Source organism: Grampus griseus (genome assembly GCF_964374135.1).
Source record: "Grampus griseus genome assembly, chromosome: 21".
NCBI lineage: Eukaryota > Metazoa > Chordata > Mammalia > Artiodactyla > Delphinidae > Grampus > Grampus griseus.
In genome coordinates, this window is record NC_139015.1 from 28178823 (window position 1) to 28467180 (window position 288358).

Consider the following 288358-nt stretch of genomic DNA (forward strand, 5'->3'; position numbering starts at 1 on the left):
CCATAGGCTCTTAAATCAGAGCAGCTTGGAAAGCCAGGTAAGGGAGCCGAGTGTAGGGCTCCAGGCTCTCCATAGGCTCTTAAATCAGAGCAGCTTGGAAAGCCAGGTAAGGGAGCCGAGTGTAGGGCTCCAGGCTCTCCATAGGCTCTTAAATCAGAGCAGCTTGGAAAGCCAGGTAAGGGAGCCGAGTGTAGGGCTCCAGGCTCTCCATAGGCTCTTAAATCAGAGCAGCTTGGAAAGCCAGGTAAGGGAGCCGAGTGTAGGGCTCCAGGCTCTCCATAGGCTCTTAAATCAGAGCAGCTTGGAAAGCCAGGTAAGGGAGCCGAGTGTAGGGCTCCAGGCTCTCCATAGGCTCTTAAATCAGAGCAGCTTGGAAAGCCAGGTAAGGGAGCCGAGTGTAGGGCTCCAGGCTCTCCATAGGCTCTTAAATCAGAGCAGCTTGGAAAGCCAGGTAAGGGAGCCGAGTGTAGGGCTCCAGGCTCTCCATAGGCTCTTAAATCAGAGCAGCTTGGAAAGCCAGGTAAGGGAGCCGAGTGTAGGGCTCCAGGCTCTCCATAGGCTCTTAAATCAGAGCAGCTTGGAAAGCCAGGTAAGGGAGCCGAGTGTAGGGCTCCAGGCTCTCCATAGGCTCTTAAATCAGAGCAGCTTGGAAAGCCAGGTAAGGGAGCCGAGTGTAGGGCTCCAGGCTCTCCATAGGCTCTTAAATCAGAGCAGCTTGGAAAGCCAGGTAAGGGAGCCGAGTGTAGGGCTCCAGGCTCTCCATAGGCTCTTAAATCAGAGCAGCTTGGAAAGCCAGGTAAGGGAGCCGAGTGTAGGGCTCCAGGCTCTCCATAGGCTCTTAAATCAGAGCAGCTTGGAAAGCCAGGTAAGGGAGCCGAGTGTAGGGCTCCAGGCTCTCCATAGGCTCTTAAATCAGAGCAGCTTGGAAAGCCAGGTAAGGGAGCCGAGTGTAGGGCTCCAGGCTCTCCATAGGCTCTTAAATCAGAGCAGCTTGGAAAGCCAGGTAAGGGAGCCGAGTGTAGGGCTCCAGGCTCTCCATAGGCTCTTAAATCAGAGCAGCTTGGAAAGCCAGGTAAGGGAGCCGAGTGTAGGGCTCCAGGCTCTCCATAGGCTCTTAAATCAGAGCAGCTTGGAAAGCCAGGTAAGGGAGCCGAGTGTAGGGCTCCAGGCTCTCCATAGGCTCTTAAATCAGAGCAGCTTGGAAAGCCAGGTAAGGGAGCCGAGTGTAGGGCTCCAGGCTCTCCATAGGCTCTTAAATCAGAGCAGCTTGGAAAGCCAGGTAAGGGAGCCGAGTGTAGGGCTCCAGGCTCTCCATAGGCTCTTAAATCAGAGCAGCTTGGAAAGCCAGGTAAGGGAGCCGAGTGTAGGGCTCCAGGCTCTCCATAGGCTCTTAAATCAGAGCAGCTTGGAAAGCCAGGTAAGGGAGCCGAGTGTAGGGCTCCAGGCTCTCCATAGGCTCTTAAATCAGAGCAGCTTGGAAAGCCAGGTAAGGGAGCCGAGTGTAGGGCTCCAGGCTCTCCATAGGCTCTTAAATCAGAGCAGCTTGGAAAGCCAGGTAAGGGAGCCGAGTGTAGGGCTCCAGGCTCTCCATAGGCTCTTAAATCAGAGCAGCTTGGAAAGCCAGGTAAGGGAGCCGAGTGTAGGGCTCCAGGCTCTCCATAGGCTCTTAAATCAGAGCAGCTTGGAAAGCCAGGTAAGGGAGCCGAGTGTAGGGCTCCAGGCTCTCCATAGGCTCTTAAATCAGAGCAGCTTGGAAAGCCAGGTAAGGGAGCCGAGTGTAGGGCTCCAGGCTCTCCATAGGCTCTTAAATCAGAGCAGCTTGGAAAGCCAGGTAAGGGAGCCGAGTGTAGGGCTCCAGGCTCTCCATAGGCTCTTAAATCAGAGCAGCTTGGAAAGCCAGGTAAGGGAGCCGAGTGTAGGGCTCCAGGCTCTCCATAGGCTCTTAAATCAGAGCAGCTTGGAAAGCCAGGTAAGGGAGCCGAGTGTAGGGCTCCAGGCTCTCCATAGGCTCTTAAATCAGAGCAGCTTGGAAAGCCAGGTAAGGGAGCCGAGTGTAGGGCTCCAGGCTCTCCATAGGCTCTTAAATCAGAGCAGCTTGGAAAGCCAGGTAAGGGAGCCGAGTGTAGGGCTCCAGGCTCTCCATAGGCTCTTAAATCAGAGCAGCTTGGAAAGCCAGGTAAGGGAGCCGAGTGTAGGGCTCCAGGCTCTCCATAGGCTCTTAAATCAGAGCAGCTTGGAAAGCCAGGTAAGGGAGCCGAGTGTAGGGCTCCAGGCTCTCCATAGGCTCTTAAATCAGAGCAGCTTGGAAAGCCAGGTAAGGGAGCCGAGTGTAGGGCTCCAGGCTCTCCATAGGCTCTTAAATCAGAGCAGCTTGGAAAGCCAGGTAAGGGAGCCGAGTGTAGGGCTCCAGGCTCTCCATAGGCTCTTAAATCAGAGCAGCTTGGAAAGCCAGGTAAGGGAGCCGAGTGTAGGGCTCCAGGCTCTCCATAGGCTCTTAAATCAGAGCAGCTTGGAAAGCCAGGTAAGGGAGCCGAGTGTAGGGCTCCAGGCTCTCCATAGGCTCTTAAATCAGAGCAGCTTGGAAAGCCAGGTAAGGGAGCCGAGTGTAGGGCTCCAGGCTCTCCATAGGCTCTTAAATCAGAGCAGCTTGGAAAGCCAGGTAAGGGAGCCGAGTGTAGGGCTCCAGGCTCTCCATAGGCTCTTAAATCAGAGCAGCTTGGAAAGCCAGGTAAGGGAGCCGAGTGTAGGGCTCCAGGCTCTCCATAGGCTCTTAAATCAGAGCAGCTTGGAAAGCCAGGTAAGGGAGCCGAGTGTAGGGCTCCAGGCTCTCCATAGGCTCTTAAATCAGAGCAGCTTGGAAAGCCAGGTAAGGGAGCCGAGTGTAGGGCTCCAGGCTCTCCATAGGCTCTTAAATCAGAGCAGCTTGGAAAGCCAGGTAAGGGAGCCGAGTGTAGGGCTCCAGGCTCTCCATAGGCTCTTAAATCAGAGCAGCTTGGAAAGCCAGGTAAGGGAGCCGAGTGTAGGGCTCCAGGCTCTCCATAGGCTCTTAAATCAGAGCAGCTTGGAAAGCCAGGTAAGGGAGCCGAGTGTAGGGCTCCAGGCTCTCCATAGGCTCTTAAATCAGAGCAGCTTGGAAAGCCAGGTAAGGGAGCCGAGTGTAGGGCTCCAGGCTCTCCATAGGCTCTTAAATCAGAGCAGCTTGGAAAGCCAGGTAAGGGAGCCGAGTGTAGGGCTCCAGGCTCTCCATAGGCTCTTAAATCAGAGCAGCTTGGAAAGCCAGGTAAGGGAGCCGAGTGTAGGGCTCCAGGCTCTCCATAGGCTCTTAAATCAGAGCAGCTTGGAAAGCCAGGTAAGGGAGCCGAGTGTAGGGCTCCAGGCTCTCCATAGGCTCTTAAATCAGAGCAGCTTGGAAAGCCAGGTAAGGGAGCCGAGTGTAGGGCTCCAGGCTCTCCATAGGCTCTTAAATCAGAGCAGCTTGGAAAGCCAGGTAAGGGAGCCGAGTGTAGGGCTCCAGGCTCTCCATAGGCTCTTAAATCAGAGCAGCTTGGAAAGCCAGGTAAGGGAGCCGAGTGTAGGGCTCCAGGCTCTCCATAGGCTCTTAAATCAGAGCAGCTTGGAAAGCCAGGTAAGGGAGCCGAGTGTAGGGCTCCAGGCTCTCCATAGGCTCTTAAATCAGAGCAGCTTGGAAAGCCAGGTAAGGGAGCCGAGTGTAGGGCTCCAGGCTCTCCATAGGCTCTTAAATCAGAGCAGCTTGGAAAGCCAGGTAAGGGAGCCGAGTGTAGGGCTCCAGGCTCTCCATAGGCTCTTAAATCAGAGCAGCTTGGAAAGCCAGGTAAGGGAGCCGAGTGTAGGGCTCCAGGCTCTCCATAGGCTCTTAAATCAGAGCAGCTTGGAAAGCCAGGTAAGGGAGCCGAGTGTAGGGCTCCAGGCTCTCCATAGGCTCTTAAATCAGAGCAGCTTGGAAAGCCAGGTAAGGGAGCCGAGTGTAGGGCTCCAGGCTCTCCATAGGCTCTTAAATCAGAGCAGCTTGGAAAGCCAGGTAAGGGAGCCGAGTGTAGGGCTCCAGGCTCTCCATAGGCTCTTAAATCAGAGCAGCTTGGAAAGCCAGGTAAGGGAGCCGAGTGTAGGGCTCCAGGCTCTCCATAGGCTCTTAAATCAGAGCAGCTTGGAAAGCCAGGTAAGGGAGCCGAGTGTAGGGCTCCAGGCTCTCCATAGGCTCTTAAATCAGAGCAGCTTGGAAAGCCAGGTAAGGGAGCCGAGTGTAGGGCTCCAGGCTCTCCATAGGCTCTTAAATCAGAGCAGCTTGGAAAGCCAGGTAAGGGAGCCGAGTGTAGGGCTCCAGGCTCTCCATAGGCTCTTAAATCAGAGCAGCTTGGAAAGCCAGGTAAGGGAGCCGAGTGTAGGGCTCCAGGCTCTCCATAGGCTCTTAAATCAGAGCAGCTTGGAAAGCCAGGTAAGGGAGCCGAGTGTAGGGCTCCAGGCTCTCCATAGGCTCTTAAATCAGAGCAGCTTGGAAAGCCAGGTAAGGGAGCCGAGTGTAGGGCTCCAGGCTCTCCATAGGCTCTTAAATCAGAGCAGCTTGGAAAGCCAGGTAAGGGAGCCGAGTGTAGGGCTCCAGGCTCTCCATAGGCTCTTAAATCAGAGCAGCTTGGAAAGCCAGGTAAGGGAGCCGAGTGTAGGGCTCCAGGCTCTCCATAGGCTCTTAAATCAGAGCAGCTTGGAAAGCCAGGTAAGGGAGCCGAGTGTAGGGCTCCAGGCTCTCCATAGGCTCTTAAATCAGAGCAGCTTGGAAAGCCAGGTAAGGGAGCCGAGTGTAGGGCTCCAGGCTCTCCATAGGCTCTTAAATCAGAGCAGCTTGGAAAGCCAGGTAAGGGAGCCGAGTGTAGGGCTCCAGGCTCTCCATAGGCTCTTAAATCAGAGCAGCTTGGAAAGCCAGGTAAGGGAGCCGAGTGTAGGGCTCCAGGCTCTCCATAGGCTCTTAAATCAGAGCAGCTTGGAAAGCCAGGTAAGGGAGCCGAGTGTAGGGCTCCAGGCTCTCCATAGGCTCTTAAATCAGAGCAGCTTGGAAAGCCAGGTAAGGGAGCCGAGTGTAGGGCTCCAGGCTCTCCATAGGCTCTTAAATCAGAGCAGCTTGGAAAGCCAGGTAAGGGAGCCGAGTGTAGGGCTCCAGGCTCTCCATAGGCTCTTAAATCAGAGCAGCTTGGAAAGCCAGGTAAGGGAGCCGAGTGTAGGGCTCCAGGCTCTCCATAGGCTCTTAAATCAGAGCAGCTTGGAAAGCCAGGTAAGGGAGCCGAGTGTAGGGCTCCAGGCTCTCCATAGGCTCTTAAATCAGAGCAGCTTGGAAAGCCAGGTAAGGGAGCCGAGTGTAGGGCTCCAGGCTCTCCATAGGCTCTTAAATCAGAGCAGCTTGGAAAGCCAGGTAAGGGAGCCGAGTGTAGGGCTCCAGGCTCTCCATAGGCTCTTAAATCAGAGCAGCTTGGAAAGCCAGGTAAGGGAGCCGAGTGTAGGGCTCCAGGCTCTCCATAGGCTCTTAAATCAGAGCAGCTTGGAAAGCCAGGTAAGGGAGCCGAGTGTAGGGCTCCAGGCTCTCCATAGGCTCTTAAATCAGAGCAGCTTGGAAAGCCAGGTAAGGGAGCCGAGTGTAGGGCTCCAGGCTCTCCATAGGCTCTTAAATCAGAGCAGCTTGGAAAGCCAGGTAAGGGAGCCGAGTGTAGGGCTCCAGGCTCTCCATAGGCTCTTAAATCAGAGCAGCTTGGAAAGCCAGGTAAGGGAGCCGAGTGTAGGGCTCCAGGCTCTCCATAGGCTCTTAAATCAGAGCAGCTTGGAAAGCCAGGTAAGGGAGCCGAGTGTAGGGCTCCAGGCTCTCCATAGGCTCTTAAATCAGAGCAGCTTGGAAAGCCAGGTAAGGGAGCCGAGTGTAGGGCTCCAGGCTCTCCATAGGCTCTTAAATCAGAGCAGCTTGGAAAGCCAGGTAAGGGAGCCGAGTGTAGGGCTCCAGGCTCTCCATAGGCTCTTAAATCAGAGCAGCTTGGAAAGCCAGGTAAGGGAGCCGAGTGTAGGGCTCCAGGCTCTCCATAGGCTCTTAAATCAGAGCAGCTTGGAAAGCCAGGTAAGGGAGCCGAGTGTAGGGCTCCAGGCTCTCCATAGGCTCTTAAATCAGAGCAGCTTGGAAAGCCAGGTAAGGGAGCCGAGTGTAGGGCTCCAGGCTCTCCATAGGCTCTTAAATCAGAGCAGCTTGGAAAGCCAGGTAAGGGAGCCGAGTGTAGGGCTCCAGGCTCTCCATAGGCTCTTAAATCAGAGCAGCTTGGAAAGCCAGGTAAGGGAGCCGAGTGTAGGGCTCCAGGCTCTCCATAGGCTCTTAAATCAGAGCAGCTTGGAAAGCCAGGTAAGGGAGCCGAGTGTAGGGCTCCAGGCTCTCCATAGGCTCTTAAATCAGAGCAGCTTGGAAAGCCAGGTAAGGGAGCCGAGTGTAGGGCTCCAGGCTCTCCATAGGCTCTTAAATCAGAGCAGCTTGGAAAGCCAGGTAAGGGAGCCGAGTGTAGGGCTCCAGGCTCTCCATAGGCTCTTAAATCAGAGCAGCTTGGAAAGCCAGGTAAGGGAGCCGAGTGTAGGGCTCCAGGCTCTCCATAGGCTCTTAAATCAGAGCAGCTTGGAAAGCCAGGTAAGGGAGCCGAGTGTAGGGCTCCAGGCTCTCCATAGGCTCTTAAATCAGAGCAGCTTGGAAAGCCAGGTAAGGGAGCCGAGTGTAGGGCTCCAGGCTCTCCATAGGCTCTTAAATCAGAGCAGCTTGGAAAGCCAGGTAAGGGAGCCGAGTGTAGGGCTCCAGGCTCTCCATAGGCTCTTAAATCAGAGCAGCTTGGAAAGCCAGGTAAGGGAGCCGAGTGTAGGGCTCCAGGCTCTCCATAGGCTCTTAAATCAGAGCAGCTTGGAAAGCCAGGTAAGGGAGCCGAGTGTAGGGCTCCAGGCTCTCCATAGGCTCTTAAATCAGAGCAGCTTGGAAAGCCAGGTAAGGGAGCCGAGTGTAGGGCTCCAGGCTCTCCATAGGCTCTTAAATCAGAGCAGCTTGGAAAGCCAGGTAAGGGAGCCGAGTGTAGGGCTCCAGGCTCTCCATAGGCTCTTAAATCAGAGCAGCTTGGAGTTCATCTACTTTTAATATGTTAGAATTATTCACGAGGTTTTCTAGAAAACAGCTGTATTACTAAAAAGACACTTAACACATTTGAAATGGTGCCTTTGGGGCTTTACGTGGAAACCTCCAATCCCTCCCTAGACTGGATGCACTCCTGTTTTTTTTGAAAACCAATGATTTAAATAGCTACAAAAATGCGAAGAATGTTCAGGGAGAAGAATTAAAGTTGTCATAACTTGGAAGGGTCCCGAACCAGAAAACTTGTGAAAACCAACAACTGCTTTCTGTCTTTTTCTTCACAACAACACTCAAAAAATTGTTTTTGTTTGTTTCTCACTATCTTCACTTCCTCCCCTCCCATTCACAATTTAATCCAGTCTTACTTACTTCCATCCTCATCACTCCACTAAAACCAAAGCCCTCCTTGTAATTAAATGAAGTGAATGTTTTTCAGTCCTTATCTCTCTCGACATCTCAGCAGCATTTGATACCACCTCCTTCTTCTTGAATCCATGTTGATCCATTAGACTCCAGGGTCTCAAATGCTTCTGGTTGTTCTGCTCCTCACACATCTCCCTTGAGGATTCCTTGTTTTTCTTCCATCCCATCAGTGTTGTTCTAGGTTTGCTTGTCTCAGTGTTCTGTCTTCTTCAGTAAACTCATTCACTCCTATCATTCAATTATATCCAAGTGCTAATGACTTTTTTTTTAACATCTTTATTGGAGTATAATTGCTTTACAATGGTGTGTTTGTTTCTGCTTTATAACAAAGTGAATCAGCTGTACATATACATGTTTCTTCCCACCCTGAGTGGTAGACTCATAAATCTTCATTGGTACTGCGCACAGGCACCTCAGTTTCAAAATGTCCAAAGTCTATTTTATCATCTTCCCTATAACCTAGTCTTACTTTTTTTTTTTTTTTGCGGTACGCGGGCCTCTGTTGTGGCCCCTCCTGTTGCAGAGCACAGGCTCCGGACGCACAGGTTCAGTGGCCATGGCTCACGGGCCCAGCCGCTCCGCGGCATGTGGGATCCTCCCGGACCAGGGCACGAACCCGTGTCCCCCGCATCGGCAGACGGACTCTCAACAACTGTGCCACCAGGGAAGCCCCTACTCAAACTTCTTTAACATGAAGTATAAGACAGTGTATAAGATTACTCCAGCTTACCTTTAAAGGCTCATCTCTTGGTATTCTGTCAAAATGGGAATTACACATGTTCCTTGTTCTATGGCCTTTCCATGTGTTGCTCTTGCCTTTAGCTGTGATGGTCTTCTTCCAGTTCTTTACTTAACTAACCCTGACTTAGTGTTCAAATCTCAGTGTACACATTACTTCCTGCAAGAAGTATTTACTATTTTCCCAAGGCTTGGTGAATTTCCTGCCCATGTTCTCCCATAGCCATCCTTCCTTTTTGTATATGAGCATGTATCCCATTGTATTGCCATTGTCTGTTTAGCTTTTCTGTCCCCCACCTAGACTCTAAGCTTAAAGAAGACAGAAACCTGTTATATCCCTAGCATTTAGCAGTGTGCTTGGCATTTAGTGAAGAATCCCCCATTAATGAACAAATGAACGTCCTCCAGAGAATAAAGGGGAAGGTGTCTTAGATTAGGTTCTCAAGATAGTTGGCATTTGAGGTGTTTGAAAAGAAGGAACTAACAACAGGCCAACAGTGGGGAATTTGGTTCCAGCATGAAAGGGATCATTTAACATCATTTGTAGTGTAAGCCCTGTAAGCCATATAAGACAAGTTATGCATAATTTAAGGAGTTCTGGAATTGACCACATAGATGCAAAATCAGGCTAGATTTTTAAACTGGATGTCTGGGACCGATATGGGAGAATACATGTTAAAAAGGGTAAACCTGAAAAGTAACAGAGACTCCCGAATATAAGCCCATTTGGTGGGGAACAGTGCTCAATCAGTAACTACTCAACACATATCTTCCATAAGGATTCAGAAACGAGTAAGCCGTATTTCTTGATTTAATGAATTCACAACATTGAGAGAAAAACCACTACAAAAAACAATAAGGACTCACTGCACTGAACTGGTAAGCACAAAAGCAAGAGTGAAGAAAATATTGTAATTGCATACAGAAAGGAACCACTAACTCTACTTTTCAGAGAGACTTTCCAGAAGAGATGACAATTGAATTAAGCCACGAAGAACAGATGAGTAGGATTTAATCTGACAGAGAAGAGAGGAAGGGGAACTTTAGGAAGTTCTGCGCAGAAAAAGCAGCAATCCTGGGGCAAGAATTGTTAGGAAAAGCCTGGCATATTCAGGAATGGCAGGCAGACTCACGAAACCAGTCATGAAGTTCGTGGAGGGTAGTGCAGGGTGCTGAGGAGGAAAGGCCAGTAAAACTTCTACACCCATATTAAGTGACTAAAAGCACTGAGTAGACACCAAGTGTTTTTTAAGGAAATTAGTGACATAATCAGGTGTAATTTTAAGAAAATCTCTCCAATGGATTGGAAAATAGAGATACTAAAAGAAGCAGCGCTTAGATGAGGGCTAAGGCAGCTCCAGGGGTCTTTGGGCACCTTTAAATGTAAATGGCTTACTCTTAGAGATGAAGGCCCCGTGTGTGGCAGGGGAGGAAGTGGCTGTGTATGTGGCAGGTGGGTACGTTGAAGGAGAGTGTCTGAGGTACAACCTCTACTTCTCCAAACCCTGGATTTTCTTACCAGTGGTGCCTTAGCAATCTTACTCTTTCACACAGTTTGAGAAGGTCAGATTTCTGAATTAATTACATGAGGTGAAGGACAACTTAGAGAAAACATAATGAAGCATATCACAGGAAATAAAACAAGGTATTTCTTAATCTTTAAAATGATTTCTTGCTAAGCAAATCCATCTGCCAGGTTTCATCTTGTCTCTCCAGAGTACCTTCCTAGGTGCTAGGGCAGTATATTCCCTCAGCATATTATTTGTGAAATATTAAAATCCCAGGTATGTTCAGAATGCTAAGATCAATGCATTTGCTAAAATATCGATACAATAAGAACAGCTGGCTTGTTGTGTTCCCTGGGAAAGAAAAAAAAAGTCTTCCTTAATATTCCTGGCAGATCTGTCATCTCTTCCTCAAGCCAAGTGACAAGTGAGTTATGCCATGGGGCTTCAAAAGGTTCTAACCATATTGTACAGCAGATGCTCTGAAACTGTTATTCAGAGAGGCTTTCCAGGACCCCTATTGCCCTCTGATTCCCTTGAAGCAATATATGACCTACTCTCTCTTTGCATCAGTTACATTATGACTACATTAGTCCAAAAGATGCATTAACCTTACCTCTGCTTCAATTTCTCTGAACCCTCATCCCTCCCACACACGTACCTCACATCTCACCACCATATATACACATTATGCTCTTTCATATATTGTCTAAAGCAGGGTTATTTTCTGGAATGTATTAGTACCAAAACAGCCTGTTTGATATATACTGAACTTTTACCTAATTCACTAGTCCTGGTCCTTTCTGCTTTTGTGCCACCATAAAGCCTCCAGCACCTTTCATTTTGGATAATGATCTTTCTTCTCATTTCTATTTCATCTTATTTCCCAATCAATCTCAGCTTAAAATTAACCTGGGTTAGCACTTCACACAATACTCACCTTATATGAAATTCTATAGGTCGTCCTTCGCTCCACATTGTAGAGGTACTCAATAGTGTTCATTCTAATGCCACTTTCAATGAAATCTTATCCTTGACATATTGAGACTACAAAATACTTTGACTACAAAATACTTTGCATTTATAGATCTTGTCGAATTCATGACTGTTACCTACACAGCAGCAAATCATGAAAATTAGAGTTGGAAAATCTTATTAGGACTAAGAGTCCATCCCCAGAGGCTGTGTAAGAATGTTACTTATAATTCAAAATTTATTAAGCCCCCAAAATGCACTAGGCTCTTTACAGAACAAAAAGCTGGACAAAGTCGGAGCCTAAGTTATTTACAATAAGGCACCAGCACCTTGTTCATTTTTCTCTTTAAAGGACTCCAGAAATGGGACTTCGAATGTTCTCCACAAACAACGATTCTATGGCTTGATAAATTTTTCTGATGAGAAGTTTATTCCTGGTATCTAAGAGAAGCTTAATTCACCTTATGCCAGTTAATAATCAGGAGTGAAATAAACCTACCTATGAACCTAGAACATGAACCCTGGGAGTAACTTCTTTTAGAGTTTCTCTCGATTTCTTTTCCTATCTTGAAGCAGGACAGAGGAAAACCAATTCACGACAAATATTTGTTTACATATTTTATAATAATTGAATAGCTGAATAATGCTTCCATGCTCTTTCTTTTCTCCCTCTTTTGATAAAAGTACATTTGTAAATATACCTGTCACTTAATACAGTACATTACACAGTATTTGACACATGATCCGCATTCAATAACTTTTTGTTAAGTGGATATATAAGACAGTTTCTTCAATAACATATGATTGAGGTATGTTTGACTTATCTTTGTATTGTTAGACTGAGAATATGAGGGAAATATACTAGTACTTTGAGTATTCACCGTGCTTTATAAAATCCACTGGTTCAAATACACAGTTCTTTAGTGAACCTCTAAGATATATAGATTCCCAAGACATAGAGTGTAAGTTAACTAACACTCAAACCAGGAATTTTTTTTTTGCCAGTTATGTATTTATAGAAAGATAATCCCCTGGCTTTAAGTAGATATGTACATACTAATGCGAACAAACTTAAAAAATACAAACCCTTGGATCATAAAGGGGCTGCCGGGAGCCCCTCTATCCTTCCCCCTCACCCAAGGGCAGAGGGCGTGAATCTGTTTTTTAAAAATTATCAGTTTTGGCCATCCCTGCAGCAACAAGCACGAAGCTGGGTGATTACCCAAAAGGTGAGAGTTCCCACTCTCTGAACTCTATGTATCTCCTATAATTAGGGTTACATGCTTTCTTGTTCTGTATTTTTACTAGTATATTGGGGCAAAGGAGGGGGCTTCCTCCTGAAATGGGTCAAGAAATAATACAGACACGTTTACAAAGTGGGGGGAAAGTGTCATCTGCTGTAGAAGCAAAAGACAAGACAAAGGCATACAGATGCCAGGGAAGTACCCAGTTCCCACAGTACTATGGGAGATATGGTCCAGCCCAGGTCCAGGCCCTTAGGTTCTTCATTCAATTCACCCCCTATTTCTTTGGTATTGTCAGAATACAAGACTCAGTTCCTGGGTGCTGGTGGAGGAGGGACAGTGGTTCCAGGGCTTCCTATAAGTACTGAGTGAACAATTTGAGCTTAAAATTTTCCCTTTTTTAAATATTTAAAAATAAATCAAACTCCATCCTGTGCTGTACACAGCCCTTTTGACTCCCTGACATTGATTTGAGGAAACAGAGGAGGTGTCAATGCTGAAGGGCGTCCTCACTTTCTTCCGCCGCTTCGGTTTGGCTTCTCCCTTGGGTACTGTGCTGTTGGGCTTGGAGGCTGCAGTGGTCCCAGGGCCCAGCTGAGGAGCTGCAAAGAAGTTCCCTTTGGACATCTGGCCTGGGGGTACTTGAAAGATCTGGCTCAAGAAATCCTGAAGGTCAGCAGGAGGGGCACCTGGGGTAGCTCTCTGCCACCCACTGGTGCCTGGCATCCGTGAACCAAATGAGATGTGATAGGGGACCCGGCGGGTATCTGGGGAGATTCCCACATGCTGGCATCCAGCCCACTCTGTGATGTCATACACCTTTCTATCCATCAGCGCAAAGCAGGTGATCTTGAGGCCCAACATGCTCGACTCTGCCCCAAAGTCTCCTTCCTCAGCAGGATGCAGCCCGTTACACTCAGCGCAGTACCTGGAACTCTCAGGTTCCTGGTCCATTGCAAACCTCCTGTGCTTTCCCTGGCATCGGCTGCACACCACAGTATTCATTGCTTCTTTGAGGTCATCCTGCAGCTTGGACAGAAACTCATTCACTGACCGGCTCAGCTCATTCTCTGCCATTCGCTTCATCTCATATTCCTTCCGCCTTTCAGGGTCGCTGACAATGTCCCAGGCTGCCCACAGAACCTTGAGGGCCTCCTCAGCCCGGGGATGATTATCTTTGTCAGGATGAACCATCACTGCCGGCTGCCTATAGGCCTTCTTCAGTTCAACGTCTGATGCTGTGGCTTCAACCCCCAGCACATGGAAAGGCTTTAGCTCATCCTCAGGAAGCCCAGCCATGGTCCACAGTCGAGCCACTTCCTCTTCAGGCTGGCGGTAGCGACCACTAGCTACAGGCGCATTCCCCTGCCTATTGGTCCTCTGCTTGACCCAAGGCAACTCCAGCCAACCCCACTGAACTATTCTTACCAGCTGCTGCCATGGCCTGCTGTCTCTCAGCAGAATCAGGCACCGCTGCCAGGTGGGAGAAGCCAGCCAAGAGAAGAGCCAGGTGGCTTTACCCGTCCGGCCTAACCGATCATTCAGTCCCACCAGAAACCGCCAGCCCAACTGTAGACAGCCCCAAAAAAGGGCCAGAGCCGGGAGCAGCAAAGCACCCAGTAGCCTAAGAAAACGGGTGAACAGCGCTGCCCCACAGCAAAATTGGGACATCACCTGGGCCCCGACCCCCAGCCGCCCTGCCCAGACTCCCACCCAGACCCAAAAAAAGGCCCAGATCACTGCCTTTCAGCTGCCAGCGTGCATAGATGAGACGGCCACAAGTTTCCACGTACTCCCCACTAATACCAGCAGTTCGATCAGCCACCAGAAGCCTGCCTGTCCAAGTTGACGCACCCACACTCCCAGTCCTCTGCGCTTATCTGCCCGACTCCGGTTCCGGCCCAGCCGATGTCGACCAGGGGATCTGGGATCTCTGCGTCCACCCTCCCAAGTACCCTCCCTGGCTGGAACGCGGTGCCGTTGTCTCCGGAGCGCAGGTTTCCTTCCACTGGGCACACATGAAAAACCACTGGGAAACTTAAGAGGTTCCTCCTCATCACATTCCTCTTGCAACTCTTCATCTTCCCCCAAAGCCGGAGAGGTACAATGGTGGCAAAAGTTGCTAGGAGAGCTGTCTCCTCCCTCAGAACAAGGCCCTTCAGGGATTCCCTGGAAGTTACAAGTAGATGGAATGGAAAGAAAAGCAGGGTTCCCATCCTCCTGGTACCCAGCCTCATTATCTCTTGAGAGTTCCTGGCCCACTCCTGACTCTTCTGAAGATGCCTCACTCTGAGCAGGGTCCTCTCCATCCCTAGGGACGGAGTGGACCCCTCGGAGGGCCGTGGCTTGGATCTGACCAGTGGGCTGGATTTGGGGGCTGTGCGTACTTAGGACTAGGGTGCGCTGTGAGGCAGCGGGTACCATTGTGAGCAGGCCCAGCCGAGTCCCTGAGTCCTGGGAATGCAAGTATTTCAGGGTCCACAGAGGATCCTAAAGTCCTGAGGGAGCACCAGCACTGTGGTGGGCTCCACACAACCCTCCTTCTCCGGGGTGCGTCCGGGCCGTGACCCCAGGGCTTCCTGAGGATTTTAGGTCACAGCCATCATGGTAAGTTCTGAGGCCTAAGAGCGGAGGTAACTCCTCCCCCTCGAGCAGGTGGGTGGAGAGCCAGGGGGAGCTAGAGAGCAGCCCCCACCCCCGGCTCCGCCTCCAGTTCACTCCACACCAGGAGTTTTGATTCTCATTCATTGTGACTGAAATATACCAATGTCTACTGGGTGAGGAGAGGTGGTGGGAATTATCAAGCAAACTAGTCTCTTTTTTTTTTCTCTTTCACTGAGTTGATTGAACTGAGAAGTTATTGGTCTCAGACACAGACTTATTATTTAAATAAACAAGGAGATGCTATAGAAACTGTATAGCCAGTTGATGAACTGAATATATTATTGCATCTCATGACTGTTTCAGTGCCAAGATCCATGTATTCAATGCAGATACCTCCGGCTGCAATTTATAATCCATTCTCTCATCTTGGCTCCAGAAATAGAGTGATGATTATATTGTACTTAACTCCAAGATACTTTTAAAATCTCATGGTATTTGCCGTATAATAAATGAGACACTGATCCTCAATTCTCCTGTCAAAGGGAAAATGGACACTGCTCACAATCTATCACACCCTTTCTCATATCTCCCTTACTACATCCTTACCCTGACCTAGCAGGTGATACACGGAGATGTGTCATTAAAGTATTTGCCTGAAAACCAAAATATTTGTCCTAAAGCAAATCTAATATTCTTAAATCTACAGCCACAGGAGGTGAAGAAACAAAGTGTGAAAATATTTGCATTTGAAAGTACAAAGATCTTCACTATTTAGATTAAATGATAAGCAATTGCAATAAAGCTTCGCTGTGTTAGAAGCCTTGTTAGGAATGTACCGATGGGAGAAACCTGTAACAGCTCCGGTCTGCTAGTCACAGGCATGTGCGCTTAGATCTGCTACAAACTAACCATGTGACTTCAGAAACAACACACGTGCCTATTCTTAGTCTTAGTTCATTTGCTTGTAAAATAAAAAGATTGAACTAGATTATTCCCAGGGTCTTTGCTGCTAAGAAATCCCATGGTTTTTTTTTTCTATGCTTTAAAAATATTTTACAGATCTTAATATGAAACAGGATATGATTTTATTCTTGATATCCTAACTATATACAATAAAAATCTGATATGACATTAAACATCCAGAAGGTAAATATGAGTAATGCCATTCCTTACTGGGCATTGACATTTAACCCTTGTCACTTTTTCGCAGCCCTGTAAGGACTGCATCGGTGTGTTGACTTCACAGATGAGGAAACTGAAGCTGAAAGCAAATAAAGAATTTACTGTGTCACACCGTCTACTAAGAGGTGGAGCTGGGGTTAGAAGCCAGGTCTAACTGTAAAGCCTGTGATTTACATCACACCAGGATGAATCAAGCAACAAATTAGAGTCTGGTCCTATATTTCCAATTTCCACTTTTCTATTCCAGGAACCACTGGAACATAATAATGATACCTAATATACATGAGTCTTTCCACTGTACTAAACGCTGTTCAGAGCACTTTTGTGTGTTATGTCATTTAAATTTACAACAATCCTAAAGGGAAACAGGAGGACAAATGGACAGAGAGGTCAAAGTCACAGATGTAAATATGAGAGTTAAGATTTGAATCCCTGTGTCTAATGTTAGAGCTTTACACAAGACAGCTCTGGGTTTTAAACGGAAGTTCTTTCTTAAGCAAGTAGGGAAAATGCTTACAAAGCTAGGTTACTTCATTGTTATTTGAAAGAAAACCACCTCTTGGTGTCAGTGTTATTGTGGATCTAACTTTCAGGTGTATCCAAAAGTAGAGTATTTTGTCAAATCACTGCTCTCATGCCTCAGGTGCTCAAAAACATTTCCATCTGTTATGGCTGCGCAGCTCCCTGCTTTGCCCCCTATTTTGACTTCAGTATTTATGTCTAACCTGTTCCCTTTCCGTATGTAGCCTGTGAAGGGTGCCAGAAAACTCTAATAGGTTTTTTTGTTTGTTTGTTTGTTTTTGGCCGTGCCATGTGGCTTGCGGGATCCTAGTTCCCTGACCAGCCAGCTGACCAGGGATCGAACCCATGCCCCCTGCAGTGGAAGTGCGGAGTCCCAGCCACTGGACCGCCAGAGAAGCCCCTCTACTGGGTTTGTGTGGACCATCTCAATAGTGAAGATAGCTTCAGTATTTTCAACAGTTGCGTATTTAGTAAGTGATACATAATTTTACATGTGTAAGATGAATCATACTTTAATGCATTTTAAAGTACAGGAACCAAGAAGTAAGTGTATATATATAAAGACGAGACTCTTGTTTTCTTTTCATATGTATCTGCACTGGGTTCTCAATTTTTTTCACATATCAAGTTGTTGTAAATGTTGCCATAGCAGAAAAATTTAATGTTTGGGAAAGACCATTTCTTAGGTTTGCTTTTTAAGGAAAAGAGTCGTTTCAAGCCCTGCTGACATGTCACTCTGCAGTGAGATTTGCATTTATACTAAACATGGCCTGACGTATCATCTTCACGGTCTTCTGTGACCTGGAAATGCTAAATTGTTCATTTCCGCAGAAGGGTTATGCTTCTGGCTGTGACACAGTGAATAAATCCATCATACATCTGTCAGAAAGTAGTATCCCAATTTAGATTTCTTAACGCAAGCAGTCATACTGTGTCCACAGATAAAAACTGACATGAAAGAAAACCAGTATTGACTGAATTCATCAAAGGTTTCCTTTCACCATCTTCAACCAACCCGCTCATGAAATGTACCCACTTTGCCGGGCCAGATTGTATATGTCAGGATAGTCTGAAAGGTCATTTGGCCCCTGAGAATATTTTCGCCTTACACAGTGAAAAGTCAAGTGGCATTTACCCCTATTACCTCCTTAATGTAATAAATATTGGCCACTGATCTTGACTGTTTAGCCTCCGAAATGATAAAACCCTAATCCTAACCCTAACCCTAATACCTCCGCAGCTCCACAGAACTGCTCGTTTTAGCTGCAATGCTCACACTCACTTTTCTCCTTCAAACCTTTGCATAAACATCACTTTCTCTGTGAGGCTTGATCTGATCAGATCATTTTAACCTACCCTCTCTATCTCTTCCCAATTCATTCTTCTCAACAGCGCTATTACATCTGATGTCCCATATATTTTGCTTGTTTTTAGTGCTCCCCACATGAATATATGAATTCCGAAAGGGCAGAGAGTTTTGACTGTTTTGCTCACTGCCATGTTCCTAGCACAGTGCCTGGCCCATAGTAGGTGCTCAGTAAGGATTTATTGAACAAGTGAGGGAATGATATCCCCCCAAATAAAGGCTTGCAACATTTTTGGTATATCCTGTAATGTCCCAGATTTATATCTAAATATATCTTCTTATCAGGGATAGTCTATGAAGGGATTATTTTCTTTCATTGGATTATTTTCTTTCATTCTTTCATTTCATTTCTTTCATTTCTTTCATTGTTCATTGGAACATTTAGCATCTTTTTTCAAAGATCTCAAAAGTCCAGAAACCTGGGAGTTGCACAATTTGTGTCCCACTCTTGATCCACCATTGTCTCCAGCTGACTTTGTTCAAATCACTTAGATGTCAACTGCTGAAGAAAGTAAAATCTAGGCTAGAGGCTGCCATTCATACATGATATTACATGTGAATAAATACAGGCTTACATTAAAAAAATCACTTAGATCTCAGAACCTCAGTTTTATGGGAATGTAAATTAAAGGACATAAGCTAAATGATGCCTAATTTTGTTCCACACTCTGAAATTCTATGATTCTTAGGATATTTTCTTCCATCTACTCAATTTTTTTTAGCATTTCCTGTGTATAGAACATGTACTGGTTGATAAATAGATAGACAAAATACAAAACCTAAGAGCTTACTCAATAGATACAGAAAATAAGGAATCAGGCAGATCTATTGATATTACCCAGGTTTTTATATGTAAATTTATGTGAAAGTTATTCAAAAAGTCAAGTGCTTCCTTGCCATCACCTCCAACATTGACACTTCTGAACTTGTGAATTACACCCTACATAAGCACGGCTCCACGATTCATTTTTATCTAGATTACAAAGCCACTGGACTGTCTTTTCATCTCAGATGCTCTACTGAACATACTATACAATTTTTCAACACCATAATTTGATCTGAGAACATCTGCCAAAACTCTGTAGCACATTTTGTCCACTTCTCAGCACTTGACTTCTGAGCCTCTCCATAGCAGGCGTTCTTGCACAGTTTCTGTGACATATTGTTGAGCAAACCACCAGAAACACTTCTGTAGGGCTCCAATAGGACCAGAAAATGAATCTGATTAATGACATCGTTAACGGAATTTTTAATTACCTGCTCAACCTATGGATCAATCTGTTCTTTTAGAAATAAGAATCTTATGGCATTTCCCCCACTGTTATTCCTTATTTGAAATTCTTCTTATATATAATCAAGATTATCCCATGCATCTATTTATTTCCCCAAATAATCTAAGTTTCTGGAAAGAACTGCAGGCTTTCCCTGTGGTTGGTGTTTCAAAAAGTGAGGAAGTTCAACTAAACATTCAAATCTTATCTCAGTCACGCACACATAAAACCTGATGTGTGCTTTCTCTTGTTGTATTTGTTTATTCTATGCCTATTAGTCTTCCAGGTCTCATTTCCTCTTTTCCCCAGAAATTCAGCAAGAAATGCCACCATGTCCTTTGATTCCTCCCCCACATTTTCCTCCCTCCTTTGTTACTTGCATCGTAATATTCATTTATTTCCATCTTATTTTCTTACGGATTTCTAGCTATCTGCAACTTTCCTCTATTCTTTCTATTTATTCTTGGAGGATTTTATTTTTTATTTTCTGGTTCTGACAGTCTGGGTGGCTTGAACAACAGAAACTTCTTTCCTCTCAATCCTGGAGGCTAGAAATTCAAGACCAAGGTGTCAACAGGGTTGGTTTCTTCTGAGGCTTCTTCACTTGGCTGTAGATGGGCGCCTTCTCTCTGTATCTTCAGAAGGTCTTCCCATTTTGTGAGTCTGTGTCTTAATCTTTTATTCTTATAAGGATACCAGCTATATTGGATTAGGGCCCATCCACATGGCCTCATTTTACCTTAATCATCACTTTAAGTACCCTTTCTCCAAATACAGTGACATTCTGAGGCACTAGGGATTGAGATTCAACATATAAATTTGGGGGGAAACAATTCAGCCTATAACCGGTTCCCTCCTTTTTCTTTCCCTTTGGTTATTCAGCTACTATTTTTCTGTGCTTTCCTATTTTATTTTTTATAATTTTTATTTTTACTCTGGTCTCTATTCTTTAGACCTATCCCCTTTTCATGCCTCATGGACAATCCTATTCCCATTCATCTCCAAGGCCACTCACTGCCTAGAATCCCAGCAATAACAAACCTTTGTAACTTTTGGTTTTGAGACTAAAGACAGGACTTAGAAGGTAAGACATGAAAGTGATGTATGCCTACTCCACCCTGAACCAGACGCTGGGAGGTCTTTTCCAGCCAGCCTACTGCCACAGCCAAGAATGAAAAGGGAGGCAAAAGGCCAGGCTGCCAGATTTTATCTTTGTGTTTGTTTCCATGAAGGACTAGAAGGATATTATCAATTTTGTTCACTTCAGACTTGCTGCTGACTCTTCACACTGAATAACTGAGCAGAAATACATCTGCTCTTTCATTGCCACTGTCTTTGCAGAAGGAAATGCTGTGATCTTCCCTCATGAAGTACTGCTCAGTGATTGTGTAGCTGCAGAACTCCGGAAAAGCTCTCCTTGCTTTTCTTACTCAGAGGAATGGGGAGACCAACATTCAGTCCCTGATTAACCGCTTCCTCTTTCAGTGTCCACCTCCATTCTCTTGCCCCAAGTGTTTGTTGAATCTGAGCCTTCATTTTATCTCCCAGTCGAGAGTACAAGAGAGATGCTACTACTCTTGGGACATATCCTGCTGTGTTCATTCAGTTCTGAGTTTCCCAACAGGCAGAGAAAACATATGCTTATGGGCACCAAAATGATGTTTGAAAGAGTCTTAGGTTTAATAATGATATTTCCTAAGAAAAACATAAAATGAGAAACCTTTGGGGGGAAATTAGATCTTTATTGGACTTTCTTACTTTTATTTTACATCTTGGTATTATTATTTTGTAATTTTTAATTACATATCTGGGAAGAATGGGTGCAACACAAGCTGCTCAGTGCCATTCTTTCTAATTGTCTTAGCCCAGCTTGTTTTCTATTTAAAGTGCAGGCAGAAATGATTAATTCTTCATTTTAAGGAGCTTGAATACAAAGTGTTTTAAGTGCTCTTGACTGGAGTTAGTTTTCAGAGGCATTGAGTTTGAGTCATTGATAAAAGGAATGATTCAGAATAGGCACTGTTTCTGGTGACTGCAGTCACCAGACCATAGTGACTATAGTCACTGTAGCATTTTTATTTCATTGTGAATTGTACGAATATTTTTTCAAACTCCCTTAAATTCATACCTATTGATGTCTTGAGGTATTTAGTTCATGGGAAACAATCCAAAGTAAATTCTTAGGATGCTTCCCCAAGGATGAAAGCTATAGAGTAACAGCTCAGTCCTTGGCCTGACCCCATCTGGAGGCTTCGGCTCCGTGTAGACACTAGGACATATCCTCCTCCCATCAGGGAGAATTTAAAGAACTCTAGGCTTAGAGTAAAGGAACCATCAAATTAGCCTCTTTGCCCTTCTTGGTCTCAAGGTTCAGTAACTGAGTTCCAGTACTGGTAAACTTTCAGCTTCCCAGACCCTCTGGGATTGTAGCCTTTCTCCCACTCTTACTAAAAAAAACTTGCTTTCAACTCTTGAATTACAGTGTCTCTTCACCAACAGAAGCTCATTCAATTTAAATACAACACTTGGGAGGACTTACAGCATATATTAGCTCCGTTTTTTCTAAGCATCTTCTACTAGTTCTACTAGTGAGGAAATTAAAGCTCAGTGATTTGCCCCAAATCCCACATCTTGCAGCGAAACCTTCTGATTTGGCATATATTGTTCTAATCTCAGCTCTACTTTTTCTCCCAAACAGACCCCTATACCCTATAGGTAGTGTGCTTCCTGTTTTCCACAAATAATTTGACACCCAATTAAAGTAGAACATTTCTAATGGGATTTAGACACCCAGTGATTATTCAAAGCAAAAATTAGAAAGAAGAGTCAAAGCATCTCGTCTGGATGTTGGAGTATAATGCCCTCAGAATCCAATACAGACTCCAGGCTTCCTTGCGGAGAAGAGGAAGCTAGTACTGGCACCTACTTGCCACCTTCTGCCCCACTCTTGCCCTTATTACATCACTTACAAAAGCACAAGGTTGAAAGTCTAATGCCGATTCTTGTCCATGCAAACTGAAGGTGACTTTGGTTTAACTTCCCTTGCATAGCAATTTATAATACTATTTTTGTGTTGAACAATACAAAGATCAGAAAGTAAAGTAAATACTAGAATAATTTAAGAGTCAATGTTGCATTTACTAGGATTCTGCTTTTAGTTTATCTAAATATTTTCCACCCAGATGAACTTTAAATGACTTGTATACAGTGTATATTCCCGTCTCTACAAGAACCACTTGAATAATGTTGTAATTAATATGCACAGTCACAGACATGTGTCCCATGAATATAAATACACTCTCCACATAGTGTACCTACATTTATACTTATTCTCTAAAATAAGCGTCAACTGACACAGCCGGAGTGATGTGTACAATCGGTAGCAGAATACTGAGCATGCAAAATGTGCTAAAAATGACGCGTATGTAGCAACACGAGTGATGAGAGTCCTCTGTAGTAAAGTCCACTGGATGGGGCGCATCTTGCTGTGAGAAAAGCTTGCAATGTGTGAACACTGACGTATAACAACTGTAGGAGCAAATGATTTAAATGAGTCTCTACTAAAACCTCCAGAGGTCTATGACTGAGTTTTAGTTTTACATCAGAGCAAAGCAAGAACAATTGAAAGAACTTTTTAAGGTAGAACTTCCTTTTTGCTGCTGGATGTGTCACTTGCTGGGAAACGGGTTAAATGGTCAGATCCCCAGCATGCTAGCTTTCCTAGCGGGCAAGGAGGAAGAAGGAGGATTTATGAGTGGCCTCGGGTCCGGTCTTCTGTAGGATAATACCCGTGACAAGTGGGGAGGGGGTTGGTGCCGATCCTCTCAATGTGGTCGGAAATAGGAATAGGAAACTTGGGGCATTTTCCTCAATTATTTTTATTTTACAGATGTGCAATTTGAGATCCAGAAAAGCAGTGTAACTGACTTAGGATCGCACCATTAGTGAATGGCAAATCCAGGGCCGTATCTGGAGTTCAGAAGTCTCTGCCTCTACATGTTTGGTGTTTGGAGACAAGGTAGGAGATGAAGATATTCAACTGAAATTCAATACATGAGGCTACAAAGTAATTCACACCCGAAAAGTCTTTTTTTTTTTTTATACTGACACACTGACCTCCAAAAAATGAGGTAGAAAGTGAGCAGTGATATCCAAGGGACCAATTACCATTAAGAAACCTGTTCTTTCCATCTGCTCCAAGAGCGGTTTGCACCCAGCTTCACATACTCGCAGGCCTTCAATCAATGGTAACAGGCCACTCATCTGTTAACAGTCATAAGGCAGGGGCAGAATTTCTGGGTCTGGAATGATCTGAGAGGCCATCTATCCCATCACAGAAGTCTTCCCTGCAATATTACTAAGAGGTGAGGATCATTTCGCCTCTTTTCTAGAACTTGCAGTGGCAGAAGCTAGCTATACTCTGAAACAGTGCGATCCATCGAATTGTGCTATTTATATGGAAATTGGAGATTAGGACTACAACCTATGGTCGCATCTGCATCTTGAGTTCTGCGGGACAATGTCTTGTGAGCAGAGAGAGCACTAACCCGATGCCCTCCCCAAGCTGTTTCATTATACTCAAGTCTCAGTGATGGGGACCATTTCTTATTTTTCTTTGTGTCCTTGATATTTAGAATGAATAAAGAGTACCTTGTATCTATCTCCAAATCAGGGCTGTCTCAGTCTTTCACTGGACTTTGCTTTTACGTGGCTATAATCTCCCTACGCTATCTTACACTTGTTTTATTGGCATATTCTTGAAATTCCAAATCTTTAGAACTTCAGTTTCCTTATCTAAAATTGAAGTAAAGATGTAAATATATCATAGGTTCAGAGGATTAAATGAGATCACGTATGTATAATACTTAGCAAAGTGCCTGGTATATTAGCAAGGGCTAGATTATTATTGGTTTATATTCCATTCCCGTGGTGCACATGCTTTTAAAAGACTGAACTTCTAAAACTAAATCAGGAAACCAATGACATTAAACGAGAAGGACAATACGTGTAAAGTCAAAGAAGAGCATGAATTTCGCTTTAAATTGTGACCCATATCTATCACAGCAAATATTTGTTTCTTTGACATTTTGGGGAACTCACTTCCAGTTCTCACATTCCATGAATGCCTTTCAAAGACTCAGCACCATTAATTTTAACTAGAAGTGAGGCACGTAGTGTGTGGGTAGATAGCTGGTTTACTCTTGATCCGTTTTCCGCTATAGCTTCTTACGTAAGCTAAATATCTGCCTTATAGAGGAAGCCTGCTCAATGTAGAGTCTAAATATTTCATATCATATTTAAAATCCGTAATCATTGCTCTGGATTTAGTTGGCATTGGGATCAGACAATCATCATCTTCCACATAAAATTCACTTTATTGTAATATTAGGTCACAGGTAATGATTTAAGCTTTTCCTTCATGAGGCTCTCTCATCTCCATTCCTCAGAGACCCCATTTGCATCATGTTTTTAAATTCTATGTAGCTTAACTTAAAATCACTCTAAAGCTTATTAAAATGGGACCCCAAATATGTTTTCTAGTTCATGAAAACCAGTATCACTGCCACATCCATAGGATTCAAAGAATAAGTTTACACCGATCCAGATCTGTTGCAATTGTTTGTCAGGCTGAGCGCTATTGATTATTAATGGTAATTGCTTGCATAAGGAGTCCCTCCCCAGGTTCTGGATTTTAAATCACAGCACCTCCAGGTTTGCTGGCAGAGGCTATTCCTGGAAATGAAGAAAGAAGGAGGGAGCAGAAGCAGCAGGTGCTTCCCCTGGGAGGCCTTTGGGGAGATGGATGAAATCACAGATAGTCTTTAACCAAATGCCAAGCCTACCTGGCAGACTCCACACAGCAACTCAGAGGGTCCAGGAGCAAGAGCAATGCATCTTAAACGTACTCCCAGCCGTCGGTCTGTCGGTAACAAATTAGACTTGTCACTTCATCCAAGCAGATTCAGTGAAGACATTACCAGTGTTAATGATGTGTGCTTGCCATGGGAAGAAGAAGCTGGAATCTGAGGCTGGCGGTGCAGGGACAGCTTTCAGTTTCTTTTCATTTCTCTTCTCTTGGCTTCATGGTAGCATCACAAGTGAGGCTTTTCCACCGTCATCCTTCTCCCAAGTTTGAAAAATGTCAGATGGTATGAAAGTCTGTTACATATTCTGCTCCTCTGTAGACAGGCCAGCACTTAACCACTGTTTACTCCTATGCATGAGTTTGATTTAGGAAGGTCAGGGGAATTAACCTCTAAGAAGAGTATGCCTGTAAATGAAGGGTTTCTTTTACAGGATGCAGGTTCTCCTAGGTTGTCCACGGACACGGAATGTTTTAAGAGGAGAGTATTTTCAACAGGACCCACACTCTCCTGGACTTTGCTTCCACTGAATCCCGTTTCTAAAGAAAAGAACTTGAAACTAAAGGACAAGCAGGATCCCAGTGTTACAGTGATGAACTGTCTACACACAGCATCTCCACCTTTAAGAAGGAAACTTCCTTAATTCATCACCAATAATTAAAGATGTTTCTCTAATGCATAGATGCAGTGCCTTTCATAAGTACTCTTGGCTTTCCTCAAGCATTTTTTTTTAAACTTGCTCAGAAAAACAAATGACAGTAAAAGAGGATGTCTCTCCACCCCAATCACAACCTTGGATATTGTAGTAGATATGTAATAGATCATGGAAATCAATCCAACTTAATCTGCTAAGCTCCAGCAATTATTTCAGTGACCCAACCAAAATTGGAAAAAAAAAATGTAATGTTGATGGCTCAGGCTGAAACTGGTTGAAAATTTAAATTTGCCAAATACTCACAGAGACAACTAAATATAAGACAGGTTAAATGTTGCATTATATTAAAGGACATAATGAGTTTCAAAGAGAAGACTCTCAGGCTGAGTATATTGAAATTGGGCTGTTTATCAACTGGAGTCTTCTGAGTTTATCAATAGCTTCGCACTTGCCTTTGAAAATAAGCAGCCCCTCCCACAAATGGAAGGTCTGGACCCAGTAATCCGCACATGAGTTTGTAGAAACCGTAATCAAGGATGATTCAGGAGGGAAATCTATTTTATGTTCTCTATACTATGGGCTGTTCATTAACTGTTATGAGTCTTTGGGTTGTGGGAAAAAAATAGATCCATGGGAAAAGAGCACGAATCAAAGGAACAAACACTGCTGTGCTTATTTTCCTGCAGACTTACGGAGTCAGGTTTGCTTTCAAGACCTGAGTTTGCAGGAGCCTGCTAGCTGGAAGAGCACCAAGAATGAAGGGATAACAAAACCACAAAAGCACAAACAGGCGATTCCAAGGAAGGCGTTCAGAAGCAGCTCTAGTTAATTCTCACCCCTTCTTTAGTCCAAGCCAGCACCTGCCCAGCACCAAGGCAGTGGAGCTGGGTGCTCATCTCTCACTGTAGGCTAACACCTTCTCTGCTTTGATTTTCTGGGCTTTGGAGTGTCCTACTGCACGCGCGCACACACACACGCGCGCACACACACACGCACGCACACACACACACACACAGTTAAATTTCTACAGGGCAAACTTCAGTTGTTTTTTTTTTTCAGGAGATTTTTTCTTTTTTTCCCCCTTTTTCTTCTTGCCCCTTTCTCATCTATATTTCTTCAGCATGCATTTTCCTTCTTAGAGCTGTCATTCTTAACTAGCCATTCTTAGTCAAGAGATAACAAAGTTCTGTGAGGCATCTCCCACTGGGAACCTCACCTCCATGCAAGCTGGTCTGAATTGCGGGCTGGCTGCATTTTTGATAAGTCCTGAACATAATGTACTATCAACCGGGGATGGAGGAAGCCAGTGGCATTTGGACTGAGAGGCTCAAGAAACATATTTTTCAGACATAATGGATTTTGCAAAGTCTGCATTGGATTTCGCCTCACAGGTAACCTACTTATTTTTTCCTTTAATTTCCAGGCCTTTGTGGATACAAGAGGGCCTGAAACCATTGGAGCAAGTGACAATGAAGCCTTTTAAAGTTCAGCTTAAAACCCAAGATGCAAAGAAAAATCTAAATGATGGCAATTCTGCAGAAGGGAGTGGCAGGATATATTTAAGTGATGAAACATAAAAACCTACAACCAAGATTACTGTACCCAGCAAGGATCTCATTCAGATTCAACGGAGAAATTAAAACCTTTACAGACAAGCAAAAGCAAAGAGAATTCAGCACCACCAAACCAGCTTTACAACAAATGCTAAAGGAAATTCTCTAGGCAGGAAACAAAAGAAAGGAAAAGACCTACAATAACAAACCCAAAACAATTAAGAAAATGGTAATAGGAACATACATATTGATAATTACCTTAAATGTAAATGGATTAAATGCTCCAACCAAAAGACACAGGCTTGCTGAATGGATACAGAAACAAGACCCATATATATGCTGTCTATAAGAGACCCACTTCAGACCTAGGGACACATGCAGACTGAAAGTGAGGGGATGGAACAAGATATTCCTTGCAAATGGAAATCAAAAGAAAGCTGGAGTAGCAATTCTCATATCAGACAAAATAGACTTTAAAATAAAGACTACTGCAAGAGACAAAGAAGGACACTACAAAATGATCAAGGTACCAATCCAAGAAGAATATATAACAATTGTAAATATTTATGCACCCAACATAGGAGCACCTCAATACATAAGGCAAATGCTAACATCCATAAAAGGGGAAATCGACAGTAAAACAATAATAGCAGGGGACTTTAACACCCTACTTTCACCAATGGACAGATCAACTAAAATGAAAACAAATAAGAAAAAACAAGCTTTAAATGATACATTAAACAAGATGCACTTAATTGATATTTATAGGACATTCCATCCAAAAACAACAGAATACACTTTCTTCTCCAGTGCTCATGGAACATTCTCCAGGATAGATCATATCTTGGGGCACAAATCAAGAGTTGGTAAATTTAAGAAGATTGAAATCGTATCAAGTATCTTTTCCAACCACAACGCTATGAGACTAGATATCAATTACAGGAAAAAAAAACTGTAAAAAATACAAACACTTGGAGGCTAAAAGATACACTACTGAATAACCAAGAAATCACTGAAGAAATCAAAGAGGAAATCAAAAAATGCCTAGAAAAAAATGACAATGAAAACATGCCAACCCAAAACCTATGGGATGCAGCAAAAGCAGTTCTAAGAGGGAACTTTATATCAATAAAATCCTACCTCAAGAAACAAGAAACATCTCAAATAAACAACCTAACCTTACACCTAAACCAATTAGAAAAAGAAGAACAAAACCCCAAAGTTAGCAGAAGGAAAGAAATCGTAAAGATCAGATCAGAAATAAATGAAAAAGAAATGAAGGAAATGATAGCAAAGATCAATAAACCTAAAAGCTGGTTCTTTGAGAAGATAAACAAAATTGACAAGCCATTAGCCAGACTCATCAAGAAAAAAAGGGAGAACACTCAAATCAACAGAATTAGAAATGAAAGAGGAGAAGTAACAACTGACACTGCAGAAATACAGAGGATCATGAGAGATTACTACAAGCAACTATATGCCAATAAAATGGACAACCTGGAAGAAACAGACAAACTCTTAGAAAAGCACAACCTTCTGAGACTGAACCAGGAAGAAATAGAAAATATAAACACACCAACCACAAGCACTGAAATTGAAACTGTGATTAAAAATCTTCCAACAAACAAAAGCCCAGGACCAGATGGCTTCACAGGCAAATTCTATCAAACATTTAGGGAAGAGCTAATACCTATCCTTCTCAAACTCTTCCAAAATATAGCAGAGGGAGGAACACTCCAAACTCATTCTATGAGGCCACCATCACCCTGATACCAAAACCAGACAAAAGATGTCACAAAAAAAGAAAACTACAGGCCAATATCACTGATGAACATAGATGCAAAAATCCTCAGCAAAATACCAGCAAACGGTATCCAACAGCACATTAAAAGGATCATACACCATGATCATGTGGGGTTTATCCCAGGAATGCAAGGATTCTTCAATATATGCAAAATCAATCAGTGTGACACACCATATTAACAAATTGAAGGATAAAAAACATATGATCATCTCAATAGATGCAATAAAAGCTTTTAGCAAAATTCAACACCCATTTATGATAAAAACTCTCCAGAAAGTAGGCATAGAGGGAACTTACCTCAACATAATAAAGCCCATATATGACAAACCCACAGCCAACATCATTTTCAATGGTGAAAAACTGAAACCATTTCCACTAAGATCAGGAACAAGACAAGGTTGCCCACTCTCACCACTATTATTCAACATAGTTTTGGAAGGTTTAGCCACAGCAATTAGAGAAGAAACAGAAATAAAAGGAATCCAAATCAGAAAAGAAGTAAAACTGTCACTGTTTGCAGATGACATGATACTATACATAGAGAATCCTAAAGATGCTACCAGAAAACTACTAGAGCTAATCAATGAATTTAGTAGACTACCAGGATATAAAATTAATGCACAGAAATCTCTTGCATTCCTATACACTAATGATGAAAAATCTGAAAGAGAAATTAAGGAAACACTCCCATTCACCATTGCAACTAAAAGAATAAAATATATAGGAATGAACCTACCTAAGGAGACAAAAGACCTGTATGCAGAAAACTCTAAGACACTGATGAAAGAAATTAAAGATGATACAAACAGATGGAGAGATAGATCATGTTCTTGGATTGGAAGAATCAACATTGTGAAAATGACTATATTATCCAAAGCAATCTACAGATTCAATGCAATCCCTATCAAGCTACCAATGGCATTTTTCACAGAACTAGAACAAAAAATTTCACAATTTGTATGGAAACACAAAAGACCCCGAATAGCCAAAGCAATCTTGAGAAAGAAAAATGGAGCTGTAGGAATCAGGCTTCCTGACTTCAGACTATACTACAAAGCTACAGTAATCAAGACAGTATGGTACTGGCACAAAAACAGAAATATAGATCAATGGAACAGGATAGAAAGCCCAGAGATAAACCCACGCACATATGGTCAAAACTTTTTGATAAAGGAGGCAAGAATATACAATGGAGAAAAGACAGTCTCTTCAATAAGTGGTGCTGGGAAAACTGGACAGCTACATGTAAAAGAATGAAATTAGAACACTCCCTAACACCATACACAAAAATAAACTTGAAATGGATTAATGACCTAAATGTAAGGACAGATACCATCAAACTCTTAGAGGAAAACATAGGCAGAACACTCTAAGACGTTAATCACAGCAAAATCCTTTTTGACCCACCTCCTAGGGAAATGGAAATAAAAACAAAAATAAACAAATGGGATCTAATGAAACTTAAAAGCTTTTGCGCAGCAAAGGAAACCATAAACAAGACGAAAAGACAGACCTCAGAATGGGAAAAAATATTTGCAAACAAAGCAACCAACAAAGGATTGATCTCCAAAATATACAAGCAGCTCATACAGCTCGATATTAAAAAACAAACACCCCAATCCAAAAATGGGCAGAAGACCTAAACAGACATTTCTCCAAAGAAGATATACAGATTGCCAACAAACACATGAAAGAATGCTCAACATCACTAATCATTAGAGAAATGTAAATCGAAACTACAATGCGGTATCACCTCACACTGGTCAGAATGGCCATCATCAAACAATCTACAAACAATAAATGCTGGGGGGGGTGTGGAGAAAAGGAACCCTCTTGCACTGTTGGTGGGAACGTAAATTGATACAGCCACTATGGAGAACAGTATGGAGGTTCCTTAAAAAACTACAAATAGAACTACCATATGACCCAGCAATCCCACTACTTGGCATATACCCTGAGAAAACCATAAATCAAAAAGAGCCGGGCTTCCCTGGTGGTGCAGTGGTTGAGAGTCCGCTTGCCGATGCAAGGGACACAGGCTCGTGCCCCGGTCCGGGAAGATCCCACATGCCACGGAGCGGCTGGGCCCATGAGCCATGGCCGCTGAGCCTGCGCGTCCGGAGCCTGTGCTCCGCAATGGGAGAGGCCACAACAGTTAGAGGCCCGCGTACTGCAAAAAAAAAAAAAAAAGAGTCATGTACCACAATGTTCATTGCAGCACTATTTACAATAAAGCCAGGACATGGAAGCAACCTAAGTGTCCATCAACAGATGACTGGGTAAAGAAGATGTGGCACATATATACAATGGAATATTACTGAGCCATAAAAGGAAATGAAATTGAGTCATGTGTAGTGAGGTGGATGGACTTTGAGTCTGTCATACCAAGTGAAATAACTCAGAAAGAGAAAAACAAAAATACCATATGCTAACATATATATGGAATCTAAAAAGAAAAAATGGTTCTGTAGAACCTAGGCGCAGGACAGGAATAAAGACACAGATGTAGAGAATGGATTTGAGGACACGGGGATGGGGAAGGGAAAGCTGGAATGAAGTGAGAGAGTGGCATGGACATACATACACTACCAAATGTAAAATAGATAGCTAGCGGGAAGCACCCACACAGCACAGTGATATCAGCTCGGTGCTTTGTGACCACCTAGAAGGGTGGGATAGGGTGGGTGGGAGGGGACGCAAGAGGGAGGGGATACGGGGGTAAATGTATAAGTATAGCTGATTAACTTTTTTATACAGCAGCAACTAACACAACAATGTAAAGCAATTATACTCCAATAAAGATGTTAAAAATAAACAAATATTCAATGCATGGCAATTCTGAATTTAGTGAAATATGATTTATTTCGAACATGTACAACTGTGATTAAAATCCAGCAGTAAGCAAAGGATAAACATGAAGTAATGCATGTTGATGTATACATTTGTCAGTGTTTGCTGTGGCAGCAAGCAAACTCAAGATCTCAGTAGTTTATAACACAAACCTGTCCTTCTTACTCGTGGGTCTGTGGATTGGTTATAGCTCTGCTGCGTCCAACAGGGCTTGGGTGCGCTCGGTGCCACGTTTGGGTTCAGGTCTGCTCTGTTAGTCCTTATTCTGGGAACCAGGCTCAAGGCGCAGCCACTATTTGGAGTGTGCTGTCCTGGCGATAGAGTGCAGAAGTTCAAGAGGATGAACAAAAGACATGGAATTCCTCTTAAATCCTTCACCTGGAGCTGCCAAGCTGCCCACATTTCATTGTTCCACGTAAGTCAGATAACCAAGCCTAGAGTCAATGGAGCCTGGAAGGTGTGGTACAGTAAATGTATATATATATATACATATTGATATTTTGTCCTTGTCCCTGGTTGTTGGCACAGAGCTCCCCAAACTCTTGGATTTTACTGGGGGTTTTGTATGCTAATGAAATGAATCACAGGAAAGGAGGTCCTAGGTAGCTTTAGGATGGGGACTGGTTACCAGAAAAATCAGCCATGTGAATTCAGAATGAGAACTTTCAGCCCGACCCCCCTCCAGGGAGGGACAAGGGGATGGCCATTGAGTTCAATCACAGATGTCTAAGGATTTAATCAAGTGTGCCCATGTGACGAAAGCACCATAAGAATGCCTTGGTGGGTTCAAGGAGCTTCCTGGTTGGTGGAACCATTGACATGCTGGGATGGTGGTGTGCCTGGAGAGGGCACGGAAGTTCTGCACCTCCGCCCTCCCACCTTGCCCTACCCATCTCTTCCGTTTGGCTGTTCTTGAATTGTATCCTTTATAATAAACCGGTTGCTTAAGTGAAGTGCTTTCCTGAGTTCTGTGAATCATTCTAGCAAATTATGGAACCTGAGCGAGGAGGCTGTTGGAACCCCTGAACTGGTAGTCAGCAGGCAGATGTGTGGGTCACCGGGGGCTGCCATTTGCAGCTGACATCTGAAGTGGGGCAGTCTTGTGGGACAGAGCCCTTAGCCCATGGGGTCTGCACTAACTATGGGTAATCAGTGTCAGAACTGAATTGTTGGACACCCACTCAGTGTTGAAGAATTGGAGACTTAAAATGACATATTTAGTGTTAGAAAAGGCCACACAGAAGGGTATTCCAATCAAGAGAAAGCAAGCCTAAGGAATGAATAAATACTTATGAACAAATAATACAATTGGCCACAAGGGACTTTGGATCAGGTTTAAATGCATTAAAAATATTTAGCACTATCGAGGATCCTCAAATCCCAATTCCCCAGTCTACTCCCCATCTAACAATATCATCTCCTTTTTTCATAAAAACATCAACATCACTCGGCATTAGCCAGAGGGGGTCCTCTGTTTCCAAGTAAACATTTCATGTAACTTGAAATAATAAAGAAGAATTATGGGGATATATTCTCTGTCCCTAGTGAGGCTTCGCGTACCTGAAAGAGGATTCTTCATCTTATGTATTTCTTGGGCTGATTTATACAAAGTCTGGTGCGTAGTGCCAGGTACCTTTAGCTCACCAGCATCCTATACTTCTAGGTGGCAGAACTTTCACTCCTACCTGTATAATTATAAAGGTATCTACTTAAGGAGTGTTTAAAAGAGTACCCTGAAGAATATCATGTACTTGTTTTCTCAAGCCCTATACACATCTCTGCTTGTCTCCCACTCAAGTTACAGAGGAAAAAAGAAGACAAAGAAATTTAAAACAACCCAAGTTCAACACAGTCTTGGATGCTTCCTTTCCTTAGCTCCTTTTGATCCTCGTGATAGTTCTGTAAAGGGGATGCCGTCACCTCCACATTGACCGCCCCCCCCAGTTGTCCAGATAGAAACTAAGACTCAGAGACATAAGGGACTTCCCCACAGTGACTCAACTAGCATGGAATAGAACCAACATTTGAACTTAGTCCTGTTCAACAGAAGCTTTTCTCTCTACTCAACATTGTTCCACAGGAAAGGTCCCAGGCTTGAACTCATCTCAAGAAAAGACCAAGGAAGTAATGCTGTCACGTACATCATGAAATCTATCAAATGCATTTGGAGAAGAAAGGGGTAAAGTAAGACTATGTTAACCTGAATAAAGGAAGCTGGTGCTAAATATCTCTGGCATACAATATTGTTCACAACTACGGTTTCTTTGCTTCTTTTCCAGAGCATGTACCTTACTATGCACTCTACAAATATACAAATAACCCCCAAAAGTGGGCAAAAGATCTGAGCAGACAATTCACCAAAGATAAACAGATGGCAAATAAGCACATGAAAAGACACCCAACATCACTAGTCATTAGGAAAATGCAAATTAAAACCACAAAGAGCTAGTACAACGCAATCCAACACACATATTAGAATGGCTGAAGTGAAAAAAGAAGAGACAATAACAAGCATTGACAAGTATGCAGAGTCCACTGGAACTCTTCTACACAGATGCAAAGTCAAATTCTATGACCAAAATTGTACGACCACTTTGTAAAACAGTCTGCAGTTTTTTTAAATGGTAAACCATATGACTCGAATATTTGACTACTAGATATTTACACAATAAAAATAAAAATACGTGTATACAAAGAGTGTTTATATCCAAATGTTCATAGCAACCTTATTTGTAACAACTGAAACCTGGACAGCTCAAATCTCCATCAACAGAATACTTGTTGTATATCCATACAATGGAATACTACTCAGGGATAAAAATGAATGGACTCCACACAAAACAACATGGATGAATCCCAGAATATTTATACTGAGTGAAATAAGCCAGACTCCCCCGTCATGTCTTCATTTCACAATGTGAGAGTTATATTAGAAAGCACAGTCTGTTCTGTGTGAAGTCAAATCGCTTCTACTAGAGAAAGCTTTTGATAATTCCTAATGAGCCACAGTAATTTCGCATTACTGAGCTCAAGAGTTTGAAGTTTTCTCCCCCCAACCGTCTTCCCTTCTCACCTACCCTGAATGCTGACTGGTACTCAAGTTTCTGAATATTTCACTGTTTCTTGGGGAAGTGGAAGAGAAGCTAGACCAACTCTCAGGTTAAAGAGAATGCACATGCTCTGGCAGTTGGGTCAATTGCCCAGGTATTAAAGAAATAATTATTTTCTCTTCACTTCTTTACGCATGCACAATGGTGTTCTAATATCATTGCTAGGTAGTTCACCATCAGGGTGTAGAGATTCCTGTTGAGACCCCCAAACCCTATAGGAAGTGGCCTTGGAAATGTAATAATTTACCAGTTTCTCTTTAGGTTCGAGCCATGGGCAGGTAAAGATGTGTACTGAAAGCACTGGGCCAGGAAAGTCACCAGGAAGATCCCTGTAAGCTGCATCTTAGGTGAGTATGTGCAAGTAACTGTATTTGAAAGTGCGATCGGGGCTGAATGGTGAACTAAAAGACAAGGAGGAAAGTAAAACTCTACAAAGATTAGGCTTGAAGAACACTGGTGCTTTCAACATCACCAAGATTTTTAACTACACGACCCTGGTAACTTTCATCTTCGTTATTTACCCTCAAGATCTTTTGCTCTCAACTTTGTCCTGGCTACCTTATACATACTCTCTATATCACAGTGAAGGGACAAAGGGGGGAAAGGGTGAAATTCATGTCCTTTTATCTTTATCGGGTATGAAGTTTACTGCTTTTTGACACTTTCTTAGCGATGCTTTGAATGGAAGTTAAAAGAGAAGGTTGAATTCAGGTTGGATCAAATGGGATCCTTGTCCTGGTATCTACAAATAATCAAACAAAATGCAACTTCAATCAAGGCAGGGAAACTATCTGGTTCACCATTGAATCCCCAGGACCTAGAACATGTTGACCAACTGACCACGCTGTACTTTAAAGAGAAACAGAGACAAAATTCTGTTTTACATGCTGTGAAATAGTTATTCATCCACCTCTATTTCAGAAATAGGAGAAATAAGATATAGACTATAAGTGATTTTACAAAGAACAAAAAGCTAAAAAGTCACAGAGCCAATATTTTTCTAAGGAAAACTTTTATAGAAGTATAACAAGTATACAAAAATGCCCACCCGTCATTAAGTATCTAGCTGGATGAATGTCACAGATTGAATACATTAATGTGACTGTCACCCAAACCAAAAGATTTAAAAAACACCTGCACTCCAGAAGCCTTTCTCAGCAAATACTTTTCCACCAATTAACCATTATTCTAACAACTAGTATCATAGATTACTTTTCCTTACTTTTGAACTTCATATAAATGAAATGATATAGTATGTTTTTTTAAGACCAGTTTCTTTCACTCATCATCACGTGTGTGAGATTCATACATGTTGTACGTGCAAGTTTGTTCACTATGCTTGTTGTCTCGTATTCTAAATATATCACCATTTATTTATCTGCCTTACTGCTGATGGACATTTAGATTTTTTGCAGTTTGAGGCTATTACAAATAGTGCTACAATGAATGTTCATGAACATGTGTTTATCTCCTGGGTATGTAACTAGGTGTGGAGACGTTGGGTCCTGGGATACACACATATACTCAGCTTTAGTAGGTATTGCCAAAAAGATTCCTGAAATGATTGTTCCAATTTACACTTCTACCAGAAGTGAGAGTTCTAATTGTTTCACATTCTTGTTAACACTTAAAATGTTCATTTTAGCAATTATGGTGAGTGTGCTATGGTACTTCTTTGTAGTTTTAATTTGCAATATTCATGATGACTCATGAAGTTGAGTACCTTCAGATATATTTATTGGCCATATGGATAACCCCTTTGTGAATTGCCTCTTCAAGACCATTGCCTATTTTTTTCTACTGAACTTTCTTTCTTATTGATTTGTCTAGCATCTTTATATATTCTGGATGTGAATCTTTTGATGAAATTATGTATTGCAAATATCTCTCTCCACCCTGTGACTTGCCTTTTATTTTCAAGCATATATTTGACAAGTAAAGGTCTTAATTTTAATAGGTTTTCTTCTATAAATTGATTATTTTATGATTAGTACTTTTTTGGTCCTATTTAAGAAATTTTTGCCTAGTCTATTGTATATTTGTTTTCTGCTTCATTAATTTCTACTCTCACATTGTTTCATTTTTTCTATTTTCTTTAGGTTTATTAAACTATCTTTTCCCTAACATCTTGATTTTGAGTCTCAGATAATTAATTTTTAGCCTTTCTTTAAAAAAAAAAGTATACATATACTATGAATTACACTCTAAAGAACATCTTTAGTTTCATTCCACAAGTTTTGGTATGTTGTATTTTTATTGTCATCCACACAGCAGGATTTAAATCCAGAATTTCTAATTTTAATCCAGAATTCTTTCAACTAAAGTGTACTATTCTTTTCTTTCTTTGTCATACATAAATGAATGGTTTTCAAACTTCTATGTGAAAAACTTAGATACCAAAAGGAATACAATTGCCATTTTTAGTTTGCATATCCTGTGCCACTAAGTGGTCAAGGTTTTTCTTTATTTATATTTTTATATTTAACACTAACAATACCTTGGGGGTATGTACTGTTATCTCCTCTCTACAAATGGAGAAACATGTTCAAGGAGATTAAGGAATTGCGTCCATCTAACATGTAGTGGAACCAGGATTTGAAGATATCCAAGATAAACTTCGCTACCTCTAGGGTCTGTGTTCCTTTTCTTTCATGCTCTCCTACTCCATGCTCCTTCTACACACAGACCATGCATTTGAGTACTGGAATCTAAGAATTATAGCTAGAATGAGCAGAGTGTATCAGACCCTTATATTTTGCAGGTAAGAAAACTACATTCCAGAGAAGCTGTATGGCTCATCCACCCAGATTTCTAGCACAATGATTTTTCTGCCCTTCCACACTGCTTCACAGCTCACCTTTCAGGGTAAGTCAACAGTGCCACACCATCAACGATACTTACATAAGCAGTCAGTTCACTTGGCTGCCAAACTTGAAAGGTAAATTTGTCAGTATTAGTACAAAAAAAAATACAGAACCCTGATGCTAGTCCCCATTACACACTTAAAAATATTTTCGTAACTTCTTTAAAAGTTTTCTTGCCTCTCACTGGTTGTCACTGAGGGGAGTAAACACAGAGAACAGAGAATGAGAGCTCCCAAGTTGTCAGCAAGAGTACTTCCTGGGCATGCTCCAAACTGTCATCTGGGTTTAAAATTGACTTTGGGGAACAGAGTTCCGGTGTGTGGATTCTGTTAAGGCTGACTGATAAAACTCCATCTGCTCGTGTTTTGTGTGTGTGTGTGTGTGTGTGTGTGTGTGTGTGTGTGTGTGTGTGTGTGTGTGTGTGTGTGTGTGTGTTTATCTCTTGGCCTCTGGCACTTTTAGCAGCTTACCCCCTTGCTCACCAGGGAATTCTACTAAGGGTACCCAGTGCTTTGATACGGGGTCCCTGTGGGCTGTGATAGGAAAAAGATTGTACCTGCATGGTTTAATTTCTCTTCACTATCCAGACTACTTGCCAGAGAGAATCTCTGTCACATAGTTTAAAGGCAGAGATAAAGCCCATGAGAGAAACTATAAGCTGTAATACCCTATTCTGAGAAAAGACATCACTCCCATGAATGCCTTGTAGCTTTTGCTGAAAGACAAAAAATGTTACTGCTCTACAGTAAGGAGAAATGAGAACTCCTATTCCCAAGGGAGAGAAAATACATCTCCATGTATGACAAGTAGTTAACATTCTGGACTGCATCTGCCTGGGCTCTTATCATGATGTGAATTTGTTTGCTATTCACTGGCTTGAATAGTAACAAAATCATACTGAAATGTGAATGAAGCACCAGCTACACGTTTTATTACAACTTCCATGGTAATCCGACTGGGTGAGGGGAAAGTTTAGGAGAGAACAAAAGCAGAGAGCAGTTAATCAACTCTAGTATTTGTACCCTACATTGGAAAGCCAGTCTGTTTATTAGTAACAAGCCAAATGCTTCTTGAAATGAATAATTTTTTAAAGCTTTGCCAACATTATACAATCGGAGTTTACGTAAAGTTCCTAAAGTGCTAACAAGTACTAACTTGTTGACAAGACTGTTTACCATCCCTTTTGGATGAAACATAAAATGAAATCTTGGCCACAAGTCTCATAAAAACTAACTTATGCCTGTTTTCCCCCCAGGAGTAGATGTACTAGTTGTGAGGTTCTGGATAAATCTACTTCAGACTTATTCTTCATATTAAACTGTTCAGAGACAGGACTCGTTCTTATAAACCTAGTATAGCACATAAGTTTAGGGGAGTTTGAAGGTGTGCACTGACAATAATGTATGTACTGGGGACTTCTAAGACTTACGAGATGATAACAAAACTCCTTCTTGAAGTGAACTCTAGCATTTCAAGTGCAAATGGGAGATTTTATTAATTATTTTTAATACTTTATATACATGATTTCCTCAGGTGTATGGCCTGACTGTTAGAGAGCTGCTCATTTTTATCATGGGGCTAACTGCTTTTAATAAGTGGAGATATATGTTTACTCACTGCTAGATTAGATGCTTACCAGTCCTTACTCGGAAAAGGAAAATATTCGATACATGACAAAGCCTGAGAAGTGAGGGCACTGGATGAGAGAAATGAACATTCCTAATGTTTCTTCTAAGGATATATCAGAGTCAACATGTCCTAAGGAACTGTAATAAGACCTCTGTATACTGGTGAGGAATATAAGCAAATACTGCATATTTATTTAATATTGTGTGGCAATAACAAAAATCATAATTTCAAGTATTATTCTCCTTAACATATTTTTTTTTAAAATGGGTGCTGAAAGGGATACCAAATAATGTAAGGAAGTGAGAATATATTATATTAGGAAAGTCAACACATTTACTGGAAAAATAACACTTTTAAGTTGTTGGCATGAAAAAGGTCAATCCTGAGGGAACCTGAGTGATGGTGGCATCGGGCTGCATGAAACATAAGGAGAGATGAGGTTGTAACACAGGTAATGGAGAGAAGAGCAGAGAGAGAGAGAACAGAGGGAGAGAGAGAGACAGAGAAAGAACAGAGGGGGAGAGAGGGAGAGAGAGGGAACAGAGAGGGAGAGAGAAGAGACAGAGAGAAGAGAGAGACAGAGAGAGGAGAGGAGAGAGAGAGAGAAAGAGAGACAGAGAGAGAGAAAGGGAAGAGAGAGAAGAGAGAGAGAGACAGAGACAGACATAGAAAACTGGGGAAAGGACAGGAATAGTAGAGGACTTCAAATGACAGCCCTGCTATTGGAATTTGGGCAACTTCACAGATATGCGTGATGGCAGGGCGGGATACAGCTGACATTTGGACCATGTGTGTGCAGTATAACAACATTGTACAATTTTGTGGAGATCTCTCTCTATATATAAATATATATATATACACACACTCTCATATATATATACATTATGTAATCCCTTCACAAATATATATGAAGGGATTACATACATAAGGAAATTACATATATATGTTAAGGAATTATATCAAATATTGATATTTTTTGTCTCTCTGGGTGACAATGTTATATGAGATTTTCACTTCTATATTGATCCATTCTTTATTTTCCAAATTTTCTATAATAAATATTTATTATTTTAAAATACATAATTAACTATAATTTTCCTAACAAAGTCTAAAGTTATTGAGTATCTGTAGCTAACTTCTGAAAAGGTAAGAACGTGAACACACTTAAATTACATTTAAATCAAGTATCTCGCCTCCCTGCATCTTGCTAGGTGTTTAGAGACTGTACTGCTAATTTTTAATGAAAATAGTAATTTTTACCAGTTAACCAAATTTATGATTCTATTTTATTTATGTCGCTGTCACTGTTATTTCTTGCATTCTTGCTTTTTTTTTCTCAGCATTTCCTTTCCTTCATGCTGAAGTATTACTTTTAAAATATCTTTCAGAGAGAGATTATGAATGAATGGTTAACTTTCTTAATCTTTGTCTATTTGAAAATGTCTTCACTTTACCCCTTATTTTTTAAATGATAACTTATAGGTGGGTATAAAATTCTGAGTTGTCGAGCATGTTTTCTTCAAACTAGAAAGATACTACATTGTCTTCTGCCTTTTATTATACTGTTGAGAAAACTGTCAGTCTACTTTTTTTGTTTTTAGTTAGAAATCTGCCATTTCTGGTAGGAATTTTTTAAATTTCCACATTTAAAATATTTCAGATATATCACACATTCAGAAAGGTGCATTAAATATTTATACCTTGTTTAAGGAAGGTAAGTACCCATATATCTACTATCTCAACCAACCCATAAAATATCACCAGCATCTTAGAAGCTAATGATGTGTCCAGTCCCAATCTTAGTCTCTTCTTTTCTCTCGAGAAGTAACCAATATCTTGACATTTAAGATTGTCATGTTTTGAGGTTTTTTTTTAATTAGAGGAGTTTTACCAGGGGGTATTATACCTCTAAACAGTATAGTTTTGCCTATTTATGGAAAACATAATTAAATACCACCAAATAGACCAAGACCCCCTCCATCTCCATTAAGAAGAGAGCCAATTCCCTCTCTTTTCATTCAGTTTTCTGGTAGCTTTTCAACAGGCCCTCTTTCCTTGGTGGTCTGCAGTTTCACTGCATTGTGTCTACAGATTATTTTTCTTCATCCTTCTCATCATACAGACCGCAATTTCAATCTGAAACTCATCTTATTTTAATATGGAAAATCCTTACCCATTATGTCTCCAAATATGGTTTCTTGGGAAGCTCCTCTATCCTTTTATTATTAAAATTCTTTCATTTATATGTTGGTGTCTCAAAATTTGTGCCCCATGCCTCTTCAGTATGCATTATGTATTTTTGAAAATCTCTGTCTCTCCACATATTCTACGTAATTCCCTTAGTACTACCTCTCAGTTTACTAGTTTTATGCCTGTGTTCAGTCTAGAGTTTAACTAGTTTTTTAAAAAATATGTACTTCAGTAACTACATTTCTAATTTTTCTACCTGTTCTTGTTTCATGCCTGTGTTTTTTTCTTTTCCATTGGTACTCACTATACACTTAACTGCCTGATTATGTGAACATTTATAGAAATTTCTCAGAATGTTTTATTGGTTTAATATCATCTAGAGAACACTTAGGTTCTGGTTATTGACATTTCATATTTTTTCTTAGAGTGAATTGTTTACTTGTGTTTGGGATTGTGGTTTGTGGCTACATGTGGAGGGGAGAATATCTCCTTTTTACTCTTCACTTACGCCTACTCTCTAGTTGGCAGGCTCTGTCTTAGTTTCCTCCAAGCTCTCAGCTCAGAACTTAGTCTTATATTAGTGATCTTAAGATATCACAGATCTCATAACTGTGCCCATGGGTGGTTTGTCTCGAATTTGGTCTGAAGTCTACATCTATGTCCTTTCATCCCCTCTCTAAAGATGCAGCCTCATGGAAGTCACAGATTCTGGTAACTATCCGCAGTAGCTTTTCCCAGCTTCCTTTCACAAATGAGTTTGGGGAAAGGAACACTACTTCCCTAGTTCCTAGTTTCAATTGGTAATTTTGTGCTTTAACCATTACTTTTAAGTGTTTGGATTCCTAGAGATGCTTTTTTTTTTTTTTAACATCTTTATTGGAGTATAATTGCTTTACAATGGTGTGTTAGTTTCTGCTTTATAACATAGTGAATCAGCTATACATTTACATATATCCCCATATCTCTTCCCTCTTGTGTCTCTCTCCCTCCCACCCTCTCTATCCCACTCCTCTAAGTGGTTACAAAGCACCGAGCTGATCTCCCTGTGCTATGCGGCTGCTTCCCTCTAGCTATCTATTTTACATTTGGTAGTGTATATACGTCCATGCCACTCTCTCATTTAGTCCCAGCTTCCCCTTCCCCCTCCCCATGTCCTCAAGTCCATTCTCTACATCTGGAGACGCTTATTTCTGAAAATCATGTATTACTTTTATAAAATAATAACAATAATAATAATACTATGATTTTGTTTCAAACACCACTGAATGTGGGATGCATTGGCCAATGGTAGTGAAAGTCAATTTTAGGATAACCTAAGTACAGAAAGATGATATCAGGACCTTGAGAACAATTTCAGAGATGAAAGTGTCCACAGTTATCATGGGTTCAACTTCTTCATTTCAAAACAGTAGGACTGAGACCTAGGGAAACTGTGAGTTGCTTCTCCAACATTTAGATCCCAAGCATGTGGGAAAGACGGGCAGAGTGAGATTTTATTCTTTATTCACCAAGGCAAAGTCTATGATAAGACTTCTTTAAGATGAGCTGTTCTGCCTCTTGGAAATGCTGCCCAAGGGCCAAGGGAAATTGCCTGCTCTACAGAAGGCAGAAACAAAGAAATCAAATTGTTCTAATCTGCACCACCATACAAACTGCGAGGCTGGAGGAGCGAGGTCAATCAATATGTGTATTATTGCGTTTAGTCCTGGCTGGAACACTGGCTGGAACACTGTTACAGACAAGCCTTAATTCAGGTTGCTGCTCCTTCTGTCTGCAAAAGTCGGCCAGGTCCTCTGTGTTGAATTCTTATTGCTAAGTCTTCCCCCCTGCTGGAAAGTGTCAGCATTCTGTGTATGGACAAGGCTATTCACATCTATATATTGATTCCAGGATCCAAGTGAGAACCCTTTTCAAGTGACAAGGTCAAATTAACTTAAAGTACACACACTGAAAGTATATAGTAACTGGAAAAAAATATGAAGATCTTGCTAAACACTCTGGGTTTCTGATCCACTTCAATAAGGAAAAAGTTACTGATAGGAATAATAGAACTTTCCAAAAAGTAAATTACTTAATAGATTTAATTTCTTCTCCTCCAATCCAGTAACTAAATGTAATATTAAAATCTTAATAATGCTTTCTGGGTTTTACATAACTTATTCTCACTAAGACTAAGGGAATTAGTTATTGTAATGGCTACTGTGGTCCCCACTCAGATCTCCTTGTCAGGACCCATCACCCACTCCGCAGCCACAGGGGAGTATTAGCTCTGGCTGCTCATGGCTGCGCTCCTCTTGCGGCATTGGCCTTGACCTCAGGGAGCTTCCACACCTAAGATTTTGCTTCCTTCCAGAATGTGGCCTGTGGCCACCTCCAAAGAGCATCCATGCTATTCATCTGGCAAATGCTTTATTTTTCCTCTTTATCAGAAAAGAGGTTCAGAAACAGATCTTGCTCCCCTGGGATTGACTGACCACAGAATACATTTACACTGCCACCTGTCATCCCTTCCACCCTCCAAATGGCCCGGGACTATCTGGCCTTTTCACAGAATACTACATTGGTCCATTCTATTGATATAATGTTAATTGATCAAAGAGGAACAAAAAATGGCAATGACATTGGGGGCCTCGGTAAGAATGGGCTTCAGAGGATGGAAGGTAAACCCTGTGAACACTAAGGGCTCCCCTATTAGTAATGTTATTAGGGACTTGGTGGTCTGGGTTGTGCTAGGATATTCTCTCCAAAGTAGAAGAAGTGGTACCTTCTATCACTAAAAAGGAAACACAATGCCTGTTAGGTATCTTCAGGTTCTGAAGCCAGCGTATTCCCACTTGGGAATACTGCTCCTAACCATGATGGGAACCTAGCAGACCCACTACGAGCCAGGCCTGGGTCAAGATTCCACATATTATCTGAACCACTCTAATGGGGGGCAGGATAACTTTGTACCCCAGATATCAATGTCAGCATGGACCCAGTACCTAACAGTTCTTGAAAGGCCTACGTGCTATTTCTCTTTCCTCTGCATACATTTACCTGAGAACATGTGGTAGGTCCCTCCGGGGAAGATTGGGTAATCCCTAAGGTATGTTCTTGACAGTGTTGAGAATCCTTCATTTCGACCCACCTCTTCTCCATTAAATGGATTCTGGGCCCAAGAACTGGCTCACATCTGGAAACTGAGCAAGGATGCTGACCATTTAGCATCATATGGGGTAGCTTTCCTCAGCCTCCTGATCATCTATTCTTGACTTATTTGTTGTATAAAATAGGTATTGTTCTTGGTGGCTGCCTGTCTATCTTGCCCCCAAGAATACTGTGTCCTAGTAACCATTTTCAGAACTCCCTACAGGCCAGGCCTCTCTGCTACTGCTCAGACCTTGAAACTGATTACAATAATTCTGCCCACTTGACTGTACTCTACTAAGTGCAGCCACCTGGACTCCACAACATCAGATCCTATTATCCCATTGCTATCAAGGAGCCCAGCTGTGTAACATCTCCTGCTCTTCTTCCCTGGCCTGCAGAAGGCAGAGTACCACTCAGCTTTCCATGAGATTTTTGCCCAATTCTCCAGCGTATTCCTTCCTGCTTTGGGAACTGTAGTGTCTTTCAGACACTCTAGAATGCAGTTGGCCTTGCTCCAACATGCTCATTTCTCTGGGTGTTTTGATCCCTCCTTCCACTGTGTGCCATGGAAGTTCTAGTTTTTCACTTTAACTTAGTGTGGGCCTTAGCTTTCTCCAAGCTTTCAGGAGCATCCTATCAGGATGTTCGTGTCACCTCCTATGGTCCTCACCAGGGCATTAACTGCTACGTGTCCATGTCTATAAATTCTTCATAAAATCAGATAACTCTTAAGTCTGCTCCTCTGATATAGTACCTACTGTGGGTGTCAGTCCCACATGTACGCCCTGTGCTCTTGCCAACGAAATCCTTAGCTCCTTCAGTGTATAGGCCCTTTCCTCCCTTACAGTATCCACTTCCTGGGCAGATATCTTACGACTTGATCCTAGTTATTCTACCTCAACCAACGAGGGCTATCAAGGGGCATGACGGGAGATTTTAAGGGGGAGGGGGTGTTGCCATGAAAGACAAAGGTCTCTGTACAGTCTTCAAACAAATGGGGAGCACTAGTCTTCAGCTGAGGGAAGTGAGTCACTTCTGCAGTCTCGGAGCTTTCGAGGCAGTCTGAGGAGTCAAGATTTTCTCTTTCTTATTGAAGTACAGCTGATGTACCTATTATCTTAGTTCCAGGCATACAGGCACATTGCAGGTTGCTTCTCTTCCTGCCCAGTAATGCTTTTTCACTTCCTAAAAGGTATGAATTCCAGGTGTTACTTCCCAGTGAACCTTCAGCATTCAACTGCCCATCTCACAGATTGTCTCCAGGGATCCCAATCTAAAAAGTTATTATTATCTTTCTCATTTATACAGTGAGGCTTGCCAGAGTCCCAGGGGGTAGTTAGCAGAGCCAGACCACTTATCCAATTTTGTTAACATCAACTCAACTCATATCCTGGTCTACCACAACGCTAGCATTTGCCCCCCGCCCTGCATTCTAGCGCTGTACCTAAGGATAGGATTGAATTTCCCGTTGGCTTTTCTTTGGGCTGTGATGGCACGAAGAGAAGACATTACCTTGACAGATGGAGTAATATGCCCTTCAGAGTAACTAGTAACTAACTAAATAACTAACTACTTAGCAGAACACTCAAGAAACCTTTCTGCAATGGCATGAGCCATTCCATATTGATGCATGAATTCACCATCTTTCTTAATACCTACTGGTATCCCACAGAGGTTGAACACCCAGTTTAAATCCTCAAAGCCTTTCCTAACTGTTCAGGTCACATTTTTCGTTCTCCTTTAACACAGTCATCAAGTCCTCAGTGGTAAGATAAAGTGCCAAGTGTCATTTTTTAGTAGATTCTTGGCGGGGGAAAGGTTTCAGGTCATGTTCAAATTTTGACTCCACTCGTTATTAGCTATGACCTCTTAACAACTTGAGCATGTAATAAGTTCTCTGTGTCTCGCTCACCTCATCACCCACGATCAATCCTGACATCATAAATAGTGGGATATCAAGCCCCTGACACGCCCCCTAAAGTGTTGTACTATGATGTATAACTTCCACAACAAATAACTGTTGTCAAAAATAATTAACCTGCCCATCGATCCATGTGGTGATGTCCTGCTCTCCCAGGCCGGACGAGGAACGGACGTTCATGGCCAACAGGGCCGCTCTTCGTCCTGTCCGCCGTGGAAGGCGGGGTGTGGCATCCGGCCGGACTCTCGGTCTCCCGCCCCTGCCTCACGGCGTGGAAGGGGCCGGGGTCCTCTGAGCAGCAGGCACTCTCGCTTCTCAACTCCTCTTCAAGTGCCTCGCAGGCGGCCCTCCCCGCGGTGGGGGGCGGGGCGGGCCCGCCGCCGCCTGCGCGCCCCCGTTGGTGCGGGAGCGTGTCCGCTCCAGGCAGTGCCCCTGCACGGTCGCCCCTCTGGTGCCGGGGGCTGAGCGGTGCCTTCGTCCTCTCGGGTGCCCGCTGCGGTGAGCAGCTCCCTTGTGGGGTCGAGACGGTAAGGGAGGCGCGCCTGTCGCTCTGGCGGGGCGGGTGCCGCCTCACCGCGGCCGTCCTCGCCGCGTGCCGCGGGGACTGGCTTGGCCAGGCGCGCGCCGCGTGTCCCTCCTTCGCCGGGTTGCACGCGGGCGTTGGAGCGACCGCGGCGGCCCGGCGACGCGAAGGGGGCCGTCCGGCTTTCCGGACAACCTCTGACCCCGCCCCCCGACCCCGGGGCGGACGGAGGAGCCTGAGGCTGCGCAGGCTTTGCCCGGCCCTGAGCGTGAGCGCGCACGTGGGCCCCACGCTTACCCATGACGCCCCCTGCGCACGCCCGGCCGGAACTGCTTTGGACGGTGTGTATTTTTTAATATCACACATTTTGAATATTATTGGGAACATTTTAATGTGAATTTGATATTAGATGCTATTAAGGAAATATTACTATATTTTGGTGCTATAGTGGTATTGTGAATGGTTATTTCAGGAACTATGTACAGGCTCCGGGCGCGCAGGCTCAGCGGCCACGGCTCACGGGCCCAGCCGCTCCGCGGCATGTGGGATCCTCCCTGCCAGGGCACGAACCTGTGTCCCCTGCATTAGCAGACGGACTCTCAACCACAGCGCCACCAGGGAAGCCCTATGCTTTTGTTTTTGAGATGTAACCTAAGGAGTTTGGGTCAAGTGTCATGATATCTGTAATTTGGTTTTAAAAACCTAGAGCAAAATAGATAAAGGCAAAATGTTAACAAATTATTAAATCTAGGTGATAGGTACATGGATGTTCAGTACATTATGCTGTCTACTTTTTTACATGTTTAAAATTTTTCATTATAAAATCTTTAAATAAATCTTGCCATCTTAATGAGTATAAAATTATATAGAGGGAGAACAAATAGGGTACAGTGTAAGGTACATAGAAAGTGCTCAGTAAGTGCTATACAGTATTCTCCTCCTACTGGGAATTCTCTGTTCTAGAGTGAGGACCCATGTGTTCACTCAGAGTAAGTGATGTGGTCCCTCTGAAATTAGTTTCACTTAGCACTCACCTTTTAGGGTAATGAAGGGGAAATCAATGTTGTTTGTCAAACAAACACTGTTAGCATGAGTACAGCATATGTTAATACTATTGCAGCTTGATGATAAATGATCAATAAGTGAAGTAGACACCTACAATACCAAATCATCTGTGACTTCCCTGCCATTTGGTATGCATCCATTACGTGATTGATGCTTATTAAAGGATTGACAGGTCAGCAAATATCTTGATTTTCTGTGCTTCAGAGATGTTCCAGTCCATGAAGATATGATTTCAGGAGGTTAATATGCATTTAGCATATAAATAGCTTACAAAGAGGAAGTTGCATGTTTTCTTACCACCCCATTAGGCTATTTGATAATTTTATATCCTGCGAATTGCTTTCAAAATCTACGAGAGTATAGAAATTATTTGGAACAATTCTCTCATTTCAAAGATGAAGAAACTTAAGTTCAGGGAAATCTAAGGGTTTCCCAGACCAGAAAATAGGACCTTCAGTTTTCAGTTCTGTGTCGTGATATATAAAATGCATACAAAGGATGCTTTAAAACAAAACTTTGGATGGAACTTTAACATAACGTGGAAATTACTCTGTATTATATTCTCAATTTTCTTTCCATCAAATACATATTAATTGTTTACCGTTGTTGACAAGCGATCAGGATGCTACAGGAAATGCACTGTGTTTCTTGCCTTCAGCAAGCTCAGAACCTACTGAGGAAATTAAATGAACAACAGTAAACAAGTCAGCTGAGAGCTGTGGTGACATCAAATAGAGAGGAATGGGTTAAGCCAGAGTTGGCCGCGCGAACAGAGTAGCTGTCACGGAGGAACTGGATTTAATCCAGGTCGCAAAGACAAGAAACTTTTATTCACTGGATGAAGTAAGAACGACAAGGGACAGTATGAGTAATGACACAAAAACGTAAAAGGGCTTGGTGCCTTCAGAGAAAAATGAAGCACGTGGTGCAGTTTGGTGTGTGCGCTAGGAAGGTGGCGCATCAGGAGGTGAAGTTACCTGGGAATGGTCCTCAACTATGGCTCTGTATTAGAATCTCCTGGCAACTTTCAAAAAATACTGATGTCCAGGCCCCACTTCCAAACCAAATGATACCTGGATACTTGAGGGTGGCTGCAGGCACGGGTGGTTGAAGTTCCCCAGGTGATTCTTGTGTACGAGGTTGAATACTAGTGAATTCAGGTGAGCTTGCTATGAAAGGAAAGGTTTTTAGGTCAGTAGTTGTCTGGATCATGCTGATCTAATCCAGGATCAGATCCTGAACATTAAATGCCTTTTTATTTCTGAGCAAGTAGTCTCAACATCAGGGCAGTAGCTTGGATGACTCAGGGACCTGACTTTTGCTGAAACTACTAGTTTTAGTTGTTAAAACACTTTCTGACTCTCCATAATAAAATAAAATCTCAGAATCAGGGTAACACGCTCAAAACTTAAAAATTAAAAGATTCTATTTCCTCAAATTTAGTTCCCACTCAGATAACTAGGGACACTAGTATCAAAGAAAGCCCAATGTAGGATAATTTAACTTTCCTGGATTTGCCAGATTCTCATATTACAAACCCAACCCAGAAGTTCTCCAGTGTTGTTTTAATTCAATCATTTAACTTTCATTTATTTAAAAAAATATTTATTGTGTATCTGTGGTGTGCCAGGCACTGAGCTAAGCTCTCCAGACAGAGCTGTGGAAAGACACCCCAGCTCTGTGTCACAGAGCTCACATTCCATCAGAGGACTTCTTTCTCTCATTTCACTTCAGCACGTCTAATTCCACACTCTACTTCTTTGAACAACATAAGCAACTCAGAACAAATTTTGGGTTTGATTAAAATACGTAATCATTTTTTCATCCCTCTTCCTACTGTCCCTCTTCTACTTTTCTTATTAATCTCTTAAAAACACCACTGTCACTACACATCACTCCCAGTTCAAAGGTCTCCAGTAGATCCCCCTGACTTATGGCAGTGAATCTGTGGTCAGTTTTTAACCTCCTCTCCCATCCTAGCCCTTTTTTGAGGACCACTGTTGTCTGCTTCTGTTATTGAGATGAATAGGGCACATTCCCCTGGTGTATCAGGTCGGAGAATAAAGTACCAATCCCTTATGCTAACTTCAGCCACACCTGACCCCACAACTTGATCAACCTCTGATACAGGAACATTAGTGCACTTGGTGTTACTTATTTTCTACATCCCTGCCTGGAGTCTCTTTCTTTGCTCTTTTTCTTCTACTGTAAAGGCCCCAGTGCTTTCAGCATCTTCCACTCTTCAGCAGTTACATCTTCTGTTTTCTTCAAATATTTTTCATGTTATTATTTTCATCTCTGTTTACTTCAACAGATGAATAGCCTCATGAGGGGTCAGGACTGGAGTTCATAAATATGTGCGTTATTCATAGCCCATGAAAATGCTGGGCACACAGAGGCAGTATAGGATGAATACAAGAGCTTTGGGCTAAGAATCTGATGCACTGAAGAAGAGAAGGAAAAACTATCGTTTTTAAAAGTTGCACATCTGCCTCTGTTAACTTGCCAACAAGGGAACATACAGCAGTGAAGAAATTCACTTAGTTGTTCATCGGATAGAAAAAGAAATAAAGGGATTTTAAGTGCCTGAAAGTCAGAGTTAATGGTGGCTGTGTCAGATACTTGTTAACTGAAGACTAGCATTGTAGATAGAACAGAATGAGCCCATGGATCCAGCACAATTGGTTGAAATAAGCCTCATTGTTCATTTTTATGGACAGTGTCTTCAGTTAGGTCTGTAAGTATCTAGAACACTGGGATCATTCAAAGTTCATATCTTCTATCTGATGCAGCTGTTTAGAGTTGGGTATTACGACACACAGCAGTGAATTTTGATATCTCCTCCCGATTTACTGCCTTAAGTGGCAAATGTCCTCTGTGAAGGTTTGTTTAAAACTTTTAAAATAGTTAACATGTATACATTGTCTAGCATGTTGTACACACTAAATACAATTAATGTGACATTTTTATTAAATAATACTTACTAATTGATTAATTTTTAAATCAGTCCCAAAAGGCATGTCCTTAATTTTTATTATCTTTGGAAAGAATTTGGAGAATGAGGAGAGCTAAATATATTGATTTTAATAAGTATATTAAGGGGTTATATATAATTCATTTGTAGTTGGACAATGCAGTCTGAATTAATTTTTCTTTAAATTTATTGATGCTGGATTTATGGCCCAAATGTGGTTTATTTTCTATGAAAATGGATTCTATCCTGATCGTTGGTCATGTTGAGTTTTTCTACATTCATGCTGATTTTCTGTCCAAGCATTTTATTCATTATTAAAAGAAGGGTGTTGATTTCTCCACGTATAATTATGTCTTCTATTTCTCCTTTCAGTTCTATCAGGTTTTCTTAAAACAGACTTTATTTTTTAGAGCAGTTTTCAGTTCACAGCAAAAGTGAGTAGAAGGTACAGAGATTCTCATATATTCCTTATCCTGACACACGCACAGCCTCTCCCTTTATCAATATCCCCCCCAGAGGGGTACATTGTTTACAGTTGGCGAACTTACATTGACACATCAGTATGATCCAAAGTCCGTTCTTTACATATAATTACATATAACACAAAGGTTTTTAGTTGTACTTAGGGGGAATAGGGGAAATTGTCTAACTTATCTTCTCAGAAGTGGGAATCCCAATGCAATATTTAAAAAATCAAAATGTATGCCAAAAATCCATGTAAACAAAACGTCAGAACTTTTAAATAAAGACAGGATCAGTATTACTGAATTTCCTCTTATTTCAAGCTCCAGTATGACCCTTCACAGCACTGTTATTGATATTCTTTATATTTAAAATTTAGGATTTACCTTCATGTAGCAAACAACCAACCAGTGGCTTAAATAAGAGAGAAATTTCTTTCTTGCATAGAGAAAGTCCTGAGTCAGCAGCTCTGGGCTGGGAGGGAGTTCCACGGCACTATCAGGACTTTGGTCTCCTGACTTTTCATCTCACCATTTTCAGCCTATGCTTTTTTTTTCTTGGTTTTTTTTTTTTTTTTTTCAAGGTCACCTTGTGATGTGCATGACTGTGTTGAGTAAGAAGAAGGAGAAATGACAGAAGAGCGCAGAGGGGTCCTCTCTCATCTGAGACAGCACGTTTCAAGTAGCCTTTCCACAATTCCACACATTTCCACATACATCTTCCTGGTAAAGATTCATCCCTTTGCCATTTCTAGCTGGTAAAGAAGGTTGGGGGTAGAGTCTTTTATTCTGGGCTGCAGTGTGCTCAGCTGAAAATCAGAGTTCCCTATTTAAACAAGAGGAGACCAGATGTTGGGGGAAGGGAATTAGCAATCTCTAACAAACATATAATACCATGCTAGATCCCAAAGTATGAAGGAGGCTGACCCAATTCCTGTTTATTTCATAATGCCATAAATATTGGTAAATAGTGATAATTTTCTTTGGAGGAAAATGCAAAGTCAAATGCACTAAGTATACGTTCAAGAATTCTAAGGTACATTCATACTGAGAATAGTTGGAAAATATCAACACTAACAATTTCGCTCACTATCTTCCTCGGGCTGATTTGGAAGTTCTACCTTATCATCCAGGTCAATGTGAATGGGTGTGATTTTAGATCCAAGGGGTAATTTGTCCCATTTACTGGGAAAATATATGTGTTTTTTTTTTCCTTCATGTCAGGCCCATTGCTCTGAATATTAAAGAGGCAAGTTGTCATCAGCTTCACGATACTGTGGTTGATGTCAATATGTTCTCACTTCCTGAGCTTAAATCCCCTTACTTCTCACTGCTGACAGCTGTCTAGCAGGGCTGTAAAGTTTTCCAGGGCGACTATTCAGTCTGGAGCAGCATATCTATTTGAGGAAGAAACTTATATTGTAACAATTTTGAACAAGGTTAATAGGTTTTTTGTTTTGTTTGGTTATCGGGCTGGGAGCTCCAAACCAAGTGCTAAAAGGCAGGATTTTATTAAATCTTTAAAGAAAAACACAATAAAGCCATGGATCTGCAATAGGAAAAGTTTTGTTTGTTTAAAGCCCAAAATACATCAATCAATCCATCAGTCACAGAAAATAATATAAAGCACACATGGAGTAAAATATACCATTTTAGTTTCATTGCTTATATTTACCTGATTTATAGATTTTGATGGAACAGAGCATGTTAAAGACGAATTCAGAAAACATTTCAGTACACCCCAATTGGGGGGAACAAGGGCAGAAAGGAAAGAAAGAACTATTAAAAAGACTTGGTTAATCAGAAAACACTATTCAGATGATAGGAATAGGATGCCGATGTCTCCAAAACATGAGTGATGAACACTTGGTACCATCTGTCAAAGAGACGAAGATAGTCCCTTAAAGGTACACATTGGGAATGAGTCAGAGGCAGGGCTGGAACAGATCTACACCTTCTAACTACAGAAAAACATGCTGCTGTCCAGGTCGGGGGACGTAGCAGGCATGAAAAGTAGTGAGGCAAAGGGGCAGCTAGGCCCATGCTTGAGAAGAGCAGAGAGGCAGGAGGGGGCAGCCCAGGGGTCCCCCAGTGTCATAAGGTCACTGACATGCGCCCTGCCGTCCGCCTGAGCTGAGGGTCTCAACATTTCTTTCACCTCTTACCACAGTTTTCTGAAATGTGATATTCCTGCATCACTGTTCATAGTTCTTCAGTTCTCTTCTACTCTTAAGCCACTGCAAGTGTCCACAGTGGTGAATTAGGAGGAACTTGTCCACAGGATTAAACAAAAATGGCCATATCCTCTGGAAGAAAATGAAACTAAGGTAAAGGCCCTTTCCTCTCCTAGGCTGATGGCTTTGCCCCCTGATTTATGGGCTGGTAGGAAAAAGCCATTCTGCACCCCACTCCACTTTACACAAACATCACATGCGTGCAGCGCACAGCCCCATGGAGGGGGCAACAACCGCCCGATTTGTCTTTGGAAAGTTTCTGTCTCTCCCTCCTCTGACTGGCTCATCTCCACTTGCCGATGCTGTCTGTATGCGGGTCACCTGTACCAGAGCCCTCCTGAGATGGTGACGCAGGCTCCTCCACTCAGAATCCATCACTCTAATTTTCCCTTGAACTCTGTTCTGTAATTTCCCAGAAAATAGCTGTGTAATTCATTGGTGACTTGCTAGTGTTGAGTTGCTGCAATTAATTCTTACGAGAGATGTTAAATTTAAGAAGAGAACCCAAGAAAGAAATCTCTTAGTCCACAGGTGCTCACTGGTGAATAAAATGTCATGGAGAAAATAGGGCTGTTAGGATTTCAAGTCACTCTCTAGAGATTTCTGCCAGGATTAACCTGCTCCCCGGGGGAGAATCGGGAGCTCCCTGGCTACCAACAGCTCCCTGGTTGTCCTTCCAACTTGAAGGAAATGCATGGACCATGGTCATATTCTGTCCTCAGAAGCTCCACTGGACTCTCTAGTCACCTCAAAGCCCAGGGGCTGAGAATGGGAAAGAAGAAACTTACATAACAAGGAGAAATGTCTATTGCTGCAACTGCAGCCTCCTGGATTCCAGAAGATCTGTTCCGTGTTCCACATTGTAATTCGAGACTGCATGAGTAGGAAGAAAATATATGTGGCATAGAAGAAGCGTGAAGTAAAGTTTAAAATAGTAAAGTAATATATATTCAGTCACAACTCTGTAGATAATCCTGTTTAAGGAATGTTTCTTTCCTTTGTTTAATTTAGTCCATCAGATGTCTGTGGCATCATCGTAAGATTTTAAACCAAAGAGATGAGCTCCCTATGTTAAAGGGGAAAAATTCTCTTCAGAAATGTTAGCAGAAATGGGTTGAAATGTTGAATATCATTCTCTCAGATAAATCTGACAGAATACAAATCTCTCTTAATAGGTCTTATCGTCTTTTAAAAAATGCACCGGGAAAAAAATGGTCTCTTCTCTTCACATGCTTTGAATGGATTTAATCCTCCTCATTTGTCTCCTGACTTTGAACTGCAAAACAAAGGACATGGAAGACCAAGGTAGGAGCTTAGATTCTTGCATAAAATGGGATTTGGGGTTTATTCAGGATGTAGCCCAATCCAGAAGAAATCATAACCCAGAACAGTTGCCAGACCAGAAGCCAGTTTTGAGTTTTCCTGTCACCTGATACTTTCTGGTCTTGCATTTTGTTCAGACTCAGAATTCATTTGGACTTTAATCACATTTGTAGAGTAATCAAGCTGACAGCATCAACAAATGCAGTGTATATAGATTTTCTGTTCCTCAGAACATGGGCAGCCCCTACGAGGAGTCGATTCTTGTATTTTTTTGGTGGTGGCGTGGAGGGACTGAATTGAATGATTTCTTCTTTATTAAAGAAATAATACTCAGGACTTTGAGATCACACTGTCTTTGGTTGAGTTATAAGCTTTTATAATGCAGTATCCCTTAATGTTGACCGAATTAATAATTATGTTTACCTCTTCCTTAAGTTTCCCGAATTCTGTTTTTCTAGCTTTATTGGGGTATAATTGACATAATGACATTGTGTGAGTTTAAGGTGTACGAGGTGATGGTTTGATACAGGTATATATTGCTAAATGCTTACCACGGTAAGGTTAGTTAACAAGGTTAGTTCACGTAATTACCATTTTCTTCTTGTTGTTTCTGTTGTTATGGTGAGAACATTAAAGCTCTAATTTCATAGCAACATTCAAGTATCTAATACAGTATCGTTAACTATGGTCACCACGCTGTACCCTGGAGCCCTGGATCTTATTCATCTTATAACTGAAAGTTTGCACCCTTTGACCAGTATCTCGCCATTTCCCCAACTCCTCAAGCCCTGGCAATCACCATTCCCATGGTGATATTTATTTATTTAGTTTTATTCCCGTGGTAATATTTATTTTATTTTATTATTTTGAAACTTTCTGTTTCTATGAGGTCAAGGTTTTTAAGTTCCACATATAGTCGAGATTATACGCTTGATAAGAAGAGTTGGGAACCCCCATTCATGTCCAAAACAATGAACTCTTGGTTTGAAATACATACATTTTCCCAGAAAAAAAAAAGAGAATTTGCTTTAAGATATTCTTCACTTAAAGTTTAAAGCAGTAAATATTGAAAAGAACAAAATTCCTGAAACCTAAAATGTAAAATATATTTTAACAAGCCAAGGATTCTACTGTATTGATATAAGTCACTGGAATAATTCAAATGTGATTCCCTTCTCAAATTAGAAACACTTTCAGCAAGATAGTCAGTGTTTGAGTCAATGTTTGGTAGAGGCCTGTGCTTGCATGTGTGAGTGTTACTGAACCAGTATGATCCAATCACTTTAAAAATTTCTTATATTCCTAGAACTAGGCAGTTTGGGCTTAGTGAGGATTCATGAGAATTGCTCTGTCAATTAACAGTAGAAGAACAGAGAGAGTTTGATAACCTAAAGCTCAGAAAATCTTTAGGATTCACAATGCTGAGATATTTTAAGGTAGAAATCAATCATGTGGATTTCAATTCTAGATTCCTAAGAACAGATGCAACAGAGGATGTCAGGTGTGGACTGATGAGCCCTTCTTCTCACGGGTTACACAGCGAAACAGGTTATTGAGAAGTAGGGGCTACCCTGAGACAGAGAGTTATGATGTCCTACAGTTCATAAGTATGTGTTCAACAACAGGCACTCCAAGTAACACGAAAAAGGCTGAAGATTTCTGGAGAAAACTTGGAATACTTCATGGCTAAGCTAAGTCTGTATGAAGTTTACTAAGAGATGTCACAACAGAATCATTATAGCATCGTGCCTGTAATTAACAGTACCGCATTATACACCTAAACATTTGCTGAGAGGGTAGAGCTCATGTTAAATGTTCTTACCACAATTTTAAAAAACTGATAAACCTATTTTAAAAAGAAGTACAAAGAAATCTTAAACTTTATTCAGTAGTTTTAGACCCGTGGTAATATTTATTTTATTTTATGATTTTGAAACTTTCTTGTGAATATTGTATTATGCTACAAATAGTCATTTCCATATTATATGTCATGATTTCAATGTATGGGAAAAGAGATGCAAATCTAAAGTTCAAGAAATTAAGTTAAATCTTTTGTTATGTTAAACTTGAAAATTATATAAACTCAAGATTTAAAAAAAAATAATGCATTCATGGAAGGGCTGATGAGCAGTAATATCCAAGTAGAACTGAGTACCACTCGTATCCAAAGTTTGTTTTCTAAATACTATTCTCCTCTAAAGGGGACGGAGTTCTTTTCTTAAAATGACTGCCTTCAGATCTGATAGGGAAAGTACAAGGTGTTGGGACATATTTTTGTACCAGAACGCAAAGAGGCATTCAAAGACCAATGGAGTTCTGTCAGAAGGACCCAGGACCCAGTTGAAAGGGCTTCTATTGACAAAACTTGAAACAATATGAGCAAAAGTAATAATAATAAATGCATTTCATTGCAGCATGTTGAACATATACAATTTCAGTCCACTGAAACACACACACACGCACACACACACACACACAGATAGATAGGTAGATAGATATATAGATGTATATATATCTCATTGTGGATTGAAATTTGAATTTGAAATTACACACACATTAAAAAAAAGCTTTCACTGGAGATGACAGTTACACCAACTTCTTTAAAAGTAAATTAGTAAGAAAGAATTAATTAGGCAGTTATACTTTTATTTTAGTGACTATGAAATGTCACCAAATGGCCCTAATTGGTGAGGAAACACTATTTTATTATAAAAGAAAATCAGCTGATGATTATAGATGAAATGACAGGGAGAAAAACACCACCATTGAATAGCTCCAAATAGATACTCGAGTCAGGCAAGGATCATTGGTGAATGCTAAAATCATTAAGTGAAAAGTGGGTGTGCTGAAAATACTGCCACCCTGATTAATTCCCAGTTGTAAAGGGGAAAATGTACCTTTACAATGGAGAAATCTGTTTGTCACTCTCATGAGTAATGAGGCAACTAGTCATTTTGTGCCTCCTGATATGATGCAATATAAAGTACTCAGCATCACCAATGAGCTATTTTGTTAAAATTGTGATAAAATATACATGACATAAAATTTATTGTTTTAACCATTTCTAAGCACACAGTTCAATGGCATTAAGTACATTCAACATTGTTGTGCAGCCGTCACCACTACCCATCACTAGAACTTGCTTGCATCATCCCACACTGAAGCTTGGTAGCCGCTAAACTTGACTTCCCGTTCCTCCCTTCCCCAGGACCCTGGGAACAACCATACCGCTCTCTGTCTTTAAGAATTTGACCGTTCTAGAAACTTCATATGTGTGGAATCATACAATATTTTTCCTTTCATGATTGGTTTATTTCACTTAGTATAACGTCATCAAGGTTTATTATCCATGTTATGGAGTGTGTCAGAATTTCCTTCTTTTTAAGGTTGAATAATATTCCTTTCTACATATATAAAAACATATTTCATTTATCCACTCCCTTACTGACAGACATTTAAATGTGAGACTGCCAGTCATGCTCTTCTCTTTCCATATTGTTTTGGGTATTCAGGGTGCCTTAAGAATCCATATAAAATTTAGAATAGATTTTTCTACATCTGCAAGAAACATCATTGGGATTTTTATAGGGATTGCGTTGAGGCTATAGATTGCTTTGGGTACTATTGGCATCTTCACAATACAGAGCCTTCCAATCCAGGAACACAGAATATTTTTCCATTTGTTTTTTTTCATTTCTCTCAGCAGTGTTCTGTAGTTTCAATGTACAAGCCTCTTAACTCCTTGGTTAAGTTTATTCTTAAGTATTCTATCCTTAGGGTTGCTCCTGAGAATGTAATTGTTTCTTAATTTCCTCTTTGGGTTGTTCACTGTCCACATACAGAAATGCAGCTGATTTTTGCATGTTGACTTTCTATCCTGCAACTTCACTGCATTAGTTTATTAGTTCTAACAGGTTTTTAAAAAAGCTTTAGTGTTTTCTACATATAAGATCATGTTGTCTGTGAACTGAGATATTTTACTTTTTCCTTTCCAATTTGGATGACTTTTCTTTCTTTATTTTTCTTGCCCAGTGTCTCTGGCTAGGACATCCAGTCCTGTGTCAAATAGGAGTGGCAAAAGTAGGGCTTTTTGTCTTATTCTTACTGCAAGAGGAAAAACTTTGCCTCTTTCACCATTGAGCGTGATGTTAGCTGTGAGTTTTTCATATATGAATTTTATTATTTTAAGGTAGTTTCCTTCAATTCCTAGTTAGTTGAGTGTTTTTATCATGAAAGTGTGTTGAGTTTTTTCAAATGTTTTTTTTGAATAATAATTTTCTTTCTTTATGTTATTGTGGTGTTTCACATCGATCAATTTTTGTATGTTGAACCAACCATGCCTTCCAGGTATAAACCCTTGTTAATCATGGGCATATCTTTTTAACATGCTGTTGGATTCAGTTTGCTGGTATTTTGTTGGGAATATTTGGATCAGTATTCATTAGCAATATTGGTATGTAGTTTTCTTTCCTTGTAGCGTCTTTGTCCCACTTTGGAATCAGGGTCATTCTGGCCTCACAGAATGAATTAGGAAATGTTCCCTCCCCTTCAACATTTTGGAAGAATTTGAGATTCTGTTAATTCTTTTCAAACGTTTGGTAAAATTCACTAGTGAAGCCATCTGGCCCGAAACTTGTTTGTTGTAATTTTTTTTTAATTGCTGATGATATAGCCTTATTTCTTAGTGGTCTGTTGAGATTTTCTACTTCTCGATGATTAGACCTAGTAAGCTGTATGCATCTAGGAATTTGTGCATTTCTTGCAGGTTATCAAATTTGTTGGCATGTAATTCTTCATAGTAGTCCCTTGTGACTATTTTTATTTCTGTAAAGTCAGTATTAATGGCCCCACTTTTGTTTCTGATTTTATTTATTGGAGACTTTTCTCTTTTTGTGTTAAGTTAATCTAGCTAAAGAGTGTTAATTTTCTGATTTTTTTGAAGCAGAAACAAGGATCTTGGTTTCATTGATTTTCTCTGTTGTCTTTCTATTCTCTATTTTATTTCTCTCTGCTCTAATATTTAATATGTTCTTCCTTCTAGCTTTGAGTTTAGTTTTTTCTCCTTTTTCTAGTTCTTTAAGGCATAAAGTTAGGCTGTTCATTTGTGACATTTGTTCTTTTTTAATATAAGCACTTAGAACTATAAATTTCTCTCAGCGGAAAATGTCTGATTTTTAAAATTTGTATATGGATTTTATGTTTTCTAATATTATACATATATCTATGTATGTGAGCTGTGTAGCATGTATATATGATACAAATATGGCAAAATGTTGACAATTGTTTGATTTAGGTGGTGAGATATGGAGGATGCTTGTACCGTTCTTCTTGCTTTTAAATATGTTTAATATTGTTAGAAATAAAATGCTTAGGGACTTCCCTGGCGGTCCAGTGGTTAAGACCTCACCTTCCAACTCGGGGGGTGCAGGCTCGATCACTGGTCGGGGAGCCAAGATCCCACATGCCTCGCAGACGAGAATACAAAACAGAAAACAGAAGCAATATTGCAACAGATTCAACAAAGACTTTAAAAATGTGCCACATCAAAAACAAAATCTTTAAAAAAAACGTGCTTAAAATTCAAGAGGTTTCCTAAGTTGGGTGGGACAAGATTAAAGAGGATTTGGAAAAACCCCTCAGAAGAGCCTAGACTGTGGTGGAAATAAACAGGGAGCTGAAGTAGCTAAACAAAGTTCATTGTGGTTCAAACGCTCCCCACTTCCAGCAACCTCGCAGTCACGTCTCTCTAGCATGTGTGTGTCTGATGGTTATAAGCGGGGTGCTGAAGTTTTTCTTCCCAGTAGATGATAAGGAGCTTGAATATAGCAACATGATACTCCTTGTAGCACCTACACATTCAGGTACTGCAATGATTGTAAGTCACCAAGAGACTCATGAAAACTGCAAGAGGGAGATGCTAGATTACCAAAAAAAAATGCCATACTCCTCCACTCCGACCTTTATCCATGCCTCTTTGCAGTGTGACTTTACAGGACTTCCAGCAAGTGGCAGAACCTATTCCTCAGTCTTTGCATCTGGACTGTACTTGCTTTGACCACAGAACATGGCAGGAATGATGCCATACCAGTTCTGGGCTTACTTCTCAAGAGGGCCTGCATGCCTCCTTCTCTCCCAGAACCCTCCCAGCCACCGTGTGAACTGACAGAGGCTGGCCTGCTGTGTATTAATAGATAGTTTCTCTATTGTCCCCAGTACCTGGGCTAAGAAGCAGCCAACCCTCAGAAGCAGAGCCTGCTCACTGGCCAGGAGCTGACCACAGGTGCATTCAGGAACCGAACTGAGTACAGAAGTGCTGATGCGCAGAACTGTAAGCTAAATAAATGTCTGTTGTTTTAAGTTACTCTATTTGGGGTGCTGTTCTGCACAGAGAAAGATAAGTGATGCGAGGGAAGAAGGGGAAGAATAAGAAAAAGAAGAGAGGAGGAGGCAGGAAGGGAGAATAGAGGACCTGAACATATGGATGACTTTCTTCACGAAGTCCTGAATCCTGTATTTTATGTAATCAGGGTTGCTGCTGCATTGGTAGCATTCAGCAGAGTCACAAAAGTTGTGTTGCATTCCTTCTGTTTTATCAAACTTGAGATTTGAAATATTCATGCAGATAAAAGAACACATTACAATTCAGGAGAAATTTCTTCAATTGCCATTAGCTCAGAAGCAGCATCTGGCTTCCAGCAATGGGTAGGTACTTAGTCTCACCGAACAATTTTTCCTTCGATTAAGCCCACATACCAGAACATGATTGCTTTCCTGTATCTGTTAGGATACTGATGCTTTACTTTTCCAAGGCTGTTGATAGAGGTTTGAGTGAGGTGGTGTTTTGTAAAGACATTGACCAGATTCCTGAATCCGCAGGAATTCTGGACTCTGGTCAGAAGCCTCTAGTTTCTTTTTATCCTCTCCTCCTTACACCTCCTCCGCGTGTAACAAATATGTACATCAGGAAACACATGTGGGACATTAGCCAGTGAAAGCTACTGATAAAGACCTGAAAAGTATTGAGTTTATCAAAGTTTATAATTATCTATTTGATCTACCATCGGAATGTCAGTGTTCTATCTTGATGCTATGCAAAGACCTCAAAGAATATCTATGGACAGAGGAGCTTAAAGCAAAAAGTAGAAGAGGTAAAGTTAGAGAAATATCAAACCGAATAATCACTCAATTGCTTACCTCCCTGCTGAGGGTTTTGAAAATTTACAGGAAGCTTGGGTAACTAAGAAGCAGAGGTGCTTGTGTCATCAGAGAATAGATTGGAGAAAACAGAGGAGACCTGGGACAGAGACATCTGAGCTGCTTTTGCTTCTGTAATTTTGGCTTCAGCCATCTTTCTTTTAGATCTTGATCTTTTCATTCAGTGGACTCCACTAGCAGATCAAAAAAACATTACTAATGCCAATCAATTTAATTTCATTTATCAGTATTCCTGGATCTGTTAAGCAGTCACGTCAATGCACTTCCATGCCCCTCCCATCCCTCCCTCACTCCAGGGTAAGAAGAGCTGGAGGAGACCAATGGTTCCCAACACGTTTGTGCAATGGAATTGCTCTAGATGTTTTAAAACATATAGATGTCCAGCTAGATGGACATCTCTGAGGGCAGGAGCCTGGTCACCTAAATTCAGAAAACTCCCCCGGTTAATTTTGCTGCAGCCATCCAAGTGCTGGTTCATGACCAGATTTTTGGAAACCACTGGACAAAATGAAATTATGGCCAAGAGTGTACGATAAGGTATTTGTAGAGCTTTTGGTAGATTGATTTCTGTAGCATTAGTTTGGGCACTTACGTGAATATGCCATTTGAGTGAGGTTCTAAAGCAGAGAATACAAGCATAAATACCTACAGAATGAGGTGGGTAAGTGGAAAGTATAAAAACCTGGAGACCGATGTCCCCTCTAAAAGTCATAGCCTATTCCTGCCATCTAGGAATGATGGTGCATTTTTCTAAGACATCCAGAAATCCGGATATTTTAAAGTGAAATTTCTTGATTTAAAAAGGTTAAGAACTTATTTTTCAAAGCTTAAAACACTGCCTTTGGGCCCAACTTGATATTTCTCTGGGCTTGAACATAACCACCCTATGAGCTACCTTAGGGTATCTGCAGATGCGATGTTGCCTTTGCAGGTGTCGACTCTACTAAAAGTTCTGAAGTATTCCAAGTATCAGAAGACGTTAAGGACAACAAGGAAATTACAGCAAATTGAATGATGACTAATCTTTACAAAATAGAATTTTTTCACCTTGGTATGCATTAGTGAAATATAACCGCATCCTAAAGACAGACTGATGGGATTCCGAAACATGGCTCTCCCCACACATAAACGGAAGCATGAGGACTTATTTCTCTTTCAGTGTCTGTTTGTGTGAGTTTATGTACATGGCTTGTTTGTTTTTGGCTGGAGGAAGTCATGTTATACAGAGGCATCGGGTGTAAAAAAGTAATGGAACAATGGCTCCCACTCTCAAGTGTTTTCTGAGCTGCAGTTTTTCAGTTCTCATGGAGAATGGTGTTAAAAACCACAGATAAAATCATTATTTCCTTGAGAAATCTTATGAGGTTCTGAGCCCAGAAAGCACCCATGTGAGAACGTCTACACAGAGTCAGGAAGATGGTCATTCCCTCTGTTGCTCTCCAGGTTTTCACATGGGTCTAGCGCTTGGAGGACTCAAGGACAATACAGCTTCATTTGGCATCTCAGGGATGTGGAAGCTCTTAGTAGGTTGGGTCAGGGGTTCAGCGTCTTACAAAGGATGGCACTGAAAGTGACAAATGACCTATTTTGAGACATTTGGAAGCAGGCACCATCCACAAGGAGACAGAGTTGACATAAGCCAACTCATTCCTGCAAATCAGTGAAACCATCCAGGGAATAACCAGAAAATTGATCCCTGCCCACTGTAAACCCGCCACCATCACCATCTGTGGCCCTACTGAATGCATTATTCACCCTAATGATATCTTTATTAAGGCTGACCTAGGCTAATCCGCTATTCAGGTTGTTAGGTTCTTTTCGGTGAATATTGGTTGCCTCTGGTGGTGAGTGATGGTTGGAGCCATTTGTTTTCTCTGCAATGTTATTGCCAGATATTGTGTTTTAAAGAAAGCAAAAACCGTACGTAAGTACCAATATCGATTAGTGAGCAGGCATCCAGACATGTGAATAATGAGGTCTTGCAAGTCAGGTGAAGTCCCCACTCTCCATCCTTTCCTCCCTGTTCTCTAGGCACTCCACGAGTCTCTAGAACTAAAGGCCCATCCAGCCACAGCAAGTACTCTGATGGCAGAAACAGCTATGTCCCTAGTTTGAGTAGAGCAAAGAATTCCCTCTCAAGTGGGGAACTCTGGAATGAGTGGAGTTCTAAACCTAGGATACTACTCAAAAAATAGGCTGCTGGGATTGTCAGTGTTAATTCTGCAAGTGTAGATTCTTCTGTACACATCTTTCCGCCTGACACATACTGACACTATGCATTTCTCCAGTGACACAATTTAATATCCTGTATATTAATTAATAAACCCTCCAGTGCCAAATCAGACCGATATGTGTAAGGGGAACTATACAATGAGGTTTTCAGATTCTAACCAACCAGTTCTGATATATTCTGAAATGCAAGTTACCGAGCAGCTTAGTTCACATGTTATGTGACCATTCCTGCACTCTAGAGCAATGTTAATTTAGATATGCACACACACCTTACACTGCCAAACTGAAGCACTTCAAATACATTTTAGAAAACAGAGTAATATTCCAAGGAACTCACTTTTCAGTGAATTCACTTTACAGTGAAAGAATGCAAGCCCTTGGGATTCACTGATCTTACCCTCCAATCCAACATCTAGAAGCAGCTAGTTCTTTTTTTTTGCGGTACGCGGGCCTCTCACTGTTGTGGCCTCTCCCATTGCGGAGCACAGGCTCCGGATGCGCAGGCTCAGTGGCCATGGCTCACGGACCCAGCCACTCCGCGGCACGTGGGATCCTCCCGGACCAGGGCACGAACCCGTGTCCCCTGCATCGGCAAGCAGACTCTCAACCACTGTGCCACCAGGGAAGCCCTAGAAGCAGCTCGTTCTATAAGTCAGTAGAATGCCTTGTTAGGACCCAGTGTTAACTAGGGGAAAGCACCAAACAAGATAGGGGTGTTGTACACAGAACTGGAATTCACTCCATACCAGCAACCAGAAATGGGGCTCTTGCTCCCTGAAGGCACAAGTGTGGGATCCGAGAGGTCAGAGTGAAAGGATCCCCTCTGCGTTTTACACACACAATAACCATCTCACAGATTTCATCTTGTGCAGTAGCACAACGTATTAATCAACACCTGTGTTCTTGATCAGTATTCCTATATCACAGACAGTTCTTTTTGTTAGTCAATTGCTGGAAAAGCTCAGGGTAGCCAGGTGTGTTACAGTTCAGATTCAGTGGGACCATTGCTGAGTCTTTTAGTGGAAGCACTGTTCTCCTGAAATATTGAAACCATAGGAGCCCAGCGTCTGTCTTGATATTGGATAACAAAAGAGTGGTATGTAGCAGTAATAACACTTTCTTCCTGATTATAATTTGAATCTCCTTTCAATATTTGGGGAATTTCTCATATTATGAGTGGAAGAGACGTAGAGCCTACCTGTCGTTCTAGAAGCCCAGGTACTCCCTTTCCAAGCCCCCTTTGTAGTTAGCGCATGGGCACATGATCGCAAAGCCAGTAACAAGCACTCACTCTGGAACTTGAAGAAGAAACTGGTAAAGCAAAAAATCAAGACAGGAGGGAACTTCTCTGAAAGTAGATGTGGGATGCATCCAGTTTCCAAGAGCGCCAACATCTGAAATGCCAACAGCAGCATTCAGTTGAAGGTCCTGACTGTTCTGGCGTTTAGAGCTCACATCCGTGTCCTGCTGCTGTGTAACATGTTACAGCCATCTTAGCACCTTAAAACAATGCAAATCTATTCTCCTTACAGTTCTGTAGGTCAGAAGTCTGCGTAGACTTGACTGATTGCTTCACTCTGGGTCTCATGAGAAAGAAATCAAGGTGGTGTCGCCCCTGAGGCCTGATCTGGAGGCTCCGAGGGAGAATCCGTGTATGGGAATGGCTCTGCCATGCACTCTGCTGACCCTGCGGGTTTCCACGTAGACCAGGCAGGCAGAGGCTTGAACCACAGCTCATCCGAGCCTTGGCAGAATGCCTGGGACCCTCCTAGAGCAGGAGAGCACGGGAGGGTCGTAGGGAGCGTCTGTGAGGTCATCTCCCCCGGACCTGTCTCCCCATGAGACGTTTCCTCAGCACCTCCTGGGTTATGGTGAGGTAAGGGGCTTTCTTCCCTGTCCCTTGCCCCCATCAGAATAGATTTGTAGGATATAAAGCTGCTGAGCTGTCGCCTGGAATTGGATCGTCAGCAACGAGATGTTGCACAGTTGGCGTTAGAGTCACCCGGCCCCTTTTGCTTAGTGTCATCTTTCTGGTGTGTGGGACGAGGACGGTGGGCAGCCGGAGCCTTTGGCTAGTCTTCCACGTGCTGCTTATGTAAGTAATAAGCTGTCTGAATCCAGAAGTGGCTCACTGTAACTTTGCCAGGCGAAGCAGTCGGGTCTTGGTCTTGGCCTTGCCTTTTCTTGGGTGTGATTGATGGTCCACTTCTCAGGCTCGTCAGGGTGTTAGCAGAATTCAGTTCCTTGTAGTAGTAGGTTGAGCCCCCCATGTTTTGGCCAGCTGTCATCCGGGACCCCTCTCAGCTCCTCAAGGCCACGTGCACTCCTCACCACGTTGCTGCCTCCGATGGTGTAGAGTTACTCATGCTTCCAGTCTCTGTGACTCTTCCCTGTGCCGTATCTCTTCTGCCTCCAGTCAGAAAAGTTCTATACTTCAGGGCTTATGTGATGAGATGGGACCCACCTGGATAAAATGAGGTCGTCTCTTTATCGTAGAGTCCATTACCTTAAATACATCTGCAGAGCACCTTGTGCCATGTGAGGTAGTATATCTGTAGGTCCTGGGGACTGGGATGTGGACATCTTTGGGGTTCCATTTTGCCGACCACAGTTGGCCATGATGTTGGTTTCCCAACAGACCAGATTTGTGGTGCTGTTTGGACTGTTGCTTTGGCTGTGTGGTCCACAGGCTTACTTGTCCAGCATTCTCAGCTACTCAAGCTACTGGGAGTAGCTAATATTCTTATATAAATTTATTTTCTTTTTGTCAGAGTCGTTTTCTGTTTCTTGCAGCTAAAACTCAAACTGATAAAGATACACGTGATCTTCAGCACTGTTGACGAGTATTGGATGAAATTTCTTGGGACTTAAAATTCTTTTCCAAATTATTGCAGCTCCTAGTCTGGCTTACAGATAACTTCTTTGCAACTCTTTGGTGGAAATAACAGCTTCCATGTCCTTTTGTTTGTTGAGACAGTTTCACTTAAGACTTGTGGTATCCATGTCTGTAACTCTAGCTTATAAAATAATTCCTGTATTCATGATTGTCTATTAGCATAGAAAATGACTGAGAAAATACATACCCAGAGACCAGCACCTTGCTTCTCAATCCCAAGGAGAATCTTCCAACCTGCTCCCGCTCCCTCAGTCCTAGCGCATCATGACTGTGCTACAGACATCACCTGGAGTTGCAGAGAACAGTCCCTCCACATCATTCAGTTAATTTCTTGGGACTATAGCTGGAAATAAGTGCTCCCCTTCCTTTAGGAGAGCACCAACGATAATCCCACAGCGCCCTGCTTCCCCGCTTATTTAAGCACCATCTGTACTCTGATCTTGTTACTGCTATCTCCACTCTCATCCTCTTCCCGTTTGGGACGTCTCATCATCTGGTACGTTCCCCATACCTCCCTGCCCCTGCAAAGCCTCTGCTGTGCACCTTGGATCCCCTTTTCTGGAAACAGTAAACCTTCCTCTAACTCTTGGCCTTTATTGAAATCTGGCTCTCTCTAGAGAACTCTATTTCTCCCACATTTACTGAGTCAGAGGCCTCTTATCTCCCTCTCATCCCCGACCCTGCAGGGCAGTGGGGCAGTGTGAGTGTCCTTCCCACTGCCTCTTCCACACCACTCCTCCCTCCTTCCGCACGATCCCAGCCCCTCTGATACTCAGGCCATCAGCACAGACCAGAGGTGCCACCCGTCCTGACTGCTGCCCACCCGTCCTGACTGCTGCCCACCCGTCCTGACTGCTGCCCACCCGTCCTGACTGCTGCCCGCCCGTCCTGACTGCTGCCCACCCGTCCTGACTGCTGTCCGCCCGTCCTGACTGCTGCCCGCCCGTCCTGACTGCTGCCCGCCCGTCCTGACTGCTGCCCACCCGTCCTGACTGCTGCCCACCCGTCCTGACTGCTGTCCCCCTGCAGACCTCTTGCTCTTTCTCATTCCTTCACTGAGGTGACTCTTGTGGCCTCTGCTCAGACGCCCTCTTCTTAGAGGACCTTTCTAGGACCACCCCATCCGAAGTCAATCTACTTCCTCCCCATTTCTCCTCTAACTTAGCACCTTGCTCCTTTCCTTCGTAGCATTTATATTGTAAAACTGTTTATGATTTATTTTTCATTCATTTAATGTGTGGTTCTCTTGCTAGAATAAATCAGAGTTTTTGTCTACTTATTTCACAGTTGTATCCTCGATACCCAAAACAGTATCTGACACTTTAAGTAAAATTGCCTACCTGAAATTGGGTTAAAATAGCTATACACAAACTTCATAGTTATGTGAAACTCTACCTCGGTATTTTATCTGAGAAGCCAATTTTCTATACTATTCATAGACTAATAGGCTTCCTCCTCACTCATCTGCAGTGTTTTCTCTGTTACACATTACATGCTTACATAAGGTCTATTTTATGATTTTCTGCTCTGTCGCTTAGATGCATATGCCTGATAGTTTCACCAAAGCCAATCCATTTTAATCACTGTGAATTGATAAATCTTGCAGTAAATGAGAGGGGCAAGTTATTACTTTTTCCCTTTTAAGCTTTTCATAGAAAAGCTTTTCCAGATGAACACTAGAGTTCAGATTTGGGGGCACCTTCAAGGTAGAATGAAATGGAACAAATCATGCAGGAAAAAACAATCCTAAATTTGTTTATGTAAAGATACGAACTCTGTACACTGGGAAACGTCAGTAATGAACTTGGGAAAAGTATCTGCAGGATACATAGAAGTAAATGGGTCGGGGTCAGACTGATGCTGTGATTCCTCATGACGTCGGGTTGTAGCACCCCCTCCAGTGCTCTGGAGGGAACAGCCTTCTGACAAGCCACCCAACTGCCACGGCACATTCAGGAGGGGGAGGGGGTGCTCCAGACTGCCTTGCACTGGGAGAGCTGTAGGAGCCAGTCTGAAAGAGAGAATGTGAACATTGAACATGCTTAAATGTGTCTGCAGATCTGACAGATGGACTGGACAGAAAGGGGAAAATTGTGGAGCATGTCTGGAAGGAAGTGCCAGAACCTAGAGATCAGTGGGGAGACGGGTTCCAAGGAAAGTGTGAAGGTGGCCTGGCCACCGCCTGCCACAGCACCACCTTCACACTTGGAGTCCCTGTACTGCCTGCGAAGGGGACACCAGCCTGCAAGGTAATTGAGGAATCCAACTACCCTATCCAACTATCCAACTCTTCCAAAGAGCTGGATAAAAACATAGAGGAACCTGTCAGCTGGCCGGCCAGAGAGAACAGCCCCGATGTTGGCTCGGGAATATGGAGAAAAGCATCAGGCTGGGTGTCAAGGACTTGGAGACAGAAAGAGCAGCCGTCACGGAAATGTATGGATGTCTGATCTTTACGTGAGTTCCTCTCCTTCCCTCACCAGGTTCCTAAAGAATAATGTGGACCCCAGAAGTGCTTGAGTAAAGGGGGAGGCTCTGAACATTAAGGCTTGTGGAATTGCAGAAAATCCGTAATCACTGGTAGGTGAGACCAGGACATCTACGGATTACCCACAAAAGAGACAAAGGGTTAATAATATCATTAATATAAAAGGTATTCCTGGACTTCCCTGGTGCTCCATTGAGTAAGACTCCGCGCTCCCAATGCAGGGGGCCTGGGTTTGATCCCGGTCGGGGAACCAGATCCCACATGCATGCCGCAACTAGGAAGTCTGCCTGCCGTGACTGGAGGATCCTGCGTGCCGCAACTAAGGGTCCTGCACACCACAATGAAGAGCCCGTGTGCCACGACAGAGACCTGGCCCAGCCAAAATTAATTAATTAAAGAAAAAAGATATTCCTAACACTGAAACAAAGACAAGACTGTCTTTCCAATGGAAAAAATGTCAGTGAATATCAACAGATAATTTATTAGTGAATAAAGGAAACCAGAATATGTCACCCCAAAATATGCCTCTGTGACATAAAAATTATTTTGAGCTGAAGGCAGTTAAGCAGTAGACACAGAAAAAGCTCCCCCCACTTTTTTTTAGCCTAAAGGAAGGATATAAATTCTCCTTTACTGGACACAGACTCTTACCAGCCCAGAGATGGCACCAGTGGACTCTTCAAACAAACCTTTGTTAAGCCCTTAGCTTCCTAGTTACTTCTCCACTGTTTACTACCTCTAGTCCAAACCCTTTTGTCTTGTCATTTCTTTGCAAATGTATTGATTCTTTGTCTAAAAGGCATAAAAGCTTCCTGCTTTGGTCACTTCTTTGGGTCCCTTCCTCTCTCCTGAAGGCTCCCTTGTGCATGTTAAAATTCAATAAAATCTGTGTGCTTTTCTCTGAACATCTTTGTCAGTTTAATTTTCAGACCCAGTCAGGGACCATAAGAAGGTTGAGGAAAAACATTTTTCTGCCCTGCATGAAGAACTGTGACTTACAGATGCACGTGTACAAACCTTCAATTTAAAAATGAAACAAGAAATAAAAATTAAAATGATAAGATACAATAAATTATCAACTGAACAGACACATGAAAAATGTTAACTACAACAATGTGGGTGGAAGAGAGAAGACCCAGGAGCTCCAGTGGGAATATAAATGACAGCTTTCTCAGAAAAGGTTTGACAATAAATATCAAACATTTTAAAAATGCTCGTGTTTGACATAGTAATTTCATTTTTTAGGATTCAATCCAAGGAAGTCACTCGAGTAGGGGACAGATATATACAAAGATAGTTATTGCAGCATTTTTATAATGAAAAACATTGAAAACCTAAATACCTAGGAAGTGACTAAATAATTAATATAATACGTGTTACACCGTCATTGAAACATGTTTTAAAGTAATTTCAGTGACATGGAAAATATTCAGTATCTAATGTACAGTTGAAGGAGAAAAAATAAAAAGATGCACAACTGTATATAGTAGGATTATCTATGAGCCATAAAATCACTGAACTGTATCTCAGGCATCACCCAGGCCCCTGCAGTCACTTTATGGATAAAGAAGTGTAGGTTCAAGAAAAGAAATTAAGAATCAAAGAGGATAAATGACTTCCCCAAAGTCACAGAGTTAGCCAGGAGCAGACCAGGAGCAGAATTTTAGCCCTAATTTCGGAAACTCCCCATTATAGTTCCTGGAGTTCGATCACATAGATTTCCTGACTCATGCCATGCGTTTTTAGGGGTTTCCAGCCCCCCACCTGCATCAGCACATTTCTGTCTTTTCATCAGCAGTACCCTTATCAACCTGTTAGGACTCGAGTACTTCAAGCTCTCTTGTCTCCAAATCCATAGCTGACAGCGTACAGGGAGTTCTTTTTTAACTGCTTTGCATCCTCTCTTCTCTAAATTTTTTTGTTCTTATCTGTACCATATCATCAATAATTTAAGAAATACGCATTCCTGTGGGAAAAGGCCTTCTCAAGTCCACAAATTTGAAAATACCGCCGTTATCATTCTCTCCATAAAATGCCATAATGTATAACTTAAAATTTTAAGTGACTCCCTTAGACAATTAATGATTCTATAACTTCAGTACTAAAGTCCTTTATACAGCTATTCAAATTAATCCTGGTGGAAGCAATTGCAAAATAGTTTCACTGATGGCCTACTCTTGTCTCTCTGTGGAATACATCATAGTTCTGAGCTGAACTCACCATTTGACTCCTTAATATTATTTTCTGGCTGAGAAACATAACCCTTGGAGCAGCTTAAATTTTATCCCAAACTTAGTTGATTTTCTCTCAAGGTAGTTTTTCAAAAGATCTAAAATTGTCGGGGTTTTATGGTCTTGTTTTACTTTTGTTTGTTTGTTTGTTTTTGTTTTACTTTTTAAACTTAATCATGAGCTGTAGTGAATAGGTAGGGCCAAGCAGACAACAGAGTTGAGTCAAAGATTAGATACAGGGGAGCCTAGTAAGCTCACCCCCCAAGAGACTTGGCATTTTAGCCAATTCTAGATTGTCAAGTTCAAATTCACGAGGCCTGCAAAATTACTAGTGACTACTGCATGTTCCCCAATAATTGAAATCTTAAATATTATTCACAAAGGCCAAGAATCCATTGTTTTGTTTTCTTATGGTTCTTGATTCCCAGTAAGATACTTTATCTGTAGTCTTTTTAAGTTATTGTTATCCAGGACCATCTTATTCCCCTTCCAAGTAGCTTAGATAGAAGTCAGTGTCTTTGGGATCTCACCATTTTCCAGCCTCTCCATTACAGTAGTCCTGGATGATGGGTATTCTGATACCTAATTTACTCAAGGATGCCAGTTACCTTGTCTGAGATCATAGACCTAGTCAGGGGTAGAAGCCCCGACCTTTAGGTCCCAAAGCATGTGTTCTTTCCTTTAAACTATGTCTCCTCTTAATTTCAGTGCTCGATTCTATAAAAGAGAAATGAGATTTACAGATAAGTGTCTAAAAAAGAGGTCAGCGGGTAGGGGGGGATTCATCATTTTTAAAGCATCCCAGATGATGATAATATGCAGACAGAGCTGAGAACCAAGCTTCCCGAGTGGTCTGGGTCCGCTTACCTTGTTTCTGCTCCCTCTCCCCTCTGCGTACATGTTCATTCTTGCATTTCATGACATGTTCTCACCTGTTTCCTTCATCCTCTAAGTTCTTCCCGCTCCTGCTTAAAAATCTTATCCGGTCTCATGTCCCTCTTTAGGGCTGCACCTCCGAGGTTCTAATTAAGTACTAAAAGCCTCTTCATAGTTTCTCACTGTTTTTTCCTTTGCTGCACAGCAATCTCCTCCACTAAACTCATCTTTTTTTTTTTTTTTTGCCGTACGCAGGCCTCTCACTGTTGTGGCCTCTCCCGTCGCGGAGCACAGGCTCCGGACGCGCAGGCTCAGCGGCCATGGCTCACGGGCCCAGCCACTCCGCGGCATGTGGGATCTTCCCGGACCGGGGCACGAAGCCGTGTCCCCTGCATCGGCAGGCAGACTCTCAACCACTGCGCCACCAGGGAAGCCTAAACCCATCTTTTGAAGTGTGAACAGTTTCTGCAAGATGCAGTGGAGGAGACAAAAGAAGATCTGTAAATCTCAGCTGATTTTTTTTTTTCATTTATCAAAATGAAATGAATACGCAAGAAGTAAATGCCTACTGCTAGCCTGACCCTAAACAAGGAACTTGCACCTTCAAAGTATATAATTCCAGGTACAAGCTTCAAGTACTCAATGGCAGGTGATGTATTGTAGGTTTATATGCCCTGCCCGGTACATTTCAGCGCACTGGGGCTTTTTCCCTGTTCTGAACAGTTTCCAGCGTTGAGACCTCAAATTGAATTATTTCTACCTGACCTGGGCCAGCCGCCCAGCGTCCTCTCCTTCCTGTCTCCCAGGAGGTGGCCATGCCATTAAAGCATCACACCATCCTAGTCTGACTTCTCCTTAGAAGAGCTGTCCTCCGTGCAGGCTGCAAAATGCTGCTAATTAGGTGTGACTGGCCTTTCCCTTTCAGTGTGCCTTACGTTCCCTTTTCTCCAACCCCCATCCACTTCTTTCCTCCTTAGACTGAAGAGCTCCCCTTAGATACAACATGATTTAGAAATCAGAGCGGTGGAGGCAGTCAGGATAGTTACATATTACATAAGGCCATTAAAGATCCTTCATTCACATCGAGTGCCCCTTTGTAGTGAACGGTGAAGCCGGGGGGCGGGGGGGGGGAGGAGGTTTTAACCTCTCTGCAGGGAAGCAGCCTCAGAAGCTGAAGATTTCCCCGCCCAGGATAAAGGCAGCAGCCTGTATGTAACAGACCAGTCTGTAAGGCAGCATTGCTTAACAGTGATGCAGAGGGGGGAAATGTTTGCTCAATCATCTTAGGGTCCCTGGCTTGATCTGAAAATTAAACTGACAAAGAGAAAAGCATACAAATTTCATTGAATTTCTACATGTAGATGAGAGAGTCTTCACAAGAAAATGAAGACCAAGAAAGTGACCAGAGCCAGAAGTTTTTATACCTTTTCGACAAGGAAATAGTAAATTTTTGAAGAATTGGAAAGACAAAGGGGTTTGGGCCAGGGGTAGTTAATGGTGAAGGAGTAACTAGGAAGGTGAAGGTTAGTTTAGCAAGGTTTGCTTATACAGGCTGCTTGGCCCTAAATTTTCTATCTCTGGTGTTAAGAAAGTCTTTCTGCCCTGTACAGGGAGGGTAGCTTTCACAGGGGAGTTTTATGACCTGTTTCAGGGAAGAAGGGTGACAAGGCAGGGAAGAGTGACCTTCTTGCTTCTGCCTGTTTTTTAAATTCCTTAAGATATTTAATACGCCAAGCTGCCATATTTGGGGGTGACCTGTCTTGAACCCTATCAGTGAGAACACTGATTCTGGAGTCAGCTGGACTGGGGACTGGGCTTTGAATCAACATCACCACTTGTTAGCTTCGAGACCTTGGGCAAATTGCTGAATTTCTCTGGACTTCAAATCTTTCATCTCTAAAGTAGGGGAATTTATATCTATCATACACAGTTGTGATGATTTAGTGAGACAGTCTGCATAAAGTGTTTAATATGGAGCCTATGTTCAAAAAATGACAGCTATTATTATTGAGTGTCCAAAGTGCTGTCCCACTGAGGGCTTAACTCTTTAAATTTACAAGGTGCTTTTTCTCATTGTACCTAATGTGACCCTCATGCAATCTATGAGATAGACATTTCCAAGGTAGGTATTTTATCTCCTAGGAGACTTTTTTTCCCCAGATCTTGTAAGTAGCAAAGTCAAGACTCAAAGCCATCGCTTGAGGGTCCAGGGCACTGACCCCTGGCCACAAAGTACCTCTTGACTCTCCAGGGGAAGAGCCAGCATCTGCAGAGACTGTGATTCCCCTGTGACTAATGAGTTTCTAAATGATGTGCAGTGGTGTGTTGTGGTTGTTTTCATTCCATCTGCTTGATTCAACCAGGCAGCATTAAAGCTGAGAACTCCGGCTCTCAACATGCTGTCAATTTGTTTAATGATTATTCTAGGAGCAGGTGATTTCTATTAGACGGCAAGTGACAGATTGCCTATTAGGAAGAAGTGCATGTTTTTCTAACTAGGGACCCTCAGCACTCAGGGAAGCAGAGCTGACTTTTGCCAACCTGGAGCTCAGTAGCCAGGTTAATGATGTGATTATCTGAGTGTTATTTGGCCAGGCTGGGGTACTAGACTCTGAGCATCCCTATTGCCAACTGCTGTTTCACTCCAGAAGCAGGTGGGAGACGTAGCATGAGAAAGAATAACAACCAGTGTGTGGCAGGTTTAGAAAAAATCTGGAAACCAAAAGGGCTCCCAGAAATTTATTTGCCGGTTAGAGAAGGGATTAGGGGAGGACTCACAAAGCCAAGGGAGAGAGTCCTGGACCATCTTTCTTACAGCACCACTGACTTTCTAGGGGACACTTGTTGAATTTCTTCTACCTTTCTGTGCTTTGTTTTGTATCATCTCATTAAATGGGGAAATTTTTAAAGATTCCCCTATTTCTTGATTTTTGGGGTGGACCTGGATTGTCTGTGATGGAGATCACTCTCATAAAATGGTCTTTGCAGCAAGGAAAGCCCAAGCAGAAGACAGCGTTTTGAGCGGAGATGCAATACAATGATTTACTGTTTGGGTTCTTTCATTGTATTTTCTAATCCAAGGATGGTGCTTCAGGGCAAGGATTAACTTTGCAAACATAAGTAACAACTCTCTGATGTATGAAAGTCCAGAGAGGAAAGATACCCAGAGCAGCCTTTCCCAGACTACTGAGATTCCTGTGCACAGCCCCAAACATCTGTCCCTCCTCCAGCTTCCAGGAGCTGAGCCGAGACATTTGCAGACAAAGAGAGAGAGAGAGGCTCTCCTTTACCCCCTGTTTCTCAGGACTCCATTTCTTCCCCCTACTCAGAGCAGGAAACTGCAAAGGTGTGATTTTAGAAGGTTTTATTCGTATGTGCCCCAAGGCAAAAAAAAAAAAAAAGCCTAACTTTTCCTTTAAAAAAAAAAAGGATGGGGGGGACCTTCAAGGCCAAAGTTAGTCAGTGTTGCTCCCTAGTGGCAAGATTTCCAAAGAGCAAGCTTTGCTTTGGTGAGTACAGTAGTCCCTGGGGTCCCGGGAATGTTGGTTCCAGGACCACCTCATACCAGAATCCCCAGATGCTCGAGTCTCGTATAAAATGGTGTGATAAAGTTGCCCTCTATAGCCGCCAAGTTCCACATCTGCAGATATGGAGGGCTGACTCTAAGTGCAGTGACACTTGTCACTGGCCCTTGGCACTGGTGATTATAGACAGTATAAATGAGGAGGGGGAGGGGTCCTTGCTCAACGATGGCCGTTCCATGGAGTTTGGCTTTCTTAACCAGCAAATAAAATCTTGCCACCAAATTGCTTTCTCCTTTCACTGCCTCTTGGCCAGAAAGGACGTGACCCATATCCCTTTTGTAGCACTCTTCCCGTGCCTCACCCCCCTGCCCAACCAGCAGTCAGTTCAGTGCTTGTTAGAAGTGAGATCAAAAGGTGTTTTAAAATACTCAGGAGGCCCAGAGATTTTCCCGAAGAAGCTGACCATTAGTGCTTGATGACTACTCACCATCCTAGGGTTATCTTTTTCCTCCAAAACGCTGTGCATTTGGATGGGTGGGGGGCTCTGCTTCACAAATTGAAGCATATATTCCTCTGCCTTGATCTCGGTTTCCTCATTTAAAAAAAAAATAAGTAGAACTTGGGGAATGAACAGATTTAATGCTCAGTAATTCTTGTACCTCAGTGCTTATCTACATAGTTTTTACATATTCCAAAAGGCCCTTACTTCAAGGACATACTGAAAGAAGAAAATAAGTGTATTAATGCAGTAGCTACGTTGAAACTCTGTATCAAGGGTATTGCTTATAGAGGCAGTTTTTCGACAAATGCAATGAAAATCACAATACTGATGAAGAAAGTCAGAAATACTAATAAAGAAGGCAACATTACCGTGTGATGGGAGAAATAAGAGAGCTACGCGAATAAGCCGAGCTCTGTTTTAGCAGATGTTAACCAGTCTCAGAGCGTTTCATTTGCTTCATGCATGCATATCACTTGTTCGGATTTTCTTTAAAAATACGTAGATAAAAAGAAATTTGGTTTCTAGGAAGTTATTTTGTGTCTCTAGAGATTTCATTTCTCTCCTGACATAATTGGAAAACTGCTGGGTTGTTCCCCGCACCAAAGATGGAGCTAAAATCCAGTCCTTGCATCTCCTGCCAAAACTCGCAAGGAGACGGGTATTTGGAGAGGGGTGTTTGGGTTAGCGTGCCAATTAAACGGGAGCTGATACAGAAAAGATGGCTTTCATCTCCTCTGCTGTCGGTGACAACTCAGTTTTTCAATCTAATCTCCAAGTTGGATATGATTGCCTGGAGACTCCGACACACAGTTTGTTGAAATTGGGATTTTGGAAACACACTCACACAGCACCCAGGGGAATCATGCAACCAGCTGCTGGAACAATGCTTGGTGATCCACCTTAGCTTGTCCATGGTAGACCAGTAGTTCCAAACAGGAGCAGTAGATAGAATGGGCAAAGCAGTGGCCTCGTGATCCCTGCATTGGAACCACGGCCAGAATTGCTGGTTGGAGCTGCCAACATGAACCTCCCCGTTGTTGCTCTCACACCACTCTTGCTGGTGGGCATTAAGCATTCCAGTGAAATCACCAGCTTCATGTTCAGCTGGGCTGATTGCTGAAGAAGCTGATTGCATTATTCATTCTCGTGAAAAGATTTTTCGGACTCTCAAGGATCCATAGAGATTATATTGAAAAAAAAAAAAAAAACCCAAACTCCAGAGTTATCAACAGTCTAATTTATCCTTCTATTCTTTCAAAAGGGACAGAGTCACAGAGGATACATAGAGAAAGCCTGAACAGAAAATGGATTTTCGGTGAGTTTAGAAGCCCTGTATTTTGTACACTTTGTCTCTTGGTTTTTGTTTTTCATTTCTCCTTTCTACTTCTTTTCCGGACAATTCTTCCGTCTTCTTAAAAACAACAACAAAACCAGAACCAACCAAACAAACAAAACCCTGCTGGTTGCTTATTTCCCTATGAAATACTTCCATCTACTGGCCAAATGGAGAAGGCTCACGTCTCAACTTTCTTGTTCCACTTGTACGAGGATTTATGAAGACCACCCTCCAAACATCTAGTACAGTAATCAGAAATCACAAATCATAAAATTAAGGAGGTTGAGGAAATTCTTCACTTTGAACCTAGCAATTCACCCAAGTAAACCCCCATGTATTTGACACACATATGCAGTTTGCAATCACCCAGAATGACATATAACTCTGCAGTATTACGGAAAGCAAATTAGTGAGAAGAAGGGCTGAGAGGCCAGGCAGAGAGATGGGAAGAGATGGCCTCTCTGGCAAAGCAGTTAGCATCTTTCTAATCAGATCACAGGGAACGAGGCTCTGGGTTCAGAGATGGAATCAGAGATTATGGTCTAGGTAACCATGATTCCTCTATGAAGAAAAGTAATTCCGTGAGAGCTGAAAAGAAAGAAAGTTGTGTTCCAAGTTAACTTATCAGAGGGGACACCCTTTCAATAAAAAACCCTCAGAAATGATGCTTCTTCCTTCTTGTTCTTTTTTTTTTTTTTTTAACATTTCATACCTGTGCTTCATTTATTGTATTTTGCATCTGGAAGTTTGCCCCTCTTAATCTCCCTCACCTATTTCTCTTTTCCCCCATCACATCCTCTTTATCCATTCATCTGTTGATGGGCACTTAGGTCGCTTCCATATCTTGGCTATTGTAAATAATGCTGCAGTGAACATAGGTGTGTGTGTACCTTTTCAAATGAGTGTTTTTTCGTTTCCTTTGGCTAAAATACCCAGGAGTGGAATCGCTGGATCATGTGATAATTCTATTTTTAGTTTTTTGAGGTATCTCCGTACCGTTTTCCGTAATGGCTGAACCAGTTTACATTTCCACCAACAGTGCACAAGGGTTTCCTTTTCTCCACATCCTTCCTGCTGCTTTTCGATGACAGCCATTCTGACGTGTGTGAGGTCGTATCTCACTGTGGTCTTGATTTGCATTTCCCCGGTGATTAGTGATGTTGAGCATCTCTTCATGTGTCTCTTGGCCATCTGTATGTCTTCTTTGGAAAAAAACACCTATTAAGATCCTTTGCCCATTTTTTAATTGGGTTGTTTGGGGTTTTTGGATGTTGAGTTGTATGAGTTTCTTGTTCATTTTTTAAAAAGAATCCATATGGGAGATGGAGTCAGACAGTGGAATGTGGAAAGGTGTTTACCGTCTATTAGAGAACTAATCTGGGCTTATAGAATCAGAGATTCATAATGTGTCAAAGCTGGTAGGAATCTCAAACACCAGAACAGCCCCCTCGTTTTACTGATGAGAGAATTAGGATTGGAGGAGCATAAGAATCCTGTGGAAAGACTTCTATTTCAGAAGTAAACCAACAAATTCAACAAAAGGTAAAAACAAAACTCAAGGTTTCTGTATGGATTTTAAATACAAGTACATTGTTTATAATACCAGCCTGTCCAGAGCCGATAATTTCTAAAAAACAAACCCATATGCTCACCAAAATAGCATGGACGTTCTTCTGGGCTAGGATAACTACCACAGTGGACCATCTTTGGTGCTTTGTCCACTTAGAATAAATGGGGAATGACAGAGTGAAAAAAAAAGTACGGTGCCTTTTTTAAGTACGGTGAGTTTCAATAGATCACGGGTCTAAATAGAACCTGGACTAAATCTATTCCCTCAAAAGAAATCTCTCTTTAAAATGGGTTCATCTACTATCTCTCCTATTCCGTGCAACTTTAAGGAGAGGAATTAAACCCAAATTGAAAACTGAAGAAGGTGAAAGGTGAAGATCTGGTGCCTAAAATAGCTTCATGGAAACACCTTGAGAGGCAGTGCGGCATTTCCAGAGTGACAGACATATTAAGTCAACAAGAAGATGCTTACCTCAGACACAGCTTCCACTGTGATATGAGTGTCCTGGGGAGGTAAAACCATCTTCATCCTTGACTTGAGACCTGATTTTGTCATTGACTCGCTGCCTGAACTGAGGCCTCCCTCGTATGTCTTCACCAGGGTCTTTGACCAATGGTGTAGATGTCCATTGGGGTATGAAGTAAACCCCTGCTTTTTGAAATAGAAGAAGGTAGGGTTAAACCATTAACTAGGATGGATGGTTTTAGGCGCCTAAAAGATACCATTACCACATTACTCATTACTTTCAGAAGCATTCAGAACACACACATTCATGAGTGCTACTCTGTACACTTTAAAAATGAAGTTCTTACTTTCTCAGATACGGCACGTTTCTTGAAGAGAGCAAATTTTTGAAATGAAACATTTATTTAATCTCATTATAAAGTATAATTTTTCCAGAACATCTGAGTGCCCAGAGGTAAATTACAGAGATGTGTACAAAGTGAAGCTGTTTTTCTAATCAAATCACTGGCATGTTAAAAAATTCATCTGAACTGGAAAATAAATAAAAAGTTCATCAGTAGCAGAGTCTTCATTCCTTAAGCCTAGTCTTAAAGGCACAGCAGTGAAAGGCCCCAATGACCACCAGGAAGTACCAGCCAGAGGGCGGGGGGCAGCCTTGACACCGCCTCCTCCCCACGTGCAGACCTGACCCCCTGGACGGACTTCACTCACACCTGCCCACTCGACTCCACCCAGCAGCACCTGGGTCTCGCCTGGACTAGCCTCCACTCACTCTGACCAGTGTCTTCTCTGTATGGAAGCCAGGACCGTCCTTTCAATCACTTAGCTCCCTTCTTTAAAGTCCTTCAGCTGTTTCCTCTTAAGATAACATTTTTTGTTTGTTCGTATTTCTTTTTATCTTAAACTGGAACACAAAGGTTCCCTTCTGACACTGCCAGCCTTCTCTTGGGCCACTGCTTTCCAGCCAACCAGCATGTCCAGCAGTGCCATTTCCCTTCCTACCTTCACCCACGAGAATCCCCCAGCCTCACAAGGTTTGTCCCAGCTTCCCGAAGCCCACCGGGGCTCCGGGCCCGGGTAGCTTCTCACGCTTCAGACCCCAGCTTCAAACACGACATACTTGAGGCAGCCTCCTCACCAACTCTAGGGATCCTCACCTGGGTGAGGGTCCTCCTTCCACTACTTGGCTTCTTCCCCAGACACTTTGCGAGTTTCTAATTGTAAATGTCTTCCTCCAGTAACTATATCCCCTGGGAGGGGATGAACTGTGCTTCTAGTGCTTGGAACATAGTAGTTGCTCAGTGCGGATGCACACATGTGCACAGACACACACATCATGTCACCGTGTACACCCATACATATACACACCACACACCACGCCCTGTGCACATACACACTGCTGACGGTACTTCCTTCGGAGGACAGTTTGTAGTGAGACATGGGAAATATGGAGTAGAAAAGTGTGATTAACTTAAGATCCATGTATCAATAGATTCAGTATTTCATCCACCTAACAAATATTTTGAAAGATCTATGATGTATTCATTCAGTCCCCAGTTATTTACTAAGTTCATGTGATTTGCCTGGTATGTGCTGGGTGTATGGTCGGACACAGGGTACTTGGTGAAGAAGACAAGAGTTAGGATCCCCAAACTTGTGGAGCTTATGGTCTGGCGAGGGAAGATAGAAAATAAACCAGGCAACGAGGAAAGAACAGAACTATAAGTGTTATGACGTGCTAAGGAGGACGGGGTTGGGATGCCATAACAGAATCCTGGGGCACGGGGCTGGGCCCTGCTTTTTGTAGGATGGTCAGGAGGTTGTGAATGGGCATCCAAATGAAGACTTGAGAATAGCAGCTGCTAGAGATGGGAGTGGGTGATCCAGGCAGAGAGAACAGTGTTGTAAAGGCTGGAAAAAGCAAAGCCTGCGTGTTCTTGTAGCTAAGGGGAAGCAGTGCGGCTGGAGCACAGTGTGGATGAGGCAGCATCCACAATGTGAATGGGGTGCAGGGTGATCAACTCGCCCAATTTGTCCAGGACTGAGGTGTCTCCCAGGGTGTTGGATTTTCACTCCTGAACCTGAGACAGTCCTGGGGAAATGGGGATGGGTGCACAGCCTAGGTTCAGATGAATTTGGAGACTGATTTGAAACCATCCACACATTTTCTGACTCACCACAGAAGCTAATAATATTATCACAATAAAAGAACATTAGAGAAACAAACTACCTGTCTGTTTAAATTGAATTAAATATTTTTCTGTTCTCATAGGTCGGTTTCCAGGAAAAGGGGAAAAGGGGCCTAGACAGCATCTTGGAAAGAATTTGTAATACTTTGACAATATTCAATCACCAAAGTTAGGAAGTGAGAAAATTTCATTGATGGTGACAGCTGTTGTGACTAAAGTCAATGATGTGAATGAACTTTGACTTGGAAACTGTGATCTTATTTTCCAAATACGTGTAGGCGTATAGTGTGTATGTGATATAAACAAATAAATCCCTCCCTTCCTCCGTCCCTTCCTTCCTCCCTTCCCTTCCCCTCCCTTCCCTTCCTTCCTTCCTTTATCCTCCTGTCTCTTCCTTTCTTTATGATCAGTGCCATTCAGAAAAAGAACTCTAATAGCTAACAGTACCTTTTCTTGTATTGAGTTTTATACTTTTCTAAACATGATCCCACTACCTTATTGAGCCTCAATGATTCTATCAAGTCTGTATTATCATAAAATAAGACTATGAAAAATTAAAGTGACTTCGTAGGCACCACACAGTAACTTAACAGAAGATAGCTTAATGACGGCATTTTGTGAAAATTACAGGTAAACTTGAAGGAAATATACCTGTGGTAGCATTTCTAGGAAATGCTATCGTTACGTCTGCCACTGGTAGCAGAGTCATGACAGACCCCAAAGGACAACAACATCTCTCCTGGGTCTCATCAGCTCATGTCAGGTCATCTTCACAATAACTAAGAGGAACTAGCCCCTCCCTCGGGCACTGACATTTGCCTGCCACTCGTGCACACTGAAAAGCGTGACATTTCTTACATCTTTGAAAACATTAGAGGAAATAAAAGCTATTGCTCTCATTTTGAACTTTACCTCCGCTGGACTAAAGGGTTTGCTGACAGGGTGGGGATAAAAGCAAGAAAGGGGAGGATCCCATAAGGAAGAGATAAGGGGAACAGATTCCTGAGCTCAAAAGCAGCCAGCCAGCGTTCGCCCGGGTGAAATTGCTTCCTGCAGCTCCTGCAGTCTGTACCGTGCCTTTCTGACTGAGAGGATATGCAAAACTCCTGAAGTGCTTTTCTCATCCGTCCTTCTGTGGTTACTGAGAATGTGGCATCACTTAGAAGAATCAGCACATTGACACATGTGGTTGGAAGTCATTTCACTCAAAAAGAGTTGTGCTGAAGTTGTTTGCACAAACCAAATGGATGACCCTTTGACCATGGCCACAAAGGATACAGTTTCCACAGGGTCGTGGAGAAAGTCAGTAACAGCATCCAATCTAGAATTCTGGTCTTCGAAGACCTATGTCGTGGACCTTCTGCCGTTCATTCATTTGCGTCCTGTGAGTTGGCACCTCGGTTGTTACTGGACCCTCTCGCTGTTACCGCACGGGTCTTAGGACTCTGGTACACCGAAGTCCAATTCCTGGAATCATTACCATGTGATCATGACATCATAGAAGAAGCAGCCCGACAGTTCTGTCTCCTGTTGTGTCTAACCAAGTCAGAGGACAGTAGTGGGGAAGCCCTGGGGAAAATGTCTTGTACAGCTGAGATCCAAGCAGCGTTTATTCTTTCCTCCCTTGTGACCTTCTTCAGTGGACTCCTCATCTTATTAATATCCAGGCTAATCTGGAGGAGCATTAATAAATGGCAAAAGAGCGAGGGAAAAGGAATTTTCTCGGTCAGTTCCCCTGAATGAAGATCAGAGACAGGTTTGGCATGCGTTTGTCTTCAGAAGACCATGGAGGCTTCACTCAGTTTTCCCGGGTTAACAGCCGGCTCTGATGCGGTGACTTAGAAACGGGTCCATCCTGCTCAGGGGTGGAAAACAGGACCCCGGGCCGCCATGCCAAAGGGTGCAGCTACAGGGCCAGGCCTCCTCTCCCACCACTGGGAGAAGCAGTGCCTTGTGTGGATGATGGTGCCTGTGAGCTCTGGAAGCAGATGTCATTGTTTTGAACAAAACACCCGCTAACGTGAGGTCTATGCCTCTATTTCAAATTTTAAAATGACAGTTGTGTTAGGTACCATGAGGAAGGCAGAAAGGAACGTCAGTGTCAACCTCACCTTCATGAATCATTCACGCAGGATGCTCATATACTCACAAGTATACATTGCCTTTTATACACGTTAATACAACACACAGAGTTGTGCACACAGGCCGAAACCCATGCATACGTGCACACGCCATCCAGCCACAAACTCAGGGACACTTTTTTACACCCAAACAAGCTTTGCAAGGGTGGGCACTATTGAATAACAACTGGAAAATGATGATGGTAAGAATAATGGTATCCTATCCAGATAAGACTCTGCTTAAGAGAATAAAAACGCTCAAATGTTACATAATGGCTGTTCTGGGACCAATGGTTGAAAGCAAAGATCTGTTCACAGATTTTCTTTCCCCAATTTTATTTTTCTGATTTCCATAACAGAACACATCAACTGTGTTTTGTAATTAATACTGAAAAGTTGCTTGAAACATTGCCTCTTGATGCTAAACATTGACGTAAAATAAAAGAATTTATAACTCGGTAACTTTTTAAGGTCATTGCCAGTGTCATCATATGAAATTCAGGTGTCTGCATTCTAGAAGTGCCTAATGTGGAATTCTATAGATTTTGTCGCTCAATGAGTTCATGCTGTTACTAATTATTTCTAGAGTAAAGGCAGTTAGCAGCGGCATAGCGATTGGGGAATGAATCCTGGGGTTCTGATTTCTTAACAGCACTGACGGTGCGTGAATGGGTACTGGATGTGGTGACTATGCCTTCTGCCTGTTTTTTTCAGTGCACAACTGAATTGGTAGAATTGTTTAATCTCCTTTGACTTCTGCTCCAGGAAATGTATCTTCTTCCCCATTATATTCATTTTTGTGTGGTTACAAAAATGTGAGAACGCATTTGTCCATAAACATTTGCTGTATTTTTCATTTCATTCTTTTGATATAATTTATGTCTGCCCTCCAGTCCAGAGGTACCTTTTCATTTCGAATAGGAAGCAGATGTTACAAAATGTTAATAAGCAGGGTCTGAGCAACCAGAAGACTATACTGTTCTGCTTTTAAATCTTGACGAGAGAGTTTCATAATAGTTGAGTGACTTCTTAATAATTTACCATATCTAATTAAATTGAGAGTGTTGTATTTTTCTCTAAGCCTTTGGGAAAGTTGGCCTAATGCAAAATTGTCACAAATCTAAGTACTGTGGAAAGTTCTTTTAAAAATTATTTGGAGGGCTTCCCTGGTGGCACAGTGGTTGAGAGTCTGCCTGCCGATGCAGGGGACATGGGTTCGTGCCCCGGTCCGGGAAGATCCCACATGCCGCGGAGAGGCTGGGCCCGTGAGCCATGACCGCTGAGCCTGCGCGTCCGGAGCCTGTGCTCCGCAACGGGAGAGGCCACAACAGTGAGAGGCCCGCATACCGCAAAAAAAAAAAATTATTTGGAGAGTCATAATTTTCTCCTTAAATGTGCATTTTAAAAGATATACTACATTCATAAGTATGATTTTATTATATCTTAGGGCCAGTTTGTTTTGCCACAAAAGGCACCTCAATTTTATAATGGAATTCAAATGAGTGTTCCATATTCATGCCATTGAATATTTTTTTAAAAAATCAATGCCCAGACCCCTTCCCAGGCATGCACAGGATGAGTCATAAGTATTAGTGGCAATCATTGATCAAGATATAAACTCTAGCAAATAACCATTTAATGAGACTTCTCTTCTTACCATTCAGAAAATACGAATAGAAAAATTAAATCATTTCAAAAACTTGGCTCCACATAAAATGAGCTTTTCTAAAAGTCAGAGAGGTCTTAGTCTGCATGGTGTGGTCAATCCCGGTTCACTTGTGTCTTTCTCAGGGGTAGTTCAAGACTGTCAACAGACACAGAGGCCAGTTCAGACTCCAGACTGTCCTCATTGCCTGCCCACCGGCAGGTCATTTAATTTCTCTGTACCTCGGTTTCCTTATCAATAGAAAATGGATTTAATCAGACTTACTTTGGCTACCTCATAGGATTATTATAAATTTCAAAGACAGTGGTCCCTTTGTATCCCTTTGTGGTTGCAGGACACACCCCCCAAACCTGAGGATGCTCAAGTCCCTTATATGAATAGCATAGCACAGTACTTGCATATAACTTGTGCACATACTCCAGTACACTTCAGATCACTTCTAGATTAGTTATAATACCTAATACAATGTAAATGCTGTGCAAATAGTTGTAAATATAATGCAAATGCTATGTAAATAGTTGTCGGCACCCCATAAATTCAAGCTTGTTTTCTGGAACTTTCTGAAATTTCTTTTTTTAAATATTTTCTAGCCGACGTTGGTTGAATATGCAGTTGCAGAACCCACGGATACAGAGTGGGGATTGTATAATAAGTAAAGGTAGTTTGTAAAGTTGAGGAAGGATCATACTTTCAACAGGATGTGATACCAAATAAGGAATAAAATCAACATAAAATAGCAAAAAGTTTCCTTCTTCTTTCTCACTCAAAAAAGCAAATACTTAAGTATCACCTCGAAATCCATTTGTAGTTTTTTTTCTTTGTCTGTGTATCTTGACAGAAAAGGATAAGACACTCATGCCCAGAACAGAGAGAAGCACACTGTTCCCGACCTTGATCATAACAGTAGTGTCAGTGTGAAGGGTCTGGGGCTGAGAGTATGTGAGATGGGCATGGTGAAGACTGCAGAATTCAGAATGAAAACACTGCCGAAGCGCAGTAGAATACAAACCCAGGAAAATTCATCGTGTGAAGTAGGGAATAAGTGAGTCCAGGGTTCCCGGCGTTGGACAAGGTGTAGTGCGTTCCGGCTGATGCTCCAGCAGGAGACGCCATCAACACACATAAAACAGATGACCTTCCCTGAGACCCAGCTCACTCTCGATTTCTTTCTCTTGCTTCTAGGAAGAAACATCACGTAGCCTGGACCGTAGACATTCAAGAAGTCTCACTTTCCAGGGAGTCTTCCGTGTTCATGTAGAAATGTTGCTCTCGGCACAGACCTTTGTGGGACAGGTGTTGGTGAGTACATTTCCAGTGCTCACTTGCTAACGAACTTTAGCCACGAGTGTGATGTATGGTCAGTGTGAAAGCATCTGCTGGCCTTTTCTAAAATACCACTACCTCCCAACGGCTATCTCCTTGTGTCTGTGCTCTCTACTGATGATTCTGCTTGCTTTTTCTTTGGAGTGAATATAATTACTTGGCATTACATTTTCTATTTGTTGTCAGCCTGTCCACTAGAAGAAAGACTTCATTAGGGCAAAGGTTGTGTGCCTTTCATTCTCCTTGCATGTAGATGGATGTCTGGCATGCAGCTGTTGCTCAAAAAATGTTAGTTTTCAGTGGATTCTCTGCCCTGTGAGGTACAACTATTTTCCCCTCCTTTGATTCCAACAGCTTCTTTTCTTCATTTTACAAACTGGTCTTTTTTGCCCCTCTATGATATTTATCATTTACTTCCTGTTTTAATCTAGGTAAACATTGACATATTAAAACCCAGTCCAGACATCATCTCCTCAGGCAGATTTTACCTTATCTCCATATTAAGCTAAGAGTCCCCTTCTCTAAGTTTCTATCATTTCCATTGAACGCTGTTAAATTAAAATTATCTGTGCATAAGCCTGTCTACCCTAGTGCACTGTGGACTCCTTGAGAGAAAAGACCGTCAAGGAAATGTTCACACCCCATTGTCTGGAAATAGCAGATGCCCTGTAAATGAATATTGCCCCATCGTCATTTCAGTAGTATCGTTTGATCTGACACATTCAAAAACAATCTGTAATTTGAGGGTATGCTGCCATCCCATGGTGGCATGGTGGAAGGGGACGTATGTGAACTAAAGATTATCCTCTGCTTTTTGTAATTAGTACAAACATCGTTCTTTTCTAGTTAATGTTGTTTAATTACGATCTAACTAATTTTTAAAACTTATCTTAAAGTACATAAGTAAAACTGCTTTGATAAACTCTACAGGGAATACTGAATCATCTGGAAATGTGTCTCTCTGTTTTTTTCCTTCTAAAGTTTTGGTCTCTTTTTTGAAATCCTTGTGCCTATGACCTGTTAGAGAAGGATTTTGTGATTCTCTATGATTTTTATCAGGGATTTGTTAGTTAGGATCTCTTCAAGTGTTCAAATCATGTTGGATTATATGTAGATAATGTTGGAAATAAGGTAGTAAAGGACCCTGGGGTGAGGCAGAAGAGAACTTCCACCATCTACCATGTAAGCACTGCATATAGGGATTGGGTGGGGAAGGAATGATCATTGACCACATATCAATAAAAATTATTTCTTTAATGATGGAAAAATTGTTTTCAATCTGTTATAGCTTATGATTAAATGGTTGGAACAACAGGAAGCATGGAGGAAAGGTTAAATTAGAATAAATAGTCTAGCATTGAAACACAAAATTGAGACTCTCAGTGAGGGTTCCAAGCAAGTGTTTTATGAAAGGATGAGAAAGAAAAAAAGTGGCTTATAGATTTCCTTCCTTCCATCCATCCTTTGTAATTTCCTTTCTTCTTTCTTTCAACAAATATTTACTGCTTGCCAACAACACGCAAAGCATATACTCTAGACATGATGAAATATGCAGGCAAAAATCTTGCACTTACGGGACTTAAATTTTAAATTCTAGTGGGGGTAGAGATGATGGATGTGCACATAAATAGATGAGATAAATTCACGTGGTGATCAGTGCTGTGAGGGAATGATGAATGACGTGTTTGTGAGTTTCGGTGGTTTTGGTGTTAGATCACATTAGATACAGTGATCTGAGAGGAAATCTCTGAAAAGGTAAGATTTGAGCTGAGACTTGAAGAATCAGAAAGCTAAAAGTGATTGAACAGTGGAAGGAACAGGTTTCCTAATAGAGAGAAGAGACTTGTGGATGTAAAGGGCTCAGATTACTGCAAGTACCAAATGAGGTTCCTGTGCTAGAGGCCAAAAGGGCAGAGGACTCTGCGGTCTGAGTGGAGACAGAACCATGCAGTGCTTTGCACTTTGTAGCAAAGAGCTAGGCTATTCAAATGGAATAATTTTATTCTAGTGCAAAGGGGAGTCACTGAGGGGTTTTTAAGCATGGGTTGACATGGTCTAATTATGTTTTAGAAATTCAAGAGGCATTAAAGTTTGAAAATAAAGGAATTGTCAAAGGCATACTAGGCAAATGACAGTAGTGTGAATTCAAGGCAAAAAAAACAATAAACGAAGCCAAGCAGCCTGTATTAGTTTCCTAGGATTGTTGTAACCAAGTACCACAAACTGAGTGGCTTAAACAACAGAAATTTATTGTCTCACAGTTTTGGAGGCTAGAAGTCTAAGATCAGAGGTTGGTTCCTTCTGAGGGCTGGGAGAGAGAGTCAGCTGCATGCCTGTCTCCTAGATTCTGGTGGTTTGTTGGTAATCTTTGGCATTCCTGGGCTTGTAAATGTACCCAGGTCTCTGGCTTCATTTTCACATGGTATTCACATCATGTTTCTTCTGTTCATGCCTGTGTCCACATTTCCTCTTTTTATAGGGACACCAGTCATATTAGAGTCCATCCTTATGACCTTATTTTAGCTTGAATACATCTGCAAAGACCCTATTTCCAAACTAGGTCACTTTCTGAGGTACTAAGGGTTAGGACTTCAACATACCTTTTTGGGGACACAATTCAACACATAATTTTGTAATGAAAATTTGTAACTAACTTCAACCAAGATATAACATCATGAGTATCATTATACCAAAAATATAACTTCAAGATAATTAATAAATAAAAAAGCAATATTAAAGACACATTGGTAGTATGCACTTTTAGTTCACTTATTTTATATCAGGAGACACTAAATAGAAAAGAAGAAGAAGGAGAAGGAGAAGGATAAAGAAGACCAAAGTAAATTAATTAATAACAAAGAGCTGACTGAAATGATCAAACCCATATGGTAAAAACATAAATTAAACCTACAAATGTCTACAAACTATTTGTAAAAATTCAGTATATATTAATAGGCCCTCAAAAAACAATCCCAATTAAAAAACTTACAAAGTAGAGGCAGAGGACATAAACTGAACACAGTACAATAAATGGACAGGAAAATAATAAACTCAGAAAAAAAGAACCAAAAACAAATAATTTACAGCTAAAAAATTGTAAATATCTCTTTCTAAAATGACTCTTGACTCAGAGAAATCAAACTTAAAATTGCAGAATATTTAGAGAGTAAAGATGATGAAAACATCACATATCCCTTGCACCTACATTATAAGTTGGGAATTGTTCTAAGTTAAATGCATAACATTAACAATTTATCTTGATAAATAAAAAATAATTAAAGTAAATGAATTATCAATGTTGAAAAGTCAGAGAAAGAAAACACATTAAATCTAAGGAGATATAAATAAGAAAGCTAGAAATTAACAAATTATAAAAGAGCTGATTATTTGAAACAAACAGTAAAATAGAGAAGTCAATAGGTAGGCTAAACAATCCAAGAGGGGAAAAGCCAAATATATGGAATAAGACATTAAAATGAGAAAATAAATACAGATAAAAAGGAAATTGAAAGATATATGCACAATTAAATATGAAGACCAAATGATTCCTTAGGACAACATAAATAAGCAAAACTGACCATGAAAAAAAGAAAGAAACTTAAACAGACCAAATAACTGGAAGATACAAAGATATTGTCAAAGACTTTATCAACATCACCGCCACTACCCTTCTGCCCCTCTGCCTGTGGGAGACCCAGACAATTTCAAGGTCCAGTCTGCTAGATCTTCAAATAGTGAATCTCTCTAATGCTAATTAAATAGTCCCAGGGCATAGAAAATACAAGAAAGAAAGTATCTGATTTTCTTTTTCAATGAAGGCACAGTATCTATATCAAAACCCACAGTGATGGCAAATTTAATAACATCTGTAGACTAATGTCTTAAAAACGTGGATACGTGGCCAACAACACAGTGTAAGAAGGAAAAGGAAGGAGGAGGATGAGGAGAGGAAGTTGTTGTTTAAAAAAAAAAGAAGGATGAAAAGAAAAAGAAGGAAAATGCAAATAGTCAAAAGAGAAAGAAAATATTATCTTCAAAACCAGAGACCTTCTGAGATCCTTCTAGAGATAAAACAAGACAATGTGCAGCTCACCTCTGCAGCATCTTTGGGTTTGTTGCTTTAGTTATCACAAGCGTGTTTTTACAGCTACCTGCGGGAGATTTTCTACTGAATTTAGTTCCAAAGAGTCCTATTCCTAAACTGTTCCTTTTTTTGGGCGCTATTAATTGTGTAACTGTGTTTCTCTGTTGTTTTGATAGCTAAAACATTTAAGAACCAAAAATATGGCTCATCTTTAGTAAGTGTATCTACTTTTAGCATCATCCTAGGCACTACTTTATGTCCATCTTCTATTTTTCTGTCTTCTCTGGCAGGATGAGTATAAGCCCAGGTTTTTGCAGGTTGTCCTGGTGTAACTGTTTAATAGAGTCTCTTTCATTCTTAAAAGTGTTATGTGTTGTGACAGTAAATGACATAACTGCCTTAGCTTTAAGTGAAAAGTTTTGTTTTTCAAAGCCACAGAACATTTTCCAGGGAAAATGAGCCATTAAAGAGAATATAACTTTGAAGGTCTCCTCGACTGCTCCATAGATTCAACTCCATCTTTCTCCTTTGACTAGAAAGTATGATTTTTTTTTTTCCTCTCTCTACTCCTAATTGACACCATTCCCCTCTCATGATGGGCCATGTCCCTCCCTTTTGGTCACATGTAGCCTTGCTGGAGATGTATACATTTCATTATATACATATATATATCGTGTGTAATTAATATCACATTTATCCTTCTTAATTTCAGTATCCTGTTGCTAGCCAACCAGGAAGCCACCGCACTGGTTGGCTAGCATCACAGGGACCTGGTAGGAATGGGCATCTTTGAGGACAGGTCCCCACCCATCCCAGGCTCAGTTTTTCAGTGCCCCGTGGAAGAAGGAGTGCAGGGGTTATGTTAGATGGTTGCCTGTTCCTCTGCAGAAGCAGCGTGCTACTTCTCAGGCTGCTTCTTTTTCAGACCTTCCTCATTCTGTCAGAGTGTCCTGGCCAGTACTTCGTTTCCTCCTAAATCATCATGTTGGTCAATTTCCTGATCACTGGGTTTATTTTCGTCGCTGGGGCAGCTTTGATGAGCTGAGTCTTCCCGAGCTCGCGCTCACACTTCCTCCCAGTCAGCTCTGCCGAGGGCTGCCACTCATCTCCCTTGTCAACCTGGGGATACCTGTATCCAGGATCCCGGAGGCTCCACCCAGCCGGGCTCAGCCTGGAAGCCGCAGGACAGCACTACGCATGCCCAGTGCTGGGTCCCGCCAAGCCTGTGCAGCCTTCACCCTGGACAGCCCTCTGGGCTGGCCTCGTTTTAACAGATTTTTCAGTTGAATTTCATTTATAAAATTGTTTTCCTCAGAGCGCTTCTTTGCTCACATCTCATAGACCTTGGCAAGTCATGTTCTTACTTTTAGTAATGCCCAGTTCGTCTTTAGGTTGTTTTAATTCTGATTTCTTGGTGGATTCATAATCTATTGTGAGGAGTGTTGTATGCTTTTGTTCCCTTGGTGTTGGACTGGCTCTCTTTTCTACTTTGGTGAAATTTATGGCCCAGGAATATCACTGCCTTTATGATCTCTAGTTTATGGAATTTATGGGGAAATTCTTTGTTGCCTAGTACATGATCAATTTTTATTACTGTGTAATGGACTTTTGAGAGAATCTGTGTATATTTTCCATACCCTTAATTATTTGCTGACTGATTGAAAAGGGCATGTCAACATTTTTCATTTATGATTTTATAGTTTTATCAAATATCTTACATTTCTAACATTTTGAGTTATATATTTTATGTAACATCAGTCAACGCATAGAGTTACCTATTATAACTCCTTGGTCGACGGTGCCTTTTACTGATATGAAATATCCATTTTTGTCACATTGAGTGGGTTTCTGTTGTTGTTGTTGTGTTTTTGTTTTGGTGTTTTTTTTTTACCCAGGGGATACACTTTAGAACATAATGTTAGCCGGTAACATTGCTTTCATTTTATTCATACTTGATTAGGATGTCTTTGCCCAGCTCTCTTTCAGTCTTTCTGTCTTATTATTTCCTCTTAGTGTGTCTCTTTAAATATCATGTAGCTGCACTTTTGTGTTTATTGATTTAAGAATGCATTTATTTGTTCATTTACTGGAGAATTTAATTATTCTCCTTTATGGTGATCTGTTTCATTGGTCTTTATAATATTTAGAGATTGAATTTACTGCATAATAGACTTTCTAAATTTCTGTGGCTTAAACAAACAAGCGGGGTGTGTTGGTAAAGAAAGGGAGAATGGTTGTTGGATAAACAACTAGGACCTTTGTGACATCTTAGTTTCTTATCTTATTGGAGAAGCGGAATGACATGGTGATTGAGAATTTTGAGAGACATGACCTTAAGCATTGGCTTCTCCACTTCATCTTGAACAAGCTAATTTTCCCAAATTGCACTTCTTTCATATAATGTGAATAACCTTCTTAAAATACTGTAGGGAGTATTGTAAACCCTTCAAGGGTGTCGTAAGTACTGACCATTCACTGATATTTACATTCCTTATTTGTTCCTTTTTGTTAATTTTATTTATTTTCTTTTGTATCTTTTGACTTGGGATTTTCCATTTTTAATAGAATATCATAGGTATATCAGTAAATGAAATTCAGAACAAACTTCCCACCTGTATTTCTCTCTAATAACATCTCTGCATGTTTTATATCTATATACTGCTCTCTCCTGAGACCTTTGGCATGTTTTTCCTCCACACTACCCCTCCTTCCTTCCAGAAATTGTTGAATTAATCTGAACACTCAGTTCCAGATTGCTACTGTGTTTTTTAGTTTTTTTGGCTTTTAGCATTATACAGCTGGTCAGATTTCCTTCTTAATATTTGCTTTAGAGTTAAAAATTTCATTAATTTTACCAGTTTTATTAGGCACCATTTTTTCTTACGTAACTTATTTTATCTTTCTAATTTTTTTTTTCTCGAGTACTTGCCATATTCCCTCGCGAGGGAAGTTGTGGGTGGTACACTTTCCGAATTGTTGCATCTCCCCCAGTTTTTCCCCCTTGCTCTCATAAGTGAACGATAATTTGGTTGGGTTTAGAATTCTTGGCTTGTAATCCTTTCTCCTAAAACCGCTGTAAATGCTGTTCCAAAGTGTCCTGGCTACTTAAGGATGCCAGACTCTCCTCTCTCAGCTCCAAATCCACCCTCTCTCCCCTGCTTTGTGATGCGAGGCTAGTGCACAGCAACCACATGTCTCTTTGGTCAGCTCCCTTGCGCTCTAGAGGAGGGGAAGGGAACTGCCTTCCTGTGTTTTACGTCTAGTTTTTTCAGCCTCACTTCATCAATGGCTTTTTCTTCCAGTAGCAGTGCTTGGTTTCAGTTTCCAGGCTTTTCCAACAGTCCCAGGACCAAGCTCACAGTGTCTCTTCAGACGTACCATTACCAGCCAACCCAGGACCCCTCCTCCCAAGTCTGAAGCCCCCTTCCAAAGGGCACCTCTTTGATGCCCTTTGGCATCGAATGTTTTTAAATGTTGCGAATCCCAACCTCCCTTTGTTGATCTCCCAGCCAGTCCTTGGGGCTGCAGCTTCTTGCAGTTACTGCCTCTGTGTCACCCCCGTGTTCCTTGGGCTTCTCAGTCCTCCAGTACTATTTAACAGCGTTTTAGAATCTCACCAGGAGCACTGATTGTAATTCTTAGATGTTTAACTACATATTCTATGCTCACTCTTTCACTGGACGTTATTTCATCTGTGTGCCCGATCCTCCTGTTTTCTTATACCTCCCGTATACCTGGCAGTTTTCTGGTGTCCTCTTATATTCACAAGTGAAGCTTTAGAGTACTCATAGCGCCCCTCGTTAACTGCGCTGGTGGCTGTTTGGATTCTGAAGACACCCATAACCGTCCACCCACTAAACGGGCTTTAAGCCCCACTGTAGAAATCACAGCTCAGGTGGCGGGCTTCCTACCCCTCCCGAATAGCCAGCACGTCCAGACTTTGCCCCTTCCGCCCGAGGGAAATTCATGAGTCCTCTCAGAATACCTCCCACTTCTACCTGACTCACCAAGCAGCCTTCACAAACTGTTAGCTCCCAGTGCTTTATTTTGGTTTGGGACACATTTTGTTGCTTATTATATATAATTCCTGGATCGTCCTTTTTAGGTTTGTGGCATGTAGTTGATATTGTTCTTAGATTGAATAAAACTAAATTTTTCTTCTTTTATTTATTTTTTTTGTTAACTTTATGGTGTGGAGGACTCTAAATATATGACCTTGTTACCATAGTTCTGGAAGCCTGTCAATACATGATTTATAGATGAAGAATCACCTATGGGATTTAGTAAGAGAGAAAAAATATGTAATCATACGTAAGGAGAAGAAAAAAGATTTCATGGGAACTATTAATAATTATCAATCTACTGATATATATATATATATGCACATACATATGCATATCCACTCCCAGCATTTTTCCTGAGCTTCAGACTACATTTGTAACCAAATATCTCCATGAGACCCACAGTCTTAGTGGTATCTCCATCGACACTTGATTCAGATGTTAAAATGGAACTGACAATAAGAGTTGAGACCCCAAGAAAAATAGATGCCACTAACTCCCATTAACCTGCATCATTGCCACTTACAAAGCACTTGGAAGAAGACTAGTTGAAGCTCTTAGCATCTTGACCAACCCCATGTAAATTGGGGTAAGCTGGAAATTGAAGAGGATTTTGGAACAAGCTCTTATTGTGGCAGAGGTATTGGGCGGGGGTGGGGGGGATTTCCTCCCCTGCCAAGCGAGGGACCACTTAGAAAGGTCAGCTGGCATCTCTTGGAACTCTGGGGACACAGAGAGCTGATGTCTGCCTCTTTGGTGAAGAGGGATGGCCACACTGAAGAGAATCTGTCCTTCTAGTGTTTGTTGGGGCAAAGAGTGCTTGAGCTGGTCCGTGGGCCAGATGTGGGTCACGTGTGAGAGTCTTCTCGAACCTGCCCAGTTAGGCATCCGGAGGGGGAAGAGTTCCAGCAGAATACAAGAGTGCAAGGTGCACTGAGAAAAGAGTTGTGAGCAGCCAGCGAGAGAGGACGCTTTCACTCAGCTTAAGGGAACCGCAGAGGGGACGCTTAGCAATTGAATGTTATCAAGCTGCTGCCTGTCTGCCCCCTCCCCTTGCACTTCTGATCCGTTTAAGTTGCTCTCCTTTATTTTCCTAGCATGCATCTTCTCACATACCACCTAAGGTACATATTAATTGCTATTTATTGTCTAGACCATAAGCTCCATAAAGGCAGGGATATTTGTATATGTTGTTGAATGATGTTTCCCAGTCAGCAGAATAATACTTGAGTCATGATAGGTACTAAAGAAATCTGTTGAATTTGGATATGAATTGAATTGGGAATCTCCAACAACCCAGGAAAATAAACAGTAAACACCTCCCGTGCCCGGAGAGCCCAAGGGTGAGAGCATAGTGATCTAACACCAGTCAAGTCCAACATTTCCTGCTATTACCTCCCCTTTCTGTTCACCGCCTGACACTGACCTACAGTTCTCAGAGGCCAGAGGTACCCTAGTCAGTAGGCAGCTAGGACTAAAAAAACAAAAAGCGTTAACAGAGAAGAAACTAATCTCTTTTTGCCTACTAGTAGCCCGCTCAAGGAACACCTGAACTGGAAGGGAGTGAAGCTTTAATTGTAAATAAAAGACAGTTTTACACAGGACTGAACATATTTTTTTAAATGTTTGGAAACTAGAAATAACTGATTACCTACAGTTGACCTAAAAATTCACCGAGGCTGCAAAATATTTCATCCAAATGTATTGAGGGTTTTAAATGGGCAAATTTCTGGTCATATTCCACAGATTCTCATTTTACAGACCAGGTATATTGGCAAGTTAAAGCGCCCATTTTCTCTTCTCACTTGATAGCATGTTCCCTCCCGTCAGAATTCTGCCCATCCTTTAGATGGGCATGTTTGGGACTGTTTCTTCTCCGACATCATAGGCAATTCAAGTTCAGAGTCTGTATCTCATGGCCCTCATTTTCTAGCGTGTAATGAAGTGCATAACACATGTTAAGCACTTAATAAATGTTTGATGAGTGAGTGAATGAATAAACAAAGGACTGCTTGAGCTCAGAAAACCTTAGGAGCAGCAGAAAGGACAAATTGTTTATTCTGAAGTGTGTGAACGTTAAAATTAGGTAGGTAAAATGGGTAGGTACATGCTCGTTTATTGAATACCCAGTAAAGGTCCAATCAGTTTTTGTTGAGTGAATGAATGAATGCTAACATAAATGAATGTGTGGGAAAAAATGGCTACAGATATATAGACAAGGGAAAAAGGTAAAACACAATTTTGTTGGTATGTTTATGCATCTATGTTCATGCTAATAGAATGGATCTGTACATTTGTCTGTGGTTTGTTTTTTTTTTCCAGGTGATCCTTGTCTTTGTCCTAAGCATTGGGTCTCTTATAATCTATTTCATCAACTCCACTGAGTGAGTAAAATCCCCTGTCAATCTTGTCTGCTCATATCAGTAGCTTATGAGCTAATTTGGAATATTCTGTCAGGAATAATGCTTAATATACTTTCACGTAAACTCACACACGCAAGCTCATAAGAAAAGGATAAGTGTTTCCCCTAGGAAGTACTAGTTTCCCCTAGGAAGTACTAGTTTCCCCTAGGAAGTACTAGTTTCCCCTAGGAAGTACTAAACCCAGCTCCACAAACAAACGAAAAAATGCATGAGTTTCTCCTGTATCCTGTCATTCTGCACTGTTAGGAGCTGGGGTGCTGTGCATATGTCTATTCTAGTTTCTGGGACTACAAGCTTCCAGCTGTTGTCTCCTCCTTTGGACCGTTTATGTGGGTCTTACGTGCCTTTGGATTCCTTAGGTGTTAAAGCAGAAATTCTGTAGTCATTTCAGGGTTTCTCATAGGTTCTAGACAAGTTCGGATGGTCTGAGGAAAGAAAATGCTAGACCTCACCGGGGATGTAGGAGCAAACTATCCTCTGTTCTTCTCTGAAGGCATTCCCTTCTCCTGTGCCAAAGTTAGGACAGCTTCTTGGACACAACCCAACCTAATCTGAACTCCATGCTGATCCTCTGGGAATTTTATTGGATTTCCAGCTAAAGTAAAACTGGGATTACAGGGCCACACAAGTCAGGCAACTTTAGAGATCCTACAGAAACTAGAAGTCTTCGTTTTGTGGATTCCTTACTGACATTTTAGGAACATTTCCTTGGAATTTGCTTCAGATCAGTTCATTGGACGCAGAGTAGCTCTCTATCAGAAGTATACTGAAGCCAAAATTTCCTGGCTGGGTAAGATGGGCTTGCACACCAAAAAGAGCCACATAACCTCTGTGCCTCTGAATCCCATTGATAAAATGAAAATGGAACCAATAAACTCTGAAAAGAAGAGAAGGTGATTCTTCTGTTATTTTCAGCTACATTCACGGCCCAGTGGTTTTGTTCATGCATACCTCTACTCCCAAGAGAAAAGTAATTTCCTTGAGATGTGCACATAAGTGTCTGGGTTGACCATTCATGGTAAATAAATAGAAAATTGCCCACCCGTTCTCTTTATTTGGTCCTCTGTAGCCACAGCTTTTAAAATGTCCACTTTATAAGCTGTCTTTGTTTCTTTTCCAGCCCTTTTGGAAGCTGCTCTTCATACCAAGACAAAACCATCCCGATTGATTTGACTTTCAATGCTTTCTTTAGTTTCTATTTTGGATTGAGAGTAAGTACCTATTGAACATGGGAGTAAACAGGGGAATACAACCGGCACACTGTAAAGAGATCTGTGTTACACAAAGAGATGCCTTCCTTAGACAATCTGCCTATGCTTTCAGGCTCTAAAGCCAGAGGGTCTGGGCCCTCAATTGTCAAATGTATAACGAGACCCCCAAACTCTCTCCTGCACTTGAAACTGTAAACCAGGTCAACAATTTTAACACAAATGAAAAGGATTCCTTGTTAAGATATAGTCGCCCTATCACCCTGTCCTTCTTATTGGCTTCCCACTTGCCACTCAGAAGAGTGACTGGTAATCACAGGAGAGCAGAACCTGAGTAACAAGCCTCTGAAAATGTCATCAGCTCCACTGATGGCATATGTGCCGTATAAATCTATAAAATACTCTTGTGTCTTTAATTTCGTTGCATTCATGTATTCAATAGTTCTCTCATTCCACAAGCACTTTTTGAGGGCCCACCCTAGATCTAGATTCTAGATTTATCTATCTCATGTTTGTGAGATAGATATACACACACACACATATACACACAGACATATAGATACACACAGACATACACACACAGGCACACACAGACATGTACACACACACACACACATATATGCACACATATACACACACATACCCATATATACACACAGACACACATATACACACACAAATATATACACACATATACACCCATATATATGCACATATACACACACATATATACACACATACACACACATGCACATATATATACACACACACATATACACACACATATATACACTCACATATGTACCCATATACACACATACACACACATATACACACACATATATATACACATATACACACGCACACCTATATGCACACACATATATACACACATACACAAACGTATATATATACACATGTATATATACACATATATACACACACATATATACACACGTACACACACAAACATACACACACAGAGGTATATATATGCACATGTAAGTGTATATATAATATGTATGTGCATATGAAAGGTATGGTATGTATGTATTTCTGTGACCTTCCTTCAAACTTATTTCAGCCACACTGGCCACACTGGCCATCACAGTCTTATTTTTACAGCAGCCCCTCCCTTCTGGAAGCACCTGCTTTCTTATTCCAAATAGGGAAGCTCATAAACACAAGCCTTGGCCAACCAAGCTTCTAGACCTTTTCCATTGAAGACCATCCTAAATCTTGTATCTTCATTGCTCACAAATAGGGGGTTTTACCTATATAATTATATATATATCTGGAAGCTCTAGGAGCAGTAGGAAGGTCAAAGTGATTATCCTGAAGTAGGAGAGTTAAGATCTGGTAAGTAAGGTGGATTCACGTTCATTCATTGAATACCCCCTAAAGTACAATCTCTTTATCTATATGAATATATAGGTGTATGTGTGTGTGTGTGTATATATATATTTATTTATTTATTTATTCATTTTTATATAGATATATATTTATATATATAAATGTGTATTTACTTATATAGCTATATAAATATATGTGGGTGTATGTATGTATACATTGTATGTATGTAATAGAATGCGGTCAGAGCTTCCGTTGGTGGATGAAGTGTACCTGGAAAGAGCCACTCTTGTGTTCACTGTAGAATTTTTGAGGGTAACAGAATCTGGGGTCTTCTGTTTTCATTTCATAGTTTTTGGCAGCTGACGACAAGGTCAAGTTCTGGTTGGAGATGAATTCGATTGTAGACATCTTTACCATTCCACCAACCTTTATTTCTTACTATTTGAAGAGTAACTGGCTAGGTAGGTGAGTTGTGGGAATCAGAAGCAATCTCAGGGAAAACCCCTCAACACTCATCTGTAAGTATCCTTTCATTTTCCTTTAAAGCCTAAATGACGTTTAAAAAAAATTCCTCCCCATGATCGTATGGTTTCGTAATACATTTTCAGAACCCATTCTTTTTTTTACCCCAGTCCCTGGCGATGGGCCTGATGCCAGTAGGTGAACAGGGTTGTTTATTGTTTATGGATTATCCACACCTGAGGGCAGGGCGCCAACATCCTAGCCCCCTGTGGCACCTTTGTGCTGAGATCCCACATGACTGGGAGAAGTGAAAAGCCTCCCGTGGTCTTTAAAAAGTATAAGTCATCATATCCAGACATGCGGTGACCTGTTAGAGAGTTTTTTAATGAGTTACTTTGTCTTTAAGGTGGATGTATTGCCAGTACGTGGGCGTTCTGTGGCTTTTGTCAGTTTTTATGTAATCTTATACTATTATTTATTATCTACAAAATATTTTTTACTAGTGTTACTATCAGACTACATAAAGGCAAACAACATGCAAACCCTGGGGCGCGTATCACAGAGACTCTATAGTCAGGAGTTAAAGTGGTTTATGGGTCACTTGCTCTCCATTCTAAAGAAGAGTTAAATAGAGTAAACCGTGAGTTGTGCTTATTGCGTACTTTGTAATATACTACTACTCAGCAACCCTTCGAGGTAGGTGTCATTACAATTCCCATTTTACAGATGAGGAACTGGAGGAGCTAAGGGCGTTGCTTTACATTACAACAGCCATTGAGTGAACCAGAATTTGAACCAGTGCTCAGGTCTTAAACTGATGACATTGTAAGATACCATATTTGAGCGTTTCAGGGAAAGGAAGAACGTGAGCAGTCCCAGGTGTGGTATAATTCAGACTGCTCCCTCAGTGACCCTCATCTTTCAGCAGCTTTCTTTTTTTGATTGCTTTGTAGGTTTAAGGTTCTTAAGAGCATTGCGGCTGCTGGAACTCCCTCAAATCTTGCAAATTCTGAGAGCCATCAGGACCAGGTAAATGCCAGCCCTGCCTCAAGTACTACTTACTCACTCATTCAGATTAGGAAATTCAAATGTTAACTGAACCTTCAACTCAGCTCATTTCCCATCAGAAACTTCAGTGCAAAAGTCACAAAATCCCTTACTTTCCAAGATACCATTCGCTTACTTTTCTCTCACTGCATTAACCTCACACACAGGCTGGAAAGTTTGCAATCATCTTGAAGAGTTTGTTTCTTCTCTGTTTCTTGGACCTACAATGTGTCAGTCCATTTAGGTTTTAATTCTCCCCCCCCACCGAAAAAAATTTTTTTTTAATCAAAGCAATTCAGACAAAATAGACTTTATAAAGACTGTTACAAGAGATAAGGAAGGACACAACATAATGACCAAGGGATCAATCCAAGAAGAAGATATAACAATTGTAAACATTTGTGCACCCAACGTAGGTGCACCTCAATACATAAGGCAAATGCTAACGGCCATAAAAGGGGAAATCGACAGTAACACAATAATAGTGGGGGACAGATCGTCCTGACAGAGAATAAGGAAACGCAAGCCTTAAATGACACATTAGACCAGATAGACTTAATTGATATTTATAGGACATTCCATCCGAAAGCAGCAGAATACACTTTCTTTCTCAAGTGCACACAGAACGTTCTCCAGGATAGATCACATCTTGGGTTGCAAACCAAGCCTCGGTGACTATAAGATAATTCAAATCCTATCAAGCATCTTTTCTGACCACAACACTATGAGATTAGAAATCAATTATAGGGAAAAAAAACTGTAAAAAACAAACACATGAAGGCTAAACAGTCTGTTACTAAATAATCCGTGGATCACTGAAGAAATCAGACACTTTGACTCTATACACTCGTTGTCGTGAATCGATCCTCTGCTGTCTAGGAATGTAAGACAATTCCTCCAAGCCTGAGAGCTGCCCAGCAGCAGCAGTGAGCTCTTGCTTACAGAAACAGAGCTACCTAAATAGCTCCAAAAAAATAAAATTACAGTTAAAAAAAATTCCAAACTACCTTTAAGCAGAAATCCTGTTAAAGTTTTAGGCAATTTGGTCTAACGTTACCCACTCACAATCTCCATGCCTCTGCATTCTCACTAGAAGCATCGCATAGTACCGGCCAGCTGGGTCTCACTGCTATGGGTTGATGCTTTATGGAGCATTTGCGCTCGGAAAGGGCTGTTCTTGTGTGGTCAGTAGCCTTGCTGAGAACCACAGAGATTTCAGCTAAACTCTAGGGCTTTCCCTAGGAGACAGGCGCTTGTTTGATCCTCTTCATTCGAAGATCCCGGTGTGAGTTTAGCAATATGGAACTACATTTCTGTGACCTCCTCAGAATTTCATTTTGCAAGCCCACTCTCTGGATCCTTGGCACACTGCCTTTTTTCAGTATAATATTAGGCTAGTGGAGATCATCAGAACCTAAACTTTTTGAACACGTGTGTGTGACGGGGTGTGCCTGAGAGTTGTGCATCTCCAATTTTAATATGGATACGAAGCAAGCAGGGGATCCTGTAACAATGCAGAGCAGTAGGTCACGGCAGGGCGTGGGATGCTGCATTTCCAGTATGCTCCTAGGGAAGTGTAGCATTGTTCCTGGTCCGTGTCCCACACTTTGAGGAGCGAGAGTTTAGAGGATGAGGTATTTGTGTTGTTCAGGAACCTGTCAGAACCCAGCAGCTCTTTGTCTTTCTTCCCCTAGCAATTCAGTGAAGTTTTCCAAGCTGTTATCCATCGTTCTGAGCACCTTGTTCACTGCTGCAGGATTCATCCACCTGGTGAGCATCTCATCCAACTCCTTGATGTTGCGAGTGAGCATGAATGTCTTTTATTTGAAAAATGCAGGCGAACCTTCTGAGCTCCTGTCTCCATCACTATAATCAGTGTGAAGTTTATCTTTTCACCTCCTCTGGATGGGTTTTCTCCACCCCATACTTCTCACAAATATGTATCTTCTACACTCACGGTATCGATGTTCCTTCTTCCGACTTTTAAAACCTGCTCTTAGGAAAGGGTTTAATAAGTTTACTCTTCTAAGGTATAAGCAATAGGTAAAGTTTTTGTTTTGTTTTGTTTTGTTTTTTTGCGGTACGCAGACCTCTCACTGTTGTGGCCTCTCCCGTTGTGGAGCACAGGCTCCAGACGCGCAGGCTCAGCGGCCATGGCTCACGGGCCCAGCCGCTCCGCGGCATGTGGGATCTTCCCGGACCGGGGCACGAACCCGTGTCCCCTGCGTCGGCAGGTGGACTCTCAACCACTGCGCCACCAGGGAAGCCCTAAAGTTTATCACTGTATCATCATAGGGGTTCCAGCAATTTGAAAAAGAATAAAGGGTCAGAGAAATGAAGCCAGTGCGAGAATTTTGTACTTACAAAAGCTGGAGAGTTGGGTGAGGGAGCAGTTGCTGAGTTGCAAAAGGGAGTTTGGGGACTTTCTTTGTTCCCCTGGAATCAATCTGTATACATAGCTGCCTCCTTCGCCTACAATGCCATATAATCAGCAACATAGTAAATGGACTTCAACAATAGGAAAGAAACTCCTGGACTTTATTGCTCCAGGAAAGTTGAAGAGAAATCATTAGAAAATGTAGAAATTGAAGTGTCACGTTAAAAGCCTGCAAAGGCCTTTGAGAAAAGCAAAACCGAACAAAAAAATAGAGCAGAAGTCTTTTCCACTTGAGCCCTTCTCTCAAAATTAATTTAAAAATCACAAGGAAAAGGAAAAAAAAAAGTTAAAGAAAGAAACTTAACCATGTTCAGTTCATCAAGAAAAGTGTCAAACACCAAATTTGTTTGGTGTTTCAAGAAACAGATACTACTATGCATAAAATAGGTAAGCAACAAGGATTTACTTTATAGCACAGGGAATTATATTCAATATCTTATAATAACCTATAATGGAAAATAATCAGGAAAAATTACTGAATCACTATGCTGTACACCTGAAACTAACACAATATTGTAAATCAACTCTACTTCAATTAAAAAAAAAAAAGAAATCTGAAACCAGCCACATCCTTCCTCATCATGCAAGCAGGAGACAGATTTTCTGGAGAAGAAGTATCACAGCAGTAAAGGTAGATCCCTGCATCTGGAGGTTTAGCCGAAGGGGCATGGGTCTACACTGGGAGAAGCAGTCACCAGTGTTCCCGTAGAGACCTGTTGGCCATCACAGAACGGTAGGCAAAAGGATGCTAAAGGAGAAACCATGGTAACAGGTTTTGGGGGATTTTTTTTCCTTTAATAGAGGTTCCAATGAGGGGCTCTCAGGCTGAATGGGGCCTACAGGCATATTTTATTGGACCTAAGATGTTTGTATTATCTGTTTGCTATTTTTGTATTGGTTGATAAGTTTTTTCAGAGAGCTCATATTAAAAGACCTGGATTTCTGGATTCTTTGCAAAAACACAAGATTCTGGCAACCCACTCTCCCAAGGCCACCAACAGCCCTGGCTGAAGAGTAGCTGCTCCCTGTAAATCTCACAGGCTTCTGGTTTGAACACGGTCTCAGGCCCTTCTAAGCACGTGAACATGTGCTCCTATGGGACGTCCAGTCACCCTGGGGAGGAGACCTCCAGTGAGGATGCGTGCAGAGAAAGAGGGAGAAGCCACCTGATGGTTTTGGACTCAGGGCCATCTACTGTGGGTCACACCAACGTCTGAGATGTGAAAAACCTAGAAAAGCTGTAACCCAGAGCAAAAAATTAGTAGATTTTGTTCAGAGGATATTTGAAATGACAAACCGAAATAAAAGCTATGATTGTTCCAATGGTCCCAAGTCATTCCTTCCCGTACTTACACCGTCCTTCAGCTAAAAGTTGATACCGGGCTTCCCTGATGGCGCAGTGGTTGAGAGTCCACCTGCCAATGCAGGGGACACGGGTTCGTGCCCCAGTCTGGGAAGATCCCACATGCCACGGAGCGGCTGGGCCCGTGAGCCATGGCTGCTGAGCCTGCACGTCTGGAGCCTGTGCTCCGCAATGGGAGAGGCCACAACAGTGAGAGGTCTGCGTACTGCAAAAAAAAAAGAGTTGATGCCATTGGAGGGTGAGTGTCCACCAGAAAGGAACCAGCATGGTGCCTATGCTAAAATTCTGCCCAGAACAGGGAGTGTGTTGGAAAGCAGAGACATCAGCATAACAGTTACATCGCATAAGGGCTGTCAGAGCAACAATAACATGATAATTTGCCCAAGGGAACAAAGGAAATGTTAAGGAAAAGCCCTTCTTATACAAGGCTTTAAAAAACTGAAAATGATACTTCAAACAAAATACTTAAGGTTTTAAATAAAAGATTACTAAACCGTAGCAGGAGTTGGTAAAGGGCCCAAAGATACCAGAGAAAAAGAAGAAAAACGTTTTACAGAGCCAAAAACCACATTAGAGGGGACACAAATGTACTAAGTGTGACAGAAATATGCTCAGAAACATGGCGGACAGGATTGAGGCAAATCATGCCATGGAACAGGACAAAGATACTTAAATGATATGGAGAAAAAACGTGAAAGATGGGTCATGTTGATTTAACGTACTGTAAAATTCATGCTCCTGAAGAAGGGGACACAAATACGGTATCAGAAAAATGTTTGAATATAAAGTATTGAATCTGTAGTTTAGAGGGTATACAGTATCCCAGGAGAAATAACCCTAAATGAGTCCAACCATAGTTTGGAACAATTACCAACCTTTAAGGGTAAGGAGAGAATCCAAGCAGAACAAAGAAAGGTCTATATTAGGGGGGAAATGAAACTAGCCTCAGATATCTTGCCAACATCAGTCAGTGCAGGAAGGTGACAGAGCAGTGTCTGCCAAGGTTGTGTGCGAGTGTAGCCCATCTGTCACTTTAAGCACATGGAAGAGAGAAGAGCATCATGAGTCCCTTTTAAAAATGACCTTGATGATAAAATCCAGCCACATAGGAGACGGGTCAAAACCAAGACCTCAAGAATGAGGAAACCATGATAAAAAGGAGTGATGGTGATTACTGACTGGATTGAAAATAGAACAGAGACACGGCCAAGGGAATTGTGGGTACAGCCTAGAACACACATGTACCATGTAAAAATAATAAAACCAATACAAATAATGGAGAGGTAGGCACGGATGGGAGAGTGTCCTCATGTCCTCCACCTCCATAGCACAGCTCACCTACGGTTGAAACATAAGGTTTAAAAGTGTAAAGTTTCAGTTTTGAAATGTGACATTAAAAATAGGTAACAATTCCATATATTCACATTGGCCCATAATCTTTCATCTTTAAGTTATTTCCCATCTGGGGCTGAGGGTCGATGCTAACAGGGTCCAGGGCAAGAGCAGGGTGGCCAGGTAGACCAGCAGGAGTGACATAGAGGTTCCAATGAGGAACCTCTATGGGAGTGGGGAGGGGTTTGAAGCACTAAAGCAGTACTTCCAAAGAGGGTGAGTTAAATGGGAAAGGGTTATTTGACTTACTGTGAAGGAGATTTCTAGGTTGAAATAAGTTTAGTTTCGGTTTGTAAAACATGCTGTACAAGGGTATGATGGAAGCCCTGTGCTAAGATGGTTACAAGACACTATGGGGTTTTAGCTTAAAGCAGACTGTCCCAAGCAACACTTCAACTCCTGGAAAAAATATATGTATACACATATATATTATAGTATATATATCATATACATGATTTTTAAAATTGAAGTATAGGTGCTGTACAGTATTATAGGTTACAGTGTACAGGATCGTGATTCACAGTTTTTAAAGGTGACACTGCATTTATAGTTATTATAAAATAGTGACTGTATTCCCCGTGTTGTACAATATATCCTTGTAGCTTATGTTATACCTAATAGTTTGTACCTCTTACTCCCTTACCCCTATATTGCCCCTCCCCACTTCCCTCTCCCCACTGGTAACCACTAGCTTGTTCTCTCTATCTGTGAATCTGTTCATTCTTTGTTATATTCATTAGTTTGTTGAATTTTTTAGATTCCACATATGGTATCATTCAGTATTTATCTTTCTCTGTCTGACTTATTTCACTTAGCATAATACCATCTGAGTCCATCCATGTTGCTGCAAATGGCAGAATGTCATTCTTTTTTATGGCTGAGTAGTATTTCATTGTATATATATATATATACCACATCTTTTTCCGTTCATCTGTTGTTGCATACTTAGGTTGCTTCCCTATCTTGGCAATTGTAAATAATGCTGCTGTGAACATTGGGTTGCATGTATCTTTTTGAATTAGTGTTTTTAGGTTTTTTTTTTTTCCAGATATATACCCAGGAGTGGAATTGCTGGGTCATATAGTTGTTCTATTTTTAATTTTTTGAGGAACCTCCATACTGTTTTCTACAGTGGCAGCACCAATTTACATTCTCACCAACAGTGTAGGAGGATTCCATTTTCTCCACATCCTCACCAACACTTGTCATTTGTGTTCTTTTTGATGATGGCTGTTCTGACAGGTGTGAGATGACATCTCATTGTGATTAGGGTTTGCATTTGATTTGCAACATGATTAATGATGTTGAGCATCTTTTAATGTGCCTGTTGGCCATCTGCATATCCTCTTTGGAAAAATGTCTATTCAGGTCTTTGGCCCATTTTTTAATTGTTTTTTTGATGTTGAATCGTAGGAACTGTTTATATATTTTGGATATTGACCCCTTCTCGGTCATATCATTTGCAAATATTTTCTCCCATTCAGCAAGTTGTCTTTCCATTTTGTAGATGGTCTCCTTCACGGTGCAAAAGCTTTTAAGTTTAATTAGGTCCCATTTGTTTATTTTTATTTCCTTTGCTTTAGGAGACAGATCCAAAAAACTATTGCTTCGATTTATGTCAAAGAGTATTCTGCCTATGTTTTCCTCTAGGAGTTTTATCTGTGTGATTTAAACTTGGTTTTCTTACAGTACAGTAGTCTTACAAAGCAGTAAAGGCTCCAGATCTGTGGAAGCTGATTAGTAGACTTTGCAACCAAATCTACTACCAGCCCTGAGAGTTAAGCATAGACATGCAATCTCCTTATCTGGGAGTGGAGTATTAGAGGAGCCCACACTCTTAACCTACTCATCCAACTTTAGAAGGAGGCAGCAGTTGGCACACCACTTTAAAAAAGTGATCGGAAACTTCAGCAAAGTACATTATTTCTAGTTTTCATTCTGGTTCTTAGCAACAAAACAAAAAACCTGCCTTCCCCAGCCATCGCTAGCATTTTACCATCTCTCGTGGAAAAATGGAAACGGAAAACATCTAGGAAATAAGTACTATTTGGGGAAAAATGTCTAAAAACAGAAACATAGCGGAAATTTTGTATATATTCTATATAACTAATGTTTGTTATGTATCATAACAAATGATATATATGTATAAATTTATATATATGTTCTATAAAGTATAATGCCATTGCCTAAGTTACTCTTTTTGTTTGAGGTAAAAAAAAAAAAATCGGATAAACCTAGGTTTCTTAAAATGTGAAGACTTAGGGGGAAAATCAGAGGAAGATTTTTCCAGAGTTTGTCTTTTTTTTTTTAATTGAAGTATAGTTTTTGTACAATATTATATGTTACAGGTGTACAATATAGTGATTCACAATTTTTCAAGGTTATACTCTGTTTATAGTTACTATAAAATATAGGCTATATTTCCCATATTGTACAGTATATCCTTGTAGCTTATTTCAGTTTCCTTTTTATCACTGAAAAGATTTTTGCAGGGAGGGAGGAAAGTAATCTGGAAAGCTTGTTTGCTCTTCCTGAGACTCCAGCGTTCATGCGCTTAAGCTCACTGAGATCAAGTGCCCATTTAAGTGCTGCTTTCCTTCATGATGATCCTGATGTGATGTAAAATGAGGGTGAATAATAATTGCTCAGTCTGACAGCCTCTGAATCCCGTGGCTCCGGGATGGGAGGATGTGCCCACAGGAGAAGAGATGTTGTCAGCCATTCCCCGCATTGAGCATCTCCACTGTGGGCTCCAGCTACACACCCCTCAGATTTGAGCAGTAATCACCGTGAAGGGAAACAAGACTTCACAATTACTACCCACAATTTGCAAACCCTTCACAGCGACGTGGGAATCATTTACTCTTTCATTTGGATTGAATTAAATGAAACGAATCGAAAGTTGTGCTTATTCTTTATAAACTTTTCCTTGGATTCCATTCAGAGACCTTTCCTAAGTCTTCTCTCTTTGGACAGGTGGAAAATTCTGGTGATCCCTGGCTCAAAGGTAGAAATTCACAGAATATTTCATATTTTGAGTCCATTTACCTGGTCATGGCAACGACGTCGACTGTCGGCTTTGGAGATGTGGTAGCCAAGACATCCCTAGGACGGACCTTCATCATGTTCTTCACCCTGGGGAGTTTGGTAAAGAATATTTTTATGTCTTTTGAGTATAGCTACATAAACGAAAAACATTTGGTTAATGGTGAGAAAGAAAGTGATATAGGTTTGAGAGTGAATGTTGCATTATTCAGAGCAGGTATCAAATGAAAATGAAGAGATATGTGAATCCCATATTTTCCAAACTGCATCCCCTGGAGCACATGACGTAATTGTTCGATTGCCAGGGATGAGGGTGGTAGACAAAGGAGAGCAGACGTTCCTAATTAGCCTCTGCATTGATTTGAGCAACCGCATCTTCCTTCATCTTTTGCCCATCGGATTATAGTCTTTCTTCCAAAGAGGAAGGGGATTTGAGATTTGATCTGCAGGAAGTTGTGTTCTTTCCAGCCCAAATGAGTAAGCTCTCTCTAAACCAGCATTTTACTACAGATAAGTGAACATCTGTGCTTGGTTCAGGAGTGTGTCAAGGACAAAGGAAGCCTCCTTTTCTTTTAGTGACTTTAATGGCAATTCCTTAATAACCATCTCCGAGTTCTCCACTCTACCTTTCTGATATCCCCCCGTCCACATCATTGTTACATCCCCTCATTTCTGTCATTTTCCCTTAACCCTACTCTGTCCCATATGCTTTATTTTTTCCCCAAGCCCCAAATAGTATCAAGTGAAAGAGTCAGAAGGGCAGTTAGAAGTGATGACAGGAAAAAATGGGTGGGGAGGTTGCCTTACTGCTTGTCTTTGCTTTCATCTTTTTGAAGGATGAAAAGCAATTTATTAAATTTTAACCAAATCCAAAGGCTGAAGTAAGGAAGAAAACTGGTCTCCCTTTAAAAGCACAGTTCCCAGTCATGCCCTTCTTAGAAGAGAGAAAGTTTTACGTACCTGCTTTCTCCTCTGTAATCTTGGAATTTTGAAGTATCCTTGGAAGTAGTGAGACCTCAGGTTTTATTTGCCAATCATTTTAGGTTCTGTTTGCGAACTGCATCCCTGAAATGGTGGAACTTTTTGGTAACAAGAGGAAATACACCAGTTCCTATGAAGTGGTCAAAGGAAAGAAGTAAGTAGCTTTCAAGTATAATTTCTACAGTTTGAGGTATTCTACGAAGTCACTCTCCCTTTTGAAACACGATTGCCTGGCCTAGGTAGATAAGTTGGCAAGGTCCTCATTCACTGAAGAGGGCTGGAATAAAAACCATGAGAAGATGTTTACTACCTGATACGCACTACCCTCTAGATGCTCATAAGAGGATTAAATAAACTAGAATGACAGATATGTTGTCATTCGGCGTCACATGCTGATTGTGCCGATATTTGTCCATTCCTTATCTCAGACTGTTCTCTTCTATCCATTCCTGATTGTCTTACTCATTTGAACCATGTGGTTGACTCATGGCTAACTTTACATTAGGATCCAATTAGAGTCACAGTTCGAATTTAAAATAATTCAATTCCGTTGTCTTAGCCCAAACTCCCCTCAAGCTCATCCATGGGAAGAGGTTTGCTAGCGTGAGGAGGGGTTTCAGCCTGTCCTCCAGTCCTTCACAGATCACCTGTTTTGTCCATGCCACAGCTGTTCGTTCCCAGGAGCAAAGTGGGTTTGGAGTTGTTTTTACTCTACTTCTCTGTGGATATATGTTACCTCCATTGCCATTATGATTCTTCATACCTAAGGAGAAGATAAGGAATTGGAAATCTCAAATTCAAAGTGATTCTTTTTTATTTAGTCTCTTACCTGCTGTAGAGGAAAGAGGCGCAGTGGAGGTAAACTCCTTTGGAGTGATGTCTTAACACAGTTGGATAAAAACCAACATTGATCCAGGCGTATGAAGAGGAAGGTAACAAAATGAAATGAATGAAAAACAAATATTGAAAACAGTGAAATAAGCTAGATAAGCCAAAGTCTAACCCAGTTCATCTCACACATGCTAAATAGGCCAATAAGGTCTGGAAAATATAAGTTTAACTTAGGCTAAAATTACACTTTCCGTTTTCTTACATGACTAATGGGAGGAAAATAGCTTCTTTATGTATATGAAGCCTAAGGAAATTGACGGCTGTTTTTCACCATAGAAGTTACATGCATAGGTTTGTGGACCTGTGCTAGATGTCTCTCCATTGGACTCACTTCTTTTGTGAGTACTAGATAATTTTAGATGCAGAAGATAAACCAAAATAGCCTAGATTCTGGGGCTGCCTCAGCCATAGTATTTGACTATAGGAAAATCAGTGAGCCATTCCGAGCTCAGTCGTTCCTCTGAAAAAAGATGACACCAGCCAATCAGGAGTCAAGTGGCAAATCAAGTGAAATTAACACACGTGCAACTCCATTATAAATTATAAATAACCGAGAAAAATCTAGCAGTTACGATAGTTATCCTTAAATGCCTGAAAAGCTATGTGTAATTCAAATGTGTGGAATCATTCCCTACAGAAATCTTATGCTCCTTTTGTATACTGGAGATGCAGTCCTTGGTGTTTTTAAGTTTAAAATCTAGGTGGAACTTTTTTTTCTTAACATCTTTATGGGAGTATAATTGCTTTACAATGTTGTGTTAGTTTCTGCTGTATAACAAAGTGAATCAGCTATATGCATACATATATCCCTATATCCCCTCTCTCTTGTGTCTCCCTCCCAGCCTCCTTATCCCACCCCTCTAGGTCGTTGCAAAGTACTGAGCTGATCTCCCTGTGCTATGCAGCTGCTTCCCACTAGCTAGCTATTTTACATTTGGTAGTGTATATATGTCCATGCCACTCTCTCACTTCGTCCCAGCTTACCCCTCCCCCTCCCCATGTCCTCAAATCCATTCTCTACATCAGCATCTTTATTCCTGTCCTGCCCCTAGGTTCTCCATGACCTTTTTTTTTTTTTTTTTAGATTCCATATATATGTGTTAGCATACAGTATTTGTTTTTCTCTTTCTGACTTACACACTTCCTAACACCATACACAAAAGTAAACTCAAAATGGATTAAAGACCTAAATGTAAGGCCAGACAGTATAAAACTCTTAGAGGAAAACATAGGCAGAACACTCTATGACATAAATCACAGCAAGATCCCTTTTGACCCACTTCCTAGAGAAATGGAAATAAAAACAAAAATAAACAAATGAGACGTAATGAAACTTAAAAGCTTTTGCACAGCAAAGGAAACTGTAAACAAGACGAAAAGACAACCCTCAGAATGGGAGAAAATATTTGCAAACGAAGCAACTGACAAAGGATTAATCTCCAAAATATACAAGCAGCTCATGCAGCTCAATATCCAAAACACAAACAACCCAATCCAAAAGTGGGCAGCAGACCTAAATAGACATTTCCCCAAAGACGATACAGATTGCCAACAAACACATGAAAGGATGCTCAACATCACTAATCATTCGAGAAATGCAAATCAAAACTACAATGAGGTATCAAACACCAACTTTTATTTCAGACTAAGTTTAAGCTAATTGTCCATCTCTAAATCTAGACAGGAAGATACTTCTGTTCCTGGGATGAACCACCTCCCATGTTTTCACTTTCTAGGTTCATTGTGGTCTGTGGAAACATCACTGTGGACAGTGTGACGGCTTTCCTGAGGAATTTCCTCCGCCATAAGGCAGGGGAGATCAATACTGAGATTGTTTTCCTGGGAGAGTAAGTGTATCTGTGTGACCCGTGGGCAGGGAATACTTGAAGTATGTGTGAATATTTGTAATGGAAGAAAATTGTCCTTGCGTTATTAATTTTTAAAATTCGGAAATAATAGTAAGCAATAAGTAAGGAAAGAGCAGTTCATGACCAGAGTTAACCTCTGAAAATATATCTTGCCAGGTGTTTTTCCCAGTGAAACACTGGGAAATGCCTATTTAACACAAAAAGAGTTTTAAGTAGGCAACATGGTTTCTAACTGTTCTGTTTTACTATTTTGGTTCCTAGTGAGATTGAGCAATTTTTGTGTGTTTTGATGGTTTGTGGGTTTTTTGAAATGGCTCTTCATTTCTTTTATCTTCTTTTCTATGAAGAGGGTCCTCTGTTACTTTGCTGACTTTTAAGCCTCATTATATTTTTATATTAGCTGCTTTGTGTCGTATGTTGTAAATGTTTTTTCCTCTCCCTTTGCTTTTTAATTTTTATGCGTGCTTTTGTTGTACATCGAATACAGAAGCATCCGGTTTACATGGACTCTAATCTATCAACTCTTTCCTTCTGGCTTTCTGCTTTTCTGACATGTTTAGACCCTTCTGTCCTAGAATTAAGTAACTATCTCTCTAGCATTTTTAGTTTTTCATATTGAAATGTTTTATATTTAAGCTCTCTGGAAGTGACTTTGTGTAATGTGTAGGGAACTAACTTCTTTATTTTTTTCCAAATGGTCTATCCATTATCCAGACATCACTCACTAAATAAGTCACCCAGATATGAAATGACATTTTGATTTTATCCAGGATTGCCTATCAGATCACCTCGGCCTTCACGCATTTCATAGTTGAACACTGTACTCTCTTTACATCTGACACCTTCAACCCACCGTTACCTTGGGCTCTCAGGTGTGAGATAACCAGTAAGCATTTTGAATTTCTTTATGGTGCTGTTGACAGACAGCCAAGAGTTCTGCTTCAGGATCATTGTCATGCCTGTCTTTTCAATCATTTGTGTATTACTTGAATCCTTACTTAAAAAATAGTAAAAAAAAAAAAAAAAAAAAAAAACCAAAGTGCTAAAACCAGTGATAAGAGGCTAATAATTGTAACCCATCTGAGACAAAGAGGAAGTCATTAAATGTGTGGAAAGTAACTTCTTTTATCTGATGATGTATTTTCATAGACTAATGTAGGTTATTGTAGGTATTCGTCAAGTTAATGAATGAAATTTCTTAAATGGTACAAAATGTTGGAAGTGTCTATGTAGAATTTTGTCAGTTACATCTATACTCTGAAGACTCCAAAATTGATGTCCCCCACTAGACATTCTCTGTGGCTTCATAGTCACACAACTAATTGCTCACTGGGTATTTCCACCCCAGTGTTTCAAAGGCCCCTCAGACTCAAAAGTAAACTCATGATTTAATGTCCAACTTTTCCATCTCACAAGGCAAATTAAAAAATTTAAAATTAAAAAACAAGAAGAAAAGGAAACAGCTTTTCCTGTCTCAGCAAGTGGGACCTCATCAATGCCGCTCCTTAAAACAGAAAACTAGGAGTTGTCTTTGACTTTACTGTCTCCCTCAAACCCTGTGTACACGTTCATCATCAGTTGCATCTCCTACATAAATCCTAATTCTACCATTTTGTCTCCACTCTCACAACCGTATTCAAAGTTCCTATCTTGTCTCTCCTGAACTTCTGTAAAGGCTACTTTATTGATCTGTTCTTTCTGCTCAGAAGCTCTTCAGCTGTATGTGACTGATTTATTTTCATCTCCCAGCACTCAGAGTCCTTCCCTGGCCAACTTATCTAAATTAACGTCTTCTAATCCTCCTGTCTCATCACTCCATTTATTTGCTTTAAAGCAATTACCACAGTCTGTGATGGTGGTGGATTTTCCTTTGGTGCAGAGGTTCACATTACCTTTCCTTACTGTACGTTCATGCTGCTCCTCTCAATAAACCTGTGCTGGCCTTTGACTTAACTTGAGAAATAGAATTCAGCAGAGGGAAGACTGTGGTAGATTGTTTTTTAAAAGATGGCTACCAGAAACCCCTCCCAAATGTTTACACATATTCTCCTCCTCCCATCAAATGTGGAGTCTTCTAGCTTCCCTTCTATTGATCTGGGCTGGCCTTTTGACTCATTTTAACCAATGAAACATGTGTAAATGACTGAGCCAGTTAAAGGACCAACCCATAAAGAGCCTATCACCTTCTGCGCTCAGTGTCTTGAAACCCTGGACCACTATGTAAGAAGTTCACCTCCTCCTCCAGGGGTAGGAGGCCCATCCAGCTGCCAGCTCCTCCAGAAGCCCAGCTGAGGCAACAGACCTGTAAGTGATGCCATCTCAGAGGTTCTAGCCCACTAGAGCTCTCAGCTAAACAGAGTCATGTCTCCAACAAAACTGCATGGAGCAGAAGACTCACCCAGCTGAGCCCAGTCAAAACAAAGAATTTCAAGAAATAATAACTCATTATTTTAAGCCACAAAGATTGTGCCAGATTTTGTGCAAACCTAGGTAACTGATATAGAAATTGACACTTTTCTTTCTTTGGTTACTTATTATTTAAAGCAAAACAATATCCAAGATATTATATTATAAAATGTCATAAAGGTAAAATATTAATTTATGTTTCTATAATTCAGGATAACTAGTAGCATTCAACAAAAACTAACTATGGCTAACTTAACAGAAAAAAAAGTTGATATTATGTAGCTCTCAAAACATCCAGAAGACCAGATAACTAGGCTTAGAGAATATACAACAGTGAATAATGATGAGATATTTATTTCCTTGAGTAATTTGTATTGTTATTGTGCCTGAGTGGGTACATAAATATTGATTTATTATTCTTTATATTGAATGCATACATCCTATACACTTTGTATATGTGCAGTTTTTCACAATCAGATGAAAAGATGAAAACTTTCTAGAGTTGAAAAAAGATATCAGGTCTCAGATTGGAAAGGTGCAATAATGCTGATCAGGATAAATGAAAATCATGTACACACAGGCACGTTGTCATAACATGTAAGGCAGGGGTCCTGAACCCACCTGTCCGCAGCCTGTTAGGAACTGGGCCGCACAGCAGGAGGTGAGTGGCAGGCGAGCGAGCGAAGCTTCATCTGCCGCTCCCCATCGCTCACATTACCGCCTGAACCATCCACCGCCCCACCTCCCATCCATGGAAAAATTGTCTTCCATGAAACCGGTCCCTGGTGCCAAAAAGGTTGGGGACCGCTGATGTAGGGGTCACCTAATTCAGCAGTTGTTGAGGGATGGGGCAGATCCATGTAGGAATCCAGAAGATAGTACTATTCCAGAAAGTAATATAGGAACATAACTTATACATCAAATCGCAAAATACTTATCACCAAATATTTAACCCCTTCCTATTTTTCCAGTCTTACTGCTCAGAGATAACTATTTCTTCTAAGTTTAAATCTGTTTTATCACTCTTTTGACTCCTCAGTTGTACACAGTATTTATTCATCACCTGATATTTTGCAGATGTATATTATTCATCCCTCTGCACCACTTTCCCTTCTTCAGTTGTTCCATTATAGTTATCTTCTAATTTGTAATTACAGCGACAGTGTTTATATCATTATGGCTGATAAATGTTGGTCTTTGATAACAGTACATTTCCTCAAATTTTTTTCTGGTACTTAATGATCGCCTCCTTTTTATATGTCTATCATTAAATATTTTCCAGTAGATATATCACATGCATAGCAATAAATATTTTCTAACTTTTTCAACATTAAATAATCTCACAAGAACAAAAGTTGAGTGAAAAATTCCCAAGAGTTGCACAGGAGTCACTGGAGCGTAGAAAAAATATCTTAGAACTTACATTTATTTTTAAAATAGCAAGGTAATAATTAAGCAGCATGTTTAAAACTCTTTATCCCAAATTATAACTCAGAAAGAAAATTACAGAGAATTACAATACACATTAAAATGAATTACTATGAAGTGAACACCCATGTAACTACCACCCAAATCAAGATATAGTCTATTGCCAGCACCCCAGGAAAACCCTCCCCAATAATAACCCAATCTTTCGTCCCTAGAGATAATTATGATTTTGACTTTATATCTGACATTTATTAATTATCCTATCTCCTATGTTTATTTAGAATATTTAAGTTTTTCCTGTTTTTAAACTCACATAAATGGAATATAAATTTATTTACCTCAATAATGCGTTTGTAAGATTCATCCTTGTTGCAGCTGGATGTAGCTGTACCTATTCATTTTCATTGCTGTGTAGTAGAGCATTCCATTATATGAATACACCACAATTTTTCTTAATCCATTCTACTGTTGGTTGACATTTCTCCTCAATTTTGTCTATTATGAAGAATGTTGCTTTGAAAATTCTTATATATGTGTCCTGGTCCCCAGGCATTAAATTGCAGGGTAGTAAATCTTCCTGTAACAGAACTGTCAGTCATTCAAAATGTTTTTTTCTGGTCTGCACTTCCACCAGCAGCCCTGAGAGCTCCTTTCACCATATACAGCCTTACTACCGCTTGGAAATGTAGCTTCCCATCCTACCTAACACTTAGAAACATCAGTCTTTTTAGTTTTAGCCGTTCTTTGGGATAATGTTTTGCAAGACAGTGTATCTTATTGTGGTTTATGATCTCATTTTTCTGGTTAGTAATGAGGCCAAGCATATATTCATATATATAAGCCATTTGGGTTCCCTCTTACGAAATGGCTGTTATCTTGCCCATTTTTTAAATTAGAATGTAGTTGATTTACAACGTCGTGTTAGTTTCTGGTGTACAGTAAGGTGATTTAATATATACATATTCTTCTTCCTATTATTTTCTGTTATGCTTCTTTTTGCCCATTTTAATCCTAAATTAAGTGCAGATCTGCCAGTGACAAGCTCTTTTTTTTTTTAATGTAAAGACATCTTTATTTTCTTTTTATTCTTGAAAGATAATTTTATGGATATAGAGTTCTAAGCTGCCACATTTTATCCTTAAGAACCATGAAAGTATTATTCTGTTGATTTCTGGCTTTTGTTGTCGCTATTAAGAAGTCTGTTAAACTATCTTCTTTAATGAGTTATCTTCATAAAAAATTATGCGTTGTACTTAATGTGAAAGTATGTTATACATTTACTATGATGTGTGTAGTTTTGAATTTCTGATAATTTATTGTGCTTAGTATTCATGAGTCTTCCTGAGTCTCCGGCTTGGTGTTTTCCACCATTTCTGGAAGATTCTCAATTATTTCTTCATATATTGCCCTTGTCACTATGTTCTTTCTCCTCCTTTTCTGGGAATTCAATTATGTTAGTCCTTTTTTTACTGTGCCAAATATATTTCTTACCCTCTGTTTTGTATTTCTCCTCTTTTTTGTATCTCTGTATTACATTCTGGATACTTTATTCTGAACTACCTTCCAGGTTCCTACTTCTCTCTTTATCTGTGTTTAATCTATTTACAAACTCAATTCATTGAGTTTTTAATTTGAGTTATTATATTTTTCAGTTCCAGAATTTATATTTGGTTCTTTATCAAATATTCTCTGTTTTCATAGTTTCTTGTGTTTCCAAGGTTACCTTTTATTTATTTCAATAAAATAAACATAATTATGTTGTAGTTTGTGTCCAGTAATTCAATGTCTTAAGTCCTTGGTTTTTCTTGTCTGTTGTTTCCACTGGTTGTTACACATAGTATCTTCTTTTCTTTGTGTGCTTTTTTTGTCTTAGATTATGTGCTTATTCTTCTATTAAAAAATATTTATGGAAATAACTTGTTGCCTAGAAAAATATTACATTCTTCCAGAGAGGACTTATTTTTTAATTTTATTTATTTATTTATGGCTGTGTTGGGTCTTTGTTTCTGTGCGAGGGCTTTCTCTTGCCCCGTTGTGGCAAGCGGGGGCCACTCTTCATCGCGGTGCGCAGGCGTCTCACTATTGCGGCCTCTCTTGTTGCGGAGCACAGGCTCCAGACGTGCAGGCTCAGTAATTGTGGCTCACGGGCCTAGTTGCTCCACGGCATGTGGGATCTTCCCAGACCAGGGCTCGAACCCATGTCCCCTGCATTGGCAGGCAGATTCTCAACCACTGCACCACTAGGGAAGCCCCCAGAGAGGATATTTATTTACTTCTTCCAAGTACAATGGGGCACTTGTGCCTTAGGACCACATAAATCCAAATTCAACGCTCGATGTTCACTGTACTACCCAGGTGACAAACTCAGAATGAAAGTACATCTGAAAACTAATTTATTCAATTTTACACTTCTTCTATGCCTGCATACCTTTGTTATGCCAGGTTAAAATATGGAGAAGTTACTAAAGTCTTCATTTTGTGTGTCAGGGGAGCTGGAAGTTTTTGGACCCCTTACCCTATGACATCACCAGAATGTTAGCTCAGTTTGGTAGCTGTATCTTCTGAATTACTAAATGCTTTGCGGGGTGGGGGGACTGGACTTAACCTCTAAGACCTTGATTTCTTCTAGATTTTGGCCTGGAAATTCTTCACGGTCTGGTTATATCTTTCATGATTTATTAGATGTTTTTATATTTCATCCAGCATTTTTATATATCCTTAGTAGAAGGTTGGCTGAAATTATCTAGTTTACTATGCCTGAAAACAAAGGCCCCAGCTCTAGTGATGTTTAATATATGAAAACATGCAAAGCTCTCACTCGTTCACATATGTTTTAAGGGAATAGGGGAAGTTTTACTCAAGAGGATTGACAAATTCAGAGAATTTCCAAATATTGCAGTTGATAGTGGGCCAGATAACAAAAGTATTGTATAGTCTATTATAAGGATTTGGCTTTAAGGAAGTTGCCTTTTCTCCAAGTCAGTCCTGAATTCTTGGAGGATTTTCAGCAGAGGGATGACATAACTAGATTTATTTTTCTTCTTTAGTGTTGGGAAATTAGAATTGGATTTATCGTAATTCTTACAACAACCTTTGTACTTGACTTATACATAAGCACATTTTGGTTGTTTGTTTTTGTAAGTAGCTGTTTTTAATAATGCTCTAAGTACCAGTACATGAACTCACCATCAAGACAAAATTTAGGACAGAACCCGTATCTAACTATATGATCCTACCCACATTTCATACTGCTCTCAGTTGTTCTGTACATCATCATCATTCTTTATCTCTCCTATAGTTTTATTGCAATTATGTACAGTCTTAAAATGTTTATCTGTGTTTAACTTTACAGAAGGAAGATCACACCAGTGGAATCTTGTGGTACTTAGATTTTCCTCATTTTATATTTCTAAGATACACTCATTTTTCTGAGTGTTGCTGTAGTTAATTGTTTACTGTTATATGATATTTCATTGACAGAGTAAACCTTAGTTTATTTATCCACTCTTGGTGTGATTTGCATTGTTTCTAGATTTTTCTATTGGAAATAATTTTATTATTAACATGGCTTATGTATGGCTCTTAGTGGACCTGTGCAAGAGTGTCTGTATGTGTGTGGGGGGGGGAGGGTGGTTTAATGGTGTGAAGAATGTGAATGTTCATTTTTAAGAGATAGTATCATTTTTTACTAGTGGTTGCACCATTTTTCAAGCTTATCAGCAATCTGTAAGGGACTTTGTGTAGTTGTACATCTACATTCTTTCTAACAACTGGCATGGTCATACTTGTTAATCTTTGCAGTGGAATCAGTGTAAAGTGGAATCTCATCGTGGTTTTGAGTTATAAGCCTCTTATCACTAAGTATGGAGTTTCTCTTCATGTTTATTAGCCATACATGTTTCCTCTTTCCATGAAAAGCCTACTCATGCATTTTACCTGTTTTTCTATTGGATTGTTTGTGGGGCTTTTCTTATTTAATTTCTAGGAGTGCTTAATGTATTCTTGACACTAACTGTTCATCAGTGATCTGAATTGTAACTATATTTTTCCAGTTTATAACTTGTCTTTTCACTGAGTATGAGAAGTATTTTGATATTCAAAAGTTTTTAATATTATTATAGTTCAAATTTTCAATCATTTCAATGGTATTTAATGATTTTTTTTGGTTTTTGTTTAGGAATTTTTCCATATCCCAATATTTTAAAGATATTTAATTACATTTCCTATTAAGAATTTTTAATTTTTGTTGATGTTTACATCTCTAATTATACTGGAATTTGTTTTTTTATGGCGAGACGCATGAATAAAACTTCAGCTTCTTCCATAGATAATCATTTTATCAATGCTAGTTATTGAATAAACCCTTTTCCCCTCACTGATCTGACATGCTACCAGTATAAATAGGTCTATTCTGTGTTTTTTTTAATCAGTTTATCTCTTACTGCATTAATACTATGCTTTTTTAATTGCTAAAGATTCATAATTAATCCTTATACATCTTAGGGCAGGTTTTCCCTCCTTGCTCTTCTTTTTCCAATAGTTGACAAGCTCTTCTTGGCCCTTTATCTTTCATATCAATTTTATAATCATTTTATCATGAACTATGAAAAACCCTGTGGAAATTGATGGGAGGAATCTAATTGAAAGTTTGGTTTAAAATTGATTCTTTGTGTTACAAATTCTTTCTGACTCTGACTATACTATGGTTGTCTACTTATTTAGATCTCATTTAGTGTCTCAATAATATTGTATAATTTCCCAGGCTTGCTGTTTATTATATATTATGTAATTTTATATATGTATATATGTAATAAATATATGTGACATATATATTTATAAGTACTTGATATTCTCTGATATATTTGAAATAATGTCTTATTGTATTTTCTACTTGTTTGCTTTTGGTATGAAAAACCAGAATTGACCTTTGTGTATTAATCTTCCATTCATCCATATTGTTAAATTAGCCTCTATTTATTTTTCTGTAGTGTTTAGGGGTTTCTATGTAAATAATCATATTAGTTCAGATAAAGAGAGTTTATTTCTTCCTTTCTAACCCTTATGTGTACAGTGTATCTTTATTTTCTTATTGCTCTTGCTAAGACATCAAATATAATGTTGAGAAAAAAGCAATAGTTGTATCTCTTCTTCATTTCTCATTTTAAAGAAAACTTTTCTAATATTTTCCCACTAAGGCCATCCTTTTTATTTTAAAGATACTCTATTTGGTTAAGGATATTCTTTTCTCTTCCTAATATACCATGAGTTTTATTTCTTAACTGTGAAAAGATATTTTAATCAACTTTTTTTGTGCATCTGAGGTGGCTGTGTAATTTTTAATTTGTTAATGTGATGAATTAAATTAATAGTTTTGCTATAAGGGTTATTTTGGCTTTGTAGTATTTGTTGGGGACCATTCTCTGTTTTTAAGGTGTTTGAAAGACTTTGTATAAAAATGGGATTATTTGTTGCTTTAAAGTGTGGTAGAAGTTGCCTGCTAAACCATTTAGAACTGGTGGTTTTAAAAATTGTGTTTAGTGTGTGGGTCTCTGTATGTGTTTTCTTCGTTTTTGTTTAGTTTTGAGAGATTTTAAACTAAACTTCATTTCCTTTAATAGTCTTCTAGAGTTAGTTCTGGTAAGATCTATTTTTAGTAATTTGTCTATTTTGTCTGAGTTTTAAAAGCTGTCGCATTTGGTTGGTTGATGTATTCTTTGATTATTATTTTTAATCTCTACTTTGCCTGTAGGTATTTTTATCTTCTTTCAATATTATGAGTCATTTTTGTCTTCTCTTTTTCTCCATCAATTTTACTACAGCTTTGCCTATTATATGAGTGATTTTTTTCTCAAAGAACCAGCCTTTGTCTTTGTTCATCTTCTCTCTTTTATTTTTCTTTTCTATTTCACTGTTTGCACTCTTGTGTTTATTGTCTCTTTTCTTCTTATTTCTTGGGTTTCTTCCAAGATTAATGTCCAAAGCTGTAACTTTCCCCTAAAGCAGGCTTTTATTGTATCCAAAGACTTAGATATTTAGTGTTTTCACATAATTAATTCCTAAGAATTTTATAAATTTCATTATAATTTCTTCATAGCTCATGAGATTTTTAGCAGTCTGTTTTTCAAAATTTCCAACTATGATGAATATTTTTTAATTTTTTTGTTACTAACTTTTACTTTAATTGTACTGTGATCAGAGGTCATTATATGTACAGCAGATTTTTTTTTGCAGTGTGTTGAGGCTTTCCTTATTGGTCAAGTAAATTATCATTTTGGTAAATATTTGTGTGCTGTTGAGGAAAATTAGAATTATTCACAATAGCCATTATATGGAAACAACCTAAGTTTCCATGTATGGATGAATGAATAAAGAAGATGTGGTGTGTGTATATATATATATATATATATATATATATATATATATTTGAATGATATGAAATATCATTCAACCCTAAAAAGGAAGGAAGTCCTGTCACTTGCAACAACATGGATGAACCTGGGAGGTATTATAAGCTGGTGAAATAAGCCAGAGAGAGAAAGACAAATGCATGGTGTCACTTATATCTGGAATTTTTTTAAAAAGCCACACTTACAGAAACAGAAAGTGGAAAGATGGTTTGCCAGGGTCTGGGGATTGGGGGAAATAGGGAGAGGTTGGTAAAAAGAGTACAGACTTGCAGTTTTAAGATGAATAAGGTCTAAGGATCTAACGTAAAACATGGTGACTATAGTTGATAACACTGTATTGTATCACTGAAATTTGCTAGGAGAGTAGAATTTAAATGTCATCACCCCCCAAAAAGGTAAATATGTGAGGTGATGGATGTGTTAATTAAATAATGGGAGGGATCCTTTCACAATGTATACATACATCAAATCATCATGTTGTACACTAAATATCTTACAATTTTAACTGTCAATTTTGCCTCAATAAAGGTGAAAAAAATTTAAATTAGATATCTTAAATATTGTTTGCAGAATTTATAAATATCAAACTTCATTATTTTTTCTCCTTGATCTGTCAGTAATTGAGAGAGATGCTTTGAAATCTGTCATTACAGTGGCAGGTTCATGTATTTCTCTCATTTTGTTAAAATTTTTTGTATATTTAGAAGCTATTTTATTAAATTCATAGTTGTTTTAGAATGCTATGTCTTTTTGAATAATTGAAATGTTTTCATTGGTCCTGAACTTCTTTGTTCTTAGTAATTCCCTCCCCCCTTTTTTTTGCATTAATCTGATTTGTATTTTTTCATGTCTCTGTGATTGATTGCCCCTGAGCTTCAGACCCATTTCTGGAATTAGGCTAGTGGTGTCCACATCACCTAAGCACGTGGATTAATAATGGAGGATGGATGTTTTCCAAGAGAAGATTAGAGTTTTTATTAAATGCACTAAATAATGTAACAGTCTCTAAACCAAAGCCAATCTTCTTTTTCCATACCTGGCACTATGCTCTTTTTCCAGGGTTCCTCCTTCTTTGGAATTGGAAACCATATTTAAGTGCTACATGGCCTATACAACTTTCATTTCTGGATCTGCACTGAAGTGGGAGGATCTGAGGCGAGTTGCGGTGAGATCTAGTTCTTTTCCTCCTTGTCGTTTTCCTAAGCTGCAGCAATTAAGACAATAGTGTGTATTGCTTTTCCCAAAGGATTACTCCAGACTCTTGAATTGGGGGAAATACAACTTCTTCAACTTTAAAAACTGATCATAAAGAAATGTTAGTAATTGACCTCCAAATCCTTCTTGACAGATACCAAGCAGACCTCACTATTTACCTACGTTTATATTTAAATTTTTTAATTTCACTAAATTCTCTATCTAGAACAGTTTTATGTTATCAGTCTAAGACATCTGAAAAAGTTGTGGATAGCAGAAGTGTGTTAGATCTTTCTATCCAAGTGGGATTCTTACCAGATGACAGATTTCTAGGAGTCTGTCAGCTTTTACCGGCTTCTCCTAAACACACTGATATGCCCTCTGATAGGAAAGGCATGAAGGAAAATCGCAGAGATCCCAGTTAGGCCGAGACTAAAAGAGATGAGCAACAGCCAACCCTCTAGACATCTTGCGTTTAAGATGAAGGCCAACTTCCTCTCATGTTTTAGGTTTCTCACAATCATATGGAGCAAAAGGTTCAGTTTTTTAAAGCAGAGATCTATAGAGTCAACACAAAGAATTGAAGCAAAAATTGACAAACACAGTATAATCTTTCTCTTTCCTGCAACTTGGGGTTATAAGAGCCACTTCAGTAATTTTTTTGCTATTCTGAAAGGTTAATAACTATACAGGAAGTTGCTTAAAAAGATCTTATTACTCATCACTAGTCATAAATTGACGTTTCTGGATCATAGGAAAAATCTCATTATGCACTTGTTCCATTTTAAAGCAATCTACATCTGTGTTGGAGACTCTGGTCCGTCTATGCAGCCCCTTTCAGCATTTGCTGGACTGTGATTCTGATGTAAAGACATCCTTATCACAAGTCCCTCCCAAGTGTGCTCTCTTTCTTTTTGGAAATTGTATGATGAAACCATAAGAAAACCCCAAAGGGGAACACGTAAGCATTTCCCATGTATAATTAACAAGGTGGCTGCTGTTTAATCTTGAAGAATAGGTGGACTCTGCAGAAGCATGCCTGATTATAGCCAACCCTCTGTGCAGTGATTCACATGCTGAAGACACTTCAAACATTATGAGGTAAGAAGCTGGCACTGTGTCTTACATGCTCCAATGCTGATCTTATTTTTACCTCTTTTAAAATAAAGCCCCATGCATAGGACTAAACAGATGTCATGTATCACAGCACAGGGTTCATCATATTCCAGGTTTCTGCCTTATTTTTTGGCCCCAGAGACTCTGCAGATGTATGAAAAAGGAAATCAAAATAGAGTTTACTGTGTGTCAATGTGCTTCTCCACTTACTTTCCTGGAGTTCCGTAGGGATAATAGCTGTCTAAATTTAAAAAGCAAGCATACGAATAACTGATAACTGTTCAGATAGCACCATTCTGACTAACAGCCCCTCAGAAATAAAGACGGCATTTGTGGTTTGTGAACCTTATTCTTAGACTTTATTTACTGGGGTTTTTCTCCAGTAGTCCTAGTGAAAGATTGTGCATGGTTCAGTATGATGTGCTTTTGACTATTGGCAGTATTTTCAAGATGGCTAGGATTAGTGTTACCATCTTGAACTGTGAACTATCTATGAGCAGGAACTCAATTTGTGGTAAGAGATTCAAACTGTCATTGTGAGGGCAATGCCATTGTACCTAACCCAGATGAACTGTTGGCCCCCAGAGCAGAATAAATACACGTAGCTGAAGGTGACTCTACAAAAAGCAAGAGAAGGCTGAGAACTTGTAACGTACAGTAAATATAAGATAGATCTTAGTTTCTTAATTTGTAAAATAAGAAAGTTGGATTAGACAGTCTGTTTGCTACTTTGAGCTATAGATAGCAATTCAGTCTCTGTTTTTTTCTGTAATTAATGTGTTTGAGTTTGAAGACTAAAATATATGAAACTGATTATTTCCTCCTCAGGAATTGCTCCCAGAAGACCACTCTTAATACCAAAAGCTTACCTTTCCATAGATTTAATTTACTAAGTCACTGAAACCATAGCACTCTTCCATGTGTGTGCTATTGAAGATCATAACAATGAACTTTATAATGTGCTCTTTTCCTGTGCTTACCCACACATCAACTTAACTTTGAATTGAATTATATCGTAAAGACATTGGATATGGCACATCACTAATGAGCATGTTTGTTATTTTTGTAGGGTGCTCTCTATCAAGAACTATTACCCTAATACCAGAGTCATCATACAGATACTTCAGTCCCATAACAAGGTATTGTAACATTATAGCCTGTTCAGTCTCCTCCCCTTTTAGTCTGTAGAACTAAATGAACTTAGTTCATCTAAGTAATATATGAACTTATTACTTTATAATGAGTCTACACACAAAAAGCTTTTGCCAGTTGCAGGTGAAATTTGGAGCCCCATTAAGATTGTTAATTACATAAAAATGTAAATTTGGAAAGAGTTATGTTTACATACTTTAAAAGCTATTGCCTGATGGTCTGGAGTCCAGTCATTCTGAATTTAGGTGCTGACTGAGATCCTCCCCTTGGGGCCATGGACAGGTCTTGGCACACCCTTAAGTACTGGGAGCCACTAAAAATAAAGTAGGCAGATTGGACAATGACAAGGGTTTGAGAAACAACCAAGGACTAGGGCAGCGTTGAACAATAAGATTCATCTACTACACAAGTCCACTCATTCAAGACAGGGAGAGGTGGCTTTTTTGTCCAATGCACAGAAACCAACACAGAGAGTCAAATAAAAGGAAGAAACAGAGGAATATCTTCCAAACAAAACAACAAGACAAAACCTCAGAAAAAGACCTTAATGAAAAGGATATAAGCTACTTTTCTGATAGAGAGTTTAAAATAACAGTCATAAAGATGCTCACTGAGCAGGAGAAGAATGGATGAACAAAGTGAAAATTTCGACAGAGAGATAGAAAATATTAAAACGTTCCAAATAGAAGTCACAGTGCTGAGGAATACAATAACTGAACTGCAAAAAAAAAACGTAATAGAGAGGTTCAACAGCAGACCAGAGGAAGCAGAAGAAAGGATCAGCAAACCTGAAGATAGCATAGAGAGTGTAGACCTCACATAATCAGAGCAGCAGAAAGAAAAAAGAATGAAAAAGAGTGAAGATAGCTTAAAGGGACTTATGGGACAATATCAAGTGGACCAACATTCACATTATAGGAGTCCCAGAAGGAGAAGGGAGAGAGAAATGGGTAGAGAACTGACTTGAAGAAATAATGGCTGTCAACTTTCCTAAACAGATATTCAGATCCACAAAGCCCAGAAAGTTCCAAATAAAAGGAACCCAAAGAGATCCATATCAAGTACATTCTAATTAAAGTGTCAACAGTTGAGGACAAGGAGAGAATTTTAAAAGTAGCAAGAGAAAAACAACTTGTTACATATACGGGAACTCCCATAAGATTATCAGCAGATTTTCAACAGAAACTTTGCGGGCCAGAAGGCAGTGCCACAATATATTCAAAGTGCTAAAAGAAAAAGAAAAAAACTGCCAACCAAGGATACTTTACCCAGCAAAGTTGTCATTCAGAATCAAAGGAACGATAAAGAGGTTTCCAGACAAGCAAAAGTTAAAAGAGTTCATCACCAATAGACAGACCTTACAAGAAACGTTAAAGGAACTTCTTTAAGCTGTAGTGAAAGGGGTAATTAGTAAAAGGTAAACATATGAAAGTATAAGTCTCATTGGTAAAGGTAAATATATAGTAAAATTCCAAATATTCTAATGTTGTAAAGGTGATAGATTAATCACTTACAAAGCTAGTATGAAGATTAAAAGACAAAAGTAGTAAATAACTACAATAATTTGTAAAATGATACATAAAATAAAAAGATGTAAATTGTAGTATCAAAAATAAAACTTGGGTTGTGGGGATAAAAATATAGAGCTTTTGATGTGATCAAACTTAAGTTACTATCAACTTAAAAGAGACTTGTAGGTTGTTTTATGCAAGGTTCATGGTAACCACAAAGCAAAAATTTATAGTAAATAAGATAAAGAGAAAGGAATCTAAGCATACTGCTACAGAAAGTCATCAAATCAAAGATGAAGAGAGCAAGAGGAGAAGAAAGGAACAGTGGAATTATAAAACTTTCAGAAAACACTTGACAAATGGCAGTAAATACATACTTACCAATAATTACTTTAAATATAAATGGACTAAATTTTCTAATCAAAAGACATAGAGTGGCTGAATAGACAAAAAAAATAAGACCCATCTATACGCTGCCTACAAGAAACTTAGATATAAGGACACAGACTGAAAGTGAGGGGATGGAAAAATAGATTCCATGCCAATGGAAAGCAAAAGAAATCTGGGGAAGCTATACTTATATCAGACAAAATAGACTTTAAAACAAAGACTGTAGTAAGAGAAAAAGAAGGGCATTACATTATCAAAAGGGTCAATCCCACAAGAGGATATAACATTTGTAAATATTTATGACACCAGCATAGGAGGACCTAAATTTATAAAGCAGATGTTAACAAATCTAAATGGAGAAATAGCAATACAGTAATAGTTGAGGACTTTAATACCCTACTTTCTTCAATGGATAGATCATCCAGATAAAAAAATCAATAAGGAAACATTGGCCTTAGACAACATATTATACCTCATGACTTAGACAAATACAGAACATTGCATTCAAAAGCACCAGAATACACAGTCTTCTCAAAAAGTATTAAAAAAACCCTAAATCTTGCCATTTGCAACAACACGAGTGGGCCTCAGGGGCATAATGCTAAGTGAAATGAGTCAGACAGAGAAAAACAAATACCATGTGATCTCATTCATATGTTGAATAACAGCAAAAAAGAAACCCTGAGCTCATAGATTCACAGAACAGGTTGGTGGTTGCCAGAGGTGGGGGTGGGCAAAATGGGGGAACAGGAAGAAAAGGTATAAATTTCTAGTATAAAAGAGTCATGGTGACTGTAGTTAATAATACTTTATTTTATATTTAAATGTTGCTAAGGGAATAGAATTTCGAAGTTCCCATCACAAGAGAAAATACCTTGTAATTACAGTAGTGATGTTAACTGGACTTATTGTGGTCATCCTTTGACAATATATACAAATATTGAACATTGTACACCTGAAACTAATATAATTTTATACGTTAATTATATTTCAAAAACATAAAACAAGCGAACAAAATGATTGCAAATTCGGGGAACTTTCTTGAGGTATATTTCTTTCTAATATTTGACTTTCTTTTCTTTTACTGAAGTACAGTTGATTTACAATATCGTATTAGTTTCAGGTGTACAACGTAGTGATTCAATATTTTTATAGATTACACTGCATTTAAGTTATTACAAAATAATGTCTATATTTCCCTGTGCTGTACATTATGTCCTTGTTGCTTATTTACTTTATACATAGTAGTTTGTATCTCCTAATCCCTTTCCCCTGTCTTGCCCCTCCCTCCTTCCCTCTTCTCACTGGTAACCACTAGTTTGTTCTCTGTATCCACAAGTCTGTTTCTAATACTTTCTACCATGAAACAGGTTTTTCTGCCAAAGATCCCCAGCTGGAACTGGAATACTGGAGACAACATCATCTGCTTTGCTGAATTAAAGCTCGGATTTATCGCCCAAGGCTGTTTGGTGCCAGGCTTGTGTACCTTTCTAACATCTCTATTTATTGAGCAAAACAAGAAGGTAACCTTGGAAACTGATGTTGAATCTTGGCTCTATCCCCATGTCCTCATAAATTAATATCAGGAATAAAAATAAAAATTGAGGGAAGCAAGAAGGCCCCAAGAAATGAGGTTTGACTTCTACTTGAGCTGGGAAGGGATTGAGACATCTAGATTGAAGTCCCAAGTACCACACTGACCTTGAAGAAGTTGTTTATCTTATTGTTGCCTAAGAATATTTACCTGCAAAATAGAAATCATAACCCTGCTTCCTCCCAGCAATCCATGACGTTATGACAGTAAATGTATTCATAAATGTAGAAGCACTTTGAGTTATTGAAGGTAGAAATATAAATAAAGGTTATGTTATTAGTGGAGAAATCATACATTTAAATATATGTTAAATACCAACTAATTGACATAATAATAAATTATATTCATCAAAGAGAAATAATAATACAAATAATATTAAAATCTAATTTTCCGGGTTATTTTGGGTTATTCTATGCAGTAATAATAATAGTAGCCACATGTTGAATGCCTACTGTGTGTCATGCATTTTAAGTACATTTTGTGTTTCCCTCAATATTTCAAGGTAGTATCCCAGTCATGGACGCTAACTAATAGTAAGTTAGTAAGTAGCAGATGTAGAATTGTCTGACTTACAGTCTCACCACTATGCCCCGTGCCTCTGGCTGTTAAATATCTTCTCCCAGTCTTCTACATCAGGTCTTTTTTTTTTTTTTTTTTTTTTTACGTGGGCCTCTCACTGTTGTGGCCTCTCCCGTTGCGGAGCACAGGCTCCGGACGTGCAGGCCCAGCGGCCATGGCTCACGAGCCCAGCCGCTCCACGGCATGTGGGATCTTCCCGGACCGGGGCACGAACCCGTGTCCCCTGCATCGGCAGGCGGACTCTCAACCACTGCGCCACCAGGGAAGCCCTACATCAGGTCCTTTGATACCTTTGTTTGAGACAAAATAAATGGCTAAATGGACTACTGGGATGAAATACTGTAGCACATAGTATGCCTTCCAAATGCCATCTCTGTGAAATGCTCTGGGAAAGATGTTCTAACCCTCATCTGGGCCTGGTATCCTATTGTCCAGAACCTCTCCAGAGAGACACCTTTCTCTCCATTTAATTATGCATCCACCTTTGCCTCTTCTTGGCTTCTCTTTGCACTTTATTTCCTTTGTCCAATAAATTTAAAAAAATCTGTACACCTTTTCTGGTCCCTTCCTTGGTGCTGTTAAGGAAAAGCAAAAGAGGTATAAGATTCAAGAGATACTCTGATCAGCAAAATGCTAACCGGAAACCACAGCATTCTCTAGTAATTCCCCCTGTGAATGCGAGGAGATGCCATATACAGAGAAATAAAATCGACCATCAGGCGGTAGGAATGAGCCTTGGTGATGATACAGCGAACATGCTTTAACCTTCCCTTAGTGGTCACTGTGTGTAGCCCAGGAAATGGCTTGTGAGGACATTGCCTGTGTGTTGTAAGCTTAGAAAGTGCAGGATAACTGCAATACGTGTTGTGAGGATTGTGATTTTTAATCTCTGTGTCTAGAGAAAATAGAGTGTGAACTCTATATGAAACCTTTGTCTCCTTCATGAAAATATAGAAGGTAAGAGATGTACAACCTGCCCTGTTGTGGCTTTATTGCTGTTGTTGTTTGTTGTGTTTTTGGGGGTTTTTTTATTGTTTGTTTATCTAAAGTTGGAACCTCCTCAGTGATGATGGTCACCTGTCAATATTCATAAGGTGGCTTTTGGAAGATAGGAATTAAGAGAGATTTGTGGTCATGAAGATTTTTTGGTTGGGGGGGAGTGAAGTCTGAAACTCTCTTTCAGAAATTCTAAACAGGGCAAGATTTTTTCATGTTGTACTCTGCTCTGGTGATTTAGATTCTGTAATTAATTAAATTAATTAACTAAAATTAATTTAGTTACTTAAACCTACTAACTTAGGTTTAACGATCCGGATGCTAGTGTCTTATGTCCAATTTTGCTCAGATTAGGCACTTAAACTTTCTCTGTCAGTTTCTGCGTCTATGAAATAAGACTTGCTAATCTACTCATAACCTGATTTTATCCAGGTATTGAGTGAATATTTGTAAAACTTCTGGGCAGTCAGATTAGAAAGCCTTAGGTCAATGCCATGTATTCTGACTCTGTTGATCTATATTGATTATATGGTGAGAAATCGTAGTCTGAGGAGCATCTCCAGTTGGTTCTAGGCACAGAGGATTGCCTTAAACTTAAATTTAGATTAGATCTAATCTAACTGATTTTTTCATGCTCCCGATTCTACTATCCAAATCCAAAATCCATCTTGTGATCCTGTTTCCCGTTCTGATTTTAAAAAAAACTGACTCAGGTCCATCCACCTCACTACAAGTAACTCAATTTTGTTTCTTTTTATGGCTGAGTAATATTCCATTGCATATATGTGCCACATCTTTATCCATTCATCTGTTGATGGACACTTAGGTTGCTTCCATGTCCTGACTATTGTAAATAGTGCTGCAGTGAACATTGTGGTACATGTCCCTTTTTGAGTTATGGTTTTCTCAGGGTATATGCCCAGTAGTGGGATTGCTGGGTCATATGGTAGTTCTATTTTAAGTTTTTTCTAGAGTCTGTCACACAGAGTGAAGTCAGAAAGAGAAAAACAAATACTGTATGCTAACACATATATATGGAATCTAAAAAAAAAAAATGGTTCTGAAGAACGTAGGGGCAGGACAGGAATAAAGACACAGACGTAGAGAATGGACTTGAGGACGTGGGGAGAGGGAAGGGTAAGCTGGGACGAAGTGAGAGAGTGGCATGGACATATATACACTACCAGATGCAAAATAGATAGCTAGTGGGAAGAAGCTGCGTAGCACAGTGATATCAGCTCGGTGCTTTGTGACCACTTAGAGGGGTGGGTTAGGGAGGGTGGGAGGGAGATGCAAGAGGGAGGGGATATGGGGATATATGTATATGTATAGCTGATTCACTTTGTTATGCAGCAGAAACTAACACACCATTGTAAAGCAATTATACTCTGATAAAGATGTTTAAATAAATAAAATGTCTTTATTGCAAAAAAAAAAAAAAACACCTGACTCAGGACATCTTCATCTCTATGGCTATTTTTTACCCTCTTGCAGAACCTGGAACATTTGGATTAGCAGCAGTAAGCCAGTTTCTTTGGTCATGAGAACTTAGTGACTTGAACTGCACAGGGAGAGGACTTTAAGAAAGGGGGAAAATGCAAGAGAGTCAGCTGCATCTTGAGACGGTGATGAGGTGTATTGGAAAGAGATGGTCCTTTTTATTAGCAGGGCAGAATTTTTTTGTTTGTGTGTTTGTTTTTGTTTTGTTCTTCCTAAACCACAAGATGACCATCTGAGGAGTGTTTCTGAACTGGCCTTAACTCTCCACTGCCGTGGTGTTTCTGAGTTCCTAGGAATTCCAGGCTTTCATTGGAGATTCTGGGCTTTAAGGGGCCCGTCGTGCCCTGTCAGAGCAGCGTGGTGGTGATTCTTATGGCTGTGGATGGAGGAGGATGCAAATAGAGCAAAACAGAATCCCTGGGGGTCTTACACAGATGTCAGAGATGAGTTACTCAGCAACATCTGCCCCCCGCCCCCAGTTAGACAACATTTAGCTTTTTTTTGAGAGAAATCCTTTTGTCACATTCCCCATTTCTCTAGAAGCCTACCACTGCCCTTGATTTTTACGTTCTCATTTCCATTGATCAAGATGGCTTTTTGAGTTTATTTAAACCAAGAAGGGTTCTGATACTGAGCAGAAGTCAAGAATATTTTCATCTTTGTGGTATATGGTTAGTCAGTGAGTAGAAAACTGATATGTTCTTTAAAAAAATCTTACACAGCCATACCTAGGGGGAGACAAGTTAGATTCCACATTATTCTTACCATCTTATTGTTCCTGACACAAAAACCAGTCTACCTTGCTGAAATTATTGGAAGAAGAATTAATTTCCAGCAGGAGGCGTGGATGCCATCTGGGGAGGAACTAAGTCGTGATGCTCCTACTTCACCCTGGAAATAGTTGAGATGTATGTTAGAGTTTTTGTTCTTCCTTTGACATTTCTCTAGTTAAGCACGAGGACAAATCTCCTTTCTGGGACCTGAATGCAATGGGTACTGGTTTGGTGCTGAGCAGAATACTCAGTTTGTATATCGAATATCCCATTTTCCACATCACTGTGCCTCATGTGTGTTCCAGATCTGCCCTAAAGAGCCCTGGCAGAAACATTTCTTCAGCGGCCTGAAGAACAAAATCCTGACTCAACGCCTCTCTGATGACTTTGCTGGAATGAGCTTTCCTGATGTTTGCCGGTAAGTTAAGGGAAACACTTTCGTCATTTTCGTGCAATGCATTCTTTCCCCAGTGTCCACAAAGGGCTCACTCTAGACCAGGCTCAGTGACAAACACAGAAGGTATAAGGATGAGTAAGTCTGAGTGTCTGCAGCCTGGAGGTTCACAGTCTGTGCGGGACAGGTTCATCCCTGTCCCAGTTGGTGCACTGGCTCTGCGTTACTCCAGGATGGATTCACTTTCCAGCGAACATTCCACATTTGAGAGGCTCTCCCTCTGCGGAGGGGGTGGTGTCCGCCCAGGCAGAGAGCACAGAGTGTCCGTCGTATTGTTGTGACCTGGGGCTCTGCTGTCCTCGCTTGCCTCACGATTGCTTGTCTTCCTTCCCAGGCTCTGCTTCGTGAAGATGCACCTCATGCTGATAGCCATCGAACACAAGTCCGTGTGTCACGGTTACTGGTACCAATGAGACTTCAAATCGCTTCAGAGTCTTTGAGGAGAATCTTTATGATTAAGATTTGTCCAGACGTACAGCCATAACTAAGCCTTTTGCTCTTTGTTGAGAGCCGGCCTCAGGCTCTCAAGGCGCCCGGGCTGCTCTGGTGCATTTAACACTGTCTCTAATGATTGAGGTTAGAATGGTCACCCTAGTGGGTGGGCAGGAGCTCTGCCTTGGTTCCTATGGCCTTGCCCCAATTGTGTCTCATGATCCGGAGACAGAAGAAATGGTCACCTTCTCATATCTGTTCCTCAGTATATTACCAGGTCTTGTAAGTCTTGACCATGAAACCATACCATGAAATAGAGTTATTTGTGATAAAAATGTTCCCACAAACTCTAGCCTTAGAAACTCATCCACAAAATACGGGAATTCGGCCTGCTGGGCAAAGTGTGCTGTTGATAAAGGAAAGAGGTAACCTTATCAGACCATCAGCATTTCCTGAAAATGCATACTGAATAATATAAGAGAAGTTATCATATAATAAAAAAGAAAGTCCAGAATCAGCCACAATGATATAGAGATAAAAGATGCTGAAAACTAAAAAGTGAGGCTTAAGTGGGCTGGAGAACAAGAAACACTTGTGTTGGCTTCTGTGCGTTTTTTAGTGGAAAACTACCTTGAATTAACTTGGAATCAAGAGACTAGATTCTGATCCTGATTATGATTTGCCAGCCCAGTGACCGTAGAGAAGTGTGCATCACCTGTAAAAGGAGGGAGTCACATTAATTAATCCCTAAGACCCCTTCCAGCTCGAAGACTGACATTACCAGGAACCCTAAAATCATAGGGAGACGGTCAAAATTCAATAATTTTGAATGATATCAGAGGGACTACAAAGTATATGAAAGGCTAGAAAGAAGAAACAGTGTGTCAATTAGAGAGGATGTAGAAGGTATCTGAGCAGAAGGGGTCAGTGGGATACAGTAGCAAGTGCTTAAGGAGAGTAAAGAATAGTACCATCCGGCCGGCTGAATCTTATTTAACAGTTCTGCCGTGCTCGTGGAAATCTCGAAATCGAAACCCATGTGCAAGTGCCCTTTCTACTGGAAATAGGTGAGAGTGAAGAGGACGGCATCTTAGCCTCACGAGCCGGGGAGTCTGGGTTTCACACCAGCCCAAAACGATCAGGTTTTAACGTTTTGGGCCTTCAATGACCTGGGTTATGCATCGGAATTATTTGCAAAGTTTGAAAGACATAGAATTCAAAGCCTCACTTCTGACTTTATAAAACCAGAATCTATGCATTTTTTTGAGTCCCCGTGATATAGTCATTTTATTCACTGGCATTCAGAAACTGTTACACCAAATGCTCTTAATATCCTTTCCACATTTAACATCCTAGATTGCTATAAACTTTATTAGAATGACTGTCAGGACATTGTGGACCAGAAACATGAGTAAGCAACTGAGTTCTACATATATTCAAGAAGTTCTGGTGCTGTTTACTACCTAGCATACATCTACCTCCAATAAATGCGGCAGCTGCTCCAACACAGATTTAATTTTGGTTTCTCACCAAAGAGTCAGATGCACCAAAAGAATTAAATCCTGATTTGGCAAAGATATTGGTAATAGCAGTCTTACATGACTGCTACTTCATGACCGGCACTGCTGTAGGCGCTTCACTTCCATTAACTCCCGAATCCTCCCAACACTGCTGTAAGAAGGGTACAATTAGCCCCGTTTGTACAGAGGAGAAGCCAAGAAAAGTTAAATAATTTCCCCAAGCTTGCACCACACCCAGGGGCCAAGCGAGAATGTGAACTTACTCTGGGGGCGCTTCTGATCACCAGGCTGTGCTAAGTCCACCACAGTCACTGTACACGGGAGGAAATGGGGCATCTCAAAGCTGGGCTTCAGGCAAGTATATTGAAAAGCTAGGGGAAAACCTATTTTTTCTCACCTTTTATTTTTTCTTCTAACTGATGCACTCGACTAGACTCTAAGGTGTGCAAAAGCTCTGGATAATCCTCAGGATCTCTCTTAGGGAATAATTTGTCACCCGGTAAGAGGTGAAGCTGGATCTGACCCCGGTCAGAGAATGTTCTGAGTTAGTTCCAGTGGCCTGTGTTCGCTAACAGCAGCTGGCCGTGATTCATGAAGGGGGTGAGGGGAGGATCAAGCAGTAACTTCTTTGAAAGAGGTTCACCTCTTCTTTCAAATGCAACCAGAGAAATTATTATGGCAGTATCTTCATAACTAAGCATTTAACATGAGTTCAGAGGACCCTGCCTTTAAAAAAGGAGGTATGAAGATACAACTTAAACATATGCTTGTTAGGTAGTGAATATCAACCGATGATACTGGGGCGGGGAGGCACAAATCTGTCCTTTCCTTTTCAAAGTCAAAAGCAGCGATTCCAATGACATGTTAGGGTCAGTCAGTCAGTACTCAGAAAGTGACGCACGACGTCTCATGCAGTCATCTGCTTGAGCTCAGCTCTTCAGCACCTTTTGCTCTTGGCATAGAGCTGAGGATCTCTTGTTGCACAAGCTCTTTGGTTTTGTAAGGCTCTGACACCTTACTCTGGAATATCCCAACAACAGACTAAGCTTTGCCCAAAGGAAGACTTGACCTCTTTCCAGTGTGCATATGAAAGGAGGGGTGTGTTTTAAAGGAGGAAAGGAGTACTTTGACCACGCACAAATGAAGCGAGGGGAGGTGTAGGGTTGTAGGACCTCACCATGCTGGAGGTCTGAATGAAAGGAAATGAAAACGGGAGATCCTGACCCGCGGGGAGAAATGTGAGGAACTCAGGTAGTCACCGTGGAGCCCCCTATCAAAACATATCATGGATGAAGCTTATCAGGCAGCGTTTTCAAACACACAAAACCGTAATAAAATAGACAATCAAAATACTCAAGTAGTGTAGAAATAGAAACAATTCACGTGGTTCCTGCTCTCACAAATCTTGCAATCAAGATACACAAAAGTGAAGTCAGAGATAAACAAGTTCAAAAATTGTGTAGGCAAATAAAAGGAACTTTTGAATCCAGCTAGTTAATTAGATGAATTTAATTTTAAAGGACAAATAGCCTAAGGATGTACACCACTAGGATGACCGTAAGACTAGCAGCCGTGTGGCCTTGGCCTGTTTGGCCTTGGGTAGCTTCAATCAGCAAGGCTTCCTGCATCTGCATTGGTTTGACCATTTCTGATGCAGGACACAATCCAGGGAGTGTGTGCAGCTCAGCAATTGGGCTATGACCTGACCCCCCTCAGTAGATTCAGCAGCAGTCGATGAATTAAATGCAGTCAGATTCACATTTTCTACTGTAAATTTTGGCGGTAAAAAGGGATTGAGTCCTATTAACTCTGCAACTTTGAGAATCCTTTGGTAAAAACAGATATTGCCCCAGAAATTGGAGGGGAAAATTACTGTATTATTATTTTCTGTTTCCAGTGGGCTGATACTAAATCCACCTGCTCAAGTTAAGCTCCGTAAGAACACACTAGGGTTCTTTATTGCTGAATCTGCAAAGGATGTCAAAAGGTAAATTTTTTTTTATTGCTTTAACGGGGAGAAAGTCCTAAAGCGAATACAACTTAATGGCAGGCAGACTGAGTCAGCCCCGTGCTGCTTTAGCGTGAAGCCTCACATCAGTCATTCTTGATTTGCTTTCATTGTGCAGAGCCTTCTTTTACTGTGCCGTCTGTCACAGTGATGTGTATACGCCCGAGCTAATTGGAAAATGTAGCTGCAAAAGCAAGAATCCTCGACACAAGACAGGTAACTGCGCTTTCTGTCTGGCTGTCCTCAGCCCAGCTTCTGGGGGCGTGGCCAAGGAAAGGGGAGGGACTCTATCTCTTAAAAGACAATGTCCACGTGAACTTGGCCAAGAAGTGGCAGATACTTCCCCACTGGGCATCCAAGACCTGAGAATCAGTCTTTGAGAGCTGGAAGAAACCTTACTGGTTCTCTAGTTCAGCCCCTTCACGGGCCATGCAGATGAGCTCCGAAAGAGGTTCAGTAATTTTGTCCAAAGTCGCATAGCCAGCTGGAGGCACCTTCCAAGTCAATCCCAGACACGTCTACGTCACGCAGGTCTTCCACCTTCAGTCTAAAAGTTCAGCCTGTATCTGACTGCTTCGTTGGGTATAAGGATACCCCCTCGTGACCATTTCTATTTTTTTAAATTTTATCGGGGTGTCTTTGACATACAACATTGTATGAGTTCAAGGTGTACAACATGATTTGATACATTTATATTGCAATACGATTGCCATTGTAGCATTAGCTAACACCTCTGTCACCAGCATAGTCATCATTTCTTCTAGTGTTGGGAACAAAACCGTTCCTTGAGTACTCTCTTCCTTAATGGACTGTAGGGAGCTTAAAATTTACTCATTCTGGCATAGTGATGAAGAAGTGAAACTTTCCCCCTTTGCTCAAGCTGAACTCGGTAGCTCACCAACAACCCTTACTGCTTAAAGCAGGAAGAGAAAAGTTATTTCGAGCATTCATGATAACTTAATCACTTCTGGTTTGAAACTTAGTCTCTTCCAGGTATGTTAAGATTGTTTGGGTAAAATCCCAGTGTTTCAGCATTTAAACTTAATTCAGAATTTGAATTTCCTATCAGGGCTCTCCTTCTCTCTAAGGTTCTTCTCTTCTCTTCTCCCCAGTAGTATTCTATCTAAATGCAGGAGAAAACTTGCCTAACCTCATGGTATTCTCGTAGTGGACAGCCAAGCATCCTTTCATGAGAGTCCTCCTTACTGGTTCCTGAGGTCTGTAAGTGTCGACTTCTGTGACCTCTGCATTGGCAACCAGTAACTCTGTTCCTCCTGGATTTAGGTCACCTACTGTCGTTTGTTACTGAAATCCATCGTCCCTGCCATTGCCTCTGGTCTTTTTTTTCAGATAGAATTTTCTTTTTAAAAAAAATTTATTTATTTTTTGTTGAAGTATAGTTGATTTACAATGTTGTGTTAGGTTCAGGTGTACAGCAGAGTGATTTAGTTATATATATATGTGTGTGTGTGTGTGTATATATATATATATATATATATATATATACATACATACATATATACACACTCACATATATTTTTTTCAGATTATTTTCCCATATAGATTATTACAGAATATTGAGTATAGTTCCCTGTGCTATATAGTAAGTCCTCGTTTATCGATTTCATATATAGTTGTGTGTATATGTTACTCCCAAATTCCTAATTTGTCTCTCCCCCCTACCTTTCCCCTTTGGTAACCATAAGTTTGTTTTCTATGTCTCTGAGTCTGTTTCTGTTTTGTAAATAAGTTCATTTGTATCATTTCTTTAGATTCCACATATGAGTGATATCATAAGCTATTTGTCTTTCTCTGTCTGACTTACTTCACTTAGTATGACAATCTCTAGGTCCATCCATTTTGCTACAAGTGGCATTATTTTGGGGTTTTTTAATGCTGAGTAGTATTCCATTGTATATATGTACCACATCTTCTTGACCCAGTCATCTGTCAATAGACATTTACATTGCTTCCATGTCTTGGCTATTGTAAATAATGCTGCAGTGAACATTGGGGTGCAGGTATCTTTCTGAATTATGGTTTTCTCTGGATACATGCCCAGGATGGGGATTGCTGGATCCTATGGTAACTATGTTTCCTTTTTGAGGAACCTCCATACTGGTCTGCATAGTGGCTACACCAATTTACATTCCCACCAGCAGTGCAAGAGGGTTCCCTTTTCTCCACACCCTCTCCAGCATTTATTATTTGTAGACTTTTTGATGATGGCCATTCTGACCAGTGTGAGGTAGCACCTCATTGTAGTTTTTAGCCTCTGGTCTTGAGGTCTGCAAAGTCCCCTTTTCCTTTGCTCCTAGTCTTTTTATTCCATATGTTATTTTGGTCTCTCTGCTCTGTGGGATTTGTCAGTCTCCCCACATTCGCAGGTGTGCACGTCAGGATGTGGGAACCTAGGTGGTGCTCTCAGGCCCTCTTCTGCTTAAACACACACATGCCGCCATCTGCTCTTCTCTAGTCATCTTGCACTGTTACTAAATACTCCTCTAAGTGCGCCCACCAGGATCCATTTGAAGAGGGTTTTCCTATGGATTTTCTCCCCTTACACACCATAAAATTATCCTGTGTTCCTTGACTCACCACCTCTCACCTTCCTGAGACACCAGGTGTGTGTGTTGGTTGGGAGGGACTAAGTGTTTTCTCAGGGGTCCAGGCTCTGTCATTTTTGGGTGAATGCTTTATCGAGATATAATTCAAATACTATGAAGTAAATACCAAATCCTTTTAAAGGGTCCAGCAATTCAGTGGGTTTTAGTATATCAGCAGATTTACGCCACCATCACCACAATCGATCTTAGGACCTTTCCATACCCAGCAGCAGTCATCCCCCGTCCTCCTCTTCCTGCGCCCCTGGCAACCACTAGCCTACTTTCTGCCTCTACAGATTTGCCTCTTCCTGCCACGTCATAAAGAGGGGGTGATTCAGTATGTGGCCTTTTGTATCTGGCTCCTTTCACATAGCCATGTTGTAGCGTGTATCAGTACCTCACTTCTTTCCATGGGTGAATAATGTTCCATTGTGTGGATACACTTCCTTTTGTTTACTCATTCATCTGTCAGTGGACACTTGGATTGTCTCCAGCTTTTGGGTATTGTGGTTAATGTTGCTATGAATATTGGCACAGAGATATCTGTTTGAGTTCCTCTTTTAACTTTTGTGTATACATCTAGAAGTAGAATTGCTATATCAAATATTAAGTCTATGTCTAATTTTTTGAGGAACCACCATACTGTTTTACACAGCAGCTGCATCATTTTACATTCCTACCAGCAGTGCACAAGAACAAGGGTTCCCATTTCTCCACATGCTAACCAACACTTATTATTTTCCTTTTTTTAAAAAAAATAGTAGCTGTTCTAATGAGTGTAAAGTGGCATCTTATTGTGATTTTTAACTTAATTTCCCTAATGGCTACAGATGTTGAGCATCTTTTAATAAGGATCTTATTAGCCATTTGTATATCTTCTTTGAAGAAATGTCTATTCAAATCCTCTGCCCATTTTTAAATTGGGCTCTTGTCTTTCTATTATTAAGTTGCATTAGGTGTTTAAATATCCTAGATACATGTCCCTTATCAGATATGTGATTTGCAAATGTTTCCTCCCATCCTGTGGTTTGGCTTTTCATTTTCTTCAAATAATTTGAAGCACAAACTTTTCGTTGTAGCACCTCTGGACACCGGGGGTGGTATTGTCGTTCCTTGTTGGATTAGTGGGTTAGTGGCTTGGCTGGACTATTTCATTGAACTCTATTTCCCCTGCAGTGTGAAGCCTCTGGTGTTGCCCGTCAGAGAGTATAGCCTTGGGATGCACATAGTCACCCTGGGATGACAGTGGTTTTAACTGGGCTCTTTTTAATTGTCTCCTTTCCTGACTCTCTGTTAAGCTCTCTGCCTCTGTTGGTATCACACCCAGCTCTTGGGCTACGCTCATTGGCTGCCAGAGACTCCATTATTTTTGACAATACCCTGAAGCAGATACTGCTTTACAATATTATCCAATTAAATTTGAGCCCCTTTGCAGGAGTAGTTTCTGAGGCTAGTCTGAGGTTTGTTCTGACCCTGAGAGAGCACTTATTCGCTGTCTCTTTCCTGGTTCACTATGGTCAATCCTCGCCCATGGTTTACCTTGTTGTTCTCCTGGAGCTACCAGCATCCACTTAATGATTTGCCACCCAAATCACCATTGTTTTCAAGAACATCCTTGGGCTTGAGCTTCTCCACACTCTACTCCAAGTCAAGCCAACTCCCTTGGGAAGAACATCAGAGCTCTCTATGGTAGTGGCTTGCCTCTCCCTCTGGGCAGAACCTCTGAGCCACTGCCCAGGAGCTGTGGGGTAGAAACGGTCGTCCACCTCTCTGGAATTGACATATGTGCTTTTTGAGCAGGTCTCTGGGCAGTGGCGCTAGCTTCTGGGCTTGGTTTGCCTCTGCGACTGTAAAACCTCGGCCTTGGGTGCGCGCTGCGATGAGGCTATTAGTGCCCCATGGTTTTCACCCTGTGATGAGTGAGGGCTGCGTGGAGGAAGGGAGCCCCCAGCCTCTTGGCTGTGCTCACCTGGAACTTAGCCTCTGCACCATGGGGCTGGGAGAATGAGAAATGCCGGTGCCCTGCCCCTCCCCAAGACACACCGTAGCCCTCGCCTGGAAACTGGAGGGAAGAGTAGCTCTGTATTTCCGGGCACACGTACCCAGAATGGAGCTTCTGTCACACTTAGTTGGGGTTGGAGGAAAGGAAGCCGTTTGTGGCTCAAGTGCCTGTGGCTCTTGTAGCTCTTCCTAAGGTTTGGTATAATTTTTTGAATAAATTGTCTACATTTGCTACATGCCTGTAGGACAGTTTCTAGAGATTTTAATTGGGCTTGTATGTGTGTGTGTTTCAGTTTTCACTAGTTACTGTTGTTTCATGGAGGAGCAAGCCCATGGAACTTTTCATGCTTCCATCCCACATTCTGAACTAAAGGCTCTATCTTAACCATATCTATTTTCTCTGACTCTTTAAATTTTTTTGTGAAAATCTAAGACAGTTTTGGGCATAGAAAGAAACTATTCCTGTGCCATTTGCTGAAATCCCTGTTACCTAGAGGGCTTGCAACGGAACGCTTGACTCTGAAGAATACTGTTAATTAAATGGGCTTCAAGAGCCTATTTGGGATTCAGAAGTTAAACATTGACTCTTTTGCATTCTATAACAATATGAATCATTCTTTTTCTGTAATTTATTTATTTTTGGCTGTGTTGGGTCTTTGTTGCTGCGTGTGGGCTTTCTCTAGTTGCGGTGAGCGGGGGCTACTGTTCATGGCGGTGTGCGGGCTTCTCATTGCGGTGGCTTCTCTTGTTGCGGAGCATGGGCTCTAGGCATGCGGGCTCAGTAGTTGTGGCTTGCGGGCTCAGTAGTTGTGGCGCACGGGCTTAGTTGCTCCGCAGCATGTGGAATCTTCCCGGACCGGGGCTCAAACCTGTGTCCCCTGCATTGGCAGACGGATTCGTAACCACTGCGCCACCAGGGAGGCCCAATATGAATCATTCTTGAGGCAATGGGTGAGGCTGACTAAATGGAGAAATGTCCCATTAAAGAGATGTGAATAAGAAAGAAAAAAATAATACATTAAGAGTATCGTCTCATTACACATCTTTATCCCATATGAAAATTCAGCATTGTTTCATGCAGTAGACATATCCCTGTAAACACAGCATACAAATCAAACTTTTGCACGTAAGTTATACACTCATATGCATGCACTGCTGTCAGTCATTTTGCAAAACAAAAACTTTTATAAATTGAATAATCATTTAGCTGACTTCTAAGTGTGTTTTGTTATAAATATTTTAAAGCAGGAAGTTAGTTGGTGTATAAAGATGGAAAGATTTTTGTTTAAAGAAAAGAGCTCTGCATTTATATTTGTAGATACGCCAAATTTCACCCACTTCTATAACAGGTAATTTATAGTATCTAGGGAATCAGTAAGACTTTCAATTTATAATCTGGCATTTGATCTTCCCCAGAACCTTTCATTCTTTTCATAATAGAATCATTTTTTTTTTCTTCTTGCTCCATACTGATCCTCCATCACCGCTTCTACTACATCCAGAACAACTCTAATTAATCTGGTACCAAGATTCTTAAATAGCAGGCTATGCGTGAGCCAGCTGTTCTTACTTCACTCTGCCAGACGATGGCAGCAGAGTACCATGAAACACTCAGGGTCTGGTAGCCAGGGGAGTGGACTTGTGTGTGAATTTGAACCTGGAGAGTTAGTTCTAGCCAAAACTGTGCCAAAGAGGACATCACTGTAGAAGGAGACTACTTGGCCTTATAGATTTAAAAGTCATGATAATGTCTTGGAAATTCTTCCAGAGAATTAACTTTCTAAAAGGACTAAGGAACTTACCAAATAGATGACAGAATAGAAAATTTACTGACTTAGAGTTAGTTCAGATTTCAGGTTGAATATTTTACATTTCAGAGTCAGATGAAATGTATCCCCGGTCCACTTCCTTTAAAGAATGATCTCTTCGTTGAGTTAATTAAGTTTGCTCAGCCCCACCAACTTTTTCCACCTCCTGTTCTCAATGAGAAGTCAGAAGACTTGAATTCTGACGGCGGCAGTGCCACTGATTGGATGCGTTTTAGGGAAGACACATCACCTTCTGGGATCTCAGTGTCATCCTTTTGAAATTCAGCAGTCCTCATCACTGCTATGGCTCTTTTCAGTTCTGATGTTCTATGATTTATAATCCCTCTTCTTTGATCACTTCCATTTTTTTTTTTTCTGACTAGAACCATACCAGAGGTTCTCCCCTTAAGTTCATAATCTAACATTTTAGAGAGGCAGCAGGGTGCAGTGGTTAAAAACGTTGGATTCTGCATTGCTCACTTACTTCTTAGCTGTGTGATCTTAGGCAAACTCTTTAAGCTCTCAGAGTGTTTCAGATTTCTGTAAAATGTTGGTGATAATATTACATATCTCAGGGGGTTAAATGAGACTGTTAGTACATAAAGAGTATACAGGTGGAGTCTATTCACATAGAAAGCATTAAGAACAGTCCCTGGCAAATAGTAAGTACTACATATACGGTAATTATCATAGAACCCGTGGGAACACAGACTCAAAAAAGAATCTCGTTATTTTTCTCATCAGTGAAATTCAGTTGAAATAAGAATTGGCAGAGAAGTCCTGGTAGATTTTACTTATTTGAACCCATTCCCAGTGTGTTTTGGATCCAGAGCATGAAGACCATGCATGGTAGGGCCAGCCTGAAGAGCAGGGGGAATCATATGTGATTGGATAAGTTACTGGGCAGAAACTTTGCCAGCTCCAGCTAAACAGCTCGCTGCCTGCCGTTTCAGCAGTGAATTCTCTAACGCCTGAGATGTTAGAGTCGGGGTCCTCAACCAGGGCAGGGAGAAGCACACACCGGTCTCTGTACGTGATGGCGTGGAGAGTGGGCAGCAGGAGAGTGGCCTTAGGAAAGCTGTGTCCAAATTCCCCTAATCCTCACCCCTGAGAAAGGCTTTAGATTCCTCCTTAAAATGTTAATGTTTGTGATGGTGTCACGCATAAATGAGAGGGGAATTATGAAGAGGAAATTGGAAAGAGGGCGTGAAAAGGGGTTGGGGATGTGCAGAAATGATAAGAAATAGTTTGAATAGGAGGTCCAAACTTGAATTTACTCTACTTCATAGTTTTCTTTAGATTTTACCTTACGTCATTTTTTTCATCAACATCTCAGACTAAGTGACCTCTTTAAGAAGGGAGTCAGCCCAGCCAGTGTTCCCTAGGGATGAGCATTCCAAACCTGGACGGTTGAGCTCTAACCGCCGCAGTGAATCTACCAGCTCATCTCTCTAGCTTGGCTCTCCTCCTGCACCAATGGCTATAGGAAGGAGAGAGAGCAGAGGTGTTCCTAAATGCCTCTTCTTCTCTAAAGCAGGGCCACGGACCACACGTCCACCCAATTCCAGCACAAAGGAACACAACCCGGTAATAGTCCACAGAGACCATCCACCAACATCTTGCATTCCTGTATTCATGACAGTTGCCATTGTTCTTGGAGTCGGTCCCGCCATTGGCTGGGGGGCTTCATTTTCTCCAGTCCTTGGTGTCCATCTCCACTTTGGCCGTGGCCCTCTTTATTTCTCATCCCAATGATTGAAATAGTGTCCTGGCAGGTTTCCCCACATCTAGCCTCTCTTCAGGCCAATCCATGCCATCTTTCATGGCTCTAAGAATTTTCTTGAAGTTCTGATCATGAACAGATATGTAAATAAAAAATAAATAGATGGATGAATGCTATGCCTACTTTCACAAGACGAAAGCATTGGCTTGATCTCTTGTCCTACTGCTTCTTCAGCTCCTGAGAGCAGTGTTTCTTATCCAGAATACATGGTGTCACCTCTTAGGTGTGTCACGATGACTGGTAGATACTAAATTTTGCAACAGGTTAGCTGTTTAGTAAACTGGAGCAGATTCAGTGTCAGCCACATAAGGCAGGAATTGTTTTCCCTCATTTGGGCTATGATCATATTTCCTGAGGGAGATCGAGAGGAGTAGAATCAGTGCTCTCCATATGGAAATCACATACGAGGCATGTCTTAATATGCAATCCTGTCACGTGTGCCAGGAAAGGAAAATGGTTGCCTATAGCTGTCAAGGAAATCACTTCTTGAAGAAAAGAGAAAGATAATCAAATGCTGGCCGTGCATAGGACTTCAATTTATTTTTTTTCAGTCACCCACAGGTCTTAGATGCCATGTCTTTTTTGATGTCTAAGGAAACCCTCTTTAGAATATCCATAGAGAAGAAGTCATAGTAAGCCATGGCAAGCCATTAACAGTCTGGTTAGGGCGTTAGGCAAAAATCCATTTCATTTTTCCCTTGCCTAAAATCTGAAAACGTAATTACTTGGTCACTGTCAGCTGTAGCTAAATAGATTAAAATATAAGTAAATCAAATGATCAAGTGCTCTTAGAGTGAAATCAGAAAAACTTCAATTGCTTATCTACTGCCTTGAGAGACAGGGACTTTACTTCCTAGTTTTATTTTATTCTTTGGTTTTTCTCCCAGATGTTTGAAGCAGCAAAGAAACTGGGAGAAAGGGCAGTAAAGAAACTGGGAGAAAGGGCAGTAATTGTTGCACGTTCTTAACAACCCTCTCTGCAACCTGGTAGAGAGGACACTTTTCAGACTTTTTTGTGAAATTCATTAGGATTATAGAACTTAGAGTTGAAGGAAGCAGAGACCACGTGGACCAGTTCTTTTCCCTTCGGGCAGGCAGCACACACAGCAGGAGCCCCCACCCATCCTCACGAGACTGCACCTTCCAGCCCCCATATCCATGGACGTACTTCCATAATCATGAAAGCGTCCAACATTATGCAAATCATTCATGTGTTTTCAGGAGATTTTATTAAGAAGGACACAAGGGAAGATTCAAAGCTTTACTGAGCAAAAAGTTCTCACGGTTCATACCTAGCACTCACCTCACCCGCCCGTCCCCTCCCACCTTTTTTTAATACCTGGCAAATGTTGTTGGCTGGAGAGTGAGGCTCTGAGAAAACAGAGACTTCCCGAAAGTTCCATTGTTCCCAAGCCAGTTTAGGCATGTTGCGTTTTACATTCCGCAGCTCAGTTTCTATCACGAGTACTAAGCCGACTAGCTTTTAAAAACTGACAGTTGGTAACACGCTACTCCTCGCTTAGATTTTTCTTCAGACGTTCCCTTCCCAAGCCATCCCCCCCAGGGCAAAAGGTAACCACAAAATAAGGAAACATCAATCAAGCTGAAAACCCCATCAAAATTCCATATGTAAGTGAAGGCTTCTGAGGATTACAGACAGGGAGCAATCTTCTTCCATACTTGGCTCTTGGTACACCTGGATGATGCAATTACTGCTGATTTAAACCGACAAATCACATATGCAAAGGATGTCCCTCTTCTTCCAAAAGTATGTTTTGACTCAGTTGATATTTTCTGCAGATTAAAATGGCTGAGAAAGAGTTACATCAAAAGAAGAGGGATACCAAGAGGGTTTTGTGGCTCTTTACGTCTGCCATTGTCCAAAACCTGGTTCAGTGTGGGTTCAAAGGCTTGTTCCAGAGGAACTCCCCATTCCGAGTAGTCTAAGTACAGAGAGATTCTTAAATTGACGCAGGAGGAAAGGTCCTGTCTCTTTTCTCCACTTAGGTGGGCAAGGAAGAGGAGTGGCAGTGATGCCTCCTCTTTGGCTCCGTCCGTCCCCTTGATAACTTCTTCCCAGGCAGTCTTCCCATCTCTGATCCCCTGGCGATCAGGTTCAGGCAAGCAGATCATGCAGGGTTTTTGAATAGTGAAAGAAAAGCATTTGACTTCCAAAGCATCCTTTAGAATGTTACTTTTCATCACAGTACCGAGTGCCAATTCTTATTGAGCAAGGATGGCTTCCTAGCCAAGTGCGTTTAAAGGATTCCTAGGTTAAACCTCTGTTCTGGAATAAAAATGGCGTGATGGAGTATCAGCGTGTGGGCGCAGGAGGCTCAGGTGTCAGTTTGTTTCCATCTCAGAGCAGCTTCGTGCTGCTCATTTAATGTTGCTCACACATTCTTGCATTTTATCCTCAACCATCACCCTTTGAGGTCCCAGTCTTCTCCCTGTTTTGCAGATGAGAAGATTATCTGCTTTTGTGTTATTTCCAGATGTGGAAATTCACAAGTGTTTTGAGACATATCCCAGGTAAGATCAAGATTCTTCAAAGGTTAAAATAAATAATAAAGGAAGCCTTGAAGGAAAAATGAAGTAAAAGGAAGCAGTATCCAAGGAGAATGAATTGCAGGCTGACTGGTATCTGCAGAAGGGAGTAGGGGCCTTGTATAGTGATCTTTCCTTAGTGTCCTGTAGCGGCTGTAGACTGCTGGCAGCCGAAAGGCTCCCCAAATGCTATACTTCTGGATGAGATGGGAAGAATGATGGATGAGAAAGGTGAGGAATGGATAAGAAAGTACTCAGTAGGTACTTCTTTTAAGCGTACCATATGGTATTAACATCCTCACCATCATTTTCACCCACTCTCTTAACTCTGTAGAAGGAAATTAAAGAGTTTTCCACAAACCATCCTCTTAGAACAGTCTGTAGCTGAGGATTCTCAGCCTCTCCCTAGTCAAGAGGCTAGAGCTCTCTCAGCCAATAGGAACAGTCCAGAAATCCCTTATGAAGGGGTATTACGCCAGCTCACCAAGATGGCTATGACATTGCAGGGACAACAGTCACGGTGATGAGAAACAGCGGAAGGGAACACTCTGGTCCAAAAACACAGGACTCCAGCCCAGCGACACCTATGAGCATGGCTAGCAACTTGAGCTTGACCACCAGGTAAGAGATGCAGAGGACCCTGGTCCTCTATGTTTTTTTTTCTAAGAATCACTGGGCAATAAAAATTTGACTTAAACAAGAATATTTGCTTTATCAGCTCCTATACTGACTAATACAGTTGTTCCTCACCAACATGAGTTCCTCCCAACTTCTCCCAATATGTCTGAACTAAGCGAATATACCTCCCACAACATTGCTGAAACAATTTATACTTATGACAGCCAGAGGTTATGCACCCAGTTTTCTTTCAGGTCACCCTCCAGGCACTCAGGAAATGTGGGTGAGGGCAAAATTTCAACTCTTCCTCAAGGTTTTTTCTATTATTAATCCATGCCTTATTTCCAACAAATTGTTGATGAGATTGCTTTCGGTTTTTAAATCTGCAGAATAGGGCCAACAAATTCTTCCTCCCCTACTCTCTTTTTCCTGCATCTCTCTACTCCAAGATAACCCCGATTAAGCAGAATGCGGGGTTGGAGCTGAAGAGTGTGATCTGTTTATTGAATAATTTTTAAATAGAGCGTTGATCTAAAACTTCTGTCACCCCAAATTTTATTGTGAATAACGCTGTCATGTGTTGGCAGCATTTCAATTTAGTACCTATAAAATACCAGGAAAATCTCTCATGATTGAGAATTGTGATTGGCTATAGGTAAGGATTGTATCATCTTCTCTGGCATCACACAATGTTCCATGCAAACGCTGGCCCTCCCTAAGCTGTGCGATCTTGGACAGCTTGCTTTACTTCTAGGTGTCTCCGTTTTTTTGTTTTTTCTTTTTGTTTTTGCGGTACGCAGGGCCTCTCACTGTTGTGGCCTCTCCCGTTGTGGAGCACAGGCTCCGGACGCGCAGGCTCAGCGGCCACGGCTCACGGGCCCAGCCGCTCCGCGGCATGTGGGATCTTCCTGGACCGGGGCACGAACCCGTGTCCCCTGCATCGGCAGGCGGACTCTCAAACACCGTGCCACTGGGGAAGCCCTAGGTGTCTCCGTTTTGATATCTTAAATGAGTATAATGGTAATGAATACTCTGTAGGTCTTTGTAAGGACTGAATGAGATGAGGTATTTAAAGCATTTTGCTTGATTCCTCACTGACAGTGAGCGTTCATTAAATGTTCCTTATTATTGCAGTGATCGATTCTTGTATCTAGGAAGATGTACGAGATTGGACCGAATATGTAGTAGATGCAGAGCTCTCCAAGGATGTGGATTTTGAAATAAATCCTTGATCCTGTTTTTGCTATAATTCACCTCTTTCTTTTAATGCATGAAGAATCATGCTTCTGTTTAACTGAGGATTCTGGATAGATGGGTCTGGTTAACAGAGGTTTTGCTGTACCTGTCCAACAGGTGAGGCAGGCGTCAAATATCTGAGCCACCGAAGGTGCCACCGCTTCATGTATGTGCCTTCTAAGAGGAATACAAAAATCTAGGAATTATATTTTCTGCCCTACCCTGCCTTCCATTCCAGGATTTTATGAAATCTGAGTGAGATAATCTGTGGGAAAGGAGGGAAAGGATTAACATCTGTTTGGAGGAAAGGTTCTATGGAATTTCAGGAATTTTGCCTCACTCTTAATGACAACAGAACAGCTAGGGGTTAGCATTGAGATTTGTAGATTTTTCTTTCTTTTTAAAACGGTGGGTAAAGAGCTAAGTATTGAGTAGCTGCGTGCTAAGTAGGCACTATGCTTAGATGCAGAAATCATGTTTCCACCCCCACGCAACCTAGTTGGGTAAACGAGATGAATTCAGATAAATTAAATCAGAGGCCAAATGAGGCAGCATCCCTTCCAGTGCTACATTGATGATTCTGACAGCAGGTCAAAGAGGAAGAGGTCAATGGGGGCTGGGTGGATTGTTCCAGAATGTTTCCTGTAGGAAGTGGGATTTGGAGAAAGGTAAGAGAATGGGAATCTCAGTTCCTGTGGAGAATGTAACACGGGCAACACGTGGGGAAAACATGGAGCCTTCCATGTACCAAGTAGCCTGACTAGAGGTGTGGATGCATGATGGAGTGAGAAATAACGTCTCAGATTTCTCAAGAATACGTTCTTGGTTGTTGGTATTGCGCATGTGTGTGAATATATGCATGTATGTTCTGTTTACGTTGATGCAAATTTGTTGCAAAAACATGATTCCAATCTGAAAAGTGTTTTGAGACTATAAAGATAACATATGTGATAACACGTAAAATGCTCCAAGCATGTTTATGCTTTTATTTATTCTTTCCCTTGTCTTCTCTGTGGTAAGAGAGGATTAGCAAGTCATGGATAATCAAAACCCACAGAAGGTCCTTAAATGCAATTTCAGCCATTGAGTTTCACTGACGTTTCCCACCATTCTTTAACACAGCTGTACAAACAAAATCATTTAACTTGCTGATGTTTCCCCATTGTTTTTAGTCCCTTTATTGTCTGTGATAAATAAGGAAATGGCCTAAAGCAGGCATCTAAAAGGAGAATTGGTCCAGCTGGCCTGGTGCATCTGCAACCTGGACCCATCAGCCCTCTCTATGGCTGGGGGATCCCTGAATATGCTTTAAAGCCCCTAAAGAAGGTCAAAGATAGTGATAGTGTCCCATCCAGATCATCTCTAAAGATGATGCTTATTCACTTGTACCTCTTAATTCAAAAGCAAGACAGATTCTCATGAACTACAGAGCTTAAAACTAATCAAAGCCAGACTGCTGATGAGATGGTCATATGCACGTTGACAGATCAGTGCTATTTGCGAGTGAATTTCTGTGATATTTCATCAAGGGAGTGGTCAGCTCAGTTGTTTGAAATCCAGTGTTAATGGGATATATGACAGGTAATGCTCCCACTTGGGACTACAGAATAGGGTGGGTTTTGTTTTCTGCTTTTGGGGGTTTTTTTGTTGTTTTTCTTTTTGTAGGGCAAAGATATTCCAGCTAGCAAATTAGCAAACACGTGTCCTGAGTAACGATCGCGAGTGGTAAGATAGACTTGATGGCTTAATAGAGACAAGCGGGCATTATTGGGGGAAAAATGTAGTATGTGTGGTAGGCGCTATTTGTAATCCATTTTTGATGTGTTAATAGTATTACATGCACACTCCAAAACCAGCCCACGATCATTTATAGTTTTGCTGACAGTGGGCTTGGTGCTCTTAAAGATGTAATCTTCAGGCCACTAGTGGGTTTTCTGGTAAGTTCAGAAACTACTATCTTCTATTCTTAGTACTCGAAGCAGTACAGACAGCCCTAACGTACGTGAAAGTTATAGTCCGATATTTCACTGCATCCCTGGTGTCTTTCTTTTCCCACAGAATAAGCAACAACAAGCAACGTCATATAAATAGCAGTTTGGGTCTCAGACTAGCACACAAAACTCTGTTTAATAGGTGGTGGTTATGTATTCATTGAGCAGATAGACAAATACTAGTTCTGCTCACCGGCGTTCTGCGTCCTTAAATCAAGAGGTCATGTAATACGAGAGGGGGAAGATGAATATTTCCTCTGACTTTTTTCAGGGTGATAGGCTTAGAGCTACGCCTATGCAAAATGTGATGATAAATAAAAATGCCTCTCAAACCCTCTTGGAGCCCCTTTGCCCTCACTTCCAGTTTCTTTACTGTGGCCATCCCACTTTGGGTGAGCTTAGGAAAGTTCTGACCATTTTACTATTGTACAGTTGTTGACTATTCTCTGTCTCTATCAAAATCCACTTCTTCAGGAAAACCGTTTTTGATTAGGTATTAGAAAGAAAAGATTTAGATACAACTAATTCATGTTGTGACTGGCCAGTAACACAACAACCACACTAAGTCATTCAGTATTTTGAAAAGTGGGTGTTTATAAACTCAGGTGGACATGGGTAGATCGCTAATCAGTGAAACAAGGAGAGGCAGAAATTTCCAAGTAGTGTCTGATAGATCTGGGTCAGGAGAGGAAACCAATTCTAATAGAAAGGTTTGTCTTCTTTGGGAATATCAGCCCTTCCGTAGAAACCCTCCCTCTGGGTCTGCCTAATTCAACACTTATAGACTCTATTGAAGCCTAAATAAGTTTCCACACAGTTTCCCTTCCCACTTTGTCTCTGTGAAACCTGTGACTAAGATTGTATTTATAGTATCAGCTTTGTCTTCATACTCCCCCATGTCCTTCTGGAGATACCAGAGACCATGCGTAGTATTTCTTTCTCTCTTTCCCGATGTCCAGCCCAGCCTTAGCTCTTTAATAGGCAAGTGGCCCATCAATACCAGCCATGAGCATTGCCCCACAGCAGGCATGAGCCCTAGATCCCCACCTTCCTTAGCCTTTAGGTTTCGGTTTCCTCATCTTCAAAACAGAGATGATATTAGAACCAAAATAATTGAAATGTTATTTGTGAGGATTCAGTGAGATAAAACAGATTAAATTCTTATCTAGTAAAAATCGAGCAAGTGAAAAAGGGTTCCCTGGTTGTGGTTCTGTGCCCCCGCCCACCACCTCTGCCATCATTCCCCTGGCTCATAGATTTCCATGCTTTTGCAGCCAATATCTTTCTCATGCAAGGGGAGAGGGCTTGAAGTTTAAGACCTTCCAAAATTTCATGCACTGTCTACAGCCCACCATCCCTGGAGCGTCAGCACTCACTTTGTTGCACCCAAGTCTGTTGCTTGCCATTTCCCCTCCAGAACACTCTTTCCATGGAGGTTCCAGCTCCTTCCTTGGCTCTTTCCCAGTGTCCTCCAGCTGATCCCTCGGCAGTCTTCAGTTTCCGAGCAAACTACAGTCCATCAGAAGGACTGCCAGGGCATCCTCTGCCAGGCATGGCTCCTGGGACATCTGTTCCTACAAGGTCTCACTTTCGAGTACCATGCCCCTTACACACACACACACACACACACACACACAGACTGATGTCAGGAAAGGAAGCTGAGCCCTTCTTCTCTATTCTCAGCTCTTCACATTTATTGAATTCTGTGCCCCAGATGATCCAGGCAAGAGAAACACCATCTTTTAACCTCAGTGATGCCTGAACTCCTACTGAGGACCAGCTTCCAGGGTCTTTCCAGGGGGAGAAGCTTGGATACGAATCACCATACGTGGTTCTTCTCTCTCCACATCCTATCTGAGCTTTCTGCAGAAACTAATCAAATGAGATTATCTGAGCAGGTACTTTTTTTCCCCCTTTCTTCCATATTAAGCTTTTAAAATAACTTTTCCTCTAGACAAGCATGGGCTTTTCTGTTTGAGTACAGTATGGCCCACAACCAGTAAATCAGAAGCAGTCTTTGATTTTTTTCCTTCATACGTGCTTATCGAGTATTCTCTTACTGTAGGATTTCAAATCATGGTCTAGAAGTCTGTGTTTACTTAATACCGTATAGCCAGTATTTCATCTCCCCAAATTACCTCTCTCCAAGAGTCCAGGTAGCACTTATGTCCCCAGTCCTATGGTTTCCTACCTTACATTTCAGAACCTCTGAAGATGCCTTCCTCATTTCAATTGGTGTTATTTGGATACATAGAAATCACTAGCAGGGGTGTATTTCGGTCATGAAGTTTTAGTAAGCATCTTCATCAAGTCTCAATTAACAGTTCAAAGAAAACAGTAAGGCAGATGTATCTATGTTCGATTATAGGTGTAGATATGGGGGTAGGTATAAAGATAGACACAAACACATCTAGAAGTGCTATTTTTAAGTACCACGAGCCTGAGTTCCAAAGACAGATGAAAGAGTTAGGGTACCAGGGAATAGAAGAATAAAAGAATAAGGAAAGAATTAGTAGATGCTCTCTTTTAGATCCTCTAAATACCGCCCTTCTAGTTCTTGTCCTGTACCTTTCGGCAGAAATCAGATTTCTTGAGAAGCAGTGTGCTGTGACTCTAGCAAAGTACCATATAGACAGGCGTACCTTGTTTAATTGCGCTTTGCAGATACTGCATTTTCTACAAATGGAAGGTCTGTGGCCACCCCACATCAAAGCAAGTCTGTTGGTGCCATTCTTCCAACAGCATTTGCTCACTCTGTGTATCTGTGTCATTTTGATAATTCTTGTAATATTTCAAACTTTTCATGATTATATTTGTTACGGTGATCTGTGATCAGTGGTCTTTGACGTTGCTATTGTAATTGTTTTGGGGCACCATGAACCTCACCCATTTAAGACTATGAACTTAATTGATAAATGTTGTGTGTGTTCCGACTGCTCCACCGACCAGCTGTTCCCCCATCTCTCTCCCTCTCCTCGGGCCTCCCTCTTCCCTGAGATACAGCACTATTGAAATTAGGCCAGTTAATAACCCTGCAGTGGCCTCTAAGTGTTCAAGTGACAGGAAGAGTCGACGTCTCTCACTTGAAATCAAAACCCGGAAACGATTAAGCTTAGTGAGGAAGGCCTGTCGAAAGCAGAGACAGGTCAAAAGCTAGGCCTCATGTGCCAAACAGTCAAGTTGTGGATGCGAAGGAAAAGTTCTTGAAAAAAATTAAAAGCGGTGCCCCGGTGAACACACGCATGATAAGAAAGTGAAACAGTCTTATTACTGATATGGGGAAAGTTTCAGTGGTCTGGATAGAAAATCAAACCAACCACAACATTCCTTTAAAGCCTAATCCACAACCCTCTCCCATTCTGTGAAGGCCGGGACAGGTGAGGAAGCTGCAGAAGAAGTTTGAAGCCAGCAGAGGTTAGTTCGTGAGGTTTAAGAAAAGCAGCCATCTCCACAACATCGAAGTTCAAGGTGAAGCAGCAAGTGCTGATGTAGAATTGCAGGAAGTTTCCAGAAAATCTAGCTAAGATAATTCATGCAGGTGACTGCACTAAAGAACAGATTTTCAGTGTGGATGAAACAGGCTTGTAATGGAAGAAGGTGCCCTAGGATTTTGATAGCCAGAGAGGAGAAGTCAGTGCCTGGCTTCAAAACGTCAGCGGACAGACTGACTCTCTTGTTAGGGGCTAACGCAGCTGGTAACTCTAAATTGAAGCCAGTGCTCATTTACCATTCTGAAAATTCTAGGACCTTTAAAAATTATGCTAAATCTGTCCTGCTTGTGCTCTATAAGTGAAAACAACAAAGCCTGGATGACAACACATCTTGTTACAACATGGTTTGCTGAATATTTTAAGCCCACTCTTAAGACCTACTTCTTAGTAAATTATTCTTTCAAAATATTTCTGCTAATTGATAATGCACCTGGTCACCCAAGAGCTCTGATGAAGATGGACAAGATTAATGTTGTCTTCACGCCTGCTGACACAACATCCATTCTGCAGCCCATGGATCAAGGAGTAATTTTGACTTTCAAGTCTTATTATTTAGAAAATACATTTTGTATTGCTAAAGCTGCCATACATGGTGATTCATGTGATGGATCTGGGCAAAATAAATTGAAAGCCTCCTGGAAAGAATTCACTATTCTTAATGCCATTAAGAACATTCATGATTCATGGGAAGAGGTTAAAATCTCAATATAAGAGGAGTTTGGAAGAAGTTGATTCCAGCCCTCATGGATGACTTTGAGGGATTCAAGACTGCAGTGGAGGAAGTAACTTCAAATGTGATGGAAATAGCAAGAGAACTAGAATTAGAAGTGGATCCTGAAGATGGTACTGAATTGCTGCAATCTGACAATAAACTTGTATGGATGAGTGGCTTCTCATGGATTCCATCTTGAGATGGAATCTGCTCCTGGTGAAGATGCTGTGAAGATGGCTGAAATGACCACAAAGGATCTAGAATGTTAAATAAACTTAGTTGGTAAAGTAGCAGCAGGGTTTGAGAGGACTGACTCCAATTTTGAAAGAAGTTCTGCTGCGGGTAAAACACCGACAAGCAGCTTTGCGTACTACAGGGAAGCCGATGTGGCAGACGTCACTGCTGCCTCATTTTAGGAAACTGCCACGGCCACCCAGCCTTCAGCAACCATCACCTCCATCAGTCAGCCGCCACCACCATCAAGGCAGGACCCTCTAGCAGCAAAACGATTACAACTCACTGAAGTTTCAGGTGATGGTTGGATTTTTTTTATCAACGAAATATCTTTAATTAAGGGATGTACATTTTTTAGACATAATGCTGTTGCACACTTAATAGACTACAGTGTAGTGTAAACGTAACTTTTACGTGCACTGGGAAACCAAAAAATTAGTGTGGCTTGCTTTACTGCGATATTCATTTTATTGTGGTTGCTTGGAAATGAACCGGCGATATCCCTGAGGTCTGCCTGTATAGGAATAATTCATCAGATATGTATTGAATAAATGAGTTCTTTATATTAAAAAACAATATTTTAGTCTCATTACTTAAAAATAGAAGACAAAATAGCTTTAGGCTTCATAAAAGTGTCAGAGTAATACCATGGACAATTCAACATATTCCTTTCATTACTCTTGTCTTCCTCGCCCTGTCTGACTAGATTAGAAGGCTGTAATGAAAGAGGGTCAAAAGCCCTTTTTAAACCTCTTTGTGAATATGTGGACAGGTCTTAAGGAAAATGAAGTCACACTCTCCTAGGACTTCACGGGTACAGAAATTTCCATTGATTTAGCTGGATGGTGAGATGAGGAAGCAGCCCGGGTAATACAGGAATAAAAATTCCTGTAGGACAACTGATTATTTACTGAGTGTATGTATTTATTTGAATTAAGTAGTTAGTTTTTGCATGTTTTCATTCTTCTCACTTAAAATCTCCCAAAAGGCAGGGATGAGACCTTGTCTGTTTAGGGTCATATATAAAAGACCAACTAACTCAACAAGAGAAAGGTGAAGATTATGGGAGGCTTAGTCACCGTTTCTAAGTAAAACTCTATTCAGGGACTAAGGACATGCCTAGGGAAAAAGTAAATGTGACTTAGGCAGTTGCCACAGACTTTTCATTCTGCATTCTGTGCTCTCTGTTTGATGCCCACCATCACCTGTACTCAGGACTTAGAATTTCCAGCTACTTCCCATGCCCGTCAACATCTACTATTAGAACCATCATTTGCGAAAACAGAAGTTTACAATGTTAATCCTTCAGGGGTAGTTCTGCTTTCATGAGGATCAAGGACTTCAGCTAAGGGACAGAGTCCTAAGTGGGAGATTTCCTAAGGGGAGGTGTTATTCTAGGAACGTTTGGTAAGGGCTTCCTGGGTGCATCTAAAACCACACCTCAAAGTTTATTGTGCGCAGTGCTTTCTTAGTTTTTAGGTTGAGGCAAGAGTGATAAAGAAGGAGGCTACTCAGTGCCAAGGCTACAGTGGGGACTCCAGAGATGGACAGGCCAGGGTCATATCTCAGCTTGGTGACTTCCATGCTGCGTGATGGTGACCCAGTCACTCACTGCTCTGGGGCTTAGCTCTTCCATCTGTAAAACAGGTGGTACCAATCTCATAGGGCTGATGAGAAGACTGCGTGTTAGACTCTTGGCAAAGTTCCTAGCAGAGAGTAAGCACTCAATAAATTAACATTTATCATCATTATCATTATCATGACCCAGAAGACAAGATTGGCCCACACGGTAATTGAACCCACGGTCTGGAGACTCGCCTCAAAGCAGCTCTCTGCTAAGATTGTACTGGCATTCTACATTTGTGTTAACACCAATAGCATTAGTAGGAAAGACAGAGGGCTGAGAGATAAATGTGATCTTCGTTTAAATCTGAGGGGTGGAGAGCGGCAGCAGAACTCACCGTGAGTAACGTGAGAGGTAGACCCAGTTCCTGTCTCCCCGTGAAGCAATATGGTCTTTGCCTGGTAGGAGGGTTCTTTGTTTTTAGCCCGTTCTCTAAGGACCTGAGAATATAAGAATTTCCAGCCTGTGTTACACCCATGCTGGGGTTCTGAAGACTACATGGGCTTTGACAGTGAAATTCAAGGACAGGACCAAGATTGGCCTCAACTTAAGTGTCAAATATCAGGGATGTTGACCCAAGATATTACTGGCTTTCATGCAGCTATTTATAACTTTTTATACAAACTTGCCAAGAACAAGTTAACTTTTGAGTCTGTAACAGCCCCCAAATAACTGGAAAAATCTTTCTTGCCAAAAGAGGATTCAGAGCAGACATCTTTAACAAACTCCTTCGCTCCCCACCCCAGAAGCCCTTTCTCTTTCCCTCCTGCTTTCTGTCCTGTTTTACAGCTGGTTGATGAAGGTAAACACAGGGCAGGCAAAACTTCAGGGTCACCGGGTAGCTTTACACCTTAGCAGCTGTCTTCAGCACATGCACAGCTATCAGGACAATAAAATATTGTTCATTGCTTCTGCCCCACAACCAATTAGGTCAGCTGTAAATATTGGAATTGCTTGGTAAACATGCTGGAAGATTGTGCTGACTTGTTAATATAAGTGAAAATGTAATTAGATTTATAACACTTTTTTTTTCCAAACCATAATTTACAACAACAGCAGCAGAAAAAAAATTCTCTTGCAACCTGCTGAAATATCATAATTAAAATGCACATGAAAAGTCAATTACGCCAGAGGGAGGTATTTAAGAGAAGTGAGTTTCCATACCACGGGGATTACACCACGGGGATTACATATTTCTTATTTTTTTTTTTTCCCTGTAATCTCTGTGGCTGCTAAATGAAAAGGAACAGATATTTTCCTTATTTTGCTCTGAAATATTGCTGTAGATAGTGCTAAAAAGTGAGCTAAATAACCTGGCTCCCTGGAAACCTACTCAGTTCCCCTCAGCCCCAGGAAAGCCGAGTTGTCACCATTCTTTTTTACTTATGAGCCCGTCTCTCTTTAAACAATAGTCATGTTCCTTAAAACATGTAGACGTCACATATTTTTTCTTACTATTATTCTGTTTATTGCTCTAAATGAATAGTTATTTTATGTAACTCGATGCAGAATCCTTATGTAAAGACAAGAAATAACCCTCCCCCGCTTTTTTTTTTTTCATTTTAAAACCTGGAGTTTCTTCTACTCCCAGTGTTGTGTTGGGAACACAGCTCTGTCTTCAGACGAGATGGCACGGGTGTCACCACTGGCCTTCGCTGGGGGGCTTTCTCTGCCACTGGAGCCTCCGTGGGCCAGGCGAGGCTCTGCCCCTCTTCCCAAGGCTGTGATTCTAACCCCAGTTCCAATTTTAATCCAGACGGCTTGCTGCCTCCCTGCTTTCTAATCATAAAATGTAGCTATTATTATAGCCCATCCGTGTTTAAGGTGCCAGTGGGGAAAAGCTAGTTTAAAAAAAAAATCGTAAAGCAATTTATAAGTGTGAGAAGAGATGCCATTTTCAGACTCAAACTTCTCCTAAAATGTTCAGTTTAGATAATGGAAGACATTTTTAATACATATCTTTTAGAATTGCTAACGCATATATTGCAGATAAATTAGTCTTTGTGGGAAGTTTCTGGTGTTGCTGTATAAGAATCAATCGGTAAAGTAAATCACATATATCTGTGCCTATATCTGTGTATGGTTCACTTTACACATTTATACTTTATACACTCCTGTACACACATACTTTGCAGATGTACATGTTTACAAGAAGATCTGGGAGAGATTGAAGTGAGGAGAGGCAAACAACAGACTTTAGTTCAAACTAGCACCTTAATCCATTGGTGAGGCTCAGTAACGGAAAGCAGTGCAAATGGTCTTCCAACATTAGTAAATAAAACGCTCTCAGTTTTTATTTATGTACTGATGTGATCATTATGATTAATACCTTTATGCTTGCATTTTGTCACAAGTAAAGGACATATCAATATTTCCAGTCCTTAAAATATTGCATAAAAAAAAATTTTCATACCAATTAGCTAGATTTGCTTGTGAACTGCAATATTCCGTTAGATATTGCAGTCAGCCAAGCCTGGCGCCTGTCTTTTACACGCTTGGGCATAAATCTGAATATTCTTGGACCTTTCTAAATTTCCCTGGTTTTAGCTTTAGCCCACAGTGTAGGTATTCAGCTGCCAGGACCATGGGTGACATGTTTCCTTTTTTTCCCACTTCTGTTTTACTCCTTTGAGAAAGCTTTGTGGGTCAGCATCCAAAACCAGCATTAGGAGGCTTAGAGATGGCTTAGAGGTAAAGATAACTGGGAAGGATTTGTAAGGCCAAGTCAAGTATCTGCTTGTCCTATGAGTTCAGTCTTCCAGGAGTAGTTCTCAGGACTCACACTCTACCCAAAGTAATTGATTTCCATTTGCATCTCTTAAGCTCACCCAGGAAGACACTCTGAAGGAAGGGGAAAAAAGAAAGGAAGGGAGGGAGGGAGGAAGGAAGAAAATCAATGAACCTAGTGACACAAGGCTCTCACCTCTCCATATGGATTCTGTGGGTTTTTTTTTTTTTTAACAGCTAATTTGTAGGGAAAAAATGGTGAACATACTAAAGAGTAAAACAGGCAGAAACCATCCTGGGTGAGCTTACATTCATCTGCCCTCAAAGTTAAAGGTTTCGGTCAGATGACCAGGAGAAACGTGCTTTTATAATCCACGTAAGCAGAATATCAACCAGATGGTTTTTCAAGGTCCACTTTCCCACCTAGAACCCTTTTCTTTCTTGGGGGGAAGGAGTGTAATGGAAAATTGTTCTTAATCCACCACTCTTTCACCAGGTACTCTCATCTCCACCTCCAGCTCTGTGGCATGGCCTCCTTTGCCTTGCTCCTTCTTTGCTCTTCTTCATTTTACCATTTCAGCCACTGAATCTTGTCATAGTATTTTTCCAGGTGTATTTTTTTCCCAAGCCAAGAAATAGCAGAAGATGGGAAGGAGGGAGACGCAAGAGGGAAGAGATATGGGAACATATGTATGTGTATAACTGATTCACTTTGTTATAAAGCAGAAACTAACACACCATTGTAAAGCAATTATACTCCAATAAAGATGTTAAAAAAAAATAGCAGAAGAGTAGAGAAGGAAGGAAACTAATTCCCAGGAGAATGGGTGTGTATATGCGTGGATATATCAACTTTGGGGGCAGAAGCCTGCTTTGAAACGTCTCCCGACCCACGCCCACGATCTAATAGCCGCCCTGGCTGGCTTGTCTTCACTCTGAGCCTCACAGTGTACATGAGGGATGTACAGTGAGGGAGTGCTAACGTTGAAAGGAAGAGGAGGCAAGAGAAGCAATAGAGATGTAGGAAAAGTAACCAGATTCTGGAACAATATCCCTGTGCCAAATTAGGGAATAAAATTATAAAATGAAAACTTTCCCCAAATACCTGCTTTCTAGTCTGCCTCTATTAACTGCACTCAGAAACACACGGTGAGGTAGGCAAACACAAAGGCAAAACAGACAGTGAACCTAGCCGGCTTTATCATCAGCCAACCTGGGCTAGCAGTCCTGGTAGGGGTTGAAGAATCAAGTGAGGATGCTGTGAGACGGGTTTCTCACCTAAATTCCACCAAGTCTCATTGTTTTCTCTGTTTCACCTCTAAAAGTATCTTGCATCTCTATACCCTTTCCATCTCTCATTCTAATCCCAGGCCAAGCTACCATCTTTCCTTCTTAGGCCACCATTGAAATGGCCTTTGACCTGGTCTCCCCACATCTCCTCTGGTCCCTTCTTTTCTGTTCCTGTATCATACATAGAATGACGTATGAAAAATGAAAATATGACGATTTTGCTTCTCTTCAGTGGTTTTTCAGTGTCTTTAGGAATGAGCTCAAAATCTTTAACAATGCCCTTCATGGTATGGCCCCTGCCTCTCACAAAAGTCCTCTGAATTTGAACAATATTATATTCTTTCACTTCTGAAAATACACATCATCCTTCTTTTCCTGTGTTGGGCCTGTGCATATACCTAGAATGTGCTTCCCTTCTCATGTTTGTCTGATAAATTCTTCTGATGTTCCAAGGTCTCTCCCAAACTCAACTCAAAATACCATGCATGATCAGGATACAAAGGGTTTCATATTTGATTGAAATTTAATAAATCCAGCTTCTCATTGTAAAGTATGAACTCCTTACAAACAAAAGTGGTCTTTTATAAAGCTGATTTATCAATGAAATATAAGCATTTTAATTAATGTCCAATTACTTGCAAGCAACAGAAACCCTTTTAAACTAAAGAAAGACAAGAACGTTCCTAATACGAATCCCAGTGTCCCATTACTAGAAGAGAGCGTCTGATCGGTACAGCTCGAATCAGTTCCCTGACTTGTTCAATCAGATCCGGGAAGTGGCGTCATCAGGAGCAAACTTGGCCATTGGGTGGGGGGATGAGGCAGTTCTCAAAGAAGTAGGTAAGTGCAGATAACGGGCTGGATAGACACCTTGAAGGATTTACTCCAAATAAACATAAGACCATAATCCTAATAAATAAATACATTTAAACAATATCATGTCAATTACGATATATATATGTGTGTGTATATATGATATACATGATGCATATACATTTGTATGCATAGATACATGAGACATATGTGTATATCATTCATATATGTGTATATATGTGTGTTTGTGTGCTACACATAATCCTACAGGGTACCCAGTGGTATAGGAAACACTCATGGTGCCCATTAAACACTAAATCTGTCCTCAAGGAGCATGTGTGTGAGAAGCCAGAAAAAAACGAGGCGTCAGTTAACTGTAGAATGAATCGAATAAATCAGTGCAATGCCTATTAACATCTAACGTGTGGTGAGCACCTTGGATGTGCGTCGTGCTTTCACAGATTCATTCATTATGAAGTTGGGTTGAGGGGTGTGTCAGGCACTGTGCTAGAGATCAGAAAATTAGTGAAATTAATAAGGAGGGGTTCCTGCAGGAAGCAGATCTGGAACTGCGTTTGAAACGCCAAATGCTTTAACAGCTGGCATAGTGTGACCTGCATGAATGAGACGTAATTAGCAGAGAGCACACCCTACGTGGCCACTGGTAAACCATGAAGTCACTTTCTTAGGTATTCTTGAAGGCCCTCCTAGAGTGGGTGTCGTAAAGATTGGTTTATGGCTCAGATAGCTGTTACATTTTAATAAGCCTTGGAAACTTAGATGTTATTCACTGCAGCTGCCAATCAGGTACCTGCTTAGAAGCAAGACAAACAAAACAATAAATGCTAAGCCTCCGGAGTTCAGCAGCTCCGGCAGGATGCACTGCACTGCAGGCTCTATGAATGTGTGAGAGCAAATATACAGAAGCTTGGGAAAAGGCCATTGGTATTTTTGGAGCAATACATCAGGTACGGAAAGATTTGCATTTTGGCTGTATAACCTACAGGACTGGATTAGAGGGAGAGAGTACTTGGAAGTCATATTTCTCTGCTGACTTGTTTTATTAGCTTCTTTTAAACATGTTACATTATTGCCTATAGAATTTCATTTACTCGGATTGACAGCTTGATAAATACGTCTATGGGCGATGATTTGGATTGCTCTGGGCATTAATATTATTAAAACCTGTCACAAGGAAATGTCTGAAAGATGACTTACTGTAAAGATTACAGCGTGAAATAAATCATCCAGTGGTATTTGTTACCATTTATGGCCTCTTGGAGCTGAGTCAATCCCTTTTTATGTTGCATTATTTTTCAAGTTTTTATAGCCTTATATTATATATTGCTGTCAGGAATGAACAGATGGGGTGTCGAACACGAGCTTTCTGAATAATTCCCACCCTCCAGTTATTTGTATGAAGGGCAAATGCAAAACTGTGCATTCTCGAGCAACAAAAAAAAAAAGGAGAGAGAGAGAGAGATGGAGAAGCTGCTGTTGAGGAAAAGGGATCCCTTTTGTCAGATGGTTTAGGCCAATTCCTCCAGCTGGTTGGAATCCCTGACTGGCAGTCACCCTGTTTGGGTTTCAAGCAAGAGCTGAGGTGGCTGCGTCTGGCCCCAGTGAGCCAACAAATGCCGTTTTCAAAGGCATTTTCTCGGAGTGCCTCTCGCTGAGACATCTCCACATTTGGAGGTGAATGTATCATATTTGCTTCCTAAAAAGCTGAGAAATTTGAAAAAAAAAGAAAAACTCAAAAAAACCCAGGAGAACAAAAAGAGAGACACATTGAAATGATTTAATATGCTTTGAGTGAGTGACGAATGTGCAAGCATCCTGGGGGTGTGTGCACAAAGGATTCTGTGCAATCTGAATTGTCCGGCAGGGCCCTTGGAATCGATATAAAGGGAATCCAAGGAGCCCCTGGGCTTTCCAGGCCCTCATGGAGGCAGGAACAGAGGTCTCCAAGGCCTTGTGCACTTTGAGGCTAGGCGCATCCTGGGGAGTCTGTAGCTCCCCTCCTCCAATGACGATGATGATGGGTCAGGCAGCTGCCTAATTGTCACACAAGCCCCCTTCAGAGTCCTGAGGCTCCGCCACCGTTGGAGAAGGCGAGAAAATGAACGCACTAAAAAACCCACCACCTTTTTAAGAGGAAGCACATGTGATTTTCTTCACTGACCTTCCTGTTCTCCACTATATCCATTCTGAGCAGTTCTGTAAAGTACCAGCAGTATTGTAGAGGAGCACACAGTAGACACAGAGTCTGAGTGACGGGAACCCAGGCTCACCGCTTACCATCTTGCGACTTTGAGTCGCTTAATTTTGCACCATCCTAAATCGTGGATAAGATATTTTTCCTGCTCACCTCATGGCGTTGCTGCAAAAAGTCAGAGCAGGCAAAACACATACACACACACACACGCACGCACGCGTGCTTTAAAGTTTACTGGCTCCTACATCTGTCAAAGGTGGGTATTTTAATCACCGTGTTGCAACCAGACTCTTGCCTTCCCTCCTATAAAGCTCTCCATTTTCTTGAATTTATCACTGTCTTACTCATCTCCTCATCCCCAGATCCCTTAATGTCAAACCCTCCCTCCACCATCTCTTAAAATTGTTACCTCACTAGGAGGGATTTGTAGACAAATAAGCTGAGCTTCAGCAGCTGCTTCCCAAGACCAGACCCGTTCGCTCAAGCTGAACCTCACGCTCCTTTGTCCCCCTTCTCCTCTTCTTCTATGTCACCTTCCCAAGGACCTTCCATACGAATTTCTGTTTCTTCATTTGTCACATTTGCATGAGGATGCCATCTGGGTACACCCAGTCACACCTGAAGCGGGCAGGGCTGAGGACTGCTTCATTCTGGGCAAAGTTCACAGCTTTGCTGTCTTTCATTTCAGGTCTCTCTCTCCAGCAGCAAAGAAAGTTTTCTGCAGAGTTGAATTTCTGTACCCCTGTAAGAATTACATATTTCTCTCCCCTACCCTCTGTTTTCCCCGTTGCTCCCCACAAAGGAACATCTGCCTAAGCCCCATCATCAATCCAACCAGATTGGCAATGCTGAACCTCCATAATCTGATACATAAATGTGTAACTCCTGAATCTTACATCCATCTATAAAGTATGCTTTTCTTTTTGTCTCTTTCTTCCTCTCTCCCTCCCCCGCTTTTTATATCCCTCCCTTATCTTTTACATTTTATTTACTTTTGCTTCCCCAGAGATGTACTGAATCAAGGTTCTTAACCCCTTTTGGATAGGCATCATGATATCTCTGTTTCCATATAGTGCTCTCTTATCTCAGATGAGGCCGGGATTCTCCAAGCTAAACAGTCAGTGACTTACTTTCTCTGTTCTCTGCAAACTAAGTGTGGACCTGCCTTCCATGTTCTCTCACCCAGTCCCATGCTGAGAAAACCCTGATGCTCTCCAATTTCCCCACCAATCAATGGAGCCTAGCTCTCTTATTCACATAATTTCTCTAGGCTAAGTCCTCTGTCTGTAAAATTAGATGAGATGAGACATGATCATCTAAAGCTCCTTCAAGATTTAAGTTATCACTTGCTCCTGTTCCAGCTGCCATAGCTTGAAACACCCTCATAGTAAATGATTTCTCCTTGTGGTGCTTTGCCTTTTCTGGAGAGAAAGGATTCCCCCGATGATAATCACCAAATCTCTTTCTCTAACCAATTCCAAAATAATACTCATGCAGCATTTGCAAAGCCTTCTCCCCTGGTTTTAGCTGTCATTTAAAAAGTTATCATAAATTAACTAAAACCATTAAGTCATTCATTAAACCATCTTATAGGTGTGAGTGTGTGTGTATGTGTGTGTGTGTGTGTGTGTGTGTGTGTGTATGTATGTGTATGTACGTACGTATTATATTATTGGGTGCAGGGTCAGGAAGAGGTGCAGTATGACCCAGAGCGACCTGACATAATAAAGTTTCATAGTAATGTCTAATTACTGCTACTCACCTCTTTATTATTAATTCCAGGATTCCAGCACATAAAATAACTTAATCATTTTCAGAATTTGCATGACTAATGGAGTGAGTTCGGATAGAATAAGGATAAGCTTCATAATTAGGTTTTGCTGGGAACTTCTGCAAACCAGTCTGTTTATAATTTGGTCAGCTCTTGATTTTTTATGAGGGCACTGAGAGTGACTGAAGCCTCTGGCAGCATTCACTTCATGTTTTAATTACCCACAGTAATCCTGACAATTACATTCATGTCATAAATCACATCATAATGGCCCAATAAGGAAAGTATATTCAATTATTGAAGGGGGAGTTCTCAGATTAGACAGGTAGATGGGATGTGCTGAGATGTGAATGATAGTTGAAAACTGAGCTGCCTGATTCCATGACACAGAGGAACCAGACCCTGAAACTTGCATCAGAGAGAATGAGGAAAGACATTGCCACATCTCCAGTCTCAGCTCCAAGATGTAAAGGGCTTTGAACTCATCACTCCTGTCCTTACAACAGGAAGAAATCCAACAAACGGAAAATTAAAGACTTTTCTTCGCCCATCAGAGAACTGAGGTTTCAGGGCAAACCATCACCCTGAAATTTGGAGAGTCACAGCTGAGCTCTGCTTTCCTGGGGAAAAGGCCCCTAGAGCCATAAACTGGTAGGAACACTTAAATAGTAATTTTTGTTAATTCCTGGAGGTTGAGTGAGGTCTAGGTGAAGAGTGAAAGCCTCCTTGGGGCTGGAGGCTCAGAGGGACCGCCACACTTTGGGGGGTTTACCTCCAGGGATACTACCAAATTCTCATACGGAAGAGGCAAGAAAAATTCCCTCAGTAACTCTGGCAGAAGGAGGGGAAGAGTAACTATACTGAAATACACCCAGAGGGTTCTCTGTAACAAAGACCGACTCTCCAGGAGAAAAGAGTTTCCCAATGCCTTATCTCAGGTGAGGGAAGGGTGTTTCTCCCACTGTAGCCCCCTCTCACCTTCCTGTCTCACCTGAGGGGAACAGGTAGAGATGCTTAAAGATTACAGCCCCAAGATACAGAGCCACTGAAAAACTGAGATTTAATCACAAAATTACATCCCCTTCCCTTCTCCCACACATTACTGCCATACCAGCAGGGCTCCAATATAACAAGAGTGAATTACAGTTGAAAGAGCTGCAAGGTACGGACTATTCAAGAAAGAGTTTTTGAGAAATCCAAAGACAAGGAGACAAAAGCAAGGACGTTAGAGGAATTGGAAGCCTCAGGAAACCACAGCTACATCAAACGTTAAACATAGTGCAGCTGCTAGCCAGAATGACATAAAACCTCACACTACAGATCCGTTTACCTTAGTTCCTGTTATCTAATACATCATACCCCGTTGCCAAAAAAATTACAAAGCATGCTAAAAGGCAGGGAAAAACACTGTATGAAGAGACAAAGCAAGTATTAGAATAAGACTCAGATAAGCCATCAGTTTGGAATTATTAGGGAACATAACATGAGTATGATTAATATGTTTAGGGCTCTAAAGAAAAAGGTAGGCAATGCAGAAAAACAAACGAGTAACGTAAGCAGAGAGATGGAATCTCTAAGGAAGAATCAAAAGGAAATGCTAGAAATTAAAAACACTGTAACAAATTTTAAAAATGTCTTGATAGGCTCACCTGTGTACTGGACAAAGCACAAGAAAGAATACGTAAGCTTGAAGATATGTCATCAGAAATTCCCAAGCTGATATTGAAGAGAAACAAGAAGGATAAAAAAATAACCCAGGGCTTCCCTGGTGGCGCAGTGGTTGGGAGTCCGCCTGCCGATGCAGGGGACATGGGTTCGTGCCCCGGTCCGGGAGGATCCCACATGCCACGGAGCGGCTGGGCCCGTGAGCCATGGCCGCTGAGCCTGCGCGTCCGGAGCCTGTGCTCCGCAACGGGAGAGGCCACAGCAGTGAGAGGCCCGCGTACTGCAAGAAAAAGAAATAATAATAACCCAGAACTATGTTGAAGACATATGGGACAAATTCAAAATGTGTAATATATGCATAATTGGAGTATGAAGAGAAGAGAGAATGGAGCAGAAGAAATATTTGAAGTTAATATTGGCTGAGAACTTTCCAAAATTAATGGCAACAAATCACAGATCCAGAAAGTTCAGAGAATACCAAGAACAGTAAATACAAAAATATCTAAAACTATGAATATCATATTCAAACTGCTGAAAAAAAACAACAAAGAGAGAAAATTGTGAAAGAAGCCAGAGGAGAAATAAAAAACAGGATAAACAAGGTTAAGAATTACAGTGGTCTTTTTGTCAGAAACTATAATAAAGAAGAGAGTGGAGTGAAATATTTAAAGTATTGAAAGAAAGAAAAAAAATTGCATCAACCTAAAATGTTGTATGCAGTGAAGTTGTCCTTCAAAAGTGAAGGAAAAATACTTTCTCAGACAGACAAAAACTTAGGGAATTTACATCACTAGAAGACCTGCCCTGCAAGAAAAATCAAAAGAAGGTAAGAAAGTAAGAAGGTCTTTTCAGGAAGAAGAAAATTGATATAGGTCAGAAACTCAGATCTACATAAAGAAAAGAAGAGCATTAGAGAAGGAATAAATGAAGGGAAAATAAAATATTTTATTTTTCTTCATTCTTAATTGATCTAAAATATAACTGTTTAAAGTAGTAATAGTAAAATTGTATTGGGTGATTATAGCATGTAAATACATGAAATGAATAACAATGTCATAAGAGATGAGTGGGAGGAATTGGGGATACACTGTTATAAGCAGCAACACTACACAGGAAGCAGCACAGTGTTATTTTAAGATGGACTTAGATTAGTTAAAAATGTATGTTGCAAATTTGAAGGCAACTCCTGTTTTTTAAAGAAAAATGTGAGTAATATGCTAAGAGATAAAATGGAATCTTATAAAATGCTCAAAACGAGAGAAGGCAGAAAAAAAGGGTGGGAGAAGAACAAATGCCACAAATAGCAAACAGTTACAAACATGCTAGACAATACAACTATATCAATAATTTTTAATGAGAGTCATGTACATAAAATAAAAGATATTGTCAGGGTGGATAAAGAAAAAGAACCCAATTATATACTATCGATAAGAAACCCACCTTAAACATAAATATTTGGATGGGTTAAAAATGAAAAGATGGAGAATGATAAACCGTGTTAACCCTAATCAAAAAGAAAACTTGAGTAGCTGTATTCATTTTAATCAAAGAAGATTTGAAACGAGGAAAATTGTCATGGATAAAGAGGGACATTACATAGTGATGAAGAGGTTAGTCCTTTAAGACAACAATCCTAAACGTTTATGTACCTAAAAACAGAGCATCGAAATACACGGAGCAAAAAATTGTTAAAACCCAAAGGGGAAGTGGATAAATCCACTCAAAGTTGGAGACTTCATGACCCCCTTTTCAGTAATTGATCAAGTTAGCAGAAAATCAATAAGGATATAGTAGATCTGAACAAGTTATCGCTCAACTTGTTCGAATTGACATTTGTAGAATACTCCAGCAACAGCAAAATGCACATTCTTAAGTGCACAAAATGGACTACATTCTGGACCATAGAAGATACACTAACAAATTTAAAAGCATTGAAGTCATACAAAGTATTTCTCAGACACAGTGAAATTAAACTAGAAATCAATAACAGAAAGAGAGCTGGAAAATCTCCCAAATACATGTAAGTAAACAACTTCTTAATAACACATAGATCCAAGAAGAAGTCTAAAGGAAACTTTAAAACGTTTTGAACTAAAGAAAAATGAAAATACAGATTATCAAAATTAGTGGGGTGCAGCAAAAGCAGTGCCTACAGGGAAATTTATCACATTAAATGCATATATTAGAAAAGAGGAAAGAACTAAAATCAATAATCTAAGATTCTACCTTAAGAAACTAGAGAAAGAAAAAATTTAATCCTAAGGCAAGCAGAAGAAAAGTAATAGTAAAATTACGGGATAAATCAATAAAAATGAAAACAGGAAAACAAAAGAAAATGAACAAAATGCAAAGGTAGTTCTTTGAAAATATCAATGCAATTTATAAACTTCTAGTCAGACTAAATAAAGATCAGACTAAACTGACCTATGGACATTAAAAAGGTAATTCAGGAATCCTATGAACTCCCTGCAAAGAATTTCATAATTTAGATGATATGGAACAATTCCTTGCAAGAAATACCAAAACTCACACAAAGAGAAAAAAAATTATCTGAATAGCCTTATATTTATTAAACAAATTAGCCTTATATTTATTAAACAAATTTAATAAATATACTTTTATTGATCATTGGATACTCATTGATTAAACCCCCACCCCCACCCCACCACACACACACACACACACACACACACACACACACACACACACACACACACACACACACACACACACACACACACACACACACACAGAAAGCACCAAGCCTAAAAGTTTTTACTGGTAAATTTGACCAAATATTTAAGATGTGATGCCAATTCTCCACAATCTCTTTCACAAAATAGAAGCAGAGTGTATACTTCCTAACTCAAGGCCCACATTACCCTAATACCGAAACCAGATATATATATATATTACAAGAAAGGAAAACTATAGATCAGTATCTCACAGGAACATAATGCAAAAATCTTCAAAAAAATAAAGGCAATTCAAATACAACAATGTACGAAAAGAATTATAAACCACGACCATGTAGGATTTATTCCAGCTGTGCAAGTCTGGTTCAACACTGAAAATCAACAATGTAATCAACCACGTCAAAAGACTAAAGCAGAAAAATCATATGATCATTTCAGTCGATGCACAAAAAGCATTTGACAACATACAACACTCACTCATGATACATTTTTTTTTTAAATCTCAGTAAACTAGGAAAAGAGAGGAACTTCCTCAGTTTGATAAAGAATATCTACAAAAAACCTACAGGTAACATCATACTTAATGGTCAGAAACTGGATTCTTCCCCCTTAAGAAAAAAATATAATCCTAAAGCAAGAAGAAAAGTAGTAATAAAATTACAGGATAAATCAATTAAAATGAAAACAGGAAGACAAAAGGGAAAATCAACAAGCCCGAAGGTACTTCCTTGAAAATCAATGCAATTCATAAACTTCTATTTCTAGGAACAAGGCAAGGATACACCCTTTCCTCACTCTGATTTAACAGCACAGAATGTCCTAGTAAGTGAAATAAGGCAAGAAAAGGAAAATAAAAGTTGTACAGTTGGAAAGGAAGAAATAAAATTATCTTTTTTCACAGATGATATGATTGCCTCTAAAAATCCTAGAGATTCTACAAAAATATACCTGCAACTATTAAGTGATTATAGCAAAGCCACAGGATACAAAAGTCAATTGTTTTTCTATGTACCAGCCACTGGTATATAGAAACAACAGGAATTTAAAAATTTTTAAATACCACTTACAATAGCACCAAAATATTATGCATAAATCTTACAAAATATGTGTAAATCTATAAACAAGAAACAAAGCTCTGATGAAAGACATTAAAGAAGATCTAAAAACTGCAGATATATTCTGTATTCATAGGTTGGAAGATGCAATATATTAAGATGTCATTTTTTTCCAAGTTTATCTGTGGATGCAACACAACCTCAAACCTCCAGTGAGTTGTTTTGTAGATACTGACAAACTGATTCTAAAGTTTATTTGAAAAGATAAAAGATCTAGAATAGCCATCACAATACTAAAAAAGAACAACATTGGAGGACTCATACTCCCCAATTGCAAGATTTACTATAAGCCTTCATTAATCAGACATAATGGTATTGATAAAAGGATAGACACATCAATCAGTGGAAGAAATAATGAAGTTCAAAATTAGGACCACACAAATATGTTCAATTGATGTTTGAGAAAGGAGCAAAGGAAATTCAAGTGAAGAAGGATAGTCTTTTCAAGGAGAGGTAATGGAACCACTGTATATCCACACACACACACACACACACACACACACACACACACACAAAGCCAAAAAGAAAACAAGCAAACAAAAAAAAAGCAACATGGATGTAGATATTACACCTTTAACAAAAATTGGCTCAAAATGGATTATATATGTAAATGTAAAAATGCAAAAGTACAAAACTTTTATCAATAGAAGACATAGGAGACCATCTACATGAACTTGGGTTTGTGGATGAATACAGAAAATATATTGTAATATCAATAATTTGGAACTGATTAAAATCAAGAGCATCTGCTCTTCGAAAGACTCTTAAGAAAATGAAAAGATAAGCCAATGTTTGCAAAACACATATCTGATAAAGGACTAAATAAACAAAGAACTCTTAAAACTCAATAAGAATAAATACAATAAAGAACTCTTAAAACTTAATAAGAATACAATTCAATTAAAACATGGGCAAAGTAACTAAAAGGACACCTCACCAAAGAAGATGTTCAGGTGGAAAATAAACATGAAAAGATGGTCAAGTCATTTGTCATTACAGAATTGCAAATTAAAACAACAGTGAGGTACCACTACCTCCCTATTCATTTAGAAAAAATTCAACAAAATTGACAATATAAATTGCTCCCAAGGATGCCTAGCAACAGGAACTCTCATTCATTGATGGTGGGAATGCAAAATGGCACAGTCACTTTGGAAGACAGGAGGTTTCTTATAAAACTAAACATAGTCTTACCATAAAATTCAGTAATTGGGCTCCGAGGTGTTAACCCAACTTCTTTGAACATTTATGTCCGCCCAAAAATCTGCATGTGAACGTTACAGCAGCTTATTCAGAATCACCAAAAAAGCTGCAGGCAACCAAGATGTTCTTTAATAGGTGAATCGATAACAAACTGTGCTATATCCACAGAATGGAATTTTATTCGGCAGTCTTTAAAAAATGAGCTACCCATGTGCAAAAGACATGAATGAATCTTAAATTTTGTGTAAGAAGTCCGTCTGAGAAAGCTATATACTGTATGATTCAAACTAATGACCTTCTGGAAAAGGCCAAACTATAATGATGGTAAAAACAGAAGCCATTACCTACCCGTCAAAACTCAGGCTAAATGGTTGCTTATAAATGAGATCAAATTTGTATCTATTTTGAAACATAGCGTTACATCCTATTTGTTCTCCAGTGAATTCATTATACCACAGAAATGCATTTTTTCAAGGAATTTCCAATACTTCTGCCTTTCTAAACGTTCATATCAGTACTTAAGTTGGAGAAGTTGGCAATGTTTGCTTGCTTTCAAGCCCTTTCGTAGAATGGTATTCATATTGGTTATTTGCTACACATTAGAGTCTGCTTTTCAGCTTGATAGCCTCTGATTTGCCCTCCAGGAAAAGATGTGTACCAACCAAGCAGTCGTATGTTACTTGACGATAAAACCACATAAGAACCTAAATGCTCATGTTGGCGTGGCCAGTGCATCCCTCCTTATTCACAGAGCAACAACAGGATCTTAATCAAGTTACCTAGCTTCTCCTCATCTGAAAATGAGGTCATTGCAGAGTTGCCCTGAGGATTAGCAATAATATATGTGAAGCACCAAGTATAATGCCTTGCACGTGTGCTCATTCGATACATGGCACCTATGGTAAAACAGACTCTCATCTGAACTTGCCTGAAGAACATGAAATTAGAGCAGAACGACTTGGTTGAAGGACTCTTAGACTAATCACAGCCTGTTGCATTTGCATGTCAGGATCAGAGCCACCTTCCCAGCCTGTTGCCACATGAGTTTGAGCCCAACAACAAGAGAAACTTTTCCTGTGGGAAGAGGTCAGATAGGTGATGTTGGCTTACAGTTTACGCTTTTCATTTCCTAGATGAAAGGGAGTTTATTTAGAGAACATTTCTTTGAAACTAGTATTTATTAAGTTCATTACTTAAATTACAATCACATTCAACCTGCTATCCTTTTTGTCCCAAGAAATCTGGGAGCTTTAGATAATTCCCTAGGTTTGTTCTCATGTGTATCCTATGGTATTCATCATGTGGCTTTAATTACTTTAAAATTCACCTGTTATTTCCCAGTTTGTGGGTAACAGGGACACATCTTGCTGTAATTACCATGTACCTACAAATAGATGGTGAATCTCCCTAAAATCATGGAAGGTGTAAGCTATAAGGAAGCTTAATTTTGTTTTTGATTTTGAATTTCCTGATAGTAGGAGAGATGGCCTGGACTTACGATAACTATCTTAAACCAGTAACATATGGCAACACAACTGGCCAAGTTTAGAGATACAATCAATGGCTTCCATCAGCTACTCATTCTCCAGTCAGTAAGTCAACAAATATTTATTTGGAATTCAGTGGATGTCCTCAATCATTGCATTGTGCCAAACACTGTGCTCGATGCTAGATCATACATGTGATCTCTGTTCTCGTGGAACTCAATCAAACATGTGGAAGTTCTCTGTAAGCCTTAGAGAGGAAATGTCGGTAGCTTCTTATAGTCTATAAATTTCAGTGTCATATGAGATACTCACAATAGTTGCAAGATATTTTCAACTTCAGCGAGTCAAAAATCTTGGAACAAATCATTCTGGATAGCTTTGCCTAGAACTTATCTAAGCATCATTATTGTTTACGTAATTTTAGATGGAAATAATCCTAGGAACATAGTAGGCCCTTTTCCTGATTCTTTATGGAAGGATGTATTGACTATAGTTCAACTTCTTCTAGATTATTCAGATGTCGATAATTATATGTCATAATACACAGTACAGTTACAGTTAATTGAATTGGAGGAGAATTTGACCCTCCGGGAAGACAATAGAATACCTCGCCTTGTCTCTTCTGTGACTACTTCATTGTTGTTTTTATAATGAAAACTTACTGAGGTATAATTCACCTACTATACAACTCAGTACAGTGGTTTTTAGTATAGTCCCAGAATTGTGCAGCTGGCACGTCTAAGTTCAGAACAGGTTCATCACTCCCAGAAAAAACTTGGTACCATTCACCCCTTCCCACATCCTCCAAAATCACTAATCTACTTTCTGTCTTTATGGATTTTCCCGTTCTGAACATGTCATAAAAATTGAATTATGTAGTATATGACCTTTTGTGTCTGACATCTTTTATTTAGCATAATGTTTCTAGGTTTATCCATGTTGTAGCATGTCTAGTCTTCATTCCTTTTTAGGGCATTTTGTTTACCCTTTCATTAGTTGATAAACATTTGGGTTGTTTCTTTCCTCGGCCATTATGAATAATGCTGCAATGGACATTCATGTGCAGGTTTTAGTACAGATGCATGTTTTCGGTTCACTTCGATATATACCCAGGAGCAGAATTGTTAGGTTATGTGATAACTCTATTCAAAGCATTTTGAGGAGCTGCTGAATTATTTTGCAAGGCTCATGCACCATTTTGCAATTACACCAGCAAGGTGTAAGGGCTCTACTGTCTTTCCATCCTCTCTGACACTTTTTATTGTCTGTTTTTTTTATTATACCCATCCTAGTGGGTGTGGTAATACCTCATTGTGGTTTTTATTTGAATTTCCCTGATGTCTAATGATGAGAATTTTTTTATGTGCTTATTGGTTATTTGTATGACTATCAAGCCTTTTACCCATTTTTTAATTGGGTTTTCTTTTTTGTTGAATTCTAAGAGTTATTTGTTTTTCCTGACCAAGTTCTTTATCAGATGTATTATTTGCAAATATTTTCTCACATTCCATGAGCTGTCTTTTTACATTCTTTGTGGAGTCCTTTGAACCACAAAGGTTTTTAATTTTGATGGCATCAAAATTGTCTATTTTTTATTTTACTGCCTGTGTTCTTTGGTGTTATATCTAAGAAACCATTGCCTAATCCATGGTTTTGAAGATTTATACCTGTTTTCTTCTAAGAGTTTAATAATTATGGTTTTTACATTTAAGTCTTTGACCCATTTAAGTTAATTTTTTATAGAAGATGTAAGGTAAAGGTCCAACTTCTTTCTTTTCCATGTGGATATTCAGTTGTTCCAGCAGTATCTGTTGGAAATACTATTCTTTTCCCCACTGAATTATGTTGGCACCCTTGTTAAAATGAATGGACCATTAAAGTAAGAGTTTATATCTGGCCTCCATTCTGTTCCACTGATCTATATATCTATCTTTATGCAAGTAGCACACTGTCTTGATTAATGCAATTTGTAGTAAGTTATGAAATCAGGAAGTGTGATTCCCCAACTTTGTTCTTTGTCTAGATTGTTTGGTTTTTCTAGGTCCCTTCAATTTCCATATTAATTTTAGAATCAGTTTGTCAAGTTCTGCCAAAAAAAAAATACAGCTAACTTAGAGATTGATTTGAAACTTCAGATCAGTTTGGATGTGTTGCCATTTTAACAGTACTTAAAAGCCTTGAATCAGTAGGTCTCTCTGCCAAGGGGCTCTGTGTGCACGTTGGGGAATGCCTTCAACACGCCGTCAGTTTCCATCTCTGCCTTAGCCTTTACTTCCTTCTTGCGCAGAGTCTCAAAGTCACCCAGATGCGAGGGATTAAGGATGTCTCAGGTGTTTCCTGAGTATCAGGTGCACAGCCTTTTACATGCATGTGGTTTTCTTTTAGATTCCTAGAATGAATAAGTAAAAGCTTTTCAAACCCCCCACCCCCATGGACTTCTCATTCTCCAGCTTTTCTGTTTAAGGATTTTGATTAGCCTCTTGTTTGGCACACGGTTATCTCTGCCTCAAGTATCTGCAGTTTTAAACAATTGCTGCTCATCATTTTTGGAAAATTCCCCAGGGGAACCTGCTATTCCCACTGAGGAGGCTCGGAGTCAGGTCAAATAAAGACAAGTCCTGTGATTGGTGTCTCCAGGGAGCTGCCATAAAGCTAAGTAATGATATTTTGTGTGAATAGGGCTTTGGGGGAAGTTCAAATCCATTCTTCCCTCTCCAGTGGATGCTAGCCTGCTGGTTTTCATGGCTACTGTGATTTTGAGGCCTTTGGACTTCAAGGCTACGGTAGAGCTGGGGAGAGGGGTATGGGAATAGGCAAGTTAAAATGCAACAAAACTTACTCCTCTTATCAAGATTCTGTCATTTTTCTTGAATTGAACACATCTCAGATTGCTTCAGGCATCTGGCTAATTTCCAGAGTTCTGAAATAGTTGATTTTGAGAATTTTTGTCAGTATTCTCATTGCTTTTATGAAAGAATGGAGTTTTGGATGCCCTTACTGCCATCTGCAAATGCTTTTCTCCATGGCTACTTTTTCTAGTTTTGTTTTTTATCTTTCTATTAAAATTTCAGTGATTACTTGAGCTGGTATAAAACTATCTCTTTGCAGCAACTCCTCTCTTCAACTGTAATTTGCCACTTTTAATCTGCAAATCAAAAAACCAAGCATGTTAGAATTATAGTTAGCGCATGCAAAAATTTACCATGATGTCAGGGTGTGTTCGAGATCAGGGGGCTAGAAAATTACATGCTACAGGCCAAATCCCCAGCCCACCACTTGTTTTTATATAATGGCTTGCAATGGCGAAGCAGTTGAATTTGCAGTGACAGTATATCTGTGCTAAATGAATGAAATATACATTGACAGTATCAGATTAGGCACTTATCACAGTATTCCTAATTCAAAAGCACTTGTTACAACAGTTAGGAAAATTTAAAAGACTATCTCATCACAACAGAATTTGCAAACAAAGTTTGTTTATAAGTGGCTCGTTTGGTAGCCAAGCAAGGGAAGTCGTTTTCTGATGGTGAGCCAGTTACATTGTATTTGATTGCAGCAGTCAACACATGTGTCCAGAGAAAATGAAATTGTTTACTACCATACCATTAATCTTTCAGCAAAAATGGTTGCTTGAATAGTTGACATTAGAAGCCGTATCAGTAGTCATTTAAAAAATAAGGCAAATGATATTGAGTGGTTTCCCTTAGCTCATTATGAGTTGATAAATGTTACTGATACTGTTTAATTGTTGTTTATTAAAGAAGCCAGTGCTGAATTTGAAGTAACTGAAAAATTAGCCTCTGTGAATGGTCTGCATGGCACAATTACAACATGAAAATATATTCAGAAAAGGTGAGACAACAGTAATTCATTACAATATGAAGTAGGCTCTACTAAGATGTACTACAACTGATAGTGGTAAAAATATATGTGGAGCAGAAATTCACAGGCAAATTTACAAAACTTGTGAAATGCAAGGTGTGTGCCGACTGTGTATATTCATTACGTGTATGAATATAATGTATGTGTTTTTCATCAGCTGGAATCTTGTGGAACATATTTTAATGTATCCTGAGTTATTGGGCCAGTAGCATCAGCAGTGAATTTCATTTGCTCTTATGGACTTCACCATTGTTATTGCTGTGAATTCTTTCAGAAATAGAAGCTGAATATCCTGACTTGCCCTATGGCAAAGCCATCTAAGACCTTAGTAGTGGTCAAGATTTATTGGCATTTTTTGAACTCTGGGTCAGGACTGAAATTTTTCTGAATGAGATCTGCCCTTGATCACTTATTGAACACTAAATGGCTTCAAAACTTAGCATTCACTGAAGGTTTGACTGTTTTCCTTAATGAAATCAACATAAAATTAAAAGACAAAACAGCTTATGTATGAAACTCATTTTATGATAAAGTCACTAAAATGGCAATTATTGTTCTTTGAATCACAACAAACGTCATGCTCTTTTATACATTTCCCATGATGTCAGAAGTTAAAACAAAAGGTGTGATCACTATTTCCATACATATTTCCAATGGATGTATTTTCTGATCTCAGTTCCAGTAGTGTTTGTTTGTTTGTTTGTTTGGACTTTGATGCAAGTGCAAGGGAAATTTCTGTATTTTAAGTTCATTTAGCTGTTCAGTTGAGGAGTTTCCACCTATCCTTCCATTGCAAGTGGTTAATCTGCCGTATAATGACATGCTAAAGGCAGATATCGAGAGAAGAGTCTAATGATGTCTTCTAAGCGATGAATATACTCAACTAGAATCATATGTTCATGGATCACTGTCAGTATTTGGTGGTACCTATCTGTGTGAACATACTTTTGCAAAGATGATAAATCTTTGAATTAAATCTCATTAACATTAACATGTGAACATTTGCAATTGATTTTGATGGTAAGAACACTAGCTTTGAATGCCAATTTAGCAAAATACCTTTGAAAATTTATTTCTTTTCATTAGATCTGTAATATGAAAATATATTTATTATGATTATGACTATATTTTGAATATCATCAATGGGAAATTGTGAAAATTTATTTTCGGTCTTGTTATATATCTACACAATATCGGTTTTGTGTCTTGCCCCGCAAGCTTAACATGTTTACTACCTGGCCCTTCACAGAAAAAAATTTTTGATCCTGTTCTAGATAGTTAGGTTGACCAGTATCACATCAGATGTCTGGAAATAAAAGGCAGAGGTTAAGTTCGCAAAGGCATTAATTCTCATCCCAAACTCATACTAAAAGTTTTGAGTTTAGATTAAAAGGCTGTTGAACAGCTTGGAAAAGTAGAGGTGAATAAAGACTGCCGTGAAGTGCAATAGACTCCTTAATTATATAATCTTAGGTTCCCATTGAAACTAAAAAAATAATATAGAAGATAAAAGAAAGAGTTGAATAAAATCAAGACATCTGAAATTTGTTGTGGTTTTGTTAGACTTTTGCCCTAGAATCCTGAGTAAAAGAGAATGGGTTCCTGGCAGATGGTCAAATTGAAGAGGTTGAGAGAAGATTTCACAAAACATGTAGTTTTTTTACTTTCACAGAGTGATGAGAGCTCGTGCATAACTTAGAATCTTTTTCCATGGATATTTTGATAGGGAAGAGAAAGAGATTATAAGAAGGAATTTGCATTCTTGCAAAACAGTCCAGAAATGACCCACCAGGAAGTTAAATATTATTTATATTTGTGTTAAGTATCCGTATAATTCTAAACAGATGCCAGTTTACTCTAGTTTATAAAAGCCAGAGCTTCTTAGCTGAAAACCTTGACAATGCATTATTTTGAGTCGTCCATTTGGTCTACAAGGGCAATGAAGCCCTCTTCATGCATGCACTTCTGCCTGCTGGGTGACTAGTGGTGGACCATGGGGTGATCTTGTTTGTGCTGTGAGACGTAGCAAGAAAGATGCAAGCCGCAACTCACTTATCAGCATATACCATGGTTCCATGGGACAGGAGACATTTAGGTGTGTGTATGTTTGGTGGTGATTTTTAAATTATAGGAAGGTTCCGAGAAAGGTTGTAGAAACTCTCTTTCTCACTCTCTCTCTCCCTTTCTCCCTCTCTCTCTCTCCTTCTCTCCCTCTCTCCCTCTCTCCCTCTCTCCCTTTCTCCCTCTCTCCCTTTCTCCCTCTCTCCCTTTCTCCCTCTCTCCCTCTCTCCCTCCTATAAATGGCTGCACCTAAGTAGACTATTTTGGGAAGGCAATGCACGACTCCCCAAAGTATCTTTCTGGACCTTAGGCAATAGGGGGAAGTGGTGGGGCATCCAGATGGCTTCTTTTTTCTTTTTTTTTTTTTAACATCTTTATTGGAGTATAATTGCTTTACAATGGTGTGTTAGTTTCTGCTGTATAACAAAGTGAATCAGCTATACATATACATATATCCCCATATCTCTTCCCTCATGCATCTCCCTCCCTCCCACCCTCCCTATTCCACCCCTCTAGGTGGTCACAAAGCACCAAGCTGATCTCCCTGTGCTATGCGGCTGCTTCCCACTAGCTATCTATTTTACATTTGGTAGTGTATATATGTCCATGCCACTCTCTCACTTTGTCCCAGCTTACCCTTCCCCCTCCCCGTGTCCTCAAGTCCATTCTCTAGTAGGTCTGCGTCTTTATTCCCGTCCTGCCCCTAGGTTTTTCATGACCTTTTTTTTTTTTTTTAGATTCCATATACATATGTTAGCATACGGTATTTGTTTTTTTCTTTCTGACTTACTTCACTCTGTATGACAGTCTCTAGGTCCATCCACCTCACTACAAATGACTCAATTTCGTTTCTTTTTATGGCTGAGTAATATTCCATTGTATATATGTGCCACATCTTCTTTATCCATTCATCTGTTGATGGACACTTAGGTTGCTTCCATGTCCTGGCTATTATAAATAGAGCTGCAGTGAACATTGTGGTACATGACTCTTTTTGAATTATGGTTTTCTCAGGGTATATGCCCAGTAGTGGGATTGCTGGGTCATATGGTAGTTCTATTTTTAGTTTTTAAAGGAACCTCCATAGTGGCTGTATCAATTTACATTCCCACAAACAGTGCAAGAGGGTTCCCTTTTCTCCACACCCTCTCCAGCATTTCTTGTTTGTAGATTCTTTGATGATGCCCATTCTGAGTGGTGTGAGATGACACCTCATTCCAGATGGTTTCTTGATGCAACAGACCTCAGCTTCAAGAAATCCAGAAATGAATGTCACCCATGTAGTCACACATACGAAAAGTCAAGTACTTGATGTGCTGCAGAAACTTAATCTCAGAGGCAAACAAGGCAGTATGAGCATCCTCCTCCTTTCCCGTTGTTCTCATTCATCTTTAATGTAAAGACCTAAAACACAGGGGACATCTCAGTAACAGTGCTCGAGACCTTCCTTCCCTCTCACCCTGTGACTCCTGTCTCCCACCTAAAAACCCCAACTCTTACCTTTCACCCCTAAAAACAGCCCAACTTTAATCACTTCTTCTTGTTAAAGAACACTAACCACAACCATTTCCCTCCCACCAGAGACCACTAATTCTAACTTTTCACCTTTAATCAAGGCAGGCCACTTTTTAAAAATAACCATCTTGTAACACATAGCAGGGGAGGAGGGCTCCGTGTCACAACTGATTCCAAGTGGCGTCCATCTCCATTCTCTCCGTTGCTGCTTGACAGGTCACGGGTGCTAAGGACAGTGCTGTAGCACCCAGAATGCCTTTATTCCATAGGCTTCCCTCCAGAGATGGCTTCCAGATGTGGGGAAGTTTTTAAAGTCTGTGGCCCTCGACACATCATTAGGTCCTTCCAGTGTTTCCAAAAATCTGTAATCACCAGCATACTAATAATTTGTCTCCATTTTGACCTTCAGCCCCAGGGATTTCAGAGACACTAAGGAATGTGGATAAGAAGACTTCACAAATAACACCCTTTTAACAGAAAAAAAAAAAAATTCCAGTATCCACGTATCCTGGAATTATGTCCTCTACACAGTTTGTGTACCTTTCGGTTTGATACCCTTCCCTCTCTTTCTCTTTCTCTCTCTCTCACACACACGCACACCCAGGCACTCATGCACACCCACACCTGTTAACATTCTGATGGATGCTATGTTTTCCCCTCCTAGTGTCTTTGGTGGGGGGGTATCCTTATTAGTAATTGTCAAGGCCAAGCCTCTCAACCCACCGCATAAGGAAAGCATTTTTGTCACCCTAATCTCTGACCCAGGCTCAATCCCTTAAAACCTTAGAAAGTATATCAATACAATGAAAAATGAACTAGTTTTCAGATATTTCAAATTCCTATCTCCCACTTCCGTTATCTCCCCACAAAAAGTAATAGTCCTTTGCCTGAAATTTGCTTTTGTCTCACGTAATGTGTTTTTTAAGATCAAAAGTATCGGAATAACTGACTTAATCGTTCATCTCCTAGTCCATTGAACAGGGAAGATTGTGTCCCATACTGTCTAAGGGAGGAAAATATTTTTCATTTAGATCAACTTCTATGTTCACTGTGTCGTTCGATATTTAGAAAGTGTTGGAAAGGGCACCTGAAAATACAACCTCATGCTGAAAAGACTGGCTGAGGAATTCTTTCCCAGGAGAGGTGAGGCTTGCCCTGTGCCCTGGGCTCCCCTGCCCAGGGCACAGACTCCAGCCTTTATTAAAGTCGCTGCTGCTCCAGGTATTGTCTCATTTGTCCTCACATTGTAGGAAATCCCAAATGCAATATCCACAAAATATCAATATAAAGGGATTTAAATGAGGGTCCATCTGCGGAATGGGTGAGGAAGAGGAAATTGTCCTTGTTTATCTTTCTCCTCCATCTCCCGTCTGGTAACAATTTTAAGTTCTTAGATGCCTACATGAATGCTTTCACAGAATACGCTCTGCAGAGAATCTGTCAGTTTACACCCATCAGAAATAAAGCAAAACTGAGCAGAGAGATGTCACGTGTGAGCTCAGATCTGGGTTTATCTAATGGAAACACCCTCCCCTTCTTGCCTTAACCTGGGCCAGGGCCATTCTGACCTCGGGTCTAACTTCTAAGGCAAGAGGGTGGAAAAAATGTCTTTGCGGAGATTTCAAATGGTAAACATGGAAAACAGAGGCCATGGATTTGATAGACTCCATCTGGAAAGCAGCATTTAAAGGCAAACAGAGCACCCTACTCACAGCTGATTTGGTTTACACTAGAACACAGTTTACATTCTCCTGTGTAGACTGAAATGAGATTACACTGAATACAATGATGTCCTGAAGTTTAACACCTCTCTTTTTTAAAATATTTTCAGATTTTTAAAAAATCATACCAACACTCTTTACCACTAAAGTCAATAATTCCTCAATAACTTAGGGAAGGTGTTGTATATGCCAGGAATTAGGAGACAGGAACAAGAGGGAATCTGGAAGATACAATTTGCTGGAAGCTTCTTGTCGTAAAACCTCCAGGGCTCCAGCCACCCAACTGTCTTTCCTTCCATTGAACATCAGCCAGAATTACCTATAAACGTGGAGGTGTGGAAGGTGTTCTGGGCACAGCGTTTCAAGGCTTTATTCTTCCTTCCCCCTTCTTCCTCTCTCTCTAGGAGCTTTTCAGATTATCAGGGAAAAGTATCCCCATTCTGGCCGTCGAGTGACCAGTGTTAGTCCTGAAGTCTCTTGTCCGGAACACCAGAGTCTTAAGCCACCCAGCAGAGTCGGTTATCCTAGCTGCCCCACAATGGGTTTCCTTTTTTTTTTTTTTTTAATTAATTTTTATTGGAGTATAGTTGATTTACAATGTTGTATTAGTTTCTGCTGTACAGCAAAGTGAGTCAATTATACATATACATATATCCACTCTTTTTTAGATTCTGTTCCTATATAGGCCATTTACAGAGTCCTGAGTAGAGTTCCTGTGCTATACAGTAGGTTCTTATTAGTTATCTGTGTTATATATAGTAGTGTGTATATGTCAATCCCAACCTCCCAGTTTATCCCTCCCACCCCCAGGTTTCTTATTCCCCTCCTTCCCTAAGGTTTCCCACATGACTACCAAGAGGGCTTGGAGCTTTGGAGATAACCAGCCTGCTGTCAACGTATGTCACGCCCCATGAGATTTTGTGGCAGGCTTTCTCACTTTTTACCCAGTAAAGGAGTCTCAGCAAGGAGATCTGGTCAAGCTGCGGGTGGGAGACGCAGAGCCTGGTGTTCCCTTTCCCCTTCTCATCAAAAAGGACGTGATCACAGAGCCTTTTTTTTGTGCTGTACGCGGGCCTCTCACTGCTGTGGCCTCTCCCGTTGCGGAGCACAGGCTCCGGATGCACAGGCTCAGCGGCCATGGCTCACGGGCCCAGCCGCTCCGCGGCATGTGGGATCTTCCCGGACCGGGGCAGAAACCCGTGTCCCCTGCATCGGCAGGCGGACCCCCAACCACTGCGCCACCAGGGAAGCCCCCACAGAGCCCTTTTTAACAGAGAAAGTGAGTTGTGCCCGTCACCCTCCTGAGCTCCTTCCCCAGTTGCTTAGTCTTGAGGCTTCTCAGCGCTCACAGGAGCCCTTTTCCACTTGCCCATGCCCAGGTTCCTAGGCGAATGGGCTGCAAAAAATAATCCACATTTTTACGCCTTATGTTTCCCTCCAAAGTAAAAATAATGCTTTGTAATGAGTAAGCGGCATCCGGTGAAACCCAGAAAAATGAAATCATAATATGACCATAAAGACTCATATTCTGAAGTTTGACTATAGCGTGTGTGTATGTGTATAGAGGTGTGTGTATATGTGTGTTATGTATATAGAGGTGTGTGTGTGTGTGTGTAAGTCTGAGAGAGAGGTGGGGGGAAGCAGAGATTATACAGCGTGCCCTCACATTCCTAAATTTTAGGTGATTTCCTCTTTCCCAGAACACAAAAGGTGGTAGTCAGAATTGACAATAAATGACTACTTCCAGGTTAAGTGTGAACTGCATAGCCTTGTCACTACCTGTGCCAAAGTCCCTGGGGAGAAGGCATTTGTAGCCTGCAAGATACAGAATCCTCAGCAGCACCAAAGGCATCCTGGGACTGAGAATTTTCCCTCCATTTTTGGCGGGAACTTGATGGCTGCTTTCAAGAGGCAGCGGCAAGGGATTTTTCCAAAGACTGGACCAAGAAGGGCACTGAAACTCCTGGAAACAAGCACACATCCCTCCTCTCCTCCCCAGCGCTCAGCCGAGGGACTTGTCCTTCTCTCTGTGCTAAGACTTGATGAAACATATTGTTTTTATTCACCTCAAGTCTGGAGCAAAAAATATATTGTTCTGCATCCAGGCCCGAAAACTCTCTCCTAAGAATTTACAAGCCACCTGTGGAGTTTTAAAGAGGTTTCAGATGGAATGGTCACGCGCCAGGGTTTCCTAACACATCCAAAAATGAGACCTGCAAGACAAAAAAAAAGGAACTGTCGGTGCTTTTAGAGCTTTCTAATGGATATTGTGAAAGGGAGGGTCCCATGCATTGACGGATCATTTTCAAGAATCATCTGAGTCAAGTCTGTTTGTTGGAGGAAATAAGGAAGCAGACTTACACTCTAGGAGATCACGCTTCCTGACCTGGCACTGATACCTACCCCCCACCTTCTTAATGGTGGTTTCCCTGCATGGCTGGATCTGTGTCTCATCGGGTGCCGCCATTGGAAACAAAAGGCACATGGTGCTTCATTTATATTTTCCTTTAACTGATAGGATTCATACAAGATAAGTTGCTATGGGCACAGGAGGAATAGAAGTTCTCTTCAGAATGGTTCCAGAAAACAGAGAGGAAAGGAGCCTGCCTTCCTTAGCTGAGCTATGTCCAAGCTTGTGCTCACAAGACATTTGCTTCATGAATATCAAAGCAGCCTGAAGAAGGCAGTTGTCAGCAAAGAAGGCTGGCGGCTTCCTTCACATATGGCTCTGCACATCCACAGGTCCTCCCCCAGCACACTCAGCCTCTCGGCTTCCAAAGGTGGAAGGCAAGACCTGACTGAGGACATTTCAGGGTCCGTTACCACCTCGGTTCTCCCAGGGAAGGTACCACACTTTGCTCGGACAGTAAGAAGCCTATCTTGTGACTAGTGAACCAACCCCACCATCACCCCAAGCATGTCCTGCTGAGGGCACTCTCTGATAACTCCCACCTTATTTCTCCCAGCCTGTCTTACACAGAAAGACCCCCTCACCCAAGAGGCTTCTCCCTGTGGTCAAGATGTGGCTCTTCTTCTTTGCCCTGAATGACCTGGATGGTGCCCTGTGGCTACCTTTCCCTCCAATAGAGTCAGCCTTTATGATACAATCCTTGTTTCCAAGTTCTAAGACTGCTAGTACTGCACATTCTCATAGATGATTTATTAGTCTCTCTAGGGGAGTATATTTCTGAAAGAATCATGTCATTTGCAAGGCATATGGCAGAAGGGAGCTTTAGTTAAGGGATGGTGAGCTGAATCGCATCAGGTTTTGCTTTAGCAAGGACACTGGATGGATGCCTTTATGATGAAGTGGGTCTCCTCCAGCCTTTTCTTTAATGCAGGTCTCCAGCAGGTGTTTCCTCTAAGGCATATCTGTTTTCCATAACATCAGAATGAAGAAAGATGTTTTCTGTGACATCTTGGCTACATAGATCATGCTTTTTATTATGATAGAAAAGTGTACAGTGATTTATTTGCTACTCTGGGTCAAGTTAAATGTGCTTGGGAGAAGATCATCTTCTATCTGCCAAAAGGGCCTTTCATCTCCAGACCAAGGACTCTTTATTCATTATGGGGGGTGGGCGCGGGGAAAGGAAGCATTAGAAGAAGTGGCAAAAGAGCTGAAGAAAGTGACCAGAAGAAAAGTAGGGGAAGTTATTGTAGACAGGGGCGCTGAGGGCAGAGAGCAGGAAGCCACCTCCTGAAGGTAGCTTGGGTATATTATATCAACACCTGAGGGACGGTGTCTAGGAAACTACGCATGGAGAGCAACAAGCTGCTATGAATGAGTAACACAGCCAATTCTCCAAATCCTGATAAAAATCAAAACCAGACTAGGGTCTTGGTGTGCTCCCTTTAACAAGCTTGGCATAAAGCCAACACCGTGGTCCTGTCTAGCCATCACCATTAAGAGAGCCTGTGTGGCTTTTAGGATGCTGAGTTGGGACTCATGACTTATGGATATTTAAACCACCAAAAGCTGTGAATTTGAATTAGCAAGATACCTCATTTTGGTCAAGCTGACCTTGAGGTTTAACTTTACAACATCTTCTGCCTAGGTAGACGACTAGAATCCACTAACTTTGCAGGTAGGTCTCCAATGGAGAGGAAAATAAGGGATTGCTCCTAGTCCTTGCCTGATCTCGTTAGCAGTTAGCCTCTCTACTTTTCTAAACCCTTCTCCAGTGCCTCAAGTCCCCCACCCCAGCTTCTCTGTCTGGGTCCTCTCTCTATCCCATTAGTTTAGGTCTGATGTTGATCTAAGTTTAAGTTCCTTTGTCTGAAAAAGCATGACATCAGATAGTAGTTTAGAAACTAACCTGGTTAAAGAGAGCAAAATACGTTGGAGCTGAGTCTTTGAACCAGGTGTTGAATAACAAGCTGTATTAATTAACAGGGAAAACCCCTAACCCTTCAGCACAAAGAACAATAGGTCGTATTAGTCCCAGGATGTATAGTAAAATCTCACAGGAGAATGCTGTCATAAGCTACTGGTTACCGGGACTGAACCTATAGTGTGACATAGTACGGTACATCAGAAAAGGCATTTCAAGGCGTAGTAACAGATGTTTTTAAGTAGTAAGTACCTAAGTAAATAGTAAAAGTTTTTGTGATCAAAGAAGTGTGCAAAAAACACTGGATTATACAAATTTTAAAGGATATCTCTTTTGCAAGACTTTTCAGAACCTTTGATATGCTAAACTGTGGGGTGAATTTCAAAGAGGGGATACTTCTCTAAAAATTTATTTGCTTACAGAAATCATTTCCTCGGGACTTCTCCAGCTGCTAATACTATGGAACGTGCATTTTGGAAAAGGTATTTGTATTAGGATAGGGCAGACTAATGCTGTGGGAGCAACCGTGAAACCTCAGTGGCTTAGCGCAACAACAGTGTCCTTCGTGTTCACGTTACATGCCCAGCGCAGGCCAAGGAGGCAGGGACTCGGCTCCACGCAGTCACTCATGTACTCAGGCTGGCCATTTCTGCAGCAGGTTGGGAGGGAGCCTGAAGAATCACGTGAGGGCTTCTCCCTACATCAGCCATCACTTCTCACATGTCATTGGCCAGAATGAATCATGTGGCCCCACCTAACCCACCCATCTGCTGAGGCAGGAAAGGAAAATTGGACATTGTGAGCACCAGTAATCTCAACCTCAGCATTATATTCAAGTGTCAGCTTTACAGTCTGTTAGCTCTTTGACTTTTATCCGTAAACTAAGGGGTGTTCTTTAAAGTCTCTGAAAGAGACAGAAATGCTCAGCAGATATTTCAGATGCTTCCCATGTTCCTCAGCCCTGTAAAGTGAGCAGGAGCCATGTGACTCATTCTGGCCAATGAAATGTGAGCCATGTGACTCGTTCTGGCCAATGAAATGTGAGCCATGTGACTCGTTCTGGCCAATGAAGTGTGAGCCATGTGATTCGTTCTGGCCAATGAAATGTGAGGTGCAATGACTTGTCGATTTGGGCCAAGGCAGTTAAATGCCTGGGCTCATCTCTCTCTCTTCTCTTGCCTTAATGACCAAGGGGGATGCATGTTCCAGGGGGTGTACCTTTAAGATGGTAGAGCCTCTGTCCCCCTAAGACTCTGAATGGCTGTGTAGAGCAGAGATACCTGCTCACCTCAGTAAAATACATAGTGTGGGTGAGAAATAACCTGTGTTGGGTTAAGCCCTTGAGATTTGAGGTTGTTTCTGCAGTCTATGCCTGGATTCTCTCGACTTGAACAGGTCCTTTCTAACCCAAACCTCTCTGTGATTCTTGAAGGGTTTCCTTTCTTCTCTCACAAGCACATATATATTCCTTGGGATGGGAGTGGGGTTTTTCAAAAGCTCCTCAAACCCTTTTGGTGGTTGAATACATGACATGACAAGCATTGTGCCTGATGGCAATGTAGGGTGATTACATGGACGGCTTTGCCGAGACTTAGACCAAGGTTTGAGCAAATTTTAGTCAAATGAAGGCTGGTGATGGAAGCTGTAAAGGATGCAAGCTGCATTTAATAAGTAAGGATGTTTCAAAAGAGACCCATAAGAAAAGATATGGAAAGGAGACGAGGAAAACAGGTTACGGAGAGAGGTTATACCACTCATGATTCGATCTCACGGCCTTTTAAGTTCTGTATTCAGGTGCGCAAAACACCTCTCATGATTTCTCCCAAGCAGCAGTAGCATCAGCACGGTAGCAAAATTAAGAGCAGAAGTGACCACCCTCAAGGCAGTTAGTCTAAGTTAGAAAGAGAGACTGGTGTGTCTGTTAAACATACACACACACATGTACACACACACGTACGCACACACACACAATTCTTGATGGCTTTTGCCCAAAGTGCTTAGTATGTCTTCAGCTGTGAAGACATTCAGACATGCATCTCTATTTGGGGGTCTCATAGACCCGAGGTCATCTTCCTTATGTTATTCTTCACTTCGGGTTTGAGGCTCCAGTGAGTTTGACATCATGCTTTGTTACACCAGAGCCCCAAGTGTTCCCAGGCTAACTTTCTACATTCTCCGTATCTAGGGCTTTTCTATACGAAATGGAGCGAGAGTCTGACCACCTCGATAGCAGTGGCATGTTTCACTGGTGCAAAGCCACCCCTTTGGACAAAATGATTCTGGTAGGTGATCTTGTACCAAATCTCAGGTAAAATAAAGCTCCTTTTAGGGTAGATGATGTCCTTCCACTAGTCATAAGCACCTGCCCTTTCTCTTTGTAAACGGTGAATTTTGAAGGAAAAACATACCTCATGAGCCACGTGAATGTACGCAGAATAACAGATGTGGCGTTTGACAAAGGCCATGTGGGTAATACGATGCCGGGATTTTAAATAATTAGATCAGATTCTTCAACTACTTTCCCCTCCTTTAATAGTTTAGCTGAGTCGGTTATTCAGAATAATGTTCTCCTGAAACTTTGCTGTTTTGCTAGTAAATCTAATTGATTTCAATGCACCAGGGGAACAGACTATTTACAAGAACTCTGTGGTCTTTCTTTTTTTAATTAAATAAAAATTCCCTTAATTAGTTTTTAAAGTTTGGATTTTCTATAGTATTTTTTCTTGAAGGTGGTTATACTTAAACACATTAGCAAAGGGTGTATCTCCAAAATGCTCAGTCCTCCCACCCCACACAGCATGAGGGAATCTTTATAGATGCTAGAATCCTGTCCTTGTCTCTGTCCTCTTAAGGAGACAGACTAATTCACCTCACTGAAATGCCAGCAGCCAAGATGCAAAAAGCCTTGCATATTATCCCAGGCTCTGATACCTGCATTATGGATCCCCATCTATTCTCATTTTCCAGAGTTGGAAACTCAAGGATGATCTCAGTGGTTTACCTTGCAAGCAGTAGCTGGTAAATTTAAGTAATAAAAGATGAGTTTTTTAATTAAAAATAAACTAATGAAAGATGTCTGCATGTTGTAAGAACCCTATATAATTTGTTCAACTGTGACTAATGGATAATTTTGTATTTTTCTTGCTTTCCAAAAGTAGTTTAGTTCACTTTTTTCTGTTAAACACACACACACACACACACACACACACAATTTTGTAGCTCAGTGCCAATGTCCTGACAGAATATGTTCCAATTTTTGTCAAAAGCATGATCAATCATTTGATCAGAAGTACAAAATTGTCAGAGCTGTCATATCAACTGGAAAACTGTTAGGGCTGCTGAAACTCCCCATTTTAGCAAGTATGTCTTATTCTGAATGAAACATCCGTTGAGCAGGAAGGCAAACATGTTTCTAGTGGGAGGGAAATCTTTAGAAAGGTTGGGAGGGGGTTGCAGATGGAAGCATCCAGGAGACCAAGAGATGGCAATAGCAGACATTTTCTTATACCCTATTTACTGAGCCCGCAGACAGGTTGCTGTGATAGAGCAACTCTATGTGGAATATAGTTCAGAACACCAGCTGAGTCTTCTGATATATTTAGAAGGGCTTCTAGTTTAAGAAATCCTAAGAGTTTTGAAACTGTGACTGTAGAGGAGAAATGTCCAGATTACAGAATTTGGACCAACTTTGAACTTGGTTTGGTTTGCAGAAAAGTCAAATGGAAGTTGTCGATTTGTTACTTGGAGCAAATAGTGCATCCTCCCCTTCCCCCCAAAAGCCACCATCTTTCTCAATTGGGAGACAGTTTTGTGCTGCAGTTCCTTGGAGAAATTGCCTCTCTAGCTGTGCCCATTAATTGCACTCTGCCATGTATCTCGTTCCTAATTGTTTAGGTCTACTAAAAAGAGCAATTTCTGGACTTCAGGCCTGTTACATTAAATACTGTTGGAGGCTTCATTATTCAAGTTAAAACTAATCGGATTAGCCAGAGACAATTATTCAATAGATTTGGTTAAGATTCATATCACTCTCTGGAAAGGCTCTCCAGACAAGTAGCTTCGTTTCCCACAGGGCCATTCCCTTTGGAATTTCCCAGTCTATGCTAATTGGACAAACTCTAATTGTTGAGATGTCAGATGTGACTTATTTATCCTGTTAGATTTCAACAGCCCCTGTTTCATAGAAGCTTGTCCTTTAACCCAGCAAAAAACTGGCGTAAGGATGAATGATACATCCCTTTGAAATATCCTGAATCTTCGTGTGCTCGGGAAGGTAGAACACACTCAAACAGGAAGTGCTTGTAAATATATTTAACAAGTTCTCTACCAGCTTCCAAGGGTCCTCCTCTGAAAATCTAGGAATTCAGTGAGATTCAGATTTGATTAAATAGTTACTGAACAACAGTTAAGGAGCTGAGCGCTGAACTTTCAATATATTATTTAATTTCCACAACAGAATTAACTTTTATTTATTTTTAAACCATTTAAACAAAGAAATTAGGGGTCAGTGAGGTTAACTAGTTTGTTTATGGTCATACGCTAATGACTACCAGAATACAAAATCAGTGCTTATTCTACCTATCCCAGCACCGTGAGAGTAAGACATTGACTCATTCCCTGAAATCAATCACAGAGACTTAAAATAAGTCTCCTACAGGACTATCATCCCTTTCTCTAAAGTTACACTTATTGTTTTTAGAAGTCTCTATGAATGTGGGGAAACCTTATCTAAATATCCGTCACGTATATTATTTTGTCTTCAACTTAAAAGTATAGGGGAGATGTTAAAAATTGGCCATGCTGATAAGAGTATGAGACATATTGAAATGTTTGGGATCAAATGGAACTTTTGTAACCTTCACATTAATTTTGTGCACTTTTCATGATAAATTTCCTCAACTCTGGAATCTATTGAATCTGGGCAGTATAGTAGGTGAGGCCATATGAAATTGCCAATATTCAACCATTTTTGACCCAGAAAAAAGGCAGTTTCATATGGTTCATGCTAATATGTATATTTTCATATGTATGAAAATTGGCTGAAAACTGCAGCATGTTGTACGGCTGGGGGTTTTTCAGGGCTCGCTAGAAGACAAGTTTAGAAATGGGATTTGGAATGTTTTCGTTTTTCAGTGAGTCGTCCTGTAGCACATACGAGGCTAAAAACATATAATGAAAATGAGAGCTGTTTTCCCCATTTGGTTCAATGATTTCATGATTTCAATGATGCCGATCTGAGTTTGCACTGAGGCGCTCCAGGCTAACAGAGAACTGGGAAAAGCGAACTAAGAAGGAACTCCCGGAAAAGATACATAGTTCAATTGTCCCATAGTGGATAAGTTCCATGCTTTTTATGAGTAATTTGCAAAATCCGATCATCCTTATGAAAGTGCTAGTGTGAATGTAAATACCAAGAAGAGTTGGGATGTGGGGACGAGCCCTCTTTAAAGGACTCTCATCTTGTTTCTAAAAATGACCAGACTCTGGCCTGCTTATACTTAGAATCGAACTGAGAAGTCAAAACATGAGTTTCGGAACCACATTGTAGCGTGTGTCTTTGGAGATGCCCACTCAACACTGATGGGGCTTCGGAATTTTGTAATGCCATTGAGAGCTAGCAGCTATACCCGTCAGGAGCTGAAGGACATTGTGTTCGTTGGGTCTCTGGATTACCTGCAGAGAGAATGGCGATTTCTCCGGAATTTTCCCCAGATATACATTCTGCCTGTAAGTGTCACAGTAAGGGATAGTGAATATTTATAATGATAATAATACTAACAGTACTAGGATTAATAATGATAATAATAATAATAAATCAGTAGTAGCTCGCAGTTATACCTGGTACCAGAAACTGTTCTAAGCATTTTGCACGTATTAACTCATTTAACCCTCCAAATAACCCCATGGTATAAATTTTAAAGATGCTGAACTTTAGGCACAGAGAGAGTAAGCAACCCGTCCAAGTTTACACGGCAGGTAAGTAGCAGGACTAGGATTTAAATCCAGACATATTTCATGTTTTATGTCACTAACCATGTTTATGGTCTGTATGTAATAGAGTTTCTTTGCATTTCTAAATCCGATTCTGACCTAATGGCTAAGCCTAAGCTGATACCAGCCAGCCTTTGTGCTCTAACTTTCTCATCTTTTCTGGAGACTCGCCTTTTATGGAACACATAATGCCACGTGGTCCTTGACAGATGTATGAAAAGGAGGAATTCTGAGGAATGGATCCATTATGCATATGTGGCATTGTGGTTGTAATTGTATTTGCTCTGAACCTTCACAGGGCTGTATCTCATTATATGCCACCATTTCCGTGGATTAATATATATATGCAGTGTGAAACGCACCAAAACTTTTGATTTTTCAAGAAATAATGCTAGCAACAGATTAGGAATATTCTTCAAAAACGGTTGTCTCAAGAAACAAATTGTATTTGTTTTTTTTTTAAATGTCACCATAAATGTCCCCGCACCACCGCTTACTTTAGTCCATAGCAAAGGAGGAAAGAAAATGACCAGGAGCCTCCAGATCCAGCTAGTGTTAGAAATCGCCAGTGTTAGCATCTCAGCCACCCGATGGTGGGACCAGCTCTATCCCTGTTTCTCCACCAAAGAAAAGAAGCAGCTGCCACTTTGCTAATTAATCCAGGGTACAAATGCAGTCACCTGCAAGCAAAACTGTGAGGACGCAGAATTGGCTTTTATTTATTTATTTATTTTTTTGCGGTACGCGGGCCTCTCACTGTTGTGGCCTCTCCCCTTGCGGAGCACAGGCTCCGGACGCGCAGGCTCAGCGGCCATGGCTCACGGGCCCAGCCGCTCCGCGGCATGTGGGATCCTCCCGGACCGGGGCACGAACCCGCGTCCCCTGCATCGGCAGGTGGACTCTCAACCACTGCGCCACCAGGGAGGCCCCAGAATTGGCTTTTAGATCTGGACCTTCTGTGATGTTTTTCCCTCACCACTGCTACCCTTACTCTGATTCTTTTCTTCCACTTGAGTCACCTCAGTGGGTTTAGGCTCCGCTCTCTCCACTCCACTTCGTCCCATCCAGACTTGCTCTCAGAAGGGATCTGCAAAATTTAGTCACGCTCAGATATTCATGAACGATAAGGATAAAAGTGTCAGATATCAAGTAACTAAGTCTTAAAACCAAGTCAGTGGAGGCTTTGGCTCAAAAACTTGCATCATCCACAAAAAGCCACCACCACGTACCCGGTTTTCTCTCAATAGGGATCTGCGCTCTATTCTGGGGACCTCCATGCAGTCAACATAGAGGAGTGTTCCATGTGTGCTGTCTTATCCTCCCCATCTAAGTCATGCAGCAGCCCGACCTTGGTGGACACGGAGCCTATCATGGCCACACTGAACATCAGATCACTTCGGATTAGCTGCTCAGCCCAGACACCCTCAGAGCCACGTAAGAACAATACCCTGACGGGAAGAGGCTAGAGAGAATGGGATCAGGAAGAATTAACTCCTCTCTGAAAAATTTTAATGATGGAGAGGAGGAGAGGTTGGGCCAAATGACCTATAAAATCCCGTCCAGCTCTGAGAATTCTGTACTAGAATTAGTGGACAGTTGAGTCCTTGGGAATCCTAGTCAAATGAAAAATGATGTCCATCTTCTAAATGGAATGCACATAACACTGTTTTTCTCCCATCTTAAAGAAGATCATGGAGTTGTAAGTGCTGTTATTGTTATGAATCAGATATCAGTGAGCATAGCCATTGGTATTTTATTATCATTAACAACAGGTGTTATTATTGTTAATCGGCTCTCATTGGGTCCTATAGGTGTTCAAGTTACTATTCTTAGTTTTGTGATTGAGAGGTTGAAGCACACATTCTACCACACTATTTGTGGACTAGACTACAAAAATTCTAGTCCAGTCTTCGGTGGGTGAACTTTGGTGGGTGAGCCAGCTACTTCACAGACCCTCACTAAACAACCAAACACCGCTCAGCACCCAGGATTTCAGGGGTTCTTGCAAATAAATAAATAATAATAATAGCAAAGCACTTCCTGAATATCAAAGGGCATTGAAAATCCCGACTGAGGAAGTGTGAGCCATATTCTGCTGAGCTAATCTGAAGATGTATAAAAACGCCTCTGTGTTCTGCATGTCAGTCCTTAGCAATTAGGGTCACTCAGATTTACACAAGATTTGTGTGTGGGTTGAGTGTGTGTGTGTGTGTGTGTGTGTTTGCATCATGCTTGCAACTTTCTAAAATTAGACAGAAAAGTATTCACTGTGTAGGCAGTATCATCAATGTAGAAATGAAAAATGCCCGCTGGGTAAAAGCAGAGGGTAAGCTGACAACACCGTGTCGTAAGCCACCTAGCTAATCATTGGGTGACTTGTCCTTCCTATTATCATTTTTTAAAATCTCACATCCTATATAGGCTAAAAAGATATAAACCTATGATTTTTTTTTTTTGCGGTCCACGGGCCTCTCACTGTTGTGGCCTCTCCCATTGCAGAGCACAGGCTCCGGACGCACAGGCTCAGCGGCCATGGCTCACGGGCCAAGCCGCTATGCGGCATGTGGGATCTTCCCGGACGGGGGCACGAACCCGTGTCCCCTGCATCGGCAGGTGGACTCTCAACCACTGCACCACCAGGGAAGCCCTAAACCTATGATTTTAATTCTGGTTTCTTTTATATCTGGTGATTCCCATCCTTTCACTTATTCATTTATTCATTCAACAAGAATACACTGATTTTGTATGTGTCACATACTCTGCTAAACTGACAGGACTGGTAGGAGGAAATACAGGAGAGAGGGGAAAAGGGTTGGGAAGAAGGAAGAGAAAATGAAAGAATGTCACAGTATTTGAGTCATCATGCAGTGTGAGTAGGTGCTCTCCCCAACGGCAAAAGGGAAAGTTTAGGGAAGAACATATTGTGTAGACCTGGCACCTTTCCTTGTGTGGATGTCATCGTACCCATTTGTGTGACAGGAAATAGAGGTCCAGACAGGCTCTCCTGTGCTACCTAACACAGGAAGCAGCAGTAAAGTTACATTCTGAGCACATAGGAATAGCCAAGGACTGTCACTCAGAAACCTCACCCATTACTCCGGCATCACAGGAATCTACCTGGAGTTTGCATGTGGAAATTCCCAACCCTCAGGGAAGCCTGTTTGGTTCTCTTAACCATTCTTCCTATCTCATACTAATACTCCTCTTGCAGCATACCAAGCAGGTGGCAATGGGAATGCCCCCCTCCAAGAATTATCAGTATAAAGGATTGTGAAATTCTGCCAGGAGGGAGAAAACATCTTCCACGCTGAGCAATTTTCTGTCCCTTCTTCAGAGACAGTGGTTCTCAGCCAGGGGCGGTTTTGACCCCAGAGGTTGTCTGACAATGTCCGGAGACAGCCTTGGTTGTCACAACTTGGCGGGATGCTATTGGCATCTAGTGGGTAGAAGTCAGAGATGCTGCTAATATCCTACAGTGCACAGGTGCCATATGTCAATAGGACCAAAATTGAGAGCTGTCACTCTGACATATCTGCTGAGCCTTTTGTGGGCTCAGCGGGTTCTCCCACATCTTCACGGTCATGACAAGGTTACACGTAGAATCCTTCTAGGACCACCAAGGCTGTTCCATACAGTGGTTCACCCAGGGACGTTGGAGGTGGGGGGACAGCAAGAAGGAGGACTCTCCAAAGGACCAGGCCTCCTGGACATCCCCACGGAAAACTTAAGGTTTCTCACTGATGCTCTAATTACTGCCCTGTCACGTCACAAGGACAGGTTGGCAAACCTAGGTACTGAACTAAATAATCTGTGGCATAATCTAAACATATAACAGTAATTAAGTCTGACAACTTAATATGCTCTTGAAATTTAAATGTACAGTAGTAACCTACAATTAAGCAATCTTTTGCTTAATAATAGCACCCTGCCAGCCTGGAAGAATTTCAGGTATAATACTGTGTACTACTAGGTAGCAAAAATATTGACATTAGTAAAATGTACCCAGGCTATGATCTGACACATATTCAAATTAACCGTTGCTCTACCAGAAAAGATGGAGTTAAGGCGGAAATTCTGTCGCTGTCCTCCAGCCAGTGTCAGAGCAGATATTTATGCAGTTACATCAGCTGATGTGAACCTGTCGCTATCCAATAAGAACATTTGACTCTGAAAGTCAGGATATTCCAAGCCCGTTATTAGAGGGAACTGAAATCAGAAAGTGCAGCTCAAAGGAGAATTTTCCCCTTTGAGGGAAACTGATCTCAATATTTTATTGAAATTGTCAACCAAACCTTATGTATTTTAATATATATAAAGGGAATGGGCATGGGCTTTGAACTTGGTGCCAATTTGGGTGTGAAAACCCATCCATCCTTTACAAACCATGTAGCCTTGGGCAAAGCATGTAGACCCTGAGGCAGTTTCGTCATCTTCAAAGGTGATCTAACTCGACTTAACTCACAGGTTTGAGGGCACGGTGGTGTCATTCTTACCTCCCAGCTCGCAGCAGCCCGAGGGATCTTTTACAAATATTTATTGGAAAATGGCAGTTTCCTCCTTTAGACCCTGTAATGGTGACTCATGACAATTGCAGGAAGATCATGTAGGGTCTTGCAGGCCAGTAGGGAGCCTGAACTTCCTCCTTCGGTCTGTTTATACTGGCTCTTTCCTGCCTTAAGTTCCTTATCCCATTCCCTCTGTCTGGATGGCTTTTGCTCATCGCTCAGGATGACATTCCAATGTCAGAGAAGCCTCTTCAAACTCTATCTAAGGTCACCTCCCCAGGTCACTCACTAGCCCCTAAAAGTTGGGTTTTTTCACAGTACTCATCACTGTCTGAAAACATTTTGTATTTGCAACATATGTTATGTAACCGGGGCAGGGACTGTTCATAGTCCTAGTCTGGAGTCGATACTCTTTAAAGATGTGTAGAGGGAGGATAGCAAGGAAGGAAACGAGAATGGGAAGAAGGAAGGAAGGAAAGGTACCTAAAGCAGATAAGCATCTTGCACGTTTCTGAGAATAAAGTAGAATCTCGTTTCCCCCAAGTCTCCTGCGTTATGAAAATCCCAGAAGTTTGTTCAGGAAAAACAGCTGAAGGTATTCAGATCCCATCATCAGTAAGATTTCCCAGTGAGTTTGGAGATGTGGTCTCTAGCCACCACGCAAACCCTCCTCTTCAATAGATGCGTGGAGGAGGTTAGCCCCCGGGGCCTCTGTTTCCTCACCTGAAGCTAAAGGGTTTTGCTAAAGTCCTAAGGCCATTTCTAGTTCTAACTGTAAGCTACACGTGTTGGGCTCCTCCTGTGGCGCTTCCGTGTTTACCCTGAATCTACCTGGAAGCATGACTCAGAATTTTAGTGGCAATCGGAAATGTATTCAGCTCTACTCTGCGTGAACAAGAAGTGGCACTTTTATGGAAAGTTTCTTGGGGAGATGGGAGAGGTGATAAATACAGGAAGGCGCCTACAAACGCACCTTCAAGTTGAAAACGTCCAAAGATGCGAACGTGCATCTGGTTCCAGCAAGGAGCCAGATCCCGTGCCATCCGCGTCAGGCGTGAGGGAAATGGCAGCTCGCCCTCCGTCTCCTATTGCTGACGATCCTTCAGCTCTACCATCTCCCACCTCCTCTCTCTCCTCCTGTCAGTCGCTCTTCTTGCCTGTTCACTCGATGCCAGCCCCTGTGTGCCAGCTTTTGTACTGTACTACTGTACTTTTCAAGGTACTGTACTGGAAGATAAAAAAGGATTTCTTTATTTTCTGTGTTTTTTTATGTATTATCTGTGTGAAAAGTATTATAAACCTACTACAGTACGGTACTATATAGCTGATTGCGTTAGCTGCGTACCTAGGCTAACTTTGTTGGACTTAACGAACAAATTGGACTTACGAACATGCTCTCGGAATGAAACTTGCCTGTATGTAGGGAACTTACTACATTGTAGAGCATAGAATTCTCTCTGGGAACAAAACCTCCCTTTGGATCTCCTCTTTCCCCCGTCCCCATCTCAGTGGCCAGTTTCCCCACCCCCGTCCCTTTGTCTGTCTCTCAGGCTGTCTGTCTGACCCACTCGCTCATCTCACCCACCCTCCCCTACCACTTACCTGGCTTGGGAAACAAAAGACCCTCCACATATTTCACCTTCTTCAAGGCAGCAGAGAATCTGAATGACAAGCAGAATGTTAACTTTCACAGTATTATTTCCCTGTTACATACATAGAATTCTCAGAAAAGTTCAAGATAGGTAACCAGTAGTTTTAAAGCATAACTTTTGATGAGATCATCATGTGTTTGGTTTGGTTTGGTTGTTTTTTTTTTCATCAGGATCCTAGTTTCCTCTTTCTCTTTTCCCTTTTCTTTCTTTACCTTTTCTGGGGGTGTTTAACTTGGAGACCAAAACTCTGGGGTCATCCTTGTTTTTGAACAGGTTCAAAACAGGTTTTGGACAGGTTTCCTCACCTGTCCGCGCATGCTAGGGCTGTGTTCCAGACCAGAGCCGGGCATGGAATCTCTTTGGGATTCGAGGCTCACAGAGGGAGATGAAGGGCCTCACCTCCTAAGGCAGGAGCTGAATGTGAAGACAGAGGCCCCATGACCTCCCACCCCAGTCTTTAAGGAACTCCCAAGACATTAGGGGTTGGGGAGGCCAGCCAGAGTTGGGAGGCAGAGACAATCTTGCTGAAGAAGAAAGAGACCCTCAGCCCAGAGAGGATCTCCAAGAGGCAGAAGCACCAGGAGCCAGTAATCCAGTCGCTGTGCCTCCACAGGCTCTCCTGGGGCAGCACCTCCTGTTTATTCAGTTTCCTGAAGGTTCTACAAGCAAGTGCATGTAGTTTGAGGCACTGCCTGCCTGAGCCGTCACCCGGCACTCCCAGTCGGTAGACAACAATTGGATGTAACTTAGGCTGCCGATAAGCAACTACAGGGAGAACGTCACCCTTTTTGTAATTCACTTGAGGTCCCATTTAGAAAACATCCTACACACACACACACACACACACACACACACACACACACACACACACACACACACACACACACACACACACACACACACACACACACCACACACCACACACACACCACACACACCACACACACCACACACACACCAAACTTCTGGAAGGGAGAGGCTGAGGCCATTTTTTTTCTAAATATAGAGAAATATTTGGGATGTGGGCGTGAGAGTCACTTTGCTAAGATAAAGCCTCAAGCGCCACGGTGTGCTTCCGCGTCCGTGTCTGTGTCGCAGCCACTTCGTTTGCATCTGTCCATCTCATCCCTCCCTGTTGCTGTCTGTGTCTACAGGGTGTACTCGGTGCTTCAGTGACAATCCCGGGAAGTCAAAGTACCGAAGGATCCCCATCCTCACTGAACTGAGTAAGTTGTGTTTCCAGGACAGAATTCAAGGGAGGAGTCTTTGTATCTGTATTTGATGTCCCAAGGGTGTCTTTAGGATCCACAGTCAAAGGACTGAGGACCAGGATGGGGCCCAGAGACCATTATGTGTTTGACTGGCTGTTATATTGGGCTTTTACCTGTTTGGTGACGTTGACATCCTCCAGCAGAGCCTGTCATATCTGGGTGTCAGGGTGCAGGAGTAGCTCCCGCCTTCTCCCTTCTTCCAGGGGAGGGGACGTGGATTTGAAAACTGCAAGAAAGGCTCTCCCTAAACCAACTTCTCTACCCGTCAGACGTCTTCCTCTCCTGTGGTGCTACCACAGCAGGCACTAGAGTGAGGCAGGTGAGGCCCCCAGGGTGTAGACTTTAAGGAAAGGCTCACTCTTGGGGTCTTTAAATTTTGTGTCCCTTGTGTCTTCTTAATCCAAGCCCTGAGCGGTGCTCTTCTAAAATGGAAATACTCCATGCAGAAATAACAGGATGAGCTGTTATCTCTCATCAGCACCTTATGGAAAACGCACGTATATGAAACTTTCCTAGACGTGAGGAGCCCTGGGGGCAGCAAGAAGGGCAGGGAAGGCAGGTGCCTGTGTGCATTGTTTGTGATTCACCAGGGTAGACACTGGGATTTAATACTGATTATAGTTGGTGAGCAAAAGGGAAGTTACCAAAGAGGGGGTGGTACCTTTAACACACTTTGGACCAACTCAAAGATGATCTCTAAAAGCTGCTCCTGGGTGTGAGATTCGACTCGATTCCACAGTGTAGCAGACATTTTAGTGGGATTTTTATGATTCAGCATGTGTAAGCTGAGGGAGATTTATACCCAGCTAGATGAGCAGGCCTCATAGTCCCAGAAATGAAGCAGGCAGACAGAGAGAGGAGCCAGTAGGTGACACCACCAGATGATTCGGGAGTGGCAGTGCAGCAGGTGGGCAACAGTCTAGCCACCCTGGGTCCCAGAACTGCAGCTCTCCAAATCCATCTTTGAAGATCTCAGATCCCTTGAGCCTGGCTTGTACCTGGCAGCCTATCTGTAACCACCCTAAAGCTGATGGCTGCAGTTCTTACTTATATTTCATTTTTATTTTGCTACCCTTCTGAGCCGTCTCTGACTCTGAGGTGTATATACACAGAGGGCGTTCATCAGAAGACTGTCATGTAAGTTAGAGTGGTCAGGGGGGACCAGCCAGCTTCTCACTGGCCTCAGAAATGCATCTGGTCACTCTCCAGGGACGTACAGCTTTGTTCAAGGAAAGACTTTCTGGCACCAGGCAGCGCCTGTCTAATTAGCCTAACAAATCACCTGCCAGCTCACTCAGTTTCCGTTCTTCGGCCAGCAAGGAAGGGCCACAGTGACATGAGAGCTGCAGGTCTGATGGCCAGCACTTTGGTCCAGAGTGTACAGTGGCCTGCAGGAAAATGTCTGGGGTTGCTGAGGCCACTGGTTTAGGATGACACAGCAAGATCTGGACAAAGGCTCCTGGGGTGTGCGTGTGTGTGTGCGCGCGCGTGAATGTGTGTGTGTGTGTGGAGGGTTGGCAGTGCAAGAAGAGATATGTATGTGCACGTAGGAAATGTGGGTTGATACTGGTCATACCTCCTTCATCTTTTATAAAGATGCGTAGTTCTTGGAAGAAAATGATTCCTTAATACCAGCAGTCTATCACTTCCCCCAAATGTACTAAGGAATAATTTTAAGAATTGGAGACTAATGCGGTCTTAGTTAGGAGCGTACTCTGAGTTGTATGTCCAGTAGATTTGCTTGGATCTGTAATATGACGGTCAAGAAGTTTGAAGGGTCTAAGACTTAAGGCTGCTTGCAAACTAACAGGTTCATCTGCCCAGTTTCACGGATGTGGACAGAAGATGAGAGACCACTGGGTCAGAGACGATGAACAGTTTATTACTCACGTCAATAGCAGTAGCCAGAGAATCATCACTTTTGTGCTGGCTTCCCAAGCCCTCGTTCCCACAGGAGAACATGAAAAGGTCCAGGTGATACCTGGACCCACCATGAATTGCTTTCTAAGAGAGGAACCCTGAGCTTCGGGAACCAGCATCTTTTATAATGGGCAGTAAGCATGCCTTCCCTTTGCTCTGGTAGGAGAGATCACTATCTTCCAATGCTATTCTCTATACAAACATTTTTGAAGCAGTAATCTTGGAACAAAGGCAAGCAGCGCCTCTGCTGCCCGCATAGAAATGACCGATTTCACTGACTACAGAGGCTGCCTACAGGGGGTCTGAGTTGCAGCCTGGTGCCAGCATAGGTTTGCTAATGGATAACTTGGCCACTGCTGCACAGGTCTGATTAGGATGATTCTTGAAGCCCTTGCTGCTTAAAGTGTAGTCCATGAATCAGCAGCAGGAGCATCTGCGAGCTTGTTGGACGCGCAGACTCTCAGGCCCCACCTTAGACCCAGTGGATCAGAATCTAGATTATTACAAGATCCCCAGTTGATTCACAGGCACGTTAAATTTTGAGAGGCACCGATTAACCCGTTCTGGGCCCAGATAACTCTAAGGACCCAAGTGAATACCACGCCATCTATGACATAGTGTGTGGAGAGAAAGACAATAACGGGGGTGAGCAGATGTTCCTATTTATGTCTCTTGTCCCTGTGCGATTATGTAAAGTGTCCCCTTTTTCTTCCAGAAGTGTCCTGTCTTGAAAGTTAAATTATTAAGGGTGACATTCAGAACACTTGCTTGGAGAAACTGAGCCTGAGGTACAAGGATATCTCCTTGATGATGAAGGTCCCCAAGCGGGCTTCCCATCTCCAGGGGATGAAGATATTAATACTTGGAAAGAAAAAACTATAGACTGCAGTTGAGGCAGGTCCCACTTTGACCCTAAAGTAGGCATCACATCCTTTGAGCGATGGTCCCTCCTTGGCCTGCCTGGTCCGGAAGTCCTGTATCCTTCATCTTGTCTGCCTGCCTTTCCTTTTTGCCTCTTTCACTTGCAGAAAATCCTTCCAACATGCACTTTATTGAACAACTCGGCGGGATGGAAGGAGACCTCTCGGGAATGAGCCTGCACCTCAGCACGTCCTTTGCCACCGGCACTGTCTTTTCCGGCAGCTTCTTGGATTCCCTCCTGGCCACGGTAGGTGCGCTGAAGCCAAGGGGCCCCACAACCAAGCCCCTGCCGCGGGGAGAGTGCGTGGCTCAGGACTCGGGCGGATGGTGCTAACTAACGCCTCGCAATTCTGCGTGCTTGTTGATTTTCCAGAAAAGCTCGTCCACGCACATAATTTCACCTTTGCTCATGACTACCTGGCAAGGGAAGCCAAATGCTCACATTTTTAAAATTTTTAAAATTAAAAACGTGAAGCCCTTAGAGCCAGAACACTCAATACGGGAGGAATGAGCACATCCACAGAACCCACCCTTCAGCTTCAAGTGCCTCTTGGCTGACCAGGCTCTTTGGCGTCAGAGCTTGGGCAGTGATCCTGCTTTCTCTTCTCTCTAAAATATCCCCAAGCTATACAGAAATTGTCCATGAAAGGATACGGGGTTCAAGGAAAGGGCTTTGTTTCTTTGGCCTTTGGTGGTGTGAGTTTTATTCAGAGCTGAGTCCAGTCTCCCTCCATGTTGCCCCTCTTGTGAGATGCATTTTTTTTTTTTTTTTTTTTTTTTTTTTTGGCGGTACGTGGGCCTCTCACCATTGTGGCCTCTTCCGTTGCAGAGCACAGGCTCTGGACGTGCAGGCTCAGCGGCCATGGCTCACCTGCCCAGCCGCTCCGCGGCATGTGGGATCTTCCCAGACCGGGGCACGAACCTGCGTCCCCTGCATCGGCAGGCGGACTCTCAACCACTGCGCCACCAGGGAAGCCCCTGGGATGCATTTTTGACTGCACGGTCATTCTTTCCCTGAGCAGTTCCCTTGCATGGATTGCAGGATTTCCATGAGTAGAATTTATTCATTGCACAATGCCTGTTGAACACCTTGTAGGGTGCTGTCCTAGGTGCTGAGGACACAGCAGTGATGAAACAGACCAGTCTCTGCCCATGTGGAGCTCATGCCCATGGAGGAGGTTGATACACACATGATAAGTATTATGTCAGATAGATAGAAGGGCCACGGTGATGTGAGATAGGACGTGTAGGGTTTGCGGAAGGAGTTGAAAGTTCAATAAGGCAGCCTAGGAAGGCAGCCGTGAGGAGGCGGTATGTGAGTCAAGTCCTGGGAACAGGAGAGCACGTGCCTTTCTGATCTTTGGGGAAGAAACATTCCAGGCAGAGGGAAGGTCAGGTGGGAGCATTCCCAGGGTGTTCAAGGAATTTAACTAAACCTTAGGAAATCTGTGCGTAGCCATTTGTGAATGGCTGCAAGAACTCCTGCAGGGGAAATGCTTGTAACCCACTCCTTCACAGATGCCTCCTACCCAGATGTTCCAAGAGAAGGGCTGCAAAGAGGCTGAACATCTGTGCACAGATGCTGACACAGCACAAGGCTCTGAGCACAGTTTGCTAGATTGGCTGCCCTCTGGAATTCCGCACAGAAGAGGCATCGTTCCTGAATCGTATAAGTGCCTCAGAAGCGCAGTTTGCATTTTAGGGGAGCGTGGTCAGGGCACGTGCCTCGCCCTTATGGCATCAGTGGATTATGTTGCCCGGCTCGGCTCTGTCTCCCTAAGCCTTTCGGGGGAGGCTCCTCATAAACGCCGCTGAGCTCTCAGAGAGGTCATACCGTGTCCGTGATCGTTTAACATTAAACAGGCTGGCAGACTACGAATTTCCTAAATTAAGCGGGATTCAGCCTTGACTGAGCCAGACAGAGAGTCAGCGAGGGAAGTCGAGTCAGGTCACTTTCCCAGGAAGGTAGCTCCGTCAGGGAAAGGATTTTAAAACCCTGCCTGTCGTGAATACTTCAGTTACTCTGCCCATATTTAGGGACTGGAGCGTCAGGCAAGGAGGTGACCTGGTGAACTGGATCTGTCTGCAGGACACATTTTAGAAGGGTTTAAGGCCCCCGTTCCCTTCAGAGATCCCTAGACAGCAGGCAGCATTGTGACTTAAACTCCAGCCTCGGTTAAACTCCACTGGCCCACACAGGTAGGAGCAAAGTCACAGACTCAGTTTCGACTTAGTGGGAGGAGCAGGCTGGGCCGTGAGGACCGAGAGAGTGTCCAGCAATATGCACGTCCCATGAGCCAGCACGGGGAACACGAACTTGGTGATGAGTCTTCTCAACACTCACCTCTTTGAGGAGCGCCCCTTCCTCCCAGGCTGCCTTCAGCCGTTGTGTCTCATTCTGCTGGAACATGAAATTAGCTGTGTAACAATTCAGGAGTCTATTCTGAGGCCCCATGGTGAAGTCTGTGGGAGAGAGAGAAAGCCACATATGGTGGCCTGGGATGGGGGACAGTCACATGAGGTCACAAGCCGCATTGGGCCCTCAGCCTGCCCTTGGGGACTCCTGGGAAGTGCCTGGCTTTGGACTGGCACTTGGTCGTCTGACGAGGCCGTGAGGACGGCAGTGGAGCTTCAGGGTACGAGGCATCCTGAAGTCAAGGGGGCTGAACTTCTTAATCTCTACCTAGTGGCTCCTGCCCCAGCTCTCAAATCCTTGATGACGAATGGCTCAGCAAAACGAACACACTTTAACACTGTTTGGAGCTCCAACTGCAAATCTCTGGCCCTGAGGAGCTGAATTAGACCCTTGAAAATGCTCAGGGGATGCTGCCCACTTGTTTCCCTCCCCCGGACCTGGTACTACTGGCTCCACTTGGCTTCTCAGGACGGGGGTGACTCTCTGTCATATCAGCCACACAGAAAGAAAGAGCCCAAGGGTCAGGGCTGAGCCTCCAGTTTCGTTGTGTCTGCTCATCCGAGGACAGTTTGGTCTTGGCTGGCCTCCTGACCTTCCACCTGCTCACTGGCGGTGAGAGCAGTAGCCTCTGCGAAGAAGAGAACATTTATATCCTCTTGCACTGAAACCATCTGAGGCCACTGTCGTGGCCCTACAGTGTGTGTCCAGCCACTTCATTCTCCATACGTATTGGAGCGTGTCCTGTGCAGGCTTGCGGGAGGAGGGCCAAGGTCCCGATCTCCCCATAAAGTTAGGGTGGCAGTCACGGGCCCTGGGTCATCACTCCCTCCATCACATGCCCACGGCAGACACCAATGACACTCACGGGTCTCTTCCTCCGCATCACACCTGCGAGTCTTTACCAGCACAGACCTTGAGGTGGCATCTTCCAACGGTTTCATTGTTGAGATAATAATCAGAGCAATATCTGGGGTAAGAACAATGGTAACATCATCTCTCAGGCACTTACTTAAGGTCTTTGCTGAATGCGTTACCTGCAGTTTAATTCTCCCGTCAACGTAACCAAGAGGATACAGTTGCTAGCCTTGTTTTCCAGATCAAGACTCTGAAGCCTAGAGGGGTGACTAATGTGCCAAAGGTCACAGCACTTACAGATGACAAGTTGGTTTTCAGACCCAAATTCCTAAGGTTCCAGAGACAGACCAAATCCATTACGACCAATTCCACTGCCTCTCCAGAAGGCTCTTTCTGTGATTACGAGTGTCCTTTCAATACACTGAGGTTGAAGTTCTACTTGAAGGAATCCGCCTCCCGGGGTGCTCCAGAGTCCCTGAGGGATGAGCAGGGAGGAGAAGACCAGGGTGCACCCACCCTCCCCAGTGCCCGCCCACCCCTTCCCCCCAGTCAGAACTACTCTACTCTCATCTGGGTCTCATACGAGGCTCCTGCATGAGACTTGATTCAAAGAAGGACTTCTGTTGTCGAGAAGACTAAAAACCACTGCCTAGAAGTTAGAGAATCTGGCCAACAGAGAGGCATAAAGTAAGAGAGCCAGATTCCTGTTCTCTGTCTTCCGAGTCAAGTCTCCAGCTCCTGGTTGGGAGTCTTGTCCGGGAGACAGGAGTCAGCCATTCCACCCCATTTTGCACATCCATTTTGTCCCGTAATTTCCCTCCCCAAGAAGCATCTTCCAGATTCAGCTCTTCCCACCTGCCGTCCAGCTTGATCCTCCAAGAGGTCTGTTTCCCATGGCTGCACAGTCAGAGGTTATGCTTAGAATCAAAATGTGTGTTTCCCTGGTGGCCATCCTCTGCAGCAGGGAAAGGCTGCGGACTGGTGCGTTCCGAACAGGCTCCCTCAGGGTAAAGGGGGCTGACACCTCAGCAGCTTCTGGAACAGGGTGAGGCCACCTCCTTGACTCGCGTCTCAGTGAACTCTGTTTCGATCTAATATTGCGGGGCCCTCTCTTCCTTCTCACCTGTCCCTGGAAAACTGCGCTGTGCTTCCAGGTGGCCCGTAAGAAACCCAAGGAGAATGAACTCACAGGTCCCGAGGAGAGAACAAAGCCTGAAAAATGGGGCGTGAACTTGTCACCGCCTGAAAGTACTGAAGTTCTGCTTTAGATTGTCATGTAGTTTTCCCCTTCTATCCCCTGATATCCCTGTGATTTTTTTTTTTCCAGGATAAAAATAATGGATTTTCCCTCCAAATCTTCTGATTCAGCCAACACTACGGCTGCAAGTACCCCCTGGAATACTACTGTAAACTCCTGGCCCAGGTGGAGAAACATGCCCCTAAGGTGTAATTGGGATTCACTTTTAACCCTCAGCTCAATGCTATGTAAAAATATGGAGGGCTCCCCTGGTGGCGCAGTGGTTGAGAGTCTGCCTGCCGATGCAGGGGACACGGCTTCGTGCCCCGGTCCGGGAAGATCCCACATGCCGCGGAGCGGCTGGACCCGTGAGCCATGGCCTCTGAGCCTGCGCGTCCAGAGCCTGTGCTCCGCAACGGGAGGGGCCACAACAGTGAGAGGCCCGTGTACCGCAAAAAAAAATTAAAATTAAATAAAAATATGGAGGCGCACTCAGACCCCTCCATATGGGAGCAGGACTCCCATATGGCTTTATAACAATAGGATTTCAAACCTGGACATGAAGTAGGAAGCATTTCCCTTTACTTATAAGGGAGGTAAGGAAAATAACAAAAGTTACCTGGCTTGAGATCTCAAGTTCACTGAGCTGGTTAGTGGCAGTTTTCCTACCATATAGCCTCATTCTCAACTTAGAAGTATTTCTCAGAAAATGTGGGCCTTAAGACCTTTTGAGATTCTCAGAATTAAAAGTAGTGAGTGGCCAGGATGTTAGTATCTATGTTATTAAGGGGTAATAGGAGAGAAACCTCAAACCTCACTGTAGCTGAAAGTTAAAACACTTTGGGCTGCAACATTTTCAAGCGTCAGCAGTTCAAATTCTGATTGAACTGATGACATTAGATATTAGAGATATTAGATAATATAAATCTGAGTATATTAGAAACACTATTCAAGTTTAGAAGTCCTAAAATGTTTCATGCATATTTCAACTTTCATATTTTCTTGAGAAAGAAAAAAAGAATGAAAACCAAAAAAAAGGAAAGAAGGGAGAGAGGAAGGGAGGAAGGGAGGAAAGAAAAAAGAGACCCATAATGGCAGTGCCATGGAACCCCGAATAATAAGAATGTAAGATGGGCTCAGAATAAGGGTGACATGTAAATCCCATAATTTTCCCCAATATAGAATTGCAAGCCTTTTGATGTCAAAACTGAAGAAATGATAGGGTCAAAAGCTAGGCCTCTCTCTGTTAAATATGTAAAGTACATGTTTCCCTAGAGGCATCGACACCAGGATAACCCTAGAAATTACACCTTTTTTTTTTTTAATCAGTGGAGAAATATTCTAACAGCATTATGTTTGATCATTCTACATTACGGCCACTTGTTCTTAAACGGATTGTGGTCCAATCTGGATTTACATCCTCCACTCCCTCCTGGATTTCAGGGGGCCAGATCCATGAGACCCTTCTGGGTAGAGGATGCAACAGGGAGGGAATATACGGAGGTGACTGTCAGTCAGGAGGTTCGTTCTTTCAGTCTGGCCATTAGGATGGAGAAGGTGTTTGAAGTCATCTTTAATCTGAAAAATATTGTAAAAGTCCTTTTCTTTTTATTTTCTCTTAATTTACATAGATTATATTATTTCCTAGGTCGCCTTCTCCAGTGGGCTCTACATTTTGCTAACAGTATTGGTTTATTTGTTAAAATTCAACCGCCAATTGCACTCAATATTCTGGCAGCTGTTTTTGCACTCAGTTTTTAAAAATCATTTGTAATAATTGTTTGCAGCAGCCTTTGCATTGAACATTCTTGCACCTGCCTGGTCCAATGTGCTCTTGAAGACGTGAATGTTAAGTAGACAAAGTCTGTCTGAAAGAACACATCATTTAAGGCCTGTTGCTCAGAGTGTAATTTGAGGACCACCAGTGTCAAAACTACCAGAGGTGCCCTTTAAATTCTGATTCGCACTCCCGTACATAAATTCTGATCCAGTAGATCTGGGATCCCAGAAATCGGGTCTCATGAATATCACTCCAGGTGATCCAGGTACGTGAACACCAGTGTCGAAGACAGCACAATTCAGTGGTGTGTGCTGTATATCTCATTGAATCCTGCAAAAAGTGCTCAAAGGTGGGTATTATCATGTCATCTTTAAAATCATAAAACTATGACTGAGAAAGAATACAGGAATTGTCCAAAGGTGTTTCGGTCCGCTAGGATGTGCCAGTCCAAGATTCAAACTCAGGTGTGTTCCGTACAAACAACTAGCTCTAAAATGCAGGAGAATAAAATAGAGTAAAGCCAGTGGCCATGGGATCACAAAGAAAGGAAGATTCCATTCTGATGAGGAGGCCAGTGTAGGGTCTGCCAAGAGGAAAGATGAACCAGATGTTCTAAAGCAAAGGCATGAAGGAGTAAAAGTGTCACTTGAGCGACTGCAGATTGACTGTAGTGTGCACCGGAGAGAACCATGGCTCATGGAGATGAGCTCAGAGAGGGAGCTGGTGTCAGATCTTGAGGGCTTTGAAGACCGTGGAAACGGGTCTGAGCTTGGTTTTACTGCAGGTTCAAGGGATGGGTGGCGGGATCTGATTTGCGTTCCTGGACAATCTCTCTGGAAGCATTTTGAGCAATGGATTGTAAATGAGAAAAAGACTCGTAAAGAGGTGTGTCTCATAACCCAGACTTCAGAAGACAAGTCCCTGAATTGGGGCATGGAGAAGGTGAATGGTAAGATTTCTCAGTAACGATGGAAGTCATTCCTGTTATTTATAATGAAAACAAAATGACTGATTTTTATGTAGGTGCTATATAACCATGTCAATTCTCATTTCTACTGGAATAAAAGTTCGATTTAGATAAGACCAAGGGTAGGAAATTTAGGACATTATATAGATAACACTGGATTTAAGAAAACCTCATGGGCAATTATTACAATGCTATTTCCATGTATGTCACTGCCTAGTCAACACTGAGTGTGTTGGAATCCTTTGGGAAAAGAGTCTAAGAAAGTGGCTTGGCGTATTCAGACTCAAGCTACTTTCAAACTAAGTTGACCCACACGTCAATCGTCAATCTCTGGCTTCATTTTGATGCCAAACATTCTGAAATCCCATTCATTTTATGCTCCACACCTGCTGTTTTCGAAGTACACCATGGGAGATGGACACTGTGGGAGATTAAGTTAATACCTGTCCTCACATAGGTCAGAATCAAAAGGAATGTAAGTGGATTCACATCCGGAAGAGTCAAGTGTCGACGCCGATAGTAAAGTCAGTCCCCTAAGGAAAATCCCTAGAAGTGTCGTTACATGTTGTGAATACGTGTTGGTGCTTGTTAGGGCGTCTGTGGCCTGATACACGCCTCTGGGCATTTTTGGAAGCGGGGACACCCTTGGGGTCAGTGTCATTACCCGTCTTCTCCTACTATTACAGTGTAAGTCCTCCCCAAAAGAGCAGGAATGGGGTCAGTGCTCTTTTCTCTGCACTTTGCCTAACCCAGTGCCCTACCCAAACTGCCGGCTTTGGGATGATTTTAATGATAATGAGAGACACTGCTTTGTGCCATCAGATCCATTTCAAACAACGATGCCCAGTAAATCGCCGCGTCTCTCCACCTCCACCTTCTGACTTTGCACATGCCTCGTCCTTGCTTTCCAGGCGTTCTACAATTACCATGTTCTGGAATTACTTCAGATGCTGGTGACAGGAGGGATAAGTTCTCAGCTGGAACAACATTTGGATAAGGAAAAGTTCTGTGGGCCGAATGACAGTTACTCTACCGTTTCACCTGGAAGAATGCGGTGTAAGCTGGGGCTTCTGTCCTTAAACCAAACCATTTTGTCAGACATTCAAGTGAGTCAACTCTTCTCGTAGTAGAGCGTCTTAACCTCCCTGAGTTTTGGAAATTGATCCAACCTGTTTGGGTTCCTAGATCACCTAGAGCATATAAATAATAATAATAATGACAAATTAATGTAATTTATATTCATAGTGTATTTACAATTTACAGTGCATTTTCACGTGATAACTGTTTTTTGCAACAATTCTGAGAGATCAAGCCATTGTTAGTATCCCCATCCTCCAGGTAAAAAAGTGCACAGGAAGCATCAGAGAGGTCCCATAACTTTGTCCCTTGACAAGGATTTTAATAATAAGTGTAATGTTAATATTCACTGAGCATTTGACCTGGGCCTGTCTGCTTTGTTTGTTTGTTTGTTTTTCACTTTATCTCTCCAAAGGTTTACATGGTAGGCATCGTTATTAATTCCATTGAACAGATTAAGAAGCTGAGGTGCAGAGAAACAAATACTTACCTGAGACCGTATTGCCTACCAGTGACCAAGCAGGGTCCCTCTAAGGCAGTCTGACCCAGGGCCTGTCCACTCTCCCTACGCTTGGACTACTAAAGAAATCTGATCCAGACTTCCCTGGCAGTCCAGTGAATAGGACTCCACGTTTCCAAGGCAGGGGGCACAATTTCAATCCCTGGCCGGGAAACTAAGATCCCGCATGCTGCGGGGCATGGCCAAAAAAAAAAAGAAAGAAATCTGATCATGTCACCTGAAATCAGGCAGAAGGATTCCACGTTTGGGCCTAAGAATCTGTCTGGGCTAGCCAGTGAAAAATGCTTGAGTTTTCTTAGTCCTCTGAGCTAACAAACAGTAGATTATAGCAAGGAAGAAAATAATTCTGGCAAATCCCGATGAGGCATCTGGGCATTTGGGGCTCAGTGTCGAGTCCAGGCTGCAGTGAGGAATCTACTGGTCGGCCTGCCTTTTGGTTTAGTTTTGAGTAACATGGCATTCGATTCCCCGGTGTCACCGTCAGGGGCAGGCCTTTAGAGGGGCCTGAGCAGAGCCCCTTCTTCACAGCCCTCTTCCTGCCTCTGTGTCTGCAGTGTCTCGGCAGGTACTGCCAATAAGGGCGAACCCCACGCTCTGTGCTTCTGAATTCCAGGTGCAAACAACATTCCAAAGCTCCCTCCATGGTCCGGTCCTTCGAATTTCTGTGGTCCTGGGTTCCTCATCTCAAGCTGACTTGTGAGTGATTCTAAGCCCGGGACAGCTGCCACTGGCCACTTCCTGTGGGAACCAGAGGTGGCAGCGGACTGGCCAGCCCTTTCTTCTCCATTTATGTCTGGCCCTCTGTTCTTTACCCTGAGAAATCACAGAACTAAACAGACTGTTCTCTTTCGACTTCCCTGAACGCACTGGCTGCTGCTTTGAAGCCTGCAGCTACTCAAGGTGCCTTGTTGGCAGTCGCTTGAGAGCAAGGTCAAGAGGAGGATGAGAAGGCCGCTCTCTCATTGTGTGCCTTAAAAACTGTATTTTCCGGGCTTCCCCGGTGGCGCAGCGGTTGAGAGTCCGCCTGCTGATGCAGGGGACACGGGTTCGTGCCCCGGTCCGGGAAGATCCCACATGCCGCAGAGCGGCTGGGCCCGTGAGCCATGGCCGCTGAGCCTGCGCGTCCGGAGCCTGTGCTCCGCAACGGGAGAGGCCACAGCGGTGAGAGGCCCGCGTACTGCAAGAAAAAAAAAACCCCTGTATTTTCCAACCTGGTGCTCACTGTGACTTCTTGATCGTTACCAAACCAGCAGTAGTAATAAAAACGAGCATAGCCCCTTGCCACACCACACCCAGACAGGCTCCTGAAAGACCAGAGTCATAAAAACAGCTGCCGGTATTAGATGCTCAAAACTCACGGTCAGCCTGATTTCCAGCCCACTTGCTGCCGCCACCAGAGAGGTATTAGGAGGAAGCTCTTGGGTCTTCCAGACTCCACTGGGAGAAAAGGCAAGTGACACTCCAGTAAGTGCTTGTTACAGCTTGATTCGAGTGCCGCCATATGTAAGTGTTTCTCTCTTCTCTCCCCAGCCAAGAAGGACCTTTGGGCAGATATTCTGCGGCTCGTTAGATAACCTTGGAGTCCTGTGCCTCGGCTTGTACCGCATGATAGATGAGGAAGAGCGCAACCCAGAGCACAAAAGGGGAGTGTATGCTGGTGTAGAAGGCGCCGGCCACGCCCAAGCACGAGGGCCAAAGCGACGTCATTCTGTGTGAAAGAGACGGCCAGAGCTTAGGGCCCCCAGATGCAACAGAGGGTGCTGGGGAAGTAGGTAACAGTGTAGGATCAGTATAAATAATATGAATGCACCCTGGTGATTGGGATCCAGGTAGTACTGGCCATGTAAGGAGAAGGGTTTCTCTGTCCCCCGTGAAATCTGAAATGCAGACCCAGATTTTCAGTCAGGGTTCTTTTGTAACTTACGCCTCATCGACGCCTGTGCGACTTTTTAAAGCCGAAAAGCCACTGTCCACACTGGAAAGAGTTACTTGTTCGCTGCCGGACTCGCTGGGTAAATATTTACTGAGTGCCTTTTTTCTAGCCACTGTGCCTTGTCCATGTAAGATACGGGAGTGATGTGTAGAGATTTCAGTTTAAAGAAGATCATTCTGACAGTAGTGGGGAAGAGAAAGAAAATGTGTGTGGAGGGGAGAGGAGAAAAGAAAGGGTACTGGGTACCAGCTCCAGACAGCACAGTAATGTAGGACCAGACTAAGAGTCTCGTGGTGGGAACGGGCAGTACTCAGTAGAGAAGGAGAAATTAAAAATAATAGAGTGGAAATGGATCGATGAACCTGTTTCAGGAGGAAGGGGAAGGAAGTCAAATCACTGAAAGCGGAGTAGTCATGAACACGAAGAAATACAGCTTCTCCGCTCGCAGGAGAAAGGGAGGAAAAGAAAGGAGGCCAAGGCAGATCTGGCTGTGGATGAGGGCTGTGCTTAGGGAATGTTTACGTAACACTAGGATTTCTCGGTGACGAGCAGGCATAGCCCTGGCTGAGAGAAAAGAGGGGGAAAGTCTCTAGGGAGTTGAGAAAGACGTAAAAGTTACATCAGTCACTGAGGGGACTGGAAAAAGGAGTTTACTGTGCATCTGTAGAAGCAACAGTGCAAAGGGAAAGGACAGGGGATGGAAATAGCCTGAGGAGCGGATGTACCCAAGAGTAAGGAAATGAGAGAGAAAGAACGAGGGGAAGTCGTGGTCAGAGAGTGATTTATTGAAGGGTGAGGTTTTAGAGGCAGGATGTGTCAGGAAGTTACAACAGCAGTATGCGGTCAGGAGAGTGGTTGGGAGATAAAGATCACTGGGTAGTGGAAATCAAAGAAATTGGTCTGCGTGTTGGAGTCGTAAATCACGGAGACACTGCAGGCACATAAGGTGACGGTGGCACTAGAGTTTGGAAGAAAAAGTGTCCCATGTGCCAAAGGCCTAAATAAACATGGAGGTGTGTGGATAACACCGAGGTGACTCAAGAGGAGGGTGGTAAGGCTGTAGAGCATGGACCACAACAATGGGGGGAGCAGGGATGCTCTGGAAACAGCACTCGGAAGCCTGAATGATGCTGACCCCCCATCCCCATCTCTGTCTGCCTGTGACTGACCCCCAACACCTCTGGAAAACCTGTGGACCGTGGTAATTGGGAGAAGGTGTAGCCCATACTTGGGCGGACCTCAGGGAAGGAAATGATATTCCTGTTTGAAAGAGAGTATGTGGTTACAGCAGATCTTGTTTAGAATATCACAGAGGTTACAGGGGACTCAGTGGGCGAGAGGGAAGTGGGAAGATTATTCAGTGAAAGATCAGTGGTGACTTGTGATGGGTGCTTAGGGAGGAAGAGGTGATTATTCGGGGCAACACTGGAAGTCATGCAGGGTTCTGCTGCCTCAGCGTTCTGACAGGAACACTGGCGTCTTCATGAACCTGACTCATGTTCTCTGAGGATTTGCCGTGTGCCTGATTTCCTGCCAAGACATCCTGCTTCTCTGCAGAGTCTGTCCACGCAGGTCCAGGCTATGGGTGATCTTTGAAACTCATTGACTCACTGTTTGCTTACCCGTCAAGGTTTCAAATAAACCTTTGGTTACTTTTCTTTTTCCTCCACTGGGCAACCTACATTCTGTGTGAAAGTTGGCGGCAGAAACATGAAAATAGGCCTAACCCAGGATGGAAATATCTGGCATGCGCGTAATCTTCCAGTTTTGATAAAGCTTGGCTAAGTGCTCAGAATTGTGCCAACCGAATTCATTAGGGTCGTGGATATTAAAAGCAGAGAAACATATAGTTGGAAAAGCCATTAGAAATCAATTAGCCCAAACCATAGTCCCATCCATCTCCCATTAAAATGATGAGAAAAGCAAGGCCCAGAAGGGAGGTGGCATGCCTAGGGTCAGAGGTGGTTGGTTTCAGAGGCAGGCGTGAGAACCAGTCTCCCAGCTACTAGCCTTGGACCTCTCCTGTTGCGCTGTGCCAGAGAGTTGTTTTTTGTTTGTTTGTTTTTTACTATTAATCAGAAACTAAATAAAGCAAAACAAAAACGTCTCCTCTTTGGGCCCAGCAAAGTGACTTTCTTGTTTTGGCCACTGCCTGCAGCCACACCGTCCCAGCTGCAGGGGCTCAGAATTCACCTTTGGCTCTTCTTACAGGTTTGTGATCACCCGGCCAGAAAGCGAGTTTATGCTGCTGCCCTCGGATCTTGTGTTTTGCGCCATCCCCTTCAGCACCTCCTGTTACAAAAAGGATATTTCACCTCCAAGTCCGTGTGAAATTATAAATATGGTGCCACTGACAGAAGAGACGCTTACAGACGTAAATTGTCCTCCTTCAGTTGACCAGGTCAGCGAGACTGCAGCCCAGCCACCCAGTACATCCGTCCGTTCGCTGGAGCCAAAACCAGTCCCCGTTGGTGATCCTGAGCAAGCAGTGTTGACTCCAAGTGGTAAACTCTCATCCCAGACACACCCAGGTGAAACCAGGAAAGAAAATGGAAAGGAAAACATGGAGGAAACCACAGTGGAAGATGCCTCTGCCTATCCAGAGTCAGACTAGACCTGCCGATATTTCCCAGGAGCTCCTGGCTCACTCCTTACGAGGCATCTCCAGAGGTGGTGACTTTGAACAAGGAAGGAAAAGATGGACGCCTGCCATTTTTGTGGCCATTGCTGAGGGGTGGATCAGCAAGCCCACACTGTTTGGGAAGAGACAAAAGTCCGAGCTAATCCCACTGGATCTGGTGTGATAAATAAAGGAATAGATGATAAATGCCTCTCTAAGGGAAGTTCATTGCTCTGGGTCTCTTGAGCAGAAAACATGATGGTTGGACCTGTGTTAAAGACATTGTTCAGTACTTGCTGGGTTCCTCCACACAGGGAATATAAGAAGTAATCAAGGTAAAAACAAGAAGGATTTAGACATAAGAGACAAGAAATAACGTGCCCCCAAATCAAGCGTCTTACATTCTTTATCCTCAAACAGGCAAGTAGTGAACTCGTCGTATATTATCATCTTCTCTTTTTCCCTCATGCTTTTTCTTTCCTCATCTCTTTCTATAGGAGGTGAGGAAGACCAGATGGGGAGATACTTGTTTGAATTGGAAACGAATTTGTGTATAATTAAAACCTAGACATACCCTAGCACAAGAATGAATCTTAGAGTGTACTCAAGATGGGGTACCTGGACGAAGTCAGGTAGATTGAAATATACAGCCTTTCAAATTCCCTAATTCAAGAATAAAGACATCATCTCGTGAGAGGTAATAAAGCGTTTCCCCGTATTCCAAAAGGAACCAGTTCACTTCCCTGTAAGCCTCATCTTTAAGTCATTTCATCTCGGTATTAGTCTGTTAACACAGTAGAAGTTCAGCACATCCAGGAAGTATTTACTCCCAATTGGTGAGCCTTGTAAGCAATGCCTTCTTGTGTTATAGATACAGCATAGGTAGAATTGGGGAAGACAGAAAGTAATAAGCCAGATTTCTCATAAATGGTTTTACATAATGTTTATGATATCCTTGACATTTTCCTCAACATCCTTGCTGATTTGGTATCACTATCTCCATTTTACAAAGGAAGAAACTATGTCACAAATAGGGTTCCCACATAAAAGAAAGGATACCCTTTCTTTTCTTCTTAAATTTGAATTTCAGATAAACAACGTTTTTAGTATGAGTGTGTCCAAATTATCGCACTTAGCTAGTAAGTGATCAAATCGACATTTAAACCTAGTTAATTTGACTCCAGCACCTATAGACATTTGCCTCCAGGCAAAATAGAAGAAATGAACCAAAAACATTCATCCACAGGAAATAAAGTGTATTAGTAAAGCTTTGGTTGTAATGAAATCAACTTAATATATGTGGAAAAAAGAGTAATTGTGAGGAAAGTTGTCAGAGACCAAGGAAATCCTCGTTTAAATTTTTTTTTAAGCTTACCTAGATCATCTTCATCCTTCTTTTTTGTACAGATTGACTTTCTTTGTTTTTCCGTATACATGGCAAAATATATTTTCCTGCAATTCTAAATTTATAGGTAGAGTTATAGGCACATCAAAGATTTAACCGGTCCATCTCTGCCTCCCAGATCCTGATTTCTATAAGGAGGCATGTAGTGGGCTCAGCTTTGGCCACTCCATCCCAGCTGTCAGTGGATGAGGAATAGGGTACCTCTGAATGGAGGACTTGTCCTCGGGGAAGGGAGGATGGTTCATGGTCTGGGAGGACATGCCACCAAACATCTACTGCAAGGACAGTACCATTCCTCTGACCCGTTCCCCGAGCCATTTTATACAAAAGCATGTTTAGTTGAACCAAAATATTCCTAGGAAGGGATGGATTAGCCCTACGCACATTCAAAATCCACAAACCCACTGCTAATCTCGGTTTAGCATGTGAACCTCCAGAGTCAAAGCTTAGCCCTCAGATGATCTCATTTCCAGTGCAGCGGAGAAATTTGAATGAGAAGTTCCTTTATTTGCCAGTATATTAGGTGAAGGGGTACCAAAAATATGGCTAAAGAAAGATTGAGGTATATGCAACTATAGCCAGTATGTAAGCATTCATGTTGCCAGTCTTGAAAAATAAAACTGACAGAGGACCCCTCATGTGCCAGGTGATTCCGTGAGTCCAGAACCAAACCCTTTACATACAGATGGCAACATTTTTATGCAAGTCATAACACTACATCCTTTGGTAATACGGCGGATACTTAACTCATAATGATTGTTCAATTCTTATCAATAGAAGAACTGATATGAAGACAAGAGAAAATGTGCAAGGAATTTAAGAATATGTGGCCCAGTGGTTTTTAAGATTTTTTAAGGCTTTGACCTTTCTGAAGTTGTATGGAAGCTACAGTCTACCTCGCCAGAGAAGAAGAATATATGCACGTATTACACAAAAGTCATTATAAAGGTCAGAAGGAGGTCATGAACCACTCTACAGTTTCTCCATCACCTTCCTAGATCCCTGATGTAGGCCTTCAATAACCAGTGGAGTGATCACCAGAAAGAACACAGGGCAGGGGAGTCAGGAGACCGGAGTACTTGTTTCGGATACTTCATTAAACATTTGTGATCTCGGGCAAGTTCTTAAGTCTCTCTCAGCTACTTTCCCAGCTCATTTTACTTTTTTTAAAAAGAAAGTTGAACTGGAAGATTCTGAACATTACATCCATCTTCATTCATTTGCATCTATATTTATTCATGACTTGCCGTGTATCAGGCACGGTGCCAGATGCTGAGGATAGAGCAATCATGAAGACAAAGTTGCTTTCCCCATGGAGCGTAGGCACCGTATGGAGGAGGGAGAAGATAAATGAATAAATAAATGAACACGATAATTACAGATCGTGTCAAATACTGTGAAGAAAGTAAACATATTGATGTGACAGAATTGTGGTGGTCAGGGACCACTGAAGGGTGGCAGCATCCTGTGGATAAACTATTTCAGGAAAGAGAACGTGGCATGACCAAGAAAAGAAAGCAAGTCAGTGTGGTTAGAACGCGGCACATAAGCCAGAGGGATGTAATCTCTTAATCAGGAGGAACATTACATTTTACCCTAAGTGCAATGTGGAGCTCTTTGATAACTGTAAAGAATGCAGTAACGTGTTGTCCTTTATAGTTTCAAAGATTACTCTGGCACTTATGGTTTCAACAGTATGACTAACTGAATTCAACTGGATTTTCTTCCTCCTACAAACACTCAGAAATGGTAGGTAAATTATAACAAAAGAATTTCTAAATGTATAACACTACTGTATGGTACATTGAAAAACGGTTAAGATGGTAAATTTTATGTTTTTGACCACAATTTCAGAGATCGTGGTATACATATAAATCAGTACAAAGAAGTGAATTCGTAACCTTATATGCATACCTGAAAATAGATGAAAACTAATTAATTAAAAATGAATGAGCTAACTGAAGAAATATTAGTAAACTAACATAAATCTAAAGAGATTTTACATCACCTTTCACATTTCCCGACATAGTTGTCTGGAACAGGAAACCGGAACACAAATCCAGAGTCTGCTTTACTTAATAGCTAAGCATTTGCTATTTTGAGAGATAGCAAAAATGCCCCCTATCCAATGGATCTTTCACATAACCTAGAGAGACAATGGAGCAACAATTAACAGAACTCAGGAGCGGGTTGACTAGGTTACCATGAAGAAGCTGGAGGGGAGTATGTGAAACTCTCTTTAGGAAGTGCTGTTCAAAATGTGGTCCCCATGCCAGACCTGTTGAGTCAGAATCGGCATTTTAGCAAGATGCATAAGTGATTCCATACGTTCAAGTTTGAGAAGCAGGGCTTTCAGGGGGTGTGTATGTGTCTTTGTATATATATGCAATATAGGTATATATAACATGTATCTGTAATATACATTACACATCCACATAGACACATACCTATATACATATGCATAGGTACATAAATACACACATGGTGGCTTCTGGTAAGTTAAAAGATCTGGAGGTTTGGTTTTAATGAAAACTACGCCCTCCAACCTTTAGCTATTCGGCATGTTCACTTCTGTTTAAGACCTACAGTACATTCCAAACATCTCTAGTTAGCTATAAAACCCTTAACCTGACTACCTTCAAACCATAAAGGAGTTAAGGGAGGTTGGAGTTCAGTCAAGTTGGTGTATATTTTCCTGGAGGAACAATAAATAACCGACAGCTCAAAGGCATGGGTTGTTTCTCCCAAGGCAAAGAAACAAAAAAGCCCACCCTCTAAAAGCAATCTGCTTGGGTTCCTAGACTGGCATGCTTAGGGAGCACGGGCAAGACAGGAGAGGAAGCAGGAGAGGAAGGAGGGCTGCGCGGATGGGCAGGAGAGAGGGAGGGAAAGCCCTCACACTAATTAGGTTTGAGAGAATACAGGATGAGTCCAGCCACTGCCTGCTGAAAAGAAAGGAACTGGAGCAGCTGATGCTAAATTCAGACTAAACTAACCGCAAGTCCCCTGAGGACGTCACAAGGTAAACCTGATCGTCTCTATCATTTACAGTCATTATCAGGCAGACTGCTTCTGTAATTTTACTGGGGCGCCAAGGAACAGATCCCTGAAGCTAGGGGGAAAAGGTCCCAGCCCTCCAAAGGTATTTGAAAAGGAAAACCCAGGCAGCCTCCGTGCTGCTATCTTCTGATTGTTGCCTCTGTCAAGGCAGGGAAGGGGGATGACTTCATACAAGGCAGGGCTGCTCAGGTCTGGTGAGTGGCTAGAGCCAGGCTTTTCTCCATCTTCGTTTTCTCTCTTCTCTAGCAACCTCAGTTAGCCTCCGGAGAGCCCAGCAAGCCTTCTTTCTTTCTTTCCTGAGACAGGGGAGTGCTGACCAGCTTTTCCTCTTTCTCATCTTCAAGAAAATATCTTTGCAGCATTTCATCTTGTAAGAAAGTGGGGAAAGCCAGCTGATGTACCAAGAAGGCAGCCAAGAAGGACCACTCATCTCTGAAATGTATTACTCAGCTCCCATCCTTCCCAACACCATCCTTTCTCTTGCCTTCCTGACACAGACTTTTTAACTAGTTGTGTACATCACCACTTTACTTCCACAGCTCTGAGTCACTCCTTAAGCCACCCCAACCTCTGTAAACCCCATGATTCTGCTAGAAAGACTCTTTCTAAGATCACCAATTCCATTTAAGTCACTCACTAGAGAATATTTAGTACTGGCCCAACTTGAAGGCTCGGCAGAATTCAGCACAGATGATCCCCGCCGCCCAACTCCGTTCTGAAACATTGTCTTCCCTCGAGTTGCGTGATACAACAATCTTGTAATCAACCTTTTACCCTCCTGACTATGCATTCTCAATGTCCCCTTCAGCTCTTCTTTTATACAACATGATTAGGTATTAGTATCACTCAAAGCTCAATTACGGACTTTCTTCTTTTTTTACTCTCAGGGGTCACTGAGTGATCCGGATAATTAAACTGGAGAGCATATACCTGAAATTAAAGGACAGGGGCTACTTACCTCTAGCCATTATTTCTATGCAAGAACGTGGCCCGATTTTGCTAGAATATTTTATTTTTAAGAGAAAATGAGAATTTTGATTTTTATATAAAAATATGATGCTTTTTAATTTATGTTTCTGGTCATGAGAGAGTAGCTGTAGCAGACCAAGCCTCATGCCAACAAAAAAGTTTAAAACTGGTTAAAAATTTTTTTTAAATACCTGTTTGAAGTAATCATAGAGCAACACAGTCAGCAAGAACTTGAAAGTCTAAGACCCAAGAGAAAAGAAAGCCATTGAGGTGAGTTCACCATTCTGTGCTGTTTTTCCCTCAAGGCATTTGCCAGTCAGTAAGTGGCACCAAACAAGAGATCCAGTTGCATTTCAAGGCTAAGGGCTTTCAGCAGTTCCGTGGGGGTAGGAGGGGAAAAAATTGGGGTTGAGTGTTACCAAGGCAGCTAGGCATTGAGAGAACTAAGTTTTAGAGAAAAGAGAACGGAAACACTGAGCGTGACTCTGTGCTGCTTTTTTCGTTGAAGGTATTATTTCTTACTAATATTTGCAACATAAGAGGCTGAGAAGACGAAAGAAAAGGCCAGCTAAGAAGCTAGAAAGCTGAGCAGAGCTTTGACCCGTCTCAGAGTGCTTGGGAGGTGAAGTGGCATCTGAGGCCCGGCAAGGGTGATGGGCCCAGGTTAACAGCCTTTGCTCTCAGTTGAGATTCTTGAAAGGTCTTCCTTTAGGATTACTTCAAACTAGAAGTAGACCAGTTCTCACAAAGCCTGAAACCAGCTTTAATGCCTCCCATCCCCTGATTGTATCAAGGGGACCAAGACCTACTCTAGCGAACCTATGAGTAAACAAATAAATAGATTCTAATCTGCTGGAAGTTAGCATTATTCAGAGTTTCTACACGTTTTATACACAGTATCCGGTACTCAATCAAAATGGCTGGATTCAGTCTCATCTCTGCCTTATTTGATGCTTTTCCCGAGCAAGCTGCATTAGCCTCCAGACACACCAGCAAGCCTTGCTTCCTTCTAGTTCCTGAGAAACAGCAATGTCGCCAGCCTCTTTTATTCCATTTTGCCTTCAAGAAATAAGTAAATAATTACCATGAATGATACTAGAGAGACTCAAATGACCAAATCAAGAGAAAAAAAATAGATAATGTAGATGACTCAAAGATGATCTAGATATAATACACAAGACAGAGATTTTAAAGTAACTGTGATGAACACATTCAAGAAATCGGATGACACTTCCAGTCAGGCGCCGGGTGGCAGTGCCAAGGGATATCGTTGCTCTCACGCGGGGAAGGGTGGCGGATTCCGCCTGCTTTTTAACCATGAAGGAGACAGACCAGGAGGATGTTGCAACAGAGATTCAAAAGGTCGCTGGGATGCTTCTGTGCCTGGACCAGCAGGGCAAAGAGGAGGGGAACCTCAGAAGAGAGGCCTGGAGAAAGGCATCCGTGGAGGTCACACTGCAGGTCGCTATCCAGTCATGGTTGGATGGGGTGCTGTATGGGGTGCCACATGGGCTGGAACCAGCTCCAAAATGCACTGGATGATGTCAGAGACATCCTGCGGTCCTTGGCCAACGTCAGCAAAGACTTGAGGTGGAGCATCCACACCATCCACCAAGAGCATCAAGTACGTCAAGGATGAAGGATGCCGTCGTGCAGCGCACCCAGCTCGCTGCAGCTGTGGAGACCCTCAAGAACATCTTCTTGGTGTCCCGTATTGTGAGGAGTGGGGACCCTGGACCTCACTGAACAAGGGGCACTCCTTCAGGCCCACTGGAACCTGATGGACCTGGAACAGGAGTGTGCTCCTGGGAAGGGCTGATGTCCGAGCACCACCACGTGGACGTGACCCTCATCCACAGTGACTTTGGGAGCACACGGGGGCTCTCAGATGAGCTGGCCAAGCAGCTGGGGATGGTGCTGCAGAGGTCACCGCTCACCACCCCCCAGGACCCCATTTTTCTGGTCTCTGTTGTCAGGATCTTGGAAAGGGAAGAAAATTGATTGGTGCATACTTGACCAAAAAAAAAATGCAAACTAGCTTTGTTCCCCTTGAGAGGTCCAAGAATTGGAAGGAGGAAATGTTTGTTATCTTGGACAGCATCGTGAGTGCTAGAATTGAGGGCACAGAGGCAGAACCCCAGGGAGTCCAACAAGGTGTGGTTCATCTGCCACCCGGAAATCATATGGAAGCATGTCCTAGATGACCCCACTGTTGCCAAAAACCTGATGGTTGCGTGCTTTTCTCCCCATTATGAGATTTTCAGAAACTCCTCAACCACCAAGCCCTGAGAACCTGGATGCAGATCTTGTGGGAATATCTAGAAGCAAGTGAGATTATGAGCCTGTTTGACCTGGGTCTTAAACACCTACACAAGCGCAAAGATGACTGGGAATGTGGAGCTGGTCCCAGAACTGGACGTCAATGCCCTGGAGCTTTGACTTTCTTCAAATGTGGTGTCTGAGCTGCTCCATCTGTACATGTCAGCTCTCACTTCAAACACCATTGTCTGGCTGCAGAAAGCACTAGACACAGACACTGAAGACTGAATGAAATAGACTGAGCCCAAAGCGGACCCAAGTGGGAACACTCCCTACCACTGTCTTCCAGATGGTCCATCAATTTTTTTAAATTACTGCTCAGATGAGTGAAGATTTGAAAACAAATTACCAGTTTGTGTCTTCAGCAAATGAATCCTTTCTTAAATAGACACAGAGTTGAGGCTCAGTTGTATACAGAACATCTGAAACACTGGCAGCACCACACTGCTATGTTCAGGATATGATAACAATCATCACAGCTGTCAGAGCTTTCAGGAACCCCTAATCAGTTTAAAAAGGAAGTATTTTTAAAATGAAGTGGAAGAGGGTGTGTCTCTGAGCCAACCAAACATGGATGGGATTTTAGACACCGTTGTTGCGAGGAGGCTGCAGCAGATACCAGGAAGAGGTCTTCCAGGATCTGGAGCAACATCTCGATGAGCTGATAACAAAGAAGTGGCTGTTAGGCTCAAATGCCGTAGACATCATCTGTGTCACTGCGGAAGAATATTTCAGTGATTTTGCAGAAACTAAAAATCCATACAAAAAGAGGGTGAGAGTGAGTGGTGGTGGGTGCCTGTGGGCCATCACGCAGAATCACGTCTCATCCTGGAGCACTAAGGAGTACAAGGAGGTGCCGAGAAGACAGTCAGGGAGGCTGAGCTGCTCCACTTCCTATTCCAGAAGCTGGCCTCTGGATTCAGCAAACATGCAGGTGAGCACAGTAACCCTACTGTCGCCCTTGCAGAAGTTGTGCCTGGAAGTTTCAACTCTGGTCAGCAAATACCCAGACATCAAGGATGGCCACATTGGCACACTGCTGGCCACCCGAGGGGACGGCAGCCAGGACATGAAGCAGACCATCGTCAGGAATCTGGAGCAGGGTCCCATGGCAGGAAAACCCAAACTATGTGCCCATCTTCAAGGAAATCATAGTTCCGAGTCTGAACGTAGTGAAGCTTCTCAAGTAGCCATCGGTTTCCAGCTTTGTGTGCGTTATTCTGCACTCGTCATCCCCACCTCAGAAAGGTATTAAAGCAAAAGTGACTCTCGATGGTTCTCCTCCGAAGTTTCAGGTCCTCGAGCCTGTCTCCTGTCATGCCGAGCGTGTTGTATGCAAGGTGCCCGGGCTTGTGACTTCTTGAAGAACAAGTGTCCTGCTGGCTGTGGTTCCTCAGGCTCTCACATTTCTGTTGTAAACATCCTTTGTGAGGCAGGACTCTGATGGGAAATGCCTCATGGTTGATCATCATGGTGGAAAAGGTGTGTGGAGAGGGAAGAGGCCCTGTCTTCATTCACTGTGGGTCTTCACTCAGAGACATGAAAACAAAAACTGGAGAAATTTACCAGAGAATGATGATCTATCAAAAAATTAGTTTCAAAGTACAAGAAGTAAAATTATAAACGTAATAGTTGGGTTTAACAGCTGTTTGAGTAGAGAAGAAGGTAAAATTAGTGAATTGGAAAACAAGTTAGTAGAAAAAAGAGTAAATCATGGAAAAAATGCACAAATGTGTTTACGAGACACATGGCACATGGTAATAAGGTCTAAAATGTACTTAAAGTTTCAGAAAAATAGGAGGAGAGAGAGAGCACATGAGATAGAGAAAAATATCTGAGGAAATACTAAGAATTATCCTAAACTGAAGACATCAACACACACATTAAAGAGGAGTCTCTGTGAACCCCAAGCATGAGAAGTGAAAAAAACTAAACACATCATAGTAAAAAACCTTCAAATTAAACTAAACTAGAAGATTTTAAAGGCATCCAGAGTTTTAAAAAAGACACATTATACATCCAACAAAGTTACAAAAGGATGGAAGGTTGACTTTTCTACAGAAACAATGGAGCAAGGGAATAACACATTTAAAGGTCTAAACAAAGAAAACTAAAGACCTATCATTCTATACCCAGTGAAAATATCATTTATAAATAAATGCAAAATACAAAAATTACCAGACAAACAGAGAGTGAAAGAATTTATCACCTTCAAACTAATACTAAAAGAAATACTAAAAGGAATTCTTCAGACATAAAGAAAAGGTTCATAAAAGGAAGTACAGAAATGCAATAAAGAATGAAGAGCAAAAAAACGTAAATATATAGATAAATACAAATTAGTATTGATTTTTTAACAATAGTAATATCATTTTGTGGGATTTAAAATAAACATGGGAGAGAAATAAACGGAATTTAAGATGCCTAACATTTGTACATTGCTGGAAATTGGTAGAAAACAGTGATGAAAATACTAATTCATAGTAACTTTATTCAGTGAAAGATGCACATTATAATCTCTTGGGTAAAGATTAAGAGAATAATACAAGGAATGCATAATGAACTATGAAAGAGCAAAATGGAAAAAAAAAAAAACTCGATTAATCAAAAAAGAGGACAAAAAAGAAAAGAAAAAAAAAAAGGCCAGTAACAAGTAACTAACAAAATAGTGGCTGCAGCAATTTACATTGTTTGTGGTTTCAAACAAATTTGAGAATTGTTTGTTCTATTTCTGTGAAAAAAATGCCACTTGAATTCTGATCGGAATTTCATCATATCTTTAGATGGTGGGGAGAGTTAATCAATAATCAAAAACCTCCCAACAAAGAAAAGTCCAGGGCAAGATGGCTTCACTGGTGAATTCTACCAAACAGTTAAAGAATAAGTAATGCCAGTCCTTATCAGTTGCTTCCAAATAAAAGAAGCTCAGCAATGCCTCAAAGCACATTTCCTCTGCAGGGTGTATTTGTTCTGCAGGGAAAAGGCCCTCCCAGAACACCTGTCAATCCTAACGACAGAAGCAAAAGTTCTAGTTGATTTTGGCTAGAAAGCAAATGAGATGTTTTCATGCGTAACTTTGATCAACTCTGGCTAAAAGCAATGCTATGTAGGGGCCAAATGAAAGTATGACACAGGGGTGATGTAGGTGGATGCCAGTCAGTTCAAATATTTTTGAATTCCAAAACTCTCTCGCATTTGAGGAGTGACAGTTTGAAGGAATTAGGTAGGAAAAAGCACTCCTGGCGTGTATGCTGGCATCCTTATGGAGGGCTTCCCTGGCAGAGACGGTAACATAGTGGCTTCACGAGTCAGATTGGATGCTCTCTGTGGGGGGGGAACATATACAGTTTATACTATAAAATTGTTTATTTGCTTCTATAGTTCTTATATAACTCTCATATTTCTATGCCCTTTCTTTAACTTTTCTTAAAATGTGACTTAAGGTAATCTATTATAGAAGCAATGAAATTGTACTTCCTCTGCATGGATCTCCTCTGGGGCCTGCCGGGTTGTTGTCTCTCCGTGGTGATTGAGTAGGGCTGGTACTGGAAGACCAAACTCGTGCCTTTACAACCAGGAGAGAGCTAAGCTCCTGTGTCCTCCTGTATCTGGCTGTCTTCGAGCACAGCAGGGACTGTTCCATTATTTTGAACAGAAAAGGCCAATCACCTTAATAGTTTAACAGTTCTTCTGAGTGGTCAGTCCGTTGTATACATGGATTTTACCTGGGTTGAATGCTTGGATCTGCTAACAGTAAAGAGCCTACACATAAGGACCTCCGCTGACTCAGAGTTAGGTGGTGGGATGTGGAGTCCATGCAGCACAGTGCTGCACAGAGCAACGATTAAAATCTGCTCCCATCTGACACATGGGAATCGAGTACACAGATGTTTGAGAGATGGTAATACTTGCTGTGGGGTGCCTGAAAGTCACCCTTATTCTCATAAAACACAAAGCAGGCAGGCAACTATTATGCCAGCTGACTGACTTCTGTTGTCCTGGATCCTAGAATAACCTTGAAATAAGTTTTACTTTGATAGTAAAGCTAGAAAACACATACTCCATAAGCCCTGGACTTTTGCTGAAGGGACCAGAAGCTTAATCAGGGGCAGGAGAAGAAACTCTGATTCTTCTGCAACTTCTGTAGTTAGGGATTTGATTTAGAAATTTTCCTTAATAGGTATCCACAAAGTAACCCACACTAAAATGGGCTTGCATCTCTATAAAATTATAAGTACTGAGTTGACTGCTACTGGCATTGGAAATCATGGGTCTAAGCAGTAGCGTACTCTGAACCATGTAGATTACAGTCACCAAAAATCAGATTGGATGCTGTCTGTATAGAAGGAGTAGAGCCCTTAATCAGCAAACCCTGCCCAACATTGTTGGTGGTTACATCGTTGTTGAATTCTGCATGGGGCTAGAAGGCTGGTCACTTTGTAATGTACAAGGGAAACTAGGGCCACTTAAGGCAATGACTATTTATCAACCATCATGGAAGTATTTTAATAATACATCAACCATGCTTCTTTTTTACTAGAGCCCAGGGACAAGACATCCCTCTGCCCAGGATCCAGACAACCGGAGGACAATGAGAAATGGGGGAAATCTGAGACAATTGTAAAAAGTCTCACTCCTTAAATGAAAGCTAGCCACCTGAGTGGACTGCAATCACACTGGAGACAATCAAGAAACTTTGCAGAACGAATTAATAGACAGAGATGGATGTTTTTTCTTCATCATTTACCTACTAGATGCATCTGGCCACATTTTCATCAGTTTGCACTGCTTCACAGGTAAGGAGCTCTTCGATTTGCAGGCTGGTACACAAAGGAGGGCAGCAGTGCCGAATGAACGACTAGAAAACAAGAAGAAACGGGGGGCTGGTGGGGTGTTGTGAGCTAGGGGAAAGCAGAGATTTGATTCTGAAGAGAAAATCCTTACTGGGTCAAGGCCGCTTTTGCATAATTCTATTATCACCAGGAAGAGGAGAAATAATCATATTAGGTGAGAGCTATACTGCTTGACGTGGCTTGTCTTACGTTACTTTTGAAGTCAGACAGGTTTAATTGCTTTGTGTGAGCGAGTTGTTCGGAAGGCACCCGATCAATAAGGCAGGTGCTGCGAGAGCAAAGCAGGGAAGTTTTTGATGTTGACAATGACATACAATGTTGTGCAGAAAGGAGTAATGCATTCTGTCACAGTTACGAAAAGGTTATATGTGTGTTGCTTTGGGGAGAAGAGGCAGTGGCATCTGGGAGGGTGGCCTCCAGGCAGGCCGGCCACAGGGTATCAGCATGCTGGTGGGTCAGCCCATGAGCAAAGGGCAGACCTTTCTGGAGCCTCCCTGTCTCTGTGCGGGAAGGTGGGCATCCCCACCAGCAGCTGCACGGGATGCTCTCAACGTCCACTCCACCTCATCTTCTGTTTACAGAGCCCGGGCAGCTCATGAATTTGCATTTAGTTTCTGCCCACCATTGCCTCTCCCTGAAGTCCAGCACAGTCCCTAGTAAGGCTGTCTTCATCCAGGGCTTGGCTGGCTCAGGTAAGGCTTGTCAGAAAGTTACCCACAGTATACCAGAGGTGGCCAGGGAAACGTTTTGGTTCTTTTTTTCCAACCTGGATCCCACTGTAGAGATACTCAGTATGAGGAAAGAGAACAAAAGCTGTGGTCTTGTGAGAGCCAGCTGCGAATTTCTTCCAAACTCCAGTGATGTTGGTTGCTTGAAACTGGCCCTAGTGGTAATATTTGCACCATGGAAAGCAGCTCACTCTACAAATAAGGGGTTTGTTTGTTTAATTGGTGAGAGTTGGTTGTTAAGCATCTAGTAGCACAATACCAGGTGAGGTGCAGAGGGCAGAAAGGGGAAGCCTGGAATTTAACATCCTTAATTACCCTCTGTACCCCCTCTCCCAGCGGCTGCCCAGATGGCTCAGCTGAACCTCTCCTCTCTAGCTTGACAAGCGCCGCAGGCCATGGCTCTCCATAGAAGTTTCCATGTGTGCCTTGCTCTTCAATCAGATTTGTATTTTAGAAAGGTAACCCGGGCCACACTGTGTTGGGTAGACTAAAAGGCTATAAAATCAGAGATCATAACAGAGGCAAAGACATCAGATAGTAATCTAATTGCCCTTGTCCAAATAAAAGATGATGAGACCCGAATTAAGGCAAGAGAAATGGGAATAGAGAAGAGAAGACAGATCTAATAGAGGTTCGAGAAATAGAGCTGGCAGGACTTATTGATCGATGAGGTGTCAGGGTGAGAAAAAGACAAGAGTAGATGATAACATCCAAGTTTTGTATGATACTGCTATTCCCCAGGACAGAAGGAGTTGCAGATTTGGGTGGAAAATTGATGACTTTAGAACAAGTCGAGGAGCCTAAGAAGCAGGGAGATGGGGCTGGCGCTCATGGGAGCAGAGTTGACTTGAATGCATTTTGAATGTCAGCACGTGGTGGTAAGTGACAGCAGGTGATAAGAAGGGATCACTCAGTGATGGTATGAAGTGAGAAGAGTCCAAGGAAGAAACATACAAAGAAGAACACAATATGCAAAGACGCGTGCAGAGAAATGAGAGCCCACAGAGGACAGGAGAAGGATGGGCAGTGAGGTAGTAGAGATCTAGAAGAGAAGCAAAGAGAGAAGAGAGTCAGAGAGTTGGACAGCCATTAATATAACATGTCGGGTCAAGGTCAGGAAACATGAAGTCAAACAAAGACTGCAGGTGTTTGAAGAACAAGTGAGCAGAAGGTGGAAATAACTGAAAACAGTGAAGAAGAAAGAATTCTAGGCTTGGAAGGTAAGGAAAGCCACTGCCAGTAGATTGTAGGTGACATGCAAGATAAAAAACTATTTGCTCTTCCAAACCTAAGCACTAATGCTAGTCCAACGCAGAGTCAAGGGAGGACTTTATTTTTAAGGGAACCCACAAACTTGGTCATAATTGTATGCTTTGCAGAAGGGACCAATTGCAACAAAGTTGCCAACTTGGGAAGGAGAAAGGGAATCTCCCTTTCTCCTTCAGTAAGGTCTAGATAAGGCAGGAGAGTCCGTCAAGAGCACAGGTCTAGAAGAGCACAGGCCTTAACATGAGAAATTACATCTCCTGCAAGACCAGAAAAATGGAGGTGAGAATAAGTGCAACTATAGATAGCTTTTGGTTGCTGGGCATTGAGGGAGCTTATGCCTAATATTATCAGTTTTCTCATAAAATTCCCAAAGTTTGAGAGTGAAAGTTTTCTGATATAAGCGTGATGAGGAATGGGAGAGGGCGTGGCACTCCATTGTAAATTAGTAAACCTACCTTATATGCATTATATGTAATGCTCTAATGAACAGACACAATTTTATTGTTCTGTGTTTTTTGTATATTTTGTGCCCCCTTTAGCATCTATCACAGATATAATAGCACATCTTACCCAGCATTACTATTACTCATTTGACTACCTACCTTTCTATCTAGAAATAAACTTAGAGTAAAAAGAAAGGCTTCTAGCCCAGATTGCCTGAAGTATAGTGGATGATTAACAAGTATTTGTTGAATTGATGAATGGTTGAGTAAATGAGTAGATGTCTGAATATTAGTCCCGTCTTCCTAGCTAAACTGTCAACTGTGTCGTGTCTTAAATTTGGTCTGATTCCTCAGCGTTTTCAGTACATACAAGCTGCACGATCAGGAAAAGTTAAAATGAACTGGGCAGCTTAACGACCAGTGTTGGTGTAAAAAATCAAGAAATGCATTCTAAGAGAGAAGCTTGAGATGAGGGAGAAATGGAGTTCAAAACCAGCCTGACCTGCAGGAGAAAATACAATGATCTTCCCCCTACCAACAGTTTCAGTTATTGATTGTTTTTCAAGTTTTAAGGAAAGTATCCTTTGAGCCTCCAGAGCCTCAGGGTTTCCGTTTCTTAGTGGAATCAGCAGGTCACGTGGAAGGATTACCAGCATCCCTCACCCAACCTGTTCTCTGGCTTCTTGAACCATAGCCCCCATGGTCTAGAGACCGAGGCCCAGAGAAGGTAATCAGTTAGTGTCCGATGTGTCCCTGCGTCATGGATTTCCTAGCTCTAAACCTGTGCTCCCTATTGCCAGCCGTCTGTACTGACAGACAGAGAGAAACGCCTCGGGCAGGCAGTGAGAGGGGGTATCTCTCTGCCCTGCTCTGAGGTGTCCCATAGCAAATGATAGTGGCAGGGAAATGTCTTAATACAGCGTGTTGTTTAGCATAATTGATGTTCAGATGCAGCCTCGGTAGAAACAAGCCCCGTTAATTGGTCTCTCAACCTACATTAGCTTTTGCATCACAGCCAATTAGGTAGGGGCCATTAGAGCCCTCCATGCCAGGGCCGGGAAGGGGCTGGCAGTCAGGTGTAAAAGACTCTGATGTGCTGTGTGTACAGCTGCACCACAGCCCGAGCCATCTGTCCACTTAGGAAGAGGAGACCTTATACAACCAAGCTTAAAGGTGAAAAAAGGAAGGTGATGTTCGGGAGAGGGAAATCTGGGCTCTTCCAAGGGATGGAGCGCTGGATGAATCTTTGAAGCGTCTAGATCCGAAGGGTATAAACCTAAGACTAGTCCTACAGCGATCTTCCTAATGAACCAAGAGCCCGTCTCTATTCTCTGAGCCTCAGTGTTATTGGAAGTGCCCTGGACACAGAAAGGAAGGACATTTTCGAGGAGACGCTGTGGGATTGCTGCTCAGAGCGAGGTCCTCGGATCAGCAGTGTCACTGACATCTGGTCAGGAGGGTCAGAAATGCAGCTCCCAGGCACACTCCCGACCCTCAGAACCAGAATCTACATCTTAACGAGATACCCGCTGTTCCACGTGCCCATTGAAGTCTGAGAAACAGTGCTCCAGGCCAGGGGGCAGCCAACGCGTTTCATTGGTACTCAGTGTGTCCATTCACTGGCCTCTTCATGAGGTGGCTTTCACACCACAGCCACAGTGTTGAGTAGGTGTGATGGAGATCTTGTGTCCCGCACGCCTAAAATGGTGACCCTCTGGTTCTTTATAAGAGGAGTCGGCCAACCCCTGGTCTGGGGGGATATCTCTGCCACCAACCCATGTGGCCAACATTCCTGTTAGTCCTCAGAGGGCAGGTGAGTATCAGACCATTGAATTTGCTCTATGAATATTGTCACGCGCATTAGGGACAGTGGAGCAAATATTAGATGATCTCCAGTCTAGGGGCTGAGGAGTTTGTAAGGTTATACAGACACCAGCAAAAGGTGGCCAACACTTTGAACTTTCTGCTACCTTGACTGAGTCAAATGGTTTGAAGGAGCCTTTCTCTCCCTCATTCACAGAGTATAAAGAGAAACTGACAAGCTGGCTCTCTGAATCAAACAATCACCGAATTTTTCTGTTGCATCCTTGAAAGCATGTTCATGGTGGCTGGAAAGAATCACTTTTTTTCTAAATATACCAAGGGGTTACATTAACTTTATGCCAGTGTTGGGGGATGACTTCATACGCAATGAATTACCCAAAGAGCCTGCATTCCCCCTTCTTGAATTTCACCAGGGTGAAATGTTCAAACAGGTGTGACTGCTTGCTTTATATAAAGCAAAAGGCTTGTTGAAAACACACATTCCTTAGTGCATGTCATAAAGAGAGCTTATGCAAAGACTCCACAAAGACTGCAGTGATTCATGGTGAGGAAGAGGACTGCTCAAGCAACATTTCTGAAATTGCTGAGATATTTTGGTAGAAGATCCTGGCCTGAAGCTTCTAGACTTGCACTTGCAGGGTTATTAAAAAAGCAACTCACGTTGTGGAAACCTTTGGAGGTTTTCAAGCTATTGCTTCCCAAGTCTGTCCTTCTATCTCTGTCTCTGTCTCTCTGTCTCTCTCTGTCTCTCTCTGTCTCTCTCTCTCTCTCTCTCTCTCACACACACACACACACACACACACACACACACACCATCAACAAAAGCCAGGCTGCTGCCTCAGACTCCAGACGCATGCATCAATCATAATTGCAGTAGTGCCAGCAGTCATGTAACTGCTTAAAGACCTCAACAGCCTTCTGGCACTTAAAGGAAAAAAAAAAATCATCTAATTAATCACAGGTGAAACAGCTTGGACTGTCTCCAAAAGCCCCTGAATTTACTGCCAAGCTTTGATGCTAATTTTCTAAGTAACCCCCTAAAGAAATTTACGATTAGGTAATTAAAATAGTGAATAAAGAGACACTTAGGTGGAGGGGAAGGAGGACAGGGAAAAAGTATATGTCCATCCTGCAATAAACACATCTGGGCATGCATCGTTTGTGAACCCCAACTTAAAGCTCCCCAAGTGGCTTTCTCTTGAAGAATATTTTAAAAATCAATATTTGAAATGCCAAAACAAAGTTTATAAATGAGGCTGGGAGCAAGTCACTCTGCTAGGATCTGTAGGACAGGGAAGGAAATCTGCCTTCCGCCACAGACTTGCTCTTGAATTTTTTAAAAATGCCACAGCTTGTGTCCTAAGGGGAGGTTGGTGGATTTCTCCCTGTGAGCTGATTGGCTTGCATCATGGGGTTTAATGTTAGCCAATCCCCCCATGTGCCTGCTGGGATAGATCCTAGATTTCTGAGTTTAATTGGCTGGAAGGAAATTGCTCCCATCTCTTGGTCAGGAAGTGTTCAGGGGAGGGCCTTGGATTTTATCATCCCAGCCCCGATCCTTCCCTCTGTCTCTGACACTCAATATCGGAACATTCCGGGAATGAGAGCTTTAGTTAACTGGCTGCTTTAGGTTTCAGAATTAAACAGCAATACTCAGAATGAGTAAAGACATGAATCAGGCAAGTTTCTGCTAACCTCCAAAGTGCCTAGAACTTCAGTCCTTGCTGAAAGATCTTGCTAGCAAGTATATTTTGGTCTTAATAAGTGTAGTGTAATAAGCATAATGCTTTTTAAAAATAATCCAAAGTCTTGAATTTTTGGTTGGAAAGCTCTTTGCTCTGATTTCTATCTACCTTCAAGATTGCTTTTAAGTTTTTTGCAGATCAGATCAGAACAGGTCTCCATTTCATCTCTTTACCAAGTCCAGTAGGGTATGAGTACTAATTACCGACTGTTGCTTGCTTCTTGCATCATAGGTTTATTTTAAGAAGGTGTGTATAGTAGAGTGTACTACATAAATACTGACTCAAAGATATACCCTGGAAACTTAGTTTTTGTTTTTTCACTAAGTTACCATATGAAGTTATGTGTTTACTTTTTCCCCTCCTGAAAGGGGAGGGGTGAAAATAACAGAATCAGAATTTTGATTTAGAAGTGAGGTTAGAGATTTTATCATCTTCGGCTTCATTTCAGAGCTGAGGGAACGGAGGCTCAGAGAGGGAAAATGATTTAGCAAAGATGCACAGCCACCTAGTAGGTAGTTAAGATTATAGACTCCAAAGCAAGATATATCTGCATTTGTAAACAGCTCTGCTACTTACCAGCTGTGGCCCTTGAGAAACTGCTTGCCTTCTGACCTTCTTTTTCTGACTTACATCATGAACACAATGATATTTTTGAGTTGTAGTAAAGATTAAATGAGCTAATATAGGTAAGATCATGCAAATGCTAAAAAAATAGCTCTTATGAGTTTTATTTACTGATTTTTAATTATGTATTTCATTGTAATTTTATTTTTATGGAATGGATTCTTTTTCATTATTTGCAATTCCTCACTGCTTTCCAAGGGAGGTAGGGTCACCATCAAAGGTGGCCCTCTGGTTGCTCAGGCTTGGTGGTGGTGGGTGTACCTGTTTGAAGGAGCTGAACCAGAGCTCAATCACTCTGTATGACGAAAAGTTACCCATTTAAGAGGTGTCTAATTCAGACCTTCATCTTCTTCCTAGCCAACACAGAATGATGTGAGATTTGAAGCTCATTCCTAACTGAGGAGTGAAATATCTTTTTCCCCAGAGAAAGCAATGTCAGGACTTGAGTGAACCCCAGAAGAGAGGTGGAGGGTGGATTGGGGGTCATCCGGGGATTTAGGTTCCTTCCCGGTCCTCTCCAATCAGCCATGGTTGAAGGGCATCATCTACTCAGCCCTCCGTCTCTCTGATCTACTCCCCACTCCTAGATGCCTCAAGGCCTAGTACTCCTCTGAGCCTTTATCTAGAAAGCCAGGGGAGTTGGAAAATCCTGCCAAGTAGGAATTAAAAATGACACAACAGCTGATTAGATCTGAGGTGGCAAGAATGAGAAATAAAAGCCATTAGAGCCCATTTGCAATGTGCCCTCAGCTAGTCAAGTTTCAAGGTGTTCCTCCGAAGATTATTAATGGCATGACAGTGTTTTCCGTGCGGGAATCTGATATGTGAAATAACACCAGTGTACACGCACTGCATTCTAGATGCTAAGAGGGGTCTGCCCTCGTTTATTTAGCTTCACAGATTTGAAGAGACACCCTAATTTGGCTGTCACAGTGAGAGCTGGTGTAAGTACCTACCCGGTGTTCAGAAGAACAGATTCTCACAGTAAACAGTTTTCTTCTATAGCAGGGGTTGCCTGGCAAGCTATGGCCCTCGGGCTAAGCCTGGTCTGCTGCCTAATTTTTGTACGGCCAATGAGCAAAGAATTTTTTTTTTAACATCTTTATTGGAGTATAATTGCTTTACAATGGTGTGTTAGCTTCTGCTGTATAAAAAAGTGAATCAGCTATACATATACATATATCCCCATATCCCCTCCCTCTTGGATCTCCCTCCCACCCCCCCATCCCACCCCTCTAGGTGGTCACAAAGCACCGAGCTGATCTCCCTGTGCTATGCGGCTGCTTCCCACTAGCCATCTGTTTCGCATTTGGTAGTGTATATATGTCCATGCCACTCTCTCACTTCGTCCCAGCTTACCCTGCCCCCTCCCCGTGTTCTCAAGTCCATTCTCTACGTCTGAGTCTTTATTCCTGTCCTGCCCCTTGGTTCTTCAGAACCATTTTTTTTTTCTTTAGATTCCATATATGTGTTAGCGTACGGTATTTCTTCTTCTCTTTCTGACTTACTTCACTCTGTATGACAGTCTCTAGGTCCATCCACCTCACTACAAATAATCCAATTTCATTTCCTTTTATGGCTGAGTAATATTCCATTGTATATATGTGCCACATCTTCTTTATCCATTCATCTGTTAATGGACACTTAGGTTGCTTCCATGTCCTGGCTATTGGAAATAGAGCTGCAATGAACATTGTGGTACATGACTCTTTTTGAATTATGGTTTTCTCAGGGTATATACCCAGTAATGGGATTGCGAGGTAATATGGTAGTTCTATTTTTAGTTTTTTGAGGAACCTCCATACTGTTCTCCATAGTGGCTGCATCAATTTACATTCCTACCAACAGTGCAAGAGGGTTCCCTTTTCTCCACACCCTCTCCAGCATTTATTGTTTGTAGATTTTTTGATGATGGCCATTCTGACCGGTGTGAGGTGATACCGCATTGTAGTTTTGATTTGCATTTCTCTAATGATTAGTGATCTTGAGCATCCTTTCATGTGTTTGTTGGCAATCTGTATATCTTCTTTGGGGAAATGTCTATTTAGGTCTTCTGCCCATTTTTAGATTGGGTTGTTTGTGTTTTTGATATTGAGCTGCATGAGCTGCTTGTATATTTTGGAGATTAATTCTTTGTCAGTTGCTTCATTTGCAAATATTTTCTCCCATTCTGAGGGTTGTCTTTTCGTCTTGTTTATGGTTTCCTTTGCTGTGCAAAAGCTTTTAAGTTTCATTAGATCCCATTTGTTTACTTTGTTTTTATTTCCATTTCTCTAGGAGGTGGGTCAAAAAGGATCTTGCTGTGATCTATGTCATAGAGTGTTCTGCCTATGTTTTCCTCTAAGAGTTTTATAGTGTCTGGCCTTACATTTAGGTCTTTAATCCATTTTGAGTTTATATTTTGTGTATGGTGTTAGGGAGTGTTCTAATTTCATTATTTTACATGTAGCTGTCCAGTTTTCCCAGCACCACTTATTAAAGAGGCTGTCTTTTCTCCATTGTATATTCTTGCCTCCTTTATCAAAAATATGTGACCATATGTGCATGGGTTTATCTCTGGGCTTTTTGTCCTGTTCCATTGATCTAGATTTCTGTTTTTGTGCCAGTACCATACTGTCTTGATTACTGTAGCTTTGTAGTATAGTTTGAAGTCAGGGAGCCTGATTCCTCCAACTCCGTTTTTCTTTCTCAACATTGCTTTGGCTATTCAGGGTCTTTCGTGTTTCCATACAAGTTGTGAAATTTTTTGTTCTGGTTCTGTGAAAAATGTCATTGGTAGTTGGATAAGGATTGCATTGAATCTGTAGATTGCTTTGGGTAGTAGAGTCATTTTCACAATGTTCATTCTTCCAATCCAAGAACATGGTATATCTCTCCATCTGTATCATCTTTAAATTCTTTCATCAGTGTCTTATAGTTTTCTGCATACAGGTCTTTTGTCTCCTTAGGTAGGTTTATTCCTAGATATTTTATTCTTTTTGTTGCCATGGTAAATGGGACTGTTTCCTTAATTTCTCTTTCAGATTTTTCATCATTAGTATATAGGAATGCAAGAGATTTCTGTGCATTAATTTTGTATCCTGCTTCTTTACCAAATTCATTGATTAGCTCTAGTAGTTTTCTGGTGGCATCTTTAGGATTCTCTATGTATAGTATCATGTCATCTGCAAACAGTGACAGCTTTACTTCTTCTTTTCCAATTTGGATTCCTTTTATTTCCTTTTCTTCTCTGATTGCTGTGGCTAAAACTTCCAAAACTATGTTGAATAATAGTGATGAGAGTGGGCAACCTTGTCTTGTTCCTGATTTTAGAGGAAATGGTTTCAGTTTTTCACAACTGAGAATGATGTTTGCTGTGGGTTTGTCATATATGGCCTTTATCATGTTGAGGTAGGTTCCCTCTATGCCTACTTTCTGGAGAGTTTTTATCATAAATGGGTGTTGGATTTTGTTGAAAGCTGCATCTATTGAGATGATCATATGGTTTTTCTCCTTCAATCTGTTCATATGGTGTATCACATTGATTGATTTGTGTATATTGAAGAATCCTTGCATTCCTGGAATAAACCCCACTTGATCATGGTGTATGATCATTTTAATGTGCTGTTGGATTCTGTTTGATAGTATATTGTTGAGGGTTTTTGCATCTATGTTCATCAGTGATATTGGCCTGTAGTTTTCTTTTTTTGTGGCATCTTTGTCTGGTTTTGGTATCAGGGTATCGTGGCCTCGTAGAATGAGTTTGGGAGGTTCCTCCCTCTGCTGAATTTTGGAAGAGTTTGAGAAGAGTTTGAGAGTTGAGAAGGTGTTAGCTCTTCTCTAAATGTTTGATGGAATTCACCTGTGAAGCCATCTGGTCCTGGGCTTTTGTTTGTTGGAAGATTTTTACTCACAGTCTCAATTCCAGTGCTTGTGATTGGTCTGTTTATATTTTCTATTTCTTCCTGGTTCAGCAAAGAATGGTTCTTATACTTGAAAATGGTTTAAAAAAATCAAAAGAAGAACATGTTTTGGCGTATGGGAAATTTATGACGTTCAGCTACCAGTGCCCATAAATAAAGTTTTATGGTCACACTCATTTGTTTCCATATAATCTGTGGTTGCTTTTGTGCTGCAACAGAGACTGGGTGGCCCAAACGCCTAATTTATTTACTATCTAGACCTTTACAGAAAAAGTTTGCCAACCCTTGTTCTCCAGGATTTCTCAGCCAAACTGTTTTCCTTTGCAAAAAGAAAAGTAGTCACAACTTAGCAAAATACTCTGAGGGCTTTCTGTAGAACATAGCCTCGTTTTAGGGTCATGGCATGAAGATCAATACATCCACCATTCCCAGGGACAGCCGCCCAACCCCAAGAGAAGCACGTTGCAGGTTTTGTAAAAGATCACTGGAGTTGAGGTCCAGCAGGTCCCCTGTGGCCGTCCAGACACATGGGGAGGCAGCGATTCCAAAAAACAATGTCAACGTCCTATTTCTTCAGAAATCCTCACAGGCTGTTGATCAGAAATGCTCTGCAGTTGGTGCCCTCACATTTTACCTTCGTCCATGAAAGATAAGTGAGAGCCCAGGAAACACCTAAATCCTCATTATGTTTTGTATCTGCCTCTGCGCCATCTTGCATTCCCGTCTCATTCCTAGATCTACATGTTTTGCCAAGGTTTCTCCATGATTTACCTCCCTCCTCAAAAATGGTTGTGGTTCTCAGCTGGCACTAGTAGTTGTGTCCAAGAGACTTGTTATCCTAAGTTCTCAGATTGCTTACAAAGTCCTTTCCCAATCAGTTATTATAAGTGAGAGCAGATGCAGTGATCTTGAGATGGAGAACAGTGTGGCTGTTGTTTATAGGACGGGATGAAGGAAGACTGGCCACGAATGGCTGCAGAAATGCTAGCCTGGGAGCCTCAGATGCCACGTCCTCCAAGGATGAGTCATGAAATCCTTCACTCAAAGACGTGTTCAGAAGAGCTGTTAGGTACCAATGACCAATGGGCTTATCATCCAGTAGGACAGATGCACACACACGTTCATAAACACCACAGGACACGTCGAAGAGGAAGGACAAACAAAATAAAAGGGCTTTGGTAGGGGCACAGCCCCTCGACAACTTAATGGAAGAGGGGAAGATGGAATTGAGTGGAAAAGTGGAGTTGGATGACACTAGTCAGAGAGGGGACTTCACGGACCTTTTACAATGAGAAAAACCCTTCAAAACTGAGTTATTTAATACCTTCCTGATAGTGAATCGGTGGCAGAGCCAGTCTCTTGACTTCCTAATTGAATGCTCTTTCAGAAAAGTGAGGAGTAGACAATGAACCTTTAGCCAGTGTCTCAAGTGCTTGAGTTGGGAGGTTTTGTCATTATGGTTTTTAGAACATAAAATGCTTCTTGGACAGGAGCCCTGTCTTTGGTGAGGTGGAGGGAGGACCGTGAGAAGGATATTGAATCCTGCCCTTTTATCGGAAGAGATAAAATATGCACCATCTCACTCCTGGACTAATGGAATCACAGTGGCTTCAGTGCTCAGGGCTCCTCTGCGGGATAAATAGTCCCTGGATTGAACTGTGGGGTGCAGGTCAAGTGCCACCCAAGGGAGTCCTGAGCCAAAGGTAGAAGTGGATGCTGGAAATGACTTTCCTTCCCCTTTGGTTTCCAGAAGCTCTTTCTCATCAGTCTTCACAGTATTTTTCTCCTCCTTTCCATGGTACAGAATCTCTTGTTGATGACTCTGCACCATGTTTCTTTCCACCCCAGTTGGAAAAAAAAATATTTTGAATGGTGACCTCATAAATGTAGATGGGAGGGAGAGTGTGGGGTTCATTTAAATGACATCAAGGAGTCTTTTTTGCTTTTCTGTAAATTTCATTCTTTTAAAAATGCATCCCTGAGTAATAAACAGGTACTGTCACATCCAACGGGATGGGAATTGTGAGACACTCAAGTTAATGGTCTCGCAAAAAAGCAGGTCATAGAGGAAACTGGCAGAAATGGTGCCTGAAAGCAGGGACTGTGACCTAGTACATACTCTCAAATAATACCATCATCACAGCCGAGCATCACAGGGAAACAGGCCCTATGAGCAAGGGGCTCCACTTTAAGCAGGACCCCCTGTGTCTCCCTTTGGGGGCTACCGGCAGGTAGACAGTTGGAGGTGGAAATTTCACGGGGATGGGCCCCTGCCTCAGGATCTCTGTGCAGCTCTGCATATGCCGTCAAGTTTCCCGTCCTTTGAAGAATGCAGAAGACTGTGCATGTCAGCGGGTTCTGTCCAGTGCTTCAGGGTAAATCTCCCAATAATTGAGACCCCTGCTGGCCCTCCCACCTGGTCATCCAGCTAATAGCAGGGCAGCTTCACCAGAGGCTCAGCAGTGAGCATATTGCCCTGCTCATTCCCTCCCGAATAGCCGAAATGAATCTTCCAAGAGGCTCGAGACCACCTCTAGCAGGGAAAACATCAACAGAGAAATGAAGGCAAGAACTATCGCGCTGTTTAGGCGTCAGTGGATACTTCTGTCTATAGAAGGCAAGTACCCTTCCTCCACCACGTGGCCGGGAACGTATATGTGCCGCGTAGGGTGACTACCCTCCAGGAAAAGAACCCCACTAATTGGCAGTGTGCGACTGTTATAATTGAAATCCTCTTGAACTCGAACAAAGTTTGTTCCTGTTGAAACTCAGAGGAGGAAAAGGAAGCTGAGAGTTTCACCCGAGGAGTGTCAGCAGGTTTGAACTTGCCTCTCTCCTCTGCTCTCTGCTGCCAGTCACAGGGAGCCCGAAACCGCTCTGACACTCACCGCAACGATGACAGATCCTCCCCGAAGCCTGGCCAGCCGCAAACACGCGCATTGTTCTCCCTGTCAGCCCGCTATTGAAAGGTGATCCACAGCCAGCTGCAACTGGCCTCGTTTGTTAGCGTTCGCAAGTAGGAAGCAGAAGCTCATTACCCGAAGAAAAGAAAGGCGAGACCGGGTTCCTGAAATCAGGGACCTGTCAGCAAGGCTGGGGTCTGAATGTGCCACCTCTGCTGGGGCCTGGGTATCCCTCCCCAAGCCCCCACTCCTGCCCATCTCGAACAGCCCATCTCCAGGAAGTGCAATCACAGCGGTGTTTGGCATCCAGAACATGGATGTTTCGCTTTCTCATCCAGTTTTCTTCCCGTCACTGCAGACTGCAAGGGAGTACCGGGGGCTGTGACTTGTAGAAGCACCTTGGACACGTGGCCTCAGGCAGAGGCGGTCCCTCTGTCATCCTCGTCCCCACGCACCTTTGTAATAAGTTGGCAATCCAGTGAGTGAACAGGTTTCCTGAGTTCTGTGAGCTGTTCTAACAAATGAATGGAACCCAAGGAAGGGGTGGTGGGAACCTGTGATTTACAGCCAGTTGGTCAGAAGCACCGGTAACAATCTGGGTTTGCAATTAGCATCTGAAGAAATGGAGGGTGGTCTTGTGGGACTGAACCCTTTACCTATGGAATGTCTAGGTAGACAGGGTCGGAATTGAGTTGAATTATAGGACACCCAGCTGGTATCTCCAGCATTGCTTGGTGGTATGTGGGGGGAACCTCCCCTCCACACATTGGAATTGGGTGCAGACAGCCCTGGCAAACTAATACAGGGACGTCTGAGCCAGAGCTCTTTCCGTCCTAACAATCTAGGCTCGTGGTTTATAACTTTGAGGATCACACACCCTTCTGACAAGGTGCTGGAAGCTATGGACTCTGGGAAAATGTGCGTACACACAGAAGTTTGCAAACTGTTCATGGCCTCAATGACCCACTGATGGGTTCTTAATGTCCTAAGGTCTCTGGAAGCTTCACTGATGACCCGATCTTTCAAGAGGCAGGAAGAGAAACAAAATGAAACCCTCAGGAGGGAATGAGACATTTCTGTAGAAGTAGGCTCTTAGAAAGAGTTAATATCTGGAATGAAAGGATGCCATTCTCACTGTAACTCACATTCCCTGAAAGTGACTTCACCCCTTCTTTTAGGGAGAAAACAAATTGATCCTTGGATTTAAAAAAAAAATATCTTTGCACATCAGAAGACCCCCTCAGAGCATTTTGCCCACTTTTCCGGCTTTGCTTGAAAACACGAATAAATGAGCTGAACTTAATGTGCTGTGACTTCCAGGGAAATGTCCCTTCTCTGCCCAGATCTAAAGGATGAGAGCATTTGGCCAGGTCACTTATTTGAAGGAAAACAGGATGTGAAGGGCAAAGGGAGGGAGTGACCTGGGTTCTAGTTCTAAAATATTTAGCCTTTTCAAGTCACAGAACGTTCATAAACAGCTGAAGACTCCGATGTTAGCTAGAAAACTCTAAGATTTAGCACGTTTACCCTTATTCTTCCCAGCTGGCTGGCCCACCCCTTGGTCTAGCACTTAGAGTCACCACCAGTGTTTCTGGTTCTAAGCTCCCCTCCACGCTCTCCTTCTGTCTCCACCTCTACTTCCCCATCACGTCAGGTAAAATCAGCAGATTGAAAAGATCTCAATGGTCCCTTCCAACTAAAAAAAAAATGCTAGGATTTTATGATTCTCTGAATCCCAGTGCTGTGGTAGCTCTAATTTCAGGCTTGTCTTGAATTCTTTGCTTTGCTTCACAGAGCAAGAGAATAGCTTATGTTGCAACATGCATCGCAGAGAGCAGCACCCCAGAGACCAGAGCAGGGTGAATGCGGGCACAGCTAGTGCAGAGCACAGCAGCCTGACCGGGCGGAGGAGGACAAACGGGTCTTGTGTGCGGATTGCAAAATGCTTTGCTTGGCAATTTGGCTGTGCTGATAATTACAGGGTAAGTTGGGCGTGAGGTGACGGTGGAGATGCAGTTAAGAGAGCTGTTCCAGGGGTTTCTCTCTCTGTTGGTTCTGTTGGAGAATTGGGAGAGCTGGCAGAGAGCGAAGGATAAAGCTTGAAGGGAGCACGTCAGCTTCCTTACCTACCTAATTTTGGGAGATAATCCACATGTCCTGTGCACACCGCTTTTTTTTTTTACAACCCTGGTAGGGAGTTTCCCTTGACATGAGATGAAAGGTCATTGACTTACCCTTCCACTCATTGTAGTATGTCTTCTCGGACAGTCCTATCAGACAGAACCCAGGATAAGTAATGCATAATTTAAAGAACTTCTGTAAGAATTACATGAGATAAAATGGAGGTTGTCATATGCTAACCCAATGAAATAAGGTACAAAGGAACCACTAGCTCTTGTAGACAAAAGAACAGTTTTAAGATCTAGCTTTGCACTTGGCACTGAATGAGACCTTGTAACCAAGGCCCTCTTTAACTCACACTTCCCCTAACTTTAAACTAGTGTCGAATTGCAATTATAATAACAATAACCATGTGAGCTGGGGTGGTAATAATAATAATAATAGTAATAATTTCCTTTCAAAAGGAAAAGGAACCACATTCTCCAAAAACTTCAGTTTTATTCTTGATTCTGGAAGCTTTTCTCCTTGAAGTTCTCTCCCACGGAGTTTGCTGGGTCAGCAAAGTTCTGGTCACAATAGCTACAGATAATATTTTCAAATTTCAAAGTTCTGAACCAAACCCTATGGCAGCCTTTTAAATCATCCAGTGAAGAATCATTCACCCTGGGCCACCAAGGAGTGATTTGACTTCTTGTCTCCAGAAGGCATCAAAAAACTGGTCAGTCTTTTGTGAGGCTGCCACAAAAACAATTCCAGGTGTAGCACAGGTGTAAATATTATATTTATGTGTTACGGTCATATATAAGTACATGTTGTAGAGACACGATGGATATCTCTGGGTGATGGAATTGTGAATGATTTTTGGCATCTCTTCTGTTCTCTTTATTTTCTAAGTTTTCTTCAATGAGCATGTATTTCTCTTTGGAGGACGATATAAAGAATAAAATTGTCCCTAACAGTCATTGAGTTAGCCCAGCATTTTGTTCAAGCATAATTTCCTCTCTCAATAACAATTACAGCTCTTTCTCACTGAAAGGCTCCCATGGTCCTTTAATCCAAAGAAGGGTTTTTCACTGAGGTTCCCATTGCCTTAAAGATACCTGGGAGAGGCCAATTGAAAAGGCCACTCGCTTCTTCCCAAACGTATTTCCCCTTCCTTTACAGACTCTTCACCAAAAAATATGAGGCCTATTTCATGTCAAAAAGCAAACAAACAAACAAACAAAAGACAAACCCAGCACCTACAAAATCAGAAGTGCTTAGCATTGGTATAAAGAGTGGGATTGACTCAGAGTTAGGGTTTTGCCAAGTTAATATCATGAAGGGAGAGAAGGCAAGGGCGATGAGGGTGTATGCAAGAAAGGAACTGAGTGATGGGCCAGGGGATCTAAGCTGCTGGGTGAAGAATAAGATGAAGTTACCGCAGGTGGGGATCTGTAATAACAGCGAAAAAAGTACTAGGGTCCATAAACTGGTGATCCTTGTTAACCCAAAGATTTGTTGGAGTTAAGTTTCTTGGAAGAAATGAGCAGAAATGTCAGGAAGTGGTGATCAAAGGGTGGGTTGCTAGAAATCAAGATTGGAGGTGGGGAGATTAGTACTATTATTAAGAATGACAAGATCTGAGCTATGACTAAGGGAATGTGTGGCGAAAATGCAGTAGAAGATGGATTCTTGCTGAGAAGGCCGTTAAGGAACTGAGAGGCCAGGTATTAGATGATTTTCTGATCTTAATGTTGAAGTTATCAAGAATGAAAACAAGAATAGTGGGTGGGGGGAAGGGGTAGGACCACCATAGTAGGGGAGGGGCAGGGAGGAAACGGTGCTAAACCTTCAGTGAATGCAAATGGAATCAGCAGCGCAGTCTGTAACTGAATGGAGGTAAAAGCAAGTGAAAGAGCAGGTGAAAGCCTGGAAGCTGCAAAGCTGGGGAAGGTGGGCAGTTCTCCACTCCAAGGCTCTGCGGGGAGAAAAAAACAGCCGCCTCTTGAGAGCACAGCGGAGGTCAGTGTCCCGTAGGCACCCAGATCTCAGGGAGAACAGGAGAATGAAGAAATCAGAGAAAAATCTGAACAACTCCAGGTAGGTTTGCTGATGGCAAACAGCAGTAGGAAAGGATTTGAAGGGATGGAGGAGGGTGAAAGCCTGCGGTGTGTTAAAAAAGAAACCGGGGTGTATTTAAAATGCTGAGTTTCTTTGAGCAAAAGTCGATTTGAATCCGGCAGCACCAAACGGGAAGTGGTTAGGAGTGCCCCAGGGACAGGAGCCGGGGGAAAGATTTTATAAGAAAGATGCAGAAGCAGAGTAAGGAAATGATTGGATTGGCTATAGCTGACGCATTTGCCTTATTTGGAAAAGGCTCGTTGGCTTTTGTGATCGGTTGTCCTTAGGCTGTGATTTCTTACCTTGAGGCATTTCAGGCTAAGTTTTGGTTAGCTTACTGGACTACTAAGCCATGAAGCCACCTCGGTTTAATGGCCTCTTTGTTTAATTAAACAGGTGGGTTAATGTCCAGAGCCCTGTGGGATGAGAGTGTGGGTGTCAGGAAATGCCAGGGAGACTTCAAAGTTTCTTGGAGAATGAGGTACAGAGAGGAACATTGAACATAACCGATGGTCCCTTGTGGTGAGCTAGAAAAGTCTTTCTTGGGGTTGATCTCTCCAGAACACTGAAGTAAAGAGATGGAACCTTGTCAACGGGTGAGAGGGTGAGTAGGAAAAAAAAAAAGCCTGTGGTACTCTCACTGCTATCGACAATTTCAAAGTCTGGGTGAAGGTCATGAGAAAGCCTGGTGTTCTTGGGAAGGACCTGCAATGATGTAAGGGCAAAGCATTTTTATCTTCCCCATTAAGAAAAAAATTAAGAAGACCTCAGAACAAGAAATAGGCAGACAAATTGAAAAATGCACATCTGATCCATGAACCTGGCTTCAAATGCCTAATTTCTTACCTTTTCCCCAGCAGGCAGGGGAAAACCAAAAGCCCCACCTCCCAGGCAGCTAATGGCTTTTTCTTTTATTCTACACTTTTCGACTGATTTGATTTATTCTTTGGGATAAGAAAAGAGAGAGAAATAGAAAAAGGAAAAGGTCCATAACCATACCCAGGTCTACTTCCAGGGGCAACAGGACGCCTGACTTTTAGCGGAGGAGACATGTATGTGTCCAGCTCTTCCTGAAAGCCAGCCCTGTTTTCTGTTGCCTCATGGCAGACACATGAGTGATTTATTGCTTCTAACGTCTCTTCGTTTGTAATAAAGTTTTCAGCAGCTCTTTTTAGCTGCTGCAACCTCTGCCCCTACAAACATTCTCACACACACGCACTGACCTCACTTTGTTCTTTCTTCACATAATGTCAATTCATAAAGCTTTCATCAAGTCAACCAGGTGGAAAAATCCCGTTGCTGAAAGAAGCGTTCATTCAGGGTGGTGGAAGTGAGCCGCTGGGCCAGAGAAGGGAGTGATAGACAAGGTGGGGAAGGGAAGAAAGTGTGTTGATGGGAAAAGTGTGTTGTGTGTAGGGAAGTGAGCATACGCCTCCCAGGGGTGTACCCTCCCGATGAAAGATCTTCTCTCCTTATACCCGCCTGCCAACATCCACAGAAGCTGACATCTGTCATTGCAGGAATGGCAGATAGAATTCATAATATACATATTCAAAGACGTGGAGCTTTGGACCTAATGCCCAACGATGATAAGAAAGCTTAAGTGTTTTCCTCCCTGCATTACAGCACAGCATCTTTGTGAGGTGGTTGGTTTCTGCTTCCTTCCTCCCATGACCCTGCTCACCACTTGGTTTCTATCTCCAGCTCTGATATAACCTGCCATGGTCATCCCAACCACTGGACCCCATCCCACCCCTTAGAGTCTTCTCAGCCTCCTCATTTAAGATTGGTCATTACATGGCCTCTATTTGGTTGCCTTTTCTTTTAAGTATGGCTCATGTTACATGTTTAGTAATTTTGGATTGCATCCTGGACATTGTAAATAATAACTGTAGAGATTGTAGGTGCTTTTCTACTCCTCCTGTTCCTGCAAAGAGTCTTGATTTTTTTTTTTTTTTTTTGCATGTGTGTTCGTTTAATCAGTTAATTTTCAGGACTTGGTCTCCAAACTCTGTTCCTCTGTAATGGATAGCAGCTAATATCTGCATTTAGTTCTTTTAGACTTACCTGGACACTTGGAGTCTGTCCTGCACATGTGTAGTGCAGGTACAAACCAGATATTTGGGATGTTTATGTACAGAAGTTGTGATTCTTGCTCTCTATATATCTCTGTTCAAAAATATGCCCCCTCACTTTCTGGCTTCTGTGGTCACTTTTATGGTTCTTCAGTCTGCAAAACTGCAAGGGTCTATCAGAATTTTAGCTACCCTACATGGGGCCAAACTAAGGCCTGCTCCCAGCCAAAGAGCCTTAGAAATCAGAAAATTCACCCAATGCTCTTCCCTTCTGCCAAGTGTGGACCTCCATTCTAGTTTCTGGTTTGGGTCATTCATAAATGTCTTTGGGTAGTTGTTTTTTGTATTCTGTCCAGAATTAATAGTTGTTACTTGTGGAATAGTAGGCCCAATAGGAGCTACTCACCATTCCTAGAAATAGAACCTTGCTACTGCTTTTTTTAATGAGCTAAAGATTTTATTTTTTAATTTTATATTGGAGTATAGTTGATTTACAACTACTACTTTTTAATAGTAGGGAAAAAAATGTCCACTGACCCTACTATTGCCACATTTTGAGTTGTCTAGAAAATAATTGTAAAACCGTAAAAACAAAATTCCATACTGTACACATTTAATAGAGCATGAGATTTCATCAAGAACTTGTTTTCAACATCTATGGATCTTACTGGGCACACCTTACACTTATGACCCTCTAATCTCCATCTGCCTTCAGAGAGATATGGTCAAATCAGAAAAATAAGGCTTAGCCATAACAGATAAGCAGCAGCATACCACAGCATAAATAGATACTGACCAGGTGATGTGATAATAAATACTGAACAGGAAGAGGCCTTAATGGGCTGAGATAATTCAGGAAGTCTTCCCGGAGGGAGGAAAAATTGAGCTAGCCTTGAAAGAGGAAGAAAGACTTGAATAAATGAATACATAATGAAATAAATTATCTGGAGGAAAATAAATAAAATCACAGTTTGATTTAGGGAAAATAAGTAGACCAGTTAGGCTAAAACAGACAGTTCAAGTATAGAAATAATGATATATAACATCAGAGGGTAAAATCCAGGACTCCAAAGGAAAGTTCTTTGGACTCCATGCTCTAATGAGCAGTGGAACTGAAATCCATGATACAGGTTACGTGGTAAACTCAGGACAGGATTTCATAAGAGTGACCTGTGTTTCTACTTTTGGCTGTGTTCTGACATGACAACTGTAAAATATAGGAAGTAGCCCATAACCCTTGGGTTGAGGGTGAGGTCTCTTCCTGAAGTGGGTAGACTTCCGGAAGGTCAAGTATGTGTAAAAGAAGTGGATTTTAGAAAGGAAACTGGAACTAGTCTTGAACTACCCAGAAAGGAAACTTACCTTTTCCTGACTCTCACCCTCTCAAGTCTCCACTTTTACTGTATTTCTAGAAGATTAGAGAAGGATGATCCCTTCCACAAAGGACAAGCTGGAAACGAGGTAAGGAGATAGTCGGATTTTAAGTTCCATAAGACCAAAGATACGCACATCCATGTGGTTCACCACAGGGCATACAGCATCTGGCAACTAGTGGACACGGAACAAGTATGGGCATATGTTGAAGATGAATGAGCTAGACCATACAAGCTCATTGCATCTTACTCTTTATGCTTATTTTCCCCACTTCTCATTTTTTTTTCTTTCTCTTTCTCTCTCTTTTTTTTTTTTGTCTTGTTAAAAATAACTCAGCCTATGAGTTTAGGCTTAAATATTAATTCACAGTGAGCAGTGGTGCTGGGTGTAGAAATTAGTGTGAAATCCTCAAGGAGAAGGTAAATCCCCAGGGTCACAAATTTTGTCAAACATGGAGTCTCCGGGTTTGCTTGCATTAAGGAAGCTGAAAAATTCCCCAATGGGTAATTCAAAATATTCTTTATTTTAAATTTACTCCACCTGTGTGAATGTGGTATCATCATTCACCTATTAAAGATGGGGAGAATGAGATCCTGAGAGGTTAAATACCTCACCCAACACACACAGCTAGAAGGTAACAAAGCTAGCATTTAAAGCCAGAGACCTCTCAACTAGATCATTAGTTAGAACTAAAGGCTTGGGCTTATGGGTTTGGCGAGGTGTCATGTCAATGACAGAGTCTAGAAACGAAGGGAAATGCCCCCTAGAGAGGGATGCTGGGAGGAACAGTCTAGTGATGGAGTGCACAATGGGGCAGACTGGGGGTTAATGATGAGACTAATAACATCAAAACGCTTCCTCTTCTTGACACAATCCACAATAAACAGTCAAAGAGTAGAGTCTGGCTGACCAGATAAAATGTAGACCGAATTTTCTTGAATCATCTCAGTTATTAGAGCTTATTTACTACAGGCAAAATGAAGACTGTAAAGAGATCTTCAGCTGTCACAGTGAGAAAATTACTATGTCCTCCCTCTTGGAAATTCAACATTTCCTATTATTACTTTCTCCCCTTCCCCAGTTATTCCAAATTAAAACTAAGTTCAGGCTAAAACACAGTTCAGAGCACCGAAGACCCAGAATTCATCATCACTAGATTTATCTCCATAGAATAGACCCACTGAGGGCAGCTGAATTTGGTCCTAGTTCTTTCTCATTTAATTAACTCATTCAGCAGAATTTATTGAAGACTTACTATGCCCCAAGCATTTTGTTTTGTTTTGTTTTCTTTTGTTTTGTTTTTGCGGTATGCGGGCCTCTCACTGTCGTGGCCTCTCCCATTGCGGAGCACAGGCTCCGGACGCACTGGCTCAGCGGCCATGGCTCACGGGCCCAGCCGCTCCGCGGCCTGTGGGATCTTCCCGGACCGGGGCACGAACCCGTGTCCCCTGCATCGGCAGGCGGACTCTCAACCACTGCGCCACCAGGGAAGCCCCCCAAGCATTTTTTATAGGCATGCAGGTCATAAGACGTAATCCTTACCCTCAAGGAGCTCATAATACAATTACATGATCTGAAAAAAATGACTTCCCTTCCTTAGACTCAGTTCATCTGCAAAACAGATAGAATAGTCCTCATCCTTTTGTGGGAGGCTAAATATTCCCTTAGGTGTCAAAGCAGCCTGTACTGCATTGCAAAATGAAAAGTAACCTATGAGAAAATTATGTTTACCTTTTATACACTGCTTCATTTAACAGTCAATAAGCTAAACCTAAGCTATGTGGATAAATTAGTAATTTTCTGTCAAATGCTCTGAATTCCTATGAGACAACTAGCAGTGTAATATGAAATCACCTCCTCTTCTTAAGGATCAGGGAAGTGAAAGTACAAGAAAGGGTCTCATTTCGCAGATTCAGTAAGGATGACATTATTTAGGATTGGGTTTGTCTATTAGTAACAGGGACCCAGAAAAGAGTAATTTAAATAAGGCTTATTTCTCTCTCACATAAGAGAAGTGGAAGGTAGATAAGTCCAAGACTCAAACAGTAGTTCCAAAGCTGTCTGGATTAAATCAAGCTCCTTCCACCAAAACCCAGGATATAGACTTTGTTCACTTGGCCCAAGAGAGTTGCCATTGTTCCAGACATCACATTCATATCCAAGTAGCAGGACAGACAAAGATAATTGGGAAAACATGCCCTCTTCCACATGACCTCTCCACTTGCAGTCCATTGGTCAAAACTGAGATAGATGGCCATGCTTAGCTGCAAAGGAGGCCAGGAAATGTATTCTTTAGTCAAGGGACAATGTGCCTAGCTAAAAATCAAATTTCCTTTGAGAGGCAAAATTAGGACAAGTATTTGTAAGGCAATAGCAGCCTTTCCCAAAGGGAGCATCAGAAAGACTATGGATGAATATTCATTGTCATCTCCTTTCCTGAGTGCTACCATCTGCTACTGCCTAGAAGAACACCAATGCCCAAGCGGTGGGTGTCAAATTTTAGCAGACATCAGAGTCACCTGGAGAACGTGTTGAAACACAGATTGCTGAGACCCATCCCCGGAGTTTCTTGTTCAGGAGGTCTGAAGTGGGACCAGATAATTTGCATTTCAGTAAGTTCCCAAGTGATGCTGATGCTGCTGGTCTGGGAACCATACTTGAGAATTACTGCTCTAAGCAAATGTGCAGAGCAGGAGCGAAAGGAAAAAGAGGGAAAGCAAGAGATCGTGAGTATTAATGATGGAGTGGTCAACAGAGAGTAGAACTGATGATAAGAGTAACATCAAGCCATGAAGATGGAACACTATACGTCGGCACCTCTAACCCACCTACCAAGCCTTGGAAGAGTTCCAGCATTCTAGGACATTTGGGCACATAAAGTAGCCCAGATACTGTGGTTCAAGAGATCCTGGGTGTGACTGTGCCCTGATCTGATCAACCTGCCTGTTTGGAATTAGCAGAGGCCACACTTTATTGCTCCAAATTGCTGAAATCTGATGTCTTCCTTACTTCTGACACATCATCAACAGGCCCACTGGAATTGCTGACCTATGACCTGCTGGGATATTTGACTCAAGTTTCCCCTCGGAGCGTAGAATGCTGACACTGAAATAGCCATAATCAGCTTCCCCTCTCCTATAGTCTCATGAAGTCCGTGACCTGGAAGATCCCACTTGTCATCTCGCCAGAGTCCCCTAATCATGATCTCTTCCATTTGTGGGGCTGCCAGGATGCTAAGTCAGGAACTTAGCCCTTGGTCGAGAAGGACAACAACATTCTCCAGTTGGATGGGGCATCTTACTTTATCATTGACGGTTTGTCTTTCTATTTGTTTTGCATGTTTCCTCACCCTGAACATAATTTTACTCATGGCCACGTATGCACACATTTGATGAGCCCTTATTCTGTACCTGCTATCTGCATACTCTAGGTGTTTGTGTGTATACTCTCTCCAGCCAATGTGAGCGCCTGAAGCATCCAGCACAGTGCCTGACATCGAGGCAATATGGAAGTTTTGAAGGGCTGACACTGAGCCTGGGGTTTTTACACACACAGTTTGTCAACAAGGCTTTGAGATTCTGCTGACTTCCCTGCCGAAAGCACCAGGCATTACCGGCACCTATGACCACCACCAGATTGCGGTCTCATTCTCCTTCCCCCTCCCTCATCTGAAAAAAAAAGGCAGCGTGCGAAACAGCGGACGCACTGCTTTTGGAAGAGTGGTGGGCCTTAATGCAGGCCTTTGGTAGGGATAGAGATAAAAGGGGCAGAATACAAATTCCTAAAGAGTTTCTGTGCAGGAGGAATGGCAAGTGCCTGGATGCCACCAAGGGGACCCCAAAGGCAGCAGCAATCTCATGGACTGATCCTGACCTGTTGGGTCAGTGCATGGTTAGTGAGAAGCCGGATAACACTGTTGTGTGAGTGTGCACGTGTGTGTGTTGCAGATAAAATATAGAATTAGATTTACCAGCTTCATTCCCTCTCTGGCTAATTCTGCTCTAAATCCTCACCTCCCTTACAAGGCTGCCACGTCCAAGACCTCTTGGAAATGACTTACTGAGAGATCTTTGAAGGAGGTACAGGAAATCAGGAAAGTATTAATCCTCTAACAACTTGCTTCTTCCTCCTTCTTCCCTGTTACTCTATTTGGCGTTAGACAGCTAAAGCTCAGCCAGAAAGCACAAATGAGTTTTTTAAATCACCCATATCTCAGGTGCCAGGCTGTCTGTGGAAAACAAAATTGATCTGTTTTAAAGACTTGATTGGGCTTAGGAAGATAGCTCCCTGAGCTCTGTTCATCTGCCCTAATCAGCTGCATTTTTTTTTTTCAGTCTCATTTAACTTTTCTTGCCACAGGGATAAAATGAGCGAGAACAATAAAAAGGGAAGGAGTGATGAAGGGGTAGGAGGAATTAAAGCCTCCTGTGTGAATAGGTAATTTGATTCACTGTTTACATTGCTGGTAGAAATATTTAAACAGTTGACCTACTCATAACCCTTTAAATTGAGATTTCAGAGAGATTTTTAAAACCAAATAAACTTTAGAGTAATGAAAACTATTTTGTGGACTCTAAACTAATCCAGGTGGTCAGACTAGGAAGAGGTTGGGTAGGGGTCATTTCTGGGGAGGGATCTAAAAAGACAGTTTTTCTTCTTTGTGCTTAAAAGCTATTTGTTACAAACCATCAAAAATGTATGGCAACCTATTATGTGTAATGCATTGCATTGGGGAACTAAAATATAGAAGATAGAGTTTAGGGCACACAGAAAAATAGTATATCTTTGTATGTTCCAGGTACCAAATGTTTTACAGCAATAATGCAGAACGTTGAAGAGGGAAACATTACCACAGGGTGTGATGTTCAAGAAAGATTGCACATAGTGGGAGAGACTCTTAGGTTTTTGCTTGATATGTAAAACTCAGACATAATGGAGGTGGTTTCTAGGAAAAGGAAAAGACATAAGATTAGATAAGGAAAGCGAGAAGGCACTAGAGATTATTGTGTTAATAGCTGATTAGCAAATTAACAAAGAGAATTCCATGGAGAATTTTGGGGAAGGATGGTAATGTAAGTGAAGGTTTACAAAACTCCCATCATCTTATATACTACTGAAAAGAACCAAAAAGAAGCAAAATAGAGAAAACTACTTTATTATTTCTGAACAGAGGGGATGATCCTTACTTTATATCATTAAGCCCTGAGAAATATCTGTCAGATACAATCTGGTCCAAATTGAAATGAGTCATCAAAGGCTGGCAACCCATCTCCACTTCCTAAGAGATCTATGCAGTGTCGTGGGAAGATTAAGAAATTCTGTATAATAATGTTTTTAAGACTGTGATCCTCAATTTATGAAAATGAAGATTGAGTATATGAATCAGCCATAAGCAAAATAGCAAACAACCTACTCTGATTTTCTTTCCTAGCTGAAGTCAGACGTACCCTGTAAGCCCAACAATTGGGATAGAAGTTTACATTAGTCGTGCCACATTTTTTTCTCTCTAGCATGACTTCCTAATCGTGGCACAGGCTGACTCTGCAGCAAAGACAAACTCTTCCTAATATGGAGAACATGGTTTGAAGCAGAAACATCCCTGGTAGAGTTGTTTCCACTACTGCAGAGAGACTGAATTTACACCAAGTGCTTTTAGCTGCCCATGGCTGCAGCTCCTCGACCTTTGACTACTGAACAACTGAACTAATCATTTCAATCCATCATCCAGGCCTCCAGATCAAATTTAAAGGGGAGATTAAAATGGTATACAAGTAAACTGAAAATAGAAACAAGAACTCACTTCAGTTGGGCAAATGGCAAGCCCAGAAAGAGTTTCTCTCATTAAAAAATGATGAATAGGAAAACAACACAAGCAAACAAATGCAAACCTGTGTAAAAATCCTGCAATTATAATTGTACACCCCAAAATGAAAATGAGTATACATCACACATTTTAGATAGCATTCATCCTCTAGAATAAGATTTAATAATGAAATACAAGAAAATGTGAACTCCCTCACACTTTCAAGGAAATTAAAGAAAATAGACTATGAAACAAATTGAAAGAGAGGGATAATTAGTTGACTGAGTTTTTTAAAGGGCATTGCTAGAAATAATAAAACCATTTGATACGATAATGCCATTGCATTTAAATGTCATAAGATCCAGCAAAGATCAGAGTTAATAATACAACAATAGAATCAGGGCTATGGACTAGTGCTTGCAAAAAGAAAGCACCTAAACTATAGAGACAAATCACAAAACACTGAAAACAGTGATGTATGTGTAGAATAGGCAGAAAACAAGTGTATAGGTGATAAGTGGGCTTGAAGAAGAAAACAGAACACATGAGAGAGAAACAGTATTCAAAGACATAATAGAAGAAAATGTATCTAGAGTTAATGAAGATTTCAATCTACAGAATGAAAAAAAAATTACCTTAATTCATCAAAATTACCAATAAACTTCAAGATATATCCTAAAGAATCTTCTGAATTTCAAAAATAAAGAAACAAATGGTACAGGCTGCCAGGCAAAAAATAACTTACAAAGGAAAACAATGAGACTGGCCTCAAAGCAAAACCTCAAAAACAAAATATTCCAGAAAGAAATGGCACAATATTTATAGAATTTTAAAAGGGTGGGGGAATGTGAACCAAGAATTTTTATATCCAGCCAAATTTCTATTCATGTGTATTGATAATAAAAAGACTCAAAGATTGAAGCATTGTGCCCCCTGAAAAACCTACTTGAGGATGGAGTCTAAACAACTAAGTAACTAATCAAAATAAAAAGGCCATGAATAAAGAATATTTGGAAAAAGCAAATGTCAGACATTTAATGTATGTAAACACAGAGTTGGACCCAAGTAATTAGATATCTACAATCTTTTCCTTCAATATAATTAGCAAAAAGTTATATTGAAGGAAAAGATTGTAGATATCTAATGCTTCAAGGTCAAGGTATGTAATATAGAAAATAACTGAAATATAATTTAATAATTTAATGTAGTAGTAATAATTTCACTAAGAGAGCCATACAAGGATAGAACAAAACCCAGACAGCAAAGTATAGATGACCTAATTTCTGCCTCTTTAGTAGAAAGAAAACCAATCTATTATTTACTTTCTCACTTTCATTAATAATTATAAATTTTGGCACAATACTTAAACGCATCAAATATTCACAATCAGAAGAAACAGAGTGCAAGTCTCAAAAAACTGATCCACAAGGAACAAAGCATATAGCAAAGGATACACAAGCAAGGACAGATCACAAGGCAATAGGGAAATTATCCAGAATAAAAACAAATGATGTATATTATATAATTTTAAACTCTGTATATCAAGCTTCATATCTGATAAAAATATACCTACTTTTTACATGTAAGTGCTACATTAGTTTTAAAATTTGATTATATAAAATGTGAAGAAAATTTCAATAAATTCCAAGGATAATTTGACACCTTTTTTAACCACAATGCAACAAAACAAGAAATAAATAACAGAAGTACAAATAATTCACAAACAGAAATATTTTAAAATTTAATAAAAACCTCGGGTCAAAGAGAATGTCAAAATCTTAAACAGTAAATAACAATAAAGGAAACTTCACAATCAAACTTTACTGAATGTGAACAAAATTGTACTCAGAGGAACATTCATAGCCTTAAACAACATCCTTACTAACCAAAACTGCTATACATAATTAATATTTAATTCAAAATGTTGGAAGTATAAGTAAACATATGAAATAAATTCTCATGGATTAAACCAAAAGTCAACCAATTAGGGTGTTGTAAAATTTAACAGCAAAACAGATGAATCCACTAACTTGTCTATCAAGAAATAAAAAAGAAAACACAAGTATACAATACTGGACATTTAACAGAAATTGGATGACTTAAAAAAAAAACCCTTTATTTGCTACTACACTAGTAAAATTGAAGAATGGATATAAATACAGTTATAAAATAAATAAGTCACAGGATATAATGTACAGCATAGAGAAATATAGTCAGTAAAGTCATAATAACTTTGTATGGTGACAGATGGTAATTAGACTTGTCGTGGTGATCACGTAATGTATAAAAACATTGAATCACTATGTGATACACCTAAAATGAACATAATGTTATGACAATTCTACCTCAATAAAATTTTTTAAAAGAAAAAGAAAAATGGATGAAACTAAGGATTTTATAGAAAAATATAAATCTTACAAATTACTTCAAAAAGTAAGAACATTTAAACGATGAATGACCACTGAGGAAAAAAATCAAGAATACTACAAAAACAAAAATAACACTCCCTCTAAAAAAAAAAAAGACAGAGTTCAGATGTTTCCAAGTGTGATTCATAGGAGCTTAGTAGTTTTTGAATGAAATACTTAATTCTGAAAAACTGAGTATTCTTTCTAATGTTTGCCTGAGGCTGTAGCCCTGGGAATAGCCTGGACTCATGGCCAGCTAAATCAGAAATAAATTTTAAAACCTTTATTTTTCTAGGCAGCATCAGGAGCCAGGAAAAGGTGGACAGTTAAATAAAACATCAGTTCACAACTATTAAAAGCAGTCGAGGCAAGGTTCCGTGCCAAATTGGCTTGAAGAAATAGTGTGGTAGGTATGCTTTTAATGAAGACCATTTCTCCACCTTCCTGTTTTAATTTGATTTCCCTGGCAGACTTGTGCTTCCTTGGCTTGGAGGAAATCTGCTTAACTACCACCATCTCAACTGGGAGCCAGACAGCTGGATTCCTTCACCATTTTTGTAAATAGTTTGCCTTTTGACATCCACAGGGATCACCGTGTTGCCTCCACCGGAATCCTGGAGAAGGTCCAGCAGAAAAGAAAAGGCTGCTCCATTTGCCTGGGACAAGCCCCACGATGTCAGTGGCAGAGGTTTTGCCCATTTTAAGCTAAATTATGAACTATATCCTCTTCCTAGATTCCTGTTGGCTATGTAGACTCTCTTTGTTAATGGCTCCAAACCACCCAGTGAAGTGCCCCTCAGGCTAAGAGCACAGCTAAGGCCCAACAACTGTTAGTTTCAGAGCAGGCTGGCGCTGCCTTCTTAGCCAGCCTCCAGGGCTCGCCATATACAACCACACTTTCTTTATAGATTACATAAAAGTTTCATGGCCATTTCACTGTTTTCCAGATAGGTTCAAAATTCTATCAGCCTGCAGAATGTCCCACGAGGCCTTAATCCAGGCCTGAGATGAGACTGTATTTGTTTCCTACTGCTGCCGGAGCAGATGGCCACCAGCGTCATGGCTTAAAACAACACACAGTTTTGTCTCACGCTTCGGGAGGTTACAAGTCCAAAATAGGCCTTATGAGCTAAAATTAAGGTGCCAGCAGAGCTGCATTCCTTCCGAAGTTTCTAGAATATCTGTTTTCTTACCTTTTCCAGTCTCTAGAGGCCACCTGTATTCCTTGGTTCACAGCCTTTCCTCCATCTTTAATGCCCATCATGTCAACCTCTGCTTCCTTTGTCACATCTTCTCTCCTGAATATACCCTCTTGCCTACCTCTTAGAAAGACCCTGTGATTACACTGGGCCCACGCACATAATCTAGGGTAATCTCACCATCTCAAAATCCTGAACACGTCTGCAAAATCCTTTTTGCCGTGTAAATTGACACCTCCACACGTTCCAGGGAATAGGATGTAGATGTCTTCTGGGGCCAGTTTTCTGTCTGTTGCAACGTCCTTAATGGATGGTCCATCCTGGCCAGTATAATTCAAACAGCTAAGAGCTGCCACAAGGTTCTATGTGATTAAGATCCGGTAAAACAACGAGAAGTGTAACAAATGCTAAGATTTCAAAGGAGAGAGAGGACATCTCATTTGGGAGTTGTCAGATAAGCCCTCATGGAGGGAAGGCCAGGGAATTGAACTGGATTGTGAAGGATGAGGGGAAACTTTGCTTCCCTGGGTCCCGGAGGAAACCATGATGTACAGCAGACAGTTACGAATATGAAATGCCAACACTTTCATCACACTCCTTGTAGAGGCATTTTCAGACACACAAACACCAAATAAATTGCTCTTGAGAGAGAAAGAAGTCAGAGTTTATCTTGGGAGCCACCCTTATCACTCCCATCTACACCCGTCCTCGGCTTCCAGGGAAATCGGTCTTTATCCCTCAGAATACACCGGGAGTCATTGCGAAGGAGTTATGCACAAATGGAGCATAACCTTCCTCTTGGAAGAAGGCTCATCAATTCCTCTATCCAACAGGAAGGGGATGTGTCCTGATTTCCTCAGCTGGAACACAGAATCCCTTTCTTGCTGAAGCAGTGTTTATAATGAATGTAAGATGCTGTCAGATGAGTCACAGGTTCTTGGTGGGAAACGACTTCGAGAGCCTCTAGTCCAAGCTTCCTCAGACAGCCAGCTGGTGGCACAAGGTTTAATTTTCCCAGCTACACCGAAGTGTGTGGAATTTCTGTTCTGCCCTTACTATCCTATTTTTTTTAACTTTATTGGAGTATAATTACTTTACAGAGTTGTGTTAGTTTCTGCTGTATAACAAAGTGAATTAGTTATATGCAGATGTATATCCCCATATCCCCACCATCTTGCATCTCCCTCCCATCCTCCTTATCCCACCCCTCTAGGTGGTCGCAAAGCACTGAGCTGATCTCCCTGTGTCATGCAGCTGCTTCCCACTAGCTATCTGTTTTACATTTCATAGTGTATATATCTCAATGCTACACTCTTACTTCGTCCCAGCTTACCCTTCCCGCTCCCCATATCCTCAAGTCCATTCTCGAAGTCTGTGTCTTTATTCCTGTCCTGCCCCTATGTTCATCAAAACCATTTTTTTTTTAGATTCCATATATATGTAAGCATACGGTATTTGTTTTTCTCTTTCTGTCTTACTTCACTCTGTATGACAAACTCTAGGTCCATCCACCTCACTAGAAGTAACTCAATTTCATTTCTTTTTATGGCTGAGTAATATTCCATTGTATATATGTGCCACGTCTTCTTTAATCATTCATCTGTTGATGGATATTTAGGTTGCTTCCATGTCCTGGCTATTGTAAATAGTGCTGCAGTGAACATTTTGGTACATGACTCTTTTTGAATTATGGTTTTCTCAGGGTATATGCCCAGTAGTGAGATTGCTGGGTCATAGGGTAGTTCTATTTTTGGATTTTTAAGGAACCTCCATATTGTTCTCCATAGTGGCTGTACCAATTTACATTTCCACCAACAGTGCAAGTGGGTTCCTTTTTCTCCACACCCTCTCCAGCATTTATTGTTTGTAGATTTTTCTGATGATGGCCATCCTGACTGGTGTGAGGTGATACCTCATTGTAGTTTTGATTTGCATTTCTCTAATGATTAGTGATGTTGAGCAACCTTTCATGTGTTTGTTGGCAAAATGTGTATCTTCTTTGGACAATGTCTGTTTAGGTCTTCTACCCACTTTTGGACTGGGTTCTTTGTTTTTTTGATATTGAGCTGCATAACCTGTTTGTATATTTTGGAGATTAATCCTTTGTCAGTTGTTTTGTTTGCAAATATTTTCTCCCATTCTGAGCATTGTCTTTTCGTCTTGTTTATGGTTTCCTTTGCTGTGCAAAAGCTTTTCAGTTTCATTAGGTCCCATTTGTTTTTTTTATTTCCATTTCTCTAGGAGGTGGATCAAAAAGGATCTTGCTGTGATTTATGTCATAGAGTGTTCTGCCTATGTTTTCCTCTAAGAGTTTCATAGTGTCTGGCCTTACATTTACGTCTTTAATCCATTTTGAGTTTATTTTTGTGTGTGGTGCTAGGAAGTGTTCTAGTTTCATTCTTTTACATGTAGCTGTCCAGTTTTCCCAGCACCACTTATTGAAGAGACTGTCTTTTCTCCATTGTATATTCTTGCCTCCTTTATCAAAAATATGTGACCATATGTGTGTGGGTTTATCTCTGGGCTTTCTATCCTGTTCCATTGATCTATATTTCTGTTTTTGTACCAGTACCATACTGTCTTGATTACTGTAGCTTTGTAGTATAGTCTGAAGTCAGGGAGCCTGATTCCTCCAGCTCCGTTTTTCTTTCTCAAGATTGCTTTGGCTATTCAGGGTCTTTTGTGTTTCCAGACAAATTGTGAAATTTTTTGTTCTAGTTCTGTGAAAAAATGCCATTGGTAGTTTGATAGGGATTGCATTGAATCTGTAGATTGCTTTCGGTAGTATAGTCATTTTCACAATGTTCATTCTTCCAATCCAAGAACATGGTATATCTCTCCATCTATTTGTATCATCTTTAATTTCTTCCATCAGTGTCTTAGAGTTTTCTGCATACAGGTCTTTTGTCTCCTTAGACAGGTTTATTCCTAGGTATTTTATTCTTTTCGTTGCCATAGTAAATGGGAGTGTTTCCTTAATTTCTCTTTCAGATGTTTCATCATTAGTGTATAGGAATGCAAGAGATTTCTGTGCATTAATTTTTTATACTGCTACTCTACCGAATTCATTGATTACCTCTAGTAGTTTTCTGGTAGCATCCTTAGGATTCTCTATGTATAGTATCATGTCATCTGCAAACAGTGACGGCTTTACTTCTTCTTTACCATTTTGTATTCCTTTTATTTCTTTTTTTTTCTCTGATTCCTGTGGCTAATGCTTCCAAAACTATGTTGAATAATAGTGGTGAGAGTGGGCAACCTTGTTTTTGTTCCTGATCTTAGAGGAAATGGTTTCAGTTTTTCACCATTGAGAATGATGTTGGCTGTGGGTTTGTCATATATGGCCTTTATTATGTTGAGGTAGGTTCCCTCTATGCCCACTTTCTTGAGAGTTTTTATCATAAATGAGTGTTGAATTTTATCAAAAGCTTTTTCTGCATCTATTGAGATTATCATATGGTTTTTATCCTTTAATTTGTTAATATGGTGTATCACATTGATTGATTTGCATATATTGAAGAATCCTTGCATTCCTGGGATAAACCCCACTTGATCATGGTGTATGATCCTTTCAAGGTGCTGTTGGATTCTGTTTGCTAGTAGTTTGTTGAGGATTTTTGCACCTATGTTCATCAGAGATATTGGCCTGTAGTTTCCTTTTTTGTGACATCTTTGTCTGGTTTTGGTATAAGGGTGATGGTGGCCTTGTAGAATTAGTTTGGGAGTGTTCCTCCCTCTGCTATATTTTGGAAAAGTTTGAGAAGCATAGGTGTTAGCTCTTCCCTAAATGTTTGATAGCATTCACCTGTGAAGCCATCTGATCCTGGGCTTTTGTTTGTTGGAAGATTTTTAATCACAGTTTCAATTTCAGTGCTTGTGATTAGTCTATTTATATTTTCTATTTCTTCCTCGTTCAATCTTGGTAGGTTGTGCTTTTCTAAGAATTTGTCCATTTCTCCAAGGCTCTCCATTTTATTGGCATATAGTTGCTTGTAGTAATGTCTCATCATCCTTTGTATTTCTGCAGTGTCAGTTGTTACTTCTCTTTTTCCGTTTCTAATTCTGTTGATTTGAGTCTTCTCCCTTTTTTTCTTGATGAGTTAGGCTCATGGTTTGTCAATTTTGTTTATCTTCTCAAAGAACCAGCTTTTAGCTTTATTGATCTTTGCTATTGTTTCTTTCATTTCTTTTTCATTTATTTCTGATCTGATCTTTATGATTTCTTTCCATCTGCTAACTTTGGGGTTTTTTTGTTCTTCTTTCTCTAATTGCTTTATGTGTAAGGTTAGGTTGTTTATTTGAGATGTTTCTTATTTCTTGAGGTAGGATTTTATTGCTATAAACTTCCTTCTTAGAACTGCTTTTGCTGCATCCCATAGGTTTTGGGTCATTGTGTTTTCATTGTCATTTGTTTCTAGGTAGTTTTTGATTTCCTCTTTGATTTCTTCAGTGATCTCTTGGTTATTTAGTAGCGTATTGTTTAGCCTCCATGTGTTTGTATTTTTTACAGTTTTTTTCCTGTAATTGATATCTAGTCTCATAGCATTGTTGTCGGAAAAGATACTTGATACGATGTCAATTTTCTTAAAGTTACCAAGGCTTGATTAGTGACCCAAGATATGGACTATCCTGGAGAATGTTCCATGAGCACTTGAGAAGAAAGAAGTGTATTCTGTTGGTTTTGGATGGAATGTCCTATAAATATCAATTAAGTCCATCTTGTTTAATGTATCATTTAAAGCTTGTGAATCCTTATTTATTTTCATTTTGGTTGATATGTCCATTGGTGAAAGTGGGGTGTTAAAGTCCCCTACTGTGATTGTGTTACTGTTGACTTCCCCTTTTATGGCTGTTAGCATTTACCTTATGTATTGAGGTGCTCCTACGTTAGGGGCATAAATATTTACAATTGTTATATCATCTTCTTGGATTGATCCCTTGATCATTATGTAGTGTCCTTCTTTGTCTCTTGTAATAGTCTTTATTTTAAAGTCTATTTTGTCTGATATGAGAATTGCTACTCCAGCTTTCTTTTGATTTCCATTTGCATGGAATATCTTTTTCCATCCCCTCACTTTCAGTCTGTATGTTTCCCTACGTCTGAAGTGGGTCTCTTGTAGACAGCATATGTACGGGTCTTGTTTTTTTATCCATTCAGCCAGTCTATGTCTTTTGGTTGGAGCATTTAATCCATTTACATTTAAGGTAATTATCGATATGTAGGTTCCTATTACCATTTTCTTAATTGTTTTGGGTTTGTTATTGTGGGTCTTTTCCTTTTCTTGTGTTTCCTGCCTAGAGAAGTTCCTTTAGAATTTGTTATAAAGCTGGTTTGGTGGTTCTGAATTCTCTTTGCTTTTGCTTGTCTGTAAAGGTTTTAATTTCTCTGTCGAATCTGAATGAGATCCTTGCTGGGTAGAGTAATCTTGGTTGTAGGTTTTTCCCTTTCATCACTTTAAATATGTCCTGCCACTCCCTTCTGGCTTGCACAGTTTCTGCTGAAAGATCAGCTGTTAACCTTATGGGGATTCCGTTGTATGTTATTTGTTGCTTTTCCCTTGCTGCTTTCAGTATTTTTTCTTTGTATTTAATTTTTGATAGTTTGATTAATATGTGTCTTAGCGTGTTTCTGTTTGGGTTTTTCCTGTATGGTACCCTCTGTGTTTCCTGGACTTGATTGACTATTTCCTTTCCCATGTTAGGGAAGTTTTCAACTATAATCTCTTCAAATATTTTCTGAGACCCTTTCTTTTTCTCTTCTTCTTCTGGGACCCCTATAATTTAAATGTTGGTGTGTTGTCCCAGAGGTCTCTGAGACTGTCCTCTATTCTTTTCATTCTTTTTTCTTTATTCTGCTCCCTTGCAGTTATTTCCACCATTTTATCTTCCAGCTCAGTTATCTGTTCTTCTGCCTCAGTTATTCTGTTATTGGTTCCTTCTAGAGTATTTTTAATTTCAGTAATTGTGTTGTTCATCACTGTTTGTTCGCTCTTTAGTTCTTCTTGATCCTTGTTAAATGTTTCTTGCATTTTCTCCATTCTGTTTCTGAGATATGGAATCATCTTTACTATCATTACTCTAAATTCTTTTTCAGGTAGGTTGCCTAGTTCATCTTCAATTATTTGGTCTTCTAAGTTTTAACCTTGCTCCTTTGTCTGTAACAAGTTTTTTTGTTGTTTCTTTTTTTTTTTTTTTATGGGTGGGGCTGTATTCCTGTCTTAATGGTTGTTTGGCCTGAGACATCCAGCACTGGAGTTTGCAGGCAGTTGGATAGAGCTGGGTCTTGGTGCTGAGATGAGGACCTGTGGGAGGCCTCACTCTGATTGATATTCCCTGGGGTCTGAGGTTCTCTGTTAGTCCAGCGGTTCAGACTCAGCACTCCCACCACAGGAGATTGAGCCCAACCTCTGGCTTGGGAACCAAGATCCCACAAGCTGCTTGCTGAGGGTTCCTCCCATCCCCTTAGGTGTCCATGGTCCCCCACTGGTGCGTGGTAGGTGCCCTAGTTGTGAGGAGACGCGAATTCCGTGTCCTTCTAGTATGCCATCTTGACTCCACCCCCATCCTGCTTTTTTTTATAGTCATTTTTAGTTTTATTCAAAGCCATCTTAACTCTACCATTTATTGAACAAATATTTATTGAGCCAGACACACACTTATTCACAAGTCTAAGAGAACATGGCTGGAGGACTGTGTTTCCTCTACTAATAAATGTAGGTAAATCAAACAGATCCCTTAGCAAGCTGGCCCCAATACCATCTCACTGATATGCAATTACACTCATCCTCCTAATTTCTCATTGAGATTGTCAATCCCCTCCTAGTTCATTATCTGACACATTAATTTTACGTTCCATGCCGTCTTTCTCCAGATTTACCTACCAATGCCTACATCCATTCACTCTTCAGTCGCAGCTCAGCCCTTCTCAGTTTTTTGTATCTATTCTCAGAGTTCAGCATGAGTGAACAGTGTACACCCGGACCACAGCCCTCTTGCTATCATCGACTAGCACGCCACGAGAACAGGGATGATGCTACAGGGCTAGACACTGAATATGCAGGACAGAAAAAGTCAAGCGTGGTCCCATGCTTGAACCATGCATCCATGGTCTCATAGGCATCCTAGTCCAGCTCAAGAGATAAACAAATAATCATGCAAATGAACACATACAGTGATTCCATATTTTCATAAGTGTTATGAATAGAGCATGTGCTCTTAGGGAGGAGAATGGGCAGTTGGCAAGGTTTTTTTTGAGGGGGGTGGTGTCAAGCATGGCTATACAGATACCTGAGAAATGACTATTAAACAGGAGAGGCTCAGTCAAAAGCCACCTGGGAGGGAGAGAAGCATTCCTGGCAGAAGGAGTGTGTATGTGAGGGTCATACAGCCGGAAAGAGCTGAGTTGTTTGAAGATCTGAACAGAAACCAGTGTGACCTCAGAAATGTATCTGTCAACCCTCTCATATTTCCACCCAGTAGAAGTTCATTTATTTATTTTTTATTTATAACTTTTTATTTTATATTGGAGTATAGTTGATTAACAATGTTGTGTTAGTTTTAGGTGTACAGCAAAGTGATTCAGTTAGACATATACTTGTATTTATTCTTTTTCAAATTCTTTTCCCATTTAGGTTGTTACAGAATATTGAACAGAGTTCCCTGTGCTGTACAGTAGGTCCTTGTTGGTTACCTATTTTTAAATACAGCAGTGTGTACATGTCAATCCCAAACTCCCTAACTATCCTTCCCCCCAACCCTTCCCCAGGTAACCATGAGTTCCTTCTCTAAGTCTGTTTCTGTTTTGTAAATAAGTTCATTTGTATCATCTCTTTTTAGATTCCGCATGTAAGCAATAACAATATTTCTCTTTCTCTGTCTGACTTACTTCACTCAGCATGATGATCTCTTATTTATGTTCCTCATTCCCACGTGAAAGAGCTGCTCACTGCAGAGTTGCAGATAAACCAACCGACCATATAAACATATGTCTCATAACCGGCTGGTCCCCAGATCATGAGCTCCATGGTCCCAGGGAAGTTGCCTTCAGAGGCGGAAGGCTCTTACCCTTCAGTGCCAACAGCCCTAGTCCAGGTCAAGGCTTCACCCCACTGCCCCAGGGAGGGCAGTGCCAACCCTCACTTGGACAGGACCTTGTATCATTCTGCCTCTGGACATTCCCCTCTACGCTTTGAAGTTTAGGGACTTGGGGGCAAATACTGCAAGGCCCTGGGCACAGAGCACATTGGGAGAGCTGGTTCGACGGTAGGATAGGAAAGCCTGGAGGAGACGAGGTGGAGGAGAAGGGAAAAAGGAAGCTGTACCTACCATGTTTAAGTCCCTTTACACCACTCACTTCATTAAGTCCTAGACAACGGGCATGTCTGCTTCAACCCTTGTTTTACAGAGCAGAGGTCCTGGGGGTGGGAGTGAATGGGTAACTTTTCAAGCTCTCAGTTAGTAGATGACTGTGATTTTGAACCCAGGACTGTTTCCAAAGGTCTCGCTCTTTCCATTACATTGAATACGGTGGATCCCATCCACAGCAAGTTGTCAAGTCCCGATCAGACTCGTTTCTGCTCCCTGGAAGTTCTCATAAGCGCTGGTTCTCTCTTAAGGCGGGGGCAGTATGTCAGGATAGATGCTTCTAGGCTACAGTAGATTCATGCTTCAGGGATCTGTCAGCACCACATTCTAGGGAGAATTGTTCGAGTTAAGGTGGAGTCTGGCCAGTGAATATCCAGAGTGAATCTAACCTCAAAAGTAGGGCTGAGGGCTTCCCTGGTGGCGCAGTGGTTGGGAGTCTGCCTGCCGATGCAGGGGACACGGGTTCGTGCCCCGGTCCAGGAAGATCCCACATGCCGCGGAGTGGCTGAGCCCGTGAGCCATGGCTGCTGAGCCTGCGTGTCCGGAGCCTGTGCTCTGCAACGGGAGAGGCCACAACAGTGAGAGGCCCGCGTACCAAAAAAAAAAGTAGGGCTGGAAGTTATCAGGCAGAAGGTCAAGGTCACCAGCTGAGCAGGCAGGCTCCATTTCTAGCAAGAACCAGGATCCAGTCAGACTGTCAACGCACAGGGGACCATAGCCCCATTCTCAGTCGGCCCTTGGGGCTACGTTCACCTACAGACATTCCCCAGACTTTTACTCCAGTAAACAAGATGCTCCTGGAAAGGTCTGCCCTTCAGTGGCTCCAGAGAAAGGGATTTATTATATTCAGAAGCTGGGCATGCTAAAAGGCAATGACTCCAGCTGGGACCAACGTCTGTTTTTGGAAATCAGCTGTGCTCCTTTTGCTTCCTCCTGAATAGGATTCTATTTTCCAATCCAGGTAGTTCCCTTAGCAAAGAGCAGAAGAGATGCAGCAGCAAGGGGTACCTGCCCAGGTATGTGAGACCAGGGCAAACTGAAAGCAGTGTTCAGCTGGATTAGTGGGTGGCATTCTGAAACGTTTGAGAAATTCTCAAGTCTTTGCCGAAGATGAAGGCCATTTCATGTGAGTTCTTTTTCTCTTCACCTTCTAAATTTGAGGAACAGATACCCACCCTGTCAAGGCTCTTTGTTTATGCTTAGGACTTTCTGTGATGATGGAAAGTTTCCATACTCGTGCTGATAGATATAGTAGCCACTAGCCACCTGTGGCTGTCAAATACTTGAAATGTGACTAGTGTGACTAAGGAAATGAATTTTTAATTTTATTACATTTTAATTGATTTAAGTGTGGATGCAAATAGCCACGTATGGTGAATAGCCACTATTGCACAGTACAGTTCTAGATATTCCAGCTGTGTAAGAACAGCAGTCATGATTTATTCATCCTCTATCCCCAGGACTATCACAGTGCCTGGGACATATTTCACACTAAATATTTCTTAGTGGACCAAGTGAAGAGAGGAAAGAAGAAATAATTAACTGATCCTACTGGACTAACATGGAAAAGAGACAATAGTTCTTTGCTTGAATTTTGTCTCTACCTCTTACTGTGGCAAGCTGTAGTTTACAAATGACACAATAATAATATTAATACTCATTGCTAACGTGTCAGGTGCTCAGTGTGTGAAATCTCTTACGAGCATTAGTTTGTTTGATGCTTTCCACAAGCCCCTTTTTCAGTTCAGGAAGCTGAAACTAATGAGAGGTTAAGTCAGGGATTTTCAAACTGAAGGTCATGACCCGTTACTTGGTATAAAATCAATCAATTTGATTCCACCCGCTTAAATGTGTACAACATAAAATACATATGCATACATGTATGTATATATGCACATATATATGTATATGTAATATACACACACACACATGATGTGTGTGCCTATGCACGTTCAAAAGTGTTTGAAAGCCACTAGATGCAGTAACTCTGTCGAGGCTCCTCAGCTCGCTCATGGTGAGTTGGGATTTGCACCCAGATTGCCTGACTCCGAGTCTTATGCCTTAACTGGTATACTCTATAGCTTCCTCTGGTTTTGTACGAAATGTGTTTAAACTTTAAACGATTGACTTACACATAAATCCTAAGAACCTCATCCATCCGCTAGGTATGGAATGTACATGTGTGTGCGTGTGCACACGTACTCACATCCACTTGCTTTGAGTCATGCCTACTATCTTTCAGATGTAGTCTATTGCCGATGGCTATGGACCAAGCAAAACTGACCCTCATTTAAACGTCTCTAAATGAACCTGTACGATTCCACTTGGGCAGAGCTTGCTAGGGCTCACCGATACGTGTCTTTCTCCCTTGTGTACTAGGTGTAGCCCTGGGCTACATTTCCCTTTTGCCTTAGAACTAGGTGAGGCCATGTGCTTGACTTCTGGCCCGTGGGGTGTAGGTAGAGGTGATGGACACCATTTCCAGGATTGGCCTCTAAAATCTCCCACATAGTCGTCTAGACTGTCTCTTTTTGCTCATCAACAGGCTGGATGCATAGAATGAAGTGGAAAGTTCTGAGGCTCAGGGTGATGGCAGAGCCACAGGATGGGAGGAGCCTTGACCTTGAATGACTGAGGGGAGCTCAGCCCCCAGCCCTCTCCCTTCACCCTGCTTTGGGCTGAGGCATGAGTGAGAAATAGTCCCTTGTTGTATGAAGCCAACTGAGATTTGTCGTTTGTTACAGCAGCTCTCCCATCCTGGCTAATGCACCACTCCAGTGGGCGCGATGCACAGAAGAGGACAAATCTGAGACGTGTCCTTCTGCTCCCAGCCCAGGTCCACTGTCACGCTGAGTAAAGGCAGAGTGCAGAACGCACCATGGCAGAGCACAGAACAGACCTGGGGTCAGGTTGGGTGAGAGGTCCACATCTGATAGCGTGTCTTGGTTTTTTGGGTATCCAAAGAGAGGGACAATGGGTATTCAGTGATCTTAATAACATGACCTTCAATTTGTATAGTGCTTTGTCATTTCAAAAAAGGCTTTCTCAGTGCATGATTTCATATGATTACATTGAATAGGGATGAGAATCCCCATGCTCCTGATGCAAAAGCTTAGGTTCGAACAGAGTAATGTTTACCTGCAATCTCACGCACATTAAGAGCAGGGCTATGATTCATACCTATGTCTGCAGACTCTAAATCCAGTGACTTGCTGAGGAGAAGGTGGAGTGAGAGGCAGTAGGTCTCCCAAAGCCAAGGTTGAAGTTGGTCTACATAAAGCAAGCTCGGGCTCCTGTCCGCCTCCTAGAAGCAAGGCCCACAGTATCTGTGGTGTTTCACGCTACCCCAAGTATTCTCACAACTATCATCTCCTTTGAGCCTCACAATAACCCTGTGAGGCAAGCAAAGCTGACACTATTAACCCCATTTTACAGATGAGTCACCTGAGGTCCACAAAGATACGGTAACTTTCCCAGGTATGTAACTTTTTAGTGAGAGAGTTAAGGTTAGAATCCAGGTCTCCTGATTCCCAGGGATGGGAAGCTGGATTGTGCTTCTTCTCAATCCCTGACCTTAGAGAATTTCTTGCCTAGAATAATAATTCATCACCAGCCAGGGTTTTCTTTTCTAGGACTCAACAGCTCTGCATGAACTGGACATTTTTCTCACGTTTCTTCTAAAGCATTTTCATTCAGGGGAAATCAGTGGTTTAAAGGAAGATGGAAATGTCCCTTACTAAACTAGTTGCTTCTTTTCTTAATCTTTCTCGATGTTCCTCATCCAGGACTAAGGACACTTTCAGCATAGTACTGCAGTGTTCGATGCTGCTTGAGTGGCGTTGCTGTGGGAAGTTGCCATCGTTCTGGTGGGACAAAGCATGGGATGGGTCAGGGAAGGGGAGATACAGTGCATCATAGGCTCTTAAGCAAGAGACCATGGGCTTATTTTCCATCTTGGAATCCAGCAGCTGATTGACAAGAAAGAAAAAAGACTGAGAGAGAGAGAGTGGCCACCACTGTCAGGTGCACGTGTGCACTGTTGCCCTTAGGATCTGAGAAGATGGAAGATCGTTCTTGGGACACAAGATCATCCATCATTTCAGTGGTGCAGCTCAAGAAGGAACAGACATTCCATGCTGCAAGGATTGATGGCAGGAGATGGGGAAAGGCAAGATGTGGAGATGATGCAGCGGGCGGAATGGTGGCTCCCACCACCTCCTAGTCCTTGGAACCTGAAAATAATATGTTATACAGCAAAAGGTGTAATTACGTTAAGGACTTTGCGAGAAGTTTTCCTGGGTTTTTGGGGGTGGACCCTAAATGTAATCACATGTATCGTGATAGGTGAGAGGCAGAAAAAGTTTGAGACAGATGCACAGAGAAGATGATGTGAAGATGGAGAAGAGAGAGATGGGTACAAGCCAAGGAATGCTGCCAGCCATCAAAGGTTGGAAGAGCCAAGGGATGGATTCTTCCCCAAAGCCTCCTGAGGATATGTGGTCCTTCTGACACCTTGATTCCAGGCTTCTGGCCTCCAGAACTGTGAGAAAATAAAATTTCTGTGGTTTTAAGCCACCAAACTTGTGGTAATTTGTAGGGCAGCTCTAGGAAATTCATAGATGGGTTATATTAACGTGTCAGTCAAGCAGAGAGGCAGACCCTGGAGGATCGAACCCTTGCCTGTTTCCAGAATGTGTAGATAGCAAGAGAATCCACTATGCAAGACCCAGAAGACATCAGCCTCGAACTATTTAGCTCAGAAAATAATTCCAAATTGAGTTCTACTTTGAAACTACAATGAAAAGTGGAGTATGAAAACTGAAATTTGAGGTTCCTTTGGAAGCTGAGACAGCAGACAAGTGAGTAAATGGTTATAAAAATAAGCTGATTATTATCTCTACACACCCCTCACCCCTGCAAAGACACCTCCTCGCCTTTGATATCCTCTTCTGCAGCCAGGGGAGAAATCCAGGAATTTGGGAGAAGTCAGATTCATGGAAAAGGATTTTGAAATTTCATTCATAGTTAGTCATTTGTGTGTGTGTGTGTGTGTGTGTGTGTGTGTGTGTGTGCATGTATGTGCATTCCCTTTGCAGAAGGGGTTGGCCAAGGACATATCTAGAATAGGGAGAGTATCGACCCCTCCCTGCCCTATGGGCTGGAGGTGGGAGGAGGGTATCTACCTACAATGGACAGTCCAGTGAGAGAGACCGTAAGGTTGATCCTTCCAACTCCTCTACCCAGAAAACACCATAGAAAAGGTGGTTACATATCTTACCTAAAAACCACAGTATTTGTTAAACCCCATCACATTTTCCCTTGCCCTTTGGGAGGGATAACAGAAAGGGAAGAGCATTGTAGTCAGACATATTAAGCCCCAGCTCTAATACTTAGCTGTGTGTCTTTAAGCAAGTTACTTTATCTCTCTGAGCCCCACTTTCCTCTCTGTAAGTAGGGCCAGTGTCTACTTCACACAGTTGCAGAACAAAATAAGTGATATATGTAATTCATTTAATATATACACTCAGTCCACGTTAGAGCCCCTTGAAAGCAATATTGGCTTCAATATTCGTGGAACCTGGTATCTGAAATGGCCTTCTTTAAAGGGGGAATTCAGAACTGACCCTGCTTTTCTCAATCAGCAGCAATGACTTACTTCAGCCTTCTTGTTCTCCGTGGAAATCTAACTCTGATCTATTCCCCTCCTAAGTCAGATCTCGTGGAACGTATTTCTTCGCGCCGAAATATCTCAAGAGTTAAAACGGGACTTTCTGTCCTTTCGTCTGATGCCTTCATTAAGTTTTACATTTGCAAAGACCCACCTACCAGTTATAGCCATTTTCTTTTATTACCAGGGGTGGCCACAGGGCAGTGAAAACCTCCTGAACAGGGACTCTCAGCAAATCAGGGGCAGAAAACATGAGAGAACTCAGAGCCCAGAATTCACTCTGTGGGTGCTCCTGGCCCCTCTCTCCAAGCTTTCTTGCTGCCAGGGGAACAAGCAAAGCCCTCAGACCTCAGCTTTCTGCTGCAGAGAGAAAAACATAATGAAATCACCAGCTTTTGCCTCCTGTCTCTTTCCATTTCTTTAGGCCAGTGAAAAGTAGAACCAGCAGAAAACCATTTTTTCTCTTAATTTTAATATTGTCAACTATAATAAACTCAACTAAGTTTCACTAGCAAACTGTTTTCTGTTTGTTCATGGGAATTAAGCTGTAGTCTTCAAATCCTGCCCTAATGAGGTACGTGGTTTTGGAATAAGATTAGAGCCTCTCACTACACTGATGAAATCTGCTGGACGCTGAAGATCTGGAGCCGATGCAGAGCTTGTGGGGCTATTTGATTCACCTACCACGTGTGATTCACTTAATACAATATGTAAACACGAAGGGACCTACCTTTTGAGGCATGGGAAGCACTTATGGCATTACTTAAACAGGGGCCCAGTTATCTTTGCAAAAACATGCAATTGAGACTTAAGTGTTAGGTCAACAGTTGAGACGAATAAAACTTTATTAAGTTGGGGCTGAGTGTGGGGTGACCCTGGACAGCTGAGGCAGCCAAACCAAACCCCAAGGAGGGAGTGTCTTGTCTCCAAGGGGTCCCCTGGTTTCTTCCCAGGACCTCCTGATCCGAGTGTCTTCTTTCACTGGCAGCCGTGGGTGGGTGTCCTGCTCACGTCTGGGTCAGAATGACATGGGAGAAACAAGGAAGTTACAGAGGAATCTGAAGGCGAACCACAAAGCCACAGGCCTACTAAGTAGCTTAAACCTGAGAAAAGAATAGGAACACATTGGCCAGTAGGACTTGACAGTTCTTCTCTGTAGTGAATTTCTGACCGAGCTTCTGGGTTAGAGAGTTTCAATGGCGTCATCGGAAACAGAGATGCTGACAAACTCCTTAATACAAAGGGCAAAGCTGTGGTTACATTCCTGTCTGTTTCTCCACTCGTGCTCTGTTTCCAGTTCTATTTCAAAACTCACTGGCAGTCTCTCAGCCCCTCTACCCGCCAGCCTCCCTCTTCTGAAGGGTCTTGAAGAACTATCCTCTCTGCCAGAGTGTCACCCTTCTCCTGAACACCTCCTGTTCACTCCGGCTTCAGGGGTTCCCTCATCCACTCTCTTTGCCTGTGTCCGAGTGAAGTGCTAGTGCAGCGGTGCCCTCGGTTTCAGTTTTCTGCTTCCTTGTCCTTGTGTGTCCAACTCCAATCTGAGTTTCATGAGGCGCGGGGTGGGCGGGGGAGGCATGTCTACCTCATCTACTGCTGTAGCCCTGGTACCAGGCAAGGCTTACGGCACACGCGTGAAATATTTGCAGTCTGAGTGGATAACAGAGAAGCTGTGTGTGTATATATGTGTTTGAGCCCAAGGGTGGAGGTAGGGAAGAAGCAAAGGACTCCAGATCAAACTGCTGATGGTTTTATTTCCTGAGAACAGACCATTGCTGCCTTTACCAATAGGCATTTGAACATTAGAGATATAAAAACCAAAGAGGCGCTCTGGTTGTTTTAACCATCCTTTAAAAATGAGACAGGTCAGGCTTCCCTGGTGGCGCAGTGGTTGAGAGTCCGCCTGCCGATGCAGGGGACACGGGTTCGTGCCCCGGTCCGGGAAGATCCCACATGTCGTGGAGCGGCTGGGCCCGTGAGCCATGGCCGCTGAGCCTGCGCGTCCGGAGCCTGTGCTCCGCAACGGGAGAGGCCACAGCAGTGAGAGGCCCGCGCACCGCAAAAAAAAAAAAAAAAAGAGAGAGAGACAGGTCAGTATGCCTCCAATCCTCATAACCTGTAAAATACTTAGATGTTCCCAACACGTCTCCCTGGGCTCAGGCTACCCCTTCTAACACACCACTGCAGCCCTCCCTCCATGCTGGGATCGTTTCCTCTGTCCAGTTAGCCTGATTTTCTCATTAGGCTCAGCCCCTGGGTCTTGGACGTGGGCTCCGTTCTGTGGCTGGGGCTGAACCTGCAAGATTTTCCCTTCATCAGGCTAATGAAGTAAGAGTCTTATGTCATCATTAGTGCTGGTGTTAATCCAAGCAGAACTAATATTGGTGTTGTTCCAAGTAGAATTAACAAAGCCCAGCCCCCCACAAGACAGATGTTTGTCAGGCACTTCTTACTGATGTTAATGATAGCTCCCTTGCGTTTCACAAACAGCTGAGTTCACCAACTGAACTTCAGGGTCTCAGAAGAACCGCCTGCCTAATAGAAATTGGTCCTCAGAGGTACCGAGGGCTTAGAATTTCCAAGCTGAAAGCAAGAAAGAGTTCCCTTTTCTGCAGAGAAAATGACCACAGCACTTTCAGCTGTCCAGAGAGCAAAGAGACGGCCACGTGGAGGCAACTAGCTGGCCCCAGAGGCCGCTTAGGGAGTGCTTCTTTGCAGCCCTCTCTTCTTCTGTGCCAGGCTCCATAGGGGTCACGTGTTTGCGTATTTATTCCCTCCACCGTGGGTGCAAACACTGTGTCTTTCCACCTCTGCGTCTCTGCACCAAGTAGAGAGATTGGCTAACTATTGTGTGGAAATAAATGATGGTAGAAGGTCTTCCTGAGATGGTTTGCCTTATGGTCCAATTCCACGTGGATTTCCTCTCCCTTTCCACCAATAACATACATCAGCCCTAGACTTTCCCTTTATACTTGATCACTGCTTGATCATAGGAATGTGATACACCAATAAGAATATAAACCTTTTATTGCTTCCATGCCCTAGCTGTATTGTAAATAGTGCTGCCATGAACATCAGGATACATGCATCCTTTCGAATTATGGTTTTCTCCCAATATATGCCCAGGAGTGGAATTGCTGGGTCATATGGTAGCTCTGCTTATATGTAGAATCTAGAAAAAATGGTACAGATGAGCTTATTGCAAAGCAGAAATAGAGTCACAGACGTAGAAAACAAACTTATGGTTACCAAGGGGGGAAGGGAGGGATGAGCTGGGAGATTGGGATTGACATATACACACTACTATATATAAAATAGATAACTAATAAGGACCTACTGTAGAGCACAGGGAACTCTACTCAGTGCTCTGTGGTGACCTAGATGGGAAGGGAATCTAAAAAAGAGTGGATATATGTATATGTTTAACTGACACACTTTGCTGTACAGCAGAAACTAATACAACATTGTAAGGCAACTAAACTCCAATAAAAATTAATTTAAAAAAAGAAACCATTTATTGGAAGGGCGAGGCACTGTGCTAAGAAATCTGTATGCACTTTTTAACAAACCACGAAAGCAGTATATCAAGATATTAAAATATATGACCAATGCTTGGGGACTAGGTGGGGTGGGCTGAGAGCTTGCTTAAATGATGTGCTGATTTGTTTAAGGTCATAGGACTAGTCCAGGGCAGATCCAGAGTGGCTGGTGACACCTCTGTCCATTCCACTAATAGTTGGGTGACCTGATCAGCAGGAAGTTTCCTACCTACCTCACCCGGAAAACATGGGGCAGGTGTCTGGAGTATTTCCTCCGCGTGCCGTCAAATCCCCATAGTAGAAGAATTTGTAAATGAGAGACTTAAAATATTATGGGAAAAACTGAAGCGGCGAGGCGATAAATAGAATTGAGAATATTTTGGGTTTGCTAAAATAATGAAGACAATACATAATGAGACTGTCAAAAAACTATGTGCGGATGTTTAATTATATACTATTGGCTACTCTACAGTTGACTCCCATTCACTCTACCACTGTCCCCAGGCCAGAAGTTTTTCAGGCTTTCCGTTTCAGTGAGATGTATATCAAGGTCTTTTCTTAAGTGGTAGATAATATGGATACCAAGAGGATTCTTCCCTCTGTGGCTGCTTCTCCATCCAAATGTTTACAGTCTTATCTACAATGACTCAGCTGTTGACTCCCTCCTCTGGGATCCCACCATGGACCAGAGATGAAGAAGAACTTGGACTCCTGCACTGGTAAAGGGGGAGCTTAATCCATCCATCACCCCCTTATACTGAAGCCCTGCTCCACCCTTGATAATGTAATACAGTAGAACCCTGACCTGACCCTAACCCTGACCAGCTCTGCCCATCTTCTCACTAAAGTCTCAGCCCCTGCCTTGCTGTGAGGACAAGAATGTGTCCCAAAGGCCAGGTTTAGTTTGTCTCCATTGCCTTTTCCTCTCTTAAAGAGGCATTGTAGGAATCTCTGTGCCTATTCTTTCTATTATCTCTTCTACCTTGAGCCCTTTCTTTCTGCCCAACCTAAAGGTTCCTCTCTTTCTAATTATCTTTGTCAAGAGTGACTAAAAGTTTCAGAACACTCAAACTTAAATATATCAGTTGGAGGACACGTATATAAAAGCACATCTATTTATAGCAGGCTTTTCTTAAAAGACACTGGTGGTTGGGGACCGTTACTGCCTATAGATTCTTTCCCTGGGTCAATGCCCAGTCCATTTGTGCAAATCTGTTTTCTGAGAGCCAGGCTATGATGATAATAATAGACCCACTTATTGAACACCCAACCCTGTGCTCCAAGCACTGTGCTGGGCTGGGCACTTTCCAGACAGTATCTGTAATTTAATGACCCTCTAAAGAAAATGTGGTCCTCACCACGCTGCCAATGAGGAAACTAAAGCCCATCCATGTTAACTGATTTGTCTTACAGGTACGTCGCTGGAGATGAGTTCACCTCTCTTCCCTTTGTTTATGGAGCACCTGTTCATGGCAGAGAGGGGGAAGCATGCTGGTGTGCCTAGAATAGCAAGCTCCAGATTTCTGCAGGGAACCCCTGAGGGCAGCCTCTGTCCTGGAGAGGTGAAACTTCAGAGCCCCACGGGGCCACCGAGAGACACACCCCACAGTCTGTCCGTCTGTGCGCTCCCGTGTCAGTGTGCTGCTCTCTGTGATCTGAAGTATAACGCGATGAGGTGTTTCCTAACAGATAAAATGCCATGTTTAGAAAGCTCCACTTTGTACCTGGTTGTTTTTTTGTTCTTTTTTGTTTTTTTGGACCTGGTTTTTTTTACTTACCCACAGGTCATTCCATTTTCTCAGCCCTTTCAATCCTTAATTTTCTAGTTTCAAATTGAGACATAGTTCATAAGCCTGTATGACACTTTACAATGATAAATGAAAGATCAAGGTAGTCTTTCAAAGGAAAGGTTTCCCAGATGGGCATAAGAAACTAAAGATATCAGTGAAAACTTTAGGAGGGAACTCTGTTCTTTGAGACCCACAGATCCTTCAGTTTGAGATGTTCCTTAAGCATCTGCTACGTGTCAGCATCTTTATGTTGCAATATATGTACGCTGTCACCTTTAATCTTTGTGTCTCAAAGAAGTAATTATAATTATCCTCATTTTATCCCTAAGAACATTGAGAATTAAAAAACTAAAAAGTGAAGGAGCTGATATTAGAACCCAAGACTGTCTGACAACAGAACCAGCAAGTGGGGTGGCTTGGGAATTCTAAATCCTTGTCACAAAGCATAACTCTTCTTCCCCAGAGAATTCTTTGACTGTCATAGTTGTCCCACTTAGCTCGGCAGTTGACATCAACTTCTCGACTAGCCAACTGTTGGTCTCATGCCTGTTACTTTGTCTCTAACCAGCGTTTTCATTGGAATGAGGAGCACGATATCCCATCCTAAATGCTGAAGGCTGCTGTTACCATACAGTCATTTGTGTTAGACCTTCATCCTGAACTAAGCCCTCCCTTTAAGACTAAATTTAACTCCAACTTGAAATAGTCTACCTTGCAGCATCTTTGCTCTCTGATTCCCTGCCATCTGTATATTCTCAACATAAGGTATATCAGTGATCCTCTAACCTCCCCAAGATCCTCCAGGGACATGGCCTAGAGCTGACAACACCCTGAAGGATTCTAGCAAAAGCAGAGCTGGTGAGCAGGAACACCATGGATCTCCCTCCAGGAAAAAAAGGGAGACTCAGGGGCAGGAAGAACAGCTGATGGTTGGGCTGGAGGCTGATGCTGGGCCCACTTGAGCTGCAGGCTTTGCCCCCTCTGTGCCTCATGACAGGAGCTGGGCTTTCCTGCCTTGCCAGTGAATGCCATCAGTGCTGCAGCTGCCCAAGGGGACCCCTCAGGGAGAACGTTTGGGGTGCCAGCATGGCCAGGATAAAAAAAAGAAAAGAGAGAACAAGTCAAGGACTGGAAGTTTTTTGTGTTTTAATTTAAAGCAAAGGATACATTTTGGCTGGTGGTCTGTGGAAGTAGCCAAGTGTAAGGGATTTAAGAGCAAAGAGTTATAACTGAAGGTTATGAATAGGCCTTGCTGTGATCGACAGTACTATAGTATATACTTGAAGGTTGCTGAGACGGTAGGTCTTAAATGTTCTCACCACAAAAAAGCAATGGTAATTATGTGACATGATGGAGATGTTCACTAAAGCTATGGCGGTCATCATTTTGCAAAATATAAACGTACCAAATCAACACATTGTACACCTTAAACTGACACAATGTTATATGTCAATTATATCTCAATAACGCTGGGAAAATAATTAATTAATTAGTATGTATTCCTGTAATCTCTTTGTTATATCCTTTATTCCTCTCTCCCACGTGTCGTACTCTAGGTCATAGGAATGACACAGACTGTGAGAAATTCATGCCACAGAATTGTTTATCCCCTACCCATCTCTATGACTTTCACATACTCAGACACATTCACAGGTCCAGCATGGTGGTTTAATGAATGGAATTAGGTAAATTACCAATACTTGCTATCCAGAACTCAGTGGGTACTGGATGACAGCGTCACCAGTTACATTTGTGAAGGTCCAGTTTCAGGCAATGCTCTAGTTTTGGAAATAACCATTGAACGTTTATCCACCTGCATGTGTGAAAACATATTCCCAAGCCTCCAGTGTATTTACCATTTGCCTATTTTCTCAGCAAAACCCCATTCACCTCAATAAAATGATTAACGCATGCCGAGTGCAGTTTCAAAGCCCCCAGAGATCCAGTCCATCCAGACACACGAGAGCCACACCTACGCACACCCACCCACGTGGCAGCATCCGCCGCCCACCTCTGTCCGGCGGATCCCGGGACTCGGCACCCGCTCTTGTCTTGCAGACTGTCACATCGCCAGCCTCCTCTGATCCCTGCCCTCCTTTGCCTCCAAATTAAATTTCAACTTTTTGTAAACCTCTGTGAAAACGACAAGCCAGTGCCAGAGCTGTCTTTTAATACACAAAAGCATAAATAATGCCATCCATCAGTCCTGTCACTCAGAAAGATAGATTGCTAGTTGTCCAGACCCCGGAATGACACCAAAGCCAAAGTTAGAAAGTGTCTCCTTTCTTTCCCGGAGTCGCTCTCTCACTCACATGCTCGCTCTCCTTTCTGTTTGCTGGACTGCTTGATTCTGATTAATGGTCCTGTCAGGGTGGGATTCCACTTGCCCGGATAATGAGTCAAGAATGTATTCCCTGTCACAGACGCAGCAGATGTCAGGGGCAGAAGGGCTCCAGGATGCCAGAAACAATATACAGTTTCTTCCTAGTCCCCTGACAGGCCAATATGCTGCACAAGGTCTAATTTATGTAGACAAAATGCAGGCGGGGCCGCAGCAACCGGAAACCTGCCCCCAAAGCCCCAGCTCCAATGCGGCTCGAGCGCCCGGGCTGCCTGTCGGCTGGGCCGGCTGGAGGTGGGCTGGTAATGGACACCAGCCGCGGACTCCATAGCCCTGCCTTCCAATGTCTGAGCACACCGAGAGGCCCGGGACCCCTTTGACTTCATTAAACGGCACTTTATGTCATTATGGGAAGAAATCAAACAGGGCAGAGGGCTTCTCTTTCCCTGAATGGCTTGATTAGGTGATTCACCGCTGGGCTTGGGTGTTATTTTCCAGGAGCTGCTGGAGGGGCTGAGAAGTGTCAACTGGCCCAGCTGCCCCAGCCAATCACCCTCTTTGCTTCGATGGGACTAATCTGATCTCAGAAGTTTGTGCACCCACAGAGAACATCAGAGCTCCCGACGTTCCAGCGGGGCTCCAGGAACCAGAGCTGCCCCTTGGCTAAAATGTAGATGCTTGGTCTCAGCCCAAAGGTGGACACGCTTGCATCTAATCACCCTGTCCACATCGATTTTGTACATATGCACACATTTCTTTGTTGAGAAAAATCTCTAGGAGTGTTCCTTGAGTTGTAACATTAAATCAATGTATATTTCCCTTAGAAATTAAAATATAACCACATTCCTTTGACAAACAACTCAAGTAGTTAAATGTTAAGGACACACTGGAATTAGACAAATCAAAATCAGGCAGGGGGACTGTCACGTCACCAAGACTGGGAAGGTAAAAGTCATGTGTACTAATCTCCATTTTAATCTTAAACCAGGTCACAAATATCTTCCATTTAAAAAGAAAAATTCAAAAAGATGGCAAAACTCTGTGTATTAAGCGGGTATTATTATTGCATGGCTTCTAGACTTCATTTCTGTGGGCCCGATAGGGTCTGACGGTGGACTCAGCTGATAGGGCCTCTGGCATCTGGTACTAGGTTGAGTATCGGCTGGTTCAAAGGCAGCAGGCAAGGGCTTCCCTGGTGGCGCAGTGGTTGAGAGTCCGCCTGCCGATGCAGGAGACACGGGTTCGTGCCCCGGTCCGGGAAGATCCCACATGCCGCGGAGCGGCTGGGCCCGTGAGCCATGGCCGCTGAGCCTGCGCGTCCGGAGCCTGTGCTCCGCAGCGGGAGAGGCCACAACAGTGAGAGGCCCACGTACTGCGAAAAAAACCCCCAAAAACAACAACAACAAAAAACTGTCTTAAAAGGCAGTAGGCAGCATGAACTTGAAAGCCTATTCAAAATGTTATAAGCTCAGCTGTTTCGTTCTTAGTAATGGTGTTTTTCCTATTTTATGAATGTGGCTTTCTCCTTCACAAAGACTTGTTTGATTTTAAAAGGATGTCGCCATCATGGGAGCTGAAGGGACGCGGCAGAAAGAGTGTGGATTCCAGCGGTGGGCAGGCTGCGGGCTGACCAGGTAGCAGTTCACGCGAGGTTTGAAGGCTGTGGGCGAATCAGTTAAGCTCTCTGAGCCTCACTCCTGTTAACTGCAAAATGCAGCTAATGACAGCTACCTGTAGGCATCCGGGTTCATGCATACACAATGCAGAATATGTGTTAGGTCTTGTATGAGCATTTTCTGAAAACCAGGTGGCCAAGAAATGGTAGCAATTATTGTGATCGATCTTGTCCCCGTGCCTAACTTTGTACCAGGCAAAAGCTACTGCATATGCAGGTCTGATACCTTTCCCACTATTTAGTAGGAAGAAAAGAAATTAAAATGGACCCCTGCGGTCATCATGCCCTTCATCTGAGTTCAGATCCACCAATCTTGAGTATAATGGTACCAGTCTCATCTTTACTCACACCCTCCAAAGCCCATCCGTGTTCTAACCACACTTCCCAACTTCTGCCTCTTAACCTACACATTGAACCCTGTTCCTTCCTGGTCCTGAGTCCTAGCTGGGTTTCTCCTGATTCCATCCACATACGTTTCACCACCTGAAATTTTCACAAGAGATACAATGGGAAAGGAAGGCAAGCAGAAGGTTCTGAAGTAGTTTCCCTCCACTAAGGTGAAAAGATATCCTGTTTAAATGGGAAAAAAGCAGGTTGCGGAAAGGTATGCATAATAAAATCCAATTTCTATTGAACATGTGTGCGTTTATTTAAATTTACTTTATTGATGTTCTGGAAGCATACCTAAGAAATTTAACAGTAGTTACCTCTGGGGGGTAGGTGGGAGGTCAATTTTTTTTTTAACTTTTTATTTTATATTGGAGTATAGCAGATTAACAATGTTGTGATAGTTTCAGGGGCACAGCATAGCGACTCAGCCATACATATACATGTATGCATTCTCCCCCAGACTGGGAGGTCAAATTTTTTGTCATGACTCTCTGTTACTTTTATATTAAAACCCAATTTTAAAATAAAAAAAAGTAGTGGGAAGGCCAAATTAAGCAAACCTCCTTGCTGAAATCCCCCCAACATAGAACACTGACCTCTCTCTGATGGTCTAGAATTTACTAGAGAACCGTCAGGCCAAAACAAATATCCTGTTATAAATGAGTCCCACTTTATGAAAATTCAGTGTTTAAAAATCCAAACACCAGGCAATGCTCCAGCAAGAAGAAACTACCGCAAAGAACCTGCCTCTGATGTGGCGAGGAGGGAACGTCGGATGGTGGGAAATGAAGTTGACAGTGGACAAGGGCAGCCACG

General features: G+C 41.8%; 2 protein-coding genes, 1 long non-coding RNA gene and 1 pseudogene across 4 annotated transcripts; 3 read left to right on the forward strand and 1 right to left on the reverse strand.

Annotated features, from left to right (window-relative positions):
• Nucleotides 1-12440: 12440 nt before the first annotated feature.
• LOC309838954 (dnaJ homolog subfamily C member 14-like) lies at nucleotides 12441-14780 on the reverse strand (the record flags this gene model as incomplete). Its single annotated transcript, XM_082680407.1, is given in 5 exon segments — nucleotides 12441-13751; nucleotides 13753-13832; nucleotides 13835-14354; nucleotides 14356-14540; nucleotides 14543-14780. Coding segments are annotated over 5 exon segments (2334 nt in total).
• Nucleotides 14781-47281: 32501 nt separating this feature from the next.
• Nucleotides 47282-55110, forward strand: LOC309838941. Its single transcript, XR_014298429.1, has 3 exons — nucleotides 47282-47413; nucleotides 52157-52298; nucleotides 54982-55110. It is a non-coding gene; the product is annotated as an uncharacterized lncRNA (long non-coding RNA).
• Nucleotides 55111-84231: 29121 nt separating this feature from the next.
• Nucleotides 84232-220733, forward strand: KCNU1 (potassium calcium-activated channel subfamily U member 1; the record flags this gene model as incomplete). Its single annotated transcript, XM_082680408.1, has 27 exons — nucleotides 84232-84378; nucleotides 87622-87738; nucleotides 98230-98291; nucleotides 99451-99541; nucleotides 101241-101352; nucleotides 102307-102382; nucleotides 104095-104170; nucleotides 110569-110739; nucleotides 111681-111772; nucleotides 114246-114356; nucleotides 125678-125783; nucleotides 126831-126913; nucleotides 127998-128067; nucleotides 131352-131504; nucleotides 135729-135841; nucleotides 136212-136280; nucleotides 139727-139816; nucleotides 139956-140053; nucleotides 151089-151203; nucleotides 193169-193265; nucleotides 196486-196710; nucleotides 198222-198408; nucleotides 204286-204357; nucleotides 207351-207490; nucleotides 215410-215604; nucleotides 217626-217744; nucleotides 220240-220733. The coding sequence occupies 27 exons, from the start codon at nucleotides 84232-84234 to the stop codon at nucleotides 220640-220642; spliced, it is 3390 nt and encodes a 1129-aa protein (XP_082536534.1). The 3' UTR covers nucleotides 220643-220733.
• Nucleotides 220734-227384: 6651 nt separating this feature from the next.
• Nucleotides 227385-229591, forward strand: LOC309839005 (exocyst complex component 3-like; annotated as a pseudogene). The gene has a single exon. The product of its transcript is annotated as an exocyst complex component 3-like (transcript).
• The last annotated feature ends 58767 nt before the right edge of the window (nucleotides 229592-288358 follow it).